This window comes from Harpia harpyja, assembly GCF_026419915.1.
Source record: "Harpia harpyja isolate bHarHar1 chromosome 1 unlocalized genomic scaffold, bHarHar1 primary haplotype SUPER_1_unloc_1, whole genome shotgun sequence".
Lineage (NCBI taxonomy): Eukaryota > Metazoa > Chordata > Aves > Accipitriformes > Accipitridae > Harpia > Harpia harpyja.
The window spans coordinates 238,754-512,879 of record NW_026293134.1 but is presented as its reverse complement, the minus strand read 5'-3'; positions in this window follow the sequence as shown (position 1 = coordinate 512,879).

Genomic DNA, 274,126 nt, shown 5'->3' with positions numbered 1-274,126 from the left:
AGACAGGGCGCCAGGGCACCGTGAAGAGCAGCAACAGCTTTCAGGGCTGGGCCCTTCCTTGTGGGAGAAGGAGCCAGACGTTTGCCTTTTTGGCAAGAGGCTCTGCCGCGGCCGAGCGCCATGAGATGTTGCGTCTCTGGGAAAGCACAGATCCCCAGTGCTGTTGTGCCTGTAGATAGGGCGCCAGGGCACCGTGAAGAGCAGCAACAGGTTTGAGGGCGGGGCCCTTCCTTGTGGGAGAAGGAGCAGGACGTTTGCCTTTTCGGGAAAAGGATTTACCGCGGCCGAGCGCCATGAGATGTTGAGTCTCTGGGAAAGCACAGATCCCCAGTGCTGTTATGCCTATAGATAGGGCGCCAGGACACCGTGAAGAGCAGCAACAGCTTTCAGGGCTGGGCCCTTCCTTGTGGGAGAAGGAGCCGGACGTTTGCCTTTTCGGCAAGAGGCTCTGCCGCGGCCGAGCGCCATGAGATGTTGCGTGTCAGGGAAAGCACAGATCCCCAGTGCTGTTGTGCCTGTAGATAGGGCGCCAGGGCACAATGAAGAGCAGCAACAGCTTTGAGGGCTGGGCCCTTCCTTGTGGGAGAAGTAGCAGGACGTTTGCCTTTTCGGCAAGAGCCTCTGCCGCGACCGAGCGCCATAACATATTGCTTCTCTGGGAAAGCACAGATCCCCAGTGCTGTTGAGCCTGTAGATAGGGTGCCAAGGCACCGTGAAGAGCAGCAAAAGCTTTCAGGGCTGGGCCCTTCCTTATGGGATAATAAGGAGGACGTTTGTCTTTTCGGCAAGAGGCTCTGCCACAGACGAGCGCTATGAGATGTTGCGTGTCAGGGAAAGCACAGATCCCCAGTGCTGTTATGCCTGAAGATAGGGCGCCACGGCACCATGAAGAGCAGCAACAGCTTTGAGGGCTGAGCCCTTCCTTGTGGGAGAAGGAGCCGGACGTTTGCCTTTTCGGCAAGAGGCTCTGTCGCGGCCGAGCGCCATGAGATGTTGCTTCTCTGGGAAAGCACAGATACCCAGTGCTCTTGTGCCTGTAGATAGGGCGCCAGGGCACCGTGAAGAGCAGCAACAGCTTTCAGGGCTGGGCCTTTCCTTGTGGGAGATGGAGCCGGACGTTTGCCTTTTCGGCAAGAGGCTCTGCCGCGGCCGAGCGCCATTAGATTTTCCGTCTCGAGCAAAGCACAAATCCCAATTGCTCTTGTGCCTGTAGATAGGGTGCCAGGGCACCGTGAAGAGCAGCAACAGCTTTCAGGGCTGGGCCCTTCCTTGTGGGAGAAGGAGCCGGACGTTTGCCTTTTTGGCAAGAGGCTCTGCCGCGGCCGAGCGCCATGAGATGTTGCGTGTCAGGGAAAGCACAGATCCCCAGTGCTGTTGTGTCTGTAGACAGGGCGCCAAGGCACCGTGAAGAGCAGCAACAGCTTTCAGGGCTGGGCCCTTCCTTGTGGGAGAAGGAGCCGGACGTTTGCCTTTTCGGCAAGAGGCTCTGCCACTGCCGAGCGCCATAAGATGTTGCGCCTCTGGGAAAGCACAGATCCCCAGTGCTGTTGTGCCTGTAGATAGGGCACCAGGGCACCGTGAAGAACAGCAACAGCTTTCAGGGCTGGGCCCTTCCTTGTGGGAGAAGGAGCCGGACATTTGCCTTTTCGGCAAGAGGCTCTGCCGCGGCCGAGCGCCATGAGATGTTGCGCCTCTGGGAAAGCACAGATCCTCAGTGCTGTTGTGCCTGTAGATAGGCTGCCAGGGCACTGTGAAGAGCAGCAACAGCTTTCAGGGCTGTGCCCTTCCTTGTGGGAGAAGGAGCCGGACGTTTGCCTTTTCGGCAGAGGCTCTGCCGCGGCCGAGCGCCATGAGATGTTGCGCCTCTGGGAAAGCACAGATCCCCAGTGCTGTTGTGCCTGTAGATAGGGCGCCAGGGCACCGTGAAGAGCAGCAACAGCTATAAGGGCTGGGCCCTTCCTTGTGGGACAATGAGCCGAAAGTTAGCCTTTTCGGCAATAGGCTCTGCCGCGGCCGAGAGCCATAACATAATGCTTCTCTGGGAAAGCACAGATCCCCAGTGCTGTTGTGCCTGAAGATAGTGCGCCAGGGCACCGTGAAGAGCAGCAACAGCTTTCAGGGCTGGGCCCTTCCTTGTGCGACAAGGAGCCGGACGTTTGCCTTTTTGGCAAGAGGCTCTGCCGTGGCCGAGCGCCATGAGATGTTGCGTCTCTGGGAAAGCACAGATCCCCAGTGCTTTTGTGCCTGTAGATAGGGCGCCAGGGCACCGTGAAGAGCAGCAACAGCTATAAGGGCTGGGCCCTTCCTTGTGGGACAAGGAGCTGAAAGTTAGCCTTTTCGGCAATAGGCTCTGCCGCGGCCGAGAGCCATAACATAATGCTTCTCTGGGAAAGCACAGATCCCCAGTGCTGTTGTGCCTGAAGATAGGGCGCCAGGGCACCGTGAAGAGCAGCAACAGCTTTGAGGGCTGGGCCCTTCCTTATGGGACAAGGAGCCGGACGTTTTCCATTTCGGCAAGAGACTCTGCCGCGGCCGAGAGCCATGAGGTGTTGCGTCTCTGGGAAAGCACAGATCCCCAGTGCTGTTGTGCCTGAAGATAGGGCACCAGGGCACCGTGAAGAGCAGCAACAGCTATAAGGGCTGGGCCCTTCCTTGTGGGAGAAGGATCCGGACGTTTGCCTTTTCGGCAAGAGGCTCTGCCGCGGCCGAGCGCCATGAGATGTTGCGTGTCAGGGAAAGCACACATCCCCAGTGCTGTTATGCCTGAAGATAGGGCGCCAGGGCACCATGAAGAGCAGCAACAGCTTTGAGGGCTGACCCCTTCCTTGTGGGAGAAGGAGCCGGACGTTTGCCTTTTCGGCAAGAGGCTCTGCCGCGGCCGAGCGCCATGAGATGTTGCGTGTCAGGGAAAGCACAGATCCCCAGTGCTGTTGTGCCTGTGATAGGGCGCCAAGGGCAGGTGAAGAGCAGCAACAGCTTTGAGGGCTGGGCCCTTCCTTGTGGGACAAGGAGCCGGACGTTTGCCTTTTCGGCAAGAGGCTCTGTCGCGGACGAGCGCCATGAGATGTTGCTTCTCTGGCAAAGCACAGATCCCCAGTGCTGTTGTGCCTGTAGATAGGGCGCCAAGGCACCGTGAAGAGCATCAACAGCTTTCAGGGCTGGGCGCTTCCTTGTGGGATAATAAGCAGGACGTTTGTCTTTTCGGCAAGAGGCTCTGCCACAGCCGAGCGCCATAAGATGTTGCATGTCAGGGAAAGCACAGATCCCCAGTGCTGTTGTGCCTGAAGATAGGGCGCCAGGGCATCATGAAGAGCAGCAACAGCTTTCAGGGCTGGGCCCTTCCTTGTGGGAGAAGGAGTCGGATGTTTGCCTTTTCGGCAAGAGGCTCTGCCGCGGCCGAGCGCCATGAGATGTTGCATCTCTGGGAAAGCACAGATCCCCAGTGCTGTTGTGCCTGTAGATAGGGTGCCAAGGCACCGTGAAGAGCAGCAACAGCTTTCAGGGCTGGGCCCTTCCTTGTGGGAGAAGGAGCCGGACATTTGCCTTTTCGACAAGAGGCTCTGCCGCGGCCGAGCGCCATGAGATGTTCCGTCTCGAGCAAAGCACAAATCCCAATTGCTCTTGTGCCTGTAGATAGGGTGCCAGGGCACCGTGAAGAGCAGCAACAGCTTTCAGGGCTGGGCCCTTCCTTGTGGGAGAAGGAGCCGGACGTTTGCCTTTTTGGCAAGAGGCTCTGCCGCGGCCGAGCGCCATGAGATGTTGCGTGTCAGGGAAAGCACAGATCCCCAGTGCTGTTGTGCCTGTAGACAGGGCGCCAAGGCACCGTGAAGAGCAGCAACAGCTTTCAGGGCTGGGCCCTTCCTTGTGGGAGAAGGAGCCGGACGTTTGCCTTTTCGGCAAGAGGCTCTGCCACTGCCGAGCGCCATAAGATGTTGCGCCTCTGGGAAAGCACAGATCCCCAGTGCTGTTGTGCCTGTAGATAGGGCACCAGGGCACCGTGAAGAACAGCAACAGCTTTCAGGGCTGGGCCCTTCCTTGTGGGAGAAGGAGCCGGACTTTTGCCTTTTCAGCAAGAGGCTCTGCCGCGGCCGAGCGCCATGAGATGTTGCGCCTGTGGGAAAGCACAGATCCTCAGTGCTGTTGTGCCTGTAGATAGGCTGCCAGGGCACTGTGAAGAGCAGCAACAGCTTTCAGGGCTGTGCCCTTCCTTGTGGGAGAAGGAGCCGGACGTTTGCCTTTTCGGCAAGAGGCTCTGCTGCGGCCGAGCGCCATGAGATGTTGCGCCTCTGGGAAAGCACAGATCCCCAGTGCTGTTGTGCCTGTAGATAGGGCGCCAGGGCACCGTGAAGAGCAGCAACAGCTATAAGGGCTGGGCCCTTCCTTGTGGGACAATGAGCCGAAAGTTAGCCTTTTCGGCAATAGGCTCTGCCGCGGCCGAGAGCCATAACATAATGCTTCTCTGGGAAAGCACAGATCCCCAGTGCTGTTGTGCCTGAAGATAGTGCGCCAGGGCACCGTGAAGAGCAGCAACAGCTTTCAGGGCTGGGCCCTTCCTTGTGCGACAAGGAGCCGGACGTTTGCCTTTTTGGCAAGAGGCTCTGCCGTGGCCGAGCGCCATGAGATGTTGCGTCTCTGGGAAAGCACAGATCCTCAGTGCTTTTGTGCCTGTAGATAGGGCGCCAGGGCACCGTGAAGAGCAGCAACAGCTATAAGGGCTGGGCCCTTCCTTGTGGGACAAGTAGCTGAAAGGTAGCCTTTTCGGCAATAGGCTCTGCCGCGGCCGAGAGCCATAACATAATGCTTCTCTGGGAAAGCACAGATCCCCAGTGCTGTTGTGCCTGAAGATAGGGCACCAGGGCACCGTGAAGAGCAGCAACAGCTATAAGGGCTGGGCCCTTCCTTGTGGGAGAAGGATCCGGACGTTTGCCTTTTCGGCAAGAGGCTCTGCCGCGGCCGAGCGCCATGAGATGTTGCGTGTCAGGGAAAGCACAGATCCCCAGTGCTGTTATGCCTGAAGATAGGGCGCCAGGGCACCATGAAGAGCAGCAACAGCTTTGAGGGCTGACCCCTTCCTTGTGGGAGAAGGAGCCGGACGTTTGCCTTTTCGGCAAGAGGCTCTGCCGCGGCCGAGCGCCATGAGATGTTGCGTGTCAGGGAAAGCACAGATCCCCAGTGCTGTTGTGCCTGTGATAGGGCGCCAAGGGCAGGTGAAGAGCAGCAACAGCTTTGAGGGCTGGGCCCTTCCTTGTGGGACAAGGAGCCGGACGTTTGCCTTTTCGGCAAGAGGCTCTGTCGCGGACGAGCGCCATGAGATATTGCTTCTCTGGCAAAGCACAGATCCCCAGTGCTGTTGTGCCTGTAGATAGGGCGCCAAGGCACCGTGAAGAGCATCAACAGCTTTCAGGGCTGGGCGCTTCCTTGTGGGATAATAAGCAGGACGTTTGTCTTTTCGGCAAGAGGCTCTGCCACAGCCGAGCGCCATAAGATGTTGCATGTCAGGGAAAGCACAGATCCCCAGTGCTGTTGTGCCTGAAGATAGGGCGCCAGGGCATCATGAAGAGCAGCAACAGCTTTCAGGGCTGGGCCCTTCCTTGTGGGAGAAGGAGTCGGATGTTTGCCTTTTCGGCAAGAGGCTCTGCCGCGGCCGAGCGCCATGAGATGTTGCATCTCTGGGAAAGCACAGATCCCCAGTGCTGTTGTGCCTGTAGATAGGGTGCCAAGGCACCGTGAAGAGCAGCAACAGCTTTCAGGGCTGGGCCCTTCCTTGTGGGAGAAGGAGCCGGACATTTGCCTTTTCGACAAGAGGCTCTGCCGCGGCCGAGCGCCATGAGATGTTGCGCCTCTGGGAAAGCACAGATCCTCAGTGCTGTTGTGCCTGTAGATAGGCTGCCAGGGCACTGTGAAGAGCAGCAACAGCTTTCAGGGCTGTGCCCTTCCTTGTGGGAGAAGGAGCCGGACGTTTGCCTTTTCGGCAGAGGCTCTGCCGCGGCCGAGCGCCATGAGATGTTGCGCCTCTGGGAAAGCACAGATCCCCAGTGCTGTTGTGCCTGTAGATAGGGCGCCAGGGCACCGTGAAGAGCAGCAACAGCTATAAGGGCTGGGCCCTTCCTTGTGGGACAATGAGCCGAAAGTTAGCCTTTTCGGCAATAGGCTCTGCCGCGGCCGAGAGCCATAACATAATGCTTCTCTGGGAAAGCACAGATCCCCAGTGCTGTTGTGCCTGAAGATAGTGCGCCAGGGCACCGTGAAGAGCAGCAACAGCTTTCAGGGCTGGGCCCTTCCTTGTGCGACAAGGAGCCGGACGTTTGCCTTTTTGGCAAGAGGCTCTGCCGTGGCCGAGCGCCATGAGATGTTGCGTCTCTGGGAAAGCACAGATCCCCAGTGCTGTTGTGCCTGTAGATAGGGCGCCAGGGCACCGTGAAGAGCAGCAACAGCTTTCAGGGCTGGGCCCTTCCTTGTGGGAGAAGGAGCCGGATGTTTGCCTTTTCGGCAAGAGGCTCTGCCGCGGCCGAGCACCATGAGATGTTGCGTGTCAGGGAAAGCACAGATCTCCAGTGCTCTTGTGCCTGTAGACAGGGCGCCAGGGCACCGTGAAGAGCAGCAACAGCTTTCAGGGCTGGGCCCTTCCTTGTGGGAGAAGGAGCCAGACGTTTGCCTTTTTGGCAAGAGGCTCTGCCGCGGCCGAGCGCCATGAGATGTTGCGTCTCTGGGAAAGCACAGATCCCCAGTGCTGTTGTGCCTGTAGATAGGGCGCCAGGGCACCGTGAAGAGCAGCAACAGCTTTCAGGGCTGGGCCCTTCCTTGTGGGAGATGGAGCCGGACGTTTGCCTTTTCGACTAGAGGCTCTGCCGCGGCCGAGCGCCATGAGATGTTGCGTGTCAGGGAAAGCACAGATCCCCAGTGCTGTTGTGCCTGTAGATAGGGCGCCAGGGCACAATGAAGAGCAGCAACAGCTTTGAGGGCTGGGCCCTTCCTTGTGGGAGAAGTAGCAGGACGTTTGCCTTTTCGGCAAGAGCCTCTGCCGCGACCGAGCGCCATAACATATTGCTTCTATGGGAAAGCACAGATCCCCAGTGCTGTTGAGCCTGTAGATAGGGTCCCAAGGCACCGTGAAGAGCAGCAAAAGCTTTCAGGGCTGGGCCCTTCCTTATGGGATAATAAGGAGGACGTTTGTCTTTTCGGCAAGAGGCTCTGCCACAGCCGAGCGCTATGAGATGTTGCGTGTCAGGGAAAGCACAGATCCCCAGTGCTGTTATGCCTGAAGATAGGGCGCCACGGCACCATGAAGAGCAGTAACAGCTTTGAGGGCTGAGCCCTTCCTTGTGGGAGAAGGAGCCGGACGTTTGCCTTTTCGGCAAGAGGCTCTGTCGCGGCCGAGCGCCATGAGATGTTGCTTCTCTGGGAAAGCACAGATACCCAGTGCTCTTGTGCCTGTAGATAGGGCGCCAGGGCACCGTGAAGAGCAGCAACAGCTTTCAGGGCTGGGCCTTTCCTTGTGGGAGATGGAGCCGGACGTTTGCCTTTTCGGCAAGAGGCTCTGCCGCGGCCGAGCGCCATTAGATGTTCCGTCTCGAGCAAAGCACAAATCCCAATTGCTCTTGTGCCTGTAGATAGGGTGCCAGGGCACCGTGAAGAGCAGCAACAGCTTTCAGGGCTGGGCCCTTCCTTGTGGGAGAAGGAGCCGGACGTTTGCCTTTTTGGCAAGAGGCTCTGCCGCGGCCGAGCGCCATGAGATGTTGCGTGTCAGGGAAAGCACAGATCCCCAGTGCTGTTGTGCCTGTAGACAGGGCGCCAAGGCACCGTGAAGAGCAGCAACAGCTTTCAGGGCTGGGCCCTTCCTTGTGGGAGAAGGAGCCGGACGTTTGCCTTTTCGGCAAGAGGCTCTGCCACTGCCGAGCGCCATAAGATGTTGCGCCTCTGGGAAAGCACAGATCCCCAGTGCTGTTGTGCCTATAGATAGGGCACCAGGGCACCGTGAAGAACAGCAACAGCTTTCAGGGCTGGGCCCTACCTTATGGGAGAAGGAGCTGGACGTTTGCCTTTTCGGCAAGAGGCTCTGCCGCGGCAGAGACATATGAGATGTTGCGCCTCTGGGAAAGCACAGATCCCCAGTCCTTTTGTGCCTGTAGATAGGGCGCCAGGGCACCGTGAAGAGCAGCAACAGCTATAAGGGCTGGGCCCTTCCTTGTGGGACAATGAGCCGAAAGTTAGCCTTTTCGGCAATAGGCTCTGCCGCGGCCGAGCGCCATAACATAATGCTTCTCTGGGAAAGCACAGATCCCCAGTGCTGTTGTGCCTGTAGATAGGGCGCCAGGGCACCGTGAAGAGCAGCAACAGCTTTCAGTGCTTGGCCCTTCCTTGTGGGAGAAGGAGCCGGACGTTTGCCTTTTCGGCAAGAGCCTCTGCCGCGACCGAGCGCCATAACATATTGCTTCTCTGGGAAAGCACAGATCCCCAGTGCTGTTGAGCCTGTAGATAGGGCGCCAAGGCACCGTGAAGAGCAGCAAAAGCTTTCAGGGCTGGGCCCTTCCTTATGGGATAATAAGGAGGACGTTTGTCTTTTCGGCAAGAGGCTCTGCCACAGCCGAGTGCTATGAGATGTTGCGTGTCAGGGAAAGCACAGATCCCCAGTGCTGTTATGCCTGAAGATAGGGCGCCAGGGCACCATGAAGAGCAGCAACAGCTTTGAGGGCTGGGCCCTTCCTTGTGGGAGAAGGAGCCGGACGTTTGCCTTTTTGGCAAGAGGCTCTGCCGCGGCCGAGCGCCATGAGATGTTGCGTGTCAGGGAAAGCACAGATCCCCAGTGCTGTTGTGCCTGTAGATAGTGCGCCAGGGCACCGTGAAGAGCAGCAACAGCTTTCAGGTCTGGGCCCTTCCTTGTGGGATAAGGAGCCGGACATTTGCCTTTTCGGCAAGAGGCTCTGCCGCGGCCGAGCGCATTGAGATGTTGCGTCTCTGGGAAAGCACAGATCCCCAGTGCTGCTGTGCCTGTAGATAGGGCGCCAGGGCACCGTGAAGAGCAGCAACAGCTTTCAGGGCTGGGCCCATGCTTGTGGGAGAAGGAGCCGGACGTTTTTTTATTCGGCAATAGGCTCTGCCGCGGCCGAGAGCCATGAGGTGTTGCGTCTCTGGGAAAGCACAGATCCCCAGTGCTGTTGTGCCTGAAGATAGGGCGCCAGGGCACCGTGAAAAGCAGCAACAGCTTTCAGGGCTGGGCCCTTCCTTGTGGGACAAGGAGCCGGACGTTTGCCTTTTCGGCAAGAGGCTCTGCCGCAGCCGAGCGTCATGAGATGTTGCGTCTCTGGGAAAGCACAGATCCCCAGTGCTGTTTTGCCTGAAGATAGGGCGCCAGGGCACCGTGAAGAGCAGCAACAGCTATAAGGGCTGGGCCCTTCCTTGTGGGACAATGAGCCGAACGTCAGCCTTTTTGGCAATAGGCTATGCCGCGGCCGAGAGCCATAACATAATGCTTCTCTGGGAAAGCACAGATCCCCAGTGCTGTTGTGCCTGAAGATAGGGCGCCAGGGTACCGTGAAGAGCAGCAACAGCTTTCAGGGCTGGGCCCTTCCTTGTGGGATGAGCCGGACGTTTGCCTTTTCAGCAATAGGCTTTGCCGTGGCCGAGCGCCATGAGATGTTGCGTCTCTGGGAAAGCACAGATCCCCAGTGCTGTTGTGCCTGTAGATAGGGCGCCAGGGCACCGTGAAGAGCAGCAACAGCTTTCAGGGCTGGGCCCTTCCTTGTGGGAGAAGGAGCCGGACGTTTGCCTTTTCGGCAAGAGGTTTTGCCGCAGCCGAGCGTCATGAGATGTTGCGTCTCTGCGAAAGCACAGATCCCCAGTGCTTTTGTGCCTGTAGATAGGGCGCCAGGGCACCGTGAAGAGCAGCAACAGGTTTGAGGGCGGGGCCCTTCCTTGTTGGAGAAGGACCCGGACGTTTGCCTTTTCGGCAAAAGGCTTTGCCGCGGCCGAGCGCCATGAGATGTTGCGCCTCTCGGAAAGCACAGATCCCCAGTGCTGTTGTGCCTGTAGATAGGGCGCCAGGGCACCGTGAAGAGCAGCAACAGGTTTGAGGGCGGGGCCCTTCCTTGTGGGAGAAGGAGCCGGACGTTTGCCTTTTCGGCAAGAGGCTCTGCCACGGCTGTGCGCCATAAGATGTTGCATCTCCGGGAAAGCACAGATCCCCAGTGCTGTTGTGCCTGTAGATAGGGCACCAGGGTACCGTGAAGAGCAGCAACAGCTATAAGGGCTCGGCCGTTCCTTGTGGTAAAAGGAGCCGGACGTTTGCCTTTTCGGCAAGAGGCTCTGCCGCGGCCGAGCGCCATGAGATGTTGCGTCTCGAGCAAAGCACAAATCCCAATTGCTCTTGTACCTGTAGATAGGCTGCCAGGGCACCGTGAAGAGCAGCAACAGCTTTCAGGGCTGGGCCCATGCTTGTGGGAGAAGGAGCCGGACGTTTTTTTATTCGGCAATAGGCTCTGCCGCGGCCGAGAGCCATGAGGTGTTGCGTCTCTGGGAAAGCACAGATCCCCAGTGCTGTTGTGCCTGAAGATAGGGCGCCAGGGCACCGTGAAAAGCAGCAACAGCTTTCAGGGCTGGGCCCTTCCTTGTGGGACAAGGAGCCGGACGTTTGCCTTTTCGGCAAGAGGCTCTGCCGCAGCCGAGCGTCATGAGATGTTGCGTGTCTGGGAAAGCACAGATCCCCAGTGCTGTTTTGCCTGAAGATAGGGCGCCAGGGCACCGTGAAGAGCAGCAACAGCTATAAGGGCTGGGCCCTTCCTTGTGGGACAATGAGCCGAACGTCAGCCTTTTTGGCAATAGGCTATGCCGCGGCCGAGAGCCATAACATAATGCTTCTCTGGGAAAGCACAGATCCCCAGTGCTGTTGTGCCTGAAGATAGGGCGCCAGGGTACCGTGAAGAGCAGCAACAGCTTTCAGGGCTGGGCCCTTCCTTGTGGGATGAGCCGGACGTTTGCCTTTTCAGCAATAGGCTTTGCCGTGGCCGAGCGCCATGAGATGTTGCGTCTCTGGGAAAGCACAGATCCCCAGTGCTGTTGTGCCTGTAGATAGGGCGCCAGGGCACCGTGAAGAGCAGCAACAGCTTTCAGGGCTGGGCCCTTCCTTGTGGGAGAAGGAGCCGGACGTTTGCCTTTTCGGCAAGAGGTTTTGCCGCAGCCGAGCGTCATGAGATGTTGCGTCTCTGCGAAAGCACAGATCCCCAGTGCTTTTGTGCCTGTAGATAGGGCGCCAGGGCACCGTGAAGAGCAGCAACAGGTTTGAGGGCGGGGCCCTTCCTTGTTGGAGAAGGAGCCGGACGTTTGCCTTTTCGGCAAAAGGCTTTGCCGCGGCCGAGCGCCATGAGATGTTGCGCCTCTCGGAAAGCACAGATCCCCAGTGCTGTTGTGCCTGTAGATAGGGCGCCAGGGCACCGTGAAGAGCAGCAACAGGTTTGAGGGCGGGGCCCTTCCTTGTGGGAGAAGGAGCCGGACGTTTGCCTTTTCGGCAAGAGGCTCTGCCACGGCTGTGCGCCATAAGATGTTGCATCTCCGGGAAAGCACAGATCCCCAGTGCTGTTGTGCCTGTAGATAGGGCACCAGGGTACCGTGAAGAGCAGCAACAGCTTTCAGGGCTCGGCCGTTCCTTGTGGTACAAGGAGCCGGACGTTTGCCTTTTCGGCAAGAGGCTCTGCCGCGGCCGAGCGCCATGAGATGTTGCGTCTCGAGCAAAGCACAAATCCCAATTGCTCTTGTACCTGTAGATAGGCTGCCAGGGCACCGTGAAGAGCAGCAACAGCTTTGAGGGCTGGGCCCTTCCTTGTGGGAGAAGGAGCCGGATGTTTGCCTTTTTGGCAAGAGGCTCTGCCACGGCCGAGCGCCATGAGATGTTGCATCTCTGGGAAAGCACAGATCCCCAGTGCTGTTGTGCCTGAAGATAGGGCGCCAGGGCACCGTGAAGAGCAGCAACAGCTATAAGGGCTGGGCCCTTCCTTGTGGGACAAGGAGCCGGACGTTTGCCTTTTCGGCATGAGGCTATGCCGCGGCCGAGCGCCATGAGATATTGCGTGTCATTGAAAGCACAGATCCCCAGTGCTGTTGTGCCTGTAGATAGGGCGCCAGGGCACCGTGAAGAGCAGCAACAGCTTTCAGGGCTGGGCCCTTCCTTGTGGGAGAAGGAGCCGGACGTTTGCCTTTTCGGCAAGAGGCTCTGTCGCGGCCGAGCACCATGACATGTTTCGTCTCTGGGAAAGCACAGATCCCCAGTGCTGTTGTGCCTGTAGATAGGGCACCAAGGGCAGGTGAAGAGCAGCAACAGCTTTGAGGGCTGGGCCCTTCCTTGTGGGAGAAGGAGCCGGACGTTTGCATTTTCGGCAAGAGGCTCTGCCGCGACCGAGCGCCATGAGATGTTGCGTGTCAGGGAAAGCACAGATCCCCAGTGCTGTTGTGCCTGTAGATAGGGCGCCAGGGCACCGTGAAGAGCAGCAACAGCTTTCAGGGCTGGGCCCTTCCTTGTGGGAGAAGGAGCCGGACGTTTGCCTTTTCGGCAAGAGGCTCTGCCGCGGCCGAGCGCCATGAGATGTTGCGTCTCTGGGAAAGCACAGATCCCCAGTGCTGTTGTGCCTGAGGACAGAGTGCCAAGGGACCGTGAAGAGCGGCAACAGCTTTCAGGGCTGGGCCCTTCCTTGTGGGAGAAGGAGCCGGACGTTTGCCTTTTCGGCAAGAGGCTCTGCTACAGCCAAGCACCATGAGATGTTGCGTCTCTGGGAAAGCACAGATCCCCAGTGCTGTTGTGCCTGTAGATAGGGAGCTGAGGCACCGTGAAGAGCAGCAGCAGCTATAAGGGCTGGGCCCTTCCTTGTGGGAGAAGGAGCCGGATGTTTGCCTTTTTGGCAAGAGGCTCTGCCGCGGCTGAGCTCCATGAGATGTTGCGGCTCTGGAAAAGCACAGATCCCCAGTGCTGTTGTGCCTGTAGATAGGGCACCAGGGCACCGTGAAGAACAGCAACAGCTTTCAGGGCTGGGCCCTTCCTTGTGGGAGAAGGAGCCGGACGTTTGCCTTTTCGGCAAGAGGCTCTGCCGCGGCTGAGCGCCATGAGATGTTGCGCCTCTGGGAAAGCACAGATCCCCAGTGCTGTTGTGCCTGAAGATAGGGCGCCAGGGCACCGTGAAGAGCAGCAACAGCTATAAGGGCTGGGCCCTTCCTTGTGGGACAAGGAGCCGGACGTTTGCCTTTTCGTCATGAGGCTCTGCCGTGGCCGAGCGCAATAAGATGTTGCGTGTCAGGGAAAGCACAGATCCCCAGTGCTGTTGTGCCTGTAGATAGGGCGCCAGGGCACCGTGAAGAGCAGCAACAGCTTTCAGGGCTGGGCCCTTCCTTGTGGGAGAAGGAGCCGGACGTTTGCCTTTTCGGCAAGAGGCTCTGTCGCGGCCGAGCACCATGACATGTTTCGTCTCTGGGAAAGCACAGATCCCCAGTGCTGTTGTGCCTGTAGATAGGGCACCAAGGGCAGGTGAAGAGCAGCAACAGCTTTCAGGGCTGGGCCCTTCCTTGTGGGAGAAGGAGCTGGACGTTTGCCTTTTCGGCAAGAGGCTCTGCCGCGGCCGGGCGCCATGAGATGTTGCGTGTCAGGGAAAGCACAGATCCCCAGTGCTGTTGTACCTGTAGATAGGGCGCCAGGGCACCGTGAAGAGCAGCAACAGCTTTCAGGGCTGGGCCCTTCCTTGTGGGACAAGGAGCCGGACGTTTGCCTTCTCGGCAAGAGGTTTTGCCGCAGCCGAGCGTCATGAGATGTTGCGTCTCTGGGAAAGCACAGATCCACAGTTTCGCTGTTGTGCCTGTAGATAGGGCGCCAGGGCACCGTGAAGAGCAGCAACAGGTTTGAGGGCGGGGCCCTTCCTTGTTGGAGAAGGAGCCGGACATTTGCCTTTTCGGCAAAAGGCTTTGCCGCGGACGAGCGCCATGAGATGTTGCGCCTCTCGGAAAGCACAGATCCCCAGTGCTGTTATGCCTATAGATAGGGCGCCAGGGCACCGTGAAGAGCAGCAACAGCTTTCAGGGCTGGGCCCTTCCTTGTGGGACAAGGAGCCGGACGTTTGCCTTTTCGGCAAGAGCCTCTGCCGCGACCGAGTGCCATCACATATTGCTTCTCTGGGAAAGCACAGATCCCCAGTGCTGTTGAGCCTGTAGATAGGGTGCCAAGGCACCGTGAAGAGCAGCAAAAGCTTTCAGGGCTGGGCGCTTCCTTATGGGATAATAAGGAGGACGTTTGTCTTTTCGGCAAGAGGCTCTGCCACAGCCGAGCGCTATGAGATGTTGCGTGTCAGGGAAAGCACAGATCCCCAGTGCTGTTATGCCTGAAGATAGGGCGCCAGGGCACCATGAAGAGCAGCAACAGCTTTGAGGGCTGAGCCCTTCCTTGTGGGAGAAGGAGCCGGACGTTTGCCTTTTCGGCAAGAGGCTCTGTCGCGGCCGAGCGCCATGACATGTTGCGATTCTGCGAAAGCACAGATCCCCAGTGCTCTTGAGCCTGTAGATAGGGTGCCTGGGAACCGTGAAGAGCAGCAACAGCTTTCAGGGCTGGGCCTTTCCTTGTGGGAGAAGGAGCCGGACGTTTGCCTTTTCGGCAAGAGGCTCTGCCGCGGCCGAGCGCCATGAGATGTTGCGTCTCGAGCAAAGCACAAATCCCAATTGCTCTTGTGCCTGTAGATAGGCTGCCAGGGCACCGTGAAGAGCAGCAACAGCTTTAAGGGCTGGGCCCTTCCTTGTGGGAGAAGGAGCCGGATGTTTGCCTTTTTGGCAAGAGGCTCTGCCGCGGCCGAGCGCCATGAGATGTTGCGCCTCTGGAAAAGCACAGATCCCCAGTGCTGTTGTGCCTGTAGATAGGGCACCAGGGCACCGTGAAGAACAGCAACAGCTTTCAGGGCTGGGCACTTCCTTGTGGGAGAAGGAGCCGGACGTTTGCCTTTTCGGCAAGAGGCTCTGCCGCGGCTGAGCGCCATGAGATGTTGCGCCTCTGGGAAAGCACAGATCCCCAGTGCTGTTGTGCCTGAAGATAGGGCGCCAGGGCACCGTGAAGAGCAGCAACAGCTATAAGGGCTGGGCCCTTCCTTGTGGGACAAGGAGCCGGACGTTTGCCTTTTCGTCATGAGGCTCTGCCGCGGCCGAGCGCCATGAGATATTGCGTGTCAGGGAAAGCACAGATCCCCAGTGCTGTTGTGCCTGTAGATAGGGCGCCAGGGCACCGTGAAGAGCAGCAACAGCTTTCAGGGCTGGGCCCTTCCTTGTGGGAGAAGGAGCCGGACGTTTGCCTTTTCGGCAAGAGGCTCTGTCGCGGCCGAGCACCATGACATGTTTCGTCTCTGGGAAAGCACAGATCCCCAGTGCTGTTGTGCCTGTAGATAGGGCACCAAGGGCAGGTGAAGAGCAGCAACAGCTTTCAGGGCTGGGCCCTTCCTTGTGGGAGAAGGAGCCGGACGTTTGCCTTTTCGGCAAGAGGCTCTGCCGCGGCCGAGCGCCATGAGATGTTGCGTGTCAGGGAAAGCACAGATACCCAGTGCTGTTGTGCCTGTAGATAGGGCGCCAGGGCACCATGAAGAGAAGCAACAGCTTTCAGGGCTGGGCCCTTCCTTGTGGGAGAAGGAGCCAGACGTTTGCCTTTTCGGCAAGAGGCTCTGCCACAGCCGAGCGCATTGAGAAGTTGCGTCTCTGGGAAAGCACAGATCCCCAGTGCTGTTGTGCCTGTAGATAGGGCACCAGGGCACCGTGAAGAGCAGCAACAGCTTTGAGGGCTGGGCCCTACCTTGTGGGAGAAGGAGCTGGACGTTTGCCTTTTTGGCAAGAGGCTCTGCCGCGGCCGAGCGCCATGAGATGTTGCGCCTCTGGGAAAGCACAGATCCCCAGTGCTGTTGTGCCTGAGAACAGAGTGCCAAGGGACCGTGAAGAGCGGCAACAGCTTTCAGGGCTGGGCCCTTCCTTGTGGGAGAAGGAGCCGGACGTTTGCCTTTTCGGCAAGAGGCTCTGCCGCGGCCGAGTGCCAGAAAATATTGCTTCTCTGCGAAAGCACGGATCCCCAGTGCTGTTGTGCCTGTAGATAGGGTGCCATGGCACCGTGAAGAGCAGCAAAAGCTTTGAGGTCTGGGCCCTTCCTTGTTGGAGAAGGAGTCGGAAGTTTGCCTTTTCGGCAAGAGGCTCTGCCGCAGCCGAGCGCCATGAGATGTTGCACGTCTGGGAAAGCACAGATCCCCAGTGCTTTTGTGCCTGTAGATAGGGCGCCAGGGCACCGTGAAGAGCAGCAACAGCTTTCAGGGCTGGGCCCTTCCTTGTGGGACAAGGAGACGGACGTTTGCCTTTTTGGGAAGAGCCTCTGTCGCGACCGAGCGCCATAACATATTGCTTCTGTGGGAAAGCACATATCTCCTGTGCTGTTGAGCCTGTAGATAGGGTGCCAAGGCACCGTGAAGAGCAGCAACAGCTTTCAGGGATGTGCGCTTTCTTATTGTATAATAAGCAGGATATTTGCCTTTTCGGCAAGAGGATATGCCACAGCCGAGCGCCATGAGATGTTGCATCTCTGGGAAAGCACAGATCCCCACTGCTGTTGTGCCTGTAGATAGGGCGCTAAGGGTAGGTGAAGAGCAGCAACAGCTTTCAGGGCTGGGCCCTTCCTTGTGGGAGAAGGAGCCGGACGTTTGCCTTTTCAGAGAGATGCTCTGCTGCGGCTGAGCACCATGAGATGTTGCGTGTCAGGGAAAGCACAGATCCCCAGAGCTGTTGTGCCTGTAGATAGGGTGCCAAGGCACTGTGAGGAGCAGCAACAGCTTTCAGGGCCAGGCCCTTCCTTGTAGGAGAAGGAGCCGGACGTTTGCCTTTTCGGCAAGAGGCTCTGCCGCGGCCGAGCGCCATGAGATGTTGCGCCTCTGGGAAAGCACAGATCCCCAGTGCTGTTGTGCCTGTAGATAGGGCACCAGGGCACTGTGAAGAGCAGCAACAGCTTTCAGGGCTGGGCCCTTCCTTGTGGGAGAAGGAGCCGGACGTTTGCCTTCTCGGCAAGAGGCTCTGCCGCGGCCGAGCGCCATGAGATGTTGCGTGTCAGGGAAAGCACAGATCCCCAGAGCTGTTGAGCCTGTAGATAGGGTGCCAAGGCACTGTGAAGAGCAGCAACAGTTTTCAGGGCTGGGCCCTTCCTTGTGGGACAAGCAGCCGGACGTTTGCCTTTTCGGCAAGAGGCTCTGCCGCGGCCGAGCGCCATGAGATGTTGCGATTCTGCGAAAGCACAGATCCCCAGTGCTGTTGTGCCTGTAGATAGGGTGCCACGGCACAGTGAAGAGCGGCAACAGCTTTCAGGGCTGGGCCCTTCCTTGTGGGAGAAGGAGCTGGACGTTTGCCTTTTCGGCAAGAGGCTCTGCCATAGCCAAACGCCATGAGATGTTGCGTATCTGGGAAATCATAGGTCCCCAGTGCTGTTGTTCCTGTAGATAGGGAGCTGAGGCACCGTGAAGAGCAGCAACAGCTTTCATGGCTGGGCCCTCCCTTGTGGGAGAATGAGCCGGACGTTTGCCTTTTCGGCAAGAGGCTCTGCCACAGCTGAGCGCCATGAGATGTTGCGTGTCAGGGAAAGCACAGATCCCAATTGCTGATGTGCCTGTAGATAGGGCACCAAGGCACCGTGAAGAGCAGCAACAGCTTTCAGGGCTGGGCCCTTCCTTGTGGGAGAAGGAGCCGGACGTTTGCATTTTAGGCGAGAGGCTCTGCCGCGGCTGTGCGCCATATTATGTTGCGTCTCTTGGAAAACATAGATCCCCAGTGCTGTTGTGCCTGAAGATAGGGCGCCAGGGCACCGTGAAGAGCAGCAACAGCTTTGAGGGCTGGGCCCTTCCTTGTGGGAGAAGGAGCCGGACGTTTGCCTTTTCGGCAAGAGGCTCTGCCACAGCCGAGCGCCATGAGATGTTGCGTCTCTGGGAAAGCACAGATCCCCAGTGCTGTTGTGCCTATAGATAGGGCGCCAGGGCACCGTGAAGAGCAGCAACAGCTTTCAGGGCTGGGCCCTTCCTTGTGGGACAAGGAGCCGGACGTTTGCCTTTTCGTCAAGAGCCTCTGCCGCGACCGAGCGCCATAACATATTGCTTCTCTGGGAAAGCACAGATCCCCAGTGCTGTTGAGCCTGTAGATAGGGTGCCAAGGCACCGTGAAGAGCAGCAAAAGCTTTCAGGGCTGGGTGCTTCCTTGTGGGATAATAAGGAGGACGTTTGTCTTTTCGGCAAGAGGCTCTGCCACAGCCGAGCGCTATGAGATGTTGCGTGTCAGGGAAAGCACAGATCCACAGTGCTGTTATGCCTGAAGATAGGGCGCCAGGGCACCATGAAGAGCAGCAACAGCTTTGAGGGCTGAGCCCTTCCTTGTGGGAGAAGGAGCCGGACGTTTGCCTTTTCGGCAAGAGGCTCTGTCGCGGCCGAGCGCCATGACATGTTGCGATTCTGCGAAAGCACAGATCCCCAGTGCTCTTGAGCCTGTAGATAGGGTGCCTGGGCACCGTGAAGAGCAGCAACAGCTTTCAGGGCTGGGCCCTTCCTTGTGGGAGAAGGAGCCGGACGTTTGCCTTTTCGGCAAGAGGCTCTGCCGCGGCCGAGCGCCATGAGATGTTGCGTCTCGAGCAAAGCACAAATCCCAATTGCTCTTGTGCCTGTAGATAGGCTGCCAGGGCACCGTGAAGAGCAGCAACAGCTTTAAGGGCTGGGCCCTTCCTTGTGGGAGAAGGAGCCGGATGTTTGCCTTTTTGGCAAGAGGCTCTGCCGCGGCCGAGCGCCATGAGATGTTGCGCCTCTGGAAAAGCACAGATCCCCAGTGCTGTTGTGCCTGTACATAGGGCACCAGGGCACCGTGAAGAACAGCAACAGCTTTCAGGGCTGGGCCCTTCCTTGTGGGAGAAGGAGCCGGACGTTTGCCTTTTCGGCAAGAGGCTCTGCCGCGGCTGAGCGCCATGAGATGTTGCGCCTCTGGGAAAGCACAGATCCCCAGTGCTGTTGTGCCTGAAGATAGGGCGCCAGGGCACCGTGAAGAGCAGCAACAGCTATAAGGGCTGGGCCCTTCCTTGTGGGACAAGGAGCCGGACGTTTGCCTTTTCGTCATGAGGCTCTGCCGCGGCCGAGCGCCATGAGATATTGCGTGTCAGGGAAAGCACAGATCCCCAGTGCTGTTGTGCCTGTAGATAGGGCGCCAGGGCACCGTGAAGAGCAGCAACAGCTTTCAGGGCTGGGCCCTTCCTTGTGGGAGAAGGAGCCGGACGTTTGCCTTTTCGGCAAGAGGCTCTGTCGCGGCCGAGCACCATGACATGTTTCGTCTCTGGGAAAGCACAGATTCCCAGTACTGTTGTGCCTGTAGATAGGGCACCAAGGGCAGGTGAAGAGCAGCAACAGCTTTCAGGGCTGGGCCCTTCCTTGTGGGAGAAGGAGCCGGACGTTTGCCTTTTCGGCAAGAGGCTCTGCCGCGGCCGAGCGCCATGAGATGTTGCGTGTCAGGGAAAGCACAGATACCCAGTGCTGTTGTGCCTGTAGATAGGGCGCCAGGGCACCATGAAGAGAAGCAACAGCTTTCAGGGCTGGGCCCTTCCTTGTGGGACAAGGAGCCGGTCGTTTGCCTTTTCGGCAAGAGGCTCTGCCACAGCCGAGCGCATTGAGAAGTTGCGTCTCTGGGAAAGCACAGATCCCCAGTGCTGTTGTGCCTGTAGATAGGGCACCAGGGCACCGTGAAGAGCAGCAACAGCTTTGAGGGCTGGGCCCTACCTTGTGGGAGAAGGAGCTGGACGTTTGCCTTTTTGGCAAGAGGCTCTGCCGCGGCCGAGCGCCATGAGATGTTGCGCCTCTGGGAAAGCACAGATCCCCAGTGCTGTTGTGCCTGAGAACAGAGTGCCAAGGGACCGTGAAGAGCGGCAACAGCTTTCAGGGCTGGGCCCTTCCTTGTGGGAGAAGGAGCCGGACGTTTGCCTTTTCGGCAATAGGCTCTGCCGCGGCCGAGTGCCAGAAAATATTGCTTCTCTGCGAAAGCACAGATCCCCAGTGCTGTTGTGCCTGTAGATAGGGTGCCATGGCACCATGAAGAGCAGCAAAAGCTTTGAGGTCTGGGCCCTTCCTTGTGGGAGAAGGAGCCGGACGTTTGCCTTTTCGGCAAGAGGCTCTGCCACAGCCGAGCACCATGAGATGTTGCGTCTCTGGGAAAGCACAGATCCCCAGTGCTGTTGTGCCTGTAGATAGGGCGCCAGGGCACCATGAAGAGCAGCAACAGGTTTGAGGGCGGGGCCCTTCCTTGTTGGAGAAGGAGCCGGACGTTTGCCTTTTCGGCAAAAGGCTTTGCCGCGGCCGAGCGCCATGAGATGTTGCGCCTCTCGGAAAGCACAGATCCCCAGTGCTGTTATGCCTATAGATAGGGCGCCAGGGCACCGTGAAGAGCAGCAACAGCTTTCAGGGCTGGGCCCTTCCTTGTGGGACAAGGAGCCGGACGTTTGCCTTTTCGTCAAGAGCCTCTGCCGCGACCGAGCGCCATAACATATTGCTTCTCTGGGAAAGCACAGATCCCCAGTGCTGTTGAGCCTGTAGATAGGGTGCCAAGGCACCGTGAAGAGCAGCAAAAGCTTTCAGGGCTGTGTGCTTCCTTATGGGATAATAAGGAGGACGTTTGTCTTTTCGGCAAGAGGCTCTGCCACAGCCGAGCGCTATGAGATGTTGCGTGTCAGGGAAAGCACAGATCCCCAGTGCTGTTATGCCTGAAGATAGGGCGCCAGGGCACCATGAAGAGCAGCAACAGCTTTGAGGGCTGAGCCCTTCCTTGTGGGAGAAGGAGCCGGACGTTTGCCTTTTCGGCAAGAGGCTCTGTCGCGGCCGAGCGCCATGACATGTTGCGATTCTGCGAAAGCACAGATCCCCAGTGCTCTTGAGCCTGTAGATAGGGTGCCTGGGCACCGTGAAGAGCAGCAACAGCTTTCAGGGCTGGGCCCTTCCTTGTGGGAGAAGGAGCCGGACGTTTGCCTTTTCGGCAAGAGGCTCTGCCGCGGCCGAGCGCCATGAGATGTTGCGTCTCGAGCAAAGCACAAATCCCAATTGCTCTTGTGCCTGTAGATAGGCTGCCAGGGCACCGTGAAGAGCAGCAACAGCTTTAAGGGCTGGGCCCTTCCTTGTGGGAGAAGGAGCCGGATGTTTGCCTTTTTGGCAAGAGGCTCTGCCGCGGCCGAGCGCCATGAGATGTTGCGCCTCTGGAAAAGCACAGATCCCCAGTGCTGTTGTGCCTGTAGATAGGGCACCAGGGCACCGTGAAGAACAGCAACAGCTTTCAGGGCTGGGCCCTTCCTTGTGGGAGAAGGAGCCGGACGTTTGCCTTTTCGGCAAGAGGCTCTGCCGCGGCTGAGCGCCATGAGATGTTGCGCCTCTGGGAAAGCACAGATCCCCAGTGCTGTTGTGCCTGAAGATAGGGCGCCAGGGCACCGTGAAGAGCAGCAACAGCTATAAGGGCTGGGCCCTTCCTTGTGGGACAAGGAGCCGGACGTTTGCCTTTTCGTCATGAGGCTCTGCCGCGGCCGAGCGCCATGAGATATTGCGTTTCAGGGAAAGCACAGATCCCCAGTGCTGTTGTGCCTGTAGATAGGGCGCCAGGGCACCGTGAAGAGCAGCAACAGCTTTCAGGGCTGGGCCCTTCCTTGTGGGAGAAGGAGCCGGACGTTTGCCTTTTCGGCAAGAGGCTCTGTCGCGGCCGAGCACCATGACATGTTTCGTCTCTGGGAAAGCACAGATCCCCAGTACTGTTGTGCCTGTAGATAGGGCACCAAGGGCAGGTGAAGAGCAGCAACAGCTTTCAGGGCTGGGCCCTTCCTTGTGGGAGAAGGAGCCGGACGTTTGCCTTTTCGGCAAGAGGCTCTGCCGCGGCCGAGCGCCATGAGATGTTGCGTGTCAGGGAAAGCACAGATCCCCAGTGCTGTTGTGCCTGTAGATAGGGCGCCAGGGCACCATGAAGAGAAGCAACAGCTTTCAGGGCTGGGCCCTTCCTTGTGGGACAAGGAGCCGGTCGTTTGCCTTTTCGGCAAGAGGCTCTGCCACAGCCGAGCGCATTGAGAAGTTGCGTCTCTGGGAAAGCACAGATCCCCAGTGCTGTTGTGCCTGTAGATAGGGCACCAGGGCACCGTGAAGAGCAGCAACAGCTTTGAGGGCTGGGCCCTACCTTGTGGGAGAAGGAGCTGGACGTTTGCCTTTTTGGCAAGAGGCTCTGCCGCGGCCGAGCGCCATGAGATGTTGCGCCTCTGGGAAAGCACAGATCCCCAGTGCTGTTGTGCCTGAGAACAGAGTGCCAAGGGACCGTGAAGAGCGGCAACAGCTTTCAGGGCTGGGCCCTTCCTTGTGGGAGAAGGAGCCGGACGTTTGCCTTTTCGGCAAGAGGCTCTGCCGCGGCCGAGTGCCAGAAAATATTGCTTCTCTGCGAAAGCACAGATCCCCAGTGCTGTTGTGCCTGTAGATAGGGTGCCATGGCACCATGAAGAGCAGCAAAAGCTTTGAGGTCTGGGCCCTTCCTTGTTGGAGAAGGAGTCGGAAGTTTGCCTTTTCGGCAAGAGGCTCTGCCGCAGCCGAGCGCCATGAGATGTTGCGCGTCTGGGAAAGCACAGATCCCCAGTGCTTTTGTGCCTGTAGATAGGGCGCCAGGGCACCGTGAAGAGCAGCAACAGCTTTCAGGGCTGGGCCCTTCCTTGTGGGACAAGGAGACGGACGTTTGCCTTTTTGGGAAGAGCCTCTGTCGCGACCGAGCGCCATAACATATTGCTTCTGTGGGAAAGCACATATCTCCTGTGCTGTTGAGCCTGTAGATAGGGTGCCAAGGCACCGTGAAGAGCAGCAACAGCTTTCAGGGATGTGCGCTTTCTTATTGTATAATAAGCAGGATATTTGCCTTTTCGGCAAGAGGATCTGCCACAGCCGAGCGCCATGAGATGTTGCATCTCTGGGAAAGCACAGATCCCCACTGCTGTTGTGCCTGTAGATAGGGCGCTAAGGGTAGGTGAAGAGCAGCAACAGCTTTCAGGGCTGGGCCCTTCCTTGTGGGAGAAGGAGCCGGACGTTTGCCTTTTCAGAGAGATGCTCTGCTGCGGCTGAGCACCATGACATTTTTCGTCTCTGGGAAAGCACAGATCCCCAGAGCTGTTGTGCCTGTAGATAGGGTGCCAAGGCACTGTGAGGAGCAGCAACAGCTTTCAGGGCCAGGCCCTTCCTTGTAGGAGAAGGAGCCGGACGTTTGCCTTTTCGGCAAGAGGCTCTGCTGCGGCCGAGCGCCATGAGATGTTGCGCCTCTGGGAAAGCACAGATCCCCAGTGCTGTTGTGCCTGTAGATAGGGCACCAGGGCACTGTGAAGAGCAGCAACAGCTTTCAGGGCTGGGCCCTTCCTTGTGGGAGAAGGAGCCGGACGTTTGCCTTCTCGGCAAGAGGCTCTGCCGCGGCCGAGCGCCATGAGATGTTGCGTGTCATGGAAAGCACAGATCCCCAGAGCTGTTGAGCCTGTAGATAGGGTGCCAAGGCACTGTGAAGAGCAGCAACAGTTTTCAGGGCTGGGCCCTTCCTTGTGGGACAAGCAGCCGGACGTTTGCCTTTTCGGCAAGAGGCTCTGCCGCGGCCGAGCGCCATGAGATGTTGCGATTCTGCGAAAGCACAGATCCCCAGTGCTGTTGTGCCTGTAGATAGGGTGCCACGGCACAGTGAAGAGCGGCAACAGCTTTCAGGGCTGGGCCCTTCCTTGTGGGAGAAGGAGCTGGACGTTTGCCTTTTCGGCAAGAGGCTCTGCCATAGCCAAACGCCATGAGATGTTGCGTATCTGGGAAAGCATAGGTCCCCAGTGCTGTTGTTCCTGTAGATAGGGAGCTGAGGCACCGTGAAGAGCAGCAACAGCTTTCATGGCTGGGCCCTCCCTTGTGGGAGAATGAGCCGGACGTTTGCCTTTTCGGCAAGAGGCTCTGCCACAGCTGAGCGCCATGAGATGTTGCGATTCTGCGAAAGCACAGATCCCCAGTGCTGTTGTGCCTGTAGATAGGGTGCCAGGGCACCGTGAAGAGCAGCAACAGCTTTCAGGGCTGGGCCCTTCCTTGTGGGAGAAGGAGCCGGACGTTTGCATTTTAGGCGAGAGGCTCTGCCGCGGCTGTGCGCCATATTATGTTGCGTCTCTTGGAAAACATAGATCCCCAGTGCTGTTGTGCCTGAAGATAGGGCGCCAGGGCACCGTGAAGAGCAGCAACAGCTTTGAGGGCTGGGCCCTTCCTTGTGGGAGAAGGAGCCGGACGTTTGCCTTTTCGTCAAGAGCCTCTGCCGCGACCGAGCGCCATAACATATTGCTTCTCTGGGAAAGCACAGATCCCCAGTGCTGTTGAGCCTGTAGATAGGGTGCCAAGGCACCGTGAAGAGCAGCAAAAGCTTTCAGGGCTGGGTGCTTCCTTATGGGATAATAAGGAGGACGTTTGTCTTTTCGGCAAGAGGCTATGCCACAGCCGAGCGTTATGAGATGTTGCGTGTCAGGGAAAGCACAGATCCCCAGTGCTGTTGTGCCTGTAGATAGGGCGCCAGGGCACCGTGAAGAGCAGCAACAGGTTTGAGGGCGGGGCCCTTCCTTGTGGGACAAGGAGCCGGACGTTTGCCTTTTCGTCAAGAGCCTCTGCCGCGACCGAGCGCCATAACATATTGCTTCTCTGGGAAAGCACAGATCCCCAGTGCTGTTGAGCCTGTAGATAGGGTGCCAAGGCACCGTGAAGAGCAGCAAAAGCTTTCAGGGCTGGGTGCTTCCTTATGGGATAATAAGGAGGACGTTTGTCTTTTCGGCAAGAGGCTCTGCCACAGCCGAGCGCTATGAGATGTTGCGTGTCAGGGAAAGCACAGATCCCCAGTGCTGTTATGCCTGAAGATAGGGCGCCAGGGCACCATGAAGAGCAGCAACAGCTTTGAGGGCTGAGCCCTTCCTTGTGGGAGAAGGAGCCGGACGTTTGCCTTTTCGGCAAGAGGCTCTGTCGCGGCCGAGCGCCATGACATGTTGCGATTCTGCGAAAGCACAGATCCCCAGTGCTCTTGAGCCTGTAGATAGGGTGCCTGGGCACCGTGAAGAGCAGCAACAGCTTTCAGGGCTGGGCCCTTCCTTGTGGGAGAAGGAGCCGGACGTTTGCCTTTTCGGCAAGAGGCTCTGCCGCGGCCGAGCGCCATGAGATGTTGCGTCTCGAGCAAAGCACAAATCCCAATTGCTCTTGTGCCTGTAGATAGGCTGCCAGGGCACCGTGAAGAGCAGCAACAGCTTTAAGGGCTGGGCCCTTCCTTGTGGGAGAAGGAGCCGGATGTTTGCCTTTTTGGCAAGAGGCTCTGCCGCGGCCGAGCGCCATGAGATGTTGCGCCTCTGGAAAAGCACAGATCCCCAGTGCTGTTGTGCCTGTAGATAGGGCACCAGGGCACCGTGAAGAACAGCAACAGCTTTCAGGGCTGGGCCCTTCCTTGTGGGAGAAGGAGCCGGACGTTTGCCTTTTCGGCAAGAGGCTCTGCCGCGGCTGAGCGCCATGAGATGTTGCGCCTCTGGGAAAGCACAGATCCCCAGTGCTGTTGTGCCTGAAGATAGGGCGCCAGGGCACCGTGAAGAGCAGCAACAGCTATAAGGGCTGGGCCCTTCCTTGTGGGACAAGGAGCCGGACGTTTGCCTTTTCGTCATGAGGCTCTGCCGCGGCCGAGCGCCATGAGATATTGCGTGTCAGGGAAAGCACAGATCCCCAGTGCTGTTGTGCCTGTAGATAGGGCGCCAGGGCACCGTGAAGAGCAGCAACAGCTTTCAGGGCTGGGCCCTTCCTTGTGGGAGAAGGAGCCGGACGTTTGCCTTTTCGGCAAGAGGCTCTGTCGCGGCCGAGCACCATGACATGTTTCGTCTCTGGGAAAGCACAGATCCCCAGTACTGTTGTGCCTGTAGATAGGGCACCAAGGGCAGGTGAAGAGCAGCAACAGCTTTCAGGGCTGGGCCCTTCCTTGTGGGAGAAGGAGCCGGACGTTTGCCTTTTCGGCAAGAGGCTCTGCCGCGGCCGAGCGCCATGAGATGTTGCGTGTCAGGGAAAGCACAGATACCCAGTGCTGTTGTGCCTGTAGATAGGGCGCCAGGGCACCATGAAGAGAAGCAACAGCTTTCAGGGCTGGGCCCTTCCTTGTGGGACAAGGAGCCGGTCGTTTGCCTTTTCGGCAAGAGGCTCTGCCACAGCCGAGCGCATTGAGAAGTTGCGTCTCTGGGAAAGCACAGATCCCCAGTGCTGTTGTGCCTGTAGATAGGGCACCAGGGCACCGTGAAGAGCAGCAACAGCTTTGAGGGCTGGGCCCTACCTTGTGGGAGAAGGAGCTGGACGTTTGCCTTTTTGGCAAGAGGCTCTGCCGCGGCCGAGCGCCATGAGATGTTGCGCCTCTGGGAAAGCACAGATCCCCAGTGCTGTTGTGCCTGAGAACAGAGTGCCAAGGGACCGTGAAGAGCGGCAACAGCTTTCAGGGCTGGGCCCTTCCTTGTGGGAGAAGGAGCCGGACGTTTGCCTTTTCGGCAAGAGGCTCTGCCGCGGCCGAGTGCCAGAAAATATTGCTTCTCTGCGAAAGCACAGATCCCCAGTGCTGTTGTTCCTGTAGATAGGGTGCCATGGCACCATGAAGAGCAGCAAAAGCTTTGAGGTCTGGGCCCTTCCTTGTTGGAGAAGGAGTCGGAAGTTTGCCTTTTCGGCAAGAGGCTCTGCCGCAGCCGAGCGCCATGAGATGTTGCGCGTCTGGGAAAGCACAGATCCCCAGTGCTTTTGTGCCTGTAGATAGGGCGCCAGGGCACCGTGAAGAGCAGCAACAGCTTTCAGGGCTGGGCCCTTCCTTGTGGGACAAGGAGACGGAAGTTTGCCTTTTTGGGAAGAGCCTCTGTCGCGACCGAGCGCCATAACATATTGCTTCTGTGGGAAAGCACATATCTCCTGTGCTGTTGAGCCTGTAGATAGGGTGCCAAGGCACCGTGAAGAGCAGCAACAGCTTTCAGGGATGTGCGCTTTCTTATTGTATAATAAGCAGGATATTTGCCTTTTCGGCAAGAGGATCTGCCACAGCCGAGCGCCATGAGATGTTGCATCTCTGTGAAAGCACAGATCCCGACTGCTGTTGTGCCTGTAGATAGGGCGCTAAGGGTAGGTGAAGAGCAGCAACAGCTTTCAGGGCTGGGCCCTTCCTTGTGGGAGAAGGAGCCGGACGTTTGCCTTTTCAGAGAGATGCTCTGCTGCGGCTGAGCACCATGAGATGTTGCGTGTCAGGGAAAGCACAGATCCCCAGAGCTGTTGTGCCTGTAGATAGGGTGCCAAGGCACTGTGAGGAGCAGCAACAGCTTTCAGGGCCAGGCCCTTCCTTGTAGGAGAAGGAGCCGGACGTTTGCCTTTTCGGCAAGAGGCTCTGCCGCGGCCGAGCGCCATGAGATGTTGCGCCTCTGGGAAAGCACAGATCCCCAGTGCTGTTGTGCCTGTAGATAGGGCACCAGGGCACTGTGAAGAGCAGCAACAGCTTTCAGGGCTGGGCTCTTCCTTGTGGGAGAAGGAGCCGGACGTTTGCCTTCTCGGCAAGAGGCTCTGCCGCGGCCGAGCGCCATGAGATGTTGCGTGTCAGGGAAAGCACAGATCCCCAGAGCTGTTGAGCCTGTAGATAGGGTGCCAAGGCACTGTGAAGAGCAGCAACAGTTTTCAGGGCTGGGCCCTTCCTTGTGGGACAAGCAGCCGGACGTTTGCCTTTTCGGCAAGAGGCTCTGCCGCGGCCGAGCGCCATGAGATGTTGCGATTCTGCGAAAGCACAGATCCCCAGTGCTGTTGTGCCTGTAGATAGGGTGCCACGGCACAGTGAAGAGCGGCAACAGCTTTCAGGGCTGGGCCCTTCCTTGTGGGAGAAGGAGCCGGACGTTTGCCTTTTCGGCAAGAGGCTCTGCCATAGCCAAACGCCATGAGATGTTGCGTATCTGGGAAAGCATAGGTCCCCAGTGCTGTTGTTCCTGTAGATAGGGAGCTGAGGCACCGTGAAGAGCAGCAACAGCTTTCATGGCTGGGCCCTCCCTTGTGGGAGAATGAGCCGGACGTTTGCCTTTTCGGCAAGAGGCTCTGCCACAGCTGAGCGCCATGAGATGTTGCGATTCTGCGAAAGCACAGATCCCCAGTGCTGTTGTGCCTGTAGATAGGGCGCCAGGGCACCGTGAAGAGCAGCAACAGCTTTCAGGGCTGGGCCCTTCCTTGTGGGAGAAGGAGCCGGACGTTTGCATTTTAGGCGAGAGGCTCTGCCGCGGCTGTGCGCCATATTATGTTGCGTCTCTTGGAAAACATAGATCCCCAGTGCTGTTGTGCCTGAAGATAGGGCGCCAGGGCACCGTGAAGAGCAGCAACAGCTTTGAGGGCTGGGCCCTTCCTTGTGGGAGAAGGAGCCGGACGTTTGCCTTTTCGGCAAGAGGCTCTGCCACAGCCGAGCGCCATGAGATGTTGCGTCTCTGGGAAAGCACAGATCCCCAGTGCTGTTGTGCCTGTAGATAGGGCGCCAGGGCACCGTGAAGAGCAGCAACAGATTTGAGGGCGGGGCCCTTCCTTGTTGGAGAAGGAGCCGGACGTTTGCCTTTTCGGCAAAAGGCTTTGCCGCGGCCGAGCGCCATGAGATGTTGTGCCTCTCGGAAAGCACAGATCCCCAGTGCTGTTATGCCTATAGATAGGGCGCCAGGGCACCGTGAAGAGCAGCAACAGCTTTCAGGGCTGGGCCCTTCCTTGTGGGACAAGGAGCCGGACGTTTGCCTTTTCGTCAAGAGCCTCTGCCGCGACCGAGCGCCGTAACATATTGCTTCTCTGGGAAAGCACAGATCCCCAGTGCTGTTGAGCCTATAGATAGGGTGCCAAGGCACCGTGAAGAGCAGCAAAAGCTTTCAGGGCTGGGCGCTTCCTTATGGGATAATAAGGAGGACGTTTGTCTTTTCGGCAAGAGGCTCTGCCACAGCCGAGCGCTATGAGATGTTGCGTGTCAGGGGAAGCACAGATCCCCAGTGCTGTTATGCCTGAAGATAGGGCGCCAGGGCACCATGAAGAGCAGCAACAGCTTTGAGGGCTGAGCCCTTCCTTGTGGGAGAAGGAGCCGGACGTTTGCCTTTTCGGCAAGAGGCTCTGTCGCGGCCGAGCGCCATGAGATGTTGCGATTCTGCGAAAGCACAGATCCCCAGTGCTCTTGAGCTTATAGATAGGGTGCCTGGGCACCGTGAAGAGCAGCAACAGCTTTCAGGGCTGGGCCCTTCCTTGTGGGAGAAGGAGCCGGACGTTTGCCTTTTCGGCAAGAGGCTCTGCCGCGGCTGAGCGCCATGAGATGTTGCGTCTCGAGCAAAGCACAAATCCCAATTGCTCTTTTGCCTGTAGATAGGCTGCCAGGGCACCGTGAAGAGCAGCAACAGCTTTAAGGGCTGGGCCCTTCCTTGTGGGAGAAGGAGCCGGATGTTTGCCTTTTTGGCAAGAGGCTCTGCCGCGGCCGAGCGCCATGAGATGTTGCGCATCTGGGAAAGCACAGATCCCCAGTGCTGTTGTGCCTGAAGATAGGGTGCCAGGGCACCGTGAAGAGCAGCAACAGCTATAAGGGCTGGGCCCTTCCTTGTGGGACAAGGAGCCGGACGTTTGCCTTTTCGGCATGAGGCTCTGCCGCGGCCGAGCACCATGAGATATTGAGTGTCAGGGAAAGCACAGATCCCCAGTGCTGTTGTGCCTGTAGATAGGGCGCCAGGGCACCGTGAAGAGCAGCAACAGCTTTCAGGGCTGGGCCCTTCCTTGTGGGAGAAGGAGCCGGACGTTTGCCTTTTCGGCAAGAGGCTCTGTCGCGGCCGAGCACCATGACATGTTTCGTCTCTGGGAAAGCACAGATCCCCAGTACTGTTGTGCCTGTAGATAGGGCACCAAGGGCAGGTGAAGAGCAGCAACAGCTTTCAGGGCTGGGCCCTACCTTGTGGGAGAAGGAGCTGGACGTTTGCCTTTTCGGCAAGAGGCTCTGACGCGGCCGAGCGCCATGAGATGTTGCGTCTCTGGGAAAGCACAGATCCCCAGTGCTGTTGTGCCTGAGAACAGAGTGCCAAGGGACCGTGAAGAGCGGCAACAGCTTTCAGGGCTGGGCCCTTCCTTGTGGGAGAAGGAGCCGGACGTTTGCCTTTTCGGCAAGAGGCTCTGCCGCGGCCGAGTGCCAGAAAATATTGCTTCTCTGCGAAAGCACAGATCCCCAGTGCTGTTGTGCCTGTAGATAGGGTGCCATGGCACCGTGAAGAGCAGCAACACCTTTCAGGGCTGGGCCCTTCCTTGTGGGAGAAGGAGTCGGAAGTTTGCCTTTTCGGCAAGAGGCTCTGCCGCAGCCGAGCGCCATGAGATGTTGCGCCTCTGGGAAAGCACAGATCCCCAGTGCTTTTGTGCCTGTAGATAGGGCGCCAGGGCACCGTGAAGAGCAGCAACAGCTTTCAGGGCTGGGCCCTTCCTTGTGGGACAAGGAGCCGGACGTTTGCCTTTTTGGGAAGAGCCTCTGTCGCGACCGAGCGCCATAACATATTGCTTCTGTGGGAAAGCACATATCTCCTGTGCTGTTGAGCCTGTAGATAGGGTGCCAAGGCACCGTGAAGAGCAGCAACAGCTTTCAGGGATGTGCGCTTTCTTATTGGATAATAAGCAGGATGTTTGCCTTTTCGGCAAGAGCCTCTGCCGCGGCCGAGCGCCATGAGATGTTGCATCTCTGGGAAAGCACAGGTCCCCACTGCTGTTGTGCCTGTAGATAGGGCGCTAAGGGTAGGTGAAGAGCAGCAACAGCTTTCAGGGCTGGGCCCTTCCTTGTGGGAGAAGGAGCCGGACGTTTGCCTTTTCAGAGAGATGCTCTGCTGCGGCTGAGCACCATGAGATGTTGCGCCTCTGGGAAAGCACAGATCCCCAGTGCTGTTGTGCCTGTAGATAGGGCGCCAGGGCACTGTGAAGAGCAGCAACAGCTTTCAGGGCTTGGCCCTTCCTTGTGGGACAAGCAGCCGGACGTTTGCCTTCTCGGCAAGAGGCTCTGCCGCGGCCGAGCGCCATGAGATGTTGCGTGTCATGGAAAGCACAGATCCCCAGAGCTGTTGAGCCTGTAGATAGGGTGCCAAGGCACTGTGAAGAGCAGCAACAGTTTTCAGGGCTGGGCCCTTCCTTGTGGGACAAGCAGCCGGACGTTTGCCTTTTCGGCAAGAGGCTCTGACGCGGCCGAGCGCCATGAGATGTTGCGATTCTGCGAAAGCACAGATCCCCAGTGCTGTTGTGCCTGTAGATAGGGTGCCACAGCACAGTGAAGAGCGGCAACAGCTTTCAGGGCTGGGCCCTTCCTTGTGGGAGAAGGAGCTGGACGTTTGCCTTTTCGGCAAGAGGCTCTGCCATAGCCAAACGCCATGAGATGTTGCGTATCTGGGAAAGCATAGGTCCCCAGTGCTGTTGTTCCTGTAGATAGGGAGCTGAGGCACCGTGAAGAGCAGCAACAGCTTTCATGGCTGGGCCCTCCCTTGTGGGAGAAGGAGCCGGACGTTTGCCTTTTTGGCAAGAGGCTCTGCCACGGCCGAGCGCCATGAGATGTTGCGTGTCAGGGAAAGCACAGTTCCCCAGTGCTGTTGTGCCTGTAGATAGGGCGCCAAGGCACCGTGAAGAGCAGCAACAGCTTTGAGGGCTGGGCCCTTCCTTGTGGGAGAAGGAGCCGCTTGTTTGCCTTTTTGGCAAGAGGCTCTGCCATGGCCGAGCGCCATGAGATGTGGCGCCTCTTGGAAAGCACAGATCCCCAGTGCTGTTGTGCCTGTAGATAGGGTACCAGGGCACCATGAAGAGCAGCAACAGCTTTGAGGGCTGGGCCCTTCCCTGTGGGAGAAGGAGCCAACGTTTGCCTTTTCGGCAAGAGGCTCTGCCGCGGCCGAGCGCCAAAAAATATTGCTTCTCTGCGAAAGCACAGATCCCCAGTGCTGTTGTGCCTGTAGATAGGGTGCCAGGGCACCGTGAAGAGCAGCAACAGCTTTCAGGGCTGGGCCCTTCCTTGTGGGAGAAGGAGCCGGATGTTTGCCTTTTTAGCAAGAGGCTCTACCGCGGCCGAGCGCCATGAAATGTTGCGCCTCTGGGAAAGCACAGATCCCCAGTGCTGTTGTGCCTGTAGATAGGGCACCAGGGCACCGTGAAGAGCAGCAACAGCTTTGAGGGCTGCGCCCTTCCTTGTGGGAGAAGGAGCCGGGCGTTTGCCTTTTTGGCAAGAGGCTGTGCCGCGGCCGATCGCCATGAGATGTTGCGCCTCTGGGAAAGCACAGATCCCCAGTGCTGTTGTGCCTGAAGATAGGGTGCCAGGGCACCGTGAAGAGCAGCAACAGCTTTGAGGGCTGGGCCCTTCCTTGTGGGAGAAGGAGCCGGACGTTTGCCTTTTCGGCAAGGGGCTATGCCACAGCCGAGCGCCATGAGATGTTGCGTCTCTGGGAAAGCACAGATCCCCAGTGCTGTTGTGCCTGTAGATAGGGCGCCAGGGCACTGTGAAGAGCAGCAACAGCTTTCAGGGCTGGGCCCTTCCTTGTGGCAGAAGGAGCCGGACGTTTGCCTTCTCGGCAAGAGGCTCTGCCGCGGCCGAGCGCCATGAGATGTTGCGTGTCAGGGAAAGCACAGATCCCCAGAGCTGTTGAGCCTGTAGATAGGGTGCCAAGGCACTGTGAAGAGCAGCAACAGCTTTCAGGGCTGGGCCCTTCCTTGTGGGACAAGGAGCCGGACGTTTGCCTTTTCGGCAAGAGGCTCTGCCGCGGACGAGCGCCATGAGATGTTGCGATTCTGCGAAAGCACAGATCCCCAGTGCTGTTGTGCCTGTAGATAGGGTGCCACGGCACCGTGAAGAGCGGCAACAGCTTTCAGGGCTGGGCCCTTCCCTGTTGGAGAAGGAGCCGGACGTTTGCCTTTTCGGCAAGAGGCTCTGCCACAGCCAAACGCCATGAGATGTTGCGTCTCTGGGAAAGCATAGGTCCCCAGTGCTGTTGTTCCTGTAGATAGGGAGCTGAGGCACCGTGAAGAGCAGCAACAGCTTTCAGGGCTGGGCCCTCCCTTGTGGGAGAAGGAGCCGGACGTTCGCTTTTTCGGCAAGAGGCTTTGCCGCGTCCGAGCGCCATGAGATGTTCCGTGTCGAGCAAAGCACAAATCCGAATTGCTCTTTTGTCTGTAGATAGGCTGCCAGGGCACCGTGAAGAGCAGCAACAGCTTTCAGGGCTGGGCCCTTCCTTGTGGGAGAAGGAGCCGGACGTTTGCCTTTTCGGCAAGAGGCTCTCCCACAGCCGAGCGCCATGAGATGTTGCGCCTCTGGGAAAGCACAGATCCCCAGTGCTGTTGTGCCTGTAGATAGGGCGCCAGGGCACCGTGAAGAGCAGCAACAGCTTTCAGGGCTGGGCCCTTCCCTGTGGGAGAAGGAGCCGGACGTTTGCCTTTTCGGCAAGAGGCTCTGCCGCCGCCGAGCGTCATGAAATATTGCTTTTCTGGGAAAGCACAGATCCCCAGTGCTCTTGTGCCTGTAAATGGGGCGCCAGGGCACCGTGAAGAGCAGCAACAACTATCAGGGCTGGGCCCTTCCTTGTGGGAGAGTTAGCTGTAAGTTTGCCTTTTCGGCAAGAGGCTTTGACGCGGCCGAGCGCCATGAGATGTTGCATCTCTGGGAAACCACAGATCCCCAGTGCTGTTGTGCCTGTAGATAGGGAGCCAAGGGTAGGTGAAGAGCAGCAACAGCTTTCAGGGCTGGGCCCTTCCTTGTGGGAGAAGGAGCCGGACGTTTGCCTTTTCAGCAAGAACCTCTGCCACGGCAGAGCGCCATGAGATGTTGCGTGTCAGGGAAAGCACAGATCCCCAGTGCTGTTGTGCCTGTAGATAGGGTGCCACGGCACCGTGAAGAGCGGCAATAGTTTTCAGGGCTGGGCCCTTCCCTGTTGGAGAAGGAGCCGGACGTTTGCCTTTTCGGCAAGAGGCTCTGCCACAGCCAAACGCCATGAGATGTTGCGTCTCTGGGAAAGCATAGGTCCCCAGTGCTGTTGTTCCTGTAGATAGGGAGCTGAGGCACCGTGAAGAGCAGCAACAGCTTTCAGGGCTGGGCCCTTCCTTGTGGCAGAAGGAGCCGGACGTTTGCCCTTTCGGCAAGAGGCTCTCCCACAGCCGAGCGCCATGAGATGTTGCGCCTCTGGGAAACCACAGATCCCCATTGCTGTTGTGCCTGTAGATAGGGCGCCAGGGCACCGTGAAGAGCAGCAACAGCTTTCAGGGCTGGGCCCTTCCCTGTGGGAGAAAGAGCCGGACGTTTGCCTTTTCGGCAAGAGGCTCTGCCGCCGCCGAGCGTCATGAAATATTGCTTCTCTGGGAAAGCACAGATCCCCAGTGATGTTGTGCCTGTAGATAGTGCGCCAGGGCGCCATGAAGAGCAGCAAGAGCTTTCAGGGCTGGGCCCTTCCTTGTGGGAGAAGGAGCCGGACGTTTGCCTTTTCGGCAAGAGGCACTGCCGCGGCTGAGCGCCATGAGATGTTGCATCTCTGGGAAACCACAGATCCCCATTGCTGTTGTGCCTTTAGATAGGGTGCCAGGGCACAATGAAGAGCAGAAACAGCTTTCAGGGCTGGGCCCTTCCTTGTGGGAGAAGGAGCCGGACGTTGCCTTTTCGGCAAGAGCCTCTGCCGCGGCCGAGCGCCATGAGATGTTCCCTCTCCGGGAAATCACAGATCCCAATTGCTGTTGTGCCTGTAGATAGGGTGCCAGGGCACAATGAAGAGCAGCAACAGCTTTCAGGGCTGGGCCCTTCCTTGTGGGAGAAGGAGCCGGACGTTTGCCCTTTCGGCAAGAGGCTCTGCCGCGGCCGTGCGCCATGAGATGGTGCGTTTCAGGGAAAGCACAGATCCCCAGTGCTGTTGTGCCTTTAAATAGGGTAACAAATGTAGCTGAAGAGCAGCAACAGCTTTCTGGTCTGGACCCTTCCTTTTGGGAGAAGGAGCTTGACGTTTGCCTTTTCGGCAAGAGGCTCTGTCGCGGCAGAGCGCCATGAGATATTCCGTCTCCGGGAAATCACAGATCCCAATTGCTTATGTGTCTGTAGATAGGGTGCCAGGCCACAATGAAGAGCAGCAACAGCTTTAAGGGGTGGGCCCTTCCTTGTGGGAGAAGGAGCCCGACGTTTGCCTTTTCGGCAAGAGGCTCTGCCGCGGCCGAGCGCCATGAGATGTTGCGTTTCAGGGAAAGCACAGATCCCCAGTGCTGTTGTGCCTTTAAATAGGGTAACAATTGTAGCTGAAGAGCAGCAACAGGTTTCAGGGCTGGGCCCTTCCCTGTGGGAGAAGGAGCCGGAAGTTTGCCTTTTCGGCAAGAGGCTATGCCGCGGCAGAGCGACATGAGATGTTGCGTGTCAGGGAAAGCACAGATTCCCAGTGCTGTTGTGCCTGTAGATAGGGCACCAGGGCACCGTAAAGAGCAGCAACAGGTTTCAGGGCTGGGCCCTTCCTTGTGGGAGAAGGAGCCGGACGTTTGCCTTTTTGGCAAGAGGCTCTGCCGAGGCCGTGCGCCATGAGATGTTGCATGTCAGGGAAAGCACAGATCCGCAATGCTGTTGTGCCTGTAGATAGGGTGCCAGGGCACAATGAAGAGCAGCAACAGCTTTCAGGGCTGGGCCTTTCGTTGTGGGACAAGGAGCCGGACGTTTGCCTTTTCGGCAAGATTCTCTGCCACGGCCGAGCGCCATGAGATGTTGCGTTTCAGGGAAAGCACAGATCCCCAGTGCTGTTGTGCCTTTAAATAGGGTAACAAGTGTAGCTGAAGAGCTGCAACAGCTTTCAGGGCTGGGCCCTCCCTGGTGGGAGAAGGAGCTGCATGTTTGCCTTTTCGGCGAGAGGTTCTGCCGCGGCAGAGCGTCATGAGATGTTGCATCTCAGGGAAAGCACAGATCCCCAGTGCTGTTGTGCCTGTAAATGGGGCGCCAGGGCACCGTGAAGAGCAGCAACAACTATCAGGGCTGGGCCCTTCCTTGTGGGAGAGTTAGCTGTAAGTTTGCCTTTTCGGCAAGAGGCTTTGACGCGGCCGAGCGCCATGACATGTTGCATCTCTGGGAAACCACAGATCCCCAGTGCTGTTGTGCCTGTAGATAGGGAGCCAAGGGTAGGTGAAGAGCAGCAACAGCTTTCAGGGCTGGGCCCTTCCCCGTGGGAGAAGGAGCCGGACGTTTGCCTTTTCAGCAAGAGGCTCTGCCACGGCAGAGCGCCATGAGATGTTGCGTCTCAGGGAAAGCACAGATCCCCAGTGCTGTTGTGCCTGTAGATAGGGCACCAGGGCACCATTAATAGCAGCAACAGCTTTCAGGGCTGGGCCATTCCCTGTGGGAGAAGGAGCGGGAAGTTTGTTTTTTTGGGAAGAGGCTCTGCCGACGCCGAGCGCCATGAGATGTTGCGTGTCAGGGAAAGCACAGATCTCCATTGCTGTTGTGCCTGTAGATAGGGTGCCAGGGCACAATGAAGAGCAGCAACAGCTTTCAGGGCTGGGCCCTTCCTTGTGGGAGAAGGAGCCGGACGTTTGCCTTTTCGGCAAGAGTCTCTGCCACAGCCGAGCGCCATGAGATGTTGCATGTCAGGGAAAGCACAGATCCCCAGTGCTGTTGTGCCTGTAGATAGGGCACGAGGGTACCATTAATAGCAGCAACAGCTTTCAGGGCTGGGCCCTCCCTGGTGGGAGAAGGAGCGGGAAGTTTGCCTTTTTGGGAAGAGGCTCTGCCGCCGCCGAGCGCCATGAGATGTTGCGTGTCAGGGAAAGCACAGATCCCCAGTGCTGTTGTGCCTGTAGATAGGGAGCCAAGGGTCGTTGAAGAGCAGCAACAGCTTTCAGGGCTGGGCCCTTCCTTGTGGGAGAAGGAGCCGGACGTTTGCCTTTTCGGCAAGAGGCTCTGCTGCGGCCGAGCGCCATGAGATATTGCGTCTCTGGGAAAGCACAGATCCCAATTGCTGTTGTGCCTGTAGATAGGGTGCCAAGGGTCGTTGAATAGCAGCAACAGCTTTCAGGGGTGGACCCTTCCTTGTGGGAGAAGGAGCCGGACGTTTGCCTTTTCGGCAAGAGTCTCTGCCGCGGCTGAGCGCCATGAGATGTTGCGTGTCAGGGAAAGCACAGATCCCCAGTGCTGTTGTGCCTGTAGATAGGGTGCCAGGGCACAATGAAGAGCAGCAACAGCTTTCAGGGCTGGGCCCTTCCTTGTGGGAGAAGGAGCCGGACGTTTGCCTTTTCGGCAAGAGGCTCTGCCACGGCAGAGCGCCATGAGATGTTGCGTGTCGGGGAAAGCACAGATCCCAATTGCTGTTGTGCCTGTAGATAGGGCGCCAAGCGTCGTTGAAGAGCATCAATAGCTTTCAGGGCTGGACCCTTCCTTGTGGGAGAAGGAGCCAGACGTTTGCCTTTTTGGCAAGAGGCGCTGCCGAGGCCGTGCGCCATGAGATGTTGCATCTCTGGGAAAGCACAGATCCTCAGTGCTGTTGTGCCTGTAGATAGGGTGCCAGGGCACCGTGAAGAGCCGCAACATCTTTCAGGGCTGGGCCCTACCTTGTGGGAAAATGAGCCGGACGTTTGCCTTTTCGGCAAGAGGCTCTGCCGCGGCAGAGCGCCATGAGATGTTTCCTCTCCGGGAAAGCACAGATCCCAATTGCTGATGTGCCTGTAGATACGGCGCCAAGGCACCGTGAAGAGCAGCAGCAGCTTTCAGTGCTGGGCCCTTCCTTGTGGGTGAAGGAGCCGGACGTTTGCCTTTTCGGCAAGAGGCTCTAACGCGGCCGAGCGCCATGAGATGTTGCGTGTCAGGGAAAGCACAGATCCCCAGTGCTGTTGTGCCTGTAGATAGGGCACCAGGGCACCATTAATAGCAGCAACAGCTTTCAGGGCTGGGCCCTTCCCTGTGGGAGAAGGAGCGGGAAGTTTGCCTTTTTGGGAAGAGGCTCTGCCGCGGCCGAGCGCCATGAGATATTGCGTCTCTGGGAAAGCACAGATCCCAATTGCTGTTGTGCCTGTAGATACGGTGCCACGGGTCGTTGAATAGCAGCAACAGCTTTCAGGGCTGGGCCCTTCCTTGTGGGAGAAGGAGCCGGACGTTTGCCTTTTCGGCAAGAGGCTCTGCCGCGGCCGAGTGCCATGAGATGTTCCCTCTCTGGGAAAGCACAGATCCCAATTGCTGATGTGCCTGTAGATAGGGCGCCAAGGCACCGTGAAGAGCAGCAACAGCTTTCAGGGCTGGGCGCTACCTTGTGGGAGAAGGAGCCGGAAGTTTGCCTTTTCGGCAAGAGGCTCTGCCGCGTTTGAGCGCCATGAGATGTTGCGTGTCAGGGAAAGCACAGATCCCCAGTGCTGTTGTGCCTGTAGATATGGTGCCAAGGGTCGTTGAATAGCAGCAACAGCTTTCAGGGCTGGGCCCTTCCTTGTGGGAGAAGGAGCCGGACGTTTGCCTTTTCGGTAAGAGGCTCTGCCACAGCCGAGCGCCATGAGATGTTGCGTGTTAGGGAAAGCACAGATCCCCAGTGCTGTTGTGCCTGTAGATAGGGCACCTGGGCACCATTAATAGCAGCAACAGCTTTCAGGGCTGGGCCCTTCCCTGTGGGAGAAGGAGCGGGAAGTTTGCCTTTTTGGGAAGAGGCTCTGCCGCGGCCGAGCGCCATGAGATATTGCGTCTCTGGGAAACCACAGATCCCCAGTGCTGTTGTGCCTGTAGATAGGGAGCCAAGGGTAGGTGAAGAGCAGCAACAGCTTTCAGGGCTGGGCCCTTCCTTGTGGGAGAAGGAGCCGGACGTTTGCCTTTTCAGCAAGAGGCTCTGCCACGGCAGAGCGCCATGAGATGTTGCGTGTCGGGGAAAGCACAGATCCCCAGTGCTGTTGTGCCTGTAGATAGGGCGCCAAGGGTAGGTGTAGAGCAGCAACAGCTTTCAGGGCTGGGCCCTTCCTTGTGGGAGAAGGAGCCGGACGTTTGCCTTTTCGGCAAGAGGCTCTGCCGCGGCCTAACACCATGAGATGTTGCGTGTCAGGAAAAGCACAGATCCCCAGTGCTGTTGTGCCTGTAGATAGGGTGCCAGGGCACCGTGAAGAGCAGCAACAGCTTTCAGGGCTGGGCCCTTCCCTGTGGGAGAAGGAGCGGGAAGTTTGTTTTTTTGGGAAGAGGCTCTGCCGCCGCCGAGCGCCATGAGATGTTGCGTGTCAGGGAAAGCACAGATCCCCAGTGCTGTTGTGCCTGTAGATAGGGAGCCAAGGGTCATTGAAGAGTAGCAACAGCTTTCAGGGCTGGGCCCTTCCTTGTGGGAGAAGGAGCCGGACGTTTGCCTTTTCGGCAGAGGCTCTGCCGCGGCCGAGCGCCATGAGATATTGCGTCTCAGGGAAAGCACAGATCCCAATTGCTGTTGTGCCTGTATATACGGTGCCAAGGGTCGTTGAATAGCAGCAACAGCTTTCAGGGCTGGGCCCTTCCTTGTGGGAGAAGGAGCCGGACGTTTGCCTTTTCGGCAAGAGGCTCTGCCGCGGCACAGTGCCATGAGATGTTCCCTCTCCGGGAAAGCACACATCCCAATTGCTGATGTGCCTGTAGATAGGGCGCCAAGGCACCCTGAAGAGCAGCAACAGCTTTCAGGGCTCGGCGCTACCTTGTGGGAGAAGGAGCCGGAAGTTTGCCTTTTCGGCAAGAGGCTCTGCCGCGGCCGAGCACCATGAGATGTTGCGTGTCAGGGAAAGCACAGATCCCCAGTGCTGTTGTGCCTGTAGATATGGAGCCAAGGGTCGTTCAATAGCAGCAACAGCTTTCAGGGCTGGGCCCTTCCTTGTGGGAGAAGGAGCCGGACGTTTGCCTTTTCAGCAAGAGGCTCTGCGGCGGCACAGTGCCATGAGATGTTCCCTCTCCGGGGAAGCACAGATCCCAATTGCTGTTGTGCCTGTAGATAGGGCGCCAGGGCACAGTGAAGAGCAGCAACAGCTATCAGGGCTGGGCCCTTCCTTGTGGGAGAAAGAGCCGGACGTTTGCCTTTTCAGCAAGAGGCTCTGCCACGGCAGAGCGCCATGAGATGTTGCGCCTCTGGGAAAGCACAGATCCCCAGTGATGTTGTGCCTGTAGATAGGGCGCCAAGGGTAGGTGTAGAGCAGCAACAGCTTTCAGGGCTGGGCCCTTCCTTGTGGGAGAAGGAGCCGGACGTTTGCCTTTTCGGCAGGAGGCTCTGCCGCGGCCGAGCACCATGAGATGTTGCGTGTCAGGGAAAGCACAGATCCCCAGTGCTGTTGTGCCTGTAGATAGGGTGCCAGGGCACAATGAAGAGCAGCAACAGCTTTCAGGGCTGGGCCCTTCCTTGTGGGAGAAGGAGCCGGACGTTTGCCTTTTTGGCAAGAGGCTCTGCCGCGGCCGAGTGCCATGAGATGTTCCCTCTCTGGGAAAGCACAGATCCCAATTGCTGATGTGCCTGTAGATAGGGCGCCAAGGCACAGTGAAGAGCAGCAACAGCTTTCAGGTCTGGGCGCTACCTTGTGGGAGAAGGAGCTGGACGTTTGCCTTTTCGGCAAGAGCCTCTGCCGAGCCCGTGCGCCACGAGATGTTGCGTGTCAGGGAAAGCACAGATCCCCAGTGCTGTTGTGCCTTTAAATAGGGTAACAAATGTAGCTGAAGAGCAGCAACAGGTTTCAGGGCTGGGCCCTTCCTTGTGGGAGAAGGAGCTGGATGTTTGCCTTTTCGGCGAGAGGCTCTGCCGCGGGAGAGCGACATGAGATGTTGCGTGTCAGGGAAAGCACAGATCCCCAGTGCTGTTGTGCCTGTAAATAGGGCGCCAGGGCACCGTGAAGAGTAGCAACAGCTTTCAGGGCTGGGCCTTACCTTGTGGGAGAAGGAGCCGGATGTTTTCCTTTAAGGCAAGAGGCTCTGCCGAGGCCGTGCGCCAAGAAATGTTGCATGTCAGGGAAAGCACAGATCCGCAATGCTGTTGTGCCTGTAGATAGGGTGCCAGGGCACAATGAAGAGCAGCAACAGCTTTCAGGGCGGGGCCTTTCCTTGTGGAACAAGGAGCCGGACGTTTGCCTTTTCGGCAAGAGTCTCTGCCACGGCCGAGCGCCATGAGATGTTGCGTTTCAGGGAAAGCACAGATCCCCAGTGCTGTTGTGCCTTTAAATAGGGTAACAAGTGTAGCTGAAGAGCAGCAACAGCTTTCAGGGCTGGGCCCTTCCTTGTGGGAGAAGGAGCAGGACGTTTGCCTTTTCAGCAAGAGGCTCTGCCGCGGCCGAGCGCCATGAGATGTTGCGTTTCAAGGAAACTACAGATCCCCAGTGCTGTTGTGCCTGTAGATAGGGCACCAAGGCCCCGTGAAGAGCAGCAACAGCTTTAAGGGCTGGGCCCTTCTTTGTGGGACAAGGAGCCGGATGTTTGCCTTTTCGGCAAGAGGCTCTGCCGCGGCCGAGCACCATGAGATGTTGCATCTCTGGGAAAGCACAGACAGATCCCCATTGCTGTTGTGCCTGTAGATAGGGTGCCAGGTCACAATGAAGAGCAGCAACAGCTTTCAGGGCTGGGCCCTTCCTTGTGGGAGAAGGAGCTGGACGTTTGCCTTTTCGGCAAGAGTCTCTGCCACGGCCGAGCGCCATGAGATGTTCCCTCTCCGGGAAATCACAGATCCCAATTTCTGTTGTGCCTGTAGATAGTGCGCCAGGGCACCATGAAGAGCAGCAACAGCTTTCAGGGCTGGGCACTTCCTTGTGGGAGAAGGAGCCGGACGTTTGCCTTTTCGGCAAGAGGCTCTGCCGCGGCTGAGCGCCATGAGATGTTGCGTTTCAGGGAAAGCACAGATCCCCAGTGCTGTTGTGCCTTTAAATAGGGTAACAAGTGTAGCTGAAGAGCAGCAACAGCTTTCAGGGCTGGGCCCTTCCTTGTGGGAGAAGGAGCCGGACGTTTGCCTTTTCGGCAAGAGGCTTTTTCGCGGCAGACCGCCATGAGATGTTCCCTCTCCGGGAAATCACAGATCCCAATTGCTGATGTGCCTGTAGATAGGGCGCCAAGGCACCGTGAAGAGCAGCAACAGCTTTCAGGGCTGGGCCCTACCTTGTGGGAGAAGGAGCCGGACGTTTGCCTTTTCGGCAAGAGTCTCTGCCGCGGCTGAGCGCCATGAGATGTTGCATCTCTGGGAAAGCACAGATCCCCATTGCTGTTGTGCCTTTAGATAGGGTGCCAGGGCACAATGAAGAGCAGAAACAGCTTTCAGGGCTGGGCCCTTCCTTGTGGGACAAGGAGCCGGACGTTGCCTTTTCGGCAAGAGGCTCTGCCGCGTCCGAGCGCCATGAGATGTTCCCTCTCCGGGAATTCACAGATCCCAATTGCTGTTGTGCCCGTAGATAGGGTTCCAGGGCACAATGAAGAGCAGCAACAGCTTTCAGGGCTGGGCCCTTCCTTGTGGGAGAAGGAGCCGGACGTTTGCCTTTTCGGCAAGAGGCTCTGCCGCGGCCGTGCGCCATGAGATGTTGCGTGTCAGGGAAAGCACAGATCCCCAGTGCTGTTGTGCCTGTAGATAGGGCACCAGGGCACCATGAAGAGCAGCAACAGCTTTCAGGGCTGGGCCCTTCCTTGTGGGAGAAGGAGCCGGACGTTTGCCTTTTCGGCAAGAGGCTCTGCCGCGGCCGTGCGCCATGAGATGTTGCGTGTCAGGGAAAGCACAGATCCCCATTGCTGTTGTGCCTGTAGATAGGGCACCAGGGCACCATGAAGAGCAGCAACAGCTTTCAGGGCTGGGCCCTTCTTTGTGGGAGAAGGTGCCGGACGTTTGCCTTTTCGGCAAGAGGCTCTGCCACGGCCGAGCGCCATGAGATATTGCGTGTCAGGGAAAGCACAGATCCCCAGTGCTGTTGTGCCAGTAGATAGGGCACCGTGAAGAGCAGCAACAGCTTTCAGGGCTGGGGCCTTCCTTTTGGGAGAAGGAGCCGGACGTTTGCCTTTTCGGTAAGAGGCTATGTCGCGGCCGAGCGCCATGACATGTTTCGTCTCTGGGAGAGCACAGATCCTCAGTGCTGTTCTGCCTGTAGATAGGGCGCCAAGGGCAGGTGAAGAGCAGCAACAGCTTTCAGGGCTGGGCCCTTCCTTGTGGGAGAAGGAGCCGGACGTTTGCCTTTTCGGCAAGAGGCTCTGCCACAGCCGAGCGCCATGAGATGTTGCGCCTCTGGGAAAGCACAGATCCCCAGTGCTGTTGTGCCTGTAGATAGGGCGCCAGGGCACCGTGAAGAGCAGCAACAGCTTTCAGGGCTGGGCCCTTCCCTGTTGGAGAAGGAGCCGGACGTTTGCCTTTTCGGCAAGGGGCTATGCCGCGGCAGAGCGTCATGAAATATTGCTTCTCTGGGAAAGCACAGATCCCCAGTGATGTTGTGCCTGTAGATAGTGCGCCAGGGCGCCATGAAGAGCAGCAAGAGCTTTCAGGGCTGGGCCATTCCTTGTGGGAGTAGGAGTCGGACGTTTGCCTTTTCGGCAAGAGGCTCTGCCGCGGCCGAGCGCCATGAGATGTTGCATCTCTGGGAAAGCACAGATCCCCGGTGCTGTTGTGCCTGTAGATAGGGTGCCAGGGCGCCGTGAAGAGCAGCAACAGCTTTCAGGGCTGGGCCCTTCCTTGTGGGAGAAGTAGACGGACATTTGCCTTTTCGGCAAGAGCCTCTGCCGCGGCCGAGCGCCATGAGATGTTGCATCTCTGGGAAAGCACAGATCCCCAGTGCTGCTGTGCCTGTAGATAGGTCGCCAGGGCACCATGAAGAACAGCAACAGCTTTGAGGGCTGGGCCCTTCCTTGTGGGAGAAGGAGTCGGACGTTTGCCTTTTCGGCAAGAGGCTCTGCCGCGGCCGAGCGCCATGAGATGTTGCATCTCTGGGAAAGCACAGATCCCCGGTGCTGTTGTGCCTGTAGATAGGGCGCCAAGGCACCGTGAAGAGCAGCAACAGCTTTCAGGGCTGGGCCCTTCCCTGTGGGAGAAGGAGCCGGACGTTTGTCTTTTCGGCAAGAGGCTCTGCCGCGGCCGAGCGTCATGAAATATTGCTTCTCTGGGAAAGCACAGATCCCCAGTGCTGTTGTGCCTGTAGATAGTGCGCCAGGGCACCATGAAGAGCAGCAACAGTTTTCAGGGCTGGGCCCTTCCTTCTGGGAGAAGGAGTAGGATGTTTGCCTTTTCGGCAAGAGGCTCTGCCGCGGCCGAGCGCCATGAGCTATTGCGTGTCAGGGAAAGCACAGATCCCCAGTGCTGTTGTGCCTGTATATAGGGTGCCAGGGCACCGTGAAGAGCAGCAAGAGCTTTCAGGGCTGGGCCCTTCCTTGTGGGAGAAGGAGTCGGATGTTTGCCTTTTCGGCAAGAGGCTCTGCCGCGGCCGAGCGCCATGAGATGTTGCATCTCTGGGAGAGCACAGATCCCCAGTGATGTTGTGCCTGTAGATAGTGCGCCAGGGCACCGTGAAGAGCAGCAAGAGCTATAAGGGCTGGGCCCTTCCCTGTTGGAGAAGGAGCCGGACGTTTGCCTTTTCGGCAAGAGGCTCTGCCGCGGTAGAGCGTCATGAAATATTGCTTCTCTGGGAAAGCACAGATCCCCAGTGATATTGTGCCTGTAGATAGCGCACGAGGGCACTGTGAAGAGCAGCAACAGCTTTCAGGGCTGGGCCCTTCCTTGTGGGAGAAGGAGCCGGACGTTTGCCTTTTCGGCAAGAGGCTCTGCCGCGGCCGAGCGCCATGAGATGTTGCGTCTCTGGGAAAGCACAGATCCCCAGTGCTGTTGTGCCTGTAGATAGTGCGCCAGGGCACCATGAAGAGCAGCAACAGCTTTCAGGGCTGGGCCCTTCCTTGTGGGAGAAGGAGTCGGATGTTTGCCTTTTCGGCAAGAGGCTCTGCTGCGGCCGAGCGCCATGAGATGTTGCATCTCTGGGAAAGCACAGATCCCCAGTGCTGTTGTGCCTGTAGATAGGGCACCAGGGCACCATGAAGAGCAGCAACAGCTTTGAGGGGTGGGCCCTTCCTTGTGGGAGAAGGAGCCGGACGTTTGCCTTTTCGGCGAAAGGCTCTGCCACAGCCGAGCGCCAAGAGATGTTGCGCCTCTGGGAAAGCACAGATCCCCAGTGCTGTTGTGCCTGTAGATAGGGCGCCAGGGCACTGTGAAGAGCAGCAACAGCTTTCAGGGCTGGGCCCTTCCTTGTGGCAGAAGGAGCCGGACGTTTGCCTTCTCGGCAAGAGGCTCTGCCGCGGCCGAGCGCCATGAGATGTTGCGATTCTGCGAAAGCACAGATCCCCAGTGCTGTTGTGCCTGTAGATAGGGTGCCACGGCACCGTGAGGAGCGGCAACAGCTTTCAGGGCTGGGCCCTTCCTTGTGGGACAAGGAGCCGGACGTTTGCCTTTTCGGCAAGAGGCTCTGCCACAGCCAAATGCCATGAGATGTTGCGTCTCTGGGAAAGCATAGGTCCCCAGTGCTGTTGTTCCTGTAGATAGGGAGCTGAGGCACCGTGAAGAGCAGCAACAGCTTTCAGGGCTGGGCCCTTCCTTGTGGGAGAAATAGCCGGACGTTTGCCTTTTCGGCAAGAGGCTCTGCCACAGCCGAGCGCCATGAGATGTTGCGCCTCTGGGAAAGCACAGATCCCCAGTGCTGTTGTGCCTGTAGATAGGGCACCATGGCACCGTGAAGAGCAGCAACAGCTTTCAGGCCTGGGCCCTTCCCTGTTGGAGAAGGAGCCGGACGTTTGCCTTTTCGGCAAGAGGCTCTGCCTCGGCCGAGCGACATGAGATGTTGCATCTCTGGGAAAGCACAGATCCCCAGTGCTGTTGTGCCTGTAGATAGTGCGCCAGGTCACCGTGAAGAGCAACAAGAGCTTTCAGGGCTGGGCCCTTCCTTGTGGGAGAAGGATCCAGACGTTTGCCTTTTTGGTAAGAGGCTCTGTGGCGGCCGAGCGCCATGACATGTTTCGTCTCTGGGAGAGCACAGATCCCCAGTGCTGTTGTGCCTGTAGATAGGGTGCCAAGGGCAGGTGAAGAGCAGCAACAGCTTTCAGGGCTGGGCCCTTCCTTGTGGGAGAAGGAGCCGGACGTTTGCCTTCTCGGCAAGATGCTCTGCCGCGGCCGAGCGCCATGAGATGTTGCGATTCTGCGAAAGCACAGATCCCCAGTGCTGTTGTGCCTGTAGATAGGGTGCCACGGCACCGTGAAGAGCGGCAACAGCTTTCAGGGCTGGGCCCTTCCTAGTGGGAGAAGGAGCCGGACGTTTGCCTTTTCGGCAAGAGGATCTGCCACGGCCGAGCGCCATGAGATGTTGCGTGTCAGGGAAAGCACAGATCCCCAGAGCTGTTGAGCCTGTAGATAGGGTGCCAAGGCACTGTGAAGAGCAGCAACAGCTTTCAGGGCTGGGCCCTTCCTAGTGGGAGAAGGAGTCGGACGTTTGCCTTTTCGGCAAGAGGCTCTGCCGCGGCCGAGCGCCATGAGATGTTGCATCTCTGGGAAAGCACAGATCCCCGGTGCTGTTGTGCCTGTAGATAGGGTGCCAGGGCACCGTGAATAGCAGCAACAGCTTTCAGGGCTGGGCCCTTCCTTGTTGGCGAAGTAGACGGACATTTGCCTTTTCGGCAAGAGCCTCTGCCGCGGCCGAGCGCCATGAGATGTTGCATCTCTGGGAAAGCACAGATCCCCACTGCTGCTCTGCCTGTAGATAGGTCGCCAGGGCACCATGAAGAACAGCAACAGCTTTGAGGGCTGGGCCCTTCCTTGTGGGAGAAGGAGTCGGACGTTTGCCTTTTCGGCAAGAGGCTCTGCCGCGGCCGAGCGCCATGAGATGTTGCATCTCTGGGAAAGCACAGATCCCCAGTGCTGTTGTGCCTGTAGATAGGGCGCCAGGGCACTGTGAAGAGCAGCAACAGCTTTCAGGGCTGGGCCCTTCCTTGTGGGAGAAGGAGCCGGACGTTTGCCTTTTCGGCAAGAGGCTCTGCTGCGGCCGAGCGCCATGAGATGTTGCGTGTCAGGGAAAGCACAGATCCCCAGAGCTGTTGTGCCTGTAGATAGGGTGCCAAGGCACTGTGAAGAGCAGCAAGAGCTTTCAGGGCTGGGCCCTTCCTTGTGGGAGAAGGAGCCGGACGTTTGCCTTTTCGGCAAGAGGCTCTGCCGCGGCCGAGCGCCATGAGATGTTGCGCCTCTGGGAAAGCACAGATCCCCACTGCTGTTGTGCCTGTAGATAGGGCGCCAAGGCACCGTGAAGAGCAGCAACAGCTTTCAGGGCTGGGCCCTTCCCTGTGGGAGAAGGAGCCGGAAGTTTGTCTTTTCGGCAAGAGGCTCTGCCGCGGCCGAGCGCCATGAGATGTTGCATCTCTGGGAAAACACAGATCCCCAGTGCTGTTGTGCATGTAGATAGGGTGCCAGGGCACCGTGAAGAGCAGCAACAGCTTTGAGGGCTGGGCCCTTCCTTGTGGGAGAAGGAGCCGGACGTTTGCCTTTTCGGCAAGAGGCTCTGCCACAGACGAGCGCCATGAGATGTTGCTTCTCTGGGAAAGCACAGATCCCCAGTGCTGTTGTGCCTGTAGATAGGGCGCCAGGGCACCGTGAAGAGCAGCAACAGCTTTCAGGGCTGGGCCCTTCCCTGTTGGAGTAGGAGCCGGACGTTTGCCTTTTCGGCAAGAGGCTCTGCCGCGGTAGAGCGTCATGAAATATTGCTTCTCTGGGAAAGCACAGATCCCCAGTGATGTTGTTCCTGTAGATAGCGCGCCATGGCATCATGAAGAGCAGCAACAGCTTTGAGGGCTGGGCCCTTCCTTGTGGGAGAAGGAGACGGACATTTGCATTTTCGGCAAGAGCCTCTGCCGCGCCCGAGCGCCATGAGATGTTGCATCTCTGGGAAAGCACAGATCCCCAGTGCTGTTGTGCCTGTAGATAGCGCACCAGGGCACCATGAAGAGCAGCAACAGCTTTGAGGAGTGGGCCCTTCGTTGTGGGAGAAGGAGCCGGACGTTTGCCTTTTCGGCGAAAGGCTCTGCCACAGCCGAGCGCCATGAGATGTTGCGCCTCTGGGAAAGCACAGATCCCCAGTGCTGTTGTGCCTGTAGATAGGGCGCCAGGGCACTGTGAAGAGCAGCAACAGCTTTCAGGGCTGGGCCCTTCCTTGTGGCAGAAGGAGCCGGACTTTTGCCTTCTCGGCAAGAGGCTCTGCCGCGGCCGAGCGCCATGAGATGTTGCGATTCTGCGAAAGCACAGATCCCCAGTGCTGTTGTGCCTGTAGATAGGGTGCCAGGGCACCGTGAAGAGCGGCAACAGCTTTCAGGGCTGGGCCCTTCCTTGTGGGACAAGGAGCCGGACGTTTGCCTTTTCGGCAAGAGGCTCTGCCACAGCCAAACGCCATGAGATGTTGCGTCTCTGGGAAAGCATAGGTCCCCAGTGCTGTTGTTCCTGTAGATAGGGAGCTGAGGCACCGTGAAGAGCAGCAACAGCTTTCAGGGCTGGGCCCTTCCTTGTGGGAGAAGGAGCCGGACGTTTGCCTTTTCGGCAAGAGGCTCTGCCACAGCTGAGCGCATTGAGATGTTGCGCCTCTGGGAAAGCACAGATCCCCAGTGCTGTTGTGCCTGTAGATAGGGCACCAGGGCACCGTGAAGAGCAGCAACAGCTTTCAGGCCTGGGCCCTTCCTTGTTGGAGAAGGAGCCGGACGTTTGCCTTTTCAGCAACAGGCTCTGCCGCGGCCGAGCGCCATGAGATGTTGCATCTCTGGGAAAGCACAGATCCCCAGTGCTGTTGTGCCTGTAGATAGTGCGCCAGGTCACCGTGAAGAGCAGCAACAGCTTTCAGGGCTGGGCCCTTCCTTGTGGGACAAGGAGCCAGACGTTTGCCTTTTCGGTAAGAGGCTCTGTGGCGGCCGAGCGCCATGACATGTTTCGTCTCTGGGAGAGCACAGATCCCCAGTGCTGTTGTGCCTGTAGATAGGGTGCCAAGGGCAGGTGAAGAGCAGCAACAGCTTTCAGGGCTGGGCCCTTCCTTGTGGGAGAAGGAGCCGGACGTTTGCCTTCTCGGCAAGATGCTCTGCCGCGGCCGAGCGCCATGAGATGTTGCGATTCTGCGATAGCACAGATCCCCAGTGCTGTTGTGCCTGTAGATAGGGTGCCACGGCACCGTGAAGAGCAGCAACAGCTTTCAGGGCTGGGCCCTTCCTTGTGGGACAAGGAGCCGGACGTTTGCCTTTTCGGCAAGAGGCTCTGCCACAGCCAAACGCCATGAGATGTTTCGTCTCTGGGAAAGAATAGGTCCCCAGTGCTGTTGTTCCTGTAGATAGGGAGCTGAGGCACCGTGAAGAGCAGCAACAGCTTTCAGGGCTGGGCCCTTCCTTGTGGGAGAAGGAGCCGGACGTTTGCCTTTTCGGCAAGAGGCTCTGCCACAGCCGAGCGCCATGAGATGTTGCGCCTCTGGGAAAGCACAGATCCCCAGTGCTGTTGTGCCTGTAGATAGGGCGCCAGGGCACCGTGAAGAGCAGCAACAGCTTTCAGGGCTGGGCCCTTCCCTGTTGGAGAAGGAGCCGGACGTTTGCCTTTTCGGCAAGAGGCTCTGCCGCGGTAGAGCGTCATGAAATATTGCTTCTCTGGGAAAGCACAGATCCCCAGTGATGTTGTGCCTGTAGATAGTGCGCCAGGGCGCCATGAAGAGCAGCAACAGCTTTCAGGGCTGGGCCCTTCCTTGTGGGAGAAGGAGACGGACATTTGCCTTTTCGGCAAGAGCCTCTGCCGCGGCCGAGCGCTATGAGATGTTGCATCTCTGGGAAAGCACAGATCCCCAGTGCTGTTGTGCCTGTAGATAGGGCGCCAGGGCACCATGAAGAACAGCAACAGCTTTGAGGGCTGGGCCCTTCCTTGTGGGAGAAAGAGCCGGACGTTTGCCTTTTCGGCAAGAGTCTCTCCCACAGCCGAGCGCCATGACATATTGCATCTCTGGGAAAGCACAGATCCAGAGTGCTGTTGTGCCTGTAGATAGCGCACGAGGGCACCGTGAAAAGCAGCAACAGCTTTCAGGGCTGGGCCCTTCCTTGTGGGAGAAGGAGCCGGACGTTTGCCTTTTCGGCAAGAGGCTCTGCCACGGCCGAGCGCCATGACATGTTGCGCCTCTGGGAAAGCACAGATCCCCAGTGCTGTTGTGCCTGTAGATAGGGCGCCAGGGCACTGTGAAGAGCAGCAACAGCTTTCAGGGCTGGGCCCTTCCTTTTGGCAGAAGGAGCCGGACGTTTGCCTTCTCGGCAAGAGGCTCTGCCGCGGCCGAGCGCCATGAGATGTTGCGTGTCAGGGAAAGCACAGATCCCCAGAGCTGTTGAGCCTGTAGATAGGGTGCCAAGGCACTGTGAAGAGAAGCAACAGCTTTCAGGGCTGGGCCCTTCCTTGTGGGAGAAGGAGCCGGACGTTTCCCTTTTCGGCAAGAGGCTCTGCCGCGGCCGAGCGCCATGAGATGTTGCGATTCTGCGAAAGCACAGATCCCCAGTGCTGTTGTGCCTGTAGATAGGGTGCTACGGCACCGTGAAGAGCGGCAACAGCTTTCAGGGCTGGGCCCTTCCTTGTGGGAGAAGCATCCGGACGTTTGCCTTTTCGGCAAGAGGCTCTGCCACAGCCAAGCACCATGAGATGTTGCGTCTCTGGGAAAGCATAGGTCCCCAGTGCTGTTGTTCCTGTAGATAGGGAGCTGAGGCACCGTGAAGAGCAGCAACAGCTTTCAGGGCTGGGCCCTTCCTTGTGGGAGAAGGAGCCGGACGTTTGCCTTTTCGGCAAGAAGCTCTCCCACAGCCGAGCGCCATGAGATGTTGCGCCTCTGGGAAAGCACAGATCCCCAGTGCTGTTGTGCCTGTAGATAGGGTGCCAAGGCACCGTGAAGAGCAGCAACAGCTTTCAGGGCTGGGCCCTTCCCTGTGGGAGAAGGAGCCGGACGTTTGCCTTTTCGGCAAGAGGCTCTGCCGCGGCCGAGCGTCATGAAATATTGCTTCTCTGGGAAAGCACAGATCCCCAGTGCTGTTGTGCCTGTAGATAGTGCGCCAGGGCACCATGAAGAGCAGCAACAGCTTTCAGGGCTGGGCCCTTCCTTGTGGGAGAAGGAGTCGGATGTTTGCCTTTTCGGCAAGAGGCTCTGCCGCGGCCGAGCGCCATGAGATGTTGCATCTCTGGGAGACCACAGATCCCCAGTGATGTTGTGCCTGTAGATAGTGCGCCAGGGCACCGTGAAGAGCAGCAAGAGCTATAAGGGCTGGGCCCTTCCCTGTTGGAGAAGGAGCCGGACGTTTGCCTTTTCGGCAAGAGGCTCTGCCGCGGTAGAGCGTCATGAAATATTGCTTCTCTGGGAAAGCACAGATCCCCAGTGATATTGTGCCTGTAGATAGCGCACGAGGGCACTGTGAAGAGCAGCAACAGCTTTCAGGGCTGGGCCCTTCCTTGTGGGAGAAGGAGCCGGACGTTTGCCTTTTCGGCAAGAGGCTCTGCCGCGGCCGAGCGCCATGAGATGTTGCGTCTCTGGGAAAGCACAGATCCCCAGAGCTGTTGAGCCTGTAGATAGGGTGCCAAGGCACTGTGAAGAGAAGCAACAGCTTTCAGGGCTGGGCCCTTCCTTGTGGGAGAAGGAGCCGGACGTTTGCCTTTTCGGCAAGAGGCTCTGCCACAGCCGAGCGCCATGAGATGTTGCGCCTCTGGGAAAGCACAGATCCCCAGTGCTGTTGTGCCTGTAGATAGGGCGCCAGGGCACCGTGAAGAGCAGCAACAGCTTTCAGGGCTGGGCCCTTCCCTGTGGGAGAAGGAGCCGGACGTTTGCCTTTTCGGCAAGAGGCTCTGCCGCGGCCGAGCGTCATGAAATATTGCTTCTCTGGGGAAGCACAGATCCCCAGTGATGTTGTGCCTGTAGATAGGGAGCTGAGGCACCATGAAGAGCAGCAACAGCTTTCAGGGCTGGGCCCTTCCTTGTGGGAGAAGGAGTCGGATGTTTGCCTTTTCGGCAAGAGGCTCTGCCGCGGCCGAGCGCCATGAGATGTTGCATCTCTGGGAAAGCACAGATCCCCAGTGCTGTTGTGCCTGTATATAGGGTGCCAGGGCACCGTGAAGAGCAGCAACAGCTTTCAGGGCTGGGCCCTTCCTTGTGGGAGAAGGAGACGGACATTTGCCTTTTCGGCAAGAGGCTCTGCCGCGGCCGAGCGCCATGAGATGTTGCATCTCTGGGAAAGCACAGATCCCCAGTGCTGTTGTGCCTGTAGATAGCGCACCAGGGCACCATGAAGAGCAGCAACAGCTTTGAGGGCTGGGCCCTTCCTTGTGGGAGAAGGAGCCGGACGTTTGCCTTTTCGGTAAGAGGCTATGTCGCGGCCGAGCGCCATGACATGTTTCGTCTCTGGGAGAGCACAGATCCTCAGTGCTGTTCTGCCTGTAGATAGGGCGCCAAGGGCAGGTGAAGAGCAGCAACAGCTTTCAGGGCTGGGCCCTTCCTTGTGGGAGAAGGAGCCGGACGTTTGCCTTCTCGGCAAGAGGCTCTGCCGCGGCCGAGCGCCATGAGATGTTGCGATTCTGCGATAGCACAGATCCCCAGTGCTGTTGTGCCTGTAGATAGGGTGCTACGGCACCGTGAAGAGCGGCAACAGCTTTCAGGGCTGGGCCCTTACTTGTGGGACAAGGAGCCGGACGTTTGCCTTTTCGGCAAGAGGCTCTGCCACAGCCGAGCGCCATGAGATGTTGCGTGTCAGGGAAAGCATAGGTCCCCAGTGCTATTGTTCCTGTAGATAGGGAGCTGAGGCACCGTGAAGAGCAGCAACAGCTTTCAGGGCTGGGCCCTTCACTGTGGGAGAAGGAGCCGGACGTTTGCCTTTTCAGCAAGAGGCTCTGCCACAGCCGAGCGCCATGAGATGTTGCGCCTCTAGGAAAGCACAGATCCCCAGTGCTGTTGTGCCTGTAGATAGGGCGCCAGGGCACCGTGAAGAGCAGCAACAGCTTTCAGGGCTGGGCCCTTCCCTGTTGGAGAAGGAGCCGGACGTTTGCCTTTTCGGCAAGAGGCTCTGCCGCGGCAGAGCGTCATGAAATATTGCTTCTCTGGAAAAGCACAGATCCCCAGTGATGTTGTGCCTGTAGATAGTGCGCCAGGGCACTGTGAAGAGCAGCAACAGCTTTCAGGGCTGGGCCCTTCCTTGTGGGACAAGGAGCCAGACGTTTGCCTTTTCGGTAAGAGGCTATGTCGCGGCCGAGCGCCATGACATGTTTCGTCTCTGGGAGAGCACAGATCCCCAGTGCTGTTGTGCCTGAACATAGGGCGCCAGGGCACCGTGAAGAGCAGCAACAGCTTTCAGGGCTGGGCCCTTCCTTGTGGCAGAAGGAGCTGGACGTTTGCCTTTTCGGCAAGAGGCTCTGCCACAGCCGAGCGCCATGAGATGTTGCATCTCTGGGAAAGCACAGATCCCCAGTGCTGTTGTGCCTGTATATAGGGTGCCAGGGCACCGTGAAGAGCAGCAACAGCTTTGAGGGCTGGGCCCTTCCTTGTGGGAGAAGGAGACGGACATTTGCCTTCTCGGCAAGAGGCTCTGCCGCGGCCGAGCGCCATGAGATGTTGTGTGTCAGGGAAAGCACAGATCCCCAGAGCTGTTGAGCCTGTAGATAGGGTACCAAGGCGCTGTGAAGAGAAGCAACAGCTTTCAGGGCTGGGCCCTTCCTTGTGGGAGAAGGAGCCGGACGTTTGCCTTTTCGGCAAGAGGCTCTGCCGCGGCAGAGCGTCATGAAATATTGCTTCTCTGGGAAAGCACAGATCCCCAGTGATGTTGTGCCTGTAGATAGTGCGCCAGGGCGCCATGAAGAGCAGCAACAGCTTTCAGGGCTGGGCCCTTCCTAGTGGGAGAAGGATTCGGACGTTTGCCTTTTCGGCAAGAGGCTCTGCTGCGGCCGAGCGCCATGAGATGTTGCATCTCTGGGAAAGCACAGATCCCCGGTGCTATTGTGCCTGTAGATAGGGTGCCAGGGCACCGTGAAGAGCAGCAACAGCTTTCAGGGCTGGGCCCTTCCTTGTGGGAGAAGGAGACGGACATTTGCCTTTTCGGCAAGAGCCTCTGCCGCGGCCGAGCGCCATGAGATGTTGCATATGTGGGAAAGCACAGATCCCCAGTGCTGTTGTGCCTGTAGATAGGGCGCCAGGGCACCATGAAGAACAGCAACAGCTTTGAGGGCTGGGCCCTTCGTTGTGGGAGAAAGAGCCGGACGTTTGCCTTTTCGGCAAGAGGCTCTGCCGCGGCCGAGCGTCATGAAATATTGCTTCTCTGGGGAAGCACAGATCCCCAGTGATGTTGTGCCTGTAGATAGGGAGCTGAGGCACCATGAAGAGCAGGAACAGCTTTCAGGGCTGGGCCCTTCCTTGTGGGAGAAGGAGTCGGATGTTTGCCTTTTCGGCAAGAGGCTCTGCCGCGGCCGAGCGCCATGAGATGTTGCATCTCTGGGAAAGCACAGATCCCCAGTGCTGTTGTGCCTGTATATAGGGTGCCAGGGCACCGTGAAGAGCAGCAACAGCTTTCAGGGCTGGGCCCTTCCTTGTGGGAGAAGGAGACGGACATTTGCCTTTTCGGCAAGAGGCTATGTCGCGGCCGAGCGCCATGACATGTTTCGTCTCTGGGAGAGCACAGATCCTCAGTGCTGTTCTGCCTGTAGATAGGGCGCCAAGGGCAGGTGAAGAGCAGCAACAGCTTTCAGGGCTGGGCCCTTCCTTGTGGGAGAAGGAGCCGGACGTTTGCCTTCTCGGCAAGAGGCTCTGCCGCGGCCGAGCGCCATGAGATGTTGCGATTCTGCGATAGCACAGATCCCCAGTGCTGTTGTGCCTGTAGATAGGGTGCCACGGCACCGTGAAGAGCGGCAACAGCTTTCAGGGCTGGGCCCTTACTTGTGGGACAAGGAGCCGGACGTTTGCCTTTTCGGCAAGAGGCTATTTCACAGCCGAGCGCCATGAGATGTTGCGTGTCAGGGAAAGCATAGGTCCCCAGTGCTATTGTTCCTGTAGATAGGGAGCTGAGGCACCGTGAAGAGCAGCAACCGCTTTCAGGGCTGGGCCCTTCACTGTGGGAGAAGGAGCCGGACGTTTGCCTTTTCAGCAAGAGGCTCTGCCACAGCCGAGCGCCATGAGATGTTGCGCCTCTAGGAAAGCACAGATCCCCAGTGCTGTTGTGCCTGTAGATAGGGCGCCAGGGCACCGTGAAGAGCAGCAACAGCTTTCAGGGCCGGGCCCTTCCCTGTTGGAGAAGGAGCCGGACGTTTGCCTTTTCGGCAAGAGGCTCTGCCGCGGCAGAGCGTCATGAAATATTGCTTCTCTGGAAAAGCACAGATCCCCAGTGATGTTGTGCCTGTAGATAGTGCGCCAGGGCACTGTGAAGAGCAGCAACAGCTTTCAGGGCTGGGCCCTTCCTTGTGGGACAAGGAGCCAGACGTTTGCCTTTTCGGTAAGAGGCTATGTCGCGGCCGAGCGCCATGACATGTTTCGTCTCTGGGAGAGCACAGATCCCCAGTGCTGTTGTGCCTGAAGATAGGGCGCCAGGGCACCGTGAAGAGCAGCAACAGCTTTCAGGGCTGGGCCCTTCCTTGTGGCAGAAGGAGCTGGACGTTTGCCTTTTCGGCAAGAGGCTCTGCCACAGCCGAGCGCCATGAGATGTTGCATCTCTGGGAAAGCACAGATCCCCAGTGCTGTTGTGCCTGTATATAGGGTGCCAGGGCACCGTGAAGAGCAGCAACAGCTTTGAGGGCTGGGCCCTTCCTTGTGGGAGAAGGAGACGGACATTTGCCTTCTCGGCAAGAGGCTCTGCCGCGGCCGAGCGCCATGAGATGTTGCGTGTCAGGGAAAGCACAGATCCCCAGAGCTGTTGAGCCTGTAGATAGGGTACCAAGGCGCTGTGAAGAGAAGCAACAGCTTTCAGGGCTGGGCCCTTCCTTGTGGGAGAAGGAGCCGGACGTTTGCCTTTTCGGCAAGAGGCTCTGCCGCGGCAGAGCGTCATGAAATATTGCTTCTCTGGGAAAGCACAGATCCCCAGTGATGTTGTGCCTGTAGATAGTGCGCCAGGGCGCCATGAAGAGCAGCAACAGCTTTCAGGGCTGGGCCCTTCCTAGTGGGAGAAGGATTCGGACGTTTGCCTTTTCGGCAAGAGGCTCTGCTGCGGCCGAGCGCCATGAGATGTTGCATCTCTGGGAAAGCACAGATCCCCGGTGCTGTTGTGCCTGTAGATAGGGTGCCAGGGCACCGTGAAGAGCAGCAACAGCTTTCAGGGCTGGGCCCTTCCTTGTGGGAGAAGGAGACGGACATTTGCCTTTTCGGCAAGAGCCTCTGCCGCGGCCGAGCGCCATGAGATGTTGCATATGTGGGAAAGCACAGATCCCCAGTGCTGTTGTGCCTGTAGATAGGGCGCCAGGGCACCATGAAGAACAGCAACAGCTTTGAGGGCTGGGCCCTTCGTTGTGGGAGAAAGAGCTGGACGTTTGCCTTTTCGGCAAGAGGCTCTGCCACAGCCGAGCGCCATGACATGTTGTGCCTCTGGGAAAGCACAGATCCCCAGTGCTGTTGTGCCTGTAGATAGGGCGCCAGGGCACTGTGAAGAGCAGCAACAGCTTTCAGGGCTGGGCCCTTCCTTGTGGGAGAAGGAGCCGGACGTTTGCCTTCTCGGCAAGAGGCTATGCCGCGGCCGAGCGCCATGAGATGTTGCGTGTCAGGGAAAGCACAGATCCCCAGTGATGTTGTGCCTGTAGATAGTGCGCCAGGGCGCCATGAAGAGCAGCAACAGCTTTCATGGCTGGGCCCTTCCTTGTGGGAGAAGGAGACGGACATTTGCCTTTTCGGCAAGAGCCTCTGCCGCGGCCGAGCGCTATGAGATGTTGCATCTCTGGGAAAGCACAGATCCCCAGTGCTGTTGTGCCTGTAGATAGGGCGCCAGGGCACCATGAAGAACAGAAACAGCTTTGAGGGCTGGGCCCTTCCTTGTGGGAGAAAGAGCCGGACGTTTGCCTTTTCGGCAAGAGTCTCTCCCACAGCCGAGCGCCATGACATATTGCATCTCTGGGAAAGCACAGATCCAGAGTGCTGTTGTGCCTGTAGATAGCGCACGAGGGCACCGTGAAGAGCAGCAAGAGCTTTCAGGGCTGGGCCCTTCCTTGTGGGAGAAGGAGCCGGACGTTTGCCTTTTCGGCAAGAGGCTCTGCCACGGCCGAGCGCCATGACATGTTGCGCCTCTGGGAAAGCACAGATCCCCAGTGCTGTTGTGCCTGTAGATAGGGCGCCAGGGCACTGTGAAGAGCAGCAACAGCTTTCAGGGCTGGGCCCTTCCTTTTGGCAGAAGGAGCCGGACGTTTGCCTTCTCGGCAAGAGGCTCTGCCGCGGCCGAGCGCCATGAGATGTTGCGTGTCAGGGAAAGCACAGATCCCCAGAGCTTTTGTGCCTGTAGATAGGGTGCCAAGGCACTGTGAAGAGCAGCAAGAGCTTTCAGGGCTGGGCCCTTCCTTGTGGGAGAAGGAGCCGGACGTTTGCCTTTTCGGCAAGAGGCTCTGCCGCGGCCGAGCGCCATGAGATGTTGCGCCTCTGGGAAAGCACAGATCCCCACTGCTGTTGTGCCTGTAGATAGGGCGCCAAGGCACCGTGAAGAGCAGCAACAGCTTTCAGGGCTGGGCCCTTCCCTGTGGGAGAAGGAGCCGGAAGTTTGTCTTTTCGGCAAGAGGCTCTGCCGCGGCCGAGCGCCATGAGATGTTGCATCTCTGGGAAAACACAGATCCCCAGTGCTGTTGTGCATGTAGATAGGGTGCCAGGGCACCGTGAAGAGCAGCAACAGCTTTGAGGGCTGGGCCCTTCCTTGTGGGAGAAGGAGCCGGACGTTTGCCTTTTCGGCAAGAGGCTCTGCCACAGACGAGCGCCATGAGATGTTGCTTCTCTGGGAAAGCACAGATCCCCAGTGCTGTTGTGCCTGTAGATAGGGCGCCAGGGCACCGTGAAGAGCAGCAACAGCTTTCAGGGCTGGGCCCTTCCCTGTTGGAGTAGGAGCCGGACGTTTGCCTTTTCGGCAAGAGGCTCTGCCGCGGTAGAGCGTCATGAAATATTGCTTCTCTGGGAAAGCACAGATCCCCAGTGATGTTGTTCCTGTAGATAGCGCGCCATGGCATCATGAAGAGCAGCAACAGCTTTGAGGGCTGGGCCCTTCCTTGTGGGAGAAGGAGACGGACATTTGCATTTTCGGCAAGAGCCTCTGCCGCGACCGAGCGCCATGAGATGTTGCATCTCTGGGAAAGCACAGATCCCCAGTGCTGTTGTGCCTGTAGATAGCGCACCAGGGCACCATGAAGAGCAGCAACAGCTTTGAGGAGTGGGCCCTTCGTTGTGGGAGAAGGAGCCGGACGTTTGCCTTTTCGGCGAAAGGCTCTGCCACAGCCGAGCGCCATGAGATGTTGCGCCTCTGGGAAAGCACAGATCCCCAGTGCTGTTGTGCCTGTAGATAGGGCGCCAGGGCACTGTGAAGAGCAGCAACAGCTTTCAGGGCTGGGCCCTTCCTTGTGGCAGAAGGAGCCGGACTTTTGCCTTCTCGGCAAGAGGCTCTGCCGCGGCCGAGCGCCATGAGATGTTGCGATTCTGCGAAAGCACAGATCCCCAGTGCTGTTGTGCCTGTAGATAGGGTGCCAGGGCACCGTGAAGAGCGGCAACAGCTTTCAGGGCTGGGCCCTTCCTTGTGGGACAAGGAGCCGGACGTTTGCCTTTTCGGCAAGAGGCTCTGCCACAGCCAAACGCCATGAGATGTTGCGTCTCTGGGAAAGCATAGGTCCCCAGTGCTGTTGTTCCTGTAGATAGGGAGCTGAGGCACCGTGAAGAGCAGCAACAGCTTTCAGGGCTGGGCCCTTCCTTGTGGGAGAAGGAGCCGGACGTTTGCCTTTTCGGCAAGAGGCTCTGCCACAGCTGAGCGCATTGAGATGTTGCGCCTCTGGGAAAGCACAGATCCCCAGTGCTGTTGTGCCTGTAGATAGGGCACCAGGGCACCGTGAAGAGCAGCAACAGCTTTCAGGCCTGGGCCCTTCCCTGTTGGAGAAGGAGCCGGACGTTTGCCTTTTCAGCAACAGGCTCTGCCGCGGCCGAGCGCCATGAGATGTTGCATCTCTGGGAAAGCACAGATCCCCAGTGCTGTTGTGCCTGTAGATAGTGCGCCAGGTCACCGTGAAGAGCAGCAACAGCTTTCAGGGCTGGGCCCTTCCTTGTGGGACAAGGAGCCAGACGTTTGCCTTTTCGGTAAGAGGCTCTGTGGCGGCCGAGCGCCATGACATGTTTCGTCTCTGGGAGAGCACAGATCCCCAGTGCTGTTGTGCCTGTAGATAGGGTGCCAAGGGCAGGTGAAGAGCAGCAACAGCTTTCAGGGCTGGGCCCTTCCTTGTGGGAGAAGGAGCCGGACGTTTGCCTTCTCGGCAAGATGCTCTGCCGCGGCCGAGCGCCATGAGATGTTGCGATTCTGCGATAGCACAGATCCCCAGTGCTGTTGTGCCTGTAGATAGGGTGCCACGGCACCGTGAAGAGCAGCAACAGCTTTCAGGGCTGGGCCCTTCCTTGTGGGACAAGGAGCCGGACGTTTGCCTTTTCGGCAAGAGGCTCTGCCACAGCCAAACGCCATGAGATGTTTCGTCTCTGGGAAAGAATAGGTCCCCAGTGCTGTTGTTCCTGTAGATAGGGAGCTGAGGCACCGTGAAGAGCAGCAACAGCTTTCAGGGCTGGGCCCTTCCTTGTGGGAGAAGGAGCCGGACGTTTGCCTTTTCGGCAAGAGGCTCTGCCACAGCCGAGCGCCATGAGATGTTGCGCCTCTGGGAAAGCACAGATCCCCAGTGCTGTTGTGCCTGTAGATAGGGCGCCAGGGCACCGTGAAGAGCAGCAACAGCTTTCAGGGCTGGGCCCTTCCCTGTTGGAGAAGGAGCCGGACGTTTGCCTTTTCGGCAAGAGGCTCTGCCGCGGTAGAGCGTCATGAAATATTGCTTCTCTGGGAAAGCACAGATCCCCAGTGATGTTGTGCCTGTAGATAGTGCGCCAGGGCGCCATGAAGAGCAGCAACAGCTTTCAGGGCTGGGCCCTTCCTTGTGGGAGAAGGAGACGGACATTTGCCTTTTCGGCAAGAGCCTCTGCCGCGGCCGAGCGCTATGAGATGTTGCATCTCTGGGAAAGCACAGATCCCCAGTGCTGTTGTGCCTGTAGATAGGGCGCCAGGGCACCATGAAGAACAGCAACAGCTTTGAGGGCTGGGCCCTTCCTTGTGGGAGAAAGAGCCGGACGTTTGCCTTTTCGGCAAGAGTCTCTCCCACAGCCGAGCGCCATGACATATTGCATCTCTGGGAAAGCACAGATCCAGAGTGCTGTTGTGCCTGTAGATAGCGCACGAGGGCACCGTGAAAAGCAGCAACAGCTTTCAGGGCTGGGCCCTTCCTTGTGGGAGAAGGAGCCGGACGTTTGCCTTTTCGGCAAGAGGCTCTGCCACGGCCGAGCGCCATGACATGTTGCGCCTCTGGGAAAGCACAGATCCCCAGTGCTGTTGTGCCTGTAGATAGGGCGCCAGGGCACTGTGAAGAGCAGCAACAGCTTTCAGGGCTGGGCCCTTCCTTTTGGCAGAAGGAGCCGGACGTTTGCCTTCTCGGCAAGAGGCTCTGCCGCGGCCGAGCGCCATGAGATGTTGCGTGTCAGGGAAAGCACAGATCCCCAGAGCTGTTGAGCCTGTAGATAGGGTGCCAAGGCACTGTGAAGAGAAGCAACAGCTTTCAGGGCTGGGCCCTTCCTTGTGGGAGAAGGAGCCGGACGTTTCCCTTTTCGGCAAGAGGCTCTGCCGCGGCCGAGCGCCATGAGATGTTGCGATTCTGCGAAAGCACAGATCCCCAGTGCTGTTGTGCCTGTAGATAGGGTGCTACGGCACCGTGAAGAGCGGCAACAGCTTTCAGGGCTGGGCCCTTCCTTGTGGGAGAAGCATCCGGACGTTTGCCTTTTCGGCAAGAGGCTCTGCCACAGCCAAGCACCATGAGATGTTGCGTCTCTGGGAAAGCATAGGTCCCCAGTGCTGTTGTTCCTGTAGATAGGGAGCTGAGGCACCGTGAAGAGCAGCAACAGCTTTCAGGGCTGGGCCCTTCCTTGTGGGAGAAGGAGCCGGACGTTTGCCTTTTCGGCAAGAAGCTCTCCCACAGCCGAGCGCCATGAGATGTTGCGCCTCTGGGAAAGCACAGATCCCCAGTGCTGTTGTGCCTGTAGATAGGGTGCCAAGGCACCGTGAAGAGCAGCAACAGCTTTCAGGGCTGGGCCCTTCCTTGTGGGAGAAGGAGCCGGACGTTTGCCTTTTCGGCAAGAGGCTCTGCCGCGGCCGAGCGTCATGAAATATTGCTTCTCTGGGAAAGCACAGATCCCCAGTGCTGTTGTGCCTGTAGATAGTGCGCCAGGGCACCATGAAGAGCAGCAACAGCTTTCAGGGCTGGGCCCTTCCTTGTGGGAGAAGGAGTCGGATGTTTGCCTTTTCGGCAAGAGGCTCTGCCGCGGCCGAGCGCCATGAGATGTTGCATCTCTGGGAGAGCACAGATCCCCAGTGATGTTGTGCCTGTAGATAGTGCGCCAGGGCACCGTGAAGAGCAGCAAGAGCTATAAGGGCTGGGCCCTTCCCTGTTGGAGAAGGAGCCGGACGTTTGCCTTTTCGGCAAGAGGCTCTGCCGCGGTAGAGCGTCATGAAATATTGCTTCTCTGGGAAAGCACAGATCCCCAGTGATATTGTGCCTGTAGATAGCGCACGAGGGCACTGTGAAGAGCAGCAACAGCTTTCAGGGCTGGGCCCTTCCTTGTGGGAGAAGGAGCCGGACGTTTGCCTTTTCGGCAAGAGGCTCTGCCGCGGCCGAGCGCCATGAGATGTTGCGTCTCTGGGAAAGCACAGATCCCCAGAGCTGTTGAGCCTGTAGATAGGGTGCCAAGGCACTGTGAAGAGAAGCAACAGCTTTCAGGGCTGGGCCCTTCCTTGTGGGAGAAGGAGCCGGACGTTTGCCTTTTCGGCAAGAGGCTCTGCCACAGCCGAGCGCCATGAGATGTTGCGCCTCTGGGAAAGCACAGATCCCCAGTGCTGTTGTGCCTGTAGATAGGGCGCCAGGGCACCGTGAAGAGCAGCAACAGCTTTCAGGGCTGGGCCCTTCCCTGTGGGAGAAGGAGCCGGACGTTTGCCTTTTCGGCAAGAGGCTCTGCCGCGGCCGAGCGTCATGAAATATTGCTTCTCTGGGGAAGCACAGATCCCCAGTGATGTTGTGCCTGTAGATAGGGAGCTGAGGCACCATGAAGAGCAGCAACAGCTTTCAGGGCTGGGCCCTTCCTTGTGGGAGAAGGAGTCGGATGTTTGCCTTTTCGGCAAGAGGCTCTGCCGCGGCCGAGCGCCATGAGATGTTGCATCTCTGGGAAAGCACAGATCCCCAGTGCTGTTGTGCCTGTATATAGGGTGCCAGGGCACCGTGAAGAGCAGCAACAGCTTTCAGGGCTGGGCCCTTCCTTGTGGGAGAAGGAGACGGACATTTGCCTTTTCGGCAAGAGGCTCTGCCGCGGCCGAGCGCCATGAGATGTTGCATCTCTGGGAAAGCACAGATCCCCAGTGCTGTTGTGCCTGTAGATAGCGCACCAGGGCACCATGAAGAGCAGCAACAGCTTTGAGGGCTGGGCCCTTCCTTGTGGGAGAAGGAGCCGGACGTTTGCCTTTTCGGTAAGAGGCTATGTCGCGGCCGAGCGCCATGACATGTTTCGTCTCTGGGAGAGCACAGATCCTCAGTGCTGTTCTGCCTGTAGATAGGGCGTCAAGGGCAGGTGAAGAGCAGCAACAGCTTTCAGGGCTGGGCCCTTCCTTGTGGGAGAAGGAGCCGGACGTTTGCCTTTTCGGCAAGAGGCTCTGCCGCGGCAGAGCGTCATGAAATATTGCTTCTCTGGGAAAGCACAGATCCCCAGTGATGTTGTGCCTGTAGATAGTGCGCCAGGGCGCCATGAAGAGCAGCAACAGCTTTCAGGGCTGGGCCCTTCCTAGTGGGAGAAGGATTCGGACGTTTGCCTTTTCGGCAAGAGGCTCTGCTGCGGCCGAGCGCCATGAGATGTTGCATCTCTGGGAAAGCACAGATCCCCGGTGCTGTTGTGCCTGTAGATAGGGTGCCAGGGCACCGTGAAGAGCAGCAACAGCTTTCAGGGCTGGGCCCTTCCTTGTGGGAGAAGGAGACGGACATTTGCCTTTTCGGCAAGAGCCTCTGCCGCGGCCGAGCGCCATGAGATGTTGCATATGTGGGAAAGCACAGATCCCCAGTGCTGTTGTGCCTGTAGATAGGGCGCCAGGGCACCATGAAGAACAGCAACAGCTTTCAGGGCTGGGCCCTTCGTTGTGGGAGAAAGAGCCGGACGTTTGCCTTTTCGGCAAGAGGCTCTGCCGCGGCCGAGCGTCATGAAATATTGCTTCTCTGGGGAAGCACAGATCCCCAGTGATGTTGTGCCTGTAGATAGGGAGCTGAGGCACCATGAAGAGCAGCAACAGCTTTCAGGGCTGGGCCCTTCCTTGTGGGAGAAGGAGTCGGATGTTTGCCTTTTCGGCAAGAGGCTCTGCCGCGGCCGAGCGCCATGAGATGTTGCATCTCTGGGAAAGCACAGATCCCCAGTGCTGTTGTGCCTGTATATAGGGTGCCAGGGCACCGTGAAGAGCAGCAACAGCTTTCAGGGCTGGGCCCTTCCTTGTGGGAGAAGGAGACGGACATTTGCCTTTTCGGCAAGAGGCTATGTCGCGGCCGAGCGCCATGACATGTTTCGTCTCTGGGAGAGCACAGATCCTCAGTGCTGTTCTGCCTGTAGATAGGGCGCCAAGGGCAGGTGAAGAGCAGCAACAGCTTTCAGGGCTGGGCCCTTCCTTGTGGGAGAAGGAGCCGGACGTTTGCCTTCTCGGCAAGAGGCTCTGCCGCGGCCGAGCGCCATGAGATGTTGCGATTCTGCGATAGCACAGATCCCCAGTGCTGTTGTGCCTGTAGATAGGGTGCCACGGCACCGTGAAGAGCGGCAACAGCTTTCAGGGCTGGGCCCTTACTTGTGGGACAAGGAGCCGGACGTTTGCCTTTTCGGCAAGAGGCTCTGCCACAGCCGAGCGCCATGAGATGTTGCGTGTCAGGGAAAGCATAGGTCCCCAGTGCTATTGTTCCTGTAGATAGGGAGCTGAGGCACCGTGAAGAGCAGCAACAGCTTTCAGGGCTGGGCCCTTCACTGTGGGAGAAGGAGCCGGACGTTTGCCTTTTCAGCAAGAGGCTCTGCCACAGCCGAGCGCCATGAGATGTTGCGCCTCTAGGAAAGCACAGATCCCCAGTGCTGTTGTGCCTGTAGATAGGGCGCCAGGGCACCGTGAAGAGCAGCAACAGCTTTCAGGGCCGGGCCCTTCCCTGTTGGAGAAGGAGCCGGACGTTTGCCTTTTCGGCAAGAGGCTCTGCCGCGGCAGAGCGTCATGAAATATTGCTTCTCTGGAAAAGCACAGATCCCCAGTGATGTTGTGCCTGTAGATAGTGCGCCAGGGCACTGTGAAGAGCAGCAACAGCTTTCAGGGCTGGGCCCTTCCTTGTGGGACAAGGAGCCAGACGTTTGCCTTTTCGGTAAGAGGCTATGTCGCGGCCGAGCGCCATGACATGTTTCGTCTCTGGGAGAGCACAGATCCCCAGTGCTGTTGTGCCTGAAGATAGGGCGCCAGGGCACCGTGAAGAGCAGCAACAGCTTTCAGGGCTGGGCCCTTCCTTGTGGCAGAAGGAGCTGGACGTTTGCCTTTTCGGCAAGAGGCTCTGCCACAGCCGAGCGCCATGAGATGTTGCATCTCTGGGAAAGCACAGATCCCCAGTGCTGTTGTGCCTGTATATAGGGTGCCAGGGCACCGTGAAGAGCAGCAACAGCTTTGAGGGCTGGGCCCTTCCTTGTGGGAGAAGGAGACGGACATTTGCCTTCTCGGCAAGAGGCTCTGCCGCGGCCGAGCGCCATGAGATGTTGCGTGTCAGGGAAAGCACAGATCCCCAGAGCTGTTGAGCCTGTAGATAGGGTACCAAGGCGCTGTGAAGAGAAGCAACAGCTTTCAGGGCTGGGCCCTTCCTTGTGGGAGAAGGAGCCGGACGTTTGCCTTTTCGGCAAGAGGCTCTGCCGCGGCAGAGCGTCATGAAATATTGCTTCTCTGGGAAAGCACAGATCCCCAGTGATGTTGTGCCTGTAGATAGTGCGCCAGGGCGCCATGAAGAGCAGCAACAGCTTTCAGGGCTGGGCCCTTCCTAGTGGGAGAAGGATTCGGACGTTTGCCTTTTCGGCAAGAGGCTCTGCTGCGGCCGAGCGCCATGAGATGTTGCATCTCTGGGAAAGCACAGATCCCCGGTGCTGTTGTGCCTGTAGATAGGGTGCCAGGGCACCGTGAAGAGCAGCAACAGCTTTCAGGGCTGGGCCCTTCCTTGTGGGAGAAGGAGACGGACATTTGCCTTTTCGGCAAGAGCCTCTGCCGCGGCCGAGCGCCATGAGATGTTGCATATGTGGGAAAGCACAGATCCCCAGTGCTGTTGTGCCTGTAGATAGGGCGCCAGGGCACCATGAAGAACAGCAACAGCTTTGAGGGCTGGGCCCTTCGTTGTGGGAGAAAGAGCTGGACGTTTGCCTTTTCGGCAAGAGGCTCTGCCACAGCCGAGCGCCATGACATGTTGTGCCTCTGGGAAAGCACAGATCCCCAGTGCTGTTGTGCCTGTAGATAGGGCGCCAGGGCACTGTGAAGAGCAGCAACAGCTTTCAGGGCTGGGCCCTTCCTTGTGGGAGAAGGAGCCGGACGTTTGCCTTCTCGGCAAGAGGCTATGCCGCGGCCGAGCGCCATGAGATGTTGCGTGTCAGGGAAAGCACAGATCCCCAGTGATGTTGTGCCTGTAGATAGTGCGCCAGGGCGCCATGAAGAGCAGCAACAGCTTTCATGGCTGGGCCCTTCCTTGTGGGAGAAGGAGACGGACATTTGCCTTTTCGGCAAGAGCCTCTGCCGCGGCCGAGCGCTATGAGATGTTGCATCTCTGGGAAAGCACAGATCCCCAGTGCTGTTGTGCCTGTAGATAGGGCGCCAGGGCACCATGAAGAACAGAAACAGCTTTGAGGGCTGGGCCCTTCCTTGTGGGAGAAAGAGCCGGACGTTTGCCTTTTCGGCAAGAGTCTCTCCCACAGCCGAGCGCCATGACATATTGCATCTCTGGGAAAGCACAGATCCAGAGTGCTGTTGTGCCTGTAGATAGCGCACGAGGGCACCGTGAAGAGCAGCAAGAGCTTTCAGGGCTGGGCCCTTCCTTGTGGGAGAAGGAGCCGGACGTTTGCCTTTTCGGCAAGAGGCTCTGCCACGGCCGAGCGCCATGACATGTTGCGCCTCTGGGAAAGCACAGATCCCCAGTGCTGTTGTGCCTGTAGATAGGGCGCCAGGGCACTGTGAAGAGCAGCAACAGCTTTCAGGGCTGGGCCCTTCCTTTTGGCAGAAGGAGCCGGACGTTTCCCTTTTCGGCAAGAGGCTCTGCCGCGGCCGAGCGCCATGAGATGTTGCGATTCTGCGAAAGCACAGATCCCCAGTGCTGTTGTGCCTGTAGATAGGGTGCTACGGCACCGTGAAGAGCGGCAACAGCTTTCAGGGCTGGGCCCTTCCTTGTGGGAGAAGCATCTGGACGTTTGCCTTTTCGGCAAGAGGCTCTGCCACAGCCAAGCACCATGAGATGTTGCGTCTCTGGGAAAGCATAGGTCCCCAGTGCTGTTGTTCCTGTAGATAGGGAGCTGAGGCACCGTGAAGAGCAGCAACAGCTTTCAGGGCTGGGCCCTTCCTTGTGGGACAAGGAGCCGGACGTTTGCCTTTTCGGCAAGAAGCTCTCCCACAGCCGAGCGCCATGAGATGTTGCGCCTCTGGGAAAGCACAGATCCCCAGTGCTGTTGTGCCTGTAGATAGGGCGCCAAGGCACCGTGAAGAGCAGCAACAGCTTTCAGGGCTGGGCCCTTCCCTGTGGGAGAAGGAGCCGGACGTTTGCGTTTTCGGCAAGAGGCTCTGCCGCGGCCGAGCGTCATGAAATATTGCTTCTCTGGGAAAGCACAGATCCCCAGTGCTGTTGTGCCTGTAGATAGTGCGCCAGGGCACCATGAAGAGCAGCAACAGCTTTCAGGGCTGGGCCCTTCCTTGTGGGAGAAGGAGTCGGATGTTTGCCTTTTCGGCAAGAGGCTCTGCCGCGGCCGAGCGCCATGAGATGTTGCATCTCTGGGAGAGCACAGATCCCTAGTGATGTTGTGCCTGTAGAGAGGGCGCCAGGGCACCGTGAAGAGCAGCAAGAGCTATAAGGGCTGGGCCCTTCCCTGTTGGAGAAGGAGCCGGACGTTTGCCTTTTCGGCAAGAGGCTCTGCCGCGGTAGAGCGTCATGAAATATTGCTTCTCTGGGAAAGCACAGATCCCCAGTGATATTGTGCCTGTAGATAGCGCACGAGGGCACTGTGAAGAGCAGCAACAGCTTTCAGGGCTGGGCCCTTCCTTGTGGGAGAAGGAGCCGGACGTTTGCCTTTTCGGCAAGAGGCTCTGCCGCGGCCGAGCGCCATGAGATGTTGCGTCTCTGGGAAAGCACAGATCCCCAGAGCTGTTGAGCCTGTAGATAGGGTGCCAAGGCACTGTGAAGAGAAGCAACAGCTTTCAGGGCTGGGCCCTTCCTTGTGGGAGAAGGAGCCGGACGTTTGCCTTTTCGGCAAGAGGCTCTGCCACAGCCGAGCGCCATGAGATGTTGCGCCTCTGGGAAAGCACAGATCCCCAGTGCTGTTGTGCCTGTAGATAGGGCGCCAGGGCACCGTGAAGAGCAGCAACAGCTTTCAGGGCTGGGCCCTTCACTGTGGGAGAAGGAGCCGGACGTTTGCCTTTTCGGCAAGAGGCTCTGCCGCGGCCGAGCGTCATGAAATATTGCTTCTCTGGGGAAGCACAGATCCCCAGTGATGTTGTGCCTGTAGATAAGGAGCTGAGGCACCATGAAGAGCAGCAACAGCTTTCAGGGCTGGGCCCTTCCTTGTGGGAGAATGAGTCGGATGTTTGCCTTTTCGGTAAGAGGCTATGTCGCGGCCGAGCGCCATGACATGTTTCGTCTCTGGGAGAGCACAGATCCTCAGTGCTGTTCTGCCTGTAGATAGGGCGCCAAGGGCAGGTGAAGAGCAGCAACAGCTTTCAGGGCTGGGCCCTTCCTTGTGGGAGAAGGAGCCGGACGTTTGCCTTCTCGGCAAGAGGCTCTGCCGCGGCCGAGCGCCATGAGATGTTGCGATTCTGCGATAGCACAGATCCCCAGTGCTGTTGTGCCTGTAGATAGGGTGCCACGGCACCGTGAAGAGCGGCAACAGCTTTCAGGGCTGGGCCCTTACTTGTGGGACAAGGAGCCGGACGTTTGCCTTTTCGGCAAGAGGCTCTGCCACAGCCGAGCGCCATGAGATGTTGCGTGTCAGGGAAAGCATAGGTCCCCAGTGCTGTTGTTCCTGTAGATAGGGAGCTGAGGCACCGTGAAGAGCAGCAACAGCTTTCAGGGCTGGGCCCTTCACTGTGGGAGAAGGAGCCGGACGTTTGCCTTTTCAGCAAGAGGCTCTGCCACAGCCGAGCGCCATGAGATGTTGCGCCTCTAGGAAAGCACAGATCCCCAGTGCTGTTGTGCCTGTAGATAGGGCGCCAGGGCACCGTGAAGAGCAGCAACAGCTTTCAGGGCTGGGCCCTTCCCTGTTGGAGAAGGAGCCGGACGTTTGCCTTTTCGGCAAGAGGCTCTGCCGCGGCAGAGCGTCATGAAATATTGCTTCTCTGGAAAAGCACAGATCCCCAGTGATGTTGTGCCTGTAGATAGTGCGCCAGGGCACTGTGAAGAGCAGCAACAGCTTTCAGGGCTGGGCCCTTCCTTGTGGGACAAGGAGCCAGACGTTTGCCTTTTCGGTAAGAGGCTATGTCGCGGCCGAGCGCCATGACATGTTTCGTCTCTGGGAGAGCACAGATCCCCAGTGCTGTTGTGCCTGAAGATAGGGCGCCAGGGCACCGTGAAGAGCAGCAACAGCTTTCAGGGCTGGGCCCTTCCTTGTGGCAGAAGGAGCTGGACGTTTGCCTTTTCGGCAAGAGGCTCTGCCACAGCCGAGCGCCATGAGATGTTGCATCTCTGGGAAAGCACAGATCCCCAGTGCTGTTGTGCCTGTATATAGGGTGCCAGGGCACCGTGAAGAGCAGCAACAGCTTTGAGGGCTGGGCCCTTCCTTGTGGCAGAAGGAGACGGACATTTGCCTTCTCGGCAAGAGGCTCTGCCGCGGCCGAGCGCCATGAGATGTTGCGTGTCAGGGAAAGCACAGATCCCCAGAGCTGTTGAGCCTGTAGATAGGGTACCAAGGCGCTGTGAAGAGAAGCAACAGCTTTCAGGGCTGGGCCCTTCCTTGTGGGAGAAGGAGCCGGACGTTTGCCTTTTCGGCAAGAGGCTCTGCCGCGGCCGAGCGCCATGAGATGTTGCGTCTCTGGGAAAGCACAGATCCCCAGTGCTGTTGTGCCTGTAGATAGGGCGCCAGGGCACCGTGAAGAGCAGCAACAGCTTTCAGGGCTGGGCCCTTCCCTGTTGGAGAAGTAGCCGGACGTTTGCCTTTTTGGCAAGAGGCTCTGCCGCGGCAGAGCGTCATGAAATATTGCTTCTCTGGGAAAGCACAGATCCCCAGTGATGTTGTGCCTGTAGATAGTGCGCCAGGGCGCCATGAAGAGCAGCAACAGCTTTCAGGGCTGGGCCCTTCCTAGTGGGAGAAGGATTCGGACGTTTGCCTTTTCGGCAAGAGGCTCTGCTGCGGCCGAGCGCCATGAGATGTTGCATCTCTGGGAAAGCACAGATCCCCGGTGCTGTTGTGCCTGTAGATAGGGTGCCAGGGCACCGTGAAGAGCGGCAACAGCTTTCAGGGCTGGGCCCTTCCTTGTGGGAGAAGGAGACGGACATTTGCCTTTTCGGCAAGAGCCTCTGCCGCGGCCGAGCGCCATGAGATGTTGCATATGTGGGAAAGCACAGATCCCCAGTGCTGTTGTGCCTGTAGATAGGGCGCCAGGGCACCATGAAGAACAGCAACAGCTTTGAGGGCTGGGCCCTTCGTTGTGGGAGAAAGAGCTGGACGTTTGCCTTTTCGGCAAGAGGCTCTGCCACAGCCGAGCGCCATGACATGTTGTGCCTCTGGGAAAGCACAGATCCCCAGTGCTGTTGTGCCTGTAGATAGGGCGCCAGGGCACTGTGAAGAGCAGCAACAGCTTTCAGGGCTGGGCCCTTCCTTGTGGGAGAAGGAGCCGGACGTTTGCCTTCTCGGCAAGAGGCTATGCCGCGGCCGAGCGCCATGAGATGTTGCGTGTCAGGGAAAGCACAGATCCCCAGTGCTGTTGTGCCTGTAGATAGGGTGCCACGGCACCGTGAAGAGCGGCAACAGCTTTCAGGGCTGGGCCCTTCCCTGTTGGAGAAGGAGCCGGACGTTTGCCTTTTCGGCAAGAGGCTCTGCCACAGCCAAACGCCATGAGATGTTGCGTCTCTGGGAAAGCATAGGTCCCCAGTGCTGTTGTGCCTGTAGATAGGGTGCCACGGCACCGTGAAGAGCGGCAACAGTTTTCAGGGCTGGGCCCTTCCTTGTGGGAGAAGGAGCCGGATGTTTGCCTTTTCGGCAAGAGGCTCTGCCACAGACAAACGCCATGAGATGTTGCGTCTCTGGGAAAGCATAGGTCCCCAGTGCTGTTGTGCCTGTAGATAGGGAGCTGAGGCACCGTGAAGAGCAGCAACAGCTTTCAGGGCTGGGCCCTTCCTTGTGGGAGAAGGAGCCGGACGTTACCCTTTTCGGCAAGAGGCTCTGCCGCGGCCGAGCGCCATGAGATGTTGCGTGTCAGGGAAAGCACAGATCCCCAGTGCTGTTGTGCCTGTAGATAGCGCACGAGGGCACCGTGAAAAGCAGCAAGAGCTTTCAGGGCTGGGCCCTTCCTTGTGGGAGAAGGAGCCGGACGTTTGCCTTTTCGGCAAGAGGCTCTGCCGCGGCAGAGCGTCATGAAATATTGCTTCTCTGGGAAAGCACAGATCCCCAGTGATGTTGTGCCTGTAGATAGTGCGCCAGGGCGCCATGAAGAGCAGCAACAGCTTTCAGGGCTGGGCCCTTCCTAGTGGGAGAAGGATTCGGACGTTTGCCTTTTCGGCAAGAGGCTCTGCTGCGGCCGAGCGCCATGAGATGTTGCATCTCTGGGAAAGCACAGATCCCCGGTGCTGTTGTGCCTGTAGATAGGGTGCCAGGGCACCGTGAAGAGCAGCAACAGCTTTCAGGGCTGGGCCCTTCCTTGTGGGAGAAGGAGACGGACATTTGCCTTTTCGGCAAGAGCCTCTGCCGCGGCCGAGCGCCATGAGATGTTGCATATGTGGGAAAGCACAGATCCCCAGTGCTGTTGTGCCTGTAGATAGGGCGCCAGGGCACCATGAAGAACAGCAACAGCTTTGAGGGCTGGGCCCTTCGTTGTGGGAGAAAGAGCTGGACGTTTGCCTTTTCGGCAAGAGGCTCTGCCACAGCCGAGCGCCATGACATGTTGTGCCTCTGGGAAAGCACAGATCCCCAGTGCTGTTGTGCCTGTAGATAGGGCGCCAGGGCACTGTGAAGAGCAGCAACAGCTTTCAGGGCTGGGCCCTTCCTTGTGGGAGAAGGAGCCGGACGTTTGCCTTCTCGGCAAGAGGCTATGCCGCGGCCGAGCGCCATGAGATGTTGCGTGTCAGGGAAAGCACAGATCCCCAGTGATGTTGTGCCTGTAGATAGTGCGCCAGGGCGCCATGAAGAGCAGCAACAGCTTTCATGGCTGGGCCCTTCCTTGTGGGAGAAGGAGACGGACATTTGCCTTTTCGGCAAGAGCCTCTGCCGCGGCCGAGCGCTATGAGATGTTGCATCTCTGGGAAAGCACAGATCCCCAGTGCTGTTGTGCCTGTAGATAGGGCGCCAGGGCACCATGAAGAACAGAAACAGCTTTGAGGGCTGGGCCCTTCCTTGTGGGAGAAAGAGCCGGACGTTTGCCTTTTCGGCAAGAGTCTCTCCCACAGCCGAGCGCCATGACATATTGCATCTCTGGGAAAGCACAGATCCAGAGTGCTGTTGTGCCTGTAGATAGCGCACGAGGGCACCGTGAAGAGCAGCAAGAGCTTTCAGGGCTGGGCCCTTCCTTGTGGGAGAAGGAGCCGGACGTTTGCCTTTTCGGCAAGAGGCTCTGCCACGGCCGAGCGCCATGACATGTTGCGCCTCTGGGAAAGCACAGATCCCCAGTGCTGTTGTGCCTGTAGATAGGGCGCCAGGGCACTGTGAAGAGCAGCAACAGCTTTCAGGGCTGGGCCCTTCCTTTTGGCAGAAGGAGCCGGACGTTTCCCTTTTCGGCAAGAGGCTCTGTCGCGGCCGAGCGCCATGAGATGTTGCGATTCTGCGAAAGCACAGATCCCCAGTGCTGTTGTGCCTGTAGATAGGGTGCTACGGCACCGTGAAGAGCGGCAACAGCTTTCAGGGCTGGGCCCTTCCTTGTGGGAGAAGCATCTGGACGTTTGCCTTTTCGGCAAGAGGCTCTGCCACAGCCAAGCACCATGAGATGTTGCGTCTCTGGGAAAGCATAGGTCCCCAGTGCTGTTGTTCCTGTAGATAGGGAGCTGAGGCACCGTGAAGAGCAGCAACAGCTTTCAGGGCTGGGCCCTTCCTTGTGGGACAAGGAGCCGGACGTTTGCCTTTTCGGCAAGAAGCTCTCCCACAGCCGAGCGCCATGAGATGTTGCGCCTCTGGGAAAGCACAGATCCCCAGTGCTGTTGTGCCTGTAGATAGGGCGCCAAGGCACCGTGAAGAGCAGCAACAGCTTTCAGGGCTGGGCCCTTCCCTGTGGGAGAAGGAGCCGGACGTTTGCGTTTTCGGCAAGAGGCTCTGCCGCGGCCGAGCGTCATGAAATATTGCTTCTCTGGGAAAGCACAGATCCCCAGTGCTGTTGTGCCTGTAGATAGTGCGCCAGGGCACCATGAAGAGCAGCAACAGCTTTCAGGGCTGGGCCCTTCCTTGTGGGAGAAGGAGTCGGATGTTTGCCTTTTCGGCAAGAGGCTCTGCCGCGGCCGAGCGCCATGAGATGTTGCATCTCTGGGAGAGCACAGATCCCTAGTGATGTTGTGCCTGTAGAGAGGGCGCCAGGGCACCGTGAAGAGCAGCAAGAGCTATAAGGGCTGGGCCCTTCCCTGTTGGAGAAGGAGCCGGACGTTTGCCTTTTCGGCAAGAGGCTCTGCCGCGGTAGAGCGTCATGAAATATTGCTTCTCTGGGAAAGCACAGATCCCCAGTGATATTGTGCCTGTAGATAGCGCACGAGGGCACTGTGAAGAGCAGCAACAGCTTTCAGGGCTGGGCCCTTCCTTGTGGGAGAAGGAGCCGGACGTTTGCCTTTTCGGCAAGAGGCTCTGCCGCGGCCGAGCGCCATGAGATGTTGCGTCTCTGGGAAAGCACAGATCCCCAGAGCTGTTGAGCCTGTAGATAGGGTGCCAAGGCACTGTGAAGAGAAGCAACAGCTTTCAGGGCTGGGCCCTTCCTTGTGGGAGAAGGAGCCGGACGTTTGCCTTTTCGGCAAGAGGCTCTGCCACAGCCGAGCGCCATGAGATGTTGCGCCTCTGGGAAAGCACAGATCCCCAGTGCTGTTGTGCCTGTAGATAGGGCGCCAGGGCACCGTGAAGAGCAGCAACAGCTTTCAGGGCTGGGCCCTTCACTGTGGGAGAAGGAGCCGGACGTTTGCCTTTTCGGCAAGAGGCTCTGCCGCGGCCGAGCGTCATGAAATATTGCTTCTCTGGGGAAGCACAGATCCCCAGTGATGTTGTGCCTGTAGATAAGGAGCTGAGGCACCATGAAGAGCAGCAACAGCTTTCAGGGCTGGGCCCTTCCTTGTGGGAGAATGAGTCGGATGTTTGCCTTTTCGGTAAGAGGCTATGTCGCGGCCGAGCGCCATGACATGTTTCGTCTCTGGGAGAGCACAGATCCTCAGTGCTGTTCTGCCTGTAGATAGGGCGCCAAGGGCAGGTGAAGAGCAGCAACAGCTTTCAGGGCTGGGCCCTTCCTTGTGGGAGAAGGAGCCGGACGTTTGCCTTCTCGGCAAGAGGCTCTGCCGCGGCCGAGCGCCATGAGATGTTGCGATTCTGCGATAGCACAGATCCCCAGTGCTGTTGTGCCTGTAGATAGGGTGCCACGGCACCGTGAAGAGCGGCAACAGCTTTCAGGGCTGGGCCCTTACTTGTGGGACAAGGAGCCGGACGTTTGCCTTTTCGGCAAGAGGCTCTGCCACAGCCGAGCGCCATGAGATGTTGCGTGTCAGGGAAAGCATAGGTCCCCAGTGCTGTTGTTCCTGTAGATAGGGAGCTGAGGCACCGTGAAGAGCAGCAACAGCTTTCAGGGCTGGGCCCTTCACTGTGGGAGAAGGAGCCGGACGTTTGCCTTTTCAGCAAGAGGCTCTGCCACAGCCGAGCGCCATGAGATGTTGCGCCTCTAGGAAAGCACAGATCCCCAGTGCTGTTGTGCCTGTAGATAGGGCGCCAGGGCACCGTGAAGAGCAGCAACAGCTTTCAGGGCTGGGCCCTTCCCTGTTGGAGAAGGAGCCGGACGTTTGCCTTTTCGGCAAGAGGCTCTGCCGCGGCAGAGCGTCATGAAATATTGCTTCTCTGGAAAAGCACAGATCCCCAGTGATGTTGTGCCTGTAGATAGTGCGCCAGGGCACTGTGAAGAGCAGCAACAGCTTTCAGGGCTGGGCCCTTCCTTGTGGGACAAGGAGCCAGACGTTTGCCTTTTCGGTAAGAGGCTATGTCGCGGCCGAGCGCCATGACATGTTTCGTCTCTGGGAGAGCACAGATCCCCAGTGCTGTTGTGCCTGAAGATAGGGCGCCAGGGCACCGTGAAGAGCAGCAACAGCTTTCAGGGCTGGGCCCTTCCTTGTGGCAGAAGGAGCTGGACGTTTGCCTTTTCGGCAAGAGGCTCTGCCACAGCCGAGCGCCATGAGATGTTGCATCTCTGGGAAAGCACAGATCCCCAGTGCTGTTGTGCCTGTATATAGGGTGCCAGGGCACCGTGAAGAGCAGCAACAGCTTTGAGGGCTGGGCCCTTCCTTGTGGCAGAAGGAGACGGACATTTGCCTTCTCGGCAAGAGGCTCTGCCGCGGCCGAGCGCCATGAGATGTTGCGTGTCAGGGAAAGCACAGATCCCCAGAGCTGTTGAGCCTGTAGATAGGGTACCAAGGCGCTGTGAAGAGAAGCAACAGCTTTCAGGGCTGGGCCCTTCCTTGTGGGAGAAGGAGCCGGACGTTTGCCTTTTCGGCAAGAGGCTCTGCCGCGGCCGAGCGCCATGAGATGTTGCGTCTCTGGGAAAGCACAGATCCCCAGTGCTGTTGTGCCTGTAGATAGGGCGCCAGGGCACCGTGAAGAGCAGCAACAGCTTTCAGGGCTGGGCCCTTCCCTGTTGGAGAAGTAGCCGGACGTTTGCCTTTTTGGCAAGAGGCTCTGCCGCGGCAGAGCGTCATGAAATATTGCTTCTCTGGGAAAGCACAGATCCCCAGTGATGTTGTGCCTGTAGATAGTGCGCCAGGGCGCCATGAAGAGCAGCAACAGCTTTCAGGGCTGGGCCCTTCCTAGTGGGAGAAGGATTCGGACGTTTGCCTTTTCGGCAAGAGGCTCTGCTGCGGCCGAGCGCCATGAGATGTTGCATCTCTGGGAAAGCACAGATCCCCGGTGCTGTTGTGCCTGTAGATAGGGTGCCAGGGCACCGTGAAGAGCGGCAACAGCTTTCAGGGCTGGGCCCTTCCTTGTGGGAGAAGGAGACGGACATTTGCCTTTTCGGCAAGAGCCTCTGCCGCGGCCGAGCGCCATGAGATGTTGCATATGTGGGAAAGCACAGATCCCCAGTGCTGTTGTGCCTGTAGATAGGGCGCCAGGGCACCATGAAGAACAGCAACAGCTTTGAGGGCTGGGCCCTTCGTTGTGGGAGAAAGAGCTGGACGTTTGCCTTTTCGGCAAGAGGCTCTGCCACAGCCGAGCGCCATGACATGTTGTGCCTCTGGGAAAGCACAGATCCCCAGTGCTGTTGTGCCTGTAGATAGGGCGCCAGGGCACTGTGAAGAGCAGCAACAGCTTTCAGGGCTGGGCCCTTCCTTGTGGGAGAAGGAGCCGGACGTTTGCCTTCTCGGCAAGAGGCTATGCCGCGGCCGAGCGCCATGAGATGTTGCGTGTCAGGGAAAGCACAGATCCCCAGTGCTGTTGTGCCTGTAGATAGGGTGCCACGGCACCGTGAAGAGCGGCAACAGCTTTCAGGGCTGGGCCCTTCCCTGTTGGAGAAGGAGCCGGACGTTTGCCTTTTCGGCAAGAGGCTCTGACACAGCCAAACGCCATGAGATGTTGCGTCTCTGGGAAAGCATAGGTCCCCAGTGCTGTTGTTACTGTAGATAGCGCACCAGGGCACCGTGAAGAGCAGCAACAGCTTTCAGGGCTGGGCCCTTCCCTGTGGGAGAAGGAGCCGGACGTTTGCCTTTTCGGCAAGAGGCTCTGCCGCGGCCGAGCGCCATGAGATGTTGCGATTCTGCGAAAGCACAGATCCCCAGTGCTGTTGTGCCTGTAGATAGGGCGCCAGGGCACCGTGAAGAGCAGCAACAGCTTTCAGGGCTGGGCCCTTCCCTGTTGGAGAAGGAGCCGGACGTTTGCCTTTTCGGCAAGAGGCTCTGCCACAGCCAAACGCCATGAGATGTTGCGTCTCTGGGAAAGCATAGGTCCCCAGTGCTGTTGTTCCTGTAGATAGGGAGCTGAGGCACCGTGAAGAGCAGCAACAGCTTTCAGGGCTGGGCCCTTCCTTGTGGGAGAAGGAGCCGGACGTTTGCCTTTTCAGCAAGAGGCTCTGCCACAGCCGAGCGCCATGAGATGTTGCGATTCTGCGAAAAGCACAGATCCCCAGTGCTGTTGTGCCTGTAGATAGGGTGCCACGGCACCGTGAAGAGCGGCAACAGTTTTCAGGGCTGGGCCCTTCCTTGTGGGAGAAGGAGCCGGATGTTTGCCTTTTCGGCAAGAGGCTCTGCCACAGACAAACGCCATGAGATGTTGCGTCTCTGGGAAAGCATAGGTCCCCAGTGCTGTTGTGCCTGTAGATAGGGAGCTGAGGCACCGTGAAGAGCAGCAACAGCTTTCAGGGCTGGGCCCTTCCTTGTGGGAGAAGGAGCCGGACGTTACCCTTTTCGGCAAGAGGCTCTGCCGCGGGCCGAGCGCCATGAGATGTTGCGTGTCAGGGAAAGCACAGATCCCCAGTGCTGTTGTGCCTGTAGATAGCGCACGAGGGCACCGTGAAAAGCAGCAAGAGCTTTCAGGGCTGGGCCCTTCCTTGTGGGAGAAGGAGCCGAACGTTTGCCTTTTCGGCAAGAGGCTCTGCCACGGCCGGCCGCCATGACATGTTGCGCCTCTGGGAAAGCACAGATCCCCAGTGCTGTTGTGCCTGTAGATAGGGCGCCAGGGCACTGTGAAGAGCAGCAACAGCTTTCAGGGCTGGGCCCTTCCTTGTGGGAGAAGGAGCCGGACTTTTGCCTTTTCGGCAAGAGGCTCTGTCGCGGCCGAGCGCCATGAGATGTTGCGTGTCAGGGAAAGCACAGATCCCCAGTGCTGTTGAGCCTGTAGATAGGGTGCCAAGGCACTGTGAAGAGAAGCAACAGCTTTCAGGGCTGGGCCCTTCCTTGTGGGAGAAGGAGCCGGACGTTTGCCTTTTCGGCAAGAGGCTCTGCCGCGGCCGAGCGCCATGAGATGTTGCGTGTCAGGGAAAGCACAGATCCCCAGTGCTGTTGTGCCTGTAGATAGTGTGCCACGGCACCGTGAAGAGCGGCAACAGCTTTCAGGGCTGGGCCCTTCCTTGTGGGAGAAGGAGCCGGACGTTTGCCTTTTCGGCAAGAGGCTCTGCCGCGGCCGAGCGCCATGAGATGTTGCGATTCTGCGAAAGCACAGATCCCCAGTGCTGTTGTGCCTGTAGATAGGGTGCCACGGCACCGTGAAGAGCGGCAACAGCTTTGAGGGCTGGGCCCTTCCTTGTGGGAGAAGGAGCCGGACGTTTGCCTTTTCGGCAAGAGGCTCTGCCACAGCCAAACGCCATGAGATGTTGCGTTTCTGGGAAAGCATAGGTCCCCAGTGCTGTTGTTCCTGTAGATAGGGAGCTGATGCACCGTGAAGAGCAGCAACAGCTTTCAGGGCTGGGCCCTTCCTTGTGGGAGAAGGAGCCGGACGTTTGCCTTTTCGGCGAAAGTCTCTGCCACAGCCGAGCGCCATGAGATGTTGCGCCTCTGGGAAAGCACAGATCCCCAGTGCTGTTGTGCCTGTAGATAGGGCGCCAGGGCACCGTGAAGAGCAGCAACAGCTTTCAGGGCTGGGCCCTTCCCTGTTGGAGAAGGAGCCGGACGTTTGCCTTTTCGGCAAGAGGCTCTGACACAGCCAAACGCCATGAGATGTTGCGTCTCTGGGAAAGCATAGGTCCCCAGTGCTGTTGTTCCTGTAGATAGGGAGCTGAGGCACCGTGAAGAGCAGCAACAGCTTTGAGGGCTGGGCCCTTCCTTGTGGGAGAAGGAGCCGGACGTTTGCCTTTTCAGCAAGAGGCTCTGCCACAGCCGAGCGCCATGAGATGTTGCGATTCTGCGAAAGCACAGATCCCCAGTGCTGTTGTGCCTGTAGATAGGGTGCCACGGCACCGTGAAGAGCGGCAACAGTTTTCAGGGCTGGGCCCTTCCTTGTGGGAGAAGGAGCCGAACGTTTGCCTTTTCGGCAAGAGGCTCTGCCACGGCCGGCCGCCATGACATGTTGCATCTCTGGGAAAGCACAGATCCCCAGTGCTGTTGTGCCTGTAGATAGGGTGCCAGGGCACTGTGAAGAGCAGCAACAGCTTTCAGGGCTGGGCCCTTCCTTGTGGGAGAAGGAGCCGGACTTTTGCCTTTTCGGCAAGAGGCTCTGCCGCGGCCGAGCGCCATGAGATATTGCGATTCTGCGAAAGCACAGATCCCCAGAGCTGTTGTGCCTGTAGATAGTGTGCCACGGCACCGTGAAGAGCGGCAACAGCTTTCAGGGCTGGGCCCTTCCTTGTGGGAGAAGGAGCCGGACGTTTGCCTTTTCGGCAAGAGGCTCTGCCACAGCCAAACGCCATGAGATGTTGCGCCTCTGGGAAAGCATAGGTCCCCAGTGCTGTTGTTCCTGTAGATAGGGAGCTGAGGCACCGTGAAGAGCAGCAACAGCTTTCAGGGCTGGGCCCTTCCTTGTGGGAGAAGGAGCCGGACGTTTGCCTTTTCGGCAAGAGGCTCTGCCACAGCCGAGCGCCATGAGATGTTGCGCCTCTGGGAAAGCACAGATCCCCAGTGCTGTTGTGCCTGTAGATAGGGCGCCAGGGCACCGTGAAGAGCAGCAACAGCTTTCAGGGCTGGGCCCTTCCTTGTGGGAGAAGGAGCCGGACGTTTGCGTTTTCGGCAAGAGGCTCTGCCGCGGCCGAGCGCCATGAGATGTTGCGTGTCAGGGAAAGCACAGATCCCCAGAGCTGTTGAGCCTGTAGATAGGGTGCCAAGGCACTGTGAAGAGAAGCAACAGCTTTCAGGGCTGGGCCCTTCCTTGTGGGAGAAGGAGCCGGACGTTTGCCTTTTCGGCAAGAGGCTCTGCCGCGGCCGAGCGCCATGAGATGTTGCGATTCTGCGAAAGCACAGATCCCCAGTGCTGTTGTGCCTGTAGATAGGGTGTCAAGGCACCGTGAAGAGCGGCAACAGCTTTGAGGGCTGGGCCCTTCCTTGTGGGAGAAGGAGCCGGACGTTTGCCTTTTCGGCAAGAGGCTCTGCCGCGGCAGAGCGTCATGAAATATTGCTTCTCTGGGAAAGCACAGATCCCCAGTGATGTTTTGCCTGTAGATAGTGCGCCAGGGCACCGTGAAGACCAGCAACAGCTATAAGGGCTGGGCCCTTCCTTGTGGGACAAGGAGCCAGACGTTTGCCTTTTCGGTAAGAGGCTCTGTCGCGGCCGAGCGCCATGACATGTTTGGTCTCTGGGAGAGCACAGATCCCCACGGCTGTTGTGCCTGTAGATAGGGCGCCAAGGGCAGGTGAAGAGCAGCAACAGCTTTCAGGGCTGGCCCCTTCCTTGTGGGAGAAAAAGCCAGACGTTTGCCTTTTCGGCAAGAGGCTCTGCCGCGGCCGAGCGCCATGAGATGTTGCGTGTCAGGGAAAGCACAGAACCCCAGAGCTGTTGAGCCTGTACATAGGGTGCCAAGGCACTGTGAAGAGAAGCAACAGCTTTCAGGGCTGGGACCTTCCTTGTGGGAGAAGGAGCCAGACGTTTGCCTTTTCGGTAAGAGGCTCTGTCGCGGCCGAGCGCCATGACATGTTTGGTCTCTGGGAGAGCACAGATCCCCACGGCTGTTGTGCCTGTAGATAGGGCGCCAAGGGCAGGTGAAGAGCAGCAACAGCTTTCAGGGCTGGCCCCTTCCTTGTGGGAGAAAAAGCCAGACGTTTGCCTTTTCGGCAAGAGGCTCTGCCGCGGCCGAGCGCCATGAGATGTTGCGTGTCAGGGAAAGCACAGAACCCCAGAGCTGTTGAGCCTGTACATAGGGTGCCAAGGCACTGTGAAGAGAAGCAACAGCTTTCAGGGCTGGGACCTTCCTTGTGGGAGAAGGAGCCGGACGTTTGCCTTTTCGGCAAGAGGCTCTGCCGCGGCCGAGCGCCATGAGATGTTGCGATTCTGCGAAAGCACAGATCCCCAGTGCTGTTGTGCCTGTAGATAGGGTGCCACGGCACCGTGAAGAGCGGCAACAGCTTTCAGGGCTGGGCCCTTCCTTGTGGGACAAGGAGACGGACGTTTGCCTTTTCGGCAAGAGGCTCTGCCACAGCCAAACGCCATGAGATGTTGCGTCTCTGGGAAAGCATAGGTCCCCAGTGCTGTTGTTCCTGTAGATAGGGAGCTGAGGCACCGTGAAGAGCAGCAACAGCTTTGAGGTCTGGGCCCTTCCTTGTGGGAGAAGGAGCCGGATGTTTGCCTTTTCGGCAAGAGGCTCTGTCGCGGCCGAGCGCCATGAGATATTGCTTCTCTGGGAAAGCACAGATCCCCAGTGCTGTTGTGCCTGTAGATAGGGCACCAGGGCACCGTAAAGAGCAGCAACAGCTTTCAGGGCTGGGCCCTTCCCTGTTGAAGAAGGGGCCGGACGTTTGCCTTTTTGGCAAGAGTCTCTGCCGCGGCAGAGCGTCATGAAATATTGCTTCTCTGGGAAAGCACAGATCCCCAGTGATGTTGTGCCTGTAGATAGGGCACCAGGGCGCCATGAAGAGCAGCAACAGCTTTCAGGGCTGGGCCCTTCCTTGTGGGAGAAGGAGTCGGACGTTTGCCTTTTCGGCAAGAGGCTCTGCTGCGGCCGAACGCCATGAGATGTTGCATCTCTGGGAAAGCACAGATCCCCGGTGCTGATGTGCCTGTAGATAGGGCACCAAGGCACCGTGAAGAGCGGCAACAGCTTTGAGGGCTGGGCCCTTCCTTGTGGGAGAAGGAGACGGACATTTGCCTTTTCGGCAAGAGGCTCTGCCACAGCCGAGCGCCATGACATGTTGCGTCTCTGGGAAAGCACAGATCCCCAGTGCTTTTGTGCCTGTATATAGGGTGCCAGGGCACCGTGAAGAGCAGCAACAGCTTTCAGGGCTGGGCCCTTACTTGTGGGAGAAAGAGACGGACATTTGCCTTTTCGGCAAGAGGCTCTGCCGCGGCCGAGCGCCATAAGATGTTGCATCTGTGGGAAAGCACAGATACCCAGTGCTGTTGTGCCTGTAGATAGCGCACCAGGGCACCGTGAAGAGCAGCAACAGCTTTCAGGGCTGGGCCCTTCCTTGTGGAAGAAGGAGCCGGACGCTTGCCTTTTCGGCAAAAGGCTCAGCCACGGCCGAGCGCCATGACATGTTGCTTCTCTGGGAAAGCACAGATCCCCAGTGCTATTGTGCCTGTAGATAGGGCGCCAGGGCACTGTGAAGAGCAGCAACAGCTATAAGGGCTGGGCCCTTCCTTGTGGGACAAGGAGCCAGACGTTTTCCTTTTCGGTAAGAGGCTCTGTCGCGGCCGAGCGCCATGACATGTTTGGTCTCTGGGAGAGCACAGATCCCCAGTGCTGTTGTGCCTGTAGATAGGGCGCCAAGGGCAGGTGAAGAGCAGCAACAGCTTTCAGGGCTGGGCCCTTCCTTTTGGGAGAAGGAGCCAGACGTTTGCCTTCTCGGCAAGAGGCTCTGCCGCGGCCGAGCGCCATGACATGTTGCGCCTCTGAGAAAGCACAGATCCCCAGTGCTGTTGTGCCTGTAGATAGGGCGCCAGGGCACTGTGAAGAGCAGCAACAGCTTTGAGGGCTGGGCCCTTCCTTGTGGGAGAAGGAGCCGGACGTTTGCCTTTTCGGCAAGAGGCTCTGCCGCGTTTGAGCGCCATGAGATGTTGCGTGTCAGGGAAAGCACAGATCCCCAGAGCTGTTGAGCCTGTAGATAGGGTGCCAAGGCACTGTGAAGAGAAGCAACAGCTTTCAGGGCTGGGCCCTTCCTTGTGGGAGAAGGAGCCGGACGTTTGCCTTTTCGGCAAGAGGCTCTGCCGCGGCCGAGCGCCATGAGATGTTGCGCCTCTGGGAAAGCACAGATCCCCAGTGCTGTTGTGCCTGTAGATAGGGTGCCAAGGCACCGTGAAGAGCGGCAACAGCTTTGAGGGCGGTGCCCTTCCTTGTGGGAGAAGGAGCCGGACGTTTGCCTTTTCGGCAAGAGGCTCTGCCACAGCCAAACGCCATGAGATGTTGCGTCTCTGGGAAAGCATAGGTCCCCAGTGCTGTTGTTACTGTAGATAGGGAGCTGAGGAACCGTGAAGAGCAGCAACAGCTTTCAGGGCTGGGCCCTTCCTTGTGGGAGAAGGAGCCGGACGTTTGCCTTTTCGGCAAGAGGCTCTGCCACAGCCGAGCGCCATGAGATGTTGCGCCTCTGGGAAAGCACAGATCCCCAGTGCTGTTGTGCCTGTAGATAGGGCGCCAGGGCACCGTGAAGAGCAGCAACAGCTTTCAGGGCTGGGCCCTTCCTTGTGGGAGAAGGAGCCAGACATTTGCCTTTTCGGTAAGAGGCTATGTCGCGGCCGAGCGCCATGACATGTTTCGTCTCTGGGAGAGCACAGATCCCCAGTGCTGTTGTGCCTGAAGATAGGGCGACAGGGCACCGTGAAGAGCAGCAACAGCTTTCAGGGCTGGGCCCTTCCTTGTGGCAGAAGGAGCTGGACGTTTGCCTTTTCGGCAAGAGGCTCTGCCACAGCCGAGCGCCATGAGATGTTGCATCTCTGGGAAAGCACAGATCCCCAGTGCTGTTGTGCCTGTATATAGGGTGCCAGGGCACCGTGAAGAGCAGCAACAGCTTTGAGGGCTGGGCCCTTCCTTGTGGGAGAAGGAGACGGACATTTGCCTTCTCGGCAAGAGGCTCTGCCGCGGCCGAGCGCCATGAGATGTTGCGTGTCAGGGAAAGCACAGATCCCCAGAGCTGTTGAGCCTGTAGATAGGGTACCAAGGCGCTGTGAAGAGAAGCAACAGCTTTCAGGGCTGGGCCCTTCCTTGTGGGAGAAGGAGACGGACGTTTGCCTTTTCGGCAAGAGGCTCTGCCGCGGCCGAGCGCCATGAGATGTTGCGTCTCTGGGAAAGCACAGATCCCCAGTGCTGTTGTGCCTGTAGATAGGGCGCCAGGGCACCGTGAAGAGCAGCAACAGCTTTCAGGGCTGGGCCCTTCCCTGTTGGAGAAGGAGCCGGACGTTTGCCTTTTTGGCAAGAGGCTCTGCCGCGGCAGAGCGTCATGAAATATTGCTTCTCTGGGAAAGCACAGATCCCCAGTGATGTTGTGCCTGTAGATAGTGCGCCAGGGCGCCATGAAGAGCAGCAACAGCTTTCAGGGCTGGGCCCTTCCTAGTGGGAGAAGGATTCGGACGTTTGCCTTTTCGGCAAGAGGCTCTGCTGCGGCCGAGCGCCATGAGATGTTGCATCTCTGGGAAAGCACAGATCCCCGGTGCTGTTGTGCCTGTAGATAGGGTGCCAGGGCACCGTGAAGAGCAGCAACAGCTTTCAGGGCTGGGCCCTTCCTTGTGGGAGAAGGAGACGGACATTTGCCTTTTCGGCAAGAGCCTCTGCCGCGGCCGAGCGCCATGAGATGTTGCGCCTCTGGGAAAGCACAGATCCCCAGTGCTGTTGTGCCTGTAGATAGGGCGCCAGGGCACCATGAAGAACAGCAACAGCTTTGAGGGCTGGACCCTTCGTTGTGGGAGAAAGAGCTGGACGTTTGCCTTTTCGGCAAGAGGCTCTGCCACAGCCGAGCGCCATGACATGTTGTGCCTCTGGGAAAGCACAGATCCCCAGTGCTGTTGTGCCTGTAGATAGGGCGCCAGGGCACTGTGAAGAGCAGCAACAGCTTTCAGGGCTGGGCCCTTCCTTGTGGGAGAAGGAGCCGGACGTTTGCCTTCTCGGCAAGAGGCTATGCCGCGGCCGAGCGCCATGAGATGTTGCGTGTCAGGGAAAGCACAGATCCCCAGTGCTGTTGTGCCTGTAGATAGGGTGCCACGGCACCGTGAAGAGCGGCAACAGCTTTCAGGGCTGGGCCCTTCCCTGTTGGAGAAGGAGCCGGACGTTTGCCTTTTCGGCAAGAGGCTCTGACACAGCCAAACGCCATGAGATGTTGCGTCTCTGGGAAAGCATAGGTCCCCAGTGCTGTTGTTACTGTAGATAGCGCACCAGGGCACCGTGAAGAGCAGCAACAGCTTTCAGGGCTGGGCCCTTCCCTGTGGGAGAAGGAGCCGGACGTTTGCCTTTTCGGCAAGAGGCTCTGCCGCGGCCGAGCGCCATGAGATGTTGCGATTCTGCGAAAGCACAGATCCCCAGTGCTGTTGTGCCTGTAGATAGGGCGCCAGGGCACCGTGAAGAGCAGCAACAGCTTTCAGGGCTGGGCCCTTCCCTGTTGGAGAAGGAGCCGGACGTTTGCCTTTTCGGCAAGAGGCTCTGACACAGCCAAACGCCATGAGATGTTGCGTCTCTGGGAAAGCATAGGTCCCCAGTGCTGTTGTTCCTGTAGATAGGGAGCTGAGGCACCGTGAAGAGCAGCAACAGCTTTGAGGGCTGGGCCCTTCCTTGTGGGAGAAGGAGCCGGACGTTTGCCTTTTCAGCAAGAGGCTCTGCCACAGCCGAGCGCCATGAGATGTTGCGATTCTGCGAAAGCACAGATCCCAAGTGCTGTTGTGCCTGTAGATAGGGTGCCACGGCACCGTGAAGAGCGGCAACAGTTTTCAGGGCTGGGCCCTTCCTTGTGGGAGAAGGAGCCGGATGTTTGCCTTTTCGGCAAGAGGCTCTGCCACAGACAAACGCCATGAGATGTTGCGTCTCTGGGAAAGCATAGGTCCCCAGTGCTGTTGTTACTGTAGATAGGGAGCTGAGGCACCGTGAAGAGCAGCAACAGCTTTCAGGGCTGGGCCCTTCCTTGTGGGAGAAGGAGCCGGACGTTTGCCTTTTCGGCAAGAGGCTCTGCCGCGGCCGAGCGCCATGAGATGTTGCGTGTCAGGGAAAGCACAGATCCCCAGTGCTGTTGTGCCTGTAGATAGCGCACGAGGGCACCGTGAAAAGCAGCAACAGCTTTCAGGGCTGGGCCCTTCCTTGTGGGAGAAGGAGCCGAACGTTTGCCTTTTCGGCAAGAGGCTCTGCCACGGCCGGCCGCCATGACATGTTGCGCCTCTGGGAAAGCACAGATCCCCAGTGCTGTTGTGCCTGTAGATAGGGCGCCAGGGCACTGTGAAGAGCAGCAACAGCTTTCAGGGCTGGGCCCTTCCTTGTGGGAGAAGGAGCCGGACTTTTGCCTTTTCGGCAAGAGGCTCTGTCGCGGCCGAGCGCCATGAGATGTTGCGTGTCAGGGAAAGCACAGATCCCCAGTGCTGTTGAGCCTGTAGATAGGGTGCCAAGGCACTGTGAAGAGAAGCAACAGCTTTCAGGGCTGGGCCCTTCCTTGTGGGAGAAGGAGCCGGACGTTTGCCTTTTCGGCAAGAGGCTCTGCCGCGGCCGAGCGCCATGAGATGTTGCGATTCTGCGAAAGCACAGATCCCCAGTGCTGTTGTGCCTGTAGATAGTGTGCCACGGCACCGTGAAGAGCGGCAACAGCTTTCAGGGCTGGGCCCTTCCTTGTGGGAGAAGGAGCCGGACGTTTGCCTTTTCGGCAAGAGGCTCTGCCGCGGCCGAGCGCCATGAGATGTTGCGATTCTGCGAAAGCACAGATCCCCAGTGCTGTTGTGCCTGTAGATAGGGTGCCACGGCACCGTGAAGAGCGGCAACAGCTTTGAGGGCTGGGCCCTTCCTTGTGGGAGAAGGAGCCGGACGTTTGCCTTTTCGGCAAGAGGCTCTGCCACAGCCAAACGCCATGAGATGTTGCGTTTCTGGGAAAGCATAGGTCCCCAGTGCTGTTGTTCCTGTAGATAGGGAGCTGATGCACCGTGAAGAGCAGCAACAGCTTTCAGGGCTGGGCCCTTCCTTGTGGGAGAAGGAGCCGGACGTTTGCCTTTTCGGCGAAAGTCTCTGCCACAGCCGAGCGCCATGAGATGTTGCGCCTCTGGGAAAGCACAGATCCCCAGTGCTGTTGTGCCTGTAGATAGGGCGCCAGGGCACCGTGAAGAGCAGCAACAGCTTTCAGGGCTGGGCCCTTCCCTGTTGGAGAAGGAGCCGGACGTTTGCCTTTTCGGCAAGAGGCTCTGACACAGCCAAACGCCATGAGATGTTGCGTCTCTGGGAAAGCATAGGTCCCCAGTGCTGTTGTTCCTGTAGATAGGGAGCTGAGGCACCGTGAAGAGCAGCAACAGCTTTGAGGGCTGGGCCCTTCCTTGTGGGAGAAGGAGCCGGACGTTTGCCTTTTCAGCAAGAGGCTCTGCCACAGCCGAGCGCCATGAGATGTTGCGATTCTGCGAAAGCACAGATCCCCAGTGCTGTTGTGCCTGTAGATAGGGTGCCACGGCACCGTGAAGAGCGGCAACAGTTTTCAGGGCTGGGCCCTTCCTTGTGGGAGAAGGAGCCGGATGTTTGCCTTTTCGGCAAGAGGCTCTGCCACAGACAAACGCCATGAGATGTTGCGTCTCTGGGAAAGCATAGGTCCCCAGTGCTGTTGTTCCTGTAGATAGGGAGCTGAGGCACCGTGAAGAGCAGCAACAGCTTTCAGGGCTGGGCCCTTCCTTGTGGGAGAATGCGCCGGACGTTTGCCTTTTCGGCAAGAGGCTCTGCCGCGGCCGAGCGCCATGAGATGTTGCGTGTCAGGGAAAGCACAGATCCCCAGTGCTGTTGTGCCTGTAGATAGCGCACGAGGGCACCGTGAAAAGCAGCAACAGCTTTCAGGGCTGGGCCCTTCCTTGTGGGAGAAGGAGCCGAACGTTTGCATTTTCGGCAAGAGGCTCTGCCACGGCCGGCCGCCATGACATGTTGCGCCTCTGGGAAAGCACAGATCCCCAGTGCTGTTGTGCCTGTAGATAGGGCGCCAGGGCACTGTGAAGAGCAGCAACAGCTTTCAGGGCTGGGCCCTTCCTTGTGGGAGAAGGAGCCGGACTTTTGCCTTTTCGGCAAGAGGCTCTGCCGCGGCCGAGCGCCATGAGATATTGCGATTCTGCGAAAGCACAGATCCCCAGTGCTGTTGTGCCTGTAGATAGTGTGCCACGGCACCGTGAAGAGCGGCAACAGCTTTGAGGGCTGGGCCCTTCCTTGTGGGAGAAGGAGACGGACGTTTGCCTTTTCGGCAAGAGGCTCTGCCACAGCCAAACGCCATGAGATGTTGCGTCTCTGGGAAAGCATAGGTCCCCAGTGCTGTTGTTCCTGTAGATAGGGAGCTGAGGCACCGTGAAGAGCAGCAACAGCTTTCAGGGCTGGGCCCTTCCTTGTGGGAGAAGGAGCCGGGCATTTGCCTTTTCGGCAAGAGGCTCTGCCACAGCCGAGCGCCATGAGATGTTGCGCCTCTGGGAAAGCACAGATCCCCAGTGCTGTTGTGCCTGTAGATAGGGCGCCAGGGCACCGTGAAGAGCAGCAACAGCTTTCAGGGCTGGGCCCTTCCTTGTGGGAGAAGGAGCCGGACGTTTGCGTTTTCGGCAAGAGGCTCTGCCGCGGCCGAGCGCCATGAGATGTTGCGTGTCAGGGAAAGCACAGATCCCCAGAGCTGTTGAGCCTGTAGATAGGGTGCCAAGGCACTGTGAAGAGAAGCAACAGCTTTCAGGGCTGGGCCCTTCCTTGTGGGAGAAGGAGCCGGACGTTTGCCTTTTCGGCAAGAGGCTCTGCCGCGGCCGAGCGCCATGAGATGTTGCGATTCTGCGAAAGCACAGATCCCCAGTGCTGCTGTGCCTGTAGATAGGGTGTCAAGGCACCGTGAAGAGCGGCAACAGCTTTGAGGGCTGGGCCCTTCCTTGTGGGAGAAGGAGCCGGACGTTTGCCTTTTCGGCAAGAGGCTCTGCCGCGGCAGAGCGTCATGAAATATTGCTTCTCTGGGAAAGCACAGATCCCCAGTGATGTTGTGCCTGTAGATAGTGCGCCAGGGCACCGTGAAGAGCAGCAACAGCTATAAGGGCTGGGCCCTTCCTTGTGGGACAAGGAGCCAGACGTTTGCCTTTTCGGTAAGAGGCTCTGTCGCGGCCGAGCGCCATGACATGTTTGGTCTCTGGGAGAGCACAGATCCCCACGGCTGTTGTGCCTGTAGATAGGGCGCCAAGGGCAGGTGAAGAGCAGCAACAGCTTTCAGGGCTGGCCCCTTCCTTGTGGGAGATAAAGCCAGACGTTTGCCTTTTCGGCAAGAGGCTCTGCCGCGGCCGAGCGCCATGAGATGTTGCGTGTCAGGGAAAGCACAGAACCCCAGAGCTGTTGAGCCTGTAGATAGGGTGCCAAGGCACTGTGAAGAGAAGCAACAGCTTTCAGGGCTGGGACCTTCCTTGTGGGAGAAGGAGCCGGACGTTTGCCTTTTCGGCAAGAGGCTCTGCCGCTGCCGAGCGCCATGAGATGTTGCGATTCTGCGAAAGCACAGATCCCCAGTGCTGTTGTGCCTGTAGATAGGGTGCCACGGCACCGTGAAGAGCGGCAACAGCTTTCAGGGCTGGGCCCTTCCTTGTGGGACAAGGAGACGGACGTTTGCCTTTTCGGCAAGAGGCTCTGCCACAGCCAAACGCCATGAGATGTTGCGTCTCTGGGAAAGCATAGGTCCCCAGTGCTGTTGTTCCTGTAGATAGGGAGCTGAGGCACCGTGAAGAGCAGCAACAGCTTTCAGGGCTGGGCCCTTCCTTGTGGGAGAAGGAGCCGGACGTTTGCCTTTTCGGCAAGAGGCTCTCCCACAGCCGAGCGCCATGAGATTTTGCGCCTCTGGGAAAGCACAGATCCCCAGTGCTGTTGTGCCTGTAGATAGGGCACCAGGGCACCGTAAAGAGCAGCAACAGCTTTCAGGGCTGGGCCCTTCCCTGTTGGAGAAGGAGCCGGACGTTTGCCTTTTTGGCAAGAGGCTCTGCCGCGGCAGATCGTCATGAAATATTGCTTCTCTGGGAAAGCACAGATCCCCAGTGATGTTGTGCCTGTAGATAGTGCGCCAGGGCGCCATGAAGAGCAGCAACAGCTTTCAGGGCTGGGCCCTTCCTTGTGGGAGAAGGAGTCGGACGTTTGCCTTTTCGGCAAGAGGCTCTGCTGCGGCCGAACGCCATGAGATGTTGCATCTCTGGGAAAGCACAGATCCCCGGTGCTGATGTGCCTGTAGATAGGGCACCAAGGCACCGTGAAGAGCAGCAACAGCTTTCAGGGCTGGGCCCTTCCTTGTGGGAGAAGGAGACGGACATTTGCCTTTTCGGCAAGAGGCTCTGCCACAGCCGAGCGCCATGACATGTTGCGTCTCTGGGAAAGCACAGATCCCCAGTGCTTTTGTGCCTGTATATAGGGTGCCAGGGCACCGTGAAGAGCAGCAACAGCTTTCAGGGCTGGGCCCTTACTTGTGGGAGAAAGAGACGGACATTTGCCTTTTCGGCAAGAGGCTCTGCCGCGGACGAGCGCCATAAGATATTGCATCTGTGGGAAAGCACAGATACCCAGTGCTGTTGTGCCTGTAGATAGCGCACCAGGGCACCGTGAAGAGCAGCAACAGCTTTCAGGGCTGGGCCCTTCCTTGTGGGAGAAGGAGCCGGACGTTTGCCTTTTCGGCAAGAGGCTCAGCCACGGCCGAGCGCCATGACATGTTGCTTCTCTGGGAAAGCACAGATCCCCAGTGCTATTGTGCCTGTAGATAGGGCGCCAGGGCACTGTGAAGAGCAGCAACAGCTTTCAGGGCTGGGCCCTTCCTTGTGGCAGAAGGAGCTGGACGTTTGCCTTTTCGGCAAGAGGCTCTGCCACAGCCTAGCGCCATGAGATGTTGCATCTCTGGGAAAGCACAGATCCCCAGTGCTGTTGTGCCTGTATATAGGGTGCCAGGGCACCGTGAAGAGCAGCAACAGCTTTGAGGGCTGGGCCCTTCCTTGTGGGAGAAGGAGACGGACATTTGCCTTCTCGGCAAGAGGCTCTGCCGCGGCCGAGCGCCATGAGATGTTGCGTGTCAGGGAAAGCACAGATCCCCAGAGCTGTTGAGCCTGTAGATAGGGTACCAAGGCGCTGTGAAGAGAAGCAACAGCTTTCAGGGCTGGGCCCTTCCTTGTGGGAGAAGGAGCCGGACGTTTGCCTTTTCGGCAAGAGGCTCTGCCGCGGCCGAGCGCCATGAGATGTTGCGTCTCTGGGAAAGCACAGATCCCCAGTGCTGTTGTGCCTGTAGATAGGGCGCCAGGGCACCGTGAAGAGCAGCAACAGCTTTCAGGGCTGGGCCCTTCCCTGTTGGAGAAGGAGCCGGACGTTTGCCTTTTTGGCAAGAGGCTCTGCCGCGGCAGAGCGTCATGAAATATTGCTTCTCTGGGAAAGCACAGATCCCCAGTGCTGTTGTGCCTGTAGATAGTGCGCCAGGGCGCCATGAAGAGCAGCAACAGCTTTCAGGGCTGGGCCCTTCCTAGTGGGAGAAGGATTCGGACGTTTGCCTTTTCGGCAAGAGGCTCTGCTGCGGCCGAGCGCCATGAGATGTTGCATCTCTGGGAAAGCACAGATCCCCGGTGCTGTTGTGCCTGTAGATAGGGTGCCAGGGCACCGTGAAGAGCAGCAACAGCTTTCAGGGCTGGGCCCTTCCTTGTGGGAGAAGGAGACGGACATTTGCCTTTTCGGCAAGAGCCTCTGCCGCGGCCGAGCGCCATGAGATGTTGCATATGTGGGAAAGCACAGATCCCCAGTGCTGTTGTGCCTGTAGATAGGGCGCCAGGGCACCATGAAGAACAGCAACAGCTTTGAGGGCTGGGCCCTTCGTTGTGGGAGAAAGAGCTGGACGTTTGCCTTTTCGGCAAGAGGCTCTGCCACAGCCGAGCGCCATGAGATGTTGCATCTCTGGGAAAGCACAGATCCCCGGTGCTGTTGTGCCTGTAGATAGGGCGCCAGGGCACTGTGAAGAGCAGCAACAGCTTTCAGGGCTGGGCCCTTCCTTGTGGGAGAAGGAGCCGGACGTTTGCCTTCTCGGCAAGAGGCTATGCCGCGGCCGAGCGCCATGAGATGTTGCGTGTCAGGGAAAGCACAGATCCCCAGTGCTGTTGTGCCTGTAGATAGGGTGCCACGGCACCGTGAAGAGCGGCAACAGCTTTCAGGGCTGGGCCCTTCCCTGTTGGAGAAGGAGCCGGACGTTTGCCTTTTCGGCAAGAGGCTCTGACACAGCCAAACGCCATGAGATGTTGCGTCTCTGGGAAAGCATAGGTCCCCAGTGCTGTTGTTACTGTAGATAGCGCACCAGGGCACCGTGAAGAGCAGCAACAGCTTTCAGGGCTGGGCCCTTCCCTGTGGGAGAAGGAGCCGGACGTTTGCCTTTTCGGCAAGAGGCTCTGCCGCGGCCGAGCGCCATGAGATGTTGCGATTCTGCGAAAGCACAGATCCCCAGTGCTGTTGTGCCTGTAGATAGGGCGCCAGGGCACCGTGAAGAGCAGCAACAGCTTTCAGGGCTGGGCCCTTCCCTGTTGGAGAAGGAGCCGGACGTTTGCCTTTTCGGCAAGAGGCTCTGACACAGCCAAACGCCATGAGATGTTGCGTCTCTGGGAAAGCATAGGTCCCCAGTGCTGTTGTTCCTGTAGATAGGGAGCTGAGGCACCGTGAAGAGCAGCAACAGCTTTGAGGGCTGGGCCCTTCCTTGTGGGAGAAGGAGCCGGACGTTTGCCTTTTCAGCAAGAGGCTCTGCCACAGCCGAGCGCCATGAGATGTTGCGATTCTGCGAAAGCACAGATCCCAAGTGCTGTTGTGCCTGTAGATAGGGTGCCACGGCACCGTGAAGAGCGGCAACAGTTTTCAGGGCTGGGCCCTTCCTTGTGGGAGAAGGAGCCGGATGTTTGCCTTTTCGGCAAGAGGCTCTGCCACAGACAAACGCCATGAGATGTTGCGTCTCTGGGAAAGCATAGGTCCCCAGTGCTGTTGTTACTGTAGATAGGGAGCTGAGGCACCGTGAAGAGCAGCAACAGCTTTCAGGGCTGGGCCCTTCCTTGTGGGAGAAGGAGCCGGACGTTTGCCTTTTCGGCAAGAGGCTCTGCCGCGGCCGAGCGCCATGAGATGTTGCGTGTCAGGGAAAGCACAGATCCCCAGTGCTGTTGTGCCTGTAGATAGCGCACGAGGGCACCGTGAAAAGCAGCAACAGCTTTCAGGGCTGGGCCCTTCCTTGTGGGAGAAGGAGCCGAACGTTTGCCTTTTCGGCAAGAGGCTCTGCCACGGCCGGCCGCCATGACATGTTGCGCCTCTGGGAAAGCACAGATCCCCAGTGCTGTTGTGCCTGTAGATAGGGCGCCAGGGCACTGTGAAGAGCAGCAACAGCTTTCAGGGCTGGGCCCTTCCTTGTGGGAGAAGGAGCCGGACTTTTGCCTTTTCGGCAAGAGGCTCTGTCGCGGCCGAGCGCCATGAGATGTTGCGTGTCAGGGAAAGCACAGATCCCAAGTGCTGTTGAGCCTGTAGATAGGGTGCCAAGGCACTGTGAAGAGAAGCAACAGCTTTCAGGGCTGGGCCCTTCCTTGTGGGAGAAGGAGCCGGACGTTTGCCTTTTCGGCAAGAGGCTCTGCCGCGGCCGAGCGCCATGAGATGTTGCGATTCTGCGAAAGCACAGATCCCCAGTGCTGTTGTGCCTGTAGATAGTGTGCCACGGCACCGTGAAGAGCGGCAACAGCTTTCAGGGCTGGGCCCTTCCTTGTGGGAGAAGGAGCCGGACGTTTGCCTTTTCGGCAAGAGGCTCTGCCGCGGCCGAGCGCCATGAGATGTTGCGATTCTGCGAAAGCACAGATCCCCAGTGCTGTTGTGCCTGTAGATAGGGTGCCACGGCACCGTGAAGAGCGGCAACAGCTTTGAGGGCTGGGCCCTTCCTTGTGGGAGAAGGAGCCGGACGTTTGCCTTTTCGGCAAGAGGCTCTGCCACAGCCAAACGCCATGAGATGTTGCGTTTCTGGGAAAGCATAGGTCCCCAGTGCTGTTGTTCCTGTAGATAGGGAGCTGATGCACCGTGAAGAGCAGCAACAGCTTTCAGGGCTGGGCCCTTCCTTGTGGGAGAAGGAGCCGGACGTTTGCCTTTTCGGCGAAAGTCTCTGCCACAGCCGAGCGCCATGAGATGTTGCGCCTCTGGGAAAGCACAGATCCCCAGTGCTGTTGTGCCTGTAGATAGGGCGCCAGGGCACCGTGAAGAGCAGCAACAGCTTTCAGGGCTGGGCCCTTCCCTGTTGGAGAAGGAGCCGGACGTTTGCCTTTTCGGCAAGAGGCTCTGACACAGCCAAACGCCATGAGATGTTGCGTCTCTGGGAAAGCATAGGTCCCCAGTGCTGTTGTTCCTGTAGATAGGGAGCTGAGGCACCGTGAAGAGCAGCAACAGCTTTGAGGGCTGGGCCCTTCCTTGTGGGAGAAGGAGCCGGACGTTTGCCTTTTCAGCAAGAGGCTCTGCCACAGCCGAGCGCCATGAGATGTTGCGATTCTGCGAAAGCACAGATCCCCAGTGCTGTTGTGCCTGTAGATAGGGTGCCACGGCACCGTGAAGAGCGGCAACAGTTTTCAGGGCTGGGCCCTTCCTTGTGGGAGAAGGAGCCGGATGTTTGCCTTTTCGGCAAGAGGCTCTGCCACAGACAAACGCCATGAGATGTTGCGTCTCTGGGAAAGCATAGGTCCCCAGTGCTGTTGTTCCTGTAGATAGGGAGCTGAGGCACCGTGAAGAGCAGCAACAGCTTTCAGGGCTGGGCCCTTCCTTGTGGGAGAATGCGCCGGACGTTTGCCTTTTCGGCAAGAGGCTCTGCCGCGGCCGAGCGCCATGAGATGTTGCGTGTCAGGGAAAGCACAGATCCCCAGTGCTGTTGTGCCTGTAGATAGCGCACGAGGGCACCGTGAAAAGCAGCAACAACTTTCAGGGCTGGGCCCTTCCTTGTGGGAGAAGGAGCCGAACGTTTGCATTTTCGGCAAGAGGCTCTGCCACGGCCGGCCGCCATGACATGTTGCGCCTCTGGGAAAGCACAGATCCCCAGTGCTGTTGTGCCTGTAGATAGGGCGCCAGGGCACTGTGAAGAGCAGCAACAGCTTTCAGGGCTGGGCCCTTCCTTGTGGGAGAAGGAGCCGGACTTTTGCCTTTTCGGCAAGAGGCTCTGCCGCGGCCGAGCGCCATGAGATATTGCGATTCTGCGAAAGCACAGATCCCCAGTGCTGTTGTGCCTGTAGATAGTGTGCCACGGCACCGTGAAGAGCGGCAACAGCTTTCAGGGCTGGGCCCTTCCTTGTGGGAGAAGGAGCCGGACGTTTGCCTTTTCGGCAAGAGGCTCTGCCACAGCCAAACGCCATGAGATGTTGCGTCTCTGGGAAAGCATAGGTCCCCAGTGCTGTTGTTCCTGTAGATAGGGAGCTGAGGCACCGTGAAGAGCAGCAACAGCTTTCAGGGCTGGGCCCTTCCTTGTGGGAGAAGGAGCCGGACGTTTGCCTTTTCGGCAAGAGGCTCTGCCACAGCCGAGCGCCATGAGATGTTGCGCCTCTGGGAAAGCACAGATCCCCAGTGCTGTTGTGCCTGTAGATAGGGCGCCAGGGCACCGTGAAGAGCAGCAACAGCTTTCAGGGCTGGGCCCTTCCTTGTGGGAGAAGGAGCCGGACGTTTGCGTTTTCGGCAAGAGGCTCTGCCGCGGCCGAGCGCCATGAGATGTTGCGTGTCAGGGAAAGCACAGATCCCCAGAGCTGTTGAGCCTGTAGATAGGGTGCCAAGGCACTGTGAAGAGAAGCAACAGCTTTCAGGGCTGGGCCCTTCCTTGTGGGAGAAGGAGCCGGACGTTTGCCTTTTCGGCAAGAGGCTCTGCCGCGGCCGAGCGCCATGAGATGTTGCGATTCTGCGAAAGCACAGATCCCCAGTGCTGCTGTGCCTGTAGATAGGGTGTCAAGGCACCGTGAAGAGCGGCAACAGCTTTGAGGGCTGGGCCCTTCCTTGTGGGAGAAGGAGCCGGACGTTTGCCTTTTCGGCAAGAGGCTCTGCCGCGGCAGAGCGTCATGAAATATTGCTTCTCTGGGAAAGCACAGATCCCCAGTGATGTTGTGCCTGTAGATAGTGCGCCAGGGCACCGTGAAGAGCAGCAACAGCTATAAGGGCTGGGCCCTTCCTTGTGGGACAAGGAGCCAGACGTTTGCCTTTTCGGTAAGAGGCTCTGTCGCGGCCGAGCGCCATGACATGTTTGGTCTCTGGGAGAGCACAGATCCCCACGGCTGTTGTGCCTGTAGATAGGGCGCCAAGGGCAGGTGAAGAGCAGCAACAGCTTTCAGGGCTGGCCCCTTCCCTGTGGGAGATAAAGCCAGACGTTTGCCTTTTCGGCAAGAGGCTCTGCCGCGGCCGAGCGCCATGAGATGTTGCGTGTCAGGGAAAGCACAGAACCCCAGAGCTGTTGAGCCTGTAGATAGGGTGCCAAGGCACTGTGAAGAGAAGCAACAGCTTTCAGGGCTGGGACCTTCCTTGTGGGAGAAGGAGCCGGACGTTTGCCTTTTCGGCAAGAGGCTCTGCCGCGGCCGAGCGCCATGAGATGTTGCGATTCTGCGAAAGCACAGATCCCCAGTGCTGTTGTGCCTGTAGATAGGGTGCCACGGCACCGTGAAGAGCGGCAACAGCTTTCAGGGCTGGGCCCTTCCTTGTGGGACAAGGAGACGGACGTTTGCCTTTTCGGCAAGAGGCTCTGCCACAGCCAAACGCCATGAGATGTTGCGTCTCTGGGAAAGCATAGGTCCCCAGTGCTGTTGTTCCTGTAGATAGGGAGCTGAGGCACCGTGAAGAGCAGCAACAGCTTTCAGGGCTGGGCCCTTCCTTGTGGGAGAAGGAGCCGGACGTTTGCCTTTTCGGCAAGAGGCTCTCCCACAGCCGAGCGCCATGAGATTTTGCGCCTCTGGGAAAGCACAGATCCCCAGTGCTGTTGTGCCTGTAGATAGGGCACCAGGGCACAGTAAAGAGCAGCAACAGCTTTCAGGGCTGGGCCCTTCCCTGTTGGAGAAGGAGCCGGACGTTTGCCTTTTTGGCAAGAGGCTCTGCCGCGGCAGATCGTCATGAAATATTGCTTCTCTGGGAAAGCACAGATCCCCAGTGATGTTGTGCCTGTAGATAGTGCGCCAGGGCGCCATGAAGAGCAGCAACAGCTTTCAGGGCTGGGCCCTTCCTTGTGGGAGAAGGAGTCGGACGTTTGCCTTTTCGGCAAGAGGCTCTGCTGCGGCCGAACGCCATGAGATGTTGCATCTCTGGGAAAGCACAGATCCCCGGTGCTGATGTGCCTGTAGATAGGGCACCAAGGCACCGTGAAGAGCAGCAACAGCTTTCAGGGCTGGGCCCTTCCTTGTGGGAGAAGGAGACGGACATTTGCCTTTTCGGCAAGAGGCTCTGCCACAGCCGAGCGCCATGACATGTTGCGTCTCTGGGAAAGCACAGATCCCCAGTGCTTTTGTGCCTGTATATAGGGTGCCAGGGCACCGTGAAGAGCAGCAACAGCTTTCAGGGCTGGGCCCTTCCTTGTGGGAGAAGGAGCCGGACGCTTGCCTTTTCGGCAAAAGGCTCAGCCACGGCCGAGCGCCATGACATGTTGCTTCTCTGGGAAAGCACAGATCCCCAGTGCTATTGTGCCTGTAGATAGGGCGCCAGGGCACTGTGAAGAGCAGCAACAGCTATAAGGGCTGGGCCCTTCCTTGTGGGACAAGGAGCCAGACGTTTTCCTTTTCGGTAAGAGGCTCTGTCGCGGCCGAGCGCCATGACACGTTTGGTCTCTGGGAGAGCACAGATCCCCACGGCTGTTGTGCCTGTAGATAGGGCGCCAAGGGCAGGTGAAGAGCAGCAACAGCTTTCAGGGCTGGGCCCTTCCTTTTGGGAGAAGGAGCCAGACGTTTGCCTTCTCGGCAAGAGGCTCTGCCGCGGCCGAGCGCCATGACATGTTGCGCCTCTGAGAAAGCACAGATCCCCAGTGCTGTTGTGCCTGTAGATAGGGCGCCAGGGCACTGTGAAGAGCAGCAAAAGCTTTGAGGGCTGGGCCCTTCCTTGTGGGAGAAGGAGCCGGACGTTTGCCTTTTCGGCAAGAGGCTCTGCCGCGGCCGAGCGCCATGAGATGTTGCGTGTCAGGGAAAGCACAGATCCCCAGAGCTGTTGAGCCTGTAGATAGGGTGCCAAGGCACCGTGAAGAACAGCAACAGCTTTCAGGGCTGGGCCCTTCCTTGTGGGAGAAGGAGCCGGACGTTTGCCTTTTCGGCAAGAGGCTCTGCCGCGGCCGAGCGCCATGAGATGTTGCGCCTCTGGGAAAGCACAGATCCCCAGTGCTGTTGTGCCTGTAGATAGGGTGCCAAGGCACCGTGAAGAGCGGCAACAGCTTTGAGGGCGGTGCCCTTCCTTGTGGGAGAAGGAGCCGGACGTTTGCCTTTTCGGCAAGAGGCTCTGCCACAGCCAAACGCCATGAGATGTTGCGTCTCTGGGAAAGCATAGGTCCCCAGTGCTGTTGTTCCTGTAGATAGGGAGCTGAGGAACCGTGAAGAGCAGCAACAGCTTTCAGGGCTGGGCCATTCCTTGTGGGAGAAGGAGCCGGACGTTTGCCTTTTCGGCAAGAGGCTCTGCCACAGCCGAGCGCCATGAGATGTTGCGCCTCTGGGAAAGCACAGATCCCCAGTGCTGTTGTGCCTGTAGATAGGGCGCCAGGGCACCGTGAAGAGCAGCAACAGCTTTCAGGGCTGGGCCCTTCCTTGTGGGACAAGGAGCCAGACGTTTGCCTTTTCGGTAAGAGGCTCTGTCGCGGCCGAGCGCCATTAAATATTGCTTCTCTGGGAAAGCACAGATCCCCAGTGCTGTTGTGCCTGTAGATAGTGCGCCAGGGCGCCATGAAGAGCAGCAACAGCTTTGAGGGCTGGGCCCTTCCTTGTGGGAGAAGGAGCCGGACGTTTGCCTTTTCGGCAAGAGGCTCTGCCGCGGCCGAGCGCCATGAGATGTTGCGTGTCAGGGAAAGCACAGATCCCCAGAGCTGTTGAGCCTGTAGATAGGGTGCCAAGGCACTGTGAAGAGCAGCAACAGCTTTCAGGGCTGGGCCCTTCCTTGTGGGAGAAGGAGCCGGACGTTTGCCTTTTCGGTAAGAGGCTCTGCCGCGGCAGAGCGCCATGAAATATTGCTTCTCTGGGAAAGCACAGATCCCCAGTGATGTTGTGCCTGTAGATAGTGCGCCAGGGCGCCATGAAGAGCAGCAACAGCTTTCAGGGCTGGGCCCTTCCTTGTGGGAGAAGGAGTCGGACGTTTGCCTTTTCGGCAAGAGGCTCTGCTGCGGCCGAACGCCATGAGATGTTGCATCTCTGGGAAAGCACAGATCCCCGGTGCTGATGTGCCTGTAGATAGGGCACCAAGGCACCGTGAAGAGCAACAACAGCTTTCAGGGCTGGGCCCTTCCTTGTGGGAGAAGGAGACGGACATTTGCCTTTTCGGCAAGAGGCTCTGCCACAGCCGAGTGCCATGACATGTTGCGTCTCTGGGAAAGCACAGATCCCCAGTGCTGTTGTGCCTGTAGATAGGGCGCCAGGGCACTGTGAAGAACAGCAACAGCTTTCAGGGCTGGGCCCTTCCTTGTGGCAGAAGGAGCCGGACGTTTGCCTTCTCGGCAAGAGGCTATGCCGCGGCCGAGCGCCATGAGATGTTGCGTGTCAGGGAAAGCACAGATCCCCAGAGCTGTTGAGCCTGTACAGAGGGTGCCAAGGCACTGTGAAGAGCAGCAACAGCTTTCAGGGCTGGGCCCTTCCTTGTGGGACAAGGAGCCGGACGTTTGCCTTTTCGGCAAGAGGCTCTGCCACAGCCGAGCGCCATGACATGTTACGCCTCTGGGAAAGCACAGATCCCCAGTGCTGTTGTGCCTGTAGATAGGGCGCCAGGGCACTGTGAAGAGAAGCAACAGCTTTCAGGGCTGGGCCCTTCCTTGTGGGAGAAGGAGCCGGACTTTTGCCTTTTCGGCAAGAGGCTCTGCCGCGGCCGAGCGCCATGAGATGTTGCGATTCTGCGAAAGCACAGATCCCCAGTGCTGTTGTGCCTGTAGATAGGGTGCCACGGCACCGTGAAGAGCGGCAACAGCTTTCAGGGCTGGGCCCTTCCTTGTGGGAGAAGGAGCCGGACGTTTGCCTTTTCGGCAAGAGGCTCTGCCACAGCCAAACGCCATGAGATGTTGCGTCTCTGGGAAAGCATAGGTCCCCAGTGCTGTTGTTCCTGTAGATAGGGAGCTGGGCACCGTGAAGAGCAGCAACAGCTTTCAGGGCTGGGCCCTTCCTTGTGGGAGAAGGAGCCGGACGTTTGCCTTTTCGGCAAGAGGCTCTCCCACAGCCGAGCGCCATGAGATGTTGCACCTCTGGGAAAGCACAGATCCCCAGTGCTGTTGTGCCTGTAGATAGCGCACCAGGGCACCGTGAAGAGCAGCAACAGCTTTCAGGGCTGGGCCCTTCCTTGTGGGAGAAGGAGTCGGATGTTTGCCTTTTCGGCAAGAGTCTCTGCCGCGGCCGAGCGCCATGAGATGTTGCATCTCTGGGAAAGCACAGGTCCCCAGTGCTGTTGTGCCTGTATATAGGGTGCCAGGGCACCGTGAAGAGCAGCAACAGCTTTCAGGGCTGGGCCCTTCCTTGTGGGAGAAGGAGCCGGACATTTGCCTTTTCGGCAAGAGGCTCTGCCGCGGCCGAGCGCCATAAGATGTTGCATCTCTGGGAAAGCACAGATCCCCAGTGCTGTTGTGCCTGTAGATAGCGCACCAGGGCACCGTGAAGAGCAGCAACAGCTTTCAGGGCTGGGCCCTTCCTTGTGGGAGAAGGAGCCGGACGTTTGCCTTTTCGGCAAGAGGCTCTGCCACGGCTGAGCGCCATGACATGTTGCTTCTCTCGGAAAGCACAGATCCCCAGTGCTGTTGTGCCTGTAGATAGCGCACCAGGGCACCGTGAAGAGCAGCAACAGCTTTCAGGGCTGGGCCCTTCCTTGTGGGAGAAGGAGCCGGACGTTTGCCTTTTCGGCAAGAGGCTCTGCCGCGGCCGAGCGCCATGAGATGTTGCGATTCTGCGAAAGCACAGATCCCCAGTGCTGTTGTGCCTGTAGATAGGGCACCAGGGCACCGTAAAGAGCAGCAACAGCTTTCAGGGCTGGGCCCTTCCCTGTTGGAGAAGGAGCCGGACGTTTGCCTTTTTGGCAAGAGGCTCTGCCGCGGCAGATCGTCATGAAATATTGCTTCTCTGGGAAAGCACAGATCCCCAGTGATGTTGTGCCTGTAGATAGTGCGCCAGGGCGCCATGAAGAGCAGCAACAGCTTTCAGGGCTGGGCCCTTCCTTGTGGGAGAAGGAGTCGGACGTTTGCCTTTTCGGCAAGAGGCTCTGCTGCGGCCGAACGCCATGAGATGTTGCATCTCTGGGAAAGCACAGATCCCCGGTGCTGATGTGCCTGTAGATAGGGCACCAAGGCACCGTGAAGAGCAGCAACAGCTTTCAGGGCTGGGCCCTTCCTTGTGGGAGAAGGAGACGGACATTTGCCTTTTCGGCAAGAGGCTCTGCCACAGCCGAGCGCCATGACATGTTGCGTCTCTGGGAAAGCACAGATCCCCAGTGCTGTTGTGCCTGTATATAGGGTGCCAGGGCACCGTGAAGAGCAGCAACAGCTTTCAGGGCTGGGCCCTTACTTGTGGGAGAAAGAGACGGACATTTGCCTTTTCGGCAAGAGGCTCTGCCGCGGCCGAGCGCCATAAGATGTTGCATCTGTGGGAAAGCACAGATACCCAGTGCTGTTGTGCCTGTAGATAGCGCACCAGGGCACCGTGAAGAGCAGCAACAGCTTTCAGGGCTGGGCCCTTCCTTGTGGGAGAAGGAGCCGGACGCTTGCCTTTTCGGCAAAAGGCTCAGCCACGGCCGAGCGCCATGACATGTTGCTTCTCTGGGAAAGCACAGATCCCCAGTGCTATTGTGCCTGTAGATAGGGCGCCAGGGCACTGTGAAGAGCAGCAACAGCTTTGAGGGCTGGGCCCTTCCTTGTGGGACAAGGAGCCAGACGTTTTCCTTTTCGGTAAGAGGCTCTGTCGCGGCCGAGCGCCATGACACGTTTGGTCTCTGGGAGAGCACAGATCCCCACGGCTGTTGTGCCTGTAGATAGGGCGCCAAGGGCAGGTGAAGAGCAGCAACAGCTTTCAGGGCTGGGCCCTTCCTTTTGGGAGAAGGAGCCAGACGTTTGCCTTCTCGGCAAGAGGCTCTGCCGCGGCCGAGCGCCATGACATGTTGCGCCTCTGAGAAAGCACAGATCCCCAGTGCTGTTGTGCCTGTAGATAGGGCGCCAGGGCACTGTGAAGAGCAGCAACAGCTTTGAGGGCTGGGCCCTTCCTTGTGGGAGAAGGAGCCGGACGTTTGCCTTTTCGGCAAGAGGCTCTGCCGCGGCCGAGCGCCATGAGATGTTGCGTGTCAGGGAAAGCACAGATCCCCAGAGCTGTTGAGCCTGTAGATAGGGTGCCAAGGCACTGTGAAGAGAAGCAACAGCTTTCAGGGCTGGGCCCTTCCTTGTGGGACAAGGAGCCGGACGTTTGCCTTTTCGGCAAGAGGCTCTGCCGCGGCCGAGCGCCATGAGATGTTGCGCCTCTGGGAAAGCACAGATCCCCAGTGCTGTTGTGCCTGTAGATAGGGTGCCAAGGCACCGTGAAGAGCGGCAACAGCTTTGAGGGCGGTGCCCTTCCTTGTGGGAGAAGGAGCCGGACGTTTGCCTTTTCGGCAAGAGGCTCTGCCACAGCCAAACGCCATGAGATGTTGCGTCTCTGGGAAAGCATAGGTCCCCAGTGCTGTTGTTCCTGTAGATAGGGAGCTGAGGAACCGTGAAGAGCAGCAACAGCTTTCAGGGCTGGGCCATTCCTTGTGGGAGAAGGAGCCGGACGTTTGCCTTTTCGGCAAGAGGCTCTGCCACAGCCGAGCGCCATGAGATGTTGCGCCTCTGGGAAAGCACAGATCCCCAGTGCTGTTGTGCCTGTAGATAGGGCGCCAGGGCACCGTGAAGAGCAGCAACAGCTTTCAGGGCTGGGCCCTTCCTTGTGGGACAAGGAGCCAGACATTTGCCTTTTCGGTAAGAGGCTCTGTCGCGGCCGAGCGCCATTAAATATTGCTTCTCTGGGAAAGCACAGATCCCCAGTGCTGTTGTGCCTGTAGATAGTGCGCCAGGGCGCCATGAAGAGCAGCAACAGCTTTGAGGGCTGGGCCCTTCCTTGTGGGAGAAGGAGCCGGACGTTTGCCTTTTCGGCAAGAGGCTCTGCCGCGGCCGAGCACCATGAGATGTTGCGTGTCAGGGAAAGCACAGATCCCCAGAGATGTTGAGCCTGTAGATAGGGTGCCAAGGCACTGTGAAGAGCAGCAACAGCTTTCAGGGCTGGGCCCTTCCTTGTGGGAGAAGGAGCCGGACGTTTGCCTTTTCGGTAAGAGGCTCTGCCGCGGCAGAGCGCCATGAAATATTGCTTCTCTGGGAAAGCACAGATCCCCAGTGATGTTGTGCCTGTAGATAGTGCGCCAGGGCGCCATGAAGAGCAGCAACAGCTTTCAGGGCTGGGCCCTTCCTTGTGGGAGAAGGAGTCGGACGTTTGCCTTTTCGGCAAGAGGCTCTGCTGCGGCCGAACGCCATGAGATGTTGCATCTCTGGGAAAGCACAGATCCCCGGTGCTGATGTGCCTGTAGATAGGGCACCAAGGCACCGTGAAGAGCAACAACAGCTTTCAGGGCTGGGCCCTTCCTTGTGGGAGAAGGAGACGGACATTTGCTTTTTCGGCAAGAGGCTCTGCCACAGCCGAGCGCCATGACATGTTGCGTCTCTGGGAAAGCACAGATCCCCAGTGCTGTTGTGCCTGTAGATAGGGCGCCAGGGCACTGTGAAGAACAGCAACAGCTTTCAGGGCTGGGCCCTTCCTTGTGGCAGAAGGAGCCGGACGTTTGCCTTCTCGGCAAGAGGCTATGCCGCGGCCGAGCGCCATGAGATGTTGCGTGTCAGGGAAAGCACAGATCCCCAGAGCTGTTGAGCCTGTACAGAGGGTGCCAAGGCACTGTGAAGAGCAGCAACAGCTTTCAGGGCTGGGCCCTTCCTTGTGGGACAAGGAGCCGGACGTTTGCCTTTTCGGCAAGAGGCTCTGCCACAGCCGAGCGCCATGACATGTTACGCCTCTGGGAAAGCACAGATCCCCAGTGCTGTTGTGCCTGTAGATAGGGCGCCAGGGCACTGTGAAGAGAAGCAACAGCTTTCAGGGCTGGGCCCTTCCTTGTGGGAGAAGGAGCCGGACTTTTGCCTTTTCGGCAAGAGGCTCTGCCGCGGCCGAGCGCCATGAGATGTTGCGATTCTGCGAAAGCACAGATCCCCAGTGCTGTTGTGCCTGTAGATAGGGTGCCACGGCACCGTGAAGAGCGGCAACAGCTTTCAGGGCTGGGCCCTTCCTTGTGGGACAAGGAGACGGACGTTTGCCTTTTCGGCAAGAGGCTCTGCCACAGCCAAACGCCATGAGATGTTGCGTCTCTGGGAAAGCATAGTTCCCCAGTGCTGTTGTTCCTGTAGATAGGGAGCTGGGCACCGTGAAGAGCAGCAACAGCTTTCAGGGCTGGGCCCTTCCTTGTGGGAGAAGGAGCCGGACGTTTGCCTTTTCGGCAAGAGGCTCTCCCACAGCCGAGCGCCATGAGATGTTGCACCTCTGGGAAAGCACAGATCCCCAGTGCTGTTGTGCCTGTAGATAGCGCACCAGGGCACCGTGAAGAGCAGCAACAGCTTTCAGGGCTGGGCCCTTCCTTGTGGGAGAAGGAGTCGGATGTTTGCCTTTTCGGCAAGAGTCTCTGCCGCGGCCGAGCGCCATGAGATGTTGCATCTCTGGGAAAGCACAGATCCCCAGTGCTGTTGTGCCTGTATATAGGGTGCCAGGGCACCGTGAAGAGCAGCAACAGCTTTCAGGGCTGGGCCCTTCCTTGTGGGAGAAGGAGCCGGACATTTGCCTTTTCGGCAAGAGGCTCTGCCGCGGCCGAGCGCCATAAGATGTTGCATCTCTGGGAAAGCACAGATCCCCAGTGCTGTTGTGCCTGTAGATAGCGCACCAGGGCACCGTGAAGAGCAGCAACAGCTTTCAGGGCTGGGCCCTTCCTTGTGGGAGAAGGAGCCGGACGTTTGCCTTTTCGGCAAGAGGCTCTGCCACGGCTGAGCGCCATGACATGTTGCTTCTCTCGGAAAGCACAGATCCCCAGTGCTGTTGTGCCTGTAGATAGCGCACCAGGGCACCATGAAGAACAGCAACAGCTTTGACGGCTGGGCCCTTCCTTGTGGGAGAAGGAGCCAGACGTTTGCCTTTTCGGTAAGAGGCTCTGTCGCGGCCTAGCGCCATGACATGTTTCGTCTCTGGGAGAGCACAGATCCCCAGTGCTGTTGTGCCTGTAGATAGGGCGCCAAGGGCAGGTGAAGAGCAGCAACAGCTTTCAGGGCTGGGCCCTTCCTTGTGGGAGAAGGAGACGGACGTTTGCCTTCTTGGCAAGAGGCTCTGCCGCGGCCGAGCGCCATGAGATGTTGCGTGTCAGGGAAAGCACAGATGCCCAGCGCTGTTGAGCCTGTACATAGGGTGCCAAGGCACTGTGAAGAGAAGCAACAGCTTTCAGGGCTGGGCTCTTCCTTGTGGGACAAGGAGCCGGACGTTTGCCTTTTCGGCAAGAGGCTCTGCCGCGGACGAGCGCCATGAGATGTTGCGATTCTGCGAAAGCACAGATCCCCAGTGCTGTTGTGCCTGTAGATAGGGTGCCACGGCACCGTGAAGAGCGGCAACAGCTTTCAGGGCTGGGCCCTTCCTTGTGGGAGAAGGAGACGGACGTTTGCCTTTTCGGCAAGAGGCTCTGCCACAGCCAAACGCCATGAGATGTTGCGTCTCTGGGAAAGCATAGGTCCCCAGTGCTGTTGTTCCTGTAGATAGGGAGCTGAGGCACCGTGAAGAGCAGAAACAGCTTTCAGGGCTGGGCCCTTCCTTGTGGGAGAAGGAGCCGGACGTTTGCCTTTTCGGTAAGAGGCTCTGCCACAGCCGAGCGCCATGAGATGTTGCGCCTCTGGGAAAGCACAGATCCCCAGTGCTGTTGTGCCTGTAGATAGGGCGCCAGGGCACCGTGAAGAGCAGCAACAGCTTTCAGGGCTGGGCCCTTCCTTGTGGGACAAGGAGCCAGACATTTGCCTTTTCGGCAAGAGGCTCTGTCGCGGCAGAGCGTCATGAAATATTGCTTCTCTGGGAAAGCACAGATCCCCAGTGATGTTGTGCCTGTAGATAGTGCGCCAGGGCACCGTGAAGAGCAGCAACAGCTATAAGGGCTGGGCCCTTCCTTGTGGGACAAGGAGCCAGACGTTTGCCTTTTCGGCAAGAGACTCTGTCGCGGACTAGCGCCATGATATGTTTCGTCTCTGGGAGAGTACAGATCCCCAGTGCTGTTGTGCCTGTAGATAGGGCGCCAAGGGCAGGTGAAGAGCAGCAACAGCTTTCAGGGCTGGCCCCTTCCTTGTGGGAGAAGGAGCCGGACGTTTGCCTTTTCGGCAAGAGGCTCTGCCGCGGCCGAGCGCCATGAGATGTTGCGTGTCAGGGAAAGCACAGATGCCCAGCGCTGTTGAGCCTGTAGATAGGGTGCCAAGGCACTGTGAAGAGAAGCAACAGCTTTCAGGGCTGGGCCCTTCCTTGTGGGAGAAGGAGCCGGACGTTTGCCTTTTCGGCAAGAGGCTCTGCCGCGGCCGAGCGCCATGAGATGTTACGATTCTGCGAAAGCACAGATCCTCAGTGCTGTTATGCCTGTAGATAGGGTGCCACGGCACCGTGAAGAGCGGCAACAGCTTTCAGGGCTGGGCCCTTCCCTGTTGGAGAAGGAGCCGGACGTTTGCCTTTTCGGCAAGAGGCTCTGCCGCGGCAGAGCGTCATGAAATATTGCTTCTCTGGGAAAGCACAGATCCCCAGTGATGTTGTGCCTGTAGATAGTGCGCCAGGGCGCCATGAAGAGCAGCAACAGCTTTCAGGGCTGGGCCCTTCCCTGTTGGAGAAGGAGCCGGACGTTTGCCTTTTCGGCAAGAGGCTCTGCCGCGGCAGAGCGTCATGAAATATTGCTTCTCTGGGAAAGCACAGATCCCCAGTGATGTTGTGCCTGTAGATAGTGCGCCAGGGCGCCATGAAGAGCAGCAACAGCTTTCAGGGCTGGGCCCTTCCTTGTGGGAGAAGGAGTCGGACGTTTGCCTTTTCGGCAAGAGGCTCTGCCACAGCCGAGCGCCATGACATGTTGCGCCTCTGGGAAAGCACAGATCCCCAGTGCTGTTGTGCCTGTAGAGAGCGCACCAGGGCACCATGAAGAACAGCAACAGCTTTGAGGGCTGGGCCCTTCCTTGTGGGAGAAGGAGCCGGACGTTTGCCTTTTCGGCAAGAGGCTCTGCCGCGGACGAGCGCCATGAGATGTTGCGATTCTGCGAAAGCACAGATCCCCAGTGCTGTTGTGCCTGTAGATAGGGCGCCAGGGCACTGTGAAGAACAGCAACAGCTTTCAGGGCTGGGCCCTTCCTTGTGGCAGAAGGAGCCGGACGTTTGCCTTCTCGGCAAGAGGCTATGCCGCGGCCGAGCGCCATGAGATGTTGCGTGTCAGGGAAAGCACAGATCCCCAGAGCTGTTGAGCCTGTACAGAGGGTGCCAAGGCACTGTGAAGAGCAGCAACAGCTTTCAGGGCTGGGCCCTTCCTTGTGGGACAAGGAGCCGGACGTTTGCCTTTTCGGCAAGAGGCTCTGCCACAGCCGAGCGCCATGACATGTTACGCCTCTGGGAAAGCACAGATCCCCAGTGCTGTTGTGCCTGTAGATAGGGCGCCAGGGCACTGTGAAGAGAAGCAACAGCTTTCAGGGCTGGGCCCTTCCTTGTGGGAGAAGGAGCCGGACTTTTGCCTTTTCGGCAAGAGGCTCTGCCGCGGCCGAGCGCCATGAGATGTTGCGATTCTGCGAAAGCACAGATCCCCAGTGCTGTTGTGCCTGTAGATAGGGTGCCACGGCACCGTGAAGAGCGGCAACAGCTTTCAGGGCTGGGCCCTTCCTTGTGGGACAAGGAGACGGACGTTTGCCTTTTCGGCAAGAGGCTCTGCCACAGCCAAACGCCATGAGATGTTGCGTCTCTGGGAAAGCATAGTTCCCCAGTGCTGTTGTTCCTGTAGATAGGGAGCTGGGCACCGTGAAGAGCAGCAACAGCTTTCAGGGCTGGGCCCTTCCTTGTGGGAGAAGGAGCCGGACGTTTGCCTTTTCGGCAAGAGGCTCTCCCACAGCCGAGCGCCATGAGATGTTGCACCTCTGGGAAAGCACAGATCCCCAGTGCTGTTGTGCCTGTAGATAGCGCACCAGGGCACCGTGAAGAGCAGCAACAGCTTTCAGGGCTGGGCCCTTCCTTGTGGGAGAAGGAGTCGGATGTTTGCCTTTTCGGCAAGAGTCTCTGCCGCGGCCGAGCGCCATGAGATGTTGCATCTCTGGGAAAGCACAGATCCCCAGTGCTGTTGTGCCTGTATATAGGGTGCCAGGGCACCGTGAAGAGCAGCAACAGCTTTCAGGGCTGGGCCCTTCCTTGTGGGAGAAGGAGCCGGACATTTGCCTTTTCGGCAAGAGGCTCTGCCGCGGCCGAGCGCCATAAGATGTTGCATCTCTGGGAAAGCACAGATCCCCAGTGCTGTTGTGCCTGTAGATAGCGCACCAGGGCACCGTGAAGAGCAGCAACAGCTTTCAGGGCTGGGCCCTTCCTTGTGGGAGAAGGAGCCGGACGTTTGCCTTTTCGGCAAGAGGCTCTGCCACGGCTGAGCGCCATGACATGTTGCTTCTCTCGGAAAGCACAGATCCCCAGTGCTGTTGTGCCTGTAGATAGCGCACCAGGGCACCATGAAGAACAGCAACAGCTTTGACGGCTGGGCCCTTCCTTGTGGGAGAAGGAGCCAGACGTTTGCCTTTTCGGTAAGAGGCTCTGTCGCGGCCTAGCGCCATGACATGTTTCGTCTCTGGGAGAGCACAGATCCCCAGTGCTGTTGTGCCTGTAGATAGGGCGCCAAGGGCAGGTGAAGAGCAGCAACAGCTTTCAGGGCTGGGCCCTTCCTTGTGGGAGAAGGAGACGGACGTTTGCCTTCTTGGCAAGAGGCTCTGCCGCGGCCGAGCGCCATGAGATGTTGCGTGTCAGGGAAAGCACAGATGCCCAGCGCTGTTGAGCCTGTACATAGGGTGCCAAGGCACTGTGAAGAGAAGCAACAGCTTTCAGGGCTGGGCTCTTCCTTGTGGGACAAGGAGCCGGACGTTTGCCTTTTCGGCAAGAGGCTCTGCCGCGGACGAGCGCCATGAGATGTTGCGATTCTGCGAAAGCACAGATCCCCAGTGCTGTTGTGCCTGTAGATAGGGTGCCACGGCACCGTGAAGAGCGGCAACAGCTTTCAGGGCTGGGCCCTTCCTTGTGGGAGAAGGAGACGGACGTTTGCCTTTTCGGCAAGAGGCTCTGCCACAGCCAAACGCCATGAGATGTTGCGTCTCTGGGAAAGCATAGGTCCCCAGTGCTGTTGTTCCTGTAGATAGGGAGCTGAGGCACCGTGAAGAGCAGAAACAGCTTTCAGGGCTGGGCCCTTCCTTGTGGGAGAAGGAGCCGGACGTTTGCCTTTTCGGTAAGAGGCTCTGCCACAGCCGAGCGCCATGAGATGTTGCGCCTCTGGGAAAGCACAGATCCCCAGTGCTGTTGTGCCTGTAGATAGGGCGCCAGGGCACCGTGAAGAGCAGCAACAGCTTTCAGGGCTGGGCCCTTCCTTGTGGGACAAGGAGCCAGACATTTGCCTTTTCGGCAAGAGGCTCTGTCGCGGCAGAGCGTCATGAAATATTGCTTCTCTGGGAAAGCACAGATCCCCAGTGATGTTGTGCCTGTAGATAGTGCGCCAGGGCACCGTGAAGAGCAGCAACAGCTATAAGGGCTGGGCCCTTCCTTGTGGGACAAGGAGCCAGACGTTTGCCTTTTCGGCAAGAGACTCTGTCGCGGACTAGCGCCATGATATGTTTCGTCTCTGGGAGAGTACAGATCCCCAGTGCTGTTGTGCCTGTAGATAGGGCGCCAAGGGCAGGTGAAGAGCAGCAACAGCTTTCAGGGCTGGCCCCTTCCTTGTGGGAGAAGGAGCCGGACGTTTGCCTTTTCGGCAAGAGGCTCTGCCGCGGCCGAGCGCCATGAGATGTTGCGTGTCAGGGAAAGCACAGATGCCCAGCGCTGTTGAGCCTGTAGATAGGGTGCCAAGGCACTGTGAAGAGAAGCAACAGCTTTCAGGGCTGGGCCCTTCCTTGTGGGAGAAGGAGCCGGACGTTTGCCTTTTCGGCAAGAGGCTCTGCCGCGGCCGAGCGCCATGAGATGTTACGATTCTGCGAAAGCACAGATCCTCAGTGCTGTTATGCCTGTAGATAGGGTGCCACGGCACCGTGAAGAGCGGCAACAGCTTTCAGGGCTGGGCCCTTCCCTGTTGGAGAAGGAGCCGGACGTTTGCCTTTTCGGCAAGAGGCTCTGCCGCGGCAGAGCGTCATGAAATATTGCTTCTCTGGGAAAGCACAGATCCCCAGTGATGTTGTGCCTGTAGATAGTGCGCCAGGGCGCCATGAAGAGCAGCAACAGCTTTCAGGGCTGGGCCCTTCCCTGTTGGAGAAGGAGCCGGACGTTTGCCTTTTCGGCAAGAGGCTCTGCCGCGGCAGAGCGTCATGAAATATTGCTTCTCTGGGAAAGCACAGATCCCCAGTGATGTTGTGCCTGTAGATAGTGCGCCAGGGCGCCATGAAGAGCAGCAACAGCTTTCAGGGCTGGGCCCTTCCTTGTGGGAGAAGGAGTCGGACGTTTGCCTTTTCGGCAAGAGGCTCTGCCACAGCCGAGCGCCATGACATGTTGCGCCTCTGGGAAAGCACAGATCCCCAGTGCTGTTGTGCCTGTAGAGAGCGCACCAGGGCACCATGAAGAACAGCAACAGCTTTGAGGGCTGGGCCCTTCCTTGTGGGAGAAGGAGCCGGACGTTTGCCTTTTCGGCAAGAGGCTCTGCCGCGGACGAGCGCCATGAGATGTTGCGATTCTGCGAAAGCACAGATCCCCAGTGCTGTTGTGCCTGTAGATAGGGTGCCACGGCACCGTGAAGAGCGGCAACAGCTTTCAGGGCTGGGCCCTTCCTTGTAGGAGAAGGAGCCGGACGTTTGCCTTTTCGGCAAGAGGCTCTGCCACAGCCAAACGCCATGAGATGTTGCGTCTCTGGGAAAGCATAGGTCCCCAGTGCTGTTGTTCCTGTAGATAGGGAGCTGAGGCACCGTGAAGAGCAGAAACAGCTTTCAGGGCTGGGCCCTTCCTTGTGGGAGAAGGAGCCGGACGTTTGCCTTTTCGGTAAGAGGCTCTGCCACAGCCGAGCGCCATGAGATGTTGCGCCTCTGGGAAAGCACAGATCCCCAGTGCTGTTGTGCCTGTAGATAGGGCGCCAGGGCACCGTGAAGAGCAGCAACAGCTTTCAGGGCTGGGCCCTTCCTTGTGGGACAAGGAGCCAGACATTTGCCTTTTCGGCAAGAGGCTCTGTCGCGGCAGAGCGTCATGAAATATTGCTTCTCTGGGAAAGCACAGATCCCCAGTGATGTTGTGCCTGTAGATAGTGCGCCAGGGCACCGTGAAGAGCAGCAACAGCTATAAGGGCTGGGCCCTTCCTTGTGGGACAAGGAGCCAGACGTTTGCCTTTTCGGCAAGAGACTCTGTCGCGGCCTAGCGCCATGATATGTTTCATCTCTGGGAGAGTACAGATCCCCAGTGCTGTTGTGCCTGTAGATAGGGCGCCAAGGGCAGGTGAAGAGCAGCAACAGCTTTCAGGGCTGGCCCCTTCCTTGTGGGAGAAGGAGCCGGACGTTTGCCTTTTCGGCAAGAGGCTCTGCCGCGGCCGAGCGCCATGAGATGTTGCGTGTCAGGGAAAGCACAGATGCCCAGCGCTGTTGAGCCTGTACATAGGGTGCCAAGGCACTGTGAAGAGAAGCAACAGCTTTCAGGGCTGGGCCCTTCCTTGTGGGAGAAGGAGCCGGACGTTTGCCTTTTCGGCAAGAGGCTCTGCCGCGGCCGAGCGCCATGAGATGTTACGATTCTGCGAAAGCACAGATCCTCAGTGCTGTTGTGCCTGTAGATAGGGTGCCACGGCACCGTGAAGAGCGGCAACAGCTTTCAGGGCTGGGCCCTTCCCTGTTGGAGAAGGAGCCGGACGTTTGCCTTTTCGGCAAGAGGCTCTGCCGCGGCAGAGCGTCATGAAATATTGCTTCTCTGGGAAAGCACAGATCCCCAGTGATGTTGTGCCTGTAGATAGTGCGCCAGGGCGCCATGAAGAGCAGCAACAGCTTTCAGGGCTGGGCCCTTCCTTGTGGGAGAAGGAGTCGGACGTTTGCCTTTTCGGCAAGAGGCTCTGCCACGGCCGAGCGCCATGACATGTTGCGCCTCTGGGAAAGCACAGATCCCCAGTGCTGTTGTGCCTGTAGAGAGCGCACCAGGGCACCATGAAGAACAGCAACAGCTTTGAGGGCTGGGCCCTTCCTTGTGGGAGAAGGAGCCGGACGTTTGCCTTTTCGGCAAGAGGCTCTGCCACAGCCGAGCGCCATGACATGTTACGCCTCTGGGAAAGCACAGATCCCCAGTGCTGTTGTGCCTGTAGATAGGGCGCCAGGGCACTGTGAAGAGAAGCAACAGCTTTCAGGGCTGGGCCCTTCCTTGTGGGAGAAGGAGCCGGACGTTTGCCTTTTCGGCAAGAGGCTCTGCCGCGGCCGAGCGCCATGAGATGTTGCGATTCTGCGAAAGCACAGATCCCCAGTGCTGTTGTGCCTGTAGATAGGGTGCCACGGCACCGTGAAGAGCGGCAACAGCTTTCAGGGCTGGGCCCTTCCTTGTGGGAGAAGGAGCCGGACGTTTGCCTTTTCGGCAAGAGGCTCTGCCACAGCCAAACGCCATGAGATGTTGCGTCTCTGGGAAAGCATAGGTCCCCAGTGCTGTTGTTCCTGTAGATAGGGAGCTGGGCACCGTGAAGAGCAGCAACAGCTTTCAGGGCTGGGCCCTTCCTTGTGGGAGAAGGAGCCGGACGTTTGCCTTTTCGGCAAGAGGCTCTGCCGCGGCCGAGCGCCATAAGATGTTGCATCTCTGGGAAAGCACAGATCCCCAGTGCTGTTGTGCCTGTAGATAGCGCACCAGGGCACCGTGAAGAGCAGCAACAGCTTTCAGGGCTGGGCCCTTCCTTGTGGGAGAAGGAGCCGGACGTTTGCCTTTTCGGCAAGAGGCTCTGCCACGGCTGAGCGCCATGACATGTTGCTTCTCTCGGAAAGCACAGATCCCCAGTGCTGTTGTGCCTGTAGATAGCGCACCAGGGCACCATGAAGAACAGCAACAGCTTTGAGGGCTGGGCCCTTCCTTGTGGGAGAAGGAGCCAGACGATTGCCTTTTCGGTAAGAGGCTCTGTCGCGGCCTAGCGCCATGACATGTTTCGTCTCTGGGAGAGCACAGATCCCCAGTGCTGTTGTGCCTGTAGATAGGGCGCCAAGGGCAGGTGAAGAGCAGCAACAGCTTTCAGGGCTGGGCCCTTCCTTGTGGGAGAAGGAGACGGACGTTTGCCTTCTCGGCAAGAGGCTCTGCCGCGGCCGAGCGCCATGAGATGTTGCGTGTCAGGGAAAGCACAGATGCCCAGCGCTGTTGAGCCTGTACATAGGGTGCCAGGGCACTGTGAAGAGAAGCAACAGCTTTCAGGGCTGGGCTCTTCCTTGTGGGACAAGGAGCCGGACGTTTGCCTTTTCGGCAAGAGGCTCTGCCGCGGACGAGCGCCATGAGATGTTGCGATTCTGCGAAAGCACAGATCCCCAGTGCTGTTGTGCCTGTAGATAGGGTGCCACGGCACCGTGAAGAGCGGCAACAGCTTTCAGGGCTGGGCCCTTCCTTGTGGGAGAAGGAGACGGACGTTTGCCTTTTCGGCAAGAGGCTCTGACACAGCCAAACGCCATGAGATGTTGCGTCTCTGGGAAAGCATAGGTCCCCAGTGCTGTTGTTCCTGTAGATAGGGAGCTGAGGCACCGTGAAGAGCAGCAACAGCTTTCAGGGCTGGGCCCTTCCTTGTGGGAGAAGGAGCCGGACGTTTGCCTTTTCGGTAAGAGGCTCTGCCACAGCCGAGCGCCATGAGATGTTGCGCCTCTGGGAAAGCACAGATCCCCAGTGCTGTTGTGCCTGTAGATAGGGCGCCAGGGCACCGTGAAGAGCAGCAACAGCTTTCAGGGCTGGGCCCTTCCTTGTGGGACAAGGAGCCAGACATTTGCCTTTTCGGCAAGAGGCTCTGTCGCGGCAGAGCGTCATGAAATATTGCTTCTCTGGGAAAGCACAGATCCCCAGTGATGTTGTGCCTGTAGATAGTGCGCCAGGGCACCGTGAAGAGCAGCAACAGCTATAAGGGCTGGGCCCTTCCTTGTGGGACAAGGAGCCAGACGTTTGCCTTTTCGGCAAGAGACTCTGTCGCGGCCTAGCGCCATGATATGTTTCGTCTCTGGGAGAGTACAGATCCCCAGTGCTGTTGTGCCTGTAGATAGGGCGCCAAGGGCAGGTGAAGAGCAGCAACAGCTTTCAGGGCTGGCCCCTTCCTTGTGGGAGAAGGAGCCGGACGTTTGCCTTTTCGGCAAGAGGCTCTGCCGCGGCCGAGCGCCATGAGATGTTGCGTGTCAGGGAAAGCACAGATGCCCAGCGCTGTTGAGCCTGTACATAGGGTGCCAAGGCACTGTGAAGAGAAGCAACAGCTTTCAGGGCTGGGCCCTTCCTTGTGGGAGAAGGAGCCGGACGTTTGCCTTTTCGGCAAGAGGCTCTGCCGCGGCCGAGCGCCATGAGATGTTACGATTCTGCGAAAGCACAGATCCTCAGTGCTGTTGTGCCTGTAGATAGGGTGCCACGGCACCGTGAAGAGCGGCAACAGCTTTCAGGGCTGGGCCCTTCCCTGTTGGAGAAGGAGCCGGACGTTTGCCTTTTCGGCAAGAGGCTCTGCCGCGGCAGAGCGTCATGAAATATTGCTTCTCTGGGAAAGCACAGATCCCCAGTGATGTTGTGCCTGTAGATAGTGCGCCAGGGCGCCATGAAGAGCAGCAACAGCTTTCAGGGCTGGGCCCTTCCTTGTGGGAGAAGGAGTCGGACGTTTGCCTTTTCGGCAAGAGGCTCTGCCACGGCCGAGCGCCATGACATGTTGCGCCTCTGGGAAAGCACAGATCCCCAGTGCTGTTGTGCCTGTAGAGAGCGCACCAGGGCACCATGAAGAACAGCAACAGCTTTGAGGGCTGGGCCCTTCCTTGTGGGAGAAGGAGCCGGACGTTTGCCTTTTCGGCAAGAGGCTCTGCCACAGCCGAGCGCCATGACATGTTACGCCTCTGGGAAAGCACAGATCCCCAGTGCTGTTGTGCCTGTAGATAGGGCGCCAGGGCACTGTGAAGAGAAGCAACAGCTTTCAGGGCTGGGCCCTTCCTTGTGGGAGAAGGAGCCGGACGTTTGCCTTTTCGGCAAGAGGCTCTGCCGCGGCCGAGCGCCATGAGATGTTGCGATTCTGCGAAAGCACAGATCCCCAGTGCTGTTGTGCCTGTAGATAGGGTGCCACGGCACCGTGAAGAGCGGCAACAGCTTTCAGGGCTGGGCCCTTCCTTGTGGGAGAAGGAGCCGGACGTTTGCCTTTTCGGCAAGAGGCTCTGCCACAGCCAAACGCCATGAGATGTTGCGTCTCTGGGAAAGCATAGGTCCCCAGTGCTGTTGTTCCTGTAGATAGGGAGCTGGGCACCGTGAAGAGCAGCAACAGCTTTCAGGGCTGGGCCCTTCCTTGTGGGAGAAGGAGCCGGACGTTTGCCTTTTCGGCAAGAGGCTCTCCCACAGCCGAGCGCCATGAGATGTTGCACCTCTGGGAAAGCACAGATCCCCAGTGCTGTTGTGCCTGTAGATAGCGCACCAGGGCACCGTGAAGAGCAGCAACAGCTTTCAGGGCTGGGCCCTTCCTTGTGGGAGAAGGAGTCGGATGTTTGCCTTTTCGGCAAGAGTCTCTGCCGCGGCCGAGCGCCATGAGATGTTGCATCTCTGGGAAAGCACAGATCCCCAGTGCTGTTGTGCCTGTATATAGGGTGCCAGGGCACCGTGAAGAGCAGCAACAGCTTTCAGGGCTGGGCCCTTCCTTGTGGGAGAAGGAGCCGGACGTTTGCCTTTTCGGCAAGAGGCTCTGCCGCGGCCGAGCGCCATAAGATGTTGCATCTCTGGGAAAGCACAGATCCCCAGTGCTGTTGTGCCTGTAGATAGGGCACCAGGGCACCGTGAAGAGCAGCAACAGCTTTCAGGGCTGGGCCCTTCCTTGTGGGAGAAGGAGCCGGACGTTTGCCTTTTCGGCAAGAGGCTCTGCCACGGCCGAGCGCCATGACATGTTGCTTCTCTCGGAAAGCACAGATCCCCAGTGCTGTTGTGCCTGTAGATAGCGCACCAGGGCACCATGAAGAACAGCAACAGCTTGCAGGGCTGGGCCCTTCCTTGTGGGAGAAGGAGACGGACGTTTGCCTTCTCGGCAAGAGGCTCTGCCGCGGCCGAGCGCCATGAGATGTTGCGTGTCAGGGAAAGCACAGATGCCCAGCGCTGTTGAGCCTGTACATAGGGTGCCAGGGCACTGTGAAGAGAAGCAACAGCTTTCAGGGCTGGGCTCTTCCTTGTGGGACAAGGAGCCGGACGTTTGCCTTTTCGGCAAGAGGCTCTGCCGCGGACGAGCGCCATGAGATGTTGCGATTCTGCGAAAGCACAGATCCCCAGTGCTGTTGTGCCTGTAGATAGGGTGCCACGGCACCGTGAAGAGCGGCAACAGCTTTCAGGGCTGGGCCCTTCCTTGTGGGAGAAGGAGACGGACGTTTGCCTTTTCGGCAAGAGGCTCTGACACAGCCAAACGCCATGAGATGTTGCGTCTCTGGGAAAGCATAGGTCCCCAGTGCTGTTGTTCCTGTAGATAGGGAGCTGAGGCACCGTGAAGAGCAGCAACAGCTTTCAGGGCTGGGCCCTTCCTTGTGGGAGAAGGAGCCGGACGTTTGCCTTTTCGGTAAGAGGCTCTGCCACAGCCGAGCGCCATGAGATGTTGCGCCTCTGGGAAAGCACAGATCCCCAGTGCTGTTGTGCCTGTAGATAGGGCGCCAGGGCACCGTGAAGAGCAGCAACAGCTTTCAGGGCTGGGCCCTTCCTTGTGGGACAAGGAGCCAGACATTTGCCTTTTCGGCAAGAGGCTCTGTCGCGGCAGAGCGTCATGAAATATTGCTTCTCTGGGAAAGCACAGATCCCCAGTGATGTTGTGCCTGTAGATAGTGCGCCAGGGCACCGTGAAGAGCAGCAACAGCTATAAGGGCTGGGCCCTTCCTTGTGGGACAAGGAGCCAGACGTTTGCCTTTTCGGCAAGAGACTCTGTCGCGGCCTAGCGCCATGATATGTTTCGTCTCTGGGAGAGTACAGATCCCCAGTGCTGTTGTGCCTGTAGATAGGGCGCCAAGGGCAGGTGAAGAGCAGCAACAGCTTTCAGGGCTGGCCCCTTCCTTGTGGGAGAAGGAGCCGGACGTTTGCCTTTTCGGCAAGAGGCTCTGCCGCGGCCGAGCGCCATGAGATGTTGCGTGTCAGGGAAAGCACAGATGCCCAGCGCTGTTGAGCCTGTACATAGGGTGCCAAGGCACTGTGAAGAGAAGCAACAGCTTTCAGGGCTGGGCCCTTCCTTGTGGGAGAAGGAGCCGGACGTTTGCCTTTTCGGCAAGAGGCTCTGCCGCGGCCGAGCGCCATGAGATGTTACGATTCTGCGAAAGCACAGATCCTCAGTGCTGTTGTGCCTGTAGATAGGGTGCCACGGCACCGTGAAGAGCGGCAACAGCTTTCAGGGCTGGGCCCTTCCCTGTTGGAGAAGGAGCCGGACGTTTGCCTTTTCGGCAAGAGGCTCTGCCGCGGCAGAGCGTCATGAAATATTGCTTCTCTGGGAAAGCACAGATCCCCAGTGATGTTGTGCCTGTAGATAGTGCGCCAGGGCGCCATGAAGAGCAGCAACAGCTTTCAGGGCTGGGCCCTTCCTTGTGGGAGAAGGAGTCGGACGTTTGCCTTTTCGGCAAGAGGCTCTGCCACGGCCGAGCGCCATGACATGTTGCGCCTCTGGGAAAGCACAGATCCCCAGTGCTGTTGTGCCTGTAGAGAGCGCACCAGGGCACCATGAAGAACAGCAACAGCTTTGAGGGCTGGGCCCTTCCTTGTGGGAGAAGGAGCCGGACGTTTGCCTTTTCGGCAAGAGGCTCTGCCACAGCCGAGCGCCATGACATGTTACGCCTCTGGGAAAGCACAGATCCCCAGTGCTGTTGTGCCTGTAGATAGGGCGCCAGGGCACTGTGAAGAGAAGCAACAGCTTTCAGGGCTGGGCCCTTCCTTGTGGGAGAAGGAGCCGGACGTTTGCCTTTTCGGCAAGAGGCTCTGCCGCGGCCGAGCGCCATGAGATGTTGCGATTCTGCGAAAGCACAGATCCCCAGTGCTGTTGTGCCTGTAGATAGGGTGCCACGGCACCGTGAAGAGCGGCAACAGCTTTCAGGGCTGGGCCCTTCCTTGTGGGAGAAGGAGCCGGACGTTTGCCTTTTCGGCAAGAGGCTCTGCCACAGCCAAACGCCATGAGATGTTGCGTCTCTGGGAAAGCATAGGTCCCCAGTGCTGTTGTTCCTGTAGATAGGGAGCTGGGCACCGTGAAGAGCAGCAACAGCTTTCAGGGCTGGGCCCTTCCTTGTGGGAGAAGGAGCCGGACGTTTGCCTTTTCGGCAAGAGGCTCTCCCACAGCCGAGCGCCATGAGATGTTGCACCTCTGGGAAAGCACAGATCCCCAGTGCTGTTGTGCCTGTAGATAGCGCACCAGGGCACCGTGAAGAGCAGCAACAGCTTTCAGGGCTGGGCCCTTCCTTGTGGGAGAAGGAGTCGGATGTTTGCCTTTTCGGCAAGAGGCTCTGCCGCGGCCGAGCGCCATGAGATGTTGCATCTCTGGGAAAGCACAGATCCCCAGTGCTGTTGTGCCTGTATATAGGGTGCCAGGGCACCGTGAAGAGCAGCAACAGCTTTCAGGGCTGGGCCCTTCCTTGTGGGAGAAGGAGCCGGACGTTTGCCTTTTCGGCAAGAGGCTCTGCCGCGGCCGAGCGCCATAAGATGTTGCATCTCTGGGAAAGCACAGATCCCCAGTGCTGTTGTGCCTGTAGATAGGGCACCAGGGCACCGTGAAGAGCAGCAACAGCTTTCAGGGCTGGGCCCTTCCTTGTGGGAGAAGGAGCCGGACGTTTGCCTTTTCGGCAAGAGGCTCTGCCACGGCCGAGCGCCATGACATTTTTCGTCTCCGGGAGAGCACAGATCCCCAGTGCTGTTGTTCCTGTAGATAGGGCGCCAAGGGCAACTGAAGAGCAGCAACAGCTATAAGGGCTGGGCCCTTCCTTGTGGGAGAAGGAGCCGGACGTTTGCCTTCTCGGCAAGAGGCTCTGCCTCGGCCGAGCGCCATGAGATGTTGCGTGTCAGGGAAAGCACAGATCCCAAGAGATGTTGATCCTGTAGATAGGGTGCCAGGGCACCATGAAGAACAGCAACAGCTTTCAGGGCTGGCCCCTTCCTTGTGGGAGAAGGAGCCGGACGTTTGCCTTTTCGGCAAGAGGCTCTGCCACAGCCGAGCGCCATGAGATGTTGCGCCTCTGGGAAAGCACAGATCCCCAGTGCTGTTGTGCGTGTAGATAGGGCGCCAGGGCACCGTGAAGAGCAGCAACAGCTTTCAGGGCTGGGCCCTTCCCTGTGGGAGAAGGAGCCGGACGTTTGCCTTTTCGGCAAGAGGCTCTGCCGCGGCAGAGCGTCATGAAATATTGCTTCTCTGGGAAAGCACAGATCCCCAGTGATGTTGTGCCTGTTGATAGTGCGCCAGGGCGCCATGAAGAGCAGCAACAGCTTTCAGGGCTGGGCCCTTCCTTGTGGGAGAAGGAGTCGGACGTTTGCCTTTTCGGCAAGAGGCTCTGCCACGGCCGAGCGCCATGAGATGTTGCGCCTCTGGGAAAGCACAGATCCCCAGTGCTGTTGTGCCTGTAGATAGGGCGCCAGGGCACTGTGAAGAGCAGCAACAGCTTTGAGGTCTGGGCCCTTCCTTGTGGGACAAGGAGCCGGACGTTTGCCTTTTCGGCAAGAGTCTCTGCCGCGGCCGAGCGCCATGAGATGTTGCGCCTCTGGGAAAGCACAGATCCCCAGAGTTGTTGAGCCTGTAGATAGGGTGCCAAGGCACTGTGAAGAGAAGCAACAGCTTTCAGGGCTGGGCCCTTCCTTGTGGGAGAAGGAGCCGGACGTTTGCCTTTTCGGCAAGAGGCTCTGCCGCAGCCGAGCGCCATGACATGTTGCGCCTCTGGGAAAGCACAGATCCCCAGTGCTGTTGTGCCTGTAGATAGGGCGCCAGGGCACTGTGAAGAGCAGCAACAGCTTTCAGGTCTGGGCCCTTCCTTGTGGCAGAAGGAGCCGGACGTTTGCCTTCTCGGCAAGAGGCTATGCCGCGGCCGAGCGCCATGAGATGTTGCGTGTCAGGGAAAGCACAGATCCCCAGAGCTGTTGAGCCTGTAGAGAGGGTACCAAGGCACTGTGACGAGCAGCAACAGCTTTCAGGGCTGGGCCCTTCCTTGTGGGACAATGAGCCGGACGTTTGCCTTTTCGGCAAGAGGCTCTGCCGCGGCCGAGCGCCATGAGATGTTGCGATTCTGCGAAAGCACAGATCCCCAGTGCTGTTGTGCCTGTAGATAGGGTGCCACGGCACCGTGAAGAGCGGCAACAGCTTTCAGGGCTGGGCCCTTCCTTGTGGGAGAAGGAGACGGACGTTTGCCTTTTCGGCAAGAGGCTCTGCCACAGCCAAACGCCATGAGATGTTGCGTCTCTGGGAAAGCATAGGTCCCCAGTGCTGTTGTTCCTGTAGATAGGGAGCTGAGGCACCGTGAAGAGCAGCAACAGCTTTCAGGGCTGGGCCCTTCCTTGTGGGAGAAGGAGCCGGACGTTTGCCTTTTCGGCAAGAGGCTCTGCCACAGCCGAGCGCCATGAGATGTTGCGTGTCAGGGAAAGCACAGATCCCCAGTGCTGTTGTGCCTGTAGATAGGGCGCCAGGGCACCGTGAAGAGCAGCAACAGCTTTCAGGGCTGGGCCCTTCCTTGTGGGACAAGGAGCCAGACATTTGCCTTTTCTGTAAGAGGCTCTGTCGCGTCCGAGCGCCATGAAATATTGCTTCTCTGGGAAAGCACAGATCCCCAGTGCTGTTGTGCCTGTAGATAGTGCGCCAGGGCGCCATGAAGAGCAGCAACAGCTTTCAGGGCTGGGCCCTTCCTTGTGGGAGAAGGAGCCGGACGTTTGCCTTTTCGGCAAGAGGCTCTGCCGCGGCAGAGCGTCATGAAATATTGCTTCTCTGGGAAAGCACAGATCCCCAGTGATGTTGTGCCTGTAGATAGTGCGCCAGGGCACCGTGAAGAGCAGCAACAGCTATAAGGGCTGGGCCCTTCCTTGTGGGACAAGGAGCCAGACGTTTGCCTTTTCGGTAAGAGGCTCTGTCGCGGCCGAGCGCCATGACATGTTTGGTCTCTGGGAGAGCACAGATCCCCACAGCTGTTGTGCCTGTAGATAGGGCGCCAAGGGCGCCATGAAGAGCAGCAACAGCTTTGAGGGCTGGGCCCTTCCTTGTGGGAGAAAAAGCCAGACGTTTGCCTTCTCGGCAAGAGGCTCTGCCGCGGCCGAGCGCCATGAGATGTTGCGTGTCAGGGAAAGCACAGAACCCCAGAGCTGTTGAGCCTGTAGATAGGGTGACAAGGCACTGTGAAGAGCAGCAACAGCTTTCAGGGCTGGGCCCTTCCCTGTTAGAGAAGGAGTCGGACGTTTGCCTTTTCGGCAAGAGGCTCTGCTGCGGCCGAACGCGATGAGATGTTGCATCTCTGGGAAAGCACAGATCCCCGGTGCTCTTGTGCCTGTAGATAGGGTGCCAGGGCACCGTGAAGAGCAGCAACAGCTTTGAGGTCTGGGCCCTTCCTTGTGGGAGAAGGAGCCGGACGTTTGCCTTTTCGGCAAGAGCCTCTGCCGCGGCCGAGCGCCATGAGATGTTGCATCTCTGGGAAAGCACAGATCCCCAGTGCTGTTGTGCCTGTAGATAGTGCACCAGGGCACCATGAAGAACAGCAACAGCTTTGAGGGCTGGGCCCTTCCTTGTGGGAGAAGGAGCCGGACGTTTGCCTTTTCGGCAAGAGGCTCTGCCGCAGCCGAGCGCCATGACATGTTGCGCCTCTGGGAAAGCACAGATCCCCAGTGCTGTTGTGCCTGTAGATAGGGCGCCAGGGCACTGTGAAGAGCAGCAACAGCTTTCAGGTCTGGGCCCTTCCTTGTGGCAGAAGGAGCCGGACGTTTGCCTTCTCGGCAAGAGGCTATGCCGCGGCCGAGCGCCATGAGATGTTGCGTGTCAGGGAAAGCACAGATCCCCAGAGCTGTTGAGCCTGTAGAGAGGGTACCAAGGCACTGTGACGAGCAGCAACAGCTTTCAGGGCTGGGCCCTTCCTTGTGGGACAATGAGCCGGACGTTTGCCTTTTCGGCAAGAGGCTCTGCCGCGGCCGAGCGCCATGAGATGTTGCGATTCTGCGAAAGCACAGATCCCCAGTGCTGTTGTGCCTGTAGATAGGGTGCCACGGCACCGTGAAGAGCGGCAACAGCTTTCAGGGCTGGGCCCTTCCTTGTGGGAGAAGGAGACGGACGTTTGCCTTTTCGGCAAGAGGCTCTGCCACAGCCAAACGCCATGAGATGTTGCGTCTCTGGGAAAGCATAGGTCCCCAGTGCTGTTGTTCCTGTAGATAGGGAGCTGAGGCACCGTGAAGAGCAGCAACAGCTTTCAGGGCTGGGCCCTTCCTTGTGGGAGAAGGAGCCGGACGTTTGCCTTTTCGGCAAGAGGCTCTGCCACAGCCGAGCGCCATGAGATGTTGCGTGTCAGGGAAAGCACAGATCCCCAGTGCTGTTGTGCCTGTAGATAGGGCGCCAGGGCACCGTGAAGAGCAGCAACAGCTTTCAGGGCTGGGCCCTTCCTTGTGGGACAAGGAGCCAGACATTTGCCTTTTCTGTAAGAGGCTCTGTCGCGTCCGAGCGCCATGAAATATTGCTTCTCTGGGAAAGCACAGATCCCCAGTGCTGTTGTGCCTGTAGATAGTGCGCCAGGGCGCCATGAAGAGCAGCAACAGCTTTCAGGGCTGGGCCCTTCCTTGTGGGAGAAGGAGCCGGACGTTTGCCTTTTCGGCAAGAGGCTCTGCCGCGGCAGAGCGTCATGAAATATTGCTTCTCTGGGAAAGCACAGATCCCCAGTGATGTTGTGCCTGTAGATAGTGCGCCAGGGCACCGTGAAGAGCAGCAACAGCTATAAGGGCTGGGCCCTTCCTTGTGGGACAAGGAGCCAGACGTTTGCCTTTTCGGTAAGAGGCTCTGTCGCGGCCGAGCGCCATGACATGTTTGGTCTCTGGGAGAGCACAGATCCCCACAGCTGTTGTGCCTGTAGATAGGGCGCCAAGGGCGCCATGAAGAGCAGCAACAGCTTTGAGGGCTGGGCCCTTCCTTGTGGGAGAAAAAGCCAGACGTTTGCCTTCTCGGCAAGAGGCTCTGCCGCGGCCGAGCGCCATGAGATGTTGCGTGTCAGGGAAAGCACAGAACCCCAGAGCTGTTGAGCCTGTAGATAGGGTGACAAGGCACTGTGAAGAGCAGCAACAGCTTTCAGGGCTGGGCCCTTCCCTGTTAAAGAAGGAGTCGGACGTTTGCCTTTTCGGCAAGAGGCTCTGCTGCGGCCGAACGCGATGAGATGTTGCATCTCTGGGAAAGCACAGATCCCCGGTGCTCTTGTGCCTGTAGATAGGGTGCCAGGGCACCGTGAAGAGCAGCAACAGCTTTGAGGTCTGGGCCCTTCCTTGTGGGAGAAGGAGCCGGACGTTTGCCTTTTCGGCAAGAGCCTCTGCCGCGGCCGAGCGCCATGAGATGTTGCATCTCTGGGAAAGCACAGATCCCCAGTGCTGTTGTGCCTGTAGATAGTGCACCAGGGCACCATGAAGAACAGCAACAGCTTTGAGGGCTGGGCCCTTCCTTGTGGGAGAAGGAGCCGGACGTTTGCCTTTTCGGCAAGAGGCTCTGCCGCAGCCGAGCGCCATGACATGTTGCGCCTCTGGGAAAGCACAGATCCCCAGTGCTGTTGTGCCTGTAGATAGGGCGCCAGGGCACTGTGAAGAGCAGCAACAGCTTTCAGGTCTGGGCCCTTCCTTGTGGCAGAAGGAGCCGGACGTTTGCCTTCTCGGCAAGAGGCTATGCCGCGGCCGAGCGCCATGAGATGTTGCGTGTCAGGGAAAGCACAGATCCCCAGAGCTGTTGAGCCTGTAGAGAGGGTACCAAGGCACTGTGACGAGCAGCAACAGCTTTCAGGGCTGGGCCCTTCCTTGTGGGACAATGAGCCGGACGTTTGCCTTTTCGGCAAGAGGCTCTGCCGCGGCCGAGCGCCATGAGATGTTGCGATTCTGCGAAAGCACAGATCCCCAGTGCTGTTGTGCCTGTAGATAGGGTGCCACGGCACCGTGAAGAGCGGCAACAGCTTTCAGGGCTGGGCCCTTCCTTGTGGGAGAAGGAGACGGACGTTTGCCTTTTCGGCAAGAGGCTCTGCCACAGCCAAACGCCATGAGATGTTGCGTCTCTGGGAAAGCATAGGTCCCCAGTGCTGTTGTTCCTGTAGATAGGGAGCTGAGGCACCGTGAAGAGCAGCAACAGCTTTCAGGGCTGGGCCCTTCCTTGTGGGAGAAGGAGCCGGACGTTTGCCTTTTCGGCAAGAGGCTCTGCCACAGCCGAGCGCCATGAGATGTTGCGTGTCAGGGAAAGCACAGATCCCCAGTGCTGTTGTGCCTGTAGATAGGGCGCCAGGGCACCGTGAAGAGCAGCAACAGCTTTCAGGGCTGGGCCCTTCCTTGTGGGACAAGGAGCCAGACATTTGCCTTTTCTGTAAGAGGCTCTGTCGCGGCCGAGCGCCATGAAATATTGCTTCTCTGGGAAAGCACAGATCCCCAGTGCTGTTGTGCCTGTAGATAGTGCGCCAGGGCGCCATGAAGAGCAGCAACAGCTTTCAGGGCTGGGCCCTTCCTTGTGGGAGAAGGAGCCGGACGTTTGCCTTTTCGGCAAGAGGCTCTGCCGCGGCAGAGCGTCATGAAATATTGCTTCTCTGGGAAAGCACAGATCCCCAGTGATGTTGTGCCTGTAGATAGTGCGCCAGGGCACCGTGAAGAGCAGCAACAGCTATAAGGGCTGGGCCCTTCCTTGTGGGACAAGGAGCCAGACGTTTGCCTTTTCGGTAAGAGGCTCTGTCGCGGCCGAGCGCCATGACATGTTTGGTCTCTGGGAGAGCACAGATCCCCACAGCTGTTGTGCCTGTAGATAGGGCGCCAAGGGCGCCATGAAGAGCAGCAACAGCTTTGAGGGCTGGGCCCTTCCTTGTGGGAGAAAAAGCCAGACGTTTGCCTTCTCGGCAAGAGGCTCTGCCGCGGCCGAGCGCCATGAGATGTTGCGTGTCAGGGAAAGCACAGAACCCCAGATCTGTTGAGCCTGTAGATAGGGTGACAAGGCACTGTGAAGAGCAGCAACAGCTTTCAGGGCTGGGCCCTTCCCTGTTAGAGAAGGAGTCGGACGTTTGCCTTTTCGGCAAGAGGCTCTGCTGCGGCCGAACGCGATGAGATGTTGCATCTCTGGGAAAGCACAGATCCCCGGTGCTCTTGTGCCTGTAGATAGGGTGCCAGGGCACCGTGAAGAGCAGCAACAGCTTTGAGGTCTGGGCCCTTCCTTGTGGGAGAAGGAGCCGGACGTTTGCCTTTTCGGCAAGAGCCTCTGCCGCGGCCGAGCGCCATGAGATGTTGCATCTCTGGGAAAGCACAGATCCCCAGTGCTGTTGTGCCTGTAGATAGTGCACCAGGGCACCATGAAGAACAGCAACAGCTTTGAGGGCTGGGCCCTTCCTTGTGGGAGAAGGAGCCGGACGTTTGCCTTTTCGGCAAGAGGCTCTGCCGCGGCCGAGCGCCATGAGATGTTGCGATTCTGCGAAAGCACAGATCCCCAGTGCTGTTGTGCCTGTAGATAGGGTGCCACGGCACCATGAAGAGCGGCAACAGCTTTAAGGGCTGGGCCCTTCCTTGTGGGAGAAGGAGACGGACGTTTGCCTTTTCGGCAAGAGGCTCTGCCACAGCCAAACGCCATGCGATGTTGCGCCTCTGGGAAAGCACAGATCCCCAGTGCTGTTGTGCCTGTAGATAGGGCGCCAGGGCACCGTGAAGAGCAGCAACAGCTTTCAGGGCTGGGCCCTTCCTTGTGGGAGAAGGAGCCGGACGTTTGCCTTTTCGGCAAGAGGCTCTGCCACAGCCGAGCGCCATGAGATGTTGCGATTCTGCGAAAGCACAGATCCCCAGTGCTGTTGTGCCTGTAGATAGGGTGCCACGGCACCGTGAAGAGCGGCAACAGCTTTCAGGGCTGGGCCCTTCCTTGTGGGAGAAGGAGCCGGACGTTTGCCTTTTCGGCAAGAGGCTCTGCAACAGCCAAACGCCATGAGATGTTGCGTCTCTGGGAAAGCATAGGTCCCCAGTGCTGTTGTTCCTGTAGATAGGGAGCTGAGGCACCGTGAAGAGCAGCAACAGCTTTCAGGGCTGGGCCCTTCCTTGTGGGAGAAGGAGCCGGACGTTTGCCTTTTCAGCAAGAGGCTCTGCCACAGCCGAGCGCCATGAGATGTTGCGCCTCTGGGAAAGCACAGATCCCCAGTGCTGTTGTGCCTGTAGATAGGGCACCAGGGCACCGTGAAGAGCAGCAACAGCTTTCAGGGCTGGGCCCTTCCTTGTGGGAGAAGGAGCCGGACGTTTGCCTTTTCGGCAAGAGGCTCTGCCACGGCCGAGCGCCATGACATGTTGCTTCTCTCGGAAAGCACAGATCCCCAGTGCTGTTGTGCCTGTAGATAGCGCACCAGGGCACCATGAAGAACAGCAACAGCTTTCAGGGCTGGGCCCTTCCTTGTGGGAGAAGGAGACGGACGTTTGCCTTCTCGGCAAGAGGCTCTGCCGCGGCCGAGCGCCATGAGATGTTGCGTGTCAGGGAAAGCACAGATGCCCAGCGCTGTTGAGCCTGTACATAGGGTGCCAGGGCACTGTGAAGAGAAGCAACAGCTTTCAGGGCTGGGCTCTTCCTTGTGGGACAAGGAGCCGGACGTTTGCCTTTTCGGCAAGAGGCTCTGCCGCGGACGAGCGCCATGAGATGTTGCGATTCTGCGAAAGCACAGATCCCCAGTGCTGTTGTGCCTGTAGATAGGGTGCCACGGCACCGTGAAGAGCGGCAACAGCTTTCAGGGCTGGGCCCTTCCTTGTGGGAGAAGGAGACGGACGTTTGCCTTTTCGGCAAGAGGCTCTGACACAGCCAAACGCCATGAGATGTTGCGTCTCTGGGAAAGCATAGGTCCCCAGTGCTGTTGTTCCTGTAGATAGGGAGCTGAGGCACCGTGAAGAGCAGCAACAGCTTTCAGGGCTGGGCCCTTCCTTGTGGGAGAAGGAGCCGGACGTTTGCCTTTTCGGTAAGAGGCTCTGCCACAGCCGAGCGCCATGAGATGTTGCGCCTCTGGGAAAGCACAGATCCCCAGTGCTGTTGTGCCTGTAGATAGGGCGCCAGGGCACCGTGAAGAGCAGCAACAGCTTTCAGGGCTGGGCCCTTCCTTGTGGGACAAGGAGCCAGACATTTGCCTTTTCGGCAAGAGGCTCTGTCGCGGCAGAGCGTCATGAAATATTGCTTCTCTGGGAAAGCACAGATCCCCAGTGATGTTGTGCCTGTAGATAGTGCGCCAGGGCACCGTGAAGAGCAGCAACAGCTATAAGGGCTGGGCCCTTCCTTGTGGGACAAGGAGCCAGATGTTTGCCTTTTCGGCAAGAGACTCTGTCGCGGCCTAGCGCCATGATATGTTTCGTCTCTGGGAGAGTACAGATCCCCAGTGCTGTTGTGCCTGTAGATAGGGCGCCAAGGGCAGGTGAAGAGCAGCAACAGCTTTCAGGGCTGGCCCCTTCCTTGTGGGAGAAGGAGCCGGACGTTTGCCTTTTCGGCAAGAGGCTCTGCCGCGGCCGAGCGCCATGAGATGTTGCGTGTCAGGGAAAGCACAGATGCCCAGCGCTGTTGAGCCTGTACATAGGGTGCCAAGGCACTGTGAAGAGAAGCAACAGCTTTCAGGGCTGGGCCCTTCCTTGTGGGAGAAGGAGCCGGACGTTTGCCTTTTCGGCAAGAGGCTCTGCCGCGGCAGAGCGTCATGAAATATTGCTTCTCTGGGAAAGCACAGATCCCCAGTGATGTTGTGCCTGTAGATAGTGCGCCAGGGCGCCATGAAGAGCAGCAACAGCTTTCAGGGCTGGGCCCTTCCTTGTGGGAGAAGGAGTCGGACGTTTGCCTTTTCGGCAAGAGGCTCTGCCACGGCCGAGCGCCATGACATGTTGCGCCTCTGGGAAAGCACAGATCCCCAGTGCTGTTGTGCCTGTAGAGAGCGCACCAGGGCACCATGAAGAACAGCAACAGCTTTGAGGGCTGGGCCCTTCCTTGTGGGAGAAGGAGCCGGACGTTTGCCTTTTCGGCAAGAGGCTCTGCCACAGCCGAGCGCCATGACATGTTACGCCTCTGGGAAAGCACAGATCCCCAGTGCTGTTGTGCCTGTAGATAGGGCGCCAGGGCACTGTGAAGAGAAGCAACAGCTTTCAGGGCTGGGCCCTTCCTTGTGGGAGAAGGAGCCGGACGTTTGCCTTTTCGGCAAGAGGCTCTGCCGCGGCCGAGCGCCATGAGATGTTGCGATTCTGCGAAAGCACAGATCCCCAGTGCTGTTGTGCCTGTAGATAGGGTGCCACGGCACCGTGAAGAGCGGCAACAGCTTTCAGGGCTGGGCCCTTCCTTGTGGGAGAAGGAGCCGGACGTTTGCCTTTTCGGCAAGAGGCTCTGCCACAGCCAAACGCCATGAGATGTTGCGTCTCTGGGAAAGCATAGGTCCCCAGTGCTGTTGTTCCTGTAGATAGGGAGCTGGGCACCGTGAAGAGCAGCAACAGCTTTCAGGGCTGGGCCCTTCCTTGTGGGAGAAGGAGCCGGACGTTTGCCTTTTCGGCAAGAGGCTCTCCCACAGCCGAGCGCCATGAGATGTTGCGTGTCAGGGAAAGCACAGATCCCCAGTGCTGTTGTGCCTGTAGATAGCGCACCAGGGCACCGTGAAGAGCAGCAACAGCTTTCAGGGCTGGGCACTTCCTTGTGGGAGAAGGAGTCGGATGTTTGCCTTTTCGGCAAGAGTCTCTGCCGCGGCCGAGCGCCATGAGATGTTGCATCTCTGGGAAAGCACAGATCCCCAGTGCTGTTGTGCCTGTATATAGGGTGCCAGGGCACCGTGAAGAGCAGCAACAGCTTTCAGGGCTGGGCCCTTCCTTGTGGGAGAAGGAGCCGGACGTTTGCCTTTTCGGCAAGAGGCTCTGCCGCGGCCGAGCGCCATAAGATGTTGCATCTCTGGGAAAGCACAGATCCCCAGTGCTGTTGTGCCTGTAGATAGGGCACCAGGGCACCGTGAAGAGCAGCAACAGCTTTCAGGGCTGGGCCCTTCCTTGTGGGAGAAGGAGACGGACGTTTGCCTTCTCGGCAAGAGGCTCTGCCGCGGCCGAGCGCCATGAGATGTTGCGTGTCAGGGAAAGCACAGATGCCCAGCGCTGTTGAGCCTGTACATAGGGTGCCAAGGCACTGTGAAGAGCAGCAACAGCTTTCAGGGCTGGGCCCTTCCTTGTGGGAGAAGGAGCCGGACGTTTGCCTTTTCAGCAAGAGGCTCTGCCGCCGCCGAGCTCCATGAGATGTTGCGTCTCTGGGAAAGCACAGATCCCCAGTGCTGTTGTGCCTGTAGACAGGGCGCCAGGGCACCGTGAAGAGCAGCAACAGCTATAAGCGCTGGGCCCTTCCTTGTGGGACAAGGAGCCAGACGTTTGCATTTTCGGCAAGAGGCTCTGCCACAGCCGAGCGCCATGACATTTTTCGTCTCCGGGAGAGCACAGATCCCCAGTGCTGTTGTTCCTGTAGATAGGGCGCCAAGGGCAACTGAAGAGCAGCAACAGCTATAAGGGCTGGGCCCTTCCTTGTGGGAGAAGGAGCCGGACGTTTGCCTTCTCGGCAAGAGGCTCTGCCTCGGCCGAGCGCCATGAGATGTTGCGTGTCAGGGAAAGCACAGATCCCCATTGCTGTTGTGCCTGTAGATAGGGTGCCAGGGCACCATGAAGAACAGCAACAGCTTTCAGGGCTGGCCCCTTCCTTGTGGGAGAAGGAGCCGGACGTTTGCCTTTTCGGCAAGAGGCTCTGCCACAGCCGAGCGCCATGAGATGTTGCGCCTCTGGGAAAGCACAGATCCCCAGTGCTGTTGTGCCTGTAGATAGGGCGCCAGGGCACCGTGAAGAGCAGCAACAGCTTTCAGGGCTGGGCCCTTCCCTGTTGGAGAAGGAGCCGGACGTTTGCCTTTTCGGCAAGAGGCTCTGCCGCGGCAGAGCGTCATGAAATATTGCTTCTCTGGGAAAGCACAGATCCCCAGTGATGTTGTGCCTGTTGATAGTGCGCCAGGGCGCCATGAAGAGCAGCAACAGCTTTCAGGGCTGGGCCCTTCCTTGTGGGAGAAGGAGTCGGACGTTTGCCTTTTCGGCAAGAGGCTCTGCCACGGCCGAGCGCCATGACATGTTGCGCCTCTGGGAAAGCACAGATCCCCAGTGCTGTTGTGCCTGTAGATAGGGCGCCAGGGCACTGTGAAGAGCAGCAACAGCTTTGAGGTCTGGGCCCTTCCTTGTGGGACAAGGAGCCGGACGTTTGCCTTTTCGGCAAGAGGCTCTGCCGCGGCCGAGCGCCATGAGATGTTGCGCCTCTGGGAAAGCACAGATCCCCAGAGTTGTTGAGCCTGTAGATAGGGTGCCAAGGCACTGTGAAGAGAAGCAACAGCTTTCAGGGCTGGGCCCTTCCTTGTGGGAGAAGGAGCCGGACGTTTGCCTTTTCGGCAAGAGGCTCTGCCGCAGCCGAGCGCCATGACATGTTGCGCCTCTGGGAAAGCACAGATCCCCAGTGCTGTTGTGCCTGTAGATAGGGCGCCAGGGCACTGTGAAGAGCAGCAACAGCTTTCAGGTCTGGGCCCTTCCTTGTGGCAGAAGGAGCCGGACGTTTGCCTTCTCGGCAAGAGGCTATGCCGCGGCCGAGCGCCATGAGATGTTGCGTGTCAGGGAAAGCACAGATCCCCAGAGCTGTTGAGCCTGTAGAGAGGGTACCAAGGCACTGTGACGAGCAGCAACAGCTTTCAGGGCTGGGCCCTTCCTTGTGGGACAATGAGCCGGACGTTTGCCTTTTCGGCAAGAGGCTCTGCCGCGGCCGAGCGCCATGAGATGTTGCGATTCTGCGAAAGCACAGATCCCCAGTGCTGTTGTGCCTGTAGATAGGGTGCCACGGCACCGTGAAGAGCGGCAACAGCTTTCAGGGCTGGGCCCTTCCTTGTGGGAGAAGGAGACGGACGTTTGCCTTTTCGGCAAGAGGCTCTGCCACAGCCAAACGCCATGAGATGTTGCGTCTCTGGGAAAGCATAGGTCCCCAGTGCTGTTGTTCCTGTAGATAGGGAGCTGAGGCACCGTGAAGAGCAGCAACAGCTTTCAGGGCTGGGCCCTTCCTTGTGGGAGAAGGAGCCGGACGTTTGCCTTTTCGGCAAGAGGCTCTGCCACAGCCGAGCGCCATGAGATGTTGCGTGTCAGGGAAAGCACAGATCCCCAGTGCTGTTGTGCCTGTAGATAGGGCGCCAGGGCACCGTGAAGAGCAGCAACAGCTTTCAGGGCTGGGCCCTTCCTTGTGGGACAAGGAGCCAGACATTTGCCTTTTCTGTAAGAGGCTCTGTCGCGGCCGAGCGCCATGAAATATTGCTTCTCTGGGAAAGCACAGATCCCCAGTGCTGTTGTGCCTGTAGATAGTGCGCCAGGGCGCCATGAAGAGCAGCAACAGCTTTCAGGGCTGGGCCCTTCCTTGTGGGAGAAGGAGCCGGACGTTTGCCTTTTCGGCAAGAGGCTCTGCCGCGGCAGAGCGTCATGAAATATTGCTTCTCTGGGAAAGCACAGATCCCCAGTGATGTTGTGCCTGTAGATAGTGCGCCAGGGCACCGTGAAGAGCAGCAACAGCTATAAGGGCTGGGCCCTTCCTTGTGGGACAAGGAGCCAGACGTTTGCCTTTTCGGTAAGAGGCTCTGTCGCGGCCGAGCGCCATGACATGTTTGGTCTCTGGGAGAGCACAGATCCCCACAGCTGTTGTGCCTGTAGATAGGGCGCCAAGGGCGCCATGAAGAGCAGCAACAGCTTTGAGGGCTGGGCCCTTCCTTGTGGGAGAAAAAGCCAGACGTTTGCCTTCTCGGCAAGAGGCTCTGCCGCGGCCGAGCGCCATGAGATGTTGCGTGTCAGGGAAAGCACAGAACCCCAGAGCTGTTGAGCCTGTAGATAGGGTGACAAGGCACTGTGAAGAGCAGCAACAGCTTTCAGGGCTGGGCCCTTCCCTGTTAGAGAAGGAGTCGGACGTTTGCCTTTTCGGCAAGAGGCTCTGCCGCGGCCGAACGCGATGAGATGTTGCATCTCTGGGAAAGCACAGATCCCCGGTGCTCTTGTGCCTGTAGATAGGGTGCCAGGGCACCGTGAAGAGCAGCAACAGCTTTGAGGTCTGGGCCCTTCCTTGTGGGAGAAGGAGCCGGACGTTTGCCTTTTCGGCAAGAGCCTCTGCCGCGGCCGAGCGCCATGAGATGTTGCATCTCTGGGAAAGCACAGATCCCCAGTGCTGTTGTGCCTGTAGATAGTGCACCAGGGCACCATGAAGAACAGCAACAGCTTTGAGGGCTGGGCCCTTCCTTGTGGGACAAGGAGCCGGACGTTTGCCTTTTCGGCAAGAGGCTCTGCCGCGGCCGAGCGCCATGAGATGTTGCGATTCTGCGAAAGCACAGATCCCCAGTGCTGTTGTGCCTGTAGATAGGGTGCCACGGCACCATGAAGAGCGGCAACAGCTTTAAGGGCTGGGCCCTTCCTTGTGGGAGAAGGAGACGGACGTTTGCCTTTTCGGCAAGAGGCTCTGCCACAGCCAAACGCCATGCGATGTTGCGCCTCTGGGAAAGCACAGATCCCCAGTGCTGTTGTGCCTGTAGATAGGGCGCCAGGGCACCGTGAAGAGCAGCAACAGCTTTCAGGGCTGGGCCCTTCCCTGTGGGAGAAGGAGCCGGACGTTTGCCTTTTTGGCAAGAGGCTCTGCGGCGGCAGAGCGTCATGAAATATTGCTTCTCTGGGAAAGCACAGATCCCCAGTGCTGTTGTGCCTGTAGATAGGGCGCCAGGGCACTGTGAAGAGCAGCAACAGCTTTCAGGGCTGGGCCCTTCCTTGTGGGAGAAGGAGCCGGACGTTTGCCTTTTCGGCAAGAGGCTCTGCCACAGCCGAGCGCCATGAGATGTTGCGATTCTGCGAAAGCACAGATCCCCAGTGCTGTTGTGCCTGTAGATAGGGTGCCACGGCACCGTGAAGAGCAGCAACAGCTTTCAGGGCTGGGCCCTTCCTTGTGGGAGAAGGAGCCGGACGTTTGCCTTTTCAGCAAGAGGCTCTGCCACAGCCGAGCGCCATGAGATGTTGCGCCTCTGGGAAAGCACAGATCCCCAGTGCTGTTGTGCCTGTAGATAGGGCGCCAGGGCACCGTGAAGAGCAGCAACAGCTTTCAGGGCTGGGCCCTTCCCTGTTGGAGAAGGAGCCGGACGTTTGCCTTTTCGGCAAGAGGCTCTGCCGCGGCAGAGCGTCATGAAATATTGCTTCTCTGGGAAAGCACAGATCCCCAGTGCTGTTGTGCCTGTAGATAGGGTGCCAAGGCACCGTGAAGAGCAGCAACAGCTTTCAGGGCTGGGCCCTACCTTGTGGGAGATGGAGCCGGGCATTTGCCTTTCCAGCAAGAGGCTCTGCCGCCGCCGAGCTCCATGAGATGTTGCGTCTCTGGGAAAGCACAGATCCCCAGTGCTGTTGTGCCTGTAGACAGGGCGCCAGGGCACCGTGAAGAGCAGCAACAGCTATAAGCGCTGGGCCCTTCCTTGTGGGACAAGGAGCCAGACGTTTGCCTTTTCGGTAAGAGGCTCTGTCGTGGCCGAGCGCCATGACATGTTTCGTCTCTGGGAGAGCACAGATCCCCAGTGCTGTTGTGCCTGTAGATAGGGCGCCAAGGGCAGGTGAAGAGCAGGAACAGCTTTCAGGGCTGGGCCCTTCCTTGTGGGAGAAGGAGCCGGACGTTTGCCTTCTCGGCAAGAGGCTCTGCCGCGGCCGAGCGCCATGAGATGTTGCGTGTCAGGGAAATCATAGGTCCCCAGTGCTGTTGTTCCTCTAGATAGGGAGCTGAGGCACCGTGAAGAGCAGCAACAGCTTTCAGGGCTGGGCCCTTCCTTGTGGGAGAAGGAGCCGGACGTTTGCCTTTTCAGCAAGAGGCTCTGCCACAGCCGAGCGCCATGAGATGTTGCGCCTCTGGGAAAGCACAGATCCCCAGTGCTGTTGTGCCTGTAGATAGGGCGCCAGGGCACCGTGAAGAGCAGCAACAGCTTTCAGGGCTGGGCCCTTCCCTGTTGGAGAAGGAGCCGGACGTTTGCCTTTTCGGCAAGAGGCTCTGCCGTGGCAGAGCGTCATGAAATATTGCTTCTCTGGGAAAGCACAGATCCCCAGTGATGTTGTGCCTGTAGATAGTGCGCCAGGGCACCGTGAAGAGCAGCAACAGCTTTCAGGGCTGGGCCCTACCTTGTGGGAGAAGGAGCCGGACGTTTGCCTTTTCAGCAAGAGGCTCTGCCGCCGCCGAGCTCCATGAGATGTCGCGTCTCTGGGAAAGCACAGATCCCCAGTGCTGTTGTGCCTGTAGACAGGGCGCCAGGGCACCGTGAAGAGCGGCAACAGCTTTCAGGGCTGGGCCCTTCCTTGTGGGAGAAGGAGCCGGACGTTTGCCTTTTCGGCAAGAGGCTCTGCCACAGCCAAACGCCATGAGATGTTGCGTCTCTGGGAAAGCATAGGTCCCCAGTGTTGTTGTTCCTGTAGATAGGGAGCTGAGGCACCGTGAAGAGCAGCAACAGCTTTCAGGGCTGGGCCCTTCCTTGTGGGAGAAGGAGCCGGACGTTTGCCTTTTCGGCAAGAGCCTCTGCCGCGGCCGAGCGCCATGAGATGTTGCATCTCTGGGAAAGCACAGATCCCCAGTGCTGTTGTGCCTGTAGATAGTGCACCAGGGCACCATGAAGAACAGCAACAGCTTTGAGGGCTGGGCCCTTCCTTGTGGGACAAGGAGCCGGACGTTTGCCTTTTCGGCAAGAGGCTCTGCCGCGGCCGAGCGCCATGAGATGTTGCGATTCTGCGAAAGCACAGATCCCCAGTGCTGTTGTGCCTGTAGATAGGGTGCCACGGCACCATGAAGAGCGGCAACAGCTTTAAGGGCTGGGCCCTTCCTTGTGGGAGAAGGAGACGGACGTTTGCCTTTTCGGCAAGAGGCTCTGCCACAGCCAAAAGCCATGCGATGTTGCGCCTCTGGGAAAGCACAGATCCCCAGTGCTGTTGTGCCTGTAGATAGGGCGCCAGGGCACCGTGAAGAGCAGCAACAGCTTTCAGGGCTGGGCCCTTCCCTGTTGGAGAAGGAGCCGGACGTTTGCCTTTTTGGCAAGAGGCTCTGCGGCGGCAGAGCGTCATGAAATATTGCTTCTCTGGGAAAGCACAGATCCCCAGTGCTGTTGTGCCTGTAGATAGGGCGCCAGGGCACTGTGAAGAGCAGCAACAGCTTTCAGGGCTGGGCCCTTCCTTGTGGGAGAAGGAGCCGGACGTTTGCCTTTTCGGCAAGAGGCTCTGCCACAGCCGAGCGCCATGAGATGTTGCGATTCTGCGAAAGCACAGATCCCCAGTGCTGTTGTGCCTGTAGATAGGGTGCCACGGCACCGTGAAGAGCGGCAACAGCTTTCAGGGCTGGGCACTTCCTTGTGGGACAAGGAGCCGGACGTTTGCCTTTTCGGCAAGAGGCTCTGCAACAGCCAAACGCCATGAGATGTTGCGTCTCTGGGAAAGCATAGGTCCCCAGTGCTGTTGTTCCTGTAGATAGGGAGCTGAGGCACCGTGAAGAGCAGCAACAGCTTTCAGGGCTGGGCCCTTCCTTGTGGGAGAAGGAGACGGACGTTTGCCTTTTCAGCAAGAGGCTCTGCCACAGCCGAGCGCCATGAGATGTTGCGCCTCTGGGAAAGCACAGATCCCCAGTGCTGTTGTGCCTGTAGATAGGGCGCCAGGGCACCGTGAAGAGCAGCAACAGCTTTCAGGGCTGGGCCCTTCCCTGTTGGAGAAGGAGCCGGACGTTTGCCTTTTCGGCAAGAGGCTCTGCCGCGGCAGAGCGTCATGAAATATTGCTTCTCTGGGAAAGCACAGATCCCCAGTGATGTTGTGCCTGTAGATAGTGCGCCAGGGCACCGTGAAGAGCAGCAACAGCTTTCAGGGCTGGGCCCTACCTTGTGGGAGAAGGAGCCGGGCGTTTGCCTTTTCAGCAAGAGGCTCTGCCGCCGCCGAGCTCCATGAGATGTCGCGTCTCTGGGAAAGCACAGATCCCCAGTGCTGTTGTGCCTGTAGACAGGGCGCCAGGGCACCGTGAAGAGCGGCAACAGCTTTCAGGGCTGGGCCCTTCCTTGTGGGAGAAGGAGCCGGACGTTTGCCTTTTCGGCAAGAGGCTCTGCCACAGCCAAACGCCATGAGATGTTGCGTCTCTGGGAAAGCATAGGTCCCCAGTGCTGTTGTTCCTGTAGATAGGGAGCTGAGGCACCGTGAAGAGCAGCAACAGCTTTCAGGGCTGGGCCCTTCCTTGTGGGAGAAGGAGCCGGACGTTTGCCTTTTCAGCAAGAGGCTCTGCCACAGCCGAGCGCCATGAGATGTTGCGCCTCTGGGAAAGCACAGATCCCCAGTGCTGTTGTGCCTGTAGATAGGGCGCCAGGGCACCGTGAAGAGCAGCAACAGCTTTCAGGGCTGGGCCCTTCCCTGTTGGAGAAGGAGTCGGACGTTTGCCTTTTCGGCAAGAGGCTCTGCCGCGGCAGAGCGTCATGAAATATTGCTTCTCTGGGAAAGCACAGATCCCCAGTGATGTTGTGCCTGTAGATAGTGCGCCAGGGCACCGTGAAGAGCAGCAACAGCTTTCAGGGCTGGGCCCTACCTTGTGGGAGAAGGAGCCGGGCGTTTGCCTTTTCAGCAAGAGGCTCTGCCGCCGCCGAGCTCCATGAGATGTTGCGTCTCTGGGAAAGCACAGATCCCCAGTGCTGTTGTGCCTGTAGACAGGGCGCCAGGGCACCGTGAAGAGCAGCAACAGCTATAAGCGCTGGGCCCTTCCTTGTGTGACAAGGAGCCAGACGTTTGCATTTTCGGCAAGAGGCTCTGCCACAGCCGAGCGCCATGACATTTTTCGTCTCCGGGAGAGCACAGATCCCCAGTGCTGTTGTTCCTGTAGATAGGGCGCCAAGGGCAACTGAAGAGCAGCAACAGCTTTCAGGGCTGGGCCCTTCCTTGTGGGAGAAGGAGCCGGACGTTTGCCTTCTCGGCAAGAGGCTCTGCCTCGGCCGAGCGCCATGAGATGTTGCGTGTCAGGGAAAGCACAGATCCCAAGAGATGTTGATCCTGTAGATAGGGTGCCAGGGCACCATGAAGAACAGCAACAGCTTTCAGGGCTGGGCCCTTCCTTGTGGGAGAAGGAGCCGGACGTTTGCCTTTTCGGCAAGAGGCTCTGCCACAGCCGAGCGCCATGAGATGTTGCGCCTCTGGGAAAGCACAGATCCCCAGTGCTGTTGTGCCTGTAGATAGGGCGCCAGGGCACCGTGAAGAGCAGCAACAGCTTTCAGGGCTGGGCCCTTCCCTGTTGGAGAAGGAGCCGGACGTTTGCCTTTTTGGCAAGAGGCTCTGCGGCGGCAGAGCGTCATGAAATATTGCTTCTCTGGGAAAGCACAGATCCCCAGTGATGTTGTGCCTGTTGATAGTGCGCCAGGGCGCCATGAAGAGCAGCAACAGCTTTCAGGGCTGGGCCCTTCCTTGTGGGAGAAGGAGTCGGACGTTTGCCTTTTCGGCAAGAGGCTCTGCCACGGCCGAGCGCCATGAGATGTTGCGCCTCTGGGAAAGCACAGATCCCCAGTGCTGTTGTGCCTGTAGATAGGGCGCCAGGGCACTGTGAAGAGCAGCAACAGCTTTGAGGTCTGGGCCCTTCCTTGTGGGACAAGGAGCCGGACGTTTGCCTTTTCGGCAAGAGGCTCTGCCGCGGCCGAGCGCCATGAGATGTTGCGCCTCTGGGAAAGCACAGATCCCCAGAGTTGTTGAGCCTGTAGATAGGGTGCCAAGGCACTGTGAAGAGAAGCAACAGCTTTCAGGGCTGGGCCCTTCCTTGTGGGAGAAGGAGCCGGACGTTTGCCTTTTCGGCAAGAGGCTCTGCCGCAGCCGAGCGCCATGACATGTTGCGCCTCTGGGAAAGCACAGATCCGCAGTGCTGTTGTTCCTGTAGATAGGGCGCCAGGGCACTGTGAAGAGCAGCAACAGCTTTGAGGGCTGGGCCCTTCCTTGTGGGAGAAGGAGCCGGACGTTTGCCTTCTCGGCAAGAGGCTATGCCGCGGCCGAGCGCCATGAGATGTTGCGTGTCAGGGAAAGCACAGATCCCCAGAGCTGTTGAGCCTGTAGAGAGGGTACCAAGGCACTGTGACGAGCAGCAACAGCTTTCAGGGCTGGGCCCTTCCTTGTGGGACAATGAGCCGGACGTTTGCCTTTTCGGCAAGAGGCTCTGCCGCGGCCGAGCGCCATGAGATGTTGCGATTCTGCGAAAGCATAGGTCCCCAGTGCTGTTGTTCCTGTAGATAGGGAGCTGAGGCACCGTGAAGAGCAGCAACAGCTTTCAGGGCTGGGCCCTTGTGGGAGAAGGAGCCGGACGTTTGCCTTTTCATCAAGAGGCTCTGCCACAGCCGAGCGCCATGAGATGTTGCGCCTCTGGGAAAGCACAGATCCCCAGTGCTGTTGTGCCTGTAGATAGGGCGCCAGGGCACCGTCAAGAGCAGCAACAGCTTTGAGGGCTGGGCCCTTCCCTGTTGGAGAAGGAGCCGGACGTTTGCCTTTTTGGCAAGAGGCTCTGCCGCGGCAGAGCGTCATGAAATATTGCTTCTCTGGGAAAGCACAGATCCCCAGTGATGTTGTGCCTGTAGATAGTGCGCCAGGGCACCGCGAAGAGCAGCAACAGCTATAAGGGCTGGGCCCTTCCTTGTGGGACAAGGAGCCAGACGTTTGCCTTTTCGGTAAGAGGCTCTGTCATGGCCGAGCGCCATGACATGTTTCGTCTCTGGGAGAGCACAGATCCCCAGTGCTGTTGTGCCTGTAGATAGGGCGCCAAGGGCAAGTGAAGAGCAGCAACAGCTTTCAGGGCTGGGCCCTTCCTTGTGGGAGAAGGAGCCGGACGTTTGCCTTCTCGGCAAGAGGCTCTGCCGCGGCCGAGCGCCATGAGATTTTGCGCGTCAGGGAAAGCACAGATGCCCAGAGCTGTTGAGCCTGTAGATAGGGCGCCAAGGCACTGTGAAGAGCGGCAACAGCTTTCAGGGCTGGGCCCTTCCTTGTGGGAGAAGGAGCCGGACGTTTGCCTTTTCAGCAAGAGGCTCTGCCGCGGCAGAGTGTCATGAAATATTGCTTGTCTGGGAAAGCACAGATCCCCAGTGATGTTGTGCCTGTAGATAGTGCGCCAGGGCGCCATGAAGAGCAGCAACAGCTTTCAGGGCTGGGCCCTTCCTTGTGGGAGAACGAGTCGGACGTTTGCCTTTTCGGCAAGAGGCTCTGCCACGGCCGAGCGCCATGACATGTTGCGCCTCTGGGAAAGCACAGATCCCCAGTGCTCTTGTGCCTGTAGATAGGGCGCCAGGGCACTGTGAAGAGCAGCAACAGCTTTGAGGTCTGGGCCCTTCCTTGTGGGAGAAGGAGCCGGACGTTTGCCTTTTCGGCAAGAGGCTCTGCCGCGGCCGAGCGCCATGAGATGTTGCGTGTCAGGGAAAGCACAGATCCCCAGAGCTGTTGAGCCTGTAGATAGGGTGCCAAGGCACTGTGAAGAGAAGCAACAGCTTTCAGGGCTGGGCCCTTCCTTGTGGGAGAAGGAGCCGGACGTTTGCCTTTTCGGCAAGAGGCTCTGCCGCAGCCGAGCGCCATGAGATGTTGCGATTCTGCGAAAGCACAGATCCCCAGTGCTGTTGTGCCTGTAGATAGGGTGCCACGGCACCGTGAAGAGCGGCAACAGCTTTCAGGGCTGGGCCCTTCCTTGTGGGAGAAGGAGCCGGACGTTTGCCTTCTCGGCAAGAGGCTCTGCCACAGCCAAACGCCATGAGATGTTGCGTCTCTGGGAAAGCATAGGTCCCCAGTGCTGTTGTTCCTGTAGATAGGGAGCTGAGGCACCGTGAAGAGCAGCAACAGCTTTCAGGGCTGGGCCCTTCCTTGTGGGAGAAGGAGCCGGACGTTTGCCTTTTCGGCAAGAGGCTCTGCCACAGCCGAGCGCCATGAGATGTTGCGATTCTGCGAAAGCACAGATCCCCAGTGCTGTTGTGCCTGTAGATAGGGTGCCACGGCACCGTGAAGAGCGGCAACAGCTTTCAGGGCTGGGCCCTTCCTTGTGGGAGAAGGAGCCGGACGTTTGCCTTTTCGGCAAGAGGCTCTGCCACTGGCAAACGCCATGAGATGTTGCGCCTCTGGGAAAGCACAGATCCCCAGTGCTGTTGTGCCTGTAGATAGGATGCCAGGGCACTGTGAAGAGCAGCAACAGCTTTGAGGTCTGGGCCCTTCCTTGTGGGACAAGGAGCCGGACGTTTGCCTTTTCGGCAAGAGGCTCTGCCGCGGCCGAGCGCCATGAGATGTTGCGCCTCTGGGAAAGCACAGATCCCCAGAGTTGTTGAGCCTGTAGATAGGGTGCCAAGGCACTGTGAAGAGAAGCAACAGCTTTCAGGGCTGGGCCCTTCCTTGTGGGAGAAGGAGCCGGACGTTTGCCTTTTCGGCAAGAGGCTCTGCCGCAGCCGAGCGCCATGACATGTTGCGCCTCTGGGAAAGCACAGATCCCCAGTGCTGTTGTTCCTGTAGATAGGGCGCCAGGGCACTGTGGAGAGCAGCAACAGCTTTCAGGTCTGGGCCCTTCCTTGTGGCAGAAGGAGCCGGACGTTTGCCTTCTCGGCAAGAGGCTATGCCGCGGCCGAGCGCCATGAGATGTTGCGTGTCAGGGAAAGCACAGATCCCCAGAGCTGTTGAGCCTGTAGAGAGGGTACCAAGGCACTGTGAAGTGCAGCAACAGCTTTCAGGGCTGGGCCCTTCCTTGTGGGACAATGAGCCGGACGTTTGCCTTTTCGGCAAGAGGCTCTGCCGCGGCCGAGCGCCATGAGATGTTGCGATTCTGCGAAAGCATAGGTCCCCAGTGCTGTTGTTCCTGTAGATAGGGAGCTGAGGCACCGTGAAGAGCAGCAACAGCTTTCAGGGCTGGGCCCTTGTGGGAGAAGGAGCCGGACGTTTGCCTTTTCAGCAAGAGGCTCTGCCACAGCCGAGCGCCATGAGATGTTGCGCCTCTGGGAAAGCACAGATCCCCAGTGCTGTTGTGCCTGTAGATAGGGCGCCAGGGCACCGTCAAGAGCAGCAACAGCTTTGAGGGCTGGGCCCTTCCCTGTTGGAGAAGGAGCCAGACGTTTGCCTTTTTGGCAAGAGGCTCTGCCGCGGCAGAGCGTCATGAAATATTGCTTCTCTGGGAAAGCACAAATCCCCAGTGATGTTGTGCCTGTAGATAGTGCGCCAGGGCACCGCGAAGAGCAGCAACAGCTATAAGGGCTGGGCCCTTCCTTGTGGGACAAGGAGCCAGACGTTTGCCTTTTCGGTAAGAGGCTCTGTCGTGGCCGAGCGCCATGACATGTTTCGTCTCTGGGAGAGCACAGATCCCCAGTGCTGTTGTGCCTGTAGATAGGGCGCCAAGGGCAGGTGAAGAGCAGCAACAGCTTTCAGGGCTGGGCCCTTCCTTGTGGGAGAAGGAGCCGGACGTTTGCCTTCTCGGCAAGAGGCTCTGCCGCGGCCGAGCGCCATGAGATGTTGCGCGTCAGGGAAAGCACAGATGCCCAGAGCTGTTGAGCCTGTAGATAGGGCGCCAAGGCACTGTGAAGAGCGGCAACAGCTTTGAGGGCTGGGCCCTTCCTTGTGGGAGAAGGAGCCGGACGTTTGCCTTTTCAGCAAGAGGCTCTGCCGCGGCAGAGCGTCATGAAATATTGCTTGTCTGGGAAAGCACAGATCCCCAGTGATGTTGTGCCTGTAGATAGTGCGCCAGGGCGCGATGAAGAGCAGCAACAGCTTTCAGGGCTGGGCCCTTCCTTGTGGGAGAAGGAGTCGGACGTTTGCCTTTTCGGCAAGAGGCTCTGCCACGGCCGAGCGCCATGACATGTTGCGCCTCTGGGAAAGCACAGATCCCCAGTGCTGTTGTGCCTGTAGATAGGGCGCCAGGGCACTGTGAAGAGCAGCAACAGCTTTCAGGGCTTTGCCCTTCCCTTTGGGAGAATGAGCCGGACGTTTGCCTTTTAAGCAATAGGCTCTGCCGCGGCCGAGCGCCATGAGATGTTCCCTCTCGAGAAAAGCACAGATCCCCAGTGCTGTTGTGCCTGTAGATAGGGTGCCAGGGCACTGTGAAGAGCAGCAACAGCTTTCAGGGCTGGGCCCTTCCTTGTGGGAGAAGGAGCCGGACGTTTGCCTTTTCGGCAAGAGGCTCTGCCGCGGCCGAGCGCCATGAGATGTTGCGTGTCAGGGAAAGCACAGATCCCCAGAGCTGTTGAGCCTGTAGATAGGGTGCCAAGGCACTGTGAAGAGAAGCAACAGCTTTCAGGGCTGGGCCCTTCCTTGTGGGAGAAGGAGCCGGACGTTTGCCTTTTCGGCAAGAGGCTCTGCCACAGCCGAGCGCCATGAGATGTTGCGATTCTGCGAAAGCACAGATCCCCAGTGCTGTTGTGCCTGTAGATAGGGTGCCACGGCACCGTGAAGAGCGGCAACAGCTTTCAGGGCTGGGCCCTTCCTTGTGGGAGAAGGAGCCGGACGTTTGCCTTCTCGGCAAGAGGCTCTGCCACAGCCAAACGCCATGAGATGTTGCGTCTCTGGGAAAGCATAGGTCCCCAGTGCTGTTGTTCCTGTAGATAGGGAGCTGAGGCACCGTGAAGAGCAGCAACAGCTTTCAGGGCTGGGCCCTTCCTTGTGGGAGAAGGAGCCGGACGTTTGCCTTTTCGGCAAGAGGCTCTGCCACAGCCGAGCGCCATGAGATGTTGCGATTCTGCGAAAGCACAGATCCCCAGTGCTGTTGTGCCTATAGATAGGGTGCCACGGCACCGTGAAGAGCGGCAACAGTTTTCAGGGCTGGGCCCTTCCTTGTGGGAGAAGGAGCCGGACGTTTGCCTTTTCGGCAAGAGGCTCTGCCATTGGCAAACGCCATGAGATGTTGCGCCTCTGGGAAAGCACAGATCCCCAGTGCTGTTGTTCCTGTAGATAGGGAGCTGAGGCACCGTGAAGAGCAGCAACAGCTTTCAGGGCTGGGCCCTTCCTTGTGGGAGAAGGAGCCGGACTTTTGCCTTTTCAGCAAGAGGCTCTGCCACAGCCGAGCGCCATGAGATGTTGCGCCTCTGGGAAAGCACAGATCCCCAGTGCTGTTGTGCCTGTAGATAGGGCGCCAGGGCACCGTGAAGAGCAGCAACAGCTTTCAGGGCTGGGCCCTTCCCTGTTGGAGAAGGAGCCGGACGTTTGCCTTTTCGGCAAGAGGCTCTGCCGCGGCAGAGCGTCATGAAATATTGCTTCTCTGGGAAAGCACAGATCCCCAGTGATGTTGTGCCTGTAGATAGTGCGCCAGGGCGCCATGAAGAGCAGCAACAGCTTTCAGGGCTGGGCCCTTCCTTGTGGGAGAATGAGTCGGACGTTTGCCTTTTCGGCAAGAGGCTCTGCCTCGGCCGAGCGCCATGACATAGTGCGCCTCTGGGAAAGCACAGATCCCCAGTGCTGTTGTGCCTGTAGATAGGGCGCCAGGGCACTGTGAAGAGCAGCAACAGCTTTGAGGGCTGGGCCCTTCCTTGTGGGAGAAGGAGCCGGACGTTTGCCTTTTCGGCAAGAGGCTCTGCCACAGCCGAGCGCCATGAGATGTTGCGATTCTGCGAAAGCACAGATCCCCAGTGCTGTTGTGCCTGTAGATAGGGTGCCACGGCACCGTGAAGAGCGGCAACAGCTTTCAGGGCTGGGCCCTTCCTTGTGGGACAAGGAGCCGGACGTTTGCCTTTTCGGCAAGAGGCTCTGCCACAGCCAAACGCCATGAGATGTTGCGTCTCTGGGAAAGCATAGGTCCCCAGTGCTGTTGTTCCAGTAGATAGGGAGCTGAGGCACCGTGAAGAGCAGCAACAGCTTTCAGGGCTGGGCCCTTCCCTGTTGGAGAAGGAGCCGGACGTTTGCCTTTTCGGCAAGAGGCTCTGCCGCGGCAGAGCGTCATGAAATATTGCTTCTCTGGGAAAGCACAGATCCCCAGTGATGTTGTGCCTGTAGATAGTGCGCCAGGGCACCGTGAAGAGCAGCAACAGCTTTCAGGGCTGGGCCCTACCTTGTGGGAGAAGGAGCCGGGCGTTTGCCTTTTTGGCAAGAGGCTCTGCCGCCGCCGAGCTCCATGAGATGTTGCGTCTCTGGGAAAGCACAGATCCCCAGTGCTGTTGTGCCTGTAGATAGGGCGCCAGGGCACTGTGAAGAGCAGCAACAGCTTTCAGGGCTGGGCCCTTCCTTGTGGGACAAGGAGCCGGACGTTTGCCTTTTCGGCAAGAGGCTCTGCCGCGGCCGAGCGCCATGAGATGTTGCGCCTCTGGGAAAGCACAGATCCCCAGAGTTGTTGAGCCTGTAGATAGGGTGCCAAGGCACTGTGAAGAGAAGCAACAGCTTTCAGGGCTGGGCCCTTCCTTGTGGGAGAAGGAGCCGGACGTTTGCCTTTTCGGCAAGAGGCTCTGCCGCAGCCGAGCGCCATGACATGTTGCGCCTCTGGGAAAGCACAGATCCCCAGTGCTGTTGTTCCTGTAGATAGGGCGCCAGGGCACTGTGAAGAGCAGCAACAGCTTTCAGGTCTGGGCCCTTCCTTGTGGCAGAAGGAGCCGGACGTTTGCCTTCTCGGCAAGAGGCTCTGCCACGGCCGAGCGCCATGAGATGTTGCGTGTCAGGGAAAGCACAGATCCCCAGAGCTGTTGAGCCTGTAGAGAGGGTACCAAGGCACTGTGACGAGCAGCAACAGCTTTCAGGGCTGGGCCCTTCCTTGTGGGACAAGGAGCCGGACGTTTGCCTTTTCGGCAAGAGGCTCTGCCGCGGCCGAGCGCCATGAGATGTTGCGATTCTGCGAAAGCACAGATCCCCAGTGCTGTTGTGCCTGTAGATAGGGTGCCACGGCACTGTGAAGAGCGGCAACAGCTTTCAGGGCTGGGCCCTTCCTTGTGGGAGAAGGAGCTGGACGTTTGCCTTTTCGGCAAGAGGCTCTGCCACAGCCAAACGCCATGAGATGTTGCGTCTCTGGGAAAGCATAGGTCCCCAGTGCTGTTGTTCCTGTAGATAGGGAGCTGAGGCACCGTGAAGAGCAGCAACAGCTTTCAGGGCTGGGCCCTTGTGGGAGAAGGAGCCGGACGTTTGCCTTTTCAGCAAGAGGCTCTGCCACAGCCGAGCGCCATGAGATGTTGCGTGTCAGGGAAAGCACAGATCCCCAGTGCTGTTGTGCCTGTAGATAGGGCGCCAGGGCACCGTCAAGAGCAGCAACAGCTTTGAGGGCTGGGCCCTTCCCTGTTGGAGAAGGAGCCGGACGTTTGCCTTTTTGGCAAGAGGCTCTGCCGCGGCAGAGCGTCATGAAATATTGCTTCTCTGGGAAAGCACAGATCCCCAGTGATGTTGTGCCTGTAGATAGTGCGCCAGGGCACCGCGAAGAGCAGCAACAGCTATAAGGGCTGGGCCCTTCCTTGTGGGACAAGGAGCCAGACGTTTGCCTTTTCGGTAAGAGGCTCTGTCGTGGCCGAGCGCCAAGACATGTTTCGTCTCTGGGAGAGCACAGATCCCCAGTGCTGTTGTGCCTGTAGATAGGGCGCCAAGGGCAGGTGAAGAGCAGCAACAGCTTTCAGGGCTGGGCCCTTCCTTGTGGGAGAAGGAGCCGGACGTTTGCCTTCTCGGCAAGAGGCTCTGCCGCGGCCGAGCGCCATGAGATGTTGCGCGTCAGGGAAAGCAGAGATGCCCAGAGCTGTTGAGCCTGTAGATAGGGCGCCAAGGCACTGTGAAGAGCGGCAACAGCTTTCAGGGCTGGGCCCTTCCTTGTGGGAGAAGGAGCCGGACGTTTGCCTTTTCAGCAAGAGGCTCTGCCGCGGCAGAGCGTCATGAAATATTGCTTGTCTGGGAAAGCACAGATCCCCAGTGATGTTGTGCCTGTAGATAGTGCGCCAGGGCGCCATGAAGAGCAGCAACAGCTTTCAGGGCTGGGCCCTTCCTTGTGGGAGAAGGAGTCGGACGTTTGCCTTTTCGGCAAGAGGCTCTGCCACGGCCGAGCGCCATGACATGTTGCGCCTCTGGGAAAGCACAGATCCCCAGTGCTGTTGTGCCTGTAGATAGGGCGCCAGGGCACTGTGAAGAGCAGCAACAGCTTTGAGGTCTGGGCCCTTCCTTGTGGGACAAGGAGCCGGACGTTTGCCTTTTCGGCAAGAGGCTCTGCCGCGGGCCGAGCGCCATGAGATGTTGCGCCTCTGGGAAAGCACAGATCCCCAGAGTTGTTGAGCCTGTAGATAGGGTGCCAAGGCACTGTGAAGAGAAGCAACAGCTTTCAGGGCTGGGCCCTTCCTTGTGGGAGAAGGAGCCGGACGTTTGCCTTTTCGGCAAGAGGCTCTGCCGCAGCCGAGCGCCATGACATGTTGCGCCTCTGGGAAAGCACAGATCCCCAGTGCTGTTGTTCCTGTAGATAGGGGCGCCAGGGCACTGTGAAGAGCAGCAACAGCTTTCAGGGCTGGGCCCTTCCTTGTGGCAGAAGGAGCCGGACGTTTGCCTTCTCGGCAAGAGGCTATGCCGCGGCCGAGCGCCATGAGATGTTGCGTGTCAGGGAAAGCACAGATCCCCAGAGCTGTTGAGCCTGTAGAGAGGGTACCAAGGCACTGTGACGAGCAGCAACAGCTTTCAGGGCTGGGCCCTTCCTTGTGGGACAATGAGCCGGACGTTTGCCTTTTCGGCAAGAGGCTCTGCCGCGGCCGAGCGCCATGAGATGTTGCATCTCTGGGAAAGCACAGATCCCCAGTGCTGTTGTGCCTGTAGATAGGGTGCCACGGCACTGTGAAGAGCGGCAACAGCTTTCAGGGCTGGGCCCTTCCTTGTGGGAGAAGGAGCTGGACGTTTGCCTTTTCGGCAAGAGGCTCTGCCACAGCCAAACGCCATGAGATGTTGCGTCTCTGGGAAAGCATAGGTCCCCAGTGCTGTTGTTTCCTGTAGATAGGGAGCTGAGGCACCGTGAAGAGCAGCAACAGCTTTCAGGGCTGGGCCCTTGTGGGAGAAGGAGCCGGACGTTTGCCTTTTCAGCAAGAGGCTCTGCCACAGCCGAGCGCCATGAGATGTTGCGCCTCTGGGAAAGCACAGATCCCCAGTGCTGTTGTGCCTGTAGATAGGGCGCCAGGGCACCGTCAAGAGCAGCAACAGCTTTGAGGGCTGGGCCCTTCCCTGTTGGAGAAGGAGCCGGACGTTTGCCTTTATGGCAAGAGGCTCTGCCGCGGCAGAGCGTCATGAAATATTGCTTCTCTGGGAAAGCACAGATCCCCAGTGATGTTGTGCCTGTAGATAGTGCGCCAGGGCACCGCGAAGAGCAGCAACAGCTTTCAGGGCTGGGCCCTTCCTTGTGGGACAAGGAGCCAGACGTTTGCCTTTTCGGTAAGAGGCTCTGTCGTGGCCGAGCGCCATGACATGTTTCGTCTCTGGGAGAGCACAGATCCCCAGTGCTGTTGTGCCTGTAGATAGGGCGCCAAGGGCAGGTGAAGAGCAGCAACAGCTTTCAGGGCTGGGCCCTTCCTTGTGGGAGAAGGAGCCGGACGTTTGCCTTCTCGGCAAGAGGCCTCTGCCGCGGCCGAGCGCCATGAGATGTTGCGCGTCAGGGAAAGCACAGATGCCCAGAGCTGTTGAGCCTGTAGATAGGGCGCCAAGGCACTGTGAAGAGCGGCAACAGCTTTCAGGGCTGGGCCCTTCCTTGTGGGAGAAGGAGCCGGACGTTTGCCTTTTCAGCAAGAGGCTCTGCCGCGGCAGAGCGTCATGAAATATTGCTTGTCTGGAAAAGCACAGATCCCCAGTGATGTTGTGCCTGTAGATAGTGCGCCAGGGCGCCATGAAGAGCAGCAACAGCTTTCAGGGCTGGGCCCTTCCTTGTGGGAGAAGGAGTCGGACGTTTGCCTTTTCGGCAAGAGGCTCTGCCACGGCCGAGCGCCATGACATGTTGCGCCTCTGGGAAAGCACAGATCCCCAGTGCTGTTGTGCCTGTAGATAGGGCGCCAGGGCACTGTGAAGAGCAGCAACAGCTTTGAGGTCTGGGCCCTTCCTTGTGGGAGAAGGAGCCGGACGTTTGCCTTTTCGGCAAGAGGCTCTGCCGCGGCCGAGCGCCATGAGATGTTGCGTGTCAGGGAAAGCACAGATCCCCAGAGCTGTTGAGCCTGTAGATAGGGTGCCAAGGCACTGTGAAGAGAAGCAACAGCTTTCAGGGCTGGGCCCTTCCTTGTGGGAGAAGGAGCCGGACGTTTGCCTTTTCGGCAAGAGGCTCTGCCGCAGCCGAGCGCCATGAGATGTTGCGATTCTGCGAAAGCACAGATCCCCAGTGCTGTTGTGCCTGTAGATAGGGTGCCACGGCACCGTGAAGAGCGGCAACAGCTTTCAGGGCTGGGCCCTTCCTTGTGGGAGAAGGAGCCGGACGTTTGCCTTTTCGGCAAGAGGCTCTGCCACAGCCAAACGCCATGAGATGTTGCGTCTCTGGGAAAGCATAGGTCCCCAGTGCTGTTGTTCCTGTAGATAGGGAACTGAGGCACCGTGAAGAGCAGCAACAGCTTTCAGGGCTGGGCCCTTCCTTGTGGGAGAAGGAGCCGGACGTTTGCCTTTTCGGCAAGAGGCTCTGCCACAGCCGAGCGCCATGAGATGTTGCGATTCTGCGAAAGCACAGATCCCCAGTGCTGTTGTGCCTGTAGATAGGGTGCCACGGCACCGTGAAGAGCGGCAACAGCTTTCAGGGCTGGGCCCTTCCTTGTGGGAGAAGGAGCCGGACGTTTGCCTTTTCGGCAAGAGGCTCTGCCACTGGCAAACGCCATGAGATGTTGCGCCTCTGGGAAAGCACAGATCCCCAGTGCTGTTGTTCCTGTAGATAGGGAGCTGAGGCACCGTGAAGAGCAGCAACAGCTTTCAGGGCTGGGCCCTTCCTTGTGGGAGAAGGAGCCGGACTTTTGCCTTTTCAGCAAGAGGCTCTGCCACAGCCGAGCGCCATGAGATGTTGCGCCTCTGGGAAAGCACAGATCCCCAGTGCTGTTGTGCCTGTAGATAGGGCGCCAGGGCACCGTGAAGAGCAGCAACAGCTTTCAGGGCTGGGCCCTTCCCTGTTGGAGAAGGAGCCGGACGTTTGCCTTTTCGGCAAGAGGCTCTGCCGCGGCAGAGCGTCATGAAATATTGCTTCTCTGGGAAAGCACAGATCCCCAGTGATGTTGTGCCTGTAGATAGTGCGCCAGGGCGCCATGAAGAGCAGCAACAGCTTTCAGGGCTGGGCCCTTCCTTGTGGGAGAATGAGTCGGACGTTTGCCTTTTCGGCAAGAGGCTCTGCCTCGGCCGAGCGCCATGACATAGTGCGCCTCTGGGAAAGCACAGATCCCCAGTGCTGTTGTGCCTGTAGATAGGGCGCCAGGGCACTGTGAAGAGCAGCAACAGCTTTGAGGGCTGGGCCCTTCCTTGTGGGAGAAGGAGCCGGACGTTTGCCTTTTCGGCAAGAGGCTCTGCCACAGCCGAGCGCCATGAGATGTTGCGATTCTGCGAAAGCACAGATCCCCAGTGCTGTTGTGCCTGTAGATAGGGTGCCACGGCACCGTGAAGAGCGGCAACAGCTTTCAGGGCTGGGCCCTTCCTTGTGGGACAAGGAGCCGGACGTTTGCCTTTTCGGCAAGAGGCTCTGCCACAGCCAAACGCCATGAGATGTTGCGTCTCTGGGAAAGCATAGGTCCCCAGAGCTGTTGTTCCAGTAGATAGGGAGCTGAGGCACCGTGAAGAGCAGCAACAGCTTTCAGGGCTGGGCCCTTCCCTGTTGGAGAAGGAGCCGGACGTTTGCCTTTTCGGCAAGAGGCTCTGCCGCGGCAGAGCGTCATGAAATATTGCTTCTCTGGGAAAGCACAGATCCCCAGTGATGTTGTGCCTGTAGACAGGGCGCCAGGGCACCGTGAAGAGCAGCAACAGCTATAAGCGCTGGGCCCTTCCTTGTGGGACAAGGAGCCAGACGTTTGCTTTTTCGTTAAGAGGCTCTGTCGTGGCCGAGCGCCATGACATGTTTCGTCTCTGGGAGAGCACAGATCCCCAGTGCTGTTGTGCCTGTAGATAGGGCGCCAAGGGCAGGTGAAGAGCAGCAACAGCTTTCAGGGCTGGGCCCTTCCTTGTGGGAGAAGGAGCCGGACGTTTGCCTTCTCGGCAAGAGGCTCTGCCGCGGCCGAGCGCCATGAGATGTTGCGTGTCAGGGAAAGCACAGATGCCCAGAGCTGTTGAGCCTGTAGATAGGGTGCCAAGGCACTGTGAAGAGCGGCAACAGCTTTCAGGGCTGGGCCCTTCCTTGTGGGAGAAGGAGCCGGACGTTTGCCTTTTCGGCAAGAGGCTCTGCCACAGCCGAGCGCCATGAGATGTTGCGCCTCTGGGAAAGCACAGATCCCCAGTGCTGTTGTGCCTGTAGATAGGGCGCCAGGGCACCGTGAAGAGCAGCAACAGCTTTCAGGGCTGGGCCCTTCCCTGTTGGAGGAGGAGCCAGACGTTTGCCTTTTCAGCAAGAGGCTCTGCCGCGGCAGAGCGTCATGAAATATTGCTTGTCTGGGAAAGCACAGATCCCCAGTGATGTTGTGCCTGTAGATAGTGCGCCAGGGCGCCATGAAGAGAAGCAACAGCTTTCAGGGCTGGGCCCTTCCTTGTGGGAGAAGGAGTCGGACGTTTGCCTTTTCGGCAAGAGGCTCTGCCACGGCCGAGCGCCATGAGATGTTGCGCCTCTGGGAAAGCACAGATCCCCAGTGCTCTTGTGCCTGTAGATAGGGTGCCAGGGCACTGTGAAGACCAGCAACAGCTTTGAGGTCTGGGCCCTTCCTTGTGGGAGAAGGAGCCGGACGTTTGCCTTTTCGGCAAGAGGCTCTGCCGCGGCCGAGCGCCATGAGATGTTGCGTGTCAGGGAAAGCACAGATCCCCAGAGCTGTTGAGCCTGTAGATAGGGTGCCAAGGCACTGTGAAGAGCAGCAAAAGCTTTCAGGGCTGGGCCCTTCCTTGTGGGAGAAGGAGCCGGACGTTTGCCTTTTCGGCAAGAGGCTCTGCCACAGCCAAACGCCATGAGATGTTGCGTCTCTGGGAAAGCATAGGTCCCCAGGGCTGTTGTTCCTGTAGATAGGGAGCTGAGGCACCGTGAAGAGCAGCAACAGCTTTCAGGGCTGGGCCCTTCCTTGTGGGAGAAGGAGCCGGACGTTTGCCTTTTCGGCAAGAGGCTTTGCCACAGCCGAGCGCCATGAGATGTTGCGATTCTGCGAAAGCACAGATCCCCAGTGCTGTTGTGCCTGTAGATAGGGTGCCACGACACCGTGAAGAGCGGCAACAGCTTTGAGGGCTGGGCCCTTCCTTGTGGGAGAAGGAGCCGGACGTTTGCCTTTTCGGCAAGAGGCTCTGCCACAGCCGAGCGCCATGAGATGTTGCGATTCTGCGAAAGCACAGATCCCCAGTGCTGTTGTTCCTGTAGATAGGGAGCTGAGGCACCGTGAAGAGCAGCAACAGCTTTCAGGGCTGGGCCCTTCCTTGTGGGAGAAGGAGCCGGACGTTTGCCTTTTCAGCAAGAGGCTCTGCCACAGCCGAGCGCCATGAGATGTTGCGCCTCTGGGAAAGCACAGATCCCCAGTGCTGTTGTGCCTGTAGATAGGGCGCCAGGGCACCGTGAAGAGCAGCAACAGCTTTCAGGGCTGGGCCCTTCCCTGTTGGAGGAGGAGCCAGACGTTTGCCTTTTCAACAAGAGGCTCTGCCGCGGCAGAGCGTCATGAAATATTGCTTGTCTGGGAAAGCACAGATCCCCAGTGATGTTGTGCCTGTAGATAGTGCGCCAGGGCGCCATGAAGAGAAGCAACAGCTTTCAGGGCTGGGCCCTTCCTTGTGGGAGAAGGAGTCGGACGTTTGCCTTTTCGGCAAGAGGCTCTGCCACGGCCGAGCGCCATGAGATGTTGCGCCTCTGGGAAAGCACAGATCCCCAGTGCTCTTGTGCCTGTAGATAGGGTGCCAGGGCACTGTGAAGACCAGCAACAGCTTTGAGGTCTGGGCCCTTCCTTGTGGGAGAAGGAGCCGGACGTTTGCCTTTTCGGCAAAAGGCTCTGCCGCGGCCGAGCGCCATGAGATGTTGCGTGTCAGGGAAAGCACAGATCCCCAGAGCTGTTGAGCCTGTAGATAGGGTGCCAAGGCACTGTGAAGAGAAGCAACAGCTTTCAGGGCTGGGCCCTTCCTTGTGGGAGAAGGAGCCGGACGTTTGCCTTTTCGGCAAGAGGCTCTGCCGCAGCCGAGCGCCATGAGATGTTGCGATTCTGCGAAAGCACAGATCCCCAGTGCTGTTGTGCCTGTAGATAGGGTGCCACGGCACCGTGAAGAGCGGCAACAGCTTTCAGGGCTGGGCCCTTCCTTGTGGGAGAAGGAGCCGGACGTTTGCCTTTTCGGCAAGAGGCTCTGCCACAGCCAAACGCCATGAGATGTTGCGTCTCTGGGAAAGCATAGGTCCCCAGTGCTGTTGTTCCTGTAGATAGGGAGCTGAGGCACCGTGAAGAGCAGCAACAGCTTTCAGGGCTGGGCCCTTCCTTGTGGGAGAAGGAGCCGGACGTTTGCCTTTTCGGCAAGAGGCTTTGCCACAGCCGAGCGCCATGAGATGTTGCGATTCTGCGAAAGCACAGATCCCCAGTGCTGTTGTGCCTGTAGATAGGGTGCCACGGCACCGTGAAGAGCGGCAACAGCTTTGAGGGCTGGGCCCTTCCTTGTGGGAGAAGGAGCCGGACGTTTGCCTTTTCGGCAAGAGGCTCTGCCACAGCCGAGCGCCATGAGATGTTGCGATTCTGCGAAAGCACAGATCCCCAGTGCTGTTGTTCCTGTAGATAGGGAGCTGAGGCACCGTGAAGAGCAGCAACAGCTTTCAGGGCTGGGCCCTTCCTTGTGGGAGAAGGAGCCGGACGTTTGCCTTTTCAGCAAGAGGCTCTGCCACAGCCGAGCGCCATGAGATGTTGCGCCTCTGGGAAAGCACAGATCCCCAGTGCTGTTGTGCCTGTAGATAGGGCGCCAGGGCACCGTGAAGAGCAGCAACAGCTTTCAGGGCTGGGCCCTTCCCTGTGGGAGAAGGAGCCGGACGTTTGCCTTTTCGGCAAGAGGCTCTGCCGCGGCCGAGCGCCATGAAATATTGCTTCTCTGGGAAAGCACAGATCCCCAGTGATGTTGTGCCTGTAGATAGTGCGCCAGGGCACCATGAAGAGCAGCAACAGCTTTCAGGGCTGGGCCCTTCCTTGTGGGAGAAGGAGTCGGACGTTTGCCTTTTCGGCAAGAGGCTCTGCCACGGCCGAGCGCCATGAGATGTTGCGCCTCTGGGAAAGCACAGATCCCCAGTGCTCTTGTGCCTGTAGATAGGGTGCCAGGGCACTGTGAAGACCAGCAACAGCTTTGAGGTCTGGGCCCTTCCTTGTGGGAGAAGGAGCCGGACGTTTGCCTTTTCGGCAAGAGGCTCTGCCGCGGCCGAGCGCCATGAGATGTTGCATCTATGGGAAAGCACAGATCACCAGTGCTGTTCTGCCTGTATATAGGGTGCCAGGGCACCGTGAAGAGCAGCAACAGCTTTCAGGGCTGGGCCCTTCCTTGTGGGAGAAGGAGACGGACATTTGCCTTTTCGGCAAGAGACTCTGCCGCGGCCGAGCGCCATGAGATGTTGCGCCTCTGGGAAAGCACAGATCCCCAGTGCTGTTGTGCCTGTAGACAGGGCGCCAGGGCACCGTGAAGAGCAGCAACAGCTATAAGCGCTGGGCCCTTCCTTGTGGGACAAGGAGCCAGACGTTTGCCTTTTCGGTAAGAGGCTCTGTCGTGGCCGAGCGCCATGACATGTTTCGTCTCTGGGAGAGCACAGATCCCCAGTGCTGTTGTGCCTGTAGATAGGGCGCCAAGGGCAGGTGAAGAGCAGCAACAGCTTTCAGGGCTGGGCCCTTCCTTGTGGGAGAAGGAGCCGGACGTTTGCCTTCTCGGCAAGAGGCTCTGCCGCGGCCGAGCGCCATGAGATGTTGCGTGTCAGGGAAAGCACAGATGCCCAGAGCTGTTGAGCCTGTAGATAGGGTGCCAAGGCACTGTGAAGAGCGGCAACAGCTTTCAGGGCTGGGCCCTTCCTTGTGGGAGAAGGAGCCGGACGTTTGCCTTTTCGGCAAGAGGCTCTGCCACAGCCGAGCGCCATGAGATGTTGCGCCTCTGGGAAAGCACAGATCCCCAGTGCTGTTGTGCCTGTAGATAGGGCGCCAGGGCACCGTGAAGAGCAGCAACAGCTTTCAGGGCTGGGCCCTTCCCTGTTGGAGGAGGAGCCAGACGTTTGCCTTTTCAGCAAGAGGCTCTGCCGCGGCAGAGCGTCATGAAATATTGCTTGTCTGGGAAAGCACAGATCCCCAGTGATGTTGTGCCTGTAGATAGTGCGCCAGGTCGCCATGAAGAGAAGCAACAGCTTTCAGGGCTGGGCCCTTCCTTGTGGGAGAAGGAGTCGGACGTTTGCCTTTTCGGCAAGAGGCTCTGCCACGGCCGAGCGCCATGAGATGTTGCGCCTCTGGGAAAGCACAGATCCCCAGTGCTGTTGTGCCTGTAGATAGGGTGCCAGGGCACTGTGAAGACCAGCAACAGCTTTGAGGTCTGGGCCCTTCCTTGTGGGAGAAGGAGCCGGACGTTTGCCTTTTCGGCAAGAGGCTCTGCCGCGGCCGAGCGCCATGAGATGTTGCGTGTCAGGGAAAGCACAGATCCCCAGAGCTGTTGAGCCTGTAGATAGGGTGCCAAGGCACTGTGAAGAGAAGCAACAGCTTTCAGGGCTGGGCCCTTCCTTGTGGGAGAAGGAGCCGGACGTTTGCCTTTTCGGCAAGAGGCTCTGCCGCAGCCGAGCGCCATGAGATGTTGCGATTCTGCGAAAGCACAGATCCCCAGTGCTGTTGTGCCTGTAGATAGGGTGCCACGGCACCGTGAAGAGCGGCAACAGCTTTCAGGGCTGGGCCCTTCCTTGTGGGAGAAGGAGCCGGACGTTTGCCTTCTCGGCAAGAGGCTCTGCCACAGCCAAACGCCATGAGATGTTGCGTCTCTGGGAAAGCATAGGTCCCCAGTGCTGTTGTTCCTGTAGATAGGGAGCTGAGGCACCGTGAAGAGCAGCAACAGCTTTCAGGGCTGGGCCCTTCCTTGTGGGAGAAGGAGCCGGACGTTTGCCTTTTCGGCAAGAGGCTTTGCCACAGCCGAGCGCCATGAGATGTTGCGATTCTGCGAAAGCACAGATCCCCAGTGCTGTTGTGCCTGTAGATAGGGTGCCACGGCACCGTGAAGAGCGGCAACAGCTTTGAGGGCTGGGCCCTTCCTTGTGGGAGAAGGAGCCGGACGTTTGCCTTTTCGGCAAGAGGCTCTGCCACAGCCGAGCGCCATGAGATGTTGCGATTCTGCGAAAGCACAGATCCCCAGTGCTGTTGTTCCTGTAGATAGGGAGCTGAGGCACCGTGAAGAGCAGCAACAGCTTTCAGGGCTGGGCCCTTCCTTGTGGGAGAAGGAGCCGGACGTTTGCCTTTTCAGCAAGAGGCTCTGCCACAGCCGAGCGCCATGAGATGTTGCGCCTCTGGGAAAGCACAGATCCCCAGTGCTGTTGTGCCTGTAGATAGGGCGCCAGGGCACCGTGAAGAGCAGCAACAGCTTTCAGGGCTGGGCCCTTCCCTGTGGGAGAAGGAGCCGGACGTTTGCCTTTTCGGCAAGAGGCTCTGCCGCGGCCGAGCGCCATGAGATGTTGCATCTATGGGAAAGCACAGATCACCAGTGCTGTTCTGCCTGTATATAGGGTGCCAGGGCACCGTGAAGAGCAGCAACAGCTTTCAGGGCTGGGCCCTTCCGTGTGGGAGAAGGAGACGGACATTTGCCTTTTCGGCAAGAGGCTCTGCCGCGGCCGAGCGCCATGAGATGTTGCGCCTCTGGGAAAGCACAGATCCCCAGTGCTGTTGTGCCTGTAGACAGGGCGCCAGGGCACTGTGAAGAGCAGCAACAGCTTTGAGGGCTGGGCCCTTCCTTGTGGGAGAAGGAGCCGGACGTTTGCCTTTTCGGCAAGAGGCTCTGCCGCGGCCGAGCGCCATGAGATGTTGCATCTCTGGGAAAGCACAGATCCCCAGTGCTGTTGTGCCTGTAGATAGGGCGCCAGGGCACCATGAAGAACAGCAACAGCTTTGAGGGCTGGGCCCTTCCTTGTGGGAGAAAGAGCCGGACGTTTGCCTTTTCGGCAAGAGGCTCTGCCACAGCCAAACGCCATGAGATGTTGCGTCTCTGTGAAAGCATTGGTCCCCAGTGCTGTTGTTCCTGTAGATAGGGAGCTGAGGCACCGTGAAGAGCAGCAACAGCTTTCAGGGCTGGGCCCTTCCTTGTGGGAGAAGGAGCCGGACGTTTGCCTTTTCGGCAAGAGGATCTGCCGCGGCCGAGCGTCATGAAATATTGCTTCTCTGGGGAAGCACAGATCCCCAGTGATGTTGTGCCTGTAGATAGTGCGCCAGGGCGCCATGAAGAGCAGCAACAGCTTTCAGGGCTGGGCCCTTCCTTGTGGGAGAAGGAGCCGGACGTTTGCCTTTTCGGCAAGAGGCTCTGCCACAGCCGAGCGCCATGAGATGTTGCGCCTCTGGGAAAGCACAGATCCCCAGTGCTGTTGTGCCTGTAGATAGGGCGCCAGGGCACCGTGAAGAGCAGCAACAGCTTTCAGGGCTGGGCCCTTCCCTGTGGGAGAAGGAGCCGGACGTTTGCCTTTTCGGCAAGAGGCTCTGCCGCGGCCGAGCGTCATGAAATATTGCTTCTCTGGGATAGCACAGATCCCCAGTGATGTTGTGCCTGTAGATAGGGCGCCAGGGCACTGTGAAGAGCAGCAACAGCTTTCAGGGCTGGGCCCTTCCTTGTGGGAGAAGGAGCCGGACGTTTGCCTTTTCGGCAAGAGTCTCTGCCGCGGCCCAGCGCCATGAGATCTTGCGCTTCTGGGAAAGCACAGATGCCCAGAGCTGTTGAGCCTGTAGATAGGGTGCCAAGGCACTGTGAAGAGAAGCAACAGCTTTCAGGGCTGGGCCCTTCCTTGTGGGAGAAGGAGCCGGACGTTTGCCTTTTCGGCAAGAGGCTCTGCCGCGGCCGAGCGCCATGAGATGTTGCGATTCTGCGAAAGCACAGATCCCCAGTGCTGTTGTGCCTGTAGATAGGGTGCCACGGCACCGTGAAGAGCGGCAACAGCTTTCAGGGCTGGGCCCTTCCTTGTGGGAGAAGGAGCCGGACGTTTGCCTTTTCGGCAAGAGGCTCTGCCACAGCCAAACGCCATGAGATGTTGCGTCTCTGGGAAAGCGTAGGTCCCCAGTGCTGTTGTTTCTGTAGATAGGGAGCTGAGGCACCGTGAAGAGCAGCAACAGCTTTCAGGGCTGGGCCCTTCCTTGTGGGAGAAGGAGCCTGGCGTTTGCCTTTTCAGCAAGAGGCTCTGCCGCGGCCGAGCGCCATGAGATGTTGCGTCTCAGGGAAAGCACAGATCCCCAGTGCTGTTGTGCCTGTAGACAGGGCGCCAGGGCACCATGAAGAGCAGCAACAGCTTTCAGGGCTGGGCCCTTCCTTGTGGGAGAAGGAGCCAGACGTTTGCCTTTTCGGCAAGACGCTGTGCCACAGACGAGCACCATGACATTTTTCGTCTCTGGGAAAGCACAGATCCCCAGTGCTGTTGTGCCTGTAGATATGGCGCCAAGGGCAATAGAAGAGCAGCAACAGGTTTCAGGGCTGGGCCCTTCCTTGTGGCAGAAGGAGCCGGACGTTTGCCTTCTCGGCAAGAGGCTCTGCCGCGGCCGAGCGCCATGAGATGTTGCGTCTCTGGGAAAGCACAGATCCCCAGTGCTGTTGTGCCTGTAGATAGGGTGCCACGGCACCGTGAAGAGCGGCAACAGCTTTCAGGGCTGGGCCCTTCCTTGTGGGAGAAGGAGCCGGACGTTTGCCTTTTCGGCAAGAGACTCTGCCACAGCCAAACACCATGAGATGTTTCTTCTCTGGGAAAGCATAGGTCCCCAGTGCTGTTGTTCCTGTAGATAGGGAGCTGAGGCACCGTGAAGAGCAGCAACAGCTTTCAGGGCTGGGCCCTTCCTTGTGGGAGAAGGAGCCGGACGTTTGCCTTTTCGGCAAGAGGCTCTGCCACAGCCGAGCGCCATGAGATGTTGCGCCTCTGGGAAAGCACAGATCCCCAGTGCTGTTGTGCCTGTAGATAGGGTGCCAGGGCACCGTGAAGAGCAGCAACAGTTTTCAGGGCTGGGCCCTTCCCTGAGGGAGAAGGAGCCGGACGTTTGCCTTTTCGGCAAGAGGCTCTGCCGCGGCCGAGCGCCATGAGATGTTGCATCTCTGGGAAAGCACAGATCCCCAGTGCTGTTGTGCCTGTAGATAGGGTGCCAGGGCACCGTGAAGAGCAGCAACAGCTTTCAGGGCTGGGCCCTTCCTTGTGGGAGAAGGAGACGGACATTTGCCTTTTCGGCAAGAGGCTCTGCCGCGGCCGAGCGCCATGAGATGTTGCGCCTCTGGGAAAGCACAGATCCCCAGTGCTGTTGTGCCTGTAGATAGGGCGCCAGGGCACTGTGAAGAGCAGCAACAGCTTTCAGGGCTGGGCCCTTCCTTGTGGGAGAAGGAGCCGGACGTTTGCCTTTTCGGCAAGAGGCTCTGCCGCGGCCGAGCACCATGAGATGTTGCGATTCTGCGAAAGCACAGATCCCCAGTGCTGTTGTGCCTGCATATAGCGTGCCACGGCACCGTGAAGAGCGGCAACAGCTTTCAGGGCTGGGCCCTTCCTTGTGGGAGAAGGAGCCGGACGTTTGCCTTTTCGGCAAGAGGCTCTGCCACAGCCAAACGCCATGAGATGTTGCGTCTCTGGGAAAGCATAGGTCCCCAGTGCTGTTGTTCCTGTAGATAGGGAGCTGAGGCACCGTGAAGAGCAGCAACAGCTTTCAGGGCTGGGCCCTTCCTTGTGGGAGAAGGAGCCGGACGTTTGCCTTTTTGGCAAGAGGCTCTGCCACAGCCGAGCGCCATGACATGTTGCGTGTCAGGGAAAGCACAGATCCCCAGTGCTGTTGTTCCTGTAGATAGGGCGCCAGGGCACTGTGAAGAGCAGCAACAGCTTTCAGGGCTGGGCCCTTCCTTGTGGCAGAAGGAGCCGGACGTTTGCCTTCTCGGCAAGAGGCTAAGCCGCGGCCGAGCGCCATGAGATGTTGCGTGTCAGGGAAAGCACAGATCCCCAGAGCTGTTGAGCCTGTAGAGAGGGTGCCAAGGCACTGTGAAGAGCAGCAACAGCCTTCAGGGCTGGGCCCTTCCTTGTGGGACAAGGAGTCGGACGTTTGCCTTTTCGGCAAGAGGCTCTGCCGCGGCCGAGCGCCATGAGATGTTGCGATTCTGCGAAAGCACAGATCCACAGTGCTGTTGTGCCTGTAGATAGGGTGCCAGGGCACCATGAAGAGCAGCAACAGCTTTCAGGGCTGGGCCCTTCCTTGTGGGAGAAGGAGCCAGACGTTTGCCTTTTCGGCAAGACGCTGTGCCACAGACGAGCACCATGACATTTTTCGTCTCTGGGAAAGCACAGATCCCCAGTGCTGTTGTGCCTGTAGATATGGCGCCAAGGGCAATAGAAGAGCAGCAACAGGTTTCAGGGCTGGGCCCTTCCTTGTGGCAGAAGGAGCCGGACGTTTGCCTTCTCGGCAAGAGGCTCTGCCGCGGCCGAGCGCCATGAGATGTTGCGTCTCTGGGAAAGCACAGATCCCCAGTGCTGTTGTGCCTGTAGATAGGGTGCCACGGCACCGTGAAGAGCGGCAACAGCTTTCAGGGCTGGGCCCTTCCTTGTGGGAGAAGGAGCCGGACGTTTGCCTTTTCGGCAAGAGACTCTGCCACAGCCAAACACCATGAGATGTTTCTTCTCTGGGAAAGCATAGGTCCCCAGTGCTGTTGTTCCTGTAGATAGGGAGCTGAGGCACCGTGAAGAGCAGCAACAGCTTTCAGGGCTGGGCCCTTCCTTGTGGGAGAAGGCACCAAACGTTTGCCTTTTCGGCAAGAGGCTCTGCCACAGCCGAGCGCCATGAGATGTTGCGCCTCTGGGAAAGCACAGATCCCCAGTGCTGTTGTGCCTGTAGATAGGGTGCCAGGGCACCGTGAAGAGCAGCAACAGTTTTCAGGGCTGGGCCCTTCCCTGAGGGAGAAGGAGCCGGACGTTTGCCTTTTCGGCAAGAGGCTCTGCCGCGGCCGAGCGCCATGAGATGTTGCATCTCTGGGAAAGCACAGATCCCCAGTGCTGTTGTGCCTGTAGATAGGGTGCCAGGGCACCGTGAAGAGCAGCAACAGCTTTCAGGGCTGGGCCCTTCCTTGTGGGAGAAGGAGACGGACATTTGCCTTTTCGGCAAGAGGCTCTGCCGCGGCCGAGCGCCATGAGATGTTGCGCCTCTGGGAAAGCACAGATCCCCAGTGCTGTTGTGCCTGTAGATAGGGCGCCAGGGCACTGTGAAGAGCAGCAACAGCTTTCAGGGCTGGGCCCTTCCTTGTGGGAGAAGGAGCCGGACGTTTGCCTTTTCGGCAAGAGGCTCTGCCGCGGCCGAGCACCATGAGATGTTGCGATTCTGCGAAAGCACAGATCCCCAGTGCTGTTGTGCCTGCATATAGCGTGCCACGGCACCGTGAAGAGCGGCAACAGCTTTCAGGGCTGGGCCCTTCCTTGTGGGAGAAGGAGCCGGACGTTTGCCTTTTCGGCAAGAGGCTCTGCCACAGCCAAACGCCATGAGATGTTGCGTCTCTGGGAAAGCATAGGTCCCCAGTGCTGTTGTTCCTGTAGATAGGGAGCTGAGGCACCGTGAAGAGCAGCAACAGCTTTCAGGGCTGGGCCCTTCCTTGTGGGAGAAGGAGCCGGACGTTTGCCTTTTTGGCAAGAGGCTCTGCCACAGCCGAGCGCCATGACATGTTGCGTGTCAGGGAAAGCACAGATCCCCAGTGCTGTTGTTCCTGTAGATAGGGCGCCAGGGCACTGTGAAGAGCAGCAACAGCTTTCAGGGCTGGGCCCTTCCTTGTGGCAGAAGGAGCCGGACGTTTGCCTTCTCGGCAAGAGGCTAAGCCGCGGCCGAGCGCCATGAGATGTTGCGTGTCAGGGAAAGCACAGATCCCCAGAGCTGTTGAGCCTGTAGAGAGGGTGCCAAGGCACCATGAAGAGCAGCAACAGCTTTCAGGGCTGGGCCCTTCCTTGTGGGAGAAGGAGCCAGACGTTTGCCTTTTCGGCAAGACGCTGTGCCACAGACGAGCACCATGACATTTTTCGTCTCTGGGAAAGCACAGATCCCCAGTGCTGTTGTGCCTGTAGATATGGCGCCAAGGGCAATAGAAGAGCAGCAACAGGTTTCAGGGCTGGGCCCTTCCTTGTGGCAGAAGGAGCCGGACGTTTGCCTTCTCGGCAAGAGGCTCTGCCGCGGCCGAGCGCCATGAGATGTTGCGTCTCTGGGAAAGCACAGATCCCCAGTGCTGTTGTGCCTGTAGATAGGGTGCCACGGCACCGTGAAGAGCGGCAACAGCTTTCAGGGCTGGGCCCTTCCTTGTGGGAGAAGGAGCCGGACGTTTGCCTTTTCGGCAAGAGACTCTGCCACAGCCAAACACCATGAGATGTTTCTTCTCTGGGAAAGCATAGGTCCCCAGTGCTGTTGTTCCTGTAGATAGGGAGCTGAGGCACCGTGAAGAGCAGCAACAGCTTTCAGGGCTGGGCCCTTCCTTGTGGGAGAAGGAGCCGGACGTTTGCCTTTTCGGCAAGAGGCTCTGCCACAGCCGAGCGCCATGAGATGTTGCGCCTCTGGGAAAGCACAGATCCCCAGTGCTGTTGTGCCTGTAGATAGGGTGCCAGGGCACCGTGAAGAGCAGCAACAGTTTTCAGGGCTGGGCCCTTCCCTGAGGGAGAAGGAGCCGGACGTTTGCCTTTTCGGCAAGAGGCTCTGCCGCGGCCGAGCGCCATGAGATGTTGCATCTCTGGGAAAGCACAGATCCCCAGTGCTGTTGTGCCTGTAGATAGGGTGCCAGGGCACCGTGAAGAGCAGCAACAGCTTTCAGGGCTGGGCCCTTCCTTGTGGGAGAAGGAGACGGACATTTGCCTTTTCGGCAAGAGGCTCTGCCGCGGCCGAGCGCCATGAGATGTTGCGCCTCTGGGAAAGCACAGATCCCCAGTGCTGTTGTGCCTGTAGATAGGGCGCCAGGGCACTGTGAAGAGCAGCAACAGCTTTCAGGGCTGGGCCCTTCCTTGTGGGAGAAGGAGCCGGACGTTTGCCTTTTCGGCAAGAGGCTCTGCCGCGGCCGAGCACCATGAGATGTTGCGATTCTGCGAAAGCACAGATCCCCAGTGCTGTTGTGCCTGCATATAGCGTGCCACGGCACCGTGAAGAGCGGCAACAGCTTTCAGGGCTGGGCCCTTCCTTGTGGGAGAAGGAGCCGGACGTTTGCCTTTTCGGCAAGAGGCTCTGCCACAGCCAAACGCCATGAGATGTTGCGTCTCTGGGAAAGCATAGGTCCCCAGTGCTGTTGTTCCTGTAGATAGGGAGCTGAGGCACCGTGAAGAGCAGCAACAGCTTTCAGGGCTGGGCCCTTCCTTGTGGGAGAAGGAGCCGGACGTTTGCCTTTTTGGCAAGAGGCTCTGCCACAGCCGAGCGCCATGACATGTTGCGTGTCAGGGAAAGCACAGATCCCCAGTGCTGTTGTTCCTGTAGATAGGGCGCCAGGGCACTGTGAAGAGCAGCAACAGCTTTCAGGGCTGGGCCCTTCCTTGTGGCAGAAGGAGCCGGACGTTTGCCTTCTCGGCAAGAGGCTAAGCCGCGGCCGAGCGCCATGAGATGTTGCGTGTCAGGGAAAGCACAGATCCCCAGAGCTGTTGAGCCTGTAGAGAGGGTGCCAAGGCACTGTGAAGAGCAGCAACAGCCTTCAGGGCTGGGCCCTTCCTTGTGGGACAAGGAGTCGGACGTTTGCCTTTTCGGCAAGAGGCTCTGCCGCGGCCGAGCGCCATGAGATGTTGCGATTCTGCGAAAGCACAGATCCACAGTGCTGTTGTGCCTGTAGATAGGGTGCCAGGGCACCATGAAGAGCAGCAACAGCTTTCAGGGCTGGGCCCTTCCTTGTGGGAGAAGGAGCCAGACGTTTGCCTTTTCGGCAAGACGCTGTGCCACAGACGAGCACCATGACATTTTTCGTCTCTGGGAAAGCACAGATCCCCAGTGCTGTTGTGCCTGTAGATATGGCGCCAAGGGCAATAGAAGAGCAGCAACAGGTTTCAGGGCTGGGCCCTTCCTTGTGGCAGAAGGAGCCGGACGTTTGCCTTCTCGGCAAGAGGCTCTGCCGCGGCCGAGCGCCATGAGATGTTGCGTCTCTGGGAAAGCACAGATCCCCAGTGCTGTTGTGCCTGTAGATAGGGTGCCACGGCACCGTGAAGAGCGGCAACAGCTTTCAGGGCTGGGCCCTTCCTTGTGGGAGAAGGAGCCGGACGTTTGCCTTTTCGGCAAGAGACTCTGCCACAGCCAAACACCATGAGATGTTTCTTCTCTGGGAAAGCATAGGTCCCCAGTGCTGTTGTTCCTGTAGATAGGGAGCTGAGGCACCGTGAAGAGCAGCAACAGCTTTCAGGGCTGGGCCCTTCCTTGTGGGAGAAGGAGCCGGACGTTTGCCTTTTCGGCAAGAGGCTCTGCCACAGCCGAGCGCCATGAGATGTTGCGCCTCTGGGAAAGCACAGATCCCCAGTGCTGTTGTGCCTGTAGATAGGGTGCCAGGGCACCGTGAAGAGCAGCAACAGTTTTCAGGGCTGGGCCCTTCCCTGAGGGAGAAGGAGCCGGACGTTTGCCTTTTCGGCAAGAGGCTCTGCCGCGGCCGAGCGCCATGAGATGTTGCATCTCTGGGAAAGCACAGATCCCCAGTGCTGTTGTGCCTGTAGATAGGGTGCCAGGGCACCGTGAAGAGCAGCAACAGCTTTCAGGGCTGGGCCCTTCCTTGTGGGAGAAGGAGACGGACATTTGCCTTTTCGGCAAGAGGCTCTGCCGCGGCCGAGCGCCATGAGATGTTGCGCCTCTGGGAAAGCACAGATCCCCAGTGCTGTTGTGCCTGTAGATAGGGCGCCAGGGCACTGTGAAGAGCAGCAACAGCTTTCAGGGCTGGGCCCTTCCTTGTGGGAGAAGGAGCCGGACGTTTGCCTTTTCGGCAAGAGGCTCTGCCGCGGCCGAGCACCATGAGATGTTGCGATTCTGCGAAAGCACAGATCCCCAGTGCTGTTGTGCCTGCATATAGCGTGCCACGGCACCGTGAAGAGCGGCAACAGCTTTCAGGGCTGGGCCCTTCCTTGTGGGAGAAGGAGCCGGACGTTTGCCTTTTCGGCAAGAGGCTCTGCCACAGCCAAACGCCATGAGATGTTGCGTCTCTGGGAAAGCATAGGTCCCCAGTGCTGTTGTTCCTGTAGATAGGGAGCTGAGGCACCGTGAAGAGCAGCAACAGCTTTCAGGGCTGGGCCCTTCCTTGTGGGAGAAGGAGCCGGACGTTTGCCTTTTTGGCAAGAGGCTCTGCCACAGCCGAGCGCCATGACATGTTGCGTGTCAGGGAAAGCACAGATCCCCAGTGCTGTTGTTCCTGTAGATAGGGCGCCAGGGCACTGTGAAGAGCAGCAACAGCTTTCAGGGCTGGGCCCTTCCTTGTGGCAGAAGGAGCCGGACGTTTGCCTTCTCGGCAAGAGGCTAAGCCGCGGCCGAGCGCCATGAGATGTTGCGTGTCAGGGAAAGCACAGATCCCCAGAGCTGTTGAGCCTGTAGAGAGGGTGCCAAGGCACTGTGAAGAGCAGCAACAGCCTTCAGGGCTGGGCCCTTCCTTGTGGGACAAGGAGTCGGACGTTTGCCTTTTCGGCAAGAGGCTCTGCCGCGGCCGAGCGCCATGAGATGTTGCGATTCTGCGAAAGCACAGATCCACAGTGCTGTTGTGCCTGTAGATAGGGTGCCACGGCACCGTGAAGAGCGGCAACAGCTTTGAGGGCTGGGCCCTTCCTTGTGGGAGAAGGAGCCGGACGTTTGCCTTTTCGGCAAGAGGCTCTGCCACAGCCAAACGCCATGAGATGTTGCGTCTCTGGGAAAGCATAGGTCCCCAGTGCTGTTGTTCCTGTAGATAGGGCGCCAGGGCACCGTGAAGAGCAGCAACAGCTTTCAGGGCTGGGCCCTTCCCTGTGGGAGAAGGAGCCGGACGTTTGCCTTTTCGGCAAGAGGCTCTGCCGCGGCCGAGCGTCATGAAATATTTCTTCTCTGGGATAGCACAGATCCCCAGTGATGTTGTGCCTGTAGATAGGGCGCCAGGGCACTGTGAAGAGCAGCAACAGCTTTCAGGGCTGGGCCCTTCCTTGTGGGAGAAGGAGCCGGACGTTTGCCTTTTCGGCAAGAGGCTCTGCCACAGCCGAGCGCCATGAGATGTTGCGCCTCTGGGAAAGCACAGATCCCCAGTGCTGTTGTGCCTGTAGATAGGGCGCCAGGGCACTGTGAAGAGCAGCAACAGCTTTCAGGGCTGGGCCCTTCCTTGTGGGAGAAGGAGCCGGACATTTGCCTTTTCGGCAAGAGGCTCTGCCGCGGCCGAGCGCCATGAGATGTTGCGATTCTGCGAAAGCACAGATCCCCAGTGCTGTTGTGCCTGTAGATAGGGTGCCACGGCACCGTGAAGAGCGGCAACAGCTTTCAGGGCTGGGCCCTTCCTTGTGGGAGAAGGAGCCGGACGTTTGCCTTTTCGGCAAGAGGCTCTGCCACAGCCAAACACCATGAGATGTTGCGTCTCTGGGAAAGCATAGGTCCCCAGTGCTGTTGTTCCTGTAGATAGGGAGCTGAGGTACCGTGAAGAGCAGCAACAGCTTTCAGGGCTGGGCCCTTCCTTGTGGGAGAAGGAGCCGGACGTTTGCCTTTTCGGCAAGAGGCTCTGCCACAGCCGAGCGCCATGAGATGTTGCGCCTCTGGGAAAGCACAGATCCCCAGTGCTGTTGTGCCTGTAGATAGGGTGCCAGGGCACCGTGAAGAGCAGCAACAGCTTTCAGGGCTGGGCCCTTCCCTGTGGGAGAAGGAGCCGGACGTTTGCCTTTTCGGCAAGAGGCTCTGCCGCGGCCGAGCGCCATGAGATGTTGCATCTCTGGGAAAGCACAGATCCCGAGTGCTGTTGTGCCTGTAGATAGGGTGCCAGGGCACCGTGAAGAGTAGCAACAGCTTTCAGGGCTGGGCCCTTCCTTGTGGGAGAAGGAGACGGACATTTGCCTTTTCGGCAAGAGGCTCTGCCGCGGCCGAGCGCCATGAGATGTTGCATCTCTGGGAAAGCACAGATCCCCAGTGCTGTTGTGCCTGTAGATAGCGCACCAGGGCACCATGAAGAGCAGCAACAGCTTTCAGGGCTGGGCCCTTCCTTGTGGGAGAAGGAGCCGGACGTTTGCCTTTTCGGCAAGAGGCTCTGCCACAGCCGAGCGCCATGAGATGTTGCGCCTCTGGGAAAGCACAGATCCCCAGTGCTGTTGTGCCTGTAGATAGGGCGCCAGGGCACTGTGAAGAGCAGCAACAGCTTTGAGGGCTGGGCCCTTCCTTGTGGGAGAAGGAGCCGGACGTTTGCCTTTTCGGCAAGAGGCTCTGCCGCGGCCGAGCACCATGAGATGTTGCGATTCTGCGAAAGCACAGATCCCCAGTGCTGTTGTGCCTGCATATAGGGTGCCACGGCACCGTGAAGAGCGGCAACAGCTTTCAGGGCTGGGCCCTTCCTTGTGGGAGAAGGAGCCGGACGTTTGCCTTTTCAGCAAGAGGCTCTGCCACAGACAAACGCCATGAGATGTTGCGTCTCTGGGAAAGCATAGGTCCCCAGTGCTGTTGTTCCTGTAGATAGGGAGCTGAGGCACCGTGAAGAGCAGCAACAGCTTTCAGGGCTGGGCCCTTCCTTGTGGCAGAAGGAGCCGGACGTTTGCCTTCTCGGCAAGAGGCTCTGCCGCGGCCGAGCGCCATGAGATGTTGCGTCTCTGGGAAAGCACAGATCCCCAGTGCTGTTGTGCCTGTAGACAGGGCGCCAGGGCACCGTGAAGAGCAGCAACAGCTTTCAGGGCTGGGCCCTTCCTTGTGGCAGAAGGAGCCAGACGTTTGCCTTTTCGGCAAGAGGCTGTGCCACAGACGAGCGCCATGACATTTTTCGTCTCTGGGAAAGCACAGATCCCCAGTGCTGTTGTGCCTGTAGATATGGCGCCAAGGGCAACAGAAGAGCAGCAACAGGTTTCAGGGCTGGGCCCTTCCTTGTGGCAGAAGGAGCCGGACGTTTGCCTTCTCGGCAAGAGGCTCTGCCGCGGCCGAGCGCCATGAGATGTTGCGAATCTGCGAAAGCACAGATCCCCAGTGCTGTTGTGCCTGTAGATAGGGTGCCACGGCACCGTGAAGAGCGGCAACAGCTTTCAGGGCTGGGCCCTTCCTTGTGGGAGAAGGAGCCGGACGTTTGCCTTTTCGGCAAGAGGCTCTGCCACAGCCAAACACCATGAGATGTTGCGTCTCTGGGAAAGCATAGGTCCCCAGTGCTGTTGTTCCTGTAGATAGGGAGCTGAGGCACCGTGAAGAGCAGCAACAGCTTTCAGGGCTGGGCCCTTCCTTGTGGGAGAAGGAGCCGGACGTTTGCCTTTTCGGCAAGAGGCTCTGCCACAGCCGAGCGCCATGAGATGTTGCGCCTCTGGGAAAGCACAGATCCCCAGTGCTGTTGTGCCTGTAGATAGGGTGCCAGGGCACCGTGAAGAGCAGCAACAGCTTTCAGGGCTGGGCCCTTCCCTGTGGGAGAAGGAGCCGGACGTTTGCCTTTTCGGCAAGAGGCTCTGCCGCGGCCGAGCGCCATGAGATGTTGCATCTCTGGGAAAGCACAGATCCCGAGTGCTGTTGTGCCTGTAGATAGGGTGCCAGGGCACCGTGAAGAGTAGCAACAGCTTTCAGGGCTGGGCCCTTCCTTGTGGGAGAAGGAGACGGACATTTGCCTTTTCGGCAAGAGGCTCTGCCGCGGCCGAGCGCCATGAGATGTTGCATCTCTGGGAAAGCACAGATCCCCAGTGCTGTTGTGCCTGTAGATAGCGCACCAGGGCACCATGAAGAGCAGCAACAGCTTTCAGGGCTGGGCCCTTCCTTGTGGGAGAAGGAGCCGGACGTTTGCCTTTTCGGCAAGAGGCTCTGCCACAGCCGAGCGCCATGAGATGTTGCGCCTCTGGGAAAGCACAGATCCCCAGTGATGTTGTGCCTGTAGATAGGGCGCCAGGGCACTGTGAAGAGCAGCAACAGCTTTCAGGGCTGGGCCCTTCCTTGTGGGAGAAGGAGCCGGACGTTTGCCTTTTCGGCAAGAGTCTCTGCCGCGGCCCAGCGCCATGAGATCTTGCGCTTCTGGGAAAGCACAGATGCCCAGAGCTGTTGAGCCTGTAGATAGGGTGCCAAGGCACTGTGAAGAGAAGCAACAGCTTTCAGGGCTGGGCCCTTCCTTGTGGGAGAAGGAGCCGGACGTTTGCCTTTTCGGCAAGAGGCTCTGCCGCGGCCGAGCGCCATGAGATGTTGCGATTCTGCGAAAGCACAGATCCCCAGTGCTGTTGTGCCTGTAGATAGGGTGCCACGGCACCGTGAAGAGCGGCAACAGCTTTCAGGGCTGGGCCCTTCCTTGTGGGAGAAGGAGCCGGACGTTTGCCTTTTCGGCAAGAGGCTCTGCCACAGCCAAACGCCATGAGATGTTGCGTCTCTGGGAAAGCGTAGGTCCCCAGTGCTGTTGTTTCTGTAGATAGGGAGCTGAGGCACCGTGAAGAGCAGCAACAGCTTTCAGGGCTGGGCCCTTCCTTGTGGGAGAAGGAGCCTGGCGTTTGCCTTTTCAGCAAGAGGCTCTGCCGCGGCCGAGCGCCATGAGATGTTGCGTCTCAGGGAAAGCACAGATCCCCAGTGCTGTTGTGCCTGTAGACAGGGCGCCAGGGCACCATGAAGAGCAGCAACAGCTTTCAGGGCTGGGCCCTTCCTTGTGGGAGAAGGAGCCAGACGTTTGCCTTTTCGGCAAGACGCTGTGCCACAGACGAGCACCATGACATTTTTCGTCTCTGGGAAAGCACAGATCCCCAGTGCTGTTGTGCCTGTAGATATGGCGCCAAGGGCAATAGAAGAGCAGCAACAGGTTTCAGGGCTGGGCCCTTCCTTGTGGCAGAAGGAGCCGGACGTTTGCCTTCTCGGCAAGAGGCTCTGCCGCGGCCGAGCGCCATGAGATGTTGCGTCTCTGGGAAAGCACAGATCCCCAGTGCTGTTGTGCCTGTAGATAGGGTGCCACGGCACCGTGAAGAGCGGCAACAGCTTTCAGGGCTGGGCCCTTCCTTGTGGGAGAAGGAGCCGGACGTTTGCCTTTTCGGCAAGAGACTCTGCCACAGCCAAACACCATGAGATGTTTCTTCTCTGGGAAAGCATAGGTCCCCAGTGCTGTTGTTCCTGTAGATAGGGAGCTGAGGCACCGTGAAGAGCAGCAACAGCTTTCAGGGCTGGGCCCTTCCTTGTGGGAGAAGGAGCCGGACGTTTGCCTTTTCGGCAAGAGGCTCTGCCACAGCCGAGCGCCATGAGATGTTGCGCCTCTGGGAAAGCACAGATCCCCAGTGCTGTTGTGCCTGTAGATAGGGTGCCAGGGCACCGTGAAGAGCAGCAACAGTTTTCAGGGCTGGGCCCTTCCCTGAGGGAGAAGGAGCCGGACGTTTGCCTTTTCGGCAAGAGGCTCTGCCGCGGCCGAGCGCCATGAGATGTTGCATCTCTGGGAAAGCACAGATCCCCAGTGCTGTTGTGCCTGTAGATAGGGTGCCAGGGCACCGTGAAGAGCAGCAACAGCTTTCAGGGCTGGGCCCTTCCTTGTGGGAGAAGGAGACGGACATTTGCCTTTTCGGCAAGAGGCTCTGCCGCGGCCGAGCGCCATGAGATGTTGCGCCTCTGGGAAAGCACAGATCCCCAGTGCTGTTGTGCCTGTAGATAGGGCGCCAGGGCACTGTGAAGAGCAGCAACAGCTTTCAGGGCTGGGCCCTTCCTTGTGGGAGAAGGAGCCGGACGTTTGCCTTTTCGGCAAGAGGCTCTGCCGCGGCCGAGCACCATGAGATGTTGCGATTCTGCGAAAGCACAGATCCCCAGTGCTGTTGTGCCTGCATATAGCGTGCCACGGCACCGTGAAGAGCGGCAACAGCTTTCAGGGCTGGGCCCTTCCTTGTGGGAGAAGGAGCCGGACGTTTGCCTTTTCGGCAAGAGGCTCTGCCACAGCCAAACGCCATGAGATGTTGCGTCTCTGGGAAAGCATAGGTCCCCAGTGCTGTTGTTCCTGTAGATAGGGAGCTGAGGCACCGTGAAGAGCAGCAACAGCTTTCAGGGCTGGGCCCTTCCTTGTGGGAGAAGGAGCCGGACGTTTGCCTTTTTGGCAAGAGGCTCTGCCACAGCCGAGCGCCATGACATGTTGCGTGTCAGGGAAAGCACAGATCCCCAGTGCTGTTGTTCCTGTAGATAGGGCGCCAGGGCACTGTGAAGAGCAGCAACAGCTTTCAGGGCTGGGCCCTTCCTTGTGGGAGAAGGAGCCGGACGTTTGCCTTTTCGGCAAGAGGCTCTGCCGCGGCCGAGCGCCATGAGATGTTGCGATTCTGCGAAAGCACAGATCCACAGTGCTGTTGTGCCTGTAGATAGGGTGCCACGGCACCGTGAAGAGCGGCAACAGCTTTGAGGGCTGGGCCCTTCCTTGTGGGAGAAGGAGCCGGACGTTTGCCTTTTCGGCAAGAGGCTCTGCCACAGCCAAACGCCATGAGATGTTGCGTCTCTGGGAAAGCATAGGTCCCCAGTGCTGTTGTTCCTGTAGATAGGGCGCCAGGGCACCGTGAAGAGCAGCAACAGCTTTCAGGGCTGGGCCCTTCCCTGTGGGAGAAGGAGCCGGACGTTTGCCTTTTCGGCAAGAGGCTCTGCCGCGGCCGAGCGTCATGAAATATTTCTTCTCTGGGATAGCACAGATCCCCAGTGATGTTGTGCCTGTAGATAGGGCGCCAGGGCACTGTGAAGAGCAGCAACAGCTTTCAGGGCTGGGCCCTTCCTTGTGGGAGAAGGAGCCGGACGTTTGCCTTTTCGGCAAGAGGCTCTGCCACAGCCGAGCGCCATGAGATGTTGCGCCTCTGGGAAAGCACAGATCCCCAGTGCTGTTGTGCCTGTAGATAGGGCGCCAGGGCACTGTGAAGAGCAGCAACAGCTTTCAGGGCTGGGCCCTTCCTTGTGGGAGAAGGAGCCGGACATTTGCCTTTTCGGCAAGAGGCTCTGCCGCGGCCGAGCGCCATGAGATGTTGCGATTCTGCGAAAGCACAGATCCCCAGTGCTGTTGTGCCTGTAGATAGGGTGCCACGGCACCGTGAAGAGCGGCAACAGCTTTCAGGGCTGGGCCCTTCCTTGTGGGAGAAGGAGCCGGACGTTTGCCTTTTCGGCAAGAGGCTCTGCCACAGCCAAACACCATGAGATGTTGCGTCTCTGGGAAAGCATAGGTCCCCAGTGCTGTTGTTCCTGTAGATAGGGAGCTGAGGTACCGTGAAGAGCAGCAACAGCTTTCAGGGCTGGGCCCTTCCTTGTGGGAGAAGGAGCCGGACGTTTGCCTTTTCGGCAAGAGGCTCTGCCACAGCCGAGCGCCATGAGATGTTGCGCCTCTGGGAAAGCACAGATCCCCAGTGCTGTTGTGCCTGTAGATAGGGTGCCAGGGCACCGTGAAGAGCAGCAACAGCTTTCAGGGCTGGGCCCTTCCCTGTGGGAGAAGGAGCCGGACGTTTGCCTTTTCGGCAAGAGGCTCTGCCGCGGCCGAGCGCCATGAGATGTTGCATCTCTGGGAAAGCACAGATCCCGAGTGCTGTTGTGCCTGTAGATAGGGTGCCAGGGCACCGTGAAGAGTAGCAACAGCTTTCAGGGCTGGGCCCTTCCTTGTGGGAGAAGGAGACGGACATTTGCCTTTTCGGCAAGAGGCTCTGCCGCGGCCGAGCGCCATGAGATGTTGCATCTCTGGGAAAGCACAGATCCCCAGTGCTGTTGTGCCTGTAGATAGCGCACCAGGGCACCATGAAGAGCAGCAACAGCTTTCAGGGCTGGGCCCTTCCTTGTGGGAGAAGGAGCCGGACGTTTGCCTTTTCGGCAAGAGGCTCTGCCACAGCCGAGCGCCATGAGATGTTGCGCCTCTGGGAAAGCACAGATCCCCAGTGCTGTTGTGCCTGTAGATAGGGCGCCAGGGCACTGTGAAGAGCAGCAACAGCTTTGAGGGCTGGGCCCTTCCTTGTGGGAGAAGGAGCCGGACGTTTGCCTTTTCGGCAAGAGGCTCTGCCGCGGCCGAGCACCATGAGATGTTGCGATTCTGCGAAAGCACAGATCCCCAGTGCTGTTGTGCCTGCATATAGGGTGCCACGGCACCGTGAAGAGCGGCAACAGCTTTCAGGGCTGGGCCCTTCCTTGTGGGAGAAGGAGCCGGACGTTTGCCTTTTCAGCAAGAGGCTCTGCCACAGACAAACGCCATGAGATGTTGCGTCTCTGGGAAAGCATAGGTCCCCAGTGCTGTTGTTCCTGTAGATAGGGAGCTGAGGCACCGTGAAGAGCAGCAACAGCTTTCAGGGCTGGGCCCTTCCTTGTGGCAGAAGGAGCCGGACGTTTGCCTTCTCGGCAAGAGGCTCTGCCGCGGCCGAGCGCCATGAGATGTTGCGTCTCTGGGAAAGCACAGATCCCCAGTGCTGTTGTGCCTGTAGACAGGGCGCCAGGGCACCGTGAAGAGCAGCAACAGCTTTCAGGGCTGGGCCCTTCCTTGTGGCAGAAGGAGCCAGACGTTTGCCTTTTCGGCAAGAGGCTGTGCCACAGACGAGCGCCATGACATTTTTCGTCTCTGGGAAAGCACAGATCCCCAGTGCTGTTGTGCCTGTAGATATGGCGCCAAGGGCAACAGAAGAGCAGCAACAGGTTTCAGGGCTGGGCCCTTCCTTGTGGCAGAAGGAGCCGGACGTTTGCCTTCTCGGCAAGAGGCTCTGCCGCGGCCGAGCGCCATGAGATGTTGCGAATCTGCGAAAGCACAGATCCCCAGTGCTGTTGTGCCTGTAGATAGGGTGCCACGGCACCGTGAAGAGCGGCAACAGCTTTCAGGGCTGGGCCCTTCCTTGTGGGAGAAGGAGCCGGACGTTTGCCTTTTCGGCAAGAGGCTCTGCCACAGCCAAACACCATGAGATGTTGCGTCTCTGGGAAAGCATAGGTCCCCAGTGCTGTTGTTCCTGTAGATAGGGAGCTGAGGCACCGTGAAGAGCAGCAACAGCTTTCAGGGCTGGGCCCTTCCTTGTGGGAGAAGGAGCCGGACGTTTGCCTTTTCGGCAAGAGGCTCTGCCACAGCCGAGCGCCATGAGATGTTGCGCCTCTGGGAAAGCACAGATCCCCAGTGCTGTTGTGCCTGTAGATAGGGTGCCAGGGCACCGTGAAGAGCAGCAACAGCTTTCAGGGCTGGGCCCTTCCCTGTGGGAGAAGGAGCCGGACGTTTGCCTTTTCGGCAAGAGGCTCTGCCGCGGCCGAGCGCCATGAGATGTTGCATCTCTGGGAAAGCACAGATCCCGAGTGCTGTTGTGCCTGTAGATAGGGTGCCAGGGCACCGTGAAGAGTAGCAACAGCTTTCAGGGCTGGGCCCTTCCTTGTGGGAGAAGGAGACGGACATTTGCCTTTTCGGCAAGAGGCTCTGCCGCGGCCGAGCGCCATGAGATGTTGCATCTCTGGGAAAGCACAGATCCCCAGTGCTGTTGTGCCTGTAGATAGCGCACCAGGGCACCATGAAGAGCAGCAACAGCTTTCAGGGCTGGGCCCTACCTTGTGGGAGAAGGAGCCGGACGTTTGCCTTTTCGGCAAGAGGCTCTGCCACAGCCGAGCGCCATGAGATGTTGCGCCTCTGGGAAAGCACAGATCCCCAGTGCTGTTGTGCCTGTAGATAGGGCGCCAGGGCACTGTGAAGAGCAGCAACAGCTTTGAGGGCTGGGCCCTTCCTTGTGGGAGAAGGAGCCGGACGTTTGCCTTTTCGGCAAGAGGCTCTGCCGCGGCCGAGCACCATAAGATGTTGCGATTCTGCGAAAGCACAGATCCCCAGTGCTGTTGTGCCTGCATATAGGGTGCCACGGCACCGTGAAGAGCGGCAACAGCTTTCAGGGCTGGGCCCTTCCTTGTGGGAGAAGGAGCCGGACGTTTGCCTTTTCAGCAAGAGGCTCTGCAACAGCCAAACGCCATGAGATGTTGCGTCTCTGGGAAAGCATAGGTCCCCAGTGCTGTTGTTCCTGTACATAGGGAGCCGAGGCACCGTGAAGAGCAGCAACAGCTTTCAGGGCTGGGCCCTTCCTTGTGGGAGAAGGAGCCGGACGTTTGCCTATTCAGCAAGAGGCTCTGCCACAGCCGAGCGCCATGAGATGTTGCGCCTCTGGGAAAGCACAGATCCCCAGTGCTGTTGTGCCTGTAGATAGGGCGCCAGGGCACCGTGAAGAGCAGCAACAGCTTTCAGGGCTGGGCCCTTCCTTGTGGCAGAAGGAGCCGGACGTTTGCCTTTTCGGCAAGAGGCTCTGCCGCGGCCGAGCGCCATGAGATGTTGCGTGTCAGGGAAAGCACAGATCCCCAGAGATGTTGAGCCTGTAGATAGGGTGCCAGGGCACTATGAAGAGAAGCAACAGCTTTGAGGGCTGGGCCCTTCCTTGTGGGAGAAGGAGCCGGACGTTTGCCTTTTCAGCAAGAGGCTCTGCCGCGGCCGAGCGCCATGAGATGTTGCATCTCTGGGAAAGCACAGATCCCCAGTGCTGTTGTGCCTGTAGATAGCGCACCAGGGCACCATGAAGATCAGCAACAGCTTTGAGGGCTGGGCCCTTCCTTGTGGGAGAAGGAGCCGGACGTTTGCCTTTTCGGCAAGAGGCTCTGCCACAGCCGAGCGCCATGAGATGTTGCGCCTCTGGGAAAGCACATATCCCCAGTGCTGTTGTGCCTGTAGATAGGGCGCCAGGGCACTGTGAAGAGCAGCAACAGCTTTCAGGGCTGGGCCCTTCCTTGTGGGAGAAGGAGCCGGACGTTTGCCTTTTCGGCAAGAGGCTCTGCCGCGGCCGAGCACCATGAGATGTTGCGATTCTGCGAAAGCACAGATCCCCAGTGCTGTTGTGCCTGCATATAGGGTGCCACGGCACCGTGAAGAGCGGCAACAGCTTTCAGGGCTGGGCCCTTCCTTGTGGGAGAAGGAGCCGGACGTTTGCCTTTTCGGCAAGAGGCTCTGCCACAGCCAAACGCCATGAGATGTTGCGTCTCTGGGAAAGCATAGGTCCCCAGTGCTGTTGTTCCTGTAGATAGGGAGCTGAGGCACCGTGAAGAGCAGCAACAGCTTTCAGGGCTGGGCCCTTCCCTGTGGGAGAAGGAGCCGGACGTTTGCCTATTCAGCAAGAGGCTCTGCCACAGCCGAGCGCCATGAGATGTTGCGCCTCTGGGAAAGCACAGATCCCCAGTGCTGTTGTGCCTGTAGATAGGGCGCCAGGGCACCGTGAAGAGCAGCAACAGCTTTCAGGGCTGGGCCCTTCCCTGTGGGAGAAGGAGCCGGACGTTTGCCTTTTCGGCAAGAGGCTCTGCCGCGGCAGAGCGTCATGAAATATTGCTTCTCTGGGAAAGCACAGATCCCCAGTGATGTTGTGCCTGTAGATAGTGCGCCAGGGCACCGTGAAGAGCAGCAACAGCTTTCAGGGCTGGGCCCTACCTTGTGGGAGAAGGAGCCGGGCGTTTGCCTTTTCAGCAAGAGGCTCTGCCGCGGGCAAGCGCCATGAGATGTTGCGTCTCTGGGAAAGCACAGATCCCCAGTGCTGTTGTGCCTGTAGATAGGGCGCCAAGGGCAACTGAAGAGCAGCAACAGCTTTCAGGGCTGGGCCCTTCCTTGTGGCAGAAGGAGCCGGACGTTTGCCTTCTCGGCAAGAGGCTCTGCCGCGGCCGAGCGCCATGAGATGTTGCGTGTCAGGGAAAGCACAGATCCCCAGATATGTTGAGCCTGTAGATAGGGTACCAGGGCACTGTGAAGAGAAGCAACAGCTTTGAGGGCTGGGCCCTTCCTTGTGGGAGAAGGAGCCGGACGTTTGCCTTTTCGGCAAGAGTCTCTGCCGCGGACGAGCGCCATGAGATGTTGCGCCTCTGGGAAAGCACAGATCCCCAGTGCTGTTGTGCCTGTAGATAGGGCGCCAGGGCACCGTGAAGAGCAGCAACAGCTTTCAGGGCTGGGCCCTTCCTTGTGGGAGAAGGAGCCGGACGTTTGCCTTTTTGGCAAGAGCCTCTGCCGCGACCGAGCGCCATAACATATTGCTTCTCTGGGAAAGCACAGATCCCCAGTGCTGTTGAGCCTGTAGATAGGGTGCCAAGGCACCGTGAAGAGCAACAACATCTTTCAGGGCAGGGCGCTTCCTTGTGTGATAATAAGCAGGAGGTTTGTCTTTTCGGCAAGAGGCTCTGCTGCGGCCGAGCGCCAAAAAATATTGCTTCTCTGCGAAAGCACAGATCTCCAGTGCTGTTGTGCCTGTAGATAGGGTGCCAGGGCACGTGAAGAGCAGCAACAGCTTTCAGGGCTGGGCCCTTCCTTGTGGGAGAAGGAGCCGGACGTTTGCCTTTTCGGCAAGAGGCTCTGCCGCGGCAGAGCGCCATGAGATGTTGCGTCTCTGGGAAAGTACAGATTCCCAGTGCTGTTGTGCCTGTAGATAGGGTGCCAGGGCACCGTGAAGAGCAGCAACAGCTTTCAGGGCTGGGCCCTTCCTTGTGGGAGAAGGAGACGGACATTTGCCTTTTCGGCAAGAGGCTCTGCCGCGGCCGAGCGCCATGAGATGTTGCGTGTCAGGGAAAGCACAGATCCCCAGTGCTGTTGTGCCTGTAGATAGGGCAACAGGGCACCATGAAGAGCAGCAACAGCTTTGAGGGCTGGGCCCTTCCTTGTGGGAGAAGGAGCCGGAAGTTTGCCTTTTCGGCAAGAGGCTCTGCCACAGCCGAGCGCCATGAGATGTTGCGCCTCTGGGAAAGCACATATCCCCAGTGCTGTTGTGCCTGTAGATAGGGCGCCAGGGCACTGTGAAGAGCAGCAACAGCTTTCAGGGCTGGGCCCTTCCTTGTGGGACAAGGAGCCGGACGTTTGCCTTTTCGGCAAGAGGCTCTGCCGCGGCCGAGCACCATGAGATGTTGCGATTCTGCGAAAGCACATATCCCCAGTGCTGTTGTGCCTGTAGATAGGGTGCCACGGCACCGTGAAGAGCGGCAACAGCTTTCAGGGCTGGGCCCTTCCTTGTGGGAGAAGGAGCCGGACGTTTGCCTTTTCGGCAAGAGGCTCTGCCACAGCCAAACGCCGTGAGATGTTGCGTCTCTGGGAAAGCATAGGTCCCCAGTGCTGTTGTTCCTGTAGATAGGGAGCTGAGGCACCGTGAAGAGCAGCAACAGCTTTCAGGGCTGGGCCCTTCCCTGTGGGAGAAGGAGCCGGACGTTTGCCTTTTCGGCAAGAGGCTCTGCCGCGGCAGAGCGTCATGAAATATTGCTTCTCTGGGAAAGCACAGATCCCCAGTGATGTTGTGCCTGTAAATAGTGCGCCAGGGCACCGTGAAGAGCAGCAACAGCTTTCAGGGCTGGGCCCTACCTTGTGGGAGAAGGAGCCGGGCGTTTGCCTTTTCAGCAAGAGGCTCTGCCGCGGCCGAGCGCCATGACATGTTGCATCTCTGGGAAAGCACAGATCCCCAGTGCTGTTGTGCCTGTAGACAGGGCGCCAGGGCACCGTGAAGAGCAGCAACAGCTTTCAGGGCTGGGCCCTTCCTTGTGGGACAAGGAGCCAGACGTTTGCCTTTTCGGCAAGAGGCTCTGCCACAGCCGAGCGCCATGGTATTTTTCGTCTCTGGGAAAGCACAGATCACCAGTGCTGTTGTGCCTGTAGATAGGGCACCAAGGGCAACTGAAGAGCAGCAACAGCTTTCAGGGCTGGGCCCTTCCTTGTGGCAGAAGAAGCCGGACGTTTGCCTTCTCGGCAAGAGGCTCTGCCGCGGCCGAGCGCCAAAAAATATTGCTTCTCTGCTAAAGCACAGATCCCCAGTGCTGTTGTGCCTGTAGATAGGGTTCCAGGGCACCGTGAAGAGCAGCAACAGCTTTCAGGGCTGGGCCCTTCCTTGTGGCAGAAGGAGCCGGACGTTTGCCTTTTCGGCAAGAGGCTCTGCCGCGGCCGAGCGCCATGAGATGTTGCGTCTCTGGGAAAGTACAGATCCCCAGTGCTGTTGTGCCTGTAGATAGGGCGCCAGGGCACCGTGAAGAGCAGCAACAGCTTTGAGGGCTGAGCCCTTCCCTGTGGGAGAAGGAGCCGGGCGTTTGCCTTTTAAGCAAGAGGCTCTGCCGCGGCCGAGCGCCATGAGATGTTGCGTCTCTGGGAAAGCACAGATCCCCAGTGCTGTTGTGCCTGTAGACAGGGCGCCAGGGCACCGTGAAGAGCAGCAACAGCTTTCAAGGGCTGGGCCCTTCCTTGTGGGACAAGGAGCCAGACGTTTGCCTTTTCGGCAAGAGGCTCTGCCACAGCCGAGCGCCATGACATTTTTCATCTCTGGGAAAGCACAGATCCCCAGTGCTGTTGTGCCTGTAGATAGGGCGCCAAGGGCAACTGAAGAGCAGCAACAGCTTTCAGGGCTGAGCCCTTCCTTGTGGCAGAAGGAGCCGGACGTTTGCCTTTTCAGCAAGAGGCTCTGCCGCGGCCGAGCGCCATGAGATGTTGCATCTCTGGGAAAGCACAGATCCCCAGTGCTGTTGTGCCTGTAGATAGTGCGCCAGGTCACCGTGAAGAGCAGCAACAGCTATAAGGGCTGGGCCCTTCCTTGTGGGACACGGAGCCAGACGTTTGCCTTTTCGGTAAGAGGCTCTGTGGCGGCCGAGCGCCATGACATGTTTCGTCTCTGGGAGAGCACAGATCCCCAGTGCTGTTGTGCCTGTAGATAGGGCGCCAAGGGCACCGTGAAGAGCAGCAACAGCTTTGAGGGCTGGGCCCTTCCTTGTTGGAGAAGGAGCCGGACGTTTGCCTTTTCGGCAAGAGGCTCTGCCACAGCTAAACGCCATGAGATGTTGCGTCTCTGGGAAAGCATAGGTCCCCAGTGCTGTTGTTCCTGTAGATAGGGAGCTGAGGCACCGTGAAGAGCAGCAACAGCTTTGAGGGCTGGGCCCTTCCTTGTGGGAGAAGGAGCCGGACGTTTGCCTTTTCAGCAAGAGGCTCTGCGACAGCCGAGCCCCATGAGATGTTGCGCCTCTGGGAAAGCACAGATCCCCAGTGCTGTTGTGCCTGTAGATAGGGCGCCAGGGCACCACGAAGAGCAGCAACAGCTTTGAGGGCTGGGCCCTTCCTTGTAGGAGAAGGAGCCGGATGTTTGTCTTTTCGGCAAGAGGCTCTGCCGCGGCCGAGCGCCATGAGATGTTGCGCCTCTGGGAAAGCACAGATCCCCAGTGCTGTTGTGCCTGTAGATAGGGCGCCAGGGCACCGTGAAGAGCAGCAACAGCTTTGAGGGCGGGGCCCTTCCTTGTGGGAGAAGGAGCCGGATGTTTGCCTTTTCGGCAAGAGGCTCTGCCGCGGACGAGCGCCATGAGATGTTGCGCCTCTGGGAAAGCACATATCCCCAGTGCTGTTGTGCCTGTAGATAGGGCGCCAGGGCACTATGAAGAGCAGCAACAGCTTTCAGGGCTGGGACCTTCCTTGTGGGACAAGGAGCCGAACGTTTGCCTTTTCGGCAAGAGGCTCTGCCGCGGCCGAGCACCATGAGATGTTGCGATTCTGCGAAAGCACAGATCACCAGTGCTGTTGTGCCTGTAGATAGGGTGCCACGGCACCGTGAAGAGCGGCAACAGCTTTCAGGGCTGGGCCCTTCCTTGTGGGAGAAGGAGCCGGACATTTGCCTTTTCAGCAAGAGGCTCTGCCACAGCCGAGCGCCATGAGATGTTGCGCCTCTGGGAAAGCACAGATCCCCAGTGCTGTTGTGCCTGAAGATAGGGCGCCAGGGCACTGTGAAGAGCAGCAACAGCTTTCAGGGCTGGGCCCTTCCTTGTGGGAGAAGGAGCAGGACGTTTGCCTTTTCGGCAAGAGGCTCTGCCACGGCCGAGCGCCATGAGATGTTGCGCCTCTGGGAAAGCACAGATCCCCAGTGCTGTTGTGCGTGTAGATAGGGCGCCAGGGCACCGTGAAGAGCAGCAACAGCTTTGAGGGCTGGGCCCTTCCTTGTGGGACAATGAGCCAAAAGTTTGCCTTTTCGGCAAGAGGCTCTGCCGCGGCCTAGAGCCATAACATATTGCTTCTCTGGGAAAGCACAGATCCCCAGTGTTGTTGTGTCTGTAGATAGGGCGCCAGGGCACCGTGAAGAGCAGCAACAGCTTTCAGGGCTGTGCCCTTCCTTGTGAGACAAGGATCCGGACGTTTGCCTTTTCGGCAAGAGGCTCTGCCACGGACGAGCGCCATGAGATGTTGCGCCTCTTGGAAAGCACAGATCCCCAGTGCTGTTGTGCCTGTAGATAGGGCGCCAGGGCACCATGAAGAGCAGCAACAGCTTTCAGGGCTGGGCCCTTCCTTGTGGGAGAAGGAGCCGGACGTTTGCCTTTTCAGCAAGAGGCTCTGCCGCGGCCGAGCGCCATGAGATGTTTTGTCTCTGGGAAAGCACAGATCCCCAGTGCTGTTGTGCCTGTAGATAGGGCGCCAGGGCACCGTGAAGAGCGGCAACAGCTTTCAGGGCTGGGCCCTTCCTTGTTGGAGAAGGAGCTGGATGTTTGCCTTTTCGGCAAGAGGCTTTGCCGCGGCCGAGCACCATGAGATGTTGCGTGTCAGGGAAGGCACAGATCCCCAGTGCTCTTGTGCCTGTAGATAGGGTGCCAGGGCACCGTGAAGAGCAGTAACAGCTTTCAGGTCTGGGCCCTTCCTTGTGGCAGAAGGAGCCGGACGTTTGCATTTTAGGCGAGAGGCTCTGCCGCGGCTGTGCGCCATATGATGTTGCGTCTCTTGGAAAACATAGATCCCCAGTGCTGTTGTGCCTGTAGATAGGGCGCCAAGGGTCGGTGAAGAACAGCTACAGATTTCAGGGCTGGGCCCTTCCTTGTGTGAGAAGGAGCTGGATGTTTGCCTTTTCGGCAAGAGGCTTTGCCGCGGCCGTGCGCCATGTGATGTTGCGCCTCTGGGAAAGCACAGATCCCCAGTGCTTTTGTGCCTGTAGATAGGGCGCCAGGGCACCGTGAAGAGCAGCAACAGCTTTCAGGGCTGGGCCTTTCCTTGTGGGAGAAGGAGCCAGACGTTTGCCTTTTCGGCAAGAGGCTCTGCCGCGGTAGAGCGCCATGAGATGTTCCGTCTCCGGGAAAGCACAGATCCCCAGTGCTGTTGTGCCTGTAGATAGGGCGCCAAGGGTAGGTGTAGAGCAGCAACAGCTTTCAGGGCTGGGCCCTTCCTTGTGGGAGAAGGAGCCGGACGTTTGCCTTTTTGGCAAGAGGCTCTGCCGAGGCCGAGCGCCATGAGACCTTGGGTCTCTGGGAAAGCACAGATCCCCAGGGCTGATGTGCCTTTAGATCGGGTGCCAGGGCACTGTGAAGAGCAGCAACAGATTTCAAGGTTGGACCCTTGCTTGTGGGAGAAGGAGCCGGACGTTTGCCTTTTCGGCAAGAGGCTCTGCCACAGCCGAGCGCCATGAGATGTTGCGTGTCAGGGAAAGCACAGATCCCCAGTGCTGTTGTGCCTGTAGATAGGGCACCAAGGGTAGGTGTAGAGCAGCAAAAGCTTTCAGGGCTGGGCCCTTCCCTGTGGGAGAAGGAGCCGGACGTTTGCCTTTTTGGCAAGAGGCTCTGCCGAAGCCGAGCGCCATGAGATGTTCCCTCTCAAGAAAAGCAGAGATCCCCAGTGCTGTTGTGCCTGTAGATAGGGTGCCAAGGCACCGTGAAGAGCAGCAACAGCTTTCAGGGCTGGGCCCTTCCTTGTGGGAGAAGGAGCCAGACGTTTGCCTTTTTGGCAAGAGGCTGTGCCGCGGCCGAGCGCCATGATTTGTTGCGTGTCAGGGAAAGCACAGATCCCCACTGCTGTTGTGCCTGTAGATAGGGCGCCAAGGCACATTGAAGAGCAGCAACAGCTTTCAGGGCTGGGCCCTTCCTTGTGGGAGAAGGAGCCGGATGTTTGCCTTTTTAGCAAGAGGCTCTGCCGCAGCCGAGCGCCATGAGACCTTGGGTCTCTGTGAAAGCACAGATCCCCAGGGCTAATGTGCCTGTAGATAGGGCACCAAGGGTAGGTTAAGGACAGCAATAGCATTCAGGGCTGGGCCGTTCCTTGTGGGAGAAGGAGCCGGACGTTTGCCTTTTTGGCAAGAGGCTCTGCCGCGGCCGAGCGCCATTAGGCCTTTAGTCTCCTGGACAGCACAGATCCCCAGTGCTGATGTGCCTGTAGATAGGGCACCAAGGGTAGGTGTAGAGCAGCAACAGAGTTCAGGGCTGGGCCCTTCCTTGTGGGAGAAGGAGCCGGACGTTTTCCTTCTCGGCAAGAGGCTCTGCCACAGCCGAGCGCCATGAGATGTTGCGTGTCAGGGAAAGCACAGATCCCCAGTGCTGTTGTGCCTGTATATAGGGTGCCAAGGCACCATGAAGAGCAGCAACAGCTTTCAGGGCTGGGCCCTTTCTTGTGGGAGAAGGAGCCGGACGTTTGCCTTTTTGGCAAGAGGCTCTGCCACGGACGAGCGCCATGATATGTTCCCTCTCAAGAAAAGCAGAGATCCCCAGTGCTGTTGTGCCTGTAGATAGGGTGCCAAGGCACCGTGAAGTGCAGCAACAGCTTTCAGGGCTGGGACCTTCCTTGTGGGACAAGGAGCCGGACGTTTGCCTTTCCGGCAAGAGGCTCTGCCGCGGCAGAGCGCCATGAGAAGTTGCCTCTCCGGGAAAGCACAAATCCCAATTGAGGATGTGCCTGTAGATAGGGCGCCAGGGCACCGTGAAGAGCAGCAACAGCTTTCAGGGCTGGGCCCTTCCTTGTGGGAGAAGGAGCCGGACGCTTGCCTTTTCGGCAAGAGGATCTGCCACAGCTGAGCGCCATGAGATGTTGCGTGTCAGGGAAAGCACAGATCCCCAGTGCTGTTGTGCCTGTAGATCGGGTGCCAGGGCACCGTGAAGAGCAGCAACAGATTTCCAGGTTGGACCCTTGCTTGTGGGAGAAGGAGCCGGACGTTTGCCTTTTCGGCAAGAGGCTTTGCCACAGCCTAGCGCCATGAGATGTTGCGTGTCAGGGAAAGCACAGATCCCCAGTGCTGTTGTGCCTGTAGATAGGGCACCAAGGGTAGTTGTAGAGCAGCAAAAGCTTTCAGGGCTGGGCCCTTCCCTGTGGGAGAAGGAGCCGGACGTTTGCCTTTTTGGCAAGAGGCTCTGCTGAAGCCGAGCGCCATGAGATGTTCCCTCTCAAGAAAAGCAGAGATCCCCAGTGCTGTTGTGCCTGTAGATAGGGTGCCTAGGCACCGTGAAGAGCAGCAACAGCTTTCAGGGCTGGGGCCTTCCTTGTGGGAGAAGGAGCCGGACGTTTGCTTTTTCGGCAAGAGGCTCTGCCTCGGCAGAGCGCCATGAGATGTTGCTTGTCAGGGAAAGCACAGATCCCAATTGCTGTTGTGCCTGTAGATAGGGCGCCAAAGGTAGGTGTAGAGCAGCAACAGCTTTCAGGGCTGGTCCCTTCCTTGTAGGAGAAGGAGCCGGACGTTTTCCTTTTCAGCAAGAGGCTCAGACGCGGCCGAGCGCCATGGGATGTTCCCTCTCAAGAAAAGCAGAGATCCCCAGTGCTGTTGTGCCTGTAGATAGGGCACCAAGGGTCGGTGAAGAACAGCAACAGCTTTCAGGACTGAGCCCTTTCTTGTTGGAGAAGGAGCCGGACGTTTGCCTTTTAGGCAAGAGGATATGCCGCGGTAGAGCGCCATGAGAAGTTGCCTCTCCGGGAAAGCACAAATCCCAGTTGGGGATGTGCCTGTAGATAGGGCGCCAGGGCACCGTGAAGAGCAGCAACAGCTTTCAGGGCTGGGCCCTTCCTTGTGGGAGAAGGAGCCGGACGTTTGCCTTTTTGGAAGGAGGCTCTGCCGAGGCCGAGCGCCATGAGACCTTGGGTCTCTGGGAAAGCACAGATCCCCAGGGCTGATGTGCCTTTAGATCGGGTGCCAGGTCACCGTGAAGAGGAGCAACAGATTTCAAGGTTGGACGCTTCCTTGTGGGAGAAGGAGCCGGACGTTTACCTTTTCGGCAAGAGGCTCTGCCACAGCCGAGCGCCATGAGATGTTGCGTGTCAGGGAAAGCACAGATCCCCAGTGCTGTTGTGCCTGTAGATAGGGCACCAAGGGTAGGTGTAGAGCAGCAAAAGCTTTCAGGGCTGGGCCCTTCCCTGTTGGAGAAGGAGACGGACGTTTGCCTTTTTGGCAAGAGGCTCTGCCGAAGCCGAGCGCCATGAGATGTTCCCTCTCAAGAAAAGCAGAGATCCCCAGTGCTGTTATGCCTGTAGATAGGGCACCAAGGCACCGCGAAGAGCAGCAACAGCTTTCAGGGCTGGGCCTTTCCTTGTGGGAGAAAGAGCCAGACGTTTGCCTTTTCGGCAAGAGGCTCTGCCGCGGCAGAGCGCCATGAGATGTTCCGTCTCCGGGAAAGCACAGATCCCCAGTGCTGTTGTGCCTGTAGATAGGGTGCCAAGGCACCGTGAAGAACAGCAACAGCTTTCAGGGCTGGGACCTTCCTTGTGGGACAAGGAGCCGAACGTTTGCCTTTTCGGCAAGAGGCTCTGCCGCGGCCGAGCACCATGAGATGTTGCGATTCTGCGAAAGCACAGATCCCCAGTGCTGTTGTGCCTGTAGATAGGGTGCCACGGCACCGTGAAGAGCGGCAACAGCTTTCAGGGCTGGTCCCTTCCTTGTGGGAGAAGGAGCCGGACATTTGCCTTTTCAACAAGAGGCTCTGCCACAGCCGAGCGCCATGAGATGTTGCGCCTCTGGGAAAGCACAGATCCCCAGTGCTGTTGTGCCTGAAGATAGGGCGCCAGGGCACCGTGAAGAGCAGCAACAGCTTTCAGGGCTGGGCCCTTCCTTGTGGGAGAAGGAGCAGGACGTTTGCCTTTTCGGCAAGAGGCTCTGCCACGGCCGAGCGCCATGAGATGTTGCGCCTCTAGGAAAGCACAGATCCCCAGTGCTGTTGTGCGTGTAGATAGGGCGCCAGGGCACCGTGAAGAGCAGCAACAGCTTTGAGGGCTGGGCCCTTCCTTGTGGGACAATGAGCCAAAAGTTTGCCTTTTCGGCAAGAGGCTCTGCCGCGGCCTAGAGCCATAACATATTGCTTCTCTGGGAAAGCACAGATCCCCAGTGTTGTTGTGTCTGTAGATAGGGCGCCAGGGCACCGTGAAGAGCAGCAACAGCTTTCAGGGCTGTGCCCTTCCTTGTGAGACAAGGATCCGGACGTTTGCCTTTTCGGCAAGAGGCTCTGCCACGGACGAGCGCCATGAGATGTTGCGCCTCTTGGAAAGCACAGATCCCCAGTGCTGTTGTGCCTGTAGATAGGGCGCCAGGGCACCGTGAAGAGCAGCAACAGCTTTCAGGGCTGGGCCCTTCCTTGTTGGAGAAGGAGCTGGATGTTTGCCTTTTCGGCAAGAGGGTTTGCCGCGGCCGAGCACCATGAGATGTTGCGTGTCAGGGAAGGCACAGATCCCCAGTGCTCTTGTGCCTGTAGATAGGGTGCCAGGGCACCGTGAAGAGCAGTAACAGCTTTCAGGGCTGGGCCCTTCCTTGTGGCAGAAGGAGCCAGACGTTTGCATTTTAGGCGAGAGGCTCTGCCGCGGCTGTGCGCCATATGATGTTGCGTCTCTTGGAAAACATAGATCCCCAGTGCTGTTGTGCCTGTAGATAGGGCGCCAAGGGTCGGTGAAGAACAGCTACAGATTTCAGGGCTGGGCCCTTCCTTGTGTGAGAAGGAGCTGGATGTTTGCCTTTTCGGCAAGAGGCTTTGCCGCGGCCGTGCGCCATGTGATGTTGCGCCTCTGGGAAAGCACAGATCCCCAGTGCTTTTGTGCCTGTAGATAGGGCGCCAGGGCACCGTGAAGAGCAGCAACAGCTTTCAGGGCTGGGCCTTTCCTTGTGGGAGAAGGAGCCAGACGTTTGCCTTTTCGGCAAGAGGCTCTGCCGCGGCCGAGCGCCATGAGATGTTCCGTCTCCGGGAAAGCACAGATCCCCAGTGCTGTTGTGCCTGTAGATAGGGCGCCAAGGGTAGGTGTAGAGCAGCAACAGCTTTCAGGGCTGGGCCCTTCCTTGTGGGAGAAGGAGCCGGACGTTTGCCTTTTTGGCAAGAGGCTCTGCCGAGGCCGAGCGCCATGAGACCTTGGGTCTCTGGGAAAGCACAGATCCCCAGGGCTGATGTGCCTTTAGATCGGGTGCCAGGGCACCGTGAAGAGCAGCAACAAATTTCCAGGTTGGACCCTTCCTTGTGGGAGAAGGAGCCGGACGTTTGCCTTTTCGGCAAGAGGCTCTGCCACAGCCGAGCGCCATGAGATGTTGCGTGTCAGGGAAAGCACAGATCCCCAGTGCTGTTGTGCCTGTAGATAGGGCACCAAGGGTAGGTGTAGAGCAGCAAAAGCTTTCAGGGCTGGGCCCTTCCCTGTGGGAGAAGGAGCCGGACGTTTGCCTTTTTGGCAAGAGGCTCTGCCGAAGCCGAGCGCCATGAGATGTTCCCTCTCAAGAAAAGCAGAGATCCCCAGTGCTGTTGTGCCTGTAGATAGGGTGCCAAGGCACCGTGAAGAGCAGCAACAGCTTTCAGGGCTGGGCCCTTCCTTGTGGGAGAAGGAGCCAGACGTTTGCCTTTTTGGCAAGAGGCTGTGCCGCGGCCGAGCGCCATGATTTGTTGCGTGTCAGGGAAAGCACAGATCCCCAGTGCTGTTGTGCCTGTAGATAGGGCGCCAAGGCACCGTGAAGAGCAGCAACAGCTATCAGGGCTGGGCCCTTCCTTATGGGAGAAGGAGCCGGACGTTTGCCTTTTTAGCAAGAGGCTCTGCCGCAGCCGAGCGCCATGAGACCTTGGGTCTCTGTGAAAGCACAGATCCCCAGGGCTAATGTGCCTGTAGATAGGGCACCAAGGGTAGGTTAAGGACAGCAACAGCATTCAGGGCTGGGCCCTTCCTTGTGGGAGAAGGAGCCGGATGTTTGCCTTTTTGGCAAGAGGCTCTGCCGCGGCCGAGCGCCATTAGGCCTTTAGTCTCTGGGACAGCACAGATCCCCAGTGCTGATGTGCCTGTAGATAGGGTGCCAAGGAACCGTGAAGAGCAGCAACAGCTTTCAGGGCTGGGACCTTCCTTGTGGAACAAGGAGCCGGACGTTTGCCTTTTCGGCAAGAGGATCTGCCGCGATAGAGCGCCATGAGAAGTTGCCTCTCCGGGAAAGCACAAATCCCAATTGGGGATGTGCCTGTAGATAGGGCGCCAGGGCACCGTGAAGAGCAGCAACAGATTTCAGGGCTGGGCCCTTCCTTGTGGGAGAAGGAGCCGGACGTTTGCCTTTTTGGCAAGAGGCTCTGCCGATGCCGAGCGCCATGAGACCTTGGGTCTCTGTGAAAGCACAGATCCCCAGGGCTGATGTGCCTTTAGATCGGGTGCCAGGGCACCGTGAAGAGCAGCAGTAGATTTCCAGGTTGGACCCTTCCTTGTGGAAGAAGGAGCCGGACGTTTTCCTTTTCGGCAAGAGGCTCTGCCACAGCCGAGCGCCATGAGATGTTGCGTGTCAGGGAAAGCACAGATCCCCAGTGCTGTTGTGCCTGTAGATAGGGCACCAAGGGTAGGTGTAGAGCAGCAAAAGATTTGAGGGCTGGGCCCTTCCCTGTGGGAGAAGGAGCCAGACGTTTGCCTTTTTGGCAAGAGGCTCTGCCGAAGCCGAGCGCCATGAGATGTTCCCTCTCAAGAAAAGCAGAGATCCCCAGTGCTGTTGTGCCTGTAGATAGGGCGCCAAGGCACCGCGAAGAGCAGCAACAGCTTTCAGGGCTGGGCCTTTCCTTGTGGGAGAAGGAGCCAGACGTTTGCCTTTTCGGCAAGAGGATCTGCCGCGGCAGAGCGCCATGAGATGTTCCGTCTCCGGGAAAGCACAGATCCCCAGTGCTGTTGTGCCTGTAGATAGGGCGCCAAGGCACCGTGAAGAGCAGCAACAGCTTTCAGGGCTGGGCCCTTCCTTGTGGGAGAAGGAGCCGGACGTTTGCCTTTTTGGCAAGAGGCTCTGCCGCAGCCGAGCGCCATGGGACCTTGGGTCTCTGTGAAAGCACAGATCCCCAGTGCTGATGTGCCTGTAGATAGGGCACCAAGGGTAGGTTAAGGACAGCAACAGAGTTCAGGGCTGGGCCCTTCCTTGTGGGAGAAGGAGCCGGACGTTTTCCTTCTCGGCAAGAGGCTCTGCCACAGCCGAGCGCCATGAGATGTTGCGTGTCAGGGAAAGCACAGATCCCCAGTGCTGTTGTGCCTGTATATAGGGTGCCAAGGCACCATGAAGAGCAGCAACAGCTTTCAGGGCTGGGCCCTTCCTTGTGGGAGAATGAGCCGGACGTTTGCCTTTTCGGCAATAGGCTCTGCCACAGCCGAGCACCATGAGATGTTCCGTCTCCGGGAAAGCACAGATCCCCAGTGCTGTTGTGCCTGTAGATAGGGCACCAAGGGTAGGTGTAGAGCAGCAAAAGCTTTCAGGGCTGGGCCCTTCCCTGTGGGAGAAGGAGCCGGACGTTTGCCTTTTTGGCAAGAGGCTCTGCCGAAGCCGAGCGCCATGAGATGTTCCCTCTCAAGAAAAGCAGAGATCCCCAGTGCTGTTGTGCCTGTAGATAGGGCGCCAAGGCACCGTGAAGAGCAGCAACAGCTTTCAGGGCTGGGCCCTTCCCTGTGGGAGAAGGAGCCAGACGTTTGCCTTTTCAGCAAGAGGCTCTGCCGCGGCCGAGCGCCATGAGATGTTGCCTCTCCTGGAAAGCACAGATCCCAGTTACTGTTGTGCCTGTAGATAGGGTGCCAAGGCACCGTGAAGAACAGCAACAGCTTTCAGGGCTGAGCCCTTTCTTGTGGGAGAAGGAGCCGGACGTTTGCCTTTTTGGCAAGAGGCTCTGCCACGGACGAGCGCCATGATATGTTCCCTCTCAAGAAAAGCAGAGATCCCCAGTGCTGTTGTGCCTGTAGATAGGGTGCCAAGGCACCGTGAAGTGCAGCAACAGCTTTCAGGGCTGGGACCTTCCTTGTGGGACAAGGAGCCGGACGTTTGCCTTTCCGGCAAGAGGCTCTGCCGCGGCAGAGCGCCATGAGAAGTTGCCTCTCCGGGAAAGCACAAATCCCAATTGAGGATGTGCCTGTAGATAGGGCGCCAGGGCACCGTGAAGAGCAGCAACAGCTTTCAGGGCTGGGCCCTTCCTTGTGGGAGAAGGAGCCGGACGCTTGCCTTTTCGGCAAGAGGATCTGCCACAGCTGAGCGCCATGAGATGTTGCGTGTCAGGGAAAGCACAGATCCCCAGTGCTGTTGTGCCTGTAGATCGGGTGCCAGGGCACCGTGAAGAGCAGCAACAGATTTCCAGGTTGGACCCTTGCTTGTGGGAGAAGGAGCCGGACGTTTGCCTTTTCGGCAAGAGGCTTTGCCACAGCCTAGCGCCATGAGATGTTGCGTGTCAGGGAAAGCACAGATCCCCAGTGCTGTTGTGCCTGTAGATAGGGCACCAAGGGTAGTTGTAGAGCAGCAAAAGCTTTCAGGGCTGGGCCCTTCCCTGTGGGAGAAGGAGCCGGACGTTTGCCTTTTTGGCAAGAGGCTCTGCTGAAGCCGAGCGCCATGAGATGTTCCCTCTCAAGAAAAGCAGAGATCCCCAGTGCTGTTGTGCCTGTAGATAGGGCACCAAGGGTCGGTGAAGAACAGCAACAGCTTTCAGGACTGAGCCCTTTCTTGTTGGAAAAGGAGCCGGACGTTTGCCTTTTAGGCAAGAGGATATGCCGCGGTAGAGCGCCATGAGAATTTGCCTCTCCGGGAAAGCACAAATCCCAGTTGGGGATGTGCCTGTAGATAGGGCGCCAGGGCACCGTGAAGAGCAGCAACAGCTTTCAGGGCTGGGCCCTTCCTTGTGGGAGAAGGAGCCGGACGTTTGCCTTTTTGGAAGGAGGCTCTGCCGAGGCCGAGCGCCATGAGACCTTGGGTCTCTGGGAAAGCACAGATCCCCAGGGCTGATGTGCCTTTAGATCGGGTGCCAGGTCACCGTGAAGAGGAGCAACAGATTTCAAGGTTGGACGCTTCCTTGTGGGAGAAGGAGCCGGACGTTTACCTTTTCGGCAAGAGGCTCTGCCACAGCCGAGCGCCATGAGATGTTGCGTGTCAGGGAAAGCACAGATCCCCAGTGCTGTTGTGCCTGTAGATAGGGCACCAAGGGTAGGTGTAGAGCAGCAAAAGCTTTCAGGGCTGGGCCCTTCCCTGTTGGAGAAGGAGACGGACGTTTGCCTTTTTGGCAAGAGGCTCTGCCGAAGCCGAGCGCCATGAGATGTTCCCTCTCAAGAAAAGCAGAGATCCCCAGTGCTGTTATGCCTGTAGATAGGGCACCAAGGCACCGCGAAGAGCAGCAACAGCTTTCAGGGCTGGGCCTTTCCTTGTGGGAGAAAGAGCCAGACGTTTGCCTTTTCGGCAAGAGGCTCTGCCGCGGCAGAGCGCCATGAGATGTTCCGTCTCCGGGAAAGCACAGATCCCCAGTGCTGTTGTGCCTGTAGATAGGGTGCCAAGGCACCGTGAAGAACAGCAACAGCTTTCAGGGCTGGGACCTTCCTTGTGGGACAAGGAGCCGAACGTTTGCCTTTTCGGCAAGAGGCTCTGCCGCGGCCGAGCACCATGAGATGTTGCGATTCTGCGAAAGCACAGATCACCAGTGCTGTTGTGCCTGTAGATAGGGTGCCACGGCACCGTGAAGAGCGGCAACAGCTTTCAGGGCTGGGCCCTTCCTTGTGGGAGAAGGAGCCGGACATTTGCCTTTTCAACAAGAGGCTCTGCCACAGCCGAGCGCCATGATATGTTGCGCCTCTGGGAAAGCACAGATCCCCAGTGCTGTTGTGCCTGAAGATAGGGCGCCAGGGCACCGTGAAGAGCAGCAACAGCTTTCAGGGCTGGGCCCTTCCTTGTGGGAGAAGGAGCAGGACGTTTGCCTTTTCGGCAAGAGGCTCTGCCACGGCCGAGCGCCATGAGATGTTGCGCCTCTAGGAAAGCACAGATCCCCAGTGCTGTTGTGCGTGTAGATAGGGCGCCAGGGCACCGTGAAGAGCAGCAACAGCTTTGAGGGCTGGGCCCTTCCTTGTGGGACAATGAGCCAAAAGTTTGCCTTTTCGGCAAGAGGCTCTGCCGCGGCCTAGAGCCATAACATATTGCTTCTCTAGGAAAGCACAGATCCCCAGTGCTGTTGTGCGTGTAGATAGGGCGCCAGGGCACCGTGAAGAGCAGCAACAGCTTTCAGGGCTGTGCCCTTCCTTGTGAGACAAGGATCCGGACGTTTGCCTTTTCGGCAAGAGGCTCTGCCACGGACGAGCGCCATGAGATGTTGCGCCTCTTGGAAAGCACAGATCCCCAGTGCTGTTGTGCCTGTAGATAGGGCGCCAGGGCACCATGAAGAGCAGCAACAGCTTTCAGGGCTGGGCCCTTCCTTGTGGGAGAAGGAGCCGGACGTTTGCCTTTTCGGCAAGAGGCTCTGCCACAGCCGAGCGCCATGAGATGTTGCGTGTCAGGGAAAGCACAGATCCCCAGTGCTGTTGTGCCTGTAGATAGGGCACCAAGGGTAGGTGTAGAGCAGCAAAAGCTTTCAGGGCTGGGCCCTTCCCTGTGGGAGAAGGAGCCGGACGTTTGCCTTTTTGGCAAGAGGCTCTGCCGAAGCCGAGCGCCATGAGATGTTCCCTCTCAAGAAAAGCAGAGATCCCCAGTGCTGTTGTGCCTGTAGATAGGGTGCCAAGGCACCGTGAAGAGCAGCAACAGCTTTCAGGGCTGGGCCCTTCCTTGTGGGAGAAGGAGCCAGACGTTTGCCTTTTTGGCAAGAGGCTGTGCCGCGGCCGAGCGCCATGATTTGTTGCGTGTCAGGGAAAGCACAGATCCCCAGTGCTGTTGTGCCTGTAGATAGGGCGCCAAGGCACCGTGAAGAGCAGCAACAGCTATCAGGGCTGGGCCCTTCCTTATGGGAGAAGGAGCCGGACGTTTGCCTTTTTAGCAAGAGGCTCTGCCGCAGCCGAGCGCCATGAGACCTTGGGTCTCTGTGAAAGCACAGATCCCCAGGGCTAATGTGCCTGTAGATAGGGCACCAAGGGTAGGTTAAGGACAGCAACAGCATTCAGGGCTGGGCCCTTCCTTGTGGGAGAAGGAGCCGGATGTTTGCCTTTTTGGCAAGAGGCTCTGCCGCGGCCGAGCGCCATTAGGCCTTTAGTCTCTGGGACAGCACAGATCCCCAGTGCTGATGTGCCTGTAGATAGGGCACCAAGGCACCATGAAGAGCAGCAACAGCTTTCAGGGCTGGGCCCTTCCTTGTGGGAGAATGAGCCGGACGTTTTCCTTCACGGCAAGAGGCTCTGCCGCGGCAGAGCGCCATGAGATGTTGCCTCTCCTGGAAAGCACAGATCCCCAGTGCTGTTGTGCCTGTAGATAGGGCACCAAGGGTAGGTGTAGAGCAGCAACAGCTTTCAGGGCTGGGCCCTGCCTTGTGTGAGAAGGAGCCAAATGTTTGCCTTTTCGGCAATAGGCTCTGCTGCGGCCGAGCGCCATGAGATGTTCCGTCTCCTGGAAAGCACAGATCCCAATTGCTGATGTGCCTGTGGATAGGGTGCCAAGGCACCGTGAAGAGCAGCAACAGCTTTCAAGGCTGGGCCCTTCCTTGTGGGAGAAGGAGCCGGACGTTTGCCTTTTCGGCAAGAGGCTCTGCCGCGGCCGAGCGCCATGAGACCTTGGGTCTATGGGAAAGCACAGATCCCCAGTGCTGATGTGCCTGTAGATAAGGTGCCAGGGCACCGTGAAGAGCAGCAACAGCTTTCAGGGCTGGGCCCTTCCTTGTGGGAGAATGAGTCGGACGTTTGCCTTTTATGCAATAGGCTCTGCCACGGCCGAGCGCCATGAGATGTTCCCTCTCAAGAAAAGCAGAGATCCCCAGTGCTGTTGTGCCTGTAGATAGGGTGCCAAGGCACCGTGAAGAGCAGCAACAGCTTTCAGGGCTGGGCCCTTCCTTGTGGGAGAAGGAGCCAGACGTTTGCCTTTTCGGCAAGAGGCTGTGCCGCGGCCGAGCGCCATGATTTGTTGCGTGTCAGGGAAAGCACAGATCCCCAGTGCTGTTGTGCCTGTAGATAGGGCGCCAAGGCACCATGAAGAGCAGCAACAGCTATCAGGGCTGGGCCCTTCCTTGTGGGAGAAGGAGCCGGACGTTTGCCTTTTTAGCAAGAGGCTCTGCCGCAGCCGAGCGCCATGAGACCTTGGGTCTCTGTGAAAGCACAGATCCCCAGGGCTAATGTGCCTGTAGATAGGGCACCAAGGGTAGGTTAAGGACAGCAATAACATTCAGGGCTGGGCCCTTCCTTGTGGGAGAAGGAGCCGGACGTTTGCCTTTTTGGCAAGAGGCTCTGCCGCGGCCGAGCGCCATTAGGCCTTTAGTCTCTGGGACAGCACAGATCCCCAGTGCTGATGTGCCTGTAGATAGGGCACCAAGGCACCATGAAGAGCAGCAACAGCTTTCAGGGCTGGGCCCTTCCTTGTGGGAGAATGAGCCGGACGTTTTCCTTCTCGGCAAGAGGCTCTGCCGCGGCAGAGCGCCATGAGATGTTGCCTCTCCTGGAAAGCACAGATCCCCAGTGCTGTTGTGCCTGTAGATAGGGCACCAAGGGTAGGTGTAGAGCAGCAACAGCTTTCAGGGCTGGGCCCTTCCTTGTGGGAGAAGGAGCCAAATGTTTGCCTTTTCGGCAATAGGCTCTGCTGCGGCCGAGCGCCATGAGATGTTCCGTCTCCTGGAAAGCACAGATCCCAATTGCTGATGTGCCTGTGGATAGGGTGCCAAGGCACCGTGAAGAGCAGCAACAGCTTTCAGGGCTGGGCCCTTCCTTCTTGGAGAAGGAGCCGGACGTTTGCCTTTTTGGCAAGTGGCTCTGCCACGGCCGAGCGCCATGATATGTTCCCTCTCAAGAAAAGCAGAGATCCCCAGTGCTGTTGTGCCTGTAGATAGGGTGCCAAGGAACCGTGAAGAGCAGCAACAGCTTTCAGGGCTGGGACCTTCCTTGTGGGACAAGGAGCCGGACGTTTGCCTTTTCGGCAAGAGGATCTGCCGCGATAGAGCGCCATGAGAAGTTGCCTCTCCGGGAAAGCACAAATCCCAATTGGGGATGTGCCTGTAGATAGGGCGCCAGGGCACCGTGAAGAGCAGCAACAGATTTCAGGGCTGGGCCCTTCCTTGTGGGAGAAGGAGCCGGACGTTTGCCTTTTTGGCAAGAGGCTCTGCCGATGCCGAGCGCCATGAGACCTTGGGTCTCTGTGAAAGCACAGATCCCCAGGGCTGATGTGCCTTTAGATCGGGTGCCAGGGCACCGTGAAGAGCAGCAATAGATTTCCAGGTTGGACCCTTCCTTGTGGAAGAAGGAGCCGGACGTTTGCCTTTTCGGCAAGAGACTCTGCCACAGCCGAGCGCCATGAGATGTTGCGTGTCAGGGAAAGCACAGATCCCCAGTGCTGTTGTGCCTGTAGATAGGGCACCAAGGGTAGGTGTAGAGCAGCAAAAGATTTGAGGGCTGGGCCCTTCCCTGTGGGAGAAGGAGCCAGACGTTTGCCTTTTTGGCAAGAGGCTCTGCCGAAGCCGAGCGCCATGAGATGTTCCCTCTCAAGAAAAGCAGAGATCCCCAGTGCTGTTGTGCCTGTAGATAGGGCGCCAAGGCACCGCGAAGAGCAGCAACAGCTTTCAGGGCTGGGCCTTTCCTTGTGGGAGAAGGAGCCAGACGTTTGCCTTTTCGGCAAGAGGATCTGCCGCGGCAGAGCGCCATGAGATGTTCCGTCTCCAGGAAAGCACAGATCCCCAGTGCTGTTGTGCCTGTAGATAGGGCGCCAAGGCACCGTGAAGAGCAGCAACAGCTTTCAGGGCTGGGCCCTTCCTTGTGGGAGAAGGAGCCGGACGTTTGCCTTTTTGGCAAGAGGCTCTGCCGCAGCCGAGCGCCATGAGACCTTGGGTCTCTGTGAAAGCACAGATCCCCAGTGCTGATGTGCCTGTAGATAGGGCACCAAGGGTAGGTTAAGGACAGCAACAGAGTTCAGGGCTGGGCCCTTCCTTGTGGGAGAAGGAGCCGGACGTTTTCCTTCTCGGCAAGAGGCTCTGCCACAGCCGAGCGCCATGAGATGTTGCGTGTCAGGGAAAGCACAGATCCCCAGTGCTGTTGTGCCTGTAGATAGGGTGCCAAGGCACCATGAAGAGCAGCAACAGCTTTCAGGGCTGGGCCCTTCCTTGTGGGAGAATGAGCCGGACGTTTGCCTTTTCGGTAAGAGTCTCTGCCACAGCCGAGCGCCATGAGATGTTCCGTCTCCTGGAAAGCACAGATCCCAATTGCTGATGTGCCTGTGGATAGGGCACCAAGGCACCGTGAAGAGCAGCAACAGCTTTCAGGGCTGGGCCCTTCCTTGTGGGAGAAGGAGCCAGACGTTTGCCTTTTTGGCAAGAGGCTCTGCCGCGGCAGAGCACCATGAGATGTTCCGTCTCCGGGAAAGCACAGATCCCCAGTGCTGTTGTGCCTGTAGATAGGGCACCAAGGGTAGGTGTAGAGCAGCAAAAGCTTTCAGGGCTGGGCCCTTCCCTGTGGGAGAAGGAGCCGGACGTTTGCCTTTTTGGCAAGAGGCTCTGCCGAAGCCGAGCGCCATGAGATGTTCCCTCTCAAGAAAAGCAGAGATCCCCAGTGCTGTTGTGCCTGTAGATAGGGCGCCAAGGCACCGTGAAGAGCAGCAACAGCTTTCAGGGCTGGGCCCTTCCTTGTGGGAGAAGGAGCCGGACATTTGCCTTTTCGGCAAGAGGCTCTGCCGCGGCAGAGCGCCATGAGATGTTGCGTCTCTGGGAAAGCACAGATGCCCAGTGCTGTTGTGCCTGTAGATAGGGCGTCAAGGCACCGTGAAGAGCAGCAACAGCTTTCAAGGCTGGGCCCTTCCTTGTGGGAGAAGGAGCCGGACGTTTGCCTTTTCGGCAAGTGGCTCTGCCGCGGCCGAGCGCCATGAGACCTTAGGTCTATGGGAAAGCACAGATCCCCAGTGCTGATGTGCCTGTAGATAAGGTGCCAGGGCATCGCAACGAGCAGCAACAGCTTTCAGGGCTGGTCCCTTCCTTGTGGGAGAAGGAGCCGGACGTTTGCCTTTTTGGCAAGAGGCTCTGCCACGGCCGAGCGCCATGAGGTGTTCCCTCTCAAGAAAAGCAGAGATCCCCAGTGCTGTTGTGCCTGTAGATAGGGTGCCAAGGCACCGTGAAGAGCAGCAACAGCTTTCAGGGCTGGGCCCTTCCTTGTGGGAGAAGGAGCCGGATGTTTTCCTTCTCGGCAAGAGGCTCTGCCGCGGCAGAGCGCCATGAGATGTTGCGTGTCAGGGAAAGCACAGATCCCCAGTGCTGTTGTGCCTGTAGATAGGGCACCAAGGGTAGGTGTAGAGCAGCAACAGCTTTCAGGGCTGGTCCCTTCCTTGTGGGAGAAGGAGCCGGACGTTTGCCTTTTCGGCAAGAGGCTCTGCCGCGGCAGAGCGCCATGAGATGTTCCGTTCCTGGAAAGCACAGAACCCAATTGCTGATGTGCCTGTGGATAGGGTGCCAAGGCACCGTGAAGAGCAGCAACAACTTTCAGGGCTGGGCCCTTCCCTGTGGGAGAAGGAGCCGGACGTTTGCCTTTTTGGCAAGAGGCTCTGCCGCGGCTGAGCGCCATGAGATGTTGCGTGTCAGGGAAAGCACAGATCCCCAGTGCTGTTGTGCCTGTAGATAGGGCACCAAGGGTAGGTGTAGAGCAGCAACAGCTTTCAGGCCTGGGCCCTTCCTTGTGGGAGAAGGAGCCGGACATTTGCTTTTTCGGCAATAGGCTCTGCCGCGGCCGAGCGCCATGAGATGTTGCGTCTCTGGGAAAACACAGATCCCCAGTGCTGTTGTGCCTGTAGATAGGGTGCCAAGGCACCGTGAAGAACAGCAACAGCTTTCAGGGCTGGGCCCTTCCTTGTGGGAGAAGGAGCCGGAAGTTTGACTTTTTAGCAAGAGGCTCTGCCTCGGCTGAGCGCCATGAGATGTTGCTTCTCTGGGAAAGCACAGATCCCCAGTGCTGTTGTGCCTGTAGATAGGGCACCAAGGCACCGTGAAGAGCAGCAACAGCTTTCAGGGCTGGGCCCTTCCTTGTGGGAGAAGGAGCCGGACGTTTGCCTTTTCAGCAAGAGGCTCTGCCGCGGCCGAGCGCCATGAGATGTTGCCTCTCCGGGAAAGCACAAATCCCAATTGAGGATGTGCCTGTAGATAGGGCGCCAGGGCACCGTGAAGAGCAGCAACAGCTTTCAGGGCTGGGCCCTTCCTTGTGGGAGAAGGAGCCGGACGTTTGCCTTTTCGGCAAGAGGATCTGCCACAGCTGAGCGCCATGATTTGTTGCGTGTCAGGGAAAGCACAGATCCCCAGTGCTGTTGTGCCTGTAGATAGGGCGCCAAGGCACCGTGAAGAGCAGCAACAGCTATCAGGGCTGGGCCCTTCCTTATGGGAGAAGGAGCCGGACGTTTGCCTTTTTAGCAAGAGGCTCTGCCGCAGCCGAGCGCCATGAGACCTTGGGTCTCTGTGAAAGCACAGATCCCCAGGGCTAATGTGCCTGTAGATAGGGCACCAAGGGTAGGTTAAGGACAGCAACAGCATTCAGGGCTGGGCCCTTCCTTGTGGGAGAAGGAGCCGGATGTTTGCCTTTTTGGCAAGAGGCTCTGCCGCGGCCGAGCGCCATTAGGCCTTTAGTCTCTGGGACAGCACAGATCCCCAGTGCTGATGTGCCTGTAGATAGGGCACCAAGGCACCATGAAGAGCAGCAACAGCTTTCAGGGCTGGGCCCTTCCTTGTGGGAGAATGAGCCGGACGTTTTCCTTCACGGCAAGAGGCTCTGCCGCGGCAGAGCGCCATGAGATGTTGCCTCTCCTGGAAAGCACAGATCCCCAGTGCTGTTGTGCCTGTAGATAGGGCACCAAGGGTAGGTGTAGAGCAGCAACAGCTTTCAGGGCTGGGCCCTGCCTTGTGTGAGAAGGAGCCAAATGTTTGCCTTTTCGGCAATAGGCTCTGCTGCGGCCGAGCGCCATGAGATGTTCCGTCTCCTGGAAAGCACAGATCCCAATTGCTGATGTGCCTGTGGATAGGGTGCCAAGGCACCGTGAAGAGCAGCAACAGCTTTCAAGGCTGGGCCCTTCCTTGTGGGAGAAGGAGCCGGACGTTTGCCTTTTCGGCAAGAGGCTCTGCCGCGGCCGAGCGCCATGAGACCTTGGGTCTATGGGAAAGCACAGATCCCCAGTGCTGATGTGCCTGTAGATAAGGTGCCAGGGCACCGTGAAGAGCAGCAACAGCTTTCAGGGCTGGGCCCTTCCTTGTGGGAGAATGAGTCGGACGTTTGCCTTTTATGCAATAGGCTCTGCCACGGCCGAGCGCCATGAGATGTTCCCTCTCAAGAAAAGCAGAGATCCCCAGTGCTGTTGTGCCTGTAGATAGGGTGCCAAGGCACCGTGAAGAGCAGCAACAGCTTTCAGGGCTGGGCCCTTCCTTGTGGGAGAAGGAGCCAGACGTTTGCCTTTTCGGCAAGAGGCTGTGCCGCGGCCGAGCGCCATGATTTGTTGCGTGTCAGGGAAAGCACAGATCCCCAGTGCTGTTGTGCCTGTAGATAGGGCGCCAAGGCACCATGAAGAGCAGCAACAGCTATCAGGGCTGGGCCCTTCCTTGTGGGAGAAGGAGCCGGACGTTTGCCTTTTTAGCAAGAGGCTCTGCCGCAGCCGAGCGCCATGAGACCTTGGGTCTCTGTGAAAGCACAGATCCCCAGGGCTAATGTGCCTGTAGATAGGGCACCAAGGGTAGGTTAAGGACAGCAATAACATTCAGGGCTGGGCCCTTCCTTGTGGGAGAAGGAGCCGGACGTTTGCCTTTTTGGCAAGAGGCTCTGCCGCGGCCGAGCGCCATTAGGCCTTTAGTCTCTGGGACAGCACAGATCCCCAGTGCTGATGTGCCTGTAGATAGGGCACCAAGGCACCATGAAGAGCAGCAACAGCTTTCAGGGCTGGGCCCTTCCTTGTGGGAGAATGAGCCGGACGTTTTCCTTCTCGGCAAGAGGCTCTGCCGCGGCAGAGCGCCATGAGATGTTGCCTCTCCTGGAAAGCACAGATCCCCAGTGCTGTTGTGCCTGTAGATAGGGCACCAAGGGTAGGTGTAGAGCAGCAACAGCTTTCAGGGCTGGGCCCTTCCTTGTGGGAGAAGGAGCCAAATGTTTGCCTTTTCGGCAATAGGCTCTGCTGCGGCCGAGCGCCATGAGATGTTCCGTCTCCTGGAAAGCACAGATCCCAATTGCTGATGTGCCTGTGGATAGGGTGCCAAGGCACCGTGAAGAGCAGCAACAGCTTTCAGGGCTGGGCCCTTCCTTCTTGGAGAAGGAGCCGGACGTTTGCCTTTTTGGCAAGTGGCTCTGCCACGGCCGAGCGCCATGATATGTTCCCTCTCAAGAAAAGCAGAGATCCCCAGTGCTGTTGTGCCTGTAGATAGGGTGCCAAGGAACCGTGAAGAGCAGCAACAGCTTTCAGGGCTGGGACCTTCCTTGTGGGACAAGGAGCCGGACGTTTGCCTTTTCGGCAAGAGGATCTGCCGCGATAGAGCGCCATGAGAAGTTGCCTCTCCGGGAAAGCACAAATCCCAATTGGGGATGTGCCTGTAGATAGGGCGCCAGGGCACCGTGAAGAGCAGCAACAGATTTCAGGGCTGGGCCCTTCCTTGTGGGAGAAGGAGCCGGACGTTTGCCTTTTTGGCAAGAGGCTCTGCCGATGCCGAGCGCCATGAGACCTTGGGTCTCTGTGAAAGCACAGATCCCCAGGGCTGATGTGCCTTTAGATCGGGTGCCAGGGCACCGTGAAGAGCAGCAATAGATTTCCAGGTTGGACCCTTCCTTGTGGAAGAAGGAGCCGGACGTTTGCCTTTTCGGCAAGAGACTCTGCCACAGCCGAGCGCCATGAGATGTTGCGTGTCAGGGAAAGCACAGATCCCCAGTGCTGTTGTGCCTGTAGATAGGGCACCAAGGGTAGGTGTAGAGCAGCAAAAGATTTGAGGGCTGGGCCCTTCCCTGTGGGAGAAGGAGCCAGACGTTTGCCTTTTTGGCAAGAGGCTCTGCCGAAGCCGAGCGCCATGAGATGTTCCCTCTCAAGAAAAGCAGAGATCCCCAGTGCTGTTGTGCCTGTAGATAGGGCGCCAAGGCACCGCGAAGAGCAGCAACAGCTTTCAGGGCTGGGCCTTTCCTTGTGGGAGAAGGAGCCAGACGTTTGCCTTTTCGGCAAGAGGATCTGCCGCGGCAGAGCGCCATGAGATGTTCCGTCTCCAGGAAAGCACAGATCCCCAGTGCTGTTGTGCCTGTAGATAGGGCGCCAAGGCACCGTGAAGAGCAGCAACAGCTTTCAGGGCTGGGCCCTTCCTTGTGGGAGAAGGAGCCGGACGTTTGCCTTTTTGGCAAGAGGCTCTGCCGCAGCCGAGCGCCATGAGACCTTGGGTCTCTGTGAAAGCACAGATCCCCAGTGCTGATGTGCCTGTAGATAGGGCACCAAGGGTAGGTTAAGGACAGCAACAGAGTTCAGGGCTGGGCCCTTCCTTGTGGGAGAAGGAGCCGGACGTTTTCCTTCTCGGCAAGAGGCTCTGCCACAGCCGAGCGCCATGAGATGTTGCGTGTCAGGGAAAGCACAGATCCCCAGTGCTGTTGTGCCTGTAGATAGGGTGCCAAGGCACCATGAAGAGCAGCAACAGCTTTCAGGGCTGGGCCCTTCCTTGTGGGAGAATGAGCCGGACGTTTGCCTTTTCGGTAAGAGTCTCTGCCACAGCCGAGCGCCATGAGATGTTCCGTCTCCTGGAAAGCACAGATCCCAATTGCTGATGTGCCTGTGGATAGGGCACCAAGGCACCGTGAAGAGCAGCAACAGCTTTCAGGGCTGGGCCCTTCCTTGTGGGAGAAGGAGCCAGACGTTTGCCTTTTTGGCAAGAGGCTCTGCCGCGGCAGAGCACCATGAGATGTTCCGTCTCCGGGAAAGCACAGATCCCCAGTGCTGTTGTGCCTGTAGATAGGGCACCAAGGGTAGGTGTAGAGCAGCAAAAGCTTTCAGGGCTGGGCCCTTCCCTGTGGGAGAAGGAGCCGGACGTTTGCCTTTTTGGCAAGAGGCTCTGCCGAAGCCGAGCGCCATGAGATGTTCCCTCTCAAGAAAAGCAGAGATCCCCAGTGCTGTTGTGCCTGTAGATAGGGCGCCAAGGCACCGTGAAGAGCAGCAACAGCTTTCAGGGCTGGGCCCTTCCTTGTGGGAGAAGGAGCCGGACATTTGCCTTTTCGGCAAGAGGCTCTGCCGCGGCAGAGCGCCATGAGATGTTGCGTCTCTGGGAAAGCACAGATGCCCAGTGCTGTTGTGCCTGTAGATAGGGCGTCAAGGCACCGTGAAGAGCAGCAACAGCTTTCAAGGCTGGGCCCTTCCTTGTGGGAGAAGGAGCCGGACGTTTGCCTTTTCGGCAAGTGGCTCTGCCGCGGCCGAGCGCCATGAGACCTTAGGTCTATGGGAAAGCACAGATCCCCAGTGCTGATGTGCCTGTAGATAAGGTGCCAGGGCATCGCAACGAGCAGCAACAGCTTTCAGGGCTGGTCCCTTCCTTGTGGGAGAAGGAGCCGGACGTTTGCCTTTTTGGCAAGAGGCTCTGCCACGGCCGAGCGCCATGAGGTGTTCCCTCTCAAGAAAAGCAGAGATCCCCAGTGCTGTTGTGCCTGTAGATAGGGTGCCAAGGCACCGTGAAGAGCAGCAACAGCTTTCAGGGCTGGGCCCTTCCTTGTGGGAGAAGGAGCCGGATGTTTTCCTTCTCGGCAAGAGGCTCTGCCGCGGCAGAGCGCCATGAGATGTTGCGTGTCAGGGAAAGCACAGATCCCCAGTGCTGTTGTGCCTGTAGATAGGGCACCAAGGGTAGGTGTAGAGCAGCAACAGCTTTCAGGGCTGGTCCCTTCCTTGTGGGAGAAGGAGCCGGACGTTTGCCTTTTCGGCAAGAGGCTCTGCCGCGGCAGAGCGCCATGAGATGTTCCGTTCCTGGAAAGCACAGAACCCAATTGCTGATGTGCCTGTGGATAGGGTGCCAAGGCACCGTGAAGAGCAGCAACAACTTTCAGGGCTGGGCCCTTCCCTGTGGGAGAAGGAGCCGGACGTTTGCCTTTTTGGCAAGAGGCTCTGCCGCGGCTGAGCGCCATGAGATGTTGCGTGTCAGGGAAAGCACAGATCCCCAGTGCTGTTGTGCCTGTAGATAGGGCACCAAGGGTAGGTGTAGAGCAGCAACAGCTTTCAGGCCTGGGCCCTTCCTTGTGGGAGAAGGAGCCGGACATTTGCTTTTTCGGCAATAGGCTCTGCCGCGGCCGAGCGCCATGAGATGTTGCGTCTCTGGGAAAACACAGATCCCCAGTGCTGTTGTGCCTGTAGATAGGGTGCCAAGGCACCGTGAAGAACAGCAACAGCTTTCAGGGCTGGGCCCTTCCTTGTGGGAGAAGGAGCCGGAAGTTTGACTTTTTAGCAAGAGGCTCTGCCTCGGCTGAGCGCCATGAGATGTTGCTTCTCTGGGAAAGCACAGATCCCCAGTGCTGTTGTGCCTGTAGATAGGGCACCAAGGCACCGTGAAGAGCAGCAACAGCTTTCAGGGCTGGGCCCTTCCTTGTGGGAGAAGGAGCCGGACGTTTGCCTTTTCAGCAAGAGGCTCTGCCGCGGCCGAGCGCCATGAGATGTTGCCTCTCCGGGAAAGCACAAATCCCAATTGAGGATGTGCCTGTAGATAGGGCGCCAGGGCACCGTGAAGAGCAGCAACAGCTTTCAGGGCTGGGCCCTTCCTTGTGGGAGAAGGAGCCGGACGTTTGCCTTTTCGGCAAGAGGATCTGCCACAGCTGAGCGCCATGAGATGTTGCGTGTCAGGGAAAGCAGAGATGCCCAGTGCTGTTGTGCCTGTAGATCGGGTGCCAGGGCACCGTGAAGAGCAGCAACAGATTTCCAGGTTGGACCCTTGCTTGTGGGAGAAGGAGCCGGACGTTTGCCTTTTCGGCAAGAGGCTCTGCCACAGCCGAGCGCCATGAGATGTTGCTTGTCAGGGAAAGCACAGATCCCCAGTGCTGTTGTGCCTGTAGATAGGGCACCAAGGGTAGTTGTAGAGCAGCAAAAGCTTTCAGGGCTGGGCCCTTCCCTGTGGGAGAAGGAGCCGGACGTTTGCCTTTTTGGCAAGAGGCTCTGCCGAAGCCGAGCGCCATGAGATGTTCCCTCTCAAGAAAAGCAGAGATCCCCAGTGCTGTTGTGCCTGTAGATAGGGTGCCTAGGCACCATGAAGAGCAGCAACAGCTTTCAGGGCTGGGGCCTTCCTTGTGGGGGAAGGAGCCGGACGTTTGCCTTTTCAGCAAGAGGCTCTGCCGCGGCAGAGCGCCATGAGATGTTGCTTGTCAGGGAAAGCACAGATCCCAATTGCTGTTGTGCCTGTAGATAGGGCGCCAAGGGTAGGTGTAGAGCAGCAACAGCTATCAGGGCTGGTCCCTTCCTTGTAGGAGAAGGAGCCGGACTTTTGCCTTTTCAGCAAGAGGCTCAGACGCGGCCGAGCGCCATGGGGTGTTCCCTCTCAAGAAAAGCAGAGATCCCCAGTGCTGTTGTGCCTGTAGATAGGGTGCCAAGGCACCGTGAAGAGCAGCAACAGCTTTCAGGGCTGGGCCCTTCCTTGTGGGACAAGGAGCCGGACGTTTGCCTTTTCGTCAAGAGGATCTGCCGCGGTAGAGCGCCATGAGAAGTTGCCTCTCCGGGAAAGCACAAATCCCAATTGGGGATGTGCCTGTAGATAGGGCGCCAGGGCACCGTGAAGAGCAGCAACAGCTTTCAGGGCTGGTCCCTTCCTTGTGGGAGAAGGAGCCGGACGTTTGCCTTTTTGGCAAGAGGCTCTGCCGAGGCCGAGCGCCATGTGACCTTGGGTCTCTGGGAAAGCACAGATCCCCAAGGCTGATGTGCCTTTAGATCGGGTGCCAGGGCACCGTGAAGAGGAGCAACAGATTTCCAGGTTGGACCCTTCCTTGTGGGAGAAGGAGCCGGACGTTTGCCTTTTCGGCAAGAGGCTCTGCCACAGCCGAGCTCCATGAGATGTTGCGTGTCAGGGAAAGCACAGATCCCCAGTGCTGTTGTGCCTGTAGATAGGGCACCAAGGGTAGGTGTAGAACAGCAAAAGCTTTCAGGGCTGGGCCCTTCCCTGTGGGAGAAAGAGCCGGACGTTTGCCTTTTTGGGAAGAGGCTCTGCCGAAGCCGAGCGCCATGAGATGTTCCCTCTCAAGAAAAGCAGAGATCCCCAGTGCTGTTGTGCCTGTAGATAGGGCGCCAAGGCACCGTGAAGAGCAGCATCAGCTTTCAGGGCTGGGCCTTTACTTGTGGGAGAAGGAGCCAGACGTTTGCCTTTTCGGCAAGAGGCTCTGCCGCGGCAGAGCGCCATGAGATGCTCCGTCTCCGGGAAAGCACAGATCCCCAGTGCTGTTGTGCCTGTAGATAGGGCGCCAAGGCACCGCGAAGAGCAGCAACAGCTTTCAGGGCTGGGCCTTTACTTGTGGGAGAAGGAGCCAGACGTTTGCCTTTTCGGCAAGAGGCTCTGCCGCGGCAGAGCGCCATGAGATGTTGCGTCTCTGGGAAAGCACAGATCCCCAGTGCTGTTGTGCCTGTAGATAGGGCGTCAAGGCACCGTGAAGAGCAGCAACAGCTTTCAGGGCTGGGCACTTCCCTGTCGGAGAAGGAGCCGGACGTTTGCCTTTTCAGCAAGAGGCTCTGCCGTGACCGAGCGCCATGAGATGTTGCCTCTCCTGGAAAGCACAGATCCCAGTTGCTGTTTTGCCTGTAGATAGGGTGCCAAGGCACCGTGAAGAACAGCAACAGCTTTCAGGGCTGGGCCCTTCCTTGTGGGAGAAGGAGCCGGACGTTTGCCTTTTTGGCAAGAGGCTCAGACGCGGCCGAGCGCCATGGGATGTTCCCTCTCAAGAAAAGCAGAGATCCCCAGTGCTGTTGTGCCTGTAGATAGGGTGCCAAGGCACCGTGAAGAGCAGCAACAGCTTTCAGGGCTGGGCCCTTCCTTGTGGGAGAAGGAGCCGGACGTTTGCCTTTTCGGCAAGAGGCTCTGCCGCGGCCGAGCGCCATGAGACCTTGGGTCTATGGGAAAGCACAGATCCCCAGTGCTGATGTGCCTGTAGATAAGGTGCCAGGGCACCGTGAAGAGCAGCAACAGCTTTCAGGGCTGGTCCCTTCCTTGTGGGAGAAGGAGCCGGACGTTTGCCTTTTTGGCAAGAGGCTCTGCCACGGCCGAGCGCCATGAGGTGTTCCCTCTCAAGAAAAGCAGAGATCCCCAGTGCTGTTGTGCCTGTAGATAGGGTGCCAAGGCGCCGTGAAGAGCAGCAACAGCTTTCAGGGCTGGGCCCTTCCCTGTGGGAGAAGGAGCCGGACGTTTTCCTTCTCCGCAAGAGGCTATGCCTCGGCAGAGCGCCATGAGATGTTACCTCTCTGGGAAAGCACAGATCCCCAGTGCTGTTGTGCCTGTAGATAGGGTGCCATGGCACCGTGAAGAGCAGCAACAGCTTTCAGGGCTGGGCCCTTCCTTGTGGGAGAAGGAGCCGGACGTTTGCCTTTTTGGCAAGAGGCTCTGCCGCGGCTGAGCGCCATGAGATGTTGCGTCTCTGGGAAAGCACAGATCCCCAGTGCTGTTGTGCCTGTATATAGGGCACCAAGGGTAGGTGTAGAGCAGCAACAGCTTTCAGGGCTGGGCCCTTCCTTGTGGGAGAAGGAGCCAGACGTTTGCCTTTTCGGCAAGAGGCTCTGCCGCGGCAGAGCACCATGAGATGTTGCGTGTCAGGGAAAGCACAGATCCCCAGTGCTGTTGTGCCTGTAGATAGGGCACCAAGGGTCGGTGAAGAACAGCAACTGCTTTCAGGGCTGAGCCCTTTCTTGTGGGAGAAGGAGCCGGACGTTTGCCTTTTTGGCAAGAGGCTCTGCCACGGCCGAGCGCCATGATATGTTCCCTCTCAAGAAAAGCAGAGATCCCCAGTGCTGTTGTGCCTGTAGATAGGGTGCCAAGGCACCGTGAAGAGCAGCAACAGCTTTCAGGGCTTGGACCTTCCTTGTGGGAGAAGGAGCCGGACGTTTGCCTTTTTGGCAAGAGGATCTGCCGCGGCCGAGCGCCATGAGAAGTTGCCTCTCCGGGAAAGCACAAATCCCAATTGGGGATTTGCCTGTAGATAGGGCGCCAGGGCACCGTGAAGAGCAGCAACAGCTTTCAGGGCTGGGCCATTCCTTGTGGGAGAAGGAGCCGGACGTTTGCCTTTTTGGCAAGAGGCTCTGCCGAGGCCGAGTGCCATGAGACCTTGGGTCTACTGGAAAGCACAGATCCCCAGGGCTGATGTGCCTTTAGATCGGGTGCCAGGGCACCGTGAAAGGGAGCAACAGATTTCCAGGTTGGACCCTTCCTTGTGGGAGAAGGAGCCGGACGTTTGCCTTTTCGGCAAGAGGCTCTGCCACAGCCGAGCGCCATGAGATGTTGCGTCTCCGGGAAAGCACAGATCCCCAGTGCTGTTGTGCCTGTAGATAGGGCGCCAAGGCACTGTGAAGAGCAGCAAGAGCTTTCAGGGCTGGGCCCTTCCTTGTGGGAGAAGGAGCCGGACATTTGCCTTTTCGGCAAGAGGCTCTGCCGCGGCAGAGCGCCATGAGACGTTGCGTCTCTGGGAAAGCACAGATCCCCAGTGCTGTTGTGCCTGTAGATAGGGCGTCAAGGCACCGTGAAGAGCAGCAACAGCTTTCAGGGCTGGGCCCTTCCCTGTCGGAGAAGGAGCCGGACGTTTGCCTTTTCAGCAAGAGGCTCTGCCGTGACCGAGCGCCATGAGATGTTGCCTCTCCTGGAAAGCAAAGATCCCAGTTGCTGTTGTGCCTGTAGATAGGGTGCCAAGGCACCGTGAAGAACAGCAACAGCTTTCAGGGCTGGGCCCTTCCTTGTGGGAGAAGGAGCTGGACGTTTGCCTTTTTGGCAAGAGGCTCAGACGCGGCCGAGCGCCATGGGATGTTCCCTCTCAAGAAAAGCAGAGATCCCCAGTGCTGTTGTGCCTGTAGATAGGGTGCCACGGCACCGTGAAGAGCAGCAACAGCTTTCATGGCTGGGCCCTTCCTTGTGGGAAAAGGAGCCGGACGTTTGCCTTTTCGGCAAGAGGCTCTGCCGAGGCCGAGCGCCATGAGATCTTGGGTCTATGGGAAAGCACAGATCCCCAGTGCTGATGTGCCTGTAGATAAGGTGCCACGGCACCGTGAAGAGCAGCAACAGCTTTCAGGGCTGGTCCCTTCCTTGTGGGAGAAGGAGCCGGACGTTTGCCTTTTTGGCAAGAGGCTCTGCCAAGGCCGAGCGCCATGAGGTGTTCCCTCTCAAGAAAAGCAGAGATCCCCAGTGCTGTTGTGCCTGTAGATAGGGTGCCAAGGCACCGTGAAGAGCAGCAACAGCTTTCAGGGCTGGGCCCTTCCTTGTGGGAGAAGGAGCCGGACGTTTTCCTTCTCCGCAAGAGGCTCTGCCGCGGCACAGCGCCATGAGATGTTACCTCTCTGGGAAAGCACAGATCCCCAGTGCTGTTGTGCCTGTAGATAGGGTGCCAAGGCACCGTGAAGAGCAGCAACAGCTTTCAGGGCTGGGCCCTTCCTTGTGGGAGAAGGAGCCGGACGTTTGCCTTTTCGGCAAGAGGCTCTGCCGCGGCAGAGCGCCATGAGATGTTGCGTGTCAGGGAAAGCACAGAATCCCAGTGCTGTTGTGCCTGTAGATAGGACACCAAGGGTCGGTGAAGAACAGCAACAGCTTTCAGGGCTGAGCCCTTTCTTGTGGGAGAAGGAGCCGGACGTTTGCCTTCTCGGCAAGAGGCTCTGCCGCGGCCGAGCGCCATGAGATGTTGCGTGTCAGGGAAAGCACAGATCCCCAGAGATGTTGAGCCTGTAGATAGGGTGCCAGGGCACTGTGAAGAGAAGCAACAGCTTTGAGGGCTGGGCCCTTCCTTGTGGGAGAAGGAGCCGGACGTTTGCCTTTTTGGCAAGAGGCTCTGCCGAAGCCGAGCGCCATGAGATGTTGCGTGTCAGGGAAAGCACAGATCCCCAGTGCTGTTGTGCCTGTAGATAGGGTGCCAAGGGTAGGTGTAGAGCAGCAACAGCTTTCAGGGCTGGGCCCTTCCTTGTGGGAGAAGGAGCCGGACATTTGCCTTTTCGGCAAGAGGCTCTGCCGCGGCAGAGCGCCATGAGATGTTCCCTCTCCGGGAAAGCACAGATGCCCAGTGCTGTTGTGCCTGTAGATAGGGTGCCAAGACACCGTGAAGAAAGGCAACAGCTGTCAGGGCTGCGCCCTTCCTTGTGGGAGAAGGAGCCGGACGTTTGCCTTTTTGGCAAGAGGCTCTGCCGCAGTCGAGCGCCATTAGGCCTTTCGTCTCTGGGACAGCACAGATCCCCAGTGCTGATGTGCCTGTAGATAGGGCACCAAGGCACCGTGAAGAGCAGCAACAGCTTTCAGGGCTGGGCCCTTTCTTGTGGGAGAAGGAGCCGGACGTTTTCCTTCTCGGCAAGAGGCTCTGCCGCGGCAGAGCGCCATGAGATGTTCCCTCTCTGGGAAAGCAGAGATCCCCAGTGCTGTTGTGCCTGTAGATAGGGTGCCAAGGCACTGTGAAGAGCAGCAACAGCTTTCAGGGCTGGGACCTTCCTTGTGGGAGAAGGAGCCGGACGTTTGCCTTTTCGTCAAGAGGATCTGCCGCGGCCGAGCGCCATGAGAAGTTGCCTCTCCGGGAAAGCACAAATCCCAATTGGGGATGTGCCTGTAGATAGGGCGCCAGGTCACCGTGAAGAGCAGCAACAGCTTTCAGGGCTGGGCCCTTTCTTGTGGGATAAGGAGCCGGACGTTTTCCTTCTCGGCAAGAGGCTCTGCCGCGGACGAGCGCCATGAGATGTTCCGTCTCCTGGAAAGCACAGATCCCAATTGCTGATGTGCCTGTAGATAGGGTGCCAAGGCACCGTGAAGAGCAGCAACAGCTTTCAGGGCTGGGCCCTTCCTTGTGGGAGAAGGAGCCGGACGTTTGCCTTTTTGGTAAGAGGCTCTGCCGCGGCTGAGCGCCATGAGATGTTGCGTCTCTGGGAAAGCACAGATCCCCAGTGCTGTTGTGCCTGTAGATAGGGCACCAAGGGTAGGTGTAGAGCAGCAACAGCTTTCAGGGCTGGGCCCTTCCTTGTGGGAGAAGGAGCCAGACGTTTGCCTTTTTGGCAAGAGGCTCTGCCGAAGCCGAGCGCCATGAGATGTTCCCTCTCAAGAAAAGCAGAGATCCCCAGTGCTGTTGTGCCTGTAGATAGGGCGCCAAGGCACCGTGAAGAGCAGCAACAGCTGTCAGGGCTGGGCCCTTCCTTGTGGGAGAAGGAGCCAGACGTTTGCATTTTTGGCAAGAGGCTGTGCCGCGGCCGAGCGCCATGAGATGTTGCGTGTCAGGGAAAGCACAGATCCCCAGTGCTGTTGTGCCTGTAGATAGGGTGCCAAGGGTAGGTGTAGAGCAGCAATAGCTTTCAGGGCTGGGCCTTTCCTTGTGGGAGAAGGAGCCGGACATTTGCCTTTTCGGCAAGAGGCTCTGCCGCGGCAGAGCGCCATGAGATGTTCCCTCTCCGGGAAAGCACAGATGCCCAGTGCTGTTGTGCCTGTAGATAGGGCGCCAAGACACCGTGAAGAAAGGCAACAGCTGTCAGGGCTGGGCCCTTCCTTGTGGGAGAAGGAGCCGGACGTTTGCCTTTTTGGCAACAGGCTTTGCCGCAGCCGAGCGCCATTAGGCCTTTCGTCTCTGGGACAGCACAGATCCCCAGTGCTGATGTGCCTGTAGATAGGGCACCAAGGCACCGTGAAGAGCAGCAACAGCTTTCAGGGCTGGGCCCTTTCTTGTGGGAGAAGGAGCCGGACGTTTTCCTTCTCGGCAAGAGGCTCTGCCTCGGCAGAGCGCCATGAGATGGTCCCTCTCTGGGAAAGCAGAGATCCCCAGTGCTGTTGTGCCTGTAGATAGGGTGCCAAGGCACCGTGAAGAGCAGCAACAGCTTTCAGGGCTGGGCCCTTCCTTGTGGGAGAAGGAGCCGGACGTTTGCCTTTTTGGCAAGAGGCTCTGCCGCGGACGAGCGCCATGAGATGTTCCGTCTCCTGGAAAGCACAGATCCCAATTGGTGATGTGCCTGTAGATAGGGTGCCAAGGCACCGTGAAGAGCAGCAACAGCTTTCAGGGCTGGGCCCTTCCTTGTGGGAGAAGGAGCCGGACGTTTGCCTTTTCGGCAAGAGGCTCTGCCACAGCCGAGCGCCATGAGATGTTGCGTGTCAGGGAAAGCACAGATCCCCAGTGCTGTTGTGCCTGTAGATAGGGCACCAAGGGTAGGTGTAGAACAGCAAAAGCTTTCAGGGCTGGGCCCTTCCCTGTGGGAGAAGGAGCCGGACGTTTGCCTTTTTGGCAAGAGGCTCTGCCGAATCCGAGCGCCATGAGATGTTCCCTCTCAAGAAAAGCAGAGATCCCCAGTGCTGTTGTGCCTGTAGATAGGGTGCCAAGGCACCGTGAAGAGCAGCAACAGCTTTCAGGGCTGGGCCCTTCCTTGTGGGAGAAGGAGCCGGACGTTTGCCTTTTTGGTAAGAGGCTCTGCCGCGGCTGAGCGCCATGAGATGTTGCGTCTCTGGGAAAGCACAGATCCCCAGTGCTGTTGTGCCTGTAGATAGGGCACCAAGGGTAGGTGTAGAGCAGCAACAGCTTTCAGGGCTGGGCCCTTCCTTGTGGGAGAAGGAGCCAGACGTTTGCCTTTTCGGCAAGAGGCTCTGCCGCGGCAGAGCGCCATGAGATGTTGCGTGTCAGGGAAAGCACAGAATCCCAGTGCTGTTGTGCCTGTAGATAGGGCACCAAGGGTCGGTGAAGAACAGCAACAGCTTTCAGGGCTGAGCCCTTTCTTGTGGGAGAAGGAGCCGGACGTTTGCCTTCTCGGCAAGAGGCTCTGCCGCGGCCGAGCGCCATGAGATGTTGCATCTCTGGGAAAGCACGGATCCTCAGAGATGTTGAGCCTGTAGATAGGGTGCCAGGGCACTGTGAAGAGAAGCAACAGCTTTGAGGGCTGGGCCCTTCCTTGTGGGAGAAGGAGCCGGACGTTTGCCTTTTTGGCAAGAGGCTCTGCCGAAGCCGAGCGCCATGAGATGTTGCGTGTCAGGGAAAGCACAGATCCCCAGTGCTGTTGTGCCTGTAGATAGGGTGCCAAGGGTAGGTGTAGAGCAGCAACAGCTTTCAGGGCTGGGCCCTTCCTTGTGGGAGAAGGAGCCGGACATTTGCCTTTTCGGCAAGAGGCTCTGCCGCGGCAGAGCGCCATGAGATGTTCCCTCTCCGGGAAAGCACAGATGCCCAGTGCTGTTGTGCCTGTAGATAGGGTGCCAAGACACCGTGAAGAAAGGCAACAGCTGTCAGGGCTGCGCCCTTCCTTGTGGGAGAAGGAGCCGGACGTTTGCCTTTTTGGCAAGAGGCTCTGCCGCAGTCGAGCGCCATTAGGCCTTTCGTCTCTGGGACAGCACAGATCCCCAGTGCTGATGTGCCTGTAGATAGGGCACCAAGGCACCGTGAAGAGCAGCAACAGCTTTCAGGGCTGGGCCCTTTCTTGTGGGAGAAGGAGCCGGACGTTTTCCTTCTCGGCAAGAGGCTCTGCCGCGGCAGAGCGCCATGAGATGTTCCCTCTCTGGGAAAGCAGAGATCCCCAGTGCTGTTGTGCCTGTAGATAGGGTGCCAAGGCACTGTGAAGAGCAGCAACAGCTTTCAGGGCTGGGACCTTCCTTGTGGGAGAAGGAGCCGGACGTTTGCCTTTTCGTCAAGAGGATCTGCCGCGGCCGAGCGCCATGAGAAGTTGCCTCTCCGGGAAAGCACAAATCCCAATTGGGGATGTGCCTGTAGATAGGGCGCCAGGTCACCGTGAAGAGCAGCAACAGCTTTCAGGGCTGGGCCCTTTCTTGTGGGATAAGGAGCCGGACGTTTTCCTTCTCGGCAAGAGGCTCTGCCGCGGACGAGCGCCATGAGATGTTCCGTCTCCTGGAAAGCACAGATCCCAATTGCTGATGTGCCTGTAGATAGGGTGCCAAGGCACCGTGAAGAGCAGCAACAGCTTTCAGGGCTGGGCCCTTCCTTGTGGGAGAAGGAGCCGGACGTTTTCCTTCTCGGCAAGAGGCTCTGCCGCGGCAGAGCGCCATGAGATGTTCCCTCTCTGGGAAAGCAGAGATCCCCAGTGCTGTTGTGCCTGTAGATAGGGTGCCAAGGCACTGTGAAGAGCAGCAACAGCTTTCAGGGCTGGGACCTTCCTTGTGGGAGAAGGAGCCGGACGTTTGCCTTTTCGTCAAGAGGATCTGCCGCGGCCGAGCGCCATGAGAAGTTGCCTCTCCGGGAAAGCACAAATCCCAATTGGGGATGTGCCTGTAGATAGGGCGCCAGGTCACCGTGAAGAGCAGCAACAGCTTTCAGGGCTGGGCCCTTTCTTGTGGGATAAGGAGCCGGACGTTTTCCTTCTCGGCAAGAGGCTCTGCCGCGGACGAGCGCCATGAGATGTTCCGTCTCCTGGAAAGCACAGATCCCAATTGCTGATGTGCCTGTAGATAGGGTGCCAAGGCACCGTGAAGAGCAGCAACAGCTTTCAGGGCTGGGCCCTTCCTTGTGGGAGAAGGAGCCGGACGTTTGCCTTTTTGGTAAGAGGCTCTGCCGCGGCTGAGCGCCATGAGATGTTGCGTCTCTGGGAAAGCACAGATCCCCAGTGCTGTTGTGCCTGTAGATAGGGCACCAAGGGTAGGTGTAGAGCAGCAACAGCTTTCAGGGCTGGGCCCTTCCTTGTGGGAGAAGGAGCCAGACGTTTGCCTTTTTGGCAAGAGGCTCTGCCGAAGCCGAGCGCCATGAGATGTTCCCTCTCAAGAAAAGCAGAGATCCCCAGTGCTGTTGTGCCTGTAGATAGGGCGCCAAGGCACCGTGAAGAGCAGCAACAGCTGTCAGGGCTGGGCCCTTCCTTGTGGGAGAAGGAGCCAGACGTTTGCATTTTTGGCAAGAGGCTGTGCCGCGGCCGAGCGCCATGAGATGTTGCGTGTCAGGGAAAGCACAGATCCCCAGTGCTGTTGTGCCTGTAGATAGGGTGCCAAGGGTAGGTGTAGAGCAGCAATAGCTTTCAGGGCTGGGCCTTTCCTTGTGGGAGAAGGAGCCGGACATTTGCCTTTTCGGCAAGAGGCTCTGCCGCGGCAGAGCGCCATGAGATGTTCCCTCTCCGGGAAAGCACAGATGCCCAGTGCTGTTGTGCCTGTAGATAGGGCGCCAAGACACCGTGAAGAAAGGCAACAGCTGTCAGGGCTGGGCCCTTCCTTGTGGGAGAAGGAGCCGGACGTTTGCCTTTTTGGCAAGAGGCTTTGCCGCAGCCGAGCGCCATTAGGCCTTTCGTCTCTGGGACAGCACAGATCCCCAGTGCTGATGTGCCTGTAGATAGGGCACCAAGGCACCGTGAAGAGCAGCAACAGCTTTCAGGGCTGGGCCCTTTCTTGTGGGAGAAGGAGCCGGACGTTTTCCTTCTCGGCAAGAGGCTCTGCCTCGGCAGAGCGCCATGAGATGGTCCCTCTCTGGGAAAGCAGAGATCCCCAGTGCTGTTGTGCCTGTAGATAGGGTGCCAAGGCACCGTGAAGAGCAGCAACAGCTTTCAGGGCTGGGCCCTTCCTTGTGGGAGAAGGAGCCGGACGTTTGCCTTTTTGGCAAGAGGCTCTGCCGCGGACGAGCGCCATGAGATGTTCCGTCTCCTGGAAAGCACAGATCCCAATTGGTGATGTGCCTGTAGATAGGGTGCCAAGGCACCGTGAAGAGCAGCAACAGCTTTCAGGGCTGGGCCCTTCCTTGTGGGAGAAGGAGCCGGACGTTTGCCTTTTCGGCAAGAGGCTCTGCCACAGCCGAGCGCCATGAGATGTTGCGTGTCAGGGAAAGCACAGATCCCCAGTGCTGTTGTGCCTGTAGATAGGGCACCAAGGGTAGGTGTAGAACAGCAAAAGCTTTCAGGGCTGGGCCCTTCCCTGTGGGAGAAGGAGCCGGACGTTTGCCTTTTTGGCAAGAGGCTCTGCCGAATCCGAGCGCCATGAGATGTTCCCTCTCAAGAAAAGCAGAGATCCCCAGTGCTGTTGTGCCTGTAGATAGGGTGCCAAGGCACCGTGAAGAGCAGCAACAGCTTTCAGGGCTGGGCCCTTCCTTGTGGGAGAAGGAGCCGGACGTTTGCCTTTTTGGTAAGAGGCTCTGCCGCGGCTGAGCGCCATGAGATGTTGCGTCTCTGGGAAAGCACAGATCCCCAGTGCTGTTGTGCCTGTAGATAGGGCACCAAGGGTAGGTGTAGAGCAGCAACAGCTTTCAGGGCTGGGCCCTTCCTTGTGGGAGAAGGAGCCAGACGTTTGCCTTTTCGGCAAGAGGCTCTGCCGCGGCAGAGCGCCATGAGATGTTGCGTGTCAGGGAAAGCACAGAATCCCAGTGCTGTTGTGCCTGTAGATAGGGCACCAAGGGTCGGTGAAGAACAGCAACAGCTTTCAGGGCTGAGCCCTTTCTTGTGGGAGAAGGAGCCGGACGTTTGCCTTCTCGGCAAGAGGCTCTGCCGCGGCCGAGCGCCATGAGATGTTGCATCTCTGGGAAAGCACGGATCCTCAGAGATGTTGAGCCTGTAGATAGGGTGCCAGGGCACTGTGAAGAGAAGCAACAGCTTTGAGGGCTGGGCCCTTCCTTGTGGGAGAAGGAGCCGGACGTTTGCCTTTTTGGCAAGAGGCTCTGCCGAAGCCGAGCGCCATGAGATGTTGCGTGTCAGGGAAAGCACAGATCCCCAGTGCTGTTGTGCCTGTAGATAGGGTGCCAAGGGTAGGTGTAGAGCAGCAACAGCTTTCAGGGCTGGGCCCTTCCTTGTGGGAGAAGGAGCCGGACATTTGCCTTTTCGGCAAGAGGCTCTGCCGCGGCAGAGCGCCATGAGATGTTCCCTCTCCGGGAAAGCACAGATGCCCAGTGCTGTTGTGCCTGTAGATAGGGTGCCAAGACACCGTGAAGAAAGGCAACAGCTGTCAGGGCTGCGCCCTTCCTTGTGGGAGAAGGAGCCGGACGTTTGCCTTTTTGGCAAGAGGCTCTGCCGCAGTCGAGCGCCATTAGGCCTTTCGTCTCTGGGACAGCACAGATCCCCAGTGCTGATGTGCCTGTAGATAGGGCACCAAGGCACCGTGAAGAGCAGCAACAGCTTTCAGGGCTGGGCCCTTTCTTGTGGGAGAAGGAGCCGGACGTTTTCCTTCTCGGCAAGAGGCTCTGCCGCGGCAGAGCGCCATGAGATGTTCCCTCTCTGGGAAAGCAGAGATCCCCAGTGCTGTTGTGCCTGTAGATAGGGTGCCAAGGCACTGTGAAGAGCAGCAACAGCTTTCAGGGCTGGGACCTTCCTTGTGGGAGAAGGAGCCGGACGTTTGCCTTTTCGTCAAGAGGATCTGCCGCGGCCGAGCGCCATGAGAAGTTGCCTCTCCGGGAAAGCACAAATCCCAATTGGGGATGTGCCTGTAGATAGGGCGCCAGGTCACCGTGAAGAGCAGCAACAGCTTTCAGGGCTGGGCCCTTTCTTGTGGGATAAGGAGCCGGACGTTTTCCTTCTCGGCAAGAGGCTCTGCCGCGGACGAGCGCCATGAGATGTTCCGTCTCCTGGAAAGCACAGATCCCAATTGCTGATGTGCCTGTAGATAGGGTGCCAAGGCACCGTGAAGAGCAGCAACAGCTTTCAGGGCTGGGCCCTTCCTTGTGGGAGAAGGAGCCGGACGTTTGCCTTTTTGGTAAGAGGCTCTGCCGCGGCTGAGCGCCATGAGATGTTGCGTCTCTGGGAAAGCACAGATCCCCAGTGCTGTTGTGCCTGTAGATAGGGCACCAAGGGTAGGTGTAGAGCAGCAACAGCTTTCAGGGCTGGGCCCTTCCTTGTGGGAGAAGGAGCCAGACGTTTGCCTTTTCGGCAAGAGGCTCTGCCGCGGCAGAGCGCCATGAGATGTTGCGTGTCAGGGAAAGCACAGAATCCCAGTGCTGTTGTGCCTGTAGATAGGGCACCAAGGGTCGGTGAAGAACAGCAACAGCTTTCAGGTCTGAGCCCTTTCTTGTGGGAGAAGGAGCCGGACGTTTGCCTTCTCGGCAAGAGGCTCTGCCGCGGCCGAGCGCCATGAGATGTTGCGTGTCAGGGAAAGCACAGATCCCCAGAGATGTTGAGCCTGTAGATAGGGTGCCAGGGCACTGTGAAGAGAAGCAACAGCTTTCAGGGCTGGGCCCTTCCTTGTGGGAGAAGGAGCCAGACGTTTGCCTTTTTGGCAAGAGGCTCTGCCGAAGCCGAGCGCCATGAGATGTTCCCTCTCAAGAAAAGCAGAGATCCCCAGTGCTGTTGTGCCTGTAGATAGGGCGCCAAGGCACCGTGAAGAGCAGCAACAGCTGTCAGGGCTGGGCCCTTCCTTGTGGGAGAAGGAGCCAGACGTTTGCATTTTTGGCAAGAGGCTGTGCCGCGGCCGAGCGCCATGAGATGTTGCGTGTCAGGGAAAGCACAGATCCCCAGTGCTGTTGTGCCTGTAGATAGGGTGCCAAGGGTAGGTGTAGAGCAGCAATAGCTTTCAGGGCTGGGCCTTTCCTTGTGGGAGAAGGAGCCGGACATTTGCCTTTTCGGCAAGAGGCTCTGCCGCGGCAGAGCGCCATGAGATGTTCCCTCTCCGGGAAAGCACAGATGCCCAGTGCTGTTGTGCCTGTAGATAGGGCGCCAAGACACCGTGAAGAAAGGCAACAGCTGTCAGGGCTGGGCCCTTCCTTGTGGGAGAAGGAGCCGGACGTTTGCCTTTTTGGCAAGAGGCTTTGCCGCAGCCGAGCGCCATTAGGCCTTTCGTCTCTGGGACAGCACAGATCCCCAGTGCTGATGTGCCTGTAGATAGGGCACCAAGGCACCGTGAAGAGCAGCAACAGCTTTCAGGGCTGGGCCCTTTCTTGTGGGAGAAGGAGCCGGACGTTTTCCTTCTCGGCAAGAGGCTCTGCCTCGGCAGAGCGCCATGAGATGGTCCCTCTCTGGGAAAGCAGAGATCCCCAGTGCTGTTGTGCCTGTAGATAGGGTGCCAAGGCACCGTGAAGAGCAGCAACAGCTTTCAGGGCTGGGCCCTTCCTTGTGGGAGAAGGAGCCGGACGTTTGCCTTTTTGGCAAGAGGCTCTGCCGCGGACGAGCGCCATGAGATGTTCCGTCTCCTGGAAAGCACAGATCCCAATTGGTGATGTGCCTGTAGATAGGGTGCCAAGGCACCGTGAAGAGCAGCAACAGCTTTCAGGGCTGGGCCCTTCCTTGTGGGAGAAGGAGCCGGACGTTTGCCTTTTCGGCAAGAGGCTCTGCCACAGCCGAGCGCCATGAGATGTTGCGTGTCAGGGAAAGCACAGATCCCCAGTGCTGTTGTGCCTGTAGATAGGGCACCAAGGGTAGGTGTAGAACAGCAAAAGCTTTCAGGGCTGGGCCCTTCCCTGTGGGAGAAGGAGCCGGACGTTTGCCTTTTTGGCAAGAGGCTCTGCCGAATCCGAGCGCCATGAGATGTTCCCTCTCAAGAAAAGCAGAGATCCCCAGTGCTGTTGTGCCTGTAGATAGGGTGCCAAGGCACCGTGAAGAGCAGCAACAGCTTTCAGGGCTGGGCCCTTCCTTGTGGGAGAAGGAGCCGGACGTTTGCCTTTTTGGTAAGAGGCTCTGCCGCGGCTGAGCGCCATGAGATGTTGCGTCTCTGGGAAAGCACAGATCCCCAGTGCTGTTGTGCCTGTAGATAGGGCACCAAGGGTAGGTGTAGAGCAGCAACAGCTTTCAGGGCTGGGCCCTTCCTTGTGGGAGAAGGAGCCAGACGTTTGCCTTTTCGGCAAGAGGCTCTGCCGCGGCAGAGCGCCATGAGATGTTGCGTGTCAGGGAAAGCACAGAATCCCAGTGCTGTTGTGCCTGTAGATAGGGCACCAAGGGTCGGTGAAGAACAGCAACAGCTTTCAGGGCTGAGCCCTTTCTTGTGGGAGAAGGAGCCGGACGTTTGCCTTCTCGGCAAGAGGCTCTGCCGCGGCCGAGCGCCATGAGATGTTGCATCTCTGGGAAAGCACGGATCCTCAGAGATGTTGAGCCTGTAGATAGGGTGCCAGGGCACTGTGAAGAGAAGCAACAGCTTTGAGGGCTGGGCCCTTCCTTGTGGGAGAAGGAGCCGGACGTTTGCCTTTTTGGCAAGAGGCTCTGCCGAAGCCGAGCGCCATGAGATGTTCCCTCTCAAGAAAAGCAGAGATCCCCAGTGCTGTTGTGCCTGTAGATAGGGCGCCAAGGCACCGTGAAGAGCAGCAACAGCTGTCAGGGCTGGGCCCTTCCTTGTGGGAGAAGGAGCCAGACGTTTGCATTTTTGGCAAGAGGCTGTGCCGCGGCCGAGCGCCATGATTTGTTGCGTGTCAGGGAAAGCACAGATCCCCAGTGCTGTTGTGCCTGTAGATAGGGTGCCAAGGGTAGGTGTAGAGCAGCAATAGCTTTCAGGGCTGGGCCCTTCCTTGTGGGAGAAGGAGCCGGACATTTGCCTTTTCGGCAAGAGGCTCTGCCGCGGCAGAGCGCCATGAGATGTTCCCTCTCCGGGAAAGCACAGATGCCCAGTGCTGTTGTGCCTGTAGATAGGGCGCCAAGACACCGTGAAGAAAGGCAACAGCTGTCAGGGCTGGGCCCTTCCTTGTGGGAGAAGGAGCCGGACGTTTGCCTTTTTGGCAAGAGGCTTTGCCGCAGCCGAGCGCCATTAGGCCTTTCGTCTCTGGGACAGCACAGATCCCCAGTGCTGATGTGCCTGTAGATAGGGCACCAAGGCACCGTGAAGAGCAGCAACAGCTTTCAGGGCTGGGCCCTTTCTTGTGGGAGAAGGAGCCGGACGTTTTCCTTCTCGGCAAGAGGCTCTGCCTCGGCAGAGCGCCATGAGATGTTCCCTCTCTGGGAAAGCAGAGATCCCCAGTGCTGTTGTGCCTTTAGATAGGGTGCCAAGGCACCGTGAAGAGCAGCAACAGCTTTCAGGGCTGGTCCCTTCCTTGTGGGAGAAGGAGCCGGACGTTTGCCTTTTTGGCAAGAGGCTCTGCCGCGGACGAGCGCCATGAGATGTTCCGTCTCCTGGAAAGCACAGATCCCAATTGCTGATGTGCCTGTAGATAGGGTGCCAAGGCACCGTGAAGAGCAGCAACAGCTTTCAGGGCTGGGCCCTTCCTTGTGGGAGAAGGAGCCGGACGTTTGCCTTTTCGGCAAGAGGCTCTGCCACAGCCGAGCGCCATGAGATGTTGCGTGTCAGGGAAAGCACAGATCGCCAGTGCTGTTGTGCCTGTAGATAGGGCACCAAGGGTAGGTGTAGAACAGCAAAAGCTTTCAGGGCTGGGCCCTTCCCTGTGGGAGAAGGAGCCGGACGTTTGCCTTTTCGGCAAGAGGCTCTGCCGAAGCCGAGCGCCATGAGATGTTCCCTCTCAAGAAAAGCAGAGATCCCCAGTGCTGTTATGCCTGTAGATAGGGTGCCAAGGCACCGTGAAGAGCAGCAACAGCTTTCAGGGCTGGGCCCTTCCTTGTGGGAGAAGGAGCCGGACGTTTGCCTTTTTGGCAAGAGGCTCTGCCACGGCCGAGCGCCATGAGGTGTTCCCTCTCAAGAAAAGCAGAGATCGCCAGTGCTGTTGTGCCTGTAGATAGGGTGCCAAGGCACCGTGAAGAGCAGCAACAGCTTTCAGGGCTGGGCCCTTCCCTGTCGGAGAAGGAGCCGGACGTTTGCCTTTTCAGCAAGAGGCTCTGCCGTGACCGAGCGCCATGAGATGTTGCCTCTCCTGGAAAGCACAGATCCCAGTTGCTGTTGTGCCTGTAGATAGGGTGCCAAGGCACCGTGAAGAACAGCAACAGCTTTCAGGGCTGGGCCCTTCCTTGTGGGAGAAGGAGCTGGACGTTTACCTTTTTGGCAAGAGGCTCAGACGCGGCCGAGCGCCATGGGATGTTCCCTCTCAAGAAAAGCAGAGATCCCCAGTGCTGTTGTGCCTGTAGATAGGGTGCCAAGGCACCGTGAAGAGCAGCAACAGCTTTCAAGGCTGGGCCCTTCCTTGTGGGAGAAGGAGCCGGACGTTTGCCTTTTCGGCAAGAGGCTCTGCCGCGGCCCGAGCGCCATGAGACCTTGGGTCTATGGGAAAGCACAGATCCCCAGTGCTGATGTGCCTGTAGATAAGGTGCCACGGCACCGTGAAGAGCAGCAACAGCTTTCAGGGCTGGTCCCTTCCTTGTGGGAGAAGGAGCCGGACGTTTGCCTTTTTGGCAAGAGGCTCTGCCACGGCCGAGCGCCATGAGGTGTTCCCTCTCAAGAAAAGCAGAGATCCCCAGTGCTGTTGTGCCTGTAGATAGGGTGCCAAGGCACCGTGAAGAGCAGCAACAGCTTTCAGGGCTGGGCCCTTCCTTGTGGGAGAAGGAGCCGGACGTTTTCCTTCTCCGCAAGAGGCTCTGCCGCGGCACAGCGCCATGAGATGTTACCTCTCTGGGAAAGCACAGATCCCCAGTGCTGTTGTGCCTGTAGATAGGGTGCCAAGGCACCGTGAAGAGCAGCAACAGCTTTCAGGGCTGGGCCCTTCCTTGTGGGAGAAGGAGCCGGACGTTTGCCTTTTTGGCAAGAGGCTCTGCCGCGGCTGAGCTCCATGAGATGTTGCGTCTCTGGGAAAGCACAGATCCCCAGTGCTGTTGTGCCTGTAGATAGGGCACCAAGGGTAGGTGTAGAGCAGCAACAGCTTTCAGGGCTGGGCCCTTCCTTGTGGGAGAAGGAGCCAGACGTTTGCCTTTTCGGCAAGAGGCTCTGCCGCGGCATAGCGCCATGAGATGTTGCGTGTCAGGGAAAGCACAGAATCCCAGTGCTGTTGTGCCTGTAGATAGGACACCAAGGGTCGGTGAAGAACAGCAACAGCTTTCAGGGCTGAGCCCTTTCTTGTGGAAGAAGGAGCCGGACGTTTGCCTTCTCGGCAAGAGGCTCTGCCGCGGCCGAGCGCCATGAGATGTTGCGTGTCAGGGAAAGCACAGATCCCCAGAGATGTTGAGCCTGTAGATAGGGTGCCAGGGCACTGTGAAGAGAAGCAACAGCTTTGAGGGCTGGGCCCTTCCTTGTGGGAGAAGGAGCCGGACGTTTGCCTTTTTGGCAAGAGGCTCTGCCGAAGCCGAGCGCCATGAGATGTTCCCTCTCAAGAAAAGCAGAGATCCCCAGTGCTGTTGTGCCTGTAGATAGGGCGCCAAGGCACCGTGAAGAGCAGAAACAGCTGTCAGGGCTGGGCCCTTCCTTGTGGGAGAAGGAGCCAGACGTTTGCCTTTTTGGCAAGAGGCTGTGCCGCGGCCGAGCGCCATGAGATGTTGCGTGTCAGGGAAAGCACAGATCCCCAGTGCTGTTGTGCCTGTAGATAGGGTGCCAAGGGTAGGTGTAGAGCAGCAACAGCTTTCAGGGCTGGGCCCTTCCTTGTGGGAGAAGGAGACGGACATTTGCCTTTTCGGCAAGAGGCTCTGCCGCGGCAGAGCGCCATGAGATGTTCCCTCTCCGGGAAAGCACAGATGCCCAGTGCTGTTGTGCCTGTAGATAGGGCGCCAAGACACCGTGAAGAAAGGCAACAGCTGTCAGGGCTGGGCCCTTCCTTGTGGGAGAAGGAGCCGGACGTTTGCCTTTTTGGCAAGAGGCTCTGCCGCAGCCGAGCACCATTAGGCCTTTCGTCTCTGGGACAGCACAGATCCCCAGTGCTGATGTGCCTGTAGATAGGGCACCAAGGCACCGTGAAGAGCAGCAACAGCTTTCAGGGCTGGGCCCTTTCTTGTGGGAGAAGGAGCCGGACGTTTTCCTTCTCGGCAAGAGGCTCTGCGCGGCAGAGCGCCATGAGATGTTCCCTCTCTGGGAAAGCAGAGATCCCCAGTGCTGTTGTGCCTGTAGATAGGGTGGCAAGGCACTGTGAAGAGCAGCAACAGCTTTCAGGGCTGGGCCCTTCCTTGTGGGAGAAGGAGCCGGACGTTTGCCTTTTTGGCAAGAGGCTCTGCCGCGGACGAGCGCCATGAGATGTTCCGTCTCCTGGAAAGCACAGATCCCAATTGCTGATGTGCCTGTAGATAGGGTGGCAAGGCACCGTGAAGAGCAGCAACAGCTTTCAGGGCTGGGCCCTTCCTTGTGGGAGAAGGAGCCGGACGTTTGCCTTTTTCGGCAAGAGGCTCTGCCACAGCCGAGCGCCATGAGATGTTGCGTGTCAGGGAAAGCACAGATCCCCAGTGCTGTTGTGCCTGTAGATAGGGCACCAAGGGTAGGTGTAGAACAGCAAAAGCTTTCAGGGCTGGGGCCCTTCCCTGTGGGAGAAGGAGCCGGACGTTTGCCTTTTTTGGCAAGAGGCTCTGCCGAAGCCGAGCGCCATGAGATGTTCCCTCTCAAGAAAAGCAGAGATCCCCAGTGCTGTTGTGCCTGTAGATAGGGCGCCAAGGCACCGTGAAGAGCAGCAACAGCTTTCAGGGCTGGGCCCTTCCTTGTGGGAGAAGGAGCCAGACGTTTGCATTTTTGGCAAGAGGCGCTGCCGCGGCCGAGCGCCATGAGATGTTGCGTGTCAGGGAAAGCACAGATCCCCAGTGCTGTTGTGCCTGTAGGGATAGGGTGCCAAGGGTAGGTGTAGAGCAGCAATAGCTTTCAGGGCTGGGCCCTTCCTTGTGGGAGAAGGAGCCGGACATTTGCCTTTTCGGCAAGAGGCTCTGCCGCGGCAGAGCGCCATGAGATGTTCCCTCTCCGGGAAAGCACAGATCCCCAGTGCTGTTGTGCCTGTAGATAGGGCGCCAAGACACCGTGAAGAAAGGCAACAGCTGTCAGGGCTGGGCCCTTCCTTGTGGGAGAAGGAGCCGGACGTTTGCCTTTTTGGCAAGAGGCTCTGCCGCAGCCGAGCGCCATTAGGCCTTTCGTCTCTGGGACAGCACAGATCCCCAGTGCTGATGTGCCTGTAGATAGGGCACCAAGGCACCGTGAAGAGCAGCAACAGCTTTCAGGGCTGGGCCCTTTCTTGTGGGAGAGGGAGCCGGACGTTTTCCTTCTCGGCAAGAGGCTCTGCCGCGGCAGAGCGCCATGAGATGTTCCCTCTCTGGGAAAGCAGAGATCCCCAGTGCTGTTGTGCCCTGTAGATAGGGTGCCAAGGCACCGTGAAGAGCAGCAACAGCTTTCAGGGCTTGGCCCCTTCCTTGTGGGAGAAGGAGCCGGACGTTTGCCTTTTTGTTAAGAGGCTCTGCCGCGGCTGAGCGCCGTGAGATGTTGCGTCTCTGGGAAAGCACAGATCCCCAGTGCTGTTGTGCCTGTAGATAGGGCACCAAGGGTAGGTGTAGAGCAGCAACAGCTTTCAGGGCTGGGCCCTTCCTTGTGGGAGAAGGAGCCGGACGTTTGCCTTTTCGGCAAGAGGCTCTGCCGCGGCCGAGCGCCATGAGATGTTGCGTCTCTGGGAAAGCACAGATCCCCAGTGCTGTTGTGCCTGTAGATAGGGGCGTCAAGGCACCGTGAAGAGCAGCAACAGCTTTCAGGGCTGGGCCCTTCCTTGTGGGAGAAGGAGCCGGACGTTTGCCTTTTCGGCAAGAGGCTCTGCCCGCGCCCGAGCGCCATGAGATGTTGCGTGTCAGGGAAAGCACAGATCCCCAGTGCTGTTGTGCCTGTAGATAGGGCACCAAGGGTCGGTGAAGAACAGCAACAGCTTTCAGGGCTGAGCCCTTTCTTGTGGGAGAAGGAGCCGGACGTTTGCCTTTTTGGCAGGAGGCTCTGCCACGGCCAAGCGCCATGATATGTTCCCTCTCAAGAAAAGCAGAGATCCCCAGTGCTGTTTTGCCTGTACATAGGGTGCCAAGGCACCGTGAAGAGCAGCAACAGCTTTCAGGGCTGGGACCTTCCTTGTGAGACAAGGAGCCGAACGTTTGCCTTTTCGTCAAGAGGATCTGCCGCGGTAGAGCGCCATGAGAAGTTGCCTCTCCGGGAAAGCACAAATCCCAATTGGGGATGTGCCTGTAGATAGGGCGCCAGGGCACCGTGAAGAGCAGCAACAGCTTTCAGGTCTGGGCCCTTCCTTGTGGGAGAAGGAGCCGGACGGTTGCCTTTTTGGCAAGAGGCTCTGCCGAGGCCGAGCGCCATGAGACCTTGGGTCTCTGGGAAAGCACAGATCCCCAGGGCTGATGTGCCTTTAGATCGGGTGCCAGGGCACCGTGAAGAGGAGCAACAGATTTCCAGGTTGGACCCTTCCTTGTGGGAGAAGGAGCCGGACGTTTTCCTTTTCGGCAAGAGGCTCTGCCACAGCCGAGCGCCATGAGATGTTGCGTGTCAGGGAAAGCACAGATCCCCAGTGCTGTTGTGCCTGTAGATAGGGCACCAAGGGTAGGTGTAGAGCAGCAAAAGCTTTCAGGGCTGGGCCCTTCCCTGTGGGAGAAGGAGCCGGACGTTTGCCTTTTTGGCAAGAGGCTCTGCCGAAGTCGAGCGCCATGAGATGTTCCCTCTCAAGAAAAGCAGAGATCCCCAGTGCTGTTGTGCCTGTAGATAGGGCGCCAAGGCACCGCAACGAGCAGCAACAGCTTTCAGGGCTGGGCCTTTCCTTGTGGGAGAAGGAGCCAGACGTTTGCCTTTTCGGCAAGAGGCTCTGCCGCGGCCGAGTGCCATGGGATGTTCCCTCTCAAGAAAAGCAGAGATCCCCAGTGCTGTTGTGCCTGTAGATAGGGCGCCAAGGCACCGTGAAGAGCAGCAACAGCTGTCAGGGCTGGGCCCTTCCTTGTTGGAGAAGGAGCCGGACGTTTGCCTTTTCGGCAAGAGGCTCTGCCGCGGCCGAGCGCCATGAGACATTAGGTCTATGGGAAAGCACAGATCCCCAGTGCTGATGTGCCTGTAGATAAGGTGCCAGGGCACCGTGAAGAGCAGCAACAGCTTTCAGGGCTGGTCCCTTCCTTGTGGGAGAAGGAGCCGGACGTTTGCCTTTTTGGCAAGAGGCTCTGCCACGGCCGAGCGCCATGAGGTGTTCCCTCTCAAGAAAAGCAGAGATCCCCAGTGCTGTTGTGCCTGTAGATAGGGTGCCAAGGCACCGTGAAGAGCAGCAACAGCTTTCAGGGCTGGGCCCTTCCTTGTGGGAGAAGGAGCCGGACGTTTTCCTTTTCGGCAAGAGGCTCTGCCGCGGACGAGCGCCATGAGATGTTCCGTCTCCTGGAAAGCACAGATCCCAATTGCTGATGTGCCTGTAGATAGGGCACCAAGGGTAGGTGTAGAGCAGCAACAGCTTTCAGGGCTGGGCTCTTCCTTGTGGGAGAAGGAGCCGGACATTTGCCTTTTCTGCAAGAGGCTCTGCCGCGGACGAGCGCCATGAGATGTTGCGTGTCAGGGAAAGCACAGATTCCCAGTGCTGTTGTGCCTGTAGATAGGGTGCCATGGGTAGGTGTAGAGCAGCAATAGCTTTCAGGGCTGGGCCCTTCCTTGTGGGAGAAGGAGCCAGACGTTTGCCTTTTCGGCAAGAGGCTCTGCCGCGGCCGAGCGCCATGAGATGTTGCGTGTCAGGGAAAGCACAGATCCCCAGTGCTGTTGTGCCTGTAGATAGGGCACCAAGGGTCGGTGAAGAACAGCAACAGCTTTCAGGGCTGAGCCCTTTCTTGTGGGAGAAGGAGCCGGACGTTTGCCTTTTTGGCAGGAGGCTCTGCCGCGGCCGAGCGCCATGAGATGTTCCCTCTCAAGAAAAGCAGAGATCCCCAGTGCTGTTGTGCCTGTACATAGGGTGCCAAGGCACCGTGAAGAGCAGCAACAGCTTTCAGGGCTGGGAAATTCCTTGTGGGACAAGGAGCCGAACGTTTGCCTTTTCGTCAAGAGGATCTGCCGCGGTAGAGCGCCATGAGAAGTTGCCTCTCCTGGAAAGCACAGATCCCAGTTGCTGTTGTGCCTGTAGATAGGGTGCCAAGGCACCGTGAAGAACAGCAACAGCTTTCAGGGCTGGGCCCTTCCTTGTGGGAGAAGGAGCCGGACGTTTGCCTTTTTGGCAAGAGGCTCAGACGCGGCCGAGCGCCATGGGATGTTCCCTCTCAAAAAAAGCAGAGATCCCCAGTGCTGTTGTGCCTGTAGATAGGGTGCCAAGGCACCGTGAAGAGCAGCAACAGCTTTCAAGGCTGGGCCCTTCCTTATGGGAGAAGGAGCCGGACGTTTGCCTTTTCGGCAAGAGGCTCTGCCGCGGCCGAGCACCATGAGACCTTGGGTCTATGGGAAAGCACAGATCCCCAGTGCTGATGTGCCTGTAGATAAGGTGCCAGGGCACCGTGAAGAGCAGCAACAGCTTTCAGGGCTGGTCCCTTCCTTGTGGGAGAAGGAGCCGGACGTTTGCCTTTTTGGCAAGAGGCTCTGCCACGGCCGAGCGCCATGAGGTGTTCCCTCTCAAGAAAAGCAGAGATCCCCAGTGCTGTTGTGCCTGTAGATAGGGTGCCAAGGCACCGTGAAGAGCAGCAACAGCTTTCAGGGCTGGGCCCTTCCTTGTGGGAGAAGGAGCCGGACGTTTTCCTTCTCCGCAAGAGGCTCTGCCGCGGCACAGCGCCATGAGATGTTGCGTCTCTGGGAAAGCACAGATCCCCAGTGCTGTTGTGCCTGTAGATAGGGTGCCAAGGCACCGTGAAGAGCAGCAACAGCTTTCAGGGCTGGGCCCTTCCTTGTGGGAGAAGGAGCCGGACGTTTGCCTTTTCAGCAAGAGGCTCTGCCGCGGCTGAGCGCCATGAGATGTTGCGTCTCTGGGAAAGCACAGATCCCCAGTGCTGTTGTGCCTGTATATAGGGCACCAAGGGTAGGTGTAGAGCAGGAACAGCTTTCAGGGCTGGGCCCTTCCTTGTGGGAGAAGGAGCCAGACGTTTGCCTTTTCGGCAAGAGGCTCTGCCGCGGCAGAGCGCCATGAGATGTTGCGTGTCAGGGAAAGCACAGATCCCCAGTGCTGTTGTGCCTGTAGATAGGGCACCAAGGGTCGGTGAAGAACAGCAACAGCTGTCAGGGCTGAGCCCTTTCTTGTGGGAGAAGGAGCCGGACGTTTGCCTTTTTGGCAAGAGGCTCTGCCACGGCCGAGCGCCATGATATGTTCCCTCTCAAGAAAAGCAGAGATCCCCAGTGCTGTTGTGCCTGTAGATAGGGTGCCAAGGCACCGTGAAGAGCAGCAACAGCTTTCAGGGCTGGGCCCTTCCTTGTGGGAGAAGGAGCCGGACGTTTGCCTTTTCGGCAAGAGGATCTGCCGCGGCCGAGCGCCATGAGAAGTTGCCTCTCCGGGAAAGCACAAATCCCAATTGGGGATGTGCCTGTAGATAGGGCGCCAGGGCACCGTGAAGAGCAGCAACAGCTTTCAGGGCTGGGCCCTTCCTTGTGGGAGAAGGAGCCGGACGTTTGCCTTTTTGGCAAGAGGCTCTGCCACAGCCGAGCGCCATGAGATGTTGCGTGTCAGGGAAAGCACAGATCCCCAGTGCTGTTGTGCCTGTAGATAGGGCACCAAGGGTAGGTGTAGAGCAGCAAAAGCTTTCAGGGCTGGGCCCTTCCCTGTGGGAGAAGGAGCCGGACGTTTGCCTTTTCGGCAAGAGGCTCTGCCGAAGCCGAGCGCCATGAGATGTTCCCTCTCAAGAAAAGCAGAGATCCCCAGTGCTGTTGTGCCTGTAGATAGGGCGCCAAGGCACCGTGAAGAGCAGCAACAGCTGTCAGGGCTGGGCCCTTCCTTGTGGGAGAAGGAGCCAGACGTTTGCATTTTTGGCAAGAGGCTGTGCCGCGGCCGAGCGCCATGAGATGTTGCGTGTCAGGGAAAGCACAGATCCCCAGTGCTGTTGTGCCTGTAGATAGGGTGCCAAGGGTAGGTGTAGAGCAGCAATAGCTTTCAGGGCTGGGCCCTTCCTTGTGGGAGAAGGAGACGGACATTTGCCTTTTCGGCAAGAGGCTCTGCCGCGGCAGAGCGCCATGAGATGTTCCTTCTCCGGGAAAGCACAGATGCCCAGTGCTGTTGTGCCTGTAGATAGGGCGCCAAGACACCGTGAAGAAAGGCAACAGCTGTCAGGGCTGGGCCCTTCCTTGTGGGAGAAGGAGCCGGACGTTTGCCTTTTTGGCAAGAGGCTCTGCCGCAGCCGAGCGCCATTAGGCCTTTCGTCTCTGGGACAGCACAGATCCCCAGTGCTGATGTGCCTGTAGATAGGGCACCAAGGCACCGTGAAGAGCAGCAACAGCTTTCAGGGCTGGGCCCTTTCTTGTGGGAGAAGGAGCCGGACGTTTTCCTTCTCGGCAAGAGGCTCTGCCGCGGCAGAGCGCCATGAGATGTTCCCTCTCTGGGAAAGCAGAGATCCCCAGTGCTGTTGTGCCTGTAGATAGGGTGCCAAGGCACCGTGAAGAGCAGCAACAGCTTTCAGGGCTGGGCCCTTCCTTGTGGGAGAAGGAGCCGGACGTTTGCCTTTTCGGCAAGAGGCTCTGCCGCGGACGAGCGCCATGAGATGTTCCGTCTCCTGGAAAGCACAGATCCCAATTGCTGATGTGCCTGTAGATAGGGTGCCAAGGCACCGTGAAGAGCAGCAACAGCTTTCAGGGCTGGGCCCTTCCTTGTGGGAGAAGGAGCCGGACGTTTGCCTTTTTGGTAAGAGGCTCTGCCGCGGCTGAGCGCCATGAGATGTTGCGTCTCTGGGAAAGCACAGATCCCCAGTGCTGTTGTGCCTGTAGATAGGGCACCAAGGGTAGGTGTAGAGCAGCAACAGCTTTCAGGGCTGGGCCCTTCCTTGTGGGAGAAGGAGCCGGACATTTGCCTTTTCGGCAAGAGGCTCTGCCGCGGCCTAGCGCCATGAGATGTTGCGTCTCTGGGAAAACACAGATCCCCAGTGCTGTTGTGCCTGTAGATAGGGCGTCAAGGCACCGTGAAGAGCAGCAACAGCTTTCAGGGCTGGGCCCTTCCTTGTGGGAGAAGGAGCCGGACATTTGCCTTTTCGGCAAGAGGCTCTTCCGCGGCCGAGCGCCATGAGATGTTGCCTCTCCTGGAAAGCACAGATCCCAGTTGCTGTTGTGCCTGTAGATAGGGTGCCAAGGCACCGTGAAGAACAGCAACAGCTTTCAGGGCTGGGCCCTTCCTTGTGGGAGAAGGAGCCGGACGTTTGCCTTTTTAGCAAGAGGCTCTGCCGCGGCTGAGCGCCATGAGATGTTGCGTCTCTGGGAAAGCACAGATCCCCAGTGCTGTTGTGCCTGTAGATAGGGCACCAAGGGTAGGTGTAGAGCAGCAACAGCTTTCAGGGCTGGGCCCTTCCTTGTGGGAGAAGGAGCCGGACGTTTGCCTTTTCGGCAAGAGGCTCTGCCGCGGCCGAGCGCCATGATATGTTCCCTCTCAAGAAAAGCAGAGATCCCCAGTGCTGTTGTGCCTGTAGATAGGGTGCCAAGGCACCGTGAAGAGCAGCAACAGCTGTCAGGGCTGGGACCTTCCTTGTGGGAGAAGGAGCCGGACGTTTGCCTTTTCGGCAAGAGGATCTGCCGCGGTAGAGCGCCATGAGAAGTTGCCACTCCGGGAAAGCACAAATCCCAATTGGGGATGGGCCTGTAGATAGGGCACCAGGGCACCGTGAAGAGCAGCAACAGCTTTCAGGGCTGGGCCCTTCCTTGTGGGAGAAGGAGCCGGACGTTTGCCTTTTTGGCAAGAGGTTCTGCCGAGGCCGAGCGCCATGTGACCTTGGGTCTCTGGGAAAGCACAGATCCCCAGGGCTGATGTGCCTTTAGATCGGGTGCCAGGGCACCGTGAAGAGGAGCAACAGATTTCCAGGTTGGACCCTTCCTTGTGGGAGAAGGAGCCGGACGTTTGCCTTTTCGGCAAGAGGCTCTGCCACAGCCGAGCGCCATGAGATGTTGCGTGTCAGGGAAAGCACAGATCCCCAGTGCTGTTCTGCCTGTAGATAGGGTGCCAAGGCACCGTGAAGAGCAGCAAAAGCTTTCAGGGCTGGGCCCTTCCCTGTGGGAGAAGGAGCCGGACGTTTGCCTTTTCGGCAAGAGGATCTGCCGCGGTAGAGCGCCATGAGAAGTTGCCTCTCCGGGAAAGCACAAATCCCAATTGGGGATGTGCCTGTAGATAGGGCGCCAGGGCACCGTGAAGAGCAGCAACAGCTTTCAGGGCTGGGCCCTTCCTTGTGGGAGAAGGAGCCGGATGTTTGCCTTTTTGGCAAGAGGCTCTGCCGAGGCCGAGCGCCATGAGACCTTGGGTCACTGGAAAGCACAGATCCCCAGGGCTGATGTGCCTTTAGATCGGGTGCCAGGGCACCGTGAAGAGCAGCAACAGATTTCCAGGTTGGACCATTCCTTGTGGGAGAAGGAGCCGGACGTTTGCCTTTTTGGCAAGAGGCTCTGCCGAAGCCGAGCGCCATGAGATGTTCCCTCTCAAGAAAAGCAGAGATCCCCAGTGCTGTTGTGCCTGTAGATAGGGCGCCAAGGCACCGTGAAGAGCAGCAACAGCTGTCAGGGCTGGGCCCTTCCTTGTGGGAGAAGGAGCCAGACGTTTGCATTTTTGGCAAGAGGCTGTGCCGCGGCCGAGCGCCATGAGATGTTGCGTGTCAGGGAAAGCACAGATCCCCAGTGCTGTTGTGCCTGTAGATAGGGTGCCAAGGGTAGGTGTAGAGCAGCAATAGCGTTCAGGGCTGGGCCCTTCCTTGTGGGAGAAGGAGCCGGACATTTGCCTTTTCGGCAAGAGGCTCTGCCGCGGCAGAGCGCCATGAGATGTTCCCTCTCCGGGAAAGCACAGATCCCCAGTGCTGTTGTGCCTGTAGATAGGGCGCCAAGACACCGTGAAGAAAGGCAACAGCTGTCAGGGCTGGGCCCTTCCTTGTGGGAGAAGGAGCCGGACGTTTGCCTTTTTGGCAAGAGGCTCTGCCGCAGCCGAGCGCCGTTAGGCCTTTCGTCTCTGGGACAGCACAGATCCCCAGTGCTGATGTGCCTGTAGATAGGGCACCAAGGCACCGTGAAGAGCAGCAACAGCTTTCAGGGCTGGGCCCTTTCTTGTGGGAGAAGGAGCCGGACGTTTTCCTTCTCGGCAAGAGGCTCTGCCGCGGCAGAGCGCCATGAGATGTTCCCTCTCTGGGAACGCAGAGATCCCCAGTGCTGTTGTGCCTGTAGATAGGGCGTCAAGGCACCGTGAATAGCAGCAACAGCTTTCAGGGCTGGGCCCTTCCTTGTGGGAGAAGGAGCCGGACGTTTGCCTTTTCAGCAAGAGGCTCTGCCGCGGCCGAGCGCCATGAGATGTTGCCTCTCCTGGAAAGCACAGATCCCAGTTGCTGTTGTGCCTGTAGATAGGGTGCCAAGGCACCGTGAAGAACAGCAACAGCTTTCAGGGCTGGGCCCTTCCTTGTGGGAGAAGGAGCCGGACGTTTGCCTTTTTAGCAAGAGGCTCTGCCGCGGCTGAGCGCCATGAGATGTTGCGTCTCTGGGAAAGCACAGATCCCCAGGGCTGTTGTGCCTGTAGATAGGGCACCAAGGGTAGGTGTAGAGCAGCAACAGCTTTCAGGGCTGGGCCCTTCCTTGTGGGAGAAGGAGCCGGACGTTTGCCTTTTCGGCAAGAGGCTCTGCCGCGGCCGAGCGCCATGATATGTTCCCTCTCAAGAAAAGCAGAGATCCCCAGTGCTGTTGTGCCTGTAGATAGGGTGCCAAGGCACTGTGAAGAGCAGCAACAGCTTTCAGGGCTGGGACCTTCCTTGTGGGACAAGGAGCCGGACGTTTGCCTTTTCGGCAAGAGGATCTGCTGCGGTAGAGCGCCATGAGAAGTTGCCTCTCCGGGAAAGCACAAATCCCAATTGGGGATGTGCCTGTAGATAGGGCACCAGGGCACCGTGAAGAGCAGCAACAGCTTTCAGGGCTGGGACCTTCCTTGTGGGAGAAGGAGCCGGACGTTTGCCTTTTCGGCAAGAGGCTCTGCCGAGGCCGAGCGCCATGTGACCTTGGGTCTCTGGGAAAGCACAGATCCCCAGGGCTGATGTGCCTTTAGATCGGGTGCCAGGGAACCGTGAAGAGGAGCAACAGATTTCCAGGTTGGACCCTTCCTTGTGGGAGAAGGAGCCGGACGTTTGCCTTTTCGGCAAGAGGCTCTGCCACAGCCGAGCGCCATGAGATGTTGCGTGTCAGGGAAAGCACAGATCCCCAGTGCTGTTGTGCCTGTAGATAGGGTGCCAAGGCACCGTGAAGAGCAGCAACAGCTTTCAGGGCTGGGCCCTTCCCTGTGGGAGAAGGAGCCGGACGTTTGCCTTTTTGGCAAGAGCCTCTGCCGAGGCCGAGCGCCATGAGACCTTGGGTCTACTGGAAAGCACAGATCCCCAGGGCTGATGTGCCTTTAGATCGGGTGCCAAGGCACCGTGAAGAGCAGCAACAGCTTTCAGGGCTGGGACCTTCCTTGTGGGACAAGGAGCCGGACGTTTGCCTTTTCGGCAAGAGGATCTGCTGCGGTAGAGCGCCATGAGAAGTTGCCTCTCCGGGAAAGCACAAATCCCAATTGGGGATGTGCCTGTAGATAGGGCACCAGGGCACCGTGAAGAGCAGCAACAGCTTTCAGGGCTGGGCCCTTCCTTGTGGGAGAAGGAGCCGGACGTTTGCCTTTTTGGCAAGAGGCTCTGCCGAGGCCGAGCGCCATGAGACCTTGGGTCTACTGGAAAGCACAGATCCCCAGGGCTGATGTGCCTTTAGATCGGGTGCCAGGGCACCGTGAAGAGGAGCAACAGATTTCCAGGTTGGACCATTCCTTGTGGGAGAAGTAGCCTGACGTTTGCCTTTTCGGCAAGAGGCTCTGCCGAAGCCGAGCGCCATGAGATGTTCCCTCTCAAGAAAAGCAGAGATCCCCAGTGCTGTTGTGCCTGTAGATAGGGCGCCAAGGCACCGTGAAGAGCAGCAACAGCTGTCAGGGCTGGGCCCTTCCTTGTGGGAGAAGGAGCCAGACGTTTGCATTTTTGGCAAGAGGCTGTGCCGCGGCCGAGCGCCATGAGATGTTGCGTGTCAGGGAAAGCACAGATCCCCAGTGCTGTTGTGCCTGTAGATAGGGTGCCAAGGGTAGGTGTAGAGCAGCAATAGCTTTCAGGGCTGGGCCCTTCCTTGTGGGAGAAGGAGCCGGACATTTGCCTTTTCGGCAAGAGGCTCTGCCGCGGCAGAGCGCCATGAGATGTTCCCTCTCCGGGAAAGCACAGATCCCCAGAGCTGTTGTGCCTGTAGATAGGGCGCCAAGACACCGTGAAGAAAGGCAACAGCTGTCAGGGCTGGGCCCTTCCTTGTGGGAGAAGGAGCCGGACGTTTGCCTTTTTGGCAAGAGGCTCTGCCGCAGCCGAGCGCCATTAGGCCTTTCGTCTCTGGGACAGCACAGATCCCCAGTGCTGATGTGCCTGTAGATAGGGCACCAAGGCACCGTGAAGAGCAGCAACAGCTTTCAGGGCTGGGCCCTTTCTTGTGGGAGAAGGAGCCGGACGTTTTCCTTCTCGGCAAGAGGCTCTGCCGCGGCAGAGCGCCATGAGATGTTCCCTCTCTGGGAACGCAGAGATCCCCAGTGCTGTTGTGCCTGTAGATAGGGTGCCAAGGCACCGTGAAGAGCAGCAACAGCTTTCAGGGCTGGGCCCTTCCTTGTGGGAGAAGGAGCCGGACGTTTGCCTTTTCGGCAAGAGGCTCTGCCGCGGACGAGCGCCATGAGATGTTCCGTCTCCTGGAAAGCACAGATCCCAATTGCTGATGTGCCTGTAGATAGGGTGCCAAGGCACCGTGAAGAGCAGCAACAGCTTTCAGGGCTGGGCCCTTCCTTGTGGGAGAAGGAGCCGGACGTTTGCCTTTTTGGTAAGAGGCTCTGCCGCGGCTGAGCGCCATGAGATGTTGCGTCTCTGGGAAAGCACAGATCCCCAGGGCTGTTGTGCCTGTAGATAGGGCACCAAGGGTAGGTGTAGAGCAGCAACAGCTTTCAGGGCTGGGCCCTTCCTTGTGGGAGAAGGAGCCGGACACTTGCCTTTTCGGCAAGATGCTCTGCCGCTGCCGAGCGCCATGAGATGTTGCGTCTCTGGGAAAACACAGATCCCCAGTGCTGTTGTGCCTGTAGATAGGGCGTCAAGGCACCGTGAAGAGCAGCAACAGCTTTCAGGGCTGGGCCCTTCCTTGTGGGAGAAGGAGCCGGACGTTTGCCTTTTCAGCAAGAGGCTCTGCCGCGGCCGAGCGCCATGAGATGTTGCCTCTCCTGGAAAGCACAGATCCCAGTTGCTGTTGTGCCTGTAGATAGGGTGCCAAGGCACCGTGAAGAACAGCAACAGCTTTCAGGGCTGGGCCCTTCCTTGTGGGAGAAGGAGCCGGACGTTTGCCTTTTTAGCAAGAGGCTCTGCCGCGGCTGAGCGCCATGAGATGTTGCGTCTCTGGGAAAGCACAGATCCCCAGGGCTGTTGTGCCTGTAGATAGGGCACCAAGGGTAGGTGTAGAGCAGCAACAGCTTTCAGGGCTGGGCCCTTCCTTGTGGGAGAAGGAGCCGGACGTTTGCCTTTTCGGCAAGAGGCTCTGCCGCGGCCGAGCGCCATGATATGTTCCCTCTCAAGAAAAGCAGAGATGCCCAGTGCTGTTGTGCCTGTAGATAGGGTGCCAAGGCACCGTGAAGAGCAGCAACAGCTTTCAGGGCTGGGACCTTCCTTGTGGGACAAGGAGCCGGACGTTTGCCTTTTCGGCAAGAGGATCTGCTGCGGTAGAGCGCCATGAGAAGTTGCCTCTCCGGGAAAGCACAAATCCCAATTGGGGATGTGCCTGTAGATAGGGCACCAGGGCACCGTGAAGAGCAGCAACAGCTTTCAGGGCTGGGCCCTTCCCTGTGGGAGAAGGAGCCGGACGTTTGCCTTTTAGGCAAGAGGCTCTGCCGAGGCCGAGCGCCATGAGACCTTGGGTCTACTGGAAAGCACAGATCCCCAGGGCTGATGTGCCTTTAGATCGGGTGCCAGGGCACCGTGAAGAGGAGCAACAGATTTCCAGGTTGGACCATTCCTTGTGGGAGAAGGAGCCGGACGTTTGCCTTTTCGGCAAGAGGCTCTGCCGAAGCCGAGCGCCATGAGATGTTCCCTCTCAAGAAAAGCAGAGATCCCCAGTGCTGTTGTGCCTGTAGATAGGGCGCCAAGGCACCGTGAAGAGCAGCAACAGCTGTCAGGGCTGGGCCCTTCCTTGTGGGAGAAGGAGCCAGACGTTTGCATTTTTGGCAAGAGGCTGTGCCGCGGCCGAGCGCCATGAGATGTTGCGTGTCAGGGAAAGCACAGATCCCCAGTGCTGTTGTGCCTGTAGATAGGGTGCCAAGGGTAGGTGTAGAGCAGCAATAGCTTTCAGGGCTGGGCCCTTCCTTGTGGGAGAAGGAGCCGGACATTTGCCTTTTCGGCAAGAGGCTCTGCCGCGGCAGAGCGCCATGAGATGTTCCCTCTCCGGGAAAGCACAGATCCCCAGTGCTGTTGTGCCTTTAGATCGGGTGCCAGGGAACCGTGAAGAGGAGCAACAGATTTCCAGGTTGGACCCTTCCTTGTGGGAGAAGGAGCCGGACGTTTGCCTTTTCGGCAAGAGGCTCTGCCACAGCCGAGCGCCATGAGATGTTGCGTGTCAGGGAAAGCACAGATCCCCAGTGCTGTTGTGCCTGTAGATAGGGTGCCAAGGCACCGTGAAGAGCAGCAACAGCTTTCAGGGCTGGGCCCTTCCCTGTGGGAGAAGGAGCCGGACGTTTGCCTTTTTGGCAAGAGGCTCTGCCGAGGCCGAGCGCCATGAGACCTTGGGTCTACTGGAAAGCACAGATCCCCAGGGCTGATGTGCCTGTAGATAGGGCACCAAGGGTAGGTGTAGAGCAGCAACAGCTTTCAGGGCTGGGCCCTTCCTTGTGGGAGAAGGAGCCGGACGTTTGCCTTTTCGGCAAGAGGCTCTGCCGCGGCCGAGCGCCATGATATGTTCCCTCTCAAGAAAAGCAGAGATCCCCAGTGCTGTTGTGCCTGTAGATAGGGTGCCAAGGCACCGTGAATAGCAGCAACAGCTTTCAGGGCTGGGACCTTCCTTGTGGGACAAGGAGCCGGACGTTTGCCTTTTCGGCAAGAGGATCTGCTGCGGTAGAGCGCCATGAGAAGTTGCCTCTCCGGGAAAGCACAAATCCCAATTGGGGATGTGCCTGTAGATAGGGCACCAGGGCACCGTGAAGAGCAGCAACAGCTTTCAGGGCTGGGCCCTTCCCTGTGGGAGAAGGAGCCGGACGTTTGCCTTTTTGGCAAGAGGCTCTGCCGAGGCCGAGCGCCATGTGACCTTGGGTCTCTGGGAAAGCACAGATCCCCAGGGCTGATGTGCCTTTAGATCGGGTGCCAGGGAACCGTGAAGAGGAGCAACAGATTTCCAGGTTGGACCCTTCCTTGTGGGAGAAGGAGCCGGACGTTTGCCTTTTCGGCAAGAGGCTCTGCCACAGCCGAGCGCCATGAGATGTTGCGTGTCAGGGAAAGCACAGATCCCCAGTGCTGTTGTGCCTGTAGATAGGGTGCCAAGGCACCGTGAAGAGCAGCAACAGCTGTCAGGGCTGGGCCCTTCCTTGTGGGAGAAGGAGCCGGACGTTTGCCTTTTTGGCAAGAGGCTCTGCCGCAGCCGAGCGCCATTAGGCCTTTCGTCTCTGGGACAGCACAGATCCCCAGTGCTGATGTGCCTGTAGATAGGGCACCAAGGCACCGTGAAGAGCAGCAACAGCTTTCAGGGCTGGGCCCTTTCTTGTGGGAGAAGGAGCCGGACGTTTGCCTTCTCGGCAAGAGGCTCTGCCGCGGCAGAGCGCCATGAGATGTTCCCTCTCTGGGAAAGCAGAGATCCCCAGTGCTGTTGTGCCTGTAGATAGGGTGCCAAGGCACCGTGAAGAGCAGCAACAGCTTTCAGGGCTGGGCCCTTCCTTGTGGGAGAAGGAGCCGGACGTTTGCCTTTTCGGCAAGAGGCTCTGCCGCGGACGAGCGCCATGAGATGTTCCGTCTCCTGGAAAGCACAGATCCCAATTGCTGATGTGCCTGTAGATAGGGTGCCAAGGCACCGTGAAGAGCAGCAACAGCTTTCAGGGCTGGGCCCTTCCTTGTGGGAGAAGGAGCTGGACGTTTGCCTTTTTGGTAAGAGGCTCTGCCGCAGCTGAGCGCCATGAGATGTTGCGTCTCTGGGAAAGCACAGATCCCCAGTGCTGTTGTGCCTGTAGATAGGGCACCAAGGGTAGGTGTAGAGCAGCAACAGCTTTCAGGGCTGGGCCCTTCCTTGTGGGAGAAGGAGCCGGACATTTGCCTTTTCGGCAAGAGGCTCTGCCGCGGCCGAGCGCCATGAGATGTTGCGTCTCTGGGAAAACACAGATCCCCAGTGCTGTTGTGCCTGTAGATAGGGCGTCAAGGCACCGTGAAGAGCAGCAACAGCTTTCAGGGCTGGGCCCTTCCTTGTGGGAGAAGGAGCCGGACGTTTGCCTTTTCAGCAAGAGGCTCTGCCGCGGCCGAGCGCCATGAGAAGTTGCCTCTCCTGGAAAGCACAGATCCCCGTTGCTGTTGTGCCTGTAGATAGGGTGCCAAGGCACCGTGAAGAACAGCAACAGCTTTCAGGGCTGGGCCCTTCCTTGTGGGAGAAGGAGCCGGACGTTTGCCTTTTTAGCAAGAGGCTCTGCCGCGGCTGAGCGCCATGAGATGTTGCGTCTCTGGGAAAGCACTGATCCCCAGGGCTGTTGTGCCTGTAGATAGGGCACCAAGGGTAGGTGTAGAGCAGCAACAGCTTTCAGGGCTGGGCCCTTCCTTGTGGGAGAAGGAGCCGGACGTTTGCCTTTTCGGCAAGAGGCTCTGCCGCGGCCGAGCGCCATGATATGTTCCCTCTCAAGAAAAGCAGAGATCCCCAGTGCTGTTGTGCCTGTAGATAGGGTGCCAAGGCACCATGAAGAGCAGCAACAGCTTTCAGGGCTGGGACCTTCCTTGTGGGACAAGGAGCCGGACGTTTGCCTTTTCGGCAAGAGGATCTGCCGCGGTAGAGCGCCATGAGAAGTTTTCTCTCCGGGAAAGCACAAATCCCAATTGGGGATGTGCCTGTAGATAGGGCACCAGGGCACCGTGAAGAGCAGCAACAGCTTTCAGGGCTGGGCCCTTCCTTGTGGGAGAAGGAGCCGGACGTTTGCCTTTTTGGCAAGAGGCTCTGCCGAGGCCGAGCGCCATGTGACCTTGGGTCTCTGGGAAAGCACAGATCCCCAGGGCTGATGTGCCTTTAGATCGGGTGCCAGGGAACCGTGAAGAGGAGCAACAGATTTCCAGGTTGGACCCTTCCTTGTGGGAGAAGGAGCCGGACGTTTGCCTTTTCGGCAAGAGGCTCTGCCACAGCCGAGCGCCATGAGATGTTGCGTGTCAGGGAAAGCACAGATCCCCAGTGCTGTTGTGCCTGTAGATAGGGTGCCAAGGCACCGTGAAGAGCAGCAACAGCTTTCAGGGCTGGGCCCTTCCCTGTGGGAGAAGGAGCCGGACGTTTGCCTTTTTGGCAAGAGGCTCTGCCGAGGCCGAGCGCCATGAGACCTTGGGTCTACTGGAAAGCACAGATCCCCAGGGCTGATGTGCCTTTAGATCGGGTGCCAGGGCACCGTGAAGAGGAGCAACAGATTTCCAGGTTGGACCATTCCTTGTGGGAGAAGGAGCCGGACGTTTGCCTTTTCGGCAAGAGGCTCTGCCGAAGCCAAGCGCCATGAGATGTTCCCTCTCAAGAAAAGCAGAGATCCCCAGTGCTGTTGTGCCTGTAGATAGGGCGCCAAGGCACCGTGAAGAGCAGCAACAGCTGTCAGGGCTGGGCCCTTCCTTGTGGGAGAAGGAGCCAGACGTTTGCATTTTTGGCAAGAGGCTGTGCCGCGGCCGAGCGCCATGAGATGTTGCGTGTCAGGGAAAGCACAGATCCCCAGTGCTGTTGTGCCTGTAGATAGGGTGCCAAGGGTAGGTGTAGAGCAGCAATAGCTTTCAGGGCTGGGCCCTTCCTTGTGGGAGAAGGAGCCGGACATTTGCCTTTTCGGCAAGAGGCTCTGCCGCGGCAGAGCGCCATGAGATGTTCCCTCTCCGGGAAAGCACAGATGCCCAGTGCTGTTGTGCCTGTAGATAGGGCGCCAAGACACCGTGAAGAAAGGCAACAGCTGTCAGGGCTGGGCCCTTCCTTGTGGGAGAAGGAGCCGGACGTTTGCCTTTTTGGTAAGAGGCTCTGCCGCAGCCGAGCGCCATTAGGCCTTTCGTCTCTGGGACAGCACAGATCCCCAGTGCTGATGTGCCTGTAGATAGGGCACCAAGGCACCGTGAAGAGCAGCAACAGCTTTCAGGGCTGGGCCCTTTCTTGTGGGAGAAGGAGCCGGACGTTTTCCTTCTCGGCAAGAGGCTCTGCCGCGGCAGAGCGCCATGAGATGTTCCCTCTCTGGGAAAGCAGAGATCCCCAGTTCTGTTGTGCCTGTAGATAGGGTGCCAAGGCACCGTGAATAGCAGCAACAGCTTTCAGGGCTGGGCCCTTCCTTGTGGGAGAAGGAGCCGGACGTTTGCCTTTTCGGCAAGAGGCTCTGCCGCGGACGAGCGCCATGAGATGTTGCGTCTCTGGGAAAGCACAGATCCCCAGTGCTGTTGTGCCTGTAGATAGGGCACCAAGGGTAGGTGTAGAGCAGCAACAGCTTTCAGGGCTGGGCCCTTCCTTGTGGGAGAAGGAGCCGGACATTTGCCTTTTCGGCAAGAGGCTCTGCCGCGGCCGAGCGCCATGAGATGTTGCGTCTCTGGGAAAACACAGATCCCCAGTGCTGTTGTGCCTGTAGATAGGGCGTCAAGGCACCGTGAAGAGCAGCAACAGCTTTCAGGGCTGGGCCCTTCCTTGTGGGAGAAGGAGCCGGACGTTTGCCTTTTTAGCAAGAGGCTCTGCCGCGGCTGAGCGCCATGAGATGTTGCGTCTCTGGGAAAGCACTGATCCCCAGGGCTGTTGTGCCTGTAGATAGGGCACCAAGGGTAGGTGTAGAGCAGCAACAGCTTTCAGGGCTGGGCCCTTCCTTGTGGGAGAAGGAGCTGTACGTTTGCCTTTTCGGCAAGAGGCTCTGCCGCGGCCGAGCGCCATGATATGTTCCCTCTCAAGAAAAGCAGAGATCCCCAGTGCTGTTGTGCCTGTAGATAGGGTGCCAAGGCACCATGAAGAGCAGCAACAGCTTTCAGGGCTGGGACCTTCCTTGTGGGACAAGGAGCCGGACGTTTGCCTTTTCGGCAAGAGGATCTGCCGCGGTAGAGCGCCATGAGAAGTTGCCTCTCCGGGAAAGCACAAATCCCAATTGGGGATGTGCCTGTAGATAGGGCACCGGGGCACCGTGAAGAGCAGCAACAGCTTTCAGGGCTGGGCCCTTCCTTGTGGGAGAAGGAGCCGGACGTTTGCCTTTTTGGCAAGAGGCTCTGCCGAGGCCGAGCGCCATGTGACCTTGGGTCTCTGGGAAAGCACAGATCCCCAGGGCTGATGTGCCTTTAGATCGGGTGCCAGGGAACCGTGAAGAGGAGCAACAGATTTCCAGGTTGGACCCTTCCTTGTGGGAGAAGGAGCCGGACGTTTGCCTTTTCGGCAAGAGGCTCTGCCACAGCCGAGCGCCATGAGATGTTGCGTGTCAGGGAAAGCACAGACCCCAGTGCTGTTGTGCCTGTAGATAGGGTGCCAAGGCACCGTGAAGAGCAGCAACAGCTTTCAGGGCTGGGCCCTTCCCTGTGGGAGAAGGAGCCGGACGTTTGCCTTTTTGGCAAGAGGCTCTGCCGAGGCCGAGCGCCATGAGACCTTGGGTCTACTGGAAAGCACAGATCCCCAGGGCTGATGTGCCTTTAGATCGGGTGCCAGGGCACCGTGAAGAGGAGCAACAGATTTCCAGGTTGGACCATTCCTTGTGGGAGAAGGAGCCGGACGTTTGCCTTTTCGGCAAGAGGCTCTGCCGAAGCCGAGCGCCATGAGATGTTCCCTCTCAAGAAAAGCAGAGATCCCCAGTGCTGTTGTGCCTGTAGATAGGGCGCCAAGGCACCGTGAAGAGCAGCAACAGCTGTCAGGGCTGGGCCCTTCCTTGTGGGAGAAGGAGCCAGACGTTTGCCTTTTTGGCAAGAGGCTGTGCCGCGGCCGAGCGCCATGAGATGTTGCGTGTCAGGGAAAGCACAGATCCCCAGTGCTGTTGTGCCTGTAGATAGGGTGCCAAGGGTAGGTGTAGAGCAGCAATAGCTTTCAGGGCTGGGCCCTTCCTTGTGGGAGAAGGAGCCGGACATTTGCCTTTTCGGCAAGAGGCTCTGCCGCGGCAGAGCGCCATGAGATGTTCCCTCTCCGGGAAAGCACAGATGCCCAGTGCTGTTGTGCCTGTAGATAGGGCGCCAAGACACCGTGAAGAAAGGCAACAGCTGTCAGGGCTGGGCCCTTCCTTGTGGGAGAAGGAGCCGGACGTTTGCCTTTTTGGCAAGAGGCTCTGCCGCAGCCGAGCGCCATTAGGCCTTTCGTCTCTGGGACAGCACAGATCCCCAGTGCTGATGTGCCTGTAGATAGGGCACCAAGGCACCGTGAAGAGCAGCAACAGCTTTCAGGGCTGGGCCCTTTCTTGTGGGAGAAGGAGCCGGACGTTTTCCTTCTCGGCAAGAGGCTCTGCCGCGGCAGAGCGCCATGAGATGTTCCCTCTCTGGGAAAGCAGAGATCCCCAGTGCTGTTGTGCCTGTAGATAGGGTGCCAAGGCACCGTGAAGAGCAGCAACAGCTTTCAGGGCTGGGCCCTTCCTTGTGGGAGAAGGAGCCGGACGTTTGCCTTTTCGGCAAGAGGCTCTGCCGCGGCTGAGCGCCATGAGATGTTCCCTCTCCTGGAAAGCACAGATCCCAATTGCTGATGTGCCTGTAGATAGGGTGCCAAGGCACCGTGAAGAGCAGCAACAGCTTTCAGGGCTGGGCCCTTCCTTGTGGGAGAAGGAGCTGGACGTTTGCCTTTTTGGTAAGAGGCTCTGCCGCGGCTGAGCGCCATGAGATGTTGCGTCTCTGGGAAAGCACAGATCCCCAGTGCTGTTGTGCCTGTAGATAGGGCACCAAGGGTAGGTGTAGAGCAGCAACAGCTTTCAGGGCTGGGCCCTTCCTTGTGGGAGAAGGAGCCGGACATTTGCCTTTTCGGCAAGAGGCTCTGCCGCGGCCGAGCGCCATGAGATGTTGCGTCTCTGGGAAAACACAGATCCCCAGTGCTGTTGTGCCTGTAGATAGGGCGTCAAGGCACCGTGAAGAGCAGCAACAGCTTTCAGGGCTGGGCCCTTCCTTGTGGGAGAAGGAGCCGGACGTTTGCCTTTTCAGCAAGAGGCTCTGCCGCGGCCGAGCGCCATGAGAAGTTGCCTCTCCTGGAAAGCACAGATCCCAGTTGCTGTTGTGCCTGTAGATAGGGTGCCAAGGCACCGTGAAGAACAGCAACAGCTTTCAGGGCTGGGCCCTTCCTTGTGGGAGAAGGAGCCGGACGTTTGCCTTTTTAGCAAGAGGCTCTGCCGCGGCTGAGCGCCATGATATGTTCCCTCTCAAGAAAAGCAGAGATCCCCAGTGCTGTTGTGCCTGTAGATAGGGTGCCAAGGCACCGTGAAGAGCAGCAACAGCTTTCAGGGCTGGGACCTTCCTTGTGGGACAAGGAGCCGGACGTTTGCCTTTTCGGCAAGAGGATCTGCCGCGGTAGAGCGCCATGAGAAGTTGCCTCTCCGGGAAAGCACAAATCCCAATTGGGGATGTGCCTGTAGATAGGGCACCAGGGCACCGTGAAGAGCAGCAACAGCTTTCAGGGCTGGGCCCTTCCTTGTGGGAGAAGGAGCCGGACGTTTGCCTTTTTGGCAAGAGGCTCTGCCGAGGCCGAGCGCCATGTGACCTTGGGTCTCTGGGAAAGCACAGATCCCCAGGGCTGATGTGCCTTTAGATCGGGTGCCAGGGAACCATGAAGAGGAGCAACAGATTTCCAGGTTGGACCCTTCCTTGTGGGAGAAGGAGCCGGACGTTTGCCTTTTCGGCAAGAGGCTCTGCCACAGCCGAGCGCCATGAGATGTTGCGTGTCAGGGAAAGCACAGATCCCCAGTGCTGTTGTGCCTGTAGATAGGGTGCCAAGGCACCGTGAAGAGCAGCAACAGCTTTCAGGGCTGGGCCCTTCCCTGTGGGAGAAGGAGCCGGACGTTTGCCTTTTTGGCAAGAGGCTCTGCCGAGGCCGAGCGCCATGAGACCTTGGGTCTACTGGAAAGCACAGATCCCCAGGGCTGATGTGTCTTTAGATCGGGTGCCAGGGCACCGTGAAGAGCAGCAACAGCTTTCAGGGCTGGGCCCTTTCTTGTGGGAGAAGGAGCCGGACGTTTTCCTTCTCGGCAAGAGGCTCTGCCGCGGCAGAGCGCCATGAGATGTTCCCTCTCTGGGAAAGCAGAGATCCCCAGTGCTGTTGTGCCTGTAGATAGGGTGCCAAGGCACCGTGAAGAGCAGCAACAGCTTTCAGGGCTGGGCCCTTCCTTGTGGGAGAAGGAGCCGGACGTTTGCCTTTTCGGCAAGAGGCTCTGCCGCGGACGAGCGCCATGAGATGTTCCGTCTCCTGGAAAGCACAGATCCCAATTGCTGATGTGCCTGTAGATAGGGTGCCAAGGCACCGTGAAGAGCAGCAACAGCTTTCAGGGCTGGGCCCTTCCTTGTGGGAGAAGGAGCTGGACGTTTGCCTTTTTGGTAAGAGGCTCTGCCGCAGCTGAGCGCCATGAGATGTTGCGTCTCTGGGAAAGCACAGATCCCCAGTGCTGTTGTGCCTGTAGATAGGGCACCAAGGGTAGGTGTAGAGCAGCAACAGCTTTCAGGGCTGGGCCCTTCCTTGTGGGAGAAGGAGCCGGACATTTGCCTTTTCGGCAAGAGGCTCTGCCGCGGCCGAGCGCCATGAGATGTTGCGTCTCTGGGAAAACACAGATCCCCAGTGCTGTTGTGCCTGTAGATAGGGCGTCAAGGCACCGTGAAGAGCAGCAACAGCTTTCAGGGCTGGGCCCTTCCTTGTGGGAGAAGGAGCCGGACGTTTTCCTTTTCGGCAAGAGGCTCTGCCGCGGCCGAGCGCCATGAGAAGTTGCCTCTCCTGGAAAGCACAGATCCCCGTTGCTGTTGTGCCTGTAGATAGGGTGCCAAGGCACCGTGAAGAACAGCAACAGCTTTCAGGGCTGGGCCCTTCCTTGTGGGAGAAGGAGCCGGACGTTTGCCTTTTTAGCAAGAGGCTCTGCCGCGGCTGAGCGCCATGAGATGTTGCGTCTCTGGGAAAGCACTGATCCCCAGGGCTGTTGTGCCTGTAGATAGGGCACCAAGGGTAGGTGTAGAGCAGCAACAGCTTTCAGGGCTGGGCCCTTCCTTGTGGGAGAAGGAGCCGGACGTTTGCCTTTTCGGCAAGAGGCTCTGCCGCGGCCGAGCGCCATGATATGTTCCCTCTCAAGAAAAGCAGAGATCCCCAGTGCTGTTGTGCCTGTAGATAGGGTGCCAAGGCACCATGAAGAGCAGCAACAGCTTTCAGGGCTGGGACCTTCCTTGTGGGACAAGGAGCCGGACGTTTGCCTTTTCGGCAAGAGGATCTGCCGCGGTAGAGCGCCATGAGAAGTTTTCTCTCCGGGAAAGCACAAATCCCAATTGGGGATGTGCCTGTAGATAGGGCACCAGGGCACCGTGAAGAGCAGCAACAGCTTTCAGGGCTGGGCCCTTCCTTGTGGGAGAAGGAGCCGGACGTTTGCCTTTTCGGCAAGAGGCTCTGCCACAGCCGAGCGCCATGAGATGTTGCGTGTCAGGGAAAGCACAGATCCCCAGTGCTGTTGTGCCTGTAGATAGGGTGCCAAGGCACCGTGAAGAGCAGCAACAGCTTTCAGGGCTGGGCCCTTCCCTGTGGGAGAAGGAGCCGGACGTTTGCCTTTTTGGCAAGAGGCTCTGCCGAGGCCGAGCGCCATGAGACCTTGGGTCTACTGGAAAGCACAGATCCCCAGGGCTGATGTGCCTTTAGATCGGGTGCCAGGGCACCGTGAAGAGGAGCAACAGATTTCCAGGTTGGACCATTCCTTGTGGGAGAAGGAGCCGGACGTTTGCCTTTTCGGCAAGAGGCTCTGCCGAAGCCAAGCGCCATGAGATGTTCCCTCTCAAGAAAAGCAGAGATCCCCAGTGCTGTTGTGCCTGTAGATAGGGCGCCAAGGCACCGTGAAGAGCAGCAACAGCTGTCAGGGCTGGGCCCTTCCTTGTGGGAGAAGGAGCCAGACGTTTGCATTTTTGGCAAGAGGCTGTGCCGCGGCCGAGCGCCATGAGATGTTGCGTGTCAGGGAAAGCACAGATCCCCAGTGCTGTTGTGCCTGTAGATAGGGTGCCAAGGGTAGGTGTAGAGCAGCAATAGCTTTCAGGGCTGGGCCCTTCCTTGTGGGAGAAGGAGCCGGACATTTGCCTTTTCGGCAAGAGGCTCTGCCGCGGCAGAGCGCCATGAGATGTTCCCTCTCCGGGAAAGCACAGATGCCCAGTGCTGTTGTGCCTGTAGATAGGGCGCCAAGACACCGTGAAGAAAGGCAACAGCTGTCAGGGCTGGGCCCTTCCTTGTGGGAGAAGGAGCCGGACGTTTGCCTTTTTGGTAAGAGGCTCTGCCGCAGCCGAGCGCCATTAGGCCTTTCGTCTCTGGGACAGCACAGATCCCCAGTGCTGATGTGCCTGTAGATAGGGCACCAAGGCACCGTGAAGAGCAGCAACAGCTTTCAGGGCTGGGCCCTTTCTTGTGGGAGAAGGAGCCGGACGTTTTCCTTCTCGGCAAGAGGCTCTGCCGCGGCAGAGCGCCATGAGATGTTCCCTCTCTGGGAAAGCAGAGATCCCCAGTGCTGTTGTGCCTGTAGATAGGGTGCCAAGGCACCGTGAAGAGCAGCAACAGCTTTCAGGGCTGGGCCCTTCCTTGTGGGAGAAGGAGCCGGACGTTTGCCTTTTCGGCAAGAGGCTCTGCCGCGGACGAGCGCCATGAGATGTTCCGTCTCCTGGAAAGCACAGATCCCAATTGCTGATGTGCCTGTAGATAGGGTGCCAAGGCACCGTGAAGAGCAGCAACAGCTTTCAGGGCTGGGCCCTTCCTTGTGGGAGAAGGAGCTGGACGTTTGCCTTTTTGGTAAGAGGCTCTGCCGCAGCTGAGCGCCATGAGATGTTGCGTCTCTGGGAAAGCACAGATCCCCAGTGCTGTTGTGCCTGTAGATAGGGCACCAAGGGTAGGTGTAGAGCAGCAACAGCTTTCAGGGCTGGGCCCTTCCTTGTGGGAGAAGGAGCCGGACATTTGCCTTTTCGGCAAGAGGCTCTGCCGCGGCCGAGCGCCATGAGATGTTGCGTCTCTGGGAAAACACAGATCCCCAGTGCTGTTGTGCCTGTAGATAGGGCGTCAAGGCACCGTGAAGAGCAGCAACAGCTTTCAGGGCTGGGCCCTTCCTTGTGGGAGAAGGAGCCGGACGTTTGCCTTTTTAGCAAGAGGCTCTGCCGCGGCTGAGCGCCATGAGATGTTGCGTCTCTGGGAAAGCACTGATCCCCAGGGCTGTTGTGCCTGTAGATAGGGCACCAAGGGTAGGTGTAGAGCAGCAACAGCTTTCAGGGCTGGGCCCTTCCTTGTGGGAGAAGGAGCCGGACGTTTGCCTTTTCGGCAAGAGGCTCTGCCGCGGCCGAGCGCCATGATATGTTCCCTCTCAAGAAAAGCAGAGATCCCCAGTGCTGTTGTGCCTGTAGATAGGGTGCCAAGGCACCATGAAGAGCAGCAACAGCTTTCAGGGCTGGGACCTTCCTTGTGGGACAAGGAGCCGGACGTTTGCCTTTTCGGCAAGAGGATCTGCCGCGGTAGAGCGCCATGAGAAGTTGCCTCTCCGGGAAAGCACAAATCCCAATTGGGGATGTGCCTGTAGATAGGGCACCGGGGCACCGTGAAGAGCAGCAACAGCTTTCAGGGCTGGGCCCTTCCTTGTGGGAGAAGGAGCCGGACGTTTGCCTTTTTGGCAAGAGGCTCTGCCGAGGCCGAGCGCCATGTGACCTTGGGTCTCTGGGAAAGCACAGATCCCCAGGGCTGATGTGCCTTTAGATCGGGTGCCAGGGAACCGTGAAGAGGAGCAACAGATTTCCAGGTTGGACCCTTCCTTGTGGGAGAAGGAGCCGGACGTTTGCCTTTTCGGCAAGAGGCTCTGCCACAGCCGAGCGCCATGAGATGTTGCGTGTCAGGGAAAGCACAGATCCCCAGTGCTGTTGTGCCTGTAGATAGGGTGCCAAGGCACCGTGAAGAGCAGCAACAGCTTTCAGGGCTGGGCCCTTCCCTGTGGGAGAAGGAGCCGGACGTTTGCCTTTTTGGCAAGAGGCTCTGCCGAGGCCGAGCGCCATGAGACCTTGGGTCTACTGGAAAGCACAGATCCCCAGGGCTGATGTGCCTTTAGATCGGGTGCCAGGGCACCGTGAAGAGGAGCAACAGATTTCCAGGTTGGACCATTCCTTGTGGGAGAAGGAGCCGGACCTTTGCCTTTTCGGCAAGAGGCTCTGCCGAAGCCGAGCGCCATGAGATGTTCCCTCTCAAGAAAAGCAGAGATCCCCAGTGCTGATGTGCCTGTAGATAGGGCGCCAAGGCACCGTGAAGAGCAGCAACAGCTGTCAGGGCTGGGCCCTTCCTTGTGGGAGAAGGAGCCAGACGTTTGCCTTTTTGGCAAGAGGCTGTGCCGCGGCCGAGCGCCATGAGATGTTGCGTGTCAGGGAAAGCACAGATCCCCAGTGCTGTTGTGCCTGTAGATAGGGTGCCAAGGGTAGGTGTAGAGCAGCAATAGCTTTCAGGGCTGGGCCCTTCCTTGTGGGAGAAGGAGCCGGACATTTGCCTTTTCGGCAAGAGGCTCTGCCGCGGCAGAGCGCCATGAGATGTTCCCTCTCCGGGAAAGCACAGATGCCCAGTGCTGTTGTGCCTGTAGATAGGGCGCCAAGACACCGTGAAGAAAGGCAACAGCTGTCAGGGCTGGGCCCTTCCTTGTGGGAGAAGGAGCCGGACGTTTGCCTTTTTGGCAAGAGGCTCTGCCGCAGCCGAGCGCCATTAGGCCTTTCGTCTCTGGGACAGCACAGATCCCCAGTGCTGATGTGCCTGTAGATAGGGCACCAAGGCACCGTGAAGAGCAGCAACAGCTTTCAGGGCTGGGCCCTTTCTTGTGGGAGAAGGAGCCGGACGTTTTCCTTCTCGGCAAGAGGCTCTGCCGCGGCAGAGCGCCATGAGATGTTCCCTCTCTGGGAAAGCAGAGATCCCCAGTGCTGTTGTGCCTGTAGATAGGGTGCCAAGGCACCGTGAAGAGCAGCAACAGCTTTCAGGGCTGGGCCCTTCCTTGTGGGAGAAGGAGCCGGACGTTTGCCTTTTCGGCAAGAGGCTCTGCCGCGGCTGAGCGCCATGAGATGTTCCCTCTCCTGGAAAGCACAGATCCCAATTGCTGATGTGCCTGTAGATAGGGTGCCAAGGCACCGTGAAGAGCAGCAACAGCTTTCAGGGCTGGGCCCTTCCTTGTGGGAGAAGGAGCTGGACGTTTGCCTTTTTGGTAAGAGGCTCTGCCGCGGCTGAGCGCCATGAGATGTTGCGTCTCTGGGAAAGCACAGATCCCCAGTGCTGTTGTGCCTGTAGATAGGGCACCAAGGGTAGGTGTAGAGCAGCAACAGCTTTCAGGGCTGGGCCCTTCCTTGTGGGAGAAGGAGCCGGACATTTGCCTTTTCGGCAAGAGGCTCTGCCGCGGCCGAGCGCCATGAGATGTTGCGTCTCTGGGAAAACACAGATCCCCAGTGCTGTTGTGCCTGTAGATAGGGTGCCAAGGCACCGTGAAGAGCAGCAACAGCTTTCAGGGCTGGGACCTTCCTTGTGGGACAAGGAGCCGGACGTTTGCCTTTTCGGCAAGAGGATCTGCCGCGGTAGAGCGCCATGAGAAGTTGCCTCTCCGGAAAAGCACAAATCCCAATTGGGGATGTGCCTGTAGATAGGGCACCAGGGCACCGTGAAGAGCAGCAACAGCTTTCAGGGCTGGGCCCTTCCTTGTGGGAGAAGGAGCCGGACGTTTGCCTTTTTGGCAAGAGGCTCTGCCGAGGCCGAGCGCCATGTGACCTTGGGTCTCTGGGAAAGCACAGATCCCCAGGGCTGATGTGCCTTTAGATCGGGTGCCAGGGAACCATGAAGAGGAGCAACAGATTTCAAGGTTGGACCCTTCCTTGTGGGAGAAGGAGCCGGACGTTTGCCTTTTCGTCAAGAGGCTCTGCCACAGCCGAGCGCCATGAGATGTTGCGTGTCAGGGAAAGCACAGATCCCCAGTGCTGTTGTGCCTGTAGATAGGGTGCCAAGGCACCGTGAAGAGCAGCAACAGCTTTCAGGGCTGGGCCCTTCCCTGTGGGAGAAGGAGCCGGACGTTTGCCTTTTTGGCAAGAGGCTGTGCCGCGGCCGAGCGCCATGAGAAGTTGCCTCTCCTGGAAAGCACAGATCCCAGTTGCTGTTGTGCCTGTAGATAGGGTGCCAAGGCACCGTGAAGAACAGCAACAGCTTTCAGGGCTGGGCCCTTCCTTGTGGGAGAAGGAGCCGGATGTTTGCCTTTTTAGCAAGAGGCTCTGCCGCGGCTGAGCGCCATGAGATGTTGCGTCTCTGGGAAAGCACAGATCCCCAGGGCTGTTGTGCCTGTAGATAGGGCACCAAGGGTAGGTGTAGAGCAGCAACATCTTTCAGGGCTGGGCCCTTCCTTGTGGGAGAAGGAGCCGGACGTTTGCCTTTTTGGCAAGAGGCTCTGCCGCGGCAGAGCGCCATGAGATGTTCCCTCTCCGGGAAAGCACAGATCCCCAGTGCTGTTGTGCCTGTAGATAGGGCGCCAAGACACCGTGAAGAAAGGCAACAGCTGTCAGGGCTGGGCCCTTCCTTGTGGGAGAAGGAGCCGGACGTTTGCCTTTTTGGCAAGAGGCTCTGCCGCGGCCGAGCGCCATTAGGCCTTTCGTCTCTGGGACAGCACAGATCCCCAGTGCTGATGTGCCTGTAGATAGGGCACCAAGGCACCGTGAAGAGCAGCAACAGCTTTCAGGGCTGGGCCCTTTCTTGTGGGAGAAGGAGCCGGACGTTTTCCTTCTCGGCAAGAGGCTCTGCCGCGGCAGAGCGCCATGAGATGTTCCCTCTCTGGGAAAGCAGAGATCCCCAGTGCTGTTGTGCCTGTAGATAGGGTTCCAAGGCACCATGAAGAGCAGCAACAGCTTTCAGGGCTGGGCCCTTCCTTGTGGGAGAAGGAGCCGGACGTTTGCCTTTTCGGCAAGAGGCTCTGCCGCGGACGAGCGCCATGAGATGTTCCCTCTCCTGGAAAGCACAGATCCCAATTGCTGATGTGCCTGTAGATAGGGTGCCAAGGCACCGTGAAGAGCAGCAACAGCTTTCAGGGCTGGGCCCTTCCTTGTGGGAGAAGGAGCCGGACGTTTGCCTTTTTGGTAAGAGGCTCTGCCGCGGCTGAGCGCCATGAGATGTTGCGTCTCTGGGAAAGCACAGATCCCCAGTGCTGTTGTGCCTGTAGATAGGGCACCAAGGGTAGGTGTAGAGCAGCAACAGCTTTCAGGGCTGGGCCCTTCCTTGTGGGAGAAGGAGCCGGACATTTGCCTTTTCGGCAAGAGGCTCTGCCGCGGCCGAGCGCCATGAGATGTTGCGTCTCTGGGAAAACACAGATCCCCAGTGCTGTTGTGCCTGTAGATAGGGCGTCAAGGCACCGTGAAGAGCAGCAACAGCTTTCAGGGCTGGGCCCTTCCTTGTGGGAGAAGGAGCCGGACGTTTGCCTTTTTAGCAAGAGGCTCTGCCGCGGCTGAGCGCCATGAGATGTTGCGTCTCTGGGAAAGCACAGATCCCCAGGGCTGTTGTGCCTGTAGATAGGGCACCAAGGGTAGGTGTAGAGCAGCAACAGCTTTCAGGGCTGGGCCCTTCCTTGTGGGAGAAGGAGCCGGACGCTTGCCTTTTCGGCAAGAGGCTCTGCCGCGGCCGAGCGCCATGATATGTTCCCTCTCAAGAAAAGCAGAGATCCCCGGTGCTGTTGTGCCTGTAGATAGGGTGCCAAGGCACCGTGAAGAGCAGCAACAGCTTTCAGGGCTGGGACCTTCCTTGTGGGACAAGGAGCCGGACGTTTGCCTTTTCGGCAAGAGGATCTGCTGCGGTAGAGCGCCATGAGAAGTTGCCTCTCCGGGAAAGCACAAATCCCAATTCGGGATGGGCCTGTAGATAGGGCACCAGGGCACCGTGAAGAGCAGCAACAGCTTTCAGGGCTGGGCCCTTCCTTGTGGGAGAAGGAGCCGGACGTTTGCCTTTTTGGCAAGAGGCTCTGCCGAGGCCGAGCGCCATGTGACCTTGGGTCTCTGGGAAAGCACAGATCCCCAGGGCTGATGTGCCTTTAGATCGGGTGCCAGGGAACCGTGAAGAGGAGCAACAGATTTCCAGGTTGGACCCTTCCTTGTGGGAGAAGGAGCCGGACGTTTGCCTTTTCGGCAAGAGGCTCTGCCACAGCCGAGCGCCATGAGATGTTGCGTGTCAGGGAAAGCACAGATCCCCAGTGCTGTTGTGCCTGTAGATAGGGTGCCAAGGCACCGTGAAGAGCAGCAACAGCTTTCCGGGCTGGGCCCTTCCCTGTGGGAGAAGGAGCCGGACGTTTGCCTTTTTGGCAAGAGGCTCTGCCGAGGCCGAGCGCCATGAGACCTTGGGTCTACTGGAAAGCACAGATCCCCAGGGCTGATGTGCCTTTAGATCGGGTGCCAGGGCACCGTGAAGAGGAGCAACAGATTTCCAGGTTGGACCATTCCTTGTGGGAGAAGGAGCCGGACGTTTGCCTTTTCGGCAAGAGGTTCTGCCGAAGCCGAGCGCCATGAGATGTTCCCTCTCAAGAAAAGCAGAGATCCCCAGTGCTGTTGTGCCTGTAGATAGGGCGCCAAGGCACCGTGAAGAGCAGCAACAGCTGTCAGGGCTGGGCCCTTCCTTGTGGGACAAGGAGCCAGACGTTTGCATTTTTGGCAAGAGGCTGTGCCGCGGCCGAGCGCCATGAGATGTTGCGTGTCAGGGAAAGCAGAGATCCCCAGTGCTGTTGTGCCTGTAGATAGGGTGCCAAGGCACCGTGAAGAGCAGCAACAGCTTTCAGGGCTGGGCCCTTCCTTGTGGGAGAAGGAGCCGGACGTTTGCCTTTTCGGCAAGAGGCTCTGCCGCGGACGAGCGCCATGAGATGTTCCGTCTCCTGCAAAGCACAGATCCCAATTGCTGATGTGCCTGTAGATAGGGTGCCAAGGCACCGTGAAGAGCAGCAACAGCTTTCAGGGCTGGGCCCTTCCTTGTGGGAGAAGGAGCCGGACGTTTGCCTTTTTAGCAAGAGGCTCTGCCGCAGCTGAGCGCCATGAGATGTTGCGTCTCTGGGAAAGCACAGATCCCCAGGGCTGTTGTGCCTGTAGATAGGGCACCAAGGGTAGGTGTAGAGCAGCAACAGCTTTCAGGGCTGGGCCCTTCCTTGTGGGAGAAGGAGCCGGACGTTTGCCTTTTTGGCAAGAGGCTCTGCCGAGGCCGAGCGCCATGTGACCTTGGGTCTCTGGGAAAGCACAGATCCCCAGGGCTGATGTGCCTTTAGATCGGGTGCCAGGGCACCGTGAAGAGGAGCAACAGATTTCCAGGTTGGACCCTTCCTTGTGGGAGAAGGAGCCGGACGTTTGCCTTTTCGGCAAGAGGCTCTGCCACAGCCGAGCGCCATGAGATGTTGCGTGTCAGGGAAAGCACAGATCCCCAGTGCTGTTGTGCCTGTAGATAGGGTGCCAAGGCACCGTGAAGAGCAGCAACAGCTTTCAGGGCTGGGCCCTTCCCTGTGGGAGAAGGAGCCGGACGTTTGCCTTTTCGGCAAGAGGATCTGCCGCGGTAGAGCGCCATGAGAAGTTGCCTCTCCGGGAAAGCACAAATCCCAATTGGGGATGTGCCTGTAGATAGGGCGCCAGGGCACCGTGAAGAGAAGCAACAGCTTTCAGGGCTGGGCCCTTCCTTGTGGGAGAAGGAGCCGGACGTTTGCCTTTTTGGCAAGAGGCTCTGCCGAGGCCGAGCGCCATAAGACCTTGGGTCTACTGGAAAGCACAGATCCCCAGGGCTGATGTGCCTTTAGATCGGGTGCCAGGGCACCGTGAAGAGCAGCAACAGATTTCCAGGTTGGACCATTCCTTGTGGGAGAAGGAGCCGGACGTTTGCCTTTTCGGCAAGAGGCTCTGCCGAAGCCGAGCGCCATGAGATGTTCCCTCTCAAGAAAAGCAGAGATCCCCAGTGCTGTTGTGCCTGTAGATAGGGCGCCAAGGCACCGTGAAGAGCAGCAACAGCTGTCAGGGCTGGGCCCTTCCTTGTGGTAGAAGGAGCCAGACGTTTGCATTTTTGGCAAGAGGCTGTGCCGCGGCCGAGCGCCATGAGATGTTGCGTGTCAGGGAAAGCACAGATCCCCAGTGCTGTTTTGCCTGTAGATAGGGTGCCAAGGGTAGGGGTAGAGCAGCAATAGCTTTCAGGGCTGGGCCCTTCCTTGTGGGAGAAGGAGCCGGACATTTGCCTTTTTGGCAAGAGGCTCTGCCGCGGCCGAGCGCCATTAGGCCTTTCGTCTCTGGGACAGCACAGATCCCCAGTGCTGATGTGCCTGTAGATAGGGCACCAAGGCACCGTGAAGAGCAGCAACAGCTTTCAGGGCTGGGCCCTTTCTTGTGGGAGAAGGAGCCGGATGTTTTCCTTCTCGGCAAGAGGCTCTGCCGCGGCAGAGCGCCATGAGATGTTCCCTCTCTGGGAAAGCAGAGATCCCCAGTGCTGTTGTGCCTGTAGATAGGGTGCCAAGGCACCGTGAAGAGCAGCAACAGCTTTCAGGGCTGGGCCCTTCCTTGTGGGAGAAGGAGCCGGACGTTTGCCTTTTTGGCAAGAGGCTCTGCCGCGGACGAGCGCCATGAGATGTTCCGTCTCCTGGAAAGCACAGATCCCAATTGCTGATGTGCCTGTAGATAGGGTGCCAAGGCACCGTGAAGAGCAGCAACAGCTTTCAGGGCTGGGCCCTTCCTTGTGGGAGAAGGAGCTGGACGTTTGCCTTTTTGGCAAGAGGCTCTGCCGCGGCTGAGCACCATGAGATGTTGCGTCTCTGGGAAAGCACAGATCCCCAGTGCTGTTGTGCCTGTAGATAGGGCACCAAGGGTAGGTGTAGAGCAGCAACAGCTTTCAGGGCTGGGCCCTTCCTTGTGGGAGAAGGAGCCGGACATTTGCCTTTTCGGCAAGAGGCTCTGCCGCGGCCGAGCGCCATGAGATGTTGCGTCTCTGGGAAAACACAGATCCCCAGTGCTGTTGCGCCTGTAGATAGGGCGTCAAGGCACCGTGAAGAGCAGCAACAGCTTTCAGGGCTGGGCCCTTCCCTGTGGCAGAAGGAGCCGGACGTTTGCCTTCTCGGCAAGAGGCTCTGCCGCGGCCGAGCGCCATGAGTTGTTGCCTCTCCTGGAAAGCACAGATCCCACTTGCTGTTGTGCCTGTAGATAGGGTGCCAAGGCACCGTGAAGAACAGCAACAGCTTTCAGGGCTGGGCCCTTCCTTGTGGGAGAAGGAGCCGGACGTTTGCCTTTTTAGCAAGAGGCTCTGCCGCAGCTGAGCGCCATGAGATGTTGCATCTCTGGGAAAGCACAGATCCCCAGGGCTGTTGTGCCTGTAGATAGGGCACCAAGGGTAGGTGTAGAGCAGCAACAGCTTTCAGGGCTGGGCCCTTCCTTGTGGGAGAAGGAGCCGGACGTTTGCCTTTTCGGCAAGAGGCTCTGCAGCGGCCGAGCGCCATGAGATGTTGCGTGTCAGGGAAAGCACAGATCCCCAGTGCTGTTGTGCCTGTAGATAGGGCACCAAGGGTAGGTGTAGAGCAGCAACAGCTTTCAGGGCTGGGCCCTTCCTTGTGGCCGGACGTTTGCCTTTTTGGCAAGAGGCTCTGCCGAGGCCGAGCGCCATGAGACCTTGGGTCTCTGGGAAAGCACAGATCCCCAGGGCTGATGTGCCTTTAGATCGGGTGCCAGGGCACCGTGAAGAGGAGCAACAGATTTCAAGGTTGGACCCTTCCTTGTGGGAGAAGGAGCCGGACGTTTGCCTTTTTGGCAAGAGGCTCTGCCGAGGCCGAGCGCCATGAGACCTTGGGTCTCTGGGAAAGCACAGATCCCCAGGGCTGATGTGCCTTTAGATCGGGTGCCAGGGCACCGTGAAGAGGAGCAACAGATTTCAAGGTTGGACCCTTCCTTGTGGGAGAAGGAGCCGGACGTTTGCCTTTTTGGCAAGAGGCTCTGCCGAGGCCGAGCGCCATGAGACCTTGGGTCTCTGGGAAAGCACAGATCCCCAGGGCTGATGTGCCTTTAGATCGGGTGCCAGGGCACCGTGAAGAGGAGCAACAGATTTCAAGGTTGGACCCTTCCTTGTGGGAGAAGGAGCCGGACGTTTTCCTTTTCGGCAAGAGGCTCTGCCGCGGCCGAGCGCCATGAGACCTTGGGTCTATGGGAAAGCACAGATCCCCAGTGCTGATGTGCCTGTAGATAAGGTGCCAGGGCACCGTGAAGAGCAGCAACAGCTTTCAGGGCTGGTCCCTTCCTTGTGGGAGAAGGAGCCGGACGTTTGCCTTTTTGGCAAGAGGCTCTGCCACGGCCGAGCGCCATGAGGTGTTCCCTCTCAAGAAAAGCAGAGATCCCCAGTGCTGTTGTGCCTGTAGATAGGGTGCCAAGGCACCGTGAAGAGCAGCAACAGCTTTCAGGGCTGGGCCCTTCCTTGTGGGAGATGGAGCCGGACATTTTCCTTCTCGGCAAGAGGCTCTGCCGCGGCAGAGCGCCATGAGATGTTCCCTCTCTGGGAAAGCACAGATCCCCAGTGCTGTTGTGGCTGTAGATAGGGTGCCAAGGCACCGTGAAGAGCAGCAACAGCTTTCAGGGCTGGGCCCTTCCTTGTGGGAGAAGGAGCCGGACGTTTGCCTTTTTGGCAAGAGGCTCTGCCACGGCCGAGCGCCATGATATGTTCCCTCTCAAGAAAAGCAGAGATCGCCAGTGCTTTTGTGCCTGTAGATAGGGTGCCAAGGCACCGTGAAGAGCAGCAACAGCTTTCAGGGCTGGGACCTTCCTTGTGGGAGAAGGAGCCGGACGTTTGCCTTTTCGTCAAGAGGATCTGCCGCGGTAGAGCGCCATGAGAAGTTACCTCTCCGGGAAAGCACAAATCCCAATTGGGGATGTGCCTGTAGAAAGGGCGCCAGGGCACCGTGAAGAGCAGCAACAGCTTTCAGGGCTGGGCCCTTCCTTGTGGGAGAAGGAGCCAGACGTTTGCCTTTTTGGCAAGAGGCTCTGCCGAGGCCGAGCGCCATGAGACCTTGGGTATCTGGGAAAGCACAGATCCCCAGGGCTGATGTGCCTTTAGATCGGGTGCCAGGGCACCGTGAAGAGCAGCAACAGATTTCCAGGTTGGACCCTTCCTTGTGGGAGAAGGAGCCGGACGTTTGCCTTTTCGGCAAGAGGCTCTGCCACAGCCGAGCGCCATGAGATGTTGCGTGTCAGGGAAAGCACAGATCCCCAGTGCTGTTGTGCCTGTAGATAGGGCACCAAGGGTAGGTGTAGAGCAGCAAAAGCTTTCAGGGCTGGGCCCTTCCCTGTGGGAGAAGGAGCCGGACGTTTGCCTTTTTGGCAAGAGGCTCTGCCGAAGCCGAGCGCCATGAGATGTTCCCTCTCAAGAAAAGCAGAGATCCCCAGTGCTGTTGTGCCTGTAGATAGGGCGCCAAGGCACCGTGAAGAGCAGCAACAGCTTTCAGGGCTGGGCCTTTCCTTGTGGGAGAAGGAGCCAGACGTTTGCCTTTTCGGCAAGAGGCTCTGCAGCGGCAGAGCGCCATGAGATGTTCCCTCTCTGGGAAAGCACAGATCCCCAGTTCTGTTGTGCCTGTAGATAGTGCGCCAAGGCACTGTGAAGAGCAGCAACAGCTTTCAGGGCTGGGCCCTTCCTTGTGGGAGAAGGAGCTGGACGTTTGCCTTTTTGGTAAGAGGCTCTGCCGCAGCTGAGCGCCATGAGATGTTCCGTCTCCTGGAAAGCACAGATCCCAATTGCTGATGTGCCTGTAGATAGGGTGCCAAGGCACCGTGAAGAGCAGCAACAGCTTTCAGGGCTGGGCCCTTCCTTGTGGGAGAAGGAGCTGGACGTTTGCCTTTTTGGTAAGAGGCTCTGCCGCAGCTGAGCGCCATGAGATGTTGCGTCTCTGGGAAAGCACAGATCCCCAGTGCTGTTGTGCCTGTAGATAGGGCACCAAGGGTAGGTGTAGAGCAGCAACAGCTTTCAGGGCTGGGCCCTTCCTTGTGGGAGAAGGAGCCGGACATTTGCCTTTTCGGCAAGAGGCTCTGCCGCGGCCGAGCGCCATGAGATGTTGCGTCTCTGGGAAAACACAGATCCCCAGTGCTGTTGTGCCTGTAGATAGGGCGTCAAGGCACCGTGAAGAGCAGCAACAGCTTTCAGGGCTGGGCCCTTCCTTGTGGGAGAAGGAGCCGGACGTTTGCCTTTTTAGCAAGAGGCTCTGCCGCGGCTGAGCGCCATGAGATGTTGCGTCTCTGGGAAAGCACTGATCCCCAGGGCTGTTGTGCCTGTAGATAGGGCAGCAAGGGTAGGTGTAGAGCAGCAACAGCTTTCAGGGCTGGGCCCTTCCTTGTGGGAGAAGGAGCCGGACGTTTGCCTTTTCGGCAAGAGGCTCTGCCGCGGCCGAGCGCCATGATATGTTCCCTCTCAAGAAAAGCAGAGATCCCCAGTGCTGTTGTGCCTGTAGATAGGGTGCCAAGGCACCATGAAGAGCAGCAACAGCTTTCAGGGCTGGGACCTTCCTTGTGGGACAAGGAGCCGGACGTTTGCCTTTTCGGCAAGAGGATCTGCCGCGGTAGAGCGCCATGAGAAGTTGCCTCTCCGGGAAAGCACAAATCCCAATTGGGGATGTGCCTGTAGATAGGGCACCGGGGCACCGTGAAGAGCAGCAACAGCTTTCAGGGCTGGGCCCTTCCTTGTGGGAGAAGGAGCCGGACGTTTGCCTTTTTGGCAAGAGGCTCTGCCGAGGCCGAGCGCCATGTGACCTTGGGTCTCTGGGAAAGCACAGATCCCCAGGGCTGATGTGCCTTTAGATCGGGTGCCAGGGAACCGTGAAGAGGAGCAACAGATTTCCAGGTTGGACCCTTCCTTGTGGGAGAAGGAGCCGGACGTTTGCCTTTTCGGCAAGAGGCTCTGCCACAGCCGAGCGCCATGAGATGTTGCGTGTCAGGGAAAGCACAGATCCCCAGTGCTGTTGTGCCTGTAGATAGGGTGCCAAGGCACCGTGAAGAGCAGCAACAGCTTTCAGGGCTGGGCCCTTCCCTGTGGGAGAAGGAGCCGGACGTTTGCCTTTTTGGCAAGAGGCTCTGCCGAGGCCGAGCGCCATGAGACCTTGGGTCTACTGGAAAGCACAGATCCCCAGGGCTGATGTGCCTTTAGATCGGGTGCCAGGGCACCGTGAAGAGGAGCAACAGATTTCCAGGTTGGACCATTCCTTGTGGGAGAAGGAGCCGGACGTTTGCCTTTTCGGCAAGAGGCTCTGCCGAAGCCGAGCGCCATGAGATGTTCCCTCTCAAGAAAAGCAGAGATCCCCAGTGCTGTTGTGCCTGTAGATAGGGCGCCAAGGCACCGTGAAGAGCAGCAACAGCTGTCAGGGCTGGGCCCTTCCTTGTGGGAGAAGGAGCCAGACGTTTGCCTTTTTGGCAAGAGGCTGTGCCGCGGCCGAGCGCCATGAGATGTTGCGTGTCAGGGAAAGCACAGATCCCCAGTGCTGTTGTGCCTGTAGATAGGGTGCCAAGGGTAGGTGTAGAGCAGCAATAGCTTTCAGGGCTGGGCCCTTCCTTGTGGGAGAAGGAGCCGGACATTTGCCTTTTCGGCAAGAGGCTCTGCCGCGGCAGAGCGCCATGAGATGTTCCCTCTCCGGGAAAGCACAGATGCCCAGTGCTGTTGTGCCTGTAGATAGGGCGCCAAGACACCGTGAAGAAAGGCAACAGCTGTCAGGGCTGGGCCCTTCCTTGTGGGAGAAGGAGCCGGACGTTTGCCTTTTTAGCAAGAGGCTCTGCCGCAGCCGAGCGCCATTAGGCCTTTCGTCTCTGGGACAGCACAGATCCCCAGTGCTGATGTGCCTGTAGATAGGGCACCAAGGCACCGTGAAGAGCAGCAACAGCTTTCAGGGCTGGGCCCTTTCTTGTGGGAGAAGGAGCCGGACGTTTTCCTTCTCGGCAAGAGGCTCTGCCGCGGCAGAGCGCCATGAGATGTTCCCTCTCTGGGAAAGCAGAGATCCCCAGTGCTGTTGTGCCTGTAGATAGGGTGCCAAGGCACCGTGAAGAGCAGCAACAGCTTTCAGGGCTGGGCCCTTCCTTGTGGGAGAAGGAGCCGGACGTTTGCCTTTTCGGCAAGAGGCTCTGCCGCGGCTGAGCGCCATGAGATGTTCCCTCTCCTGGAAAGCACAGATCCCAATTGCTGATGTGCCTGTAGATAGGGTGCCAAGGCACCGTGAAGAGCAGCAACAGCTTTCAGGGCTGGGCCCTTCCTTGTGGGAGAAGGAGCTGGACGTTTGCCTTTTTGGTAAGAGGCTCTGCCGCGGCTGAGCGCCATGAGATGTTGCGTCTCTGGGAAAGCACAGATCCCCAGTGCTGTTGTGCCTGTAGATAGGGCACCAAGGGTAGGTGTAGAGCAGCAACAGCTTTCAGGGCTGGGCCCTTCCTTGTGGGAGAAGGAGCCGGACATTTGCCTTTTCGGCAAGAGGCTCTGCCGCGGCCGAGCGCCATGAGATGTTGCGTCTCTGGGAAAACACAGATCCCCAGTGCTGTTGTGCCTGTAGATAGGGCGTCAAGGCACCGTGAAGAGCAGCAACAGCTTTCAGGGCTGGGCCCTTCCTTGTGGGAGAAGGAGCCGGACGTTTGCCTTTTCAGCAAGAGGCTCTGCCGCGGCCGAGCGCCATGAGAAGTTGCCTCTCCTGGAAAGCACAGATCCCAGTTGCTGTTGTGCCTGTAGATAGGGTGCCAAGGCACCGTGAAGAACAGCAACAGCTTTCAGGGCTGGGCCCTTCCTTGTGGGAGAAGGAGCCGGACGTTTGCCTTTTTAGCAAGAGGCTCTGCCGCGGCTGAGCGCCATGATATGTTCCCTCTCAAGAAAAGCAGAGATCCCCAGTGCTGTTGTGCCTGTAGATAGGGTGCCAAGGCACCGTGAAGAGCAGCAACAGCTTTCAGGGCTGGGACCTTCCTTGTGGGACAAGGAGCCGGACGTTTGCCTTTTCGGCAAGAGGATCTGCCGCGGTAGAGCGCCATGAGAAGTTGCCTCTCCGGGAAAGCACAAATCCCAATTGGGGATGTGCCTGTAGATAGGGCACCAGGGCACCGTGAAGAGCAGCAACAGCTTTCAGGGCTGGGCCCTTCCTTGTGGGAGAAGGAGCCGGACGTTTGCCTTTTTGGCAAGAGGCTCTGCCGAGGCCGAGCGCCATGTGACCTTGGGTCTCTGGGAAAGCACAGATCCCCAGGGCTGATGTGCCTTTAGATCGGGTGCCAGGGAACCATGAAGAGGAGCAACAGATTTCAAGGTTGGACGCTTCCTTGTGGGAGAAGGAGCCGGACGTTTGCATTTTCGGCAAGAGGCTCTGCCACAGCCGAGCGCCATGAGATGTTGCGTGTCAGGGAAAGCACAGATCCCCAGTGCTGTTGTGCCTGTAGATAGGGTGCCAAGGCACCGTGAAGAGCAGCAACAGCTTTCAGGGCTGGGCCCTTCCCTGTGGGAGAAGGAGCCGGACGTTTGCCTTTTTGGCAAGAGGCTCTGCCGAGGCCGAGCGCCATGAGACCTTGGGTCTACTGGAAAGCACAGATCCCCAGGGCTGATGTGTCTTTAGATCGGGTGCCAGGGCACCGTGAAGAGCAGCAACAGCTTTCAGGGCTGGGCCCTTTCTTGTGGGAGAAGGAGCCGGACGTTTGCCTTCTCGGCAAGAGGCTCTGCCGCGGCAGAGCGCCATGAGATGTTCCCTCTCTGGGAAAGCAGAGATCCCCAGTGCTGTTGTGCCTGTAGATAGGGTGCCAAGGCACCGTGAAGAGCAGCAACAGCTTTCAGGGCTGGGCCCTTCCTTGTGGGAGAAGGAGCCGGACGTTTGCCTTTTCGGCAAGAGGCTCTGCCGCGGACGAGCGCCATGAGATGTTCCGTCTCCTGGAAAGCACAGATCCCAATTGCTGATGTGCCTGTAGATAGGGTGCCAAGGCACCGTGAAGAGCAGCAACAGCTTTCAGGGCTGGGCCCTTCCTTGTGGGAGAAGGAGCTGGACGTTTGCCTTTTTGGTAAGAGGCTCTGCCGCAGCTGAGCGCCATGAGATGTTGCGTCTCTGGGAAAGCACAGATCCCCAGTGCTGTTGTGCCTGTAGATAGGGCACCAAGGGTAGGTGTAGAGCAGCAACAGCTTTCAGGGCTGGGCCCTTCCTTGTGGGAGAAGGAGCCGGACATTTGCCTTTTCGGCAAGAGGCTCTGCCGCGGCCGAGCGCCATGAGATGTTGCGTCTCTGGGAAAACACAGATCCCCAGTGCTGTTGTGCCTGTAGATAGGGCGTCAAGGCACCGTGAAGAGCAGCAACAGCTTTCAGGGCTGGGCCCTTCCTTGTGGGAGAAGGAGCCGGACGTTTGCCTTTTCAGCAAGAGGCTCTGCCGCGGCCGAGCGCCATGAGAAGTTGCCTCTCCTGGAAAGCACAGATCCCCGTTGCTGTTGTGCCTGTAGATAGGGTGCCAAGGCACCGTGAAGAACAGCAACAGCTTTCAGGGCTAGGCCCTTCCTTGTGGGAGAAGGAGCCGGACGTTTGCCTTTTTAGCAAGAGGCTCTGCCGCGGCTGAGCGCCATGAGATGTTGCGTCTCTGGGAAAGCACTGATCCCCAGGGCTGTTGTGCCTGTAGATAGGGCACCAAGGGTAGGTGTAGAGCAGCAACAGCTTTCAGGGCTGGGCCCTTCCTTGTGGGAGAAGGAGCCGGACGTTTGCCTTTTCGGCAAGAGGCTCTGCCGCGGCCGAGCGCCATGATATGTTCCCTCTCAAGAAAAGCAGAGATCCCCAGTGCTGTTGTGCCTGTAGATAGGGTGCCAAGGCACCATGAAGAGCAGCAACAGCTTTCAGGGCTGGGACCTTCCTTGTGGGACAAGGAGCCGGACGTTTGCCTTTTCGGCAAGAGGATCTGCCGCGGTAGAGCGCCATGAGAAGTTTTCTCTCCGGGAAAGCACAAATCCCAATTGGGGATGTGCCTGTAGATAGGGCACCAGGGCACCGTGAAGAGCAGCAACAGCTTTCAGGGCTGGGCCCTTCCTTGTGGGAGAAGGAGCCGGACGTTTGCCTTTTTGGCAAGAGGCTCTGCCGAGGCCGAGCGCCATGTGACCTTGGGTCTCTGGGAAAGCACAGATCCCCAGGGCTGATGTGCCTTTAGATCGGGTGCCAGGGAACCGTGAAGAGGAGCAACAGATTTCCAGGTTGGACCCTTCCTTGTGGGAGAAGGAGCCGGACGTTTGCCTTTTCGGCAAGAGGCTCTGCCACAGCCGAGCGCCATGAGATGTTGCGTGTCAGGGAAAGCACAGATCCCCAGTGCTGTTGTGCCTGTAGATAGGGTGCCAAGGCACCGTGAAGAGCAGCAACAGCTTTCAGGGCTGGGCCCTTCCCTGTGGGAGAAGGAGCCGGACGTTTGCCTTTTTGGCAAGAGGCTCTGCCGAGGCCGAGCGCCATGAGACCTTGGGTCTACTGGAAAGCACAGATCCCCAGGGCTGATGTGCCTTTAGATCGGGTGCCAGGGCACCGTGAAGAGTAGCAACAGATTTCCAGGTTGGACCATTCCTTGTGGGAGAAGGAGCCGGACGTTTGCCTTTTCGGCAAGAGGCTCTGCCGAAGCCAAGCGCCATGAGATGTTCCCTCTCAAGAAAAGCAGAGATCCCCAGTGCTGTTGTGCCTGTAGATAGGGCGCCAAGGCACCGTGAAGAGCAGCAACAGCTGTCAGGGCTGGGCCCTTCCTTGTGGGAGGAGGAGCCAGACGTTTGCATTTTTGGCAAGAGGCTGTGCCGCGGCCGAGCGCCATGAGATGTTGCGTGTCAGGGAAAGCACAGATCCCCAGTGCTGTTGTGCCTGTAGATAGGGTGCCAAGGGTAGGTGTAGAGCAGCAATAGCTTTCAGGGCTGGGCCCTTCCTTGTGGGAGAAGGAGCCGGACATTTGCCTTTTCGGCAAGAGGCTCTGCCGCGGCAGAGCGCCATGAGATGTTCCCTCTCCGGGAAAGCACAGATGCCCAGTGCTGTTGTGCCTGTAGATAGGGCGCCAAGACACCGTGAAGAAAGGCAACAGCTGTCAGGGCTGGGCCCTTCCTTGTGGGAGAAGGAGCCGGACGTTTGCCTTTTTGGTAAGAGGCTCTGCCGCAGCCGAGCGCCATTAGGCCTTTCGTCTCTGGGACAGCACAGATCCCCAGTGCTGATGTGCCTGTAGATAGGGCACCAAGGCACCGTGAAGAGCAGCAACAGCTTTCAGGGCTGGGCCCTTTCTTGTGGGAGAAGGAGCCGGACGTTTTCCTTCTCGGCAAGAGGCTCTGCCGCGGCAGAGCGCCATGAGATGTTCCCTCTCTGGGAAAGCAGAGATCCCCAGTTCTGTTGTGCCTGTAGATAGGGTGCCAAGGCACCGTGAAGAGCAGCAACAGCTTTCAGGGCTGGGCCCTTCCTTGTGGGAGAAGGAGCCGGACGTTTGCCTTTTCGGCAAGAGGCTCTGCCGCGGACGAGCGCCATGAGATGTTCCGTCTCCTGGAAAGCACAGATCCCAATTGCTGATGTGCCTGTAGATAGGGTGCCAAGGCACCGTGAAGAGCAGCAACAGCTTTCAGGGCTGGGCCCTTCCTTGTGGGAGAAGGAGCTGGACGTTTGCCTTTTTGGTAAGAGGCTCTGCCGCAGCTGAGCGCCATGAGATGTTGCGTCTCTGGGAAAGCACAGATCCCCAGTGCTGTTGTGCCTGTAGATAGGGCACCAAGGGTAGGTGTAGAGCAGCAACAGCTTTCAGGGCTGGGCCCTTCCTTGTGGGAGAAGGAGCCGGACATTTGCCTTTTCGGCAAGAGGCTCTGCCGCGGCCGAGCGCCATGAGATGTTGCGTCTCTGGGAAAACACAGATCCCCAGTGCTGTTGTGCCTGTAGATAGGGCGTCAAGGCACCGTGAAGAGCAGCAACAGCTTTCAGGGCTGGGCCCTTCCTTGTGGGAGAAGGAGCCGGACGTTTGCCTTTTTAGCAAGAGGCTCTGCCGCGGCTGAGCGCCATGAGATGTTGCGTCTCTGGGAAAGCACTGATCCCCAGGGCTGTTGTGCCTGTAGATAGGGCACCAAGGGTAGGTGTAGAGCAGCAACAGCTTTCAGGGCTGGGCCCTTCCTTGTGGGAGAAGGAGCCGGACGTTTGCCTTTTCGGCAAGAGGCTCTGCCGCGGCCGAGCGCCATGATATGTTCCCTCTCAAGAAAAGCAGAGATCCCCAGTGCTGTTGTGCCTGTAGATAGGGTGCCAAGGCACCATGAAGAGCAGCAACAGCTTTCAGGGCTGGGACCTTCCTTGTGGGACAAGGAGCCGGACGTTTGCCTTTTCGGCAAGAGGATCTGCCGCGGTAGAGCGCCATGAGAAGTTGCCTCTCCGGGAAAGCACAAATCCCAATTGGGGATGTGCCTGTAGATAGGGCACCGGGGCACCGTGAAGAGCAGCAACAGCTTTCAGGGCTGGGCCCTTCCTTGTGGGAGAAGGAGCCGGACGTTTGCCTTTTTGGCAAGAGGCTCTGCCGAGGCCGAGCGCCATGTGACCTTGGGTCTCTGGGAAAGCACAGATCCCCAGGGCTGATGTGCCTTTAGATCGGGTGCCAGGGAACCGTGAAGAGGAGCAACAGATTTCCAGGTTGGACCCTTCCTTGTGGGAGAAGGAGCCGGACGTTTGCCTTTTCGGCAAGAGGCTCTGCCACAGCCGAGCGCCATGAGATGTTGCGTGTCAGGGAAAGCACAGATCCCCAGTGCTGTTGTGCCTGTAGATAGGGTGCCAAGGCACCGTGAAGAGCAGCAACAGCTTTCAGGGCTGGGCCCTTCCCTGTGGGAGAAGGAGCCGGACGTTTGCCTTTTTGGCAAGAGGCTCTGCCGAGGCCGAGCGCCATGAGACCTTGGGTCTACTGGAAAGCACAGATCCCCAGGGCTGATGTGCCTTTAGATCGGGTGCCAGGGCACCGTGAAGAGGAGCAACAGATTTCCAGGTTGGACCATTCCTTGTGGGAGAAGGAGCCGGACGTTTGCCTTTTCGGCAAGAGGCTCTGCCGAAGCCGAGCGCCATGAGATGTTCCCTCTCAAGAAAAGCAGAGATCCCCAGTGCTGTTGTGCCTGTAGATAGGGCGCCAAGGCACCGTGAAGAGCAGCAACAGCTGTCAGGGCTGGGCCCTTCCTTGTGGGAGAAGGAGCCAGACGTTTGCCTTTTTGGCAAGAGGCTGTGCCGCGGCCGAGCGCCATGAGATGTTGCGTGTCAGGGAAAGCACAGATCCCCAGTGCTGTTGTGCCTGTAGATAGGGTGCCAAGGGTAGGTGTAGAGCAGCAATAGCTTTCAGGGCTGGGCCCTTCCTTGTGGGAGAAGGAGGCGGACATTTGCCTTTTCGGCAAGAGGCTCTGCCGCGGCAGAGCGCCATGAGATGTTCCCTCTCCGGGAAAGCACAGATGCCCAGTGCTGTTGTGCCTGTAGATAGGGCGCCAAGACACCGTGAAGAAAGGCAACAGCTGTCAGGGCTGGGCCCTTCCTTGTGGGAGAAGGAGCCGGACGTTTGCCTTTTTGGCAAGAGGCTCTGCCGCAGCCGAGCGCCATTAGGCCTTTCGTCTCTGGGACAGCACAGATCCCCAGTGCTGATGTGCCTGTAGATAGGGCACCAAGGCACCGTGAAGAGCAGCAACAGCTTTCAGGGCTGGGCCCTTTCTTGTGGGAGAAGGAGCCGGACGTTTTCCTTCTCGGCAAGAGGCTCTGCCGCGGCAGAGCGCCATGAGATGTTCCCTCTCTGGGAAAGCAGAGATCCCCAGTGCTGTTGTGCCTGTAGATAGGGTGCCAAGGCACCGTGAAGAGCAGCAACAGCTTTCAGGGCTGGGCCCTTCCTTGTGGGAGAAGGAGCCGGACGTTTGCCTTTTCGGCAAGAGGCTCTGCCGCGGCTGAGCGCCATGAGATATTCCCTCTCCTGGAAAGCACAGATCCCAATTGCTGATGTGCCTGTAGATAGGGTGCCAAGGCACCGTGAAGAGCAGCAACAGCTTTCAGGGCTGGGCCCTTCCTTGTGGGAGAAGGAGCTGGACGTTTGCCTTTTTGGTAAGAGGCTCTGCCGCGGCTGAGCGCCATGAGATGTTGCGTCTCTGGGAAAGCACAGATCCCCAGTGCTGTTGTGCCTGTAGATAGGGCACCAAGGGTAGGTGTAGAGCAGCAACAGCTTTCAGGGCTGGGCCCTTCCTTGTGGGAGAAGGAGCCGGACATTTGCCTTTTCGGCAAGAGGCTCTGCCGCGGCCGAGCGCCATGAGATGTTGCGTCTCTGGGAAAACACAGATCCCCAGTGCTGTTGTGCCTGTAGATAGGGCGTCAAGGCACCGTGAAGAGCAGCAACAGCTTTCAGGGCTGGGCCCTTCCTTGTGGGAGAAGGAGCCGGACGTTTGCCTTTTCAGCAAGAGGCTCTGCCGCGGCCGAGCGCCATGAGAAGTTGCCTCTCCTGGAAAGCACAGATCCCAGTTGCTGTTGTGCCTGTAGATAGGGTGCCAAGGCACCGTGAAGAACAGCAACAGCTTTCAGGGCTGGGCCCTTCCTTGTGGGAGAAGGAGCCGGACGTTTGCCTTTTTAGCAAGAGGCTCTGCCGCGGCTGAGCGCCATGATATGTTCCCTCTCAAGAAAAGCAGAGATCCCCAGTGCTGTTGTGCCTGTAGATAGGGTGCCAAGGCACCGTGAAGAGCAGCAACAGCTTTCAGGGCTGGGACCTTCCTTGTGGGACAAGGAGCCGGACGTTTGCCTTTTCGGCAAGAGGATCTGCCGCGGTAGAGCGCCATGAGAAGTTGCCTCTCCGGGAAAGCACAAATCCCAATTGGGGATGTGCCTGTAGATAGGGCACCAGGGCACCGTGAAGAGCAGCAACAGCTTTCAGGGCTGGGCCCTTCCTTGTGGGAGAAGGAGACGGACGTTTGCCTTTTTGGCAAGAGGCTCTGCCGAGGCCGAGCGCCATGTGACCTTGGGTCTCTGGGAAAGCACAGATCCCCAGGGCTGATGTGCCTTTAGATCGGGTGCCAGGGAACCATGAAGAGGAGCAACAGATTTCAAGGTTGGACCCTTCCTTGTGGGAGAAGGAGCCGGACGTTTGCCTTTTCGGCAAGAGGCTCTGCCACAGCCGAGCGCCATGAGATGTTGCGTGTCAGGGAAAGCACAGATCCCCAGTGCTGTTGTGCCTGTAGATAGGGTGCCAGGGCACCGTGAAGAGCAGCAACAGCTTTCAGGGCTGGGCCCTTCCCTGTGGGAGAAGGAGCCGGACGTTTGCCTTTTTGGCAAGAGGCTCTGCCGAGGCCGAGCGCCATGAGACCTTGGGTCTACTGGAAAGCACAGATCCCCAGGGCTGATGTGCCTTTAGATCGGGTGCCAGGGCACCGTGAAGAGGAGCAACAGATTTCCAGGTTGGACCATTCCTTGTGGGAGAAGGAGCTGGACGTTTGCCTTTTCGGCAAGAGGCTCTGCCGAAGCCGAGCGCCATGAGATGTTCCCTCTCAAGAAAAGCAGAGATCCCCAGTGCTGTTGTGCCTGTAGATAGGGCGCCAAGGCACCGTGAAGAGCAGCAACAGCTGTCAGGGCTGGGCCCTTCCTTGTGGGAGAAGGAGCCAGACGTTTGCCTTTTTGGCAAGAGGCTGTGCCGCGGCCGAGCGCCATGAGATGTTGCGTGTCAGGGAAAGCACAGATCCCCAGTGCTGTTGTGCCTGTAGATAGGGTGCCAAGGGTAGGTGTAGAGCAGCAATAGCTTTCAGGGCTGGGCCCTTCCTTGTGGGAGAAGGAGCCGGACATTTGCCTTTTCGGCAAGAGGCTCTGCCGCGGCAGAGCGCCATGAGATGTTCCCTCTCCGGGAAAGCACAGATGCCCAGTGCTGTTGTGCCTGTAGATAGGGCGCCAAGACACCGTGAAGAAAGGCAACAGCTGTCAGGGCTGGGCCCTTCCTTGTGGGAGAAGGAGCCGGACGTTTGCCTTTTTGGCAAGAGGCTCTGCCGCAGCCGAGCGCCATTAGGCCTTTCGTCTCTGGGACAGCACAGATCCCCAGTGCTGATGTGCCTGTAGATAGGGCACCAAGGCACCGTGAAGAGCAGCAACAGCTTTCAGGGCTGGGCCCTTTCTTGTGGGAGAAGGAGCCGGACGTTTTCCTTCTCGGCAAGAGGCTCTGCCGCGGCAGAGCGCCATGAGATGTTCCCTCTCTGGGAAAGCAGAGATCCCCAGTGCTGTTGTGCCTGTAGATAGGGTGCCAAGGCACCGTGAAGAGCAGCAACAGCTTTCAGGGCTGGGCCCTTCCTTGTGGGAGAAGGAGCCGGACGTTTGCCTTTTCGGCAAGAGGCTCTGCCGCGGCTGAGCGCCATGAGATGTTCCCTCTCCTGGAAAGCACAGATCCCAATTGCTGATGTGCCTGTAGATAGGGTGCCAAGGCACCGTGAAGAGCAGCAACAGCTTTCAGGGCTGGGCCCTTCCTTGTGGGAGAAGGAGCTGGACGTTTGCCTTTTTGGTAAGAGGCTCTGCCGCGGCTGAGCGCCATGAGATGTTGCGTCTCTGGGAAAGCACAGATCCCCAGTGCTGTTGTGCCTGTAGATAGGGCACCAAGGGTAGGTGTAGAGCAGCAACAGCTTTCAGGGCTGGGCCCTTCCTTGTGGGAGAAGGAGCCGGACATTTGCCTTTTCGGCAAGAGGCTCTGCCGCGGCCGAGCGCCATGAGATGTTGCGTCTCTGGGAAAACACAGATCCCCAGTGCTGTTGTGCCTGTAGATAGGGCGTCAAGGCACCGTGAAGAGCAGCAACAGCTTTCAGGGCTGGGCCCTTCCTTGTGGGAGAAGGAGCCGGACGTTTGCCTTTTCAGCAAGAGGCTCTGCCGCGGCCGAGCGCCATGAGAAGTTGCCTCTCCTGGAAAGCACAGATCCCAGTTGCTGTTGTGCCTGTAGATAGGGTGCCAAGGCACCGTGAAGAACAGCAACAGCTTTCAGGGCTGGGCCCTTCCTTGTGGGAGAAGGAGCCGGACGTTTGCCTTTTTAGCAAGAGGCTCTGCCGCGGCTGAGCGCCATGATATGTTCCCTCTCAAGAAAAGCAGAGATCCCCAGTGCTGTTGTGCCTGTAGATAGGATGCCAAGGCACCGTGAAGAGCAGCAACAGCTTTCAGGGCTGGGACCTTCCTTGTGGGACAAGGAGCCGGACGTTTGCCTTTTCGGCAAGAGGATCTGCCGCGGTAGAGCGCCATGAGAAGTTGCCTCTCCGGGAAAGCACAAATCCCAATTGGGGATGTGCCTGTAGATAGGGCACCAGGGCACCGTGAAGAGCAGCAACAGCTTTCAGGGCTGGGCCTTTCCTTGTGGGAGAAGGAGCCGGACGTTTGCCTTTTTGGCAAGAGGCTCTGCCGAGGCCGAGCGCCATGTGACCTTGGGTCTCTGGGAAAGCACAGATCCCCAGGGCTGATGTGCCTTTAGATCGGGTGCCAGGGAACCATGAAGAGGAGCAACAGATTTCAAGGTTGGACCCTTCCTTGTGGGAGAAGGAGCCGGACGTTTGCCTTTTCGGCAAGAGGCTCTGCCACAGCCGAGCGCCATGAGATGTTGCGTGTCAGGGAAAGCACAGATCCCCAGTGCTGTTGTGCCTGTAGATAGGGTGCCAAGGCACCGTGAAGAGCAGCAACAGCTTTCAGGGCTGGGCCCTTCCCTGTGGGAGAAGGAGCCGGACGTTTGCCTTTTTGGCAAGAGGCTCTGCCGAGGCCGAGCGCCATGAGACCTTGGGTCTACTGGAAAGCACAGATCCCCAGGGCTGATGTGTCTTTAGATCGGGTGCCAGGGCACCGTGAAGAGGAGCAACAGATTTCCAGGTTGGACCATTCCTTGTGGGAGAAGGAGCCGGACGTTTGCCTTTTCGGCAAGAGGCTCTGCCGAAGCCGAGCGCCATGAGATGTTCCCTCTCAAGAAAAGCAGAGATCCCCAGTGCTGTTGTGCCTGTAGATAGGGCGCCAAGGCACCGTGAAGAGCAGCAACAGCTGTCAGGGCTGGGCCCTTCCTTGTGGGAGAAGGAGCCAGACGTTTGCATTTTTGGCAAGAGGCTGTGCCGCGGCCGAGCGCCATGAGATGTTGCGTGTCAGGGAAAGCACAGATCCCCAGTGCTGTTGTGCCTGTAGATAGGGTGCCAAGGGTAGGTGTAGAGCAGCAATAGCTTTCAGGGCTGGGCCCTTCCTTGTGGGAGAAGGAGCCGGACATTTGCCTTTTCGGCAAGAGGCTCTGCCGCGGCCGAGCGCCATGAGATGTTGCGTCTCTGGGAAAACACAGATCCCCAGTGCTGTTGTGCCTGTAGATAGGGCGTCAAGGCACCGTGAAGAGCAGCAACAGCTTTCAGGGCTGGGCCCTTCCTTGTGGGAGAAGGAGCCGGACGTTTGCCTTTTCAGCAAGAGGCTCTGCCGCGGCCAAGCGCCATGAGAAGTTGCCTCTCCTGGAAAGCACAGATCCCAGTTGCTGTTGTGCCTGTAGATAGGGTGCCAAGGCACCGTGAAGAACAGCAACAGCTTTCAGGGCTGGGCATTTCCTTGTGGGAGAAGGAGCCGGACGTTTGCCTTTTTAGCAAGAGGCTCTGCCGCGGCTGAGCGCCATGAGATGTTGCGTCTCTGGGAAAGCACAGATCCCCAGGGCTGTTGTGCCTGTAGATAGGGCACCAAGGGTAGGTGTAGAGCAGCAACAGCTTTCAGGGCTGGGCCCTTCCTTGTGGGAGAAGGAGCCGGACGTTTGCCTTTTTGGCAAGAGGCTCTGCCGCGGCAGAGCGCCATGAGATGTTCCCTCTCCGGGAAAGCACAGATCCCCAGTGCTGTTGTGCCTGTAGATAGGGCGCCAAGACACCGTGAAGAAAGGCAACAGCTGTCAGGGCTGGGCCCTTCCTTGTGGGAGAAGGAGCCGGACGTTTGCCTTTTTGGCAAGAGGCTCTGCCGCAGCCGAGCGCCATTAGGCCTTTCGTCTCTGGGACAGCACAGATCCCCAGGGCTGATGTGCCTTTAGATCGGGTGCCAGGGAACCATGAAGAGGAGCAACAGATTTCAAGGTTGGACCCTTCCTTGTGGGAGAAGGAGCCGGACGTTTGCCTTTTCGGCAAGAGGCTCTGCCACAGCCGAGCGCCATGAGATGTTGCGTGTCAGGGAAAGCACAGATCCCCAGTGCTGTTGTGCCTGTAGATAGGGTGCCAAGGCACCGTGAAGAGCAGCAACAGCTTTCAGGGCTGGGCCCTTCCCTGTGGGAGAAGGAGCCGGACGTTTGCCTTTTTGGCAAGAGGCTCTGCCGAGGCCGAGCGCCATGAGACCTTGGGTCTACTGGAAAGCACAGATCCCCAGGGCTGATGTGTCTTTAGATCGGGTGCCAGGGCACCGTGAAGAGGAGCAACAGATTTCCAGGTTGGACCATTCCTTGTGGGAGAAGGAGCCGGACGTTTGCCTTTTCGGCAAGAGGCTCTGCCGAAGCCGAGCGCCATGAGATGTTCCCTCTCAAGAAAAGCAGAGATCCCCAGTGCTGTTGTGCCTGTAGATAGGGCGCCAAGGCACCGTGAAGAGCAGCAACAGCTGTCAGGGCTGGGCCCTTCCTTGTGGGAGAAGGAGCCAGACGTTTGCATTTTTGGCAAGAGGCTGTGCCGCGGCCGAGCGCCATGAGATGTTGCGTGTCAGGGAAAGCACAGATCCCCAGTGCTGTTGTGCCTGTAGATAGGGTGCCAAGGGTAGGTGTAGAGCAGCAATAGCTTTCAGGGCTGGGCCCTTCCTTGTGTGAGAAGGAGCCGCACATTTGCCTTTTCGGCAAGAGGCTCTGCCGCGGACGAGCGCCATGAGATGTTGCGTCTCTGGGAAAACACAGATCCCCAGTGCTGTTGTGCCTGTAGATAGGGCGTCAAGGCACCGTGAAGAGCAGCAACAGCTTTCAGGGCTGGGCCCTTCCTTGTGGGAGAAGGAGCCGGACGTTTGCCTTTTCAGCAAGAGGCTCTGCCGCGGCCGAGCGCCATGAGAAGTTGCCTCTCCTGGAAAGCACAGATCCCAGTTGCTGTTGTGCCTGTAGATAGGGTGCCAAGGCAACCGTGAAGAACAGCAACAGCTTTCAGGGCTGGGCCCTTCCTTGTGGGAGAAGGAGCCGGACGTTTGCCTTTTTAGCAAGAGGCTCTGCCGCGGCCGAGCGCCATGAGATGTTGCGTGTCAGGGAAAGCACAGATCCCCAGTGCTGTTTTGCCTGTAGATAGGGTGCCAAGGGTAGGGGTAGAGCAGCAATAGCTTTCAGGGCTGGGCCCTTCCTTGTGGGAGAAGGAGCCGGACATTTGCCTTTTTGGCAAGAGGCTCTGCCGCAGCCGAGCGCCATTAGGCCTTCGTCTCTGGGACAGCACAGATCCCCAGTGCTGATGTGCCTGTAGATAGGGCACCAAGGCACCGTGAAGAGCAGCAACAGCTTTCAGGGCTGGGCCCTTTCTTGTGGGAGAAGGAGCCGGATATTTTCCTTCTCGGCAAGAGGCTCTGCCGCGGCAGAGCGCCATGAGATGTTCCCTCTCTGGGAAAGCAGAGATCCCCAGTGCTGTTGTGCCTGTAGATAGGGTGCCAAGGCACCGTGAAGAGCAGCAACAGCTTTCAGGGCTGGGCCCTTCCTTGTGGTAGAAGGAGCCAGACGTTTGCATTTTTGGCAAGAGGCTGTGCCGCGGCCGAGCGCCATGAGATGTTGCGTGTCAGGGAAAGCACAGATCCCCAGTGCTGTTTTGCCTGTAGATAGGGCACCAAGGGTAGGGGTAGAGCAGCAATAGCTTTCAGGGCTGGGCCCTTCCTTGTGGGAGAAGGAGCCGGACATTTGCCTTTTTGGCAAGAGGCTCTGCCGCAGCCGAGCGCCATTAGGCCTTTCGTCTCTGGGACAGCACAGATCCCCAGTGCTGATGTGCCTGTAGATAGGGCACCAAGGCACCGTGAAGAGCAGCAACAGCTTTCAGGGCTGGGCCCTTTCTTGTGGGAGAAGGAGCCGGATGTTTTCCTTCTCGCAAGAGGCTCTGCCGCGGCAGAGCGCCATGAGATGTTCCCTCTCTGGGAAAGCAGAGATCCCCAGTGCTGTTGTGCCTGTAGATAGGGTGCCAAGGCACCGTGAAGAGCAGCAACAGCTTTCAGGGCTGGGCCCTTCCTTGTGGGAGAAGGAGCCGGACGTTTGCCTTTTCGGCAAGAGGCTCTGCCGCGGACGAGCGCCATGAGATGTTCCGTCTCCTGGAAAGCACAGATCCCAATTGCTGATGTGCCTGTAGATAGGGTGCCAAGGCACCGTGAAGAGCAGCAACAGCTTTCAGGGCTGGGCCCTTCCTTGTGGGAGAAGGAGCTGGACGTTTGCCTTTTTGGCAAGAGGCTCTGCCGCGGCTGAGCACCATGAGA